Here is a 233,538-nt window from a genome sequence, read left to right on the forward strand (position 1 = left end):
GCACTCAAATTTCAGGTGGGAGAATGGTAAACCCTTTAGGTGTGCACTTTTTTTTTTTTTAATCTTATTGAATTATTTATTTTATTCTGTCAGAGTAGAGTTGATTTACAATGTTGTGTTAGTTTCAGGGGTACAGCAAAGGGCTTCAGTTACATATACATTCAGTTACAATACATATATATTCATTCTTTTTCAGATTCTTGACCCATATAGATTATTACCGAGTATTGAGGAGGGTTCCCTGTACTGTACAGTAGGCCCTTTCTGGTTATCTATTTTCATATAGTAGTGTGTATATGCTAATCCCAAGCTCCTAATTTATCCCTTCTCCTTTGCTAACTGTAAATTTGTTCTCCACGTCTGTGAATCTGTCTGTCTTTTGTAAATAAGTTCATTTTTTCATATTTTTAGATTACACATATAAGTGATATTATACGATTGTCTTTCTCTGACTTACTTCACTTAGTATGATAATCTCTCACTTCAGTTCAGTTGCTCAGTTGTGTCCAACTCTTTGCAACCCCATGGACTGCAGAAGGCCAGGCCTCCCTGTCCATCACCAACACATGGAGCTTGCTCAGACTCTTTAGGTCATACCTGAATGGTCTAGTGGTTTTCCCTACTTTCTTTAATTTAAGTCTGAATTTGGCAATAAGGAGTTCATGATCTGAGCCACAGTCTGCTCCCAGTCTTGTTTTTGCTGACTGTGTAGAGCTTCTCCATCTTTGGCTACAAAGAGTATAATCAGTCTGATTTCGGTATTGATCATTTGATGATGTCCATGTGTAGAGTCTTCTCTTGTGTTGTTGGAAGAGGGTGTTTGCTATGACTAGTGTGTTCTCTTGGCAAATCTCTGTTAGCCTTTGACCTGCTTCGTTTTATACTCCAAGGTCAAATATGCCTGTTACTCTAATCTCTAGGCCTATCCATGTTGCTGCAAATGGCATTGTTTCATTCTTTTCATGGCTGAGAACTATTCCACTGTATATATGTACCACATGTTCTTTATTCATGCATGTGTTAATGATATCTAGGTTGCTTCCTTGTTTTGGCATTTGTGAACAGCGCTGCTGTAAACATAGAGACCATGTTTTCTTCTGGATATATGCCCAGAGGTGCTTTGCAGTGGTAAAGAATACGCCTGCCAATGCAGAGATGCAGGTTGGGAAGATCCCCTGGAGAAGGAAATGGAAACCCACTCCATTATTCTTGCTTGAAAAATCCCAAGGACAGAGGAGGCTGGCGGGTTACAGCCCATGGGGTCGTAAAGAGTCTGACACCACTGAGCACTCAGGCATACAGGCATATCCAGGAGTGGGATTGCTATAGGTGTGCATTTGTAACAGCCATTTAATTGTACCCACTGAGCATTTATAGTTCTCTGGTCTGGATTTTGTTCCCATCTCAATTATCCCCCCATTATACCCTCACCTCTGATTTGGCAAACTGTTTACAAAAAATCGAGATGGAGCCACAGATGCAAGGATGGTTTTGTAGCTGACAGCTCCAATCCTGAGGAGCAAACCTTTGGGAAGAAAAGTCGTTTCCTCAGGAAATTCTTCTTTGGCCTCCTCCTCTAGAAAACCGAGGACATCTCAACTCCTGCTCTAGAAAGATTTCCCACTGTGCCCAGGAAACAGGCTCCTTACCCAGAAAGTGACAATTGCCAATAGGTTTAAAGGACAAAGTGCACCGTGTAGGGTTTATTTTGCGCCCCCCCCCCCCCCGCCCTGGAAGAAACCCCCTTCGGGGAGTGCAGGGGGAAGGGCAGTGCATCTGATTTCTCTGAGGCCAAGGCTGGGGGAAACTCTTTTCGTTCTGTTGTTTACTTACTTCTCCCAGAGTTTTTATTCGGCCCCGGGAAGCTGCGACGCGGCTCCTCAGATGTTATTTATCTTTTCCTGCGAGGGACTTGTGACAGTCCAGGGTGTTGTGTATCCTGTGAGATTGTTTATCGCCCAGCCCATACGGTGGCCGGAGCCGCCTCCTCGCCAGCACTTCACGTCCCCAAACCCCGGACTACGTGAGCGGGCGAAGGGCGGGGAGGTTACATTTGGGCGCTGGGATGAACCCGCGTCCTCTTGGAGCCTGTAGCAACGTGTCCTCAGGCAGAGGCCCTGACCCCGGGGCGCCCAGGTGAAACTAACCAGACAGCGCTCGCGTCTGCAAGTCACCGCCGCGCCCTCCAGCCGGGGGTCGGGGGAGGGGAACAGAGGCGCAGTGCCCGAGGCGCGCCCGGAGCACGCTGGCAGTGGGTCAGCGCTGCCCAGGGGCTCGGCTCTCCAGGGACATCCTATGTGAGAGTCTGTCCCTTAGCCTGGCCGCCCCCGCTTCGCTCTGCGTGGGATCACCCTGAGCTCAGCTCGCGGGAGGAATGCGCTTGGCCAGGGTAGAATTGAGTTGGGAGTTTCGGTTCTGCCTGTGACCTAGGCCTTGGAGGGTTTGAGATGAGCCCGTAGGGTGACATTGGGGTGTGTCTTGCCTTTTTCCTTCTCCTTTCCTTTCTATCGGGTTTGTTGTGGGTTTTTTTTTTTTGTCTCTTTTTTGTGCCCTGGGTGCTTTGGGGCTAGGTCTCTCTTGGCATCGTTGGAGACGAAGACAGGACGGAAAAGCGCAAGGCCCATCTCTCTACCAACCTGAGTATCTTTTTACCGCGCGCGCGCGCACACACTCACACACACACACACGCTCTCACACTCGCACTTACGGGGGAAGATCAAACGCGCACGGCGGCCCGAGGTCTGTTTTCTCAGGCGTCCTCCCCCCATCACTACATTGTTAGCGGGACAATGGGCCCCTGTGTCAGTCTTGTTGGCACCAGTTTTGTACGATGCAGGAAACAGCATTTCCTCTCGGCGCTGGAAAATTAACTTGGATCGTGCTTTTCCCTTTTTATTGAGAATCCGCACACACCCCGGGAAACCCGAGCTCCCGGAGAGGGGAAGGAGCAGCCGCAATAGACACCCCACACTCCCGCCCGGCCCGTCCCCTTCCCGCTCGGCTCCCGGCTCGGCTCCGGGCCGCTGCCCAAGGAGGAAACTCTGGCGCGGAACAATGAGATGGGGCTGGATGTCTCAGCAGTGACCCTCCCGCGGGGGCTATTAGGACCCCGAGTGCCAGGCTGCCGGCCCTCCTGCGCCCCTTCTGTTTGGAAGGGGAACCTGGAAGAATTCGGTTTGTTTTCTGAGTACCCCGACTCCCGAGGCCCCAGGGGTCTGCTCCTAAGGTTGGGCAGTGGAATGCGTTGCCAGGTGGTCTCCAAATGTACAAATCTGAACAGTTGTTAGGCCCACAAAAAGTCTAGTATGCCTAACCCACTCAGTACTTCTGTTTGGGGGTAGTCTTCTCCCTCTGTACTGAACTGTGCTTCCCAGGTGGCGCTAGTGGTAAAGAACCTGTGTGGGTTTGATCCCTGGGTCTGGAAGCTCCCCTGGAGTAGAAATGGCAACCCACTCCAGTATTCTTTCCTGGAGAATCCCATGGACAGAGGAGCCTGGTGGGCTACAGTAAAAGGGGGTGGCATAAGAATTGGACACCACTGAGCGACTAAACAAAAAGGACTGTAGGTAGACATTTGTGACTCTCCTGGCTACCCCTCTCCACCATGACCCATCCGTCTTGGGTGGCCCCACACGGCATGGCTTAGTTTCACTGAGTTAGACAAGGCTGTGGTCCTGTGATCAGGTTGGCTAGTTTTCTGTGATTATGGTTTCAGTGTGTCTGCCCTGTGATGCCCTTTCACACCTACCGTCTCACTTGGGTTTCTCTTACCTTGGACGTGGGGTATCTCTTCACGGCTGCTCCAGCAAAGCACAGCCGCTGCTCCTGACCTTGGACATGGGGTTGCTCCTCTCTGTCTCCGCCCCTGACCTCAGAATGTGGTCCACTGGAGAAGGGAATGGCAAACCACTTCAGTATTCTTGCCTTGAGAACCCCATGAACAGTATGAAAAGGCAAAATGATAGGATACTGAAAGAGGAACTCCCCAGGTCAGTTGGTGCCCAATATACTACTGGAGATCAGTGGAGAAATAACTCCAGAAAGAATGAAGGAATGGAGCCAAAGCAAAAACAATACCCAGTTGTGGATGTGACTCGTGACAGAAGCAAGTTCCAGTGCTGTAAAGAGCAATATTCATAGGAACCTGGAATGTTAGGTCCATGAATCAAGGCAAATTCAAAGTGGTCAAACAGGAGATGGCAAGAGTGAACGTAGACATTCTAGGAATCAGCAAACTAAAATGGACTGGAATGGGTGAATTTAACTCAGATGACCATTATATATACTAATGTGGACAGGAATCTCTTAGAAGAAATGGAGTAGCCATCATGGTCAACAAAAGAGTCCAAACTGCAGTACTTGGATGCAATCTCAAAAACGACAGAATGATCTCTGTTCGTTTCCAAGGCAAACCATTCAATACCATGGTGATCCAACCCTATGCCCCAACCAGTAATGCTGAAGAAGCTGAAGTTGAATGGTTCTATGAAGACCTACAAGACCTTTTAGAACTAACACCCAAAAAAGATGTCCTTTTCATTATAGAGGACTGGAATGCAAAAGTAGGAAGTCAAGTAACACCTGGAGTAACAGGCAAATCTGGCCTTGGAATATGGAATGAAGCAGGGCAAAAACTAATAGAGTTTTGCCAAGAGAACGCACTGGTCATAGCAAACACCCTCTTCCAACAACACAAGAGAAGACTCTACACATGGACATCACCAGATGGTCAACGCCAAAATCAGATTGATTCTTTTCTTTGCAGCCAGAGATGGAGAGCTCTATACAGTCAGCAAAAACAAGACCGGGAGCCGACTGTGGCTAAGATCATGAACTCCTTATTGCCAAATTCAGACTTAAATTGAAGAAAGTAGGGAAAACCACTAGACTATTCAGGTATGACCTAAATCAAATCCCTTATGATTATACAGTGGAAGTGAGAAAGTTTTAAGGGACTAAATCTGATAGAGTGCCTGATGAACTATGGATGGAGGTTCGTAAAATTGTACAAGAGACAGGGATCAAGACCATCCCATGGAAAAGAAAAGCAAAAAAGCAAAATGGCTCTGACAAGGTCTTACAAATAGCTGTGAAAAGAAGAGAAGCGAAAAGCAAGGAGAAAAGGAAAGATATTCTCATTTGAATGCAGAGTTCCAAAGAATAGCAAGGAGAGATAAGAAAGTCTTCCTCAGCAATCAATGCAAAGAAATAGAGGAAAACAACAGAATGGGAAAGACTAGAGATCTCTTCAAGAAAATTAGAGATACCAAGGGAACATTTCATGCAAAGATGGGCTTGATAAAGGACAGAAATGGTATGGACCTAACAGAAGCAGAAGATTTTAAGAAGAGGTGGCAAGAATACACAGAAGAACTATATAAAAAAGATCTTCATGACCCATATAATCATGATGGTGTGATCGCTTACCTAGAGCCAGACATCCTGGAATGTGAAGTCAAGTGGGCCTTAGAAAGCATCACTACGAGCAAAGCTAGTGGAGGTGATGGAATTCCAGTTGAGCTATTTCAAATCCTGAAAGATGATGCTGTCAAAGTGCTGCACTCAATATGCCAGCAAATGTGGAAAACTCAGCAGTGGCCACAGGACTGGAACAGGTCAGTTTTCATTCCAGTCCCAAAGAAAGGCAGTGCCAAAGAATGCTCAAACTTCCACACAGTTGCACTCATCTCACACGCTAGTAAAGTAATGCTCAAAATTTTCCAAGCCAGGCTTCAACAGTACGTGAACCGTGAACTTCCAGATGTTCAAGCTGGATTTAGAAAAGTCAGAGGAACCAGAGATCAAATTGTCAACATTCACTGGATCGTCGAAAAAGCAAGAGAGTTCCAGAAAAACATTTATTTCTGCTTTATTGACTATGCCAAAGCCTTTGACTGTATGGATCACAATAAACTGTGGAAAATTTTTTAAGAGATGGGAATACCAGACCACCTGACTTGCCTCTTGAGAAACCTATATGCAGGTAAGGAAGCAACAGTTAGAACTGGACATGGAACAACAGACTGGTTCCAAATAGGAAAAGGAGTACATCAAGGCTGTATATTGTCAGCCTGCTTATTTAACTTATATGCAGAGTACGTCATGAGAAACACTGGGCTGGAAGAAGCACAAGCTGGAATCAAGATTGCCGGGAGAAATATCAATCACCTCAGATATACAGATGATACCACCCTTATGACAGAAAGTGAAGAGAAACTAAAAAGCCTCTTGATGAAAGTGAAAACGAGAGTGAAAAAGTTGGCTTAAAGCTCAACATTCAGAAAACTAAGATCATGGCATCTGGTCCCATCACTTCAGGGGAAATAGATGGGGAAACAGTGGAAACAGTGTCAGACTTTACTTTTGGGGGCTCCAAAATCACTGCAGATGGTGATTGCAGCCATGAAATTAAAAGATGCTTACTCCTTGGAAGGAAAGTTATGACCAACCTAGATAGCATATTAAAAAGCAGAGATATGCCTCCAACTAATAAAAATAAATGGAAAAAAAAAAAAAACAAAGAGGCACACGAAAAAATAAATAAATAAATAAAAAGCAGAGATAGTACTTTGCCAGCAAAGGTCCATCTAGTCAAGGCTATGGTTTTTCCAGTGGTCATGTATAGATGTGAGAGTTGGACTGTGAAGAAAACTGAGCTCCAAAGAATTGATGCTTTTGAACTGTGGTGTTGGAGAAGACTCTTGAGAGTCCCTTGGACTGCAAGGAGATCCAACCAGTCCATCCTAAAGGAGATCAGTCCTGGGTGTTCATTGGAAGGACTGATGCTGAAATTGAAACTCCAATACTTTGGCCACCTCATGCGAAGAGTTGACTCATTGGAAAAGACCCTGATGCTGGGAGGGATTGGGGGCAGGAGGAGAAGGGGACGACAGAGGATGAGGTGGCTGGATGACATCACCGACTCAATGGACATGAGTTTGCGTAAACTCTGGGAGTTGGTGATGGACAGGGAGGCCTGGCATGCTGCGATTCATGGGCTCGCAAAGTGTCGGACACAACTGAGCAACTGAACTGAACTGGCTACCCTGCTACCGTCTCCCACTGTTAGTAGCCTGGGAATACTAACAGCTGACTACTGAATGTACAAAGACTTTGTACATGCAGGTAATTTACATGCTATTTTCTACACATTACACTGTGTACTGCAACATGCATTTAGTAACTGCAGTGCTCTTACCATCCAGCTCTTCACTACCCTGCCCTTGATGACCATCTGTAGAGAAGGAAATGGAAACTCCATTTCAAACCCATGAGAGGTATACCTCTGCCTCTCATTAACCTTCTGCAACAAACTCTTCCAACATTTGATGGGGGTTTTTGAAAATGTTATTCCTCGTCAAAATTTAAACTCTCACTTTTCTAAAATAGACTTTATTTTTAAAATCAGTTTTAGCTTCACAGCAAAACTGAGCAGACGTACAAGATTTCTGGGACTCTTCCGCCCCACCCCACCCCAACCCGGTAACAACAACCCCACCAGAGTGGTACCTTTGTTATGATCAGTGAGCTTACATGGTCGATCATCATCACTAAGGTCCAGCGTTTTCATTAAGGTTCATTCATGGTGCTGTACATTTTACAAGTCTGGATGAATGTACAATGGCATGTATCTACCATGATAGTATCATTCAGAGTAGCTTGACTGCCCTAAAAATCCTCTATGGTACATCTACTCATCCCTTGAACTGCTTAGTTTTTGAATTTGTCATCATGTCTAATTGACCTTAAGATTAAAATAGAGAATGTCTGTTTTGTGCTTTGAGGACTTTCTATCCTACATGAGCAGGATATGAATAAGAGTTGTTGGACTTATTGATCTACTGTTGGCGCTGCCTTCTAATCCTCCAGATTTGAATCTGCTCTTTTCCTGACCACCCAGGTCCATCTCTTCTTCCTCCTCCAGCTGCAAGAGTTAACTGTCTGTAAAACAATACTTAAATATTTAAATCCCCGAGGAAAGCACTAAAAGGAGCCCCTGGGGCTGTTTGTAAAGTGAAAATCATCCTCTAATTGCTTTGCTCCTAGTTATTTCAGTTCTTACTTGTCCTCTGAGGTGAGCCAGGGCTGAAAGCCAAGGCTGCTTTATGCTTCTTGAATGAATGAATGATGGATCATATATTCTATTCTATTTTTCATTTACATGTTATTTTATTTATATGCTTAGAAAAGATATTTGTAACTTGTGGTGTCTAGGAATAAATTTGGGGAGAAATAGATGAAGTGATTCCTGAAATGGGTGCTTCCAAATTGCTCAACAGTCTGTAATAATGAGGAAGTTGGCCTGCTCCCATGGTTAGCCAAGATGATGGAGTCCACTTCTTAGTAGGGCCCTCATGGGGTCCGAGTGGCTTTCCCAAAATGCTCACTGCCCTCCCTGAGAACTGTGTTGCTGGGGCTTTTTGACAGAGTGTGTGCCACTCTGATTTGACCCTATCATAGTGGGGCTTCCCAGTCGGTGCTTGTGGTAAAGAACCTGCCTGCCAATGCAAGAGACATCAGAGACTCTAGGTCAGGAAGATCCCTTGGAGGAGGGCATGGCAACCCACTCCAGCATTCTTGCCTGGAGAATCCTATGAACAGAGGAGCCTGGTGGGCTACAGTCCATGGGGTCGCAACGAGTCAGACATGACTGAGCAAGTAGGCACAGCAGCAGTTGTTACTTACCTTTACATATGTGTGTTCCCATTAGACTGAGAGCTTCTTAAAGGATCATCCTGAATCTACAGATCTATTTCTGTTTTCTGCACCTGGACACAGATGAATAAATGTCTGACCGTGACAATGAGAACAAGATAGTGACCCGTGTGAATCAAATGCAGAGGTCAAAAGTCATTGTGTAGCAAATTAAATGATGTCTAATGCCCTCCAGTGGCAGATGTCCAATGGCATTCCAAGGATGTGCTTCAAGGGACCAGGGAGAAGGGAAGTATCTAGGGACACTTCCTCTAGAGTGCTTTTATATTTGAGGGCCTGCTGCTCAGGACGGTCTTGCCAACATCCCTCTTAGAAGAATGACAGCAGCAGGTAAGAGCAGAATGCCATCCCAAACCTATGAATGGAGGAAATATTTAAGACTGAACTTTCCCCATCACCAACCAAAAGTCCAAAAAAAACCACGAAACTTTTTGCATTATGTGCCTCTATATTCTACAAACTACAAAGAAAATTTTTCAGAAAAGAAATGCTCCAAACTTGGAGAGAATGAGGAAGGTTTTAATCCTCTATTCTCTTTGATAGAAATAGTTGCTGGCTCCCAGCAGCTCTGACTTACTAGGCCGCACTTATCCCCATGCTGTTGGACTGGTGGTATTCCCACCTCACTTTTTTGCTGTCACCAGAGAGGCAGGTGGCTTCCCCATCCTCCCTGTGCATCTCATAAAAGAATTAACCTGAATTTAAACTAAACAAGTCAGGGGCTTCCTGAGTTGTGTGTCACCTTTGATAACCTCCAGTTGGGAGAATTTCAGGGCTCCATGGCAGCTGGCAGATGCAGGTGGTCACATCTCTTTCAATGGGCTGTTCGCGTTGGCTTAACTCACGGAAGTGACTAGAGCTGGATCTTTTCTTTTCTTCACGGATTGCTTAAACAGCCAAGCTGTTCCTTGGCTCCACTAAACGGAGTCTATCTGAAAGAAATTCATTCAGGTTGCTAACACGAGCCCTCTGGCACTAGTGGTAAAGAATCCACCTGCCAGTGCAGGATAAGAGATGTGAACTGGATCCCTGGGTTGGGAAAGATCCTCTGGAGAAAGGCATGGCAACCCACTCCAGTATTCTTGCCTGGAGAATCCCATGAACAGAGGAACATGGTGGGCCACAGTCCAAAGAGGGGTCGCAAAGAGCTGGGCACAACTGAAGCGACTAATCATATAGCACTCTCTGGCTCGTTGAGGCTTCCTGCCTCCGGCTCCCACTTCCCACTCTATTCCAGGGCTTCTGATCTGGTCTTTCCTACCCTGGGGTCCTGCCTGTGACCTTCTTTTTCTAGGATGGTTGCCAGGACCCTTTACCCCAACTTGGGTCCCAGTGCTGGGACCTGGTTGAGAGCCCCTTGCCCACTGCTTCCTATGAAATAGGCCCACCCTGACTTCCCCCTGTGGTCCTCTGCTCACATATTCAGGCATTCTTTCCCTTCGTCCTAGGCTTCCTCCCTCATTCCTGGCTAATTTCCTGGACTTGGACCAAAGATTACAATAACATGTGGACGTCCCTCTCACGTGAGCATCCACAACAGGTCAGTTCTCCTGCCCCCTGTTCCGCCCCTTAGAGTAGGGCCTTCCTCTTCTTCACGTACTTCAGTTTATTGCAAGCATCTGGCCATTTCTCCACTGGACCCAGTGACAGCTCAAAATCTTTCTGAAAGGAGGCAGGTGTAAATTAAAAAAAAATTTTTTTTTATTTAGAGAAAGATCTTTATTTGCTTTACACAGCAGTAAAAATTATGTATTGCATGTGTGCATAGATATTGTGTCTGATTCTGTGACCCCATGTAGCCCCACTAAGCTCTTCTGTCCATGTAATTTTCCAGGCAAGAATACTGGAGTAGGTTGCCATTTCCTACTCCATAAAATAACTTTAAAAATATTTTTACCTATTTATTTTATTTGGATGTACTGGCTGTTAGTTGCAGCATGTGGGATCTAGTTCCCTGACCAGGGATAGAACCTGGGCTGCCTGTATTTAGAGTACAGAGTCTTAGCCACTGGACCACCAGGGAAGTCCCCGTACATTTTTAAAAGATTAATAGAGGGTCAGTGTTATGACACCCAAAAAACAAGCAATATGAACCGCAACAAGACTTGAAAATACCCATGATGTTTGCAGTCACCTTGCAGGTTTCAGTCTGCAAGCCTGGGTTCCCAGTATGATTAATTTTCCCCTGGAAATTCTGCCTGCATCTTTAGCAAGCTGCCACCTGGTGAGCAGTGATGACTTCGATTTTCACGTGGTTAGATTAGCCCTCATTATAGTCAGTGAATCCACAGGCAATGTGGGCTTGACCAAGTTATGCATGTAAAAGAAGATACCTTTAATACAGAAATTCTTAGTGTAGTAAACATTCTTTGAAAATCATAAAGGATAATATATTGACCTCCTAGGCTTCCCAGCTCATACAGTGGTAGAGAACCAGCCTGCCAATGCCAGAGATGCAAGAGACTCAGGTTTAATCCCTGGGTCAGGAGAATCCCCGAGAGGAGGGAATGCCAACCCACTTTGATATTCTTGCCTGGAGAATCCCATGGACAGAGGAGCCTGGTGGGCTACAGTCCATGAGGTGGTAAAGGAGTCATACACAGCTGAGCGACTGATCACATAGCACACACACAGGAAATAAGCTTTCGTTTCCAAATGGCTCTACCCTGTCCTAAGTAGTTGGAGATCTAGAAGTTAATTTAAACTTACTGCATTACTTTCAGCATGATTTAATTAAATAAAACATCTAGATAAAAGATGGAAATAAATAAAATTCAGTAACTCTGTCATCGGTCTTCAGCTGTGTGAAGACCCTGGTCTTATATATCTCTTTGTCTCAAAGTCGCTTGGTTGGGTCCAACTCTTTGTGACCCGCTGGACTGTAGCCCACCAGGCTCCTCCAACTATGGAGTTCTCCTGCCAAGAATACTGGAGTGGGTTGCCATCTCCTTCTCCAGGTGATCCTCCCGACCCAGGGATTGAACTCATGTCTCCTACATTGGCAGGCAGATTCTTTACCACTGAGTCACTATACTTTATGTATATGTGAAAAGTGAAAGTGAAGTCGCTCAGTCGTGTCCGACTCTTTGTGACCCCATGGACTGTAGCCTACCAGGCTTCTCTGTCTATGGGATTTTCCAGGCAAGAGTAACTAGAGTGGGTTGCCTTTGCCTTCTCCAGGGGATCTTCCTGACCCAGGGATCAAACCCAGGTCTCCCACATTGTAGGCAGATGCTTTACCCTCTGAGCCACCAGGGAAGCCCCAGTTGAAAGCACATTTTGTCTCACCTGAAACCTTTCAGCTCTGTACCTACCTTCCCACCAGCCTCTTCCCTGTGTTCACTCTGGGGTCTAATAACAGCAATGCTGTCCTTCCCCAAGGAAGACTGAACGTTTTCTATAAATGCCTCTTCCATCTTTGTTTTTCTCTCAAGACCTCTGAATGAGCTAGCAGAAAGGCTGAAATGGTACATGCAGGCCAACAGTGTGGATACCATGGTCCTCGTCTTTCTAATCAGAAGAAAAATTTATACAGGGAACTATATTCAGTAGCTTGTGATAAACCATAATGGAAAAGAATATAAAAAATAATTTATGTCTGTGTAACTGAGTCACTGCCGTACAGCAGAAATCAACACAACATTGTAAATCAACTGTATTTCAATTAAAATTTTTTTTAAAAAGAAAAGTTTACATTTTGGCTACATTTCTTAACTAGGCTCTTTGCCACTGGAAGTCAGAGTTCACGCTCAGGCATCAAATATGCCAGTGCACACCTCTGCTCACATGCGTGCAGGGGTCCACACACACACACTCACACACAAGCATGCACACCTGTCACCTGGCCCAGGGCAAACCAATCTGCAGGCTTGACTGAGCTGGCAAGACACAATCTTGACAATCTAGATTGTGAAGAAGTGCAGGCGGAGAAGATCCACACATGAGTCATTTCAGCGGGGAAGCCCCGCTGAGCACAGTCCGGGAGGCTGAATCTGGCATAAAACATTTCGTTGCCTCTCCAGTACGAGGGCCTCAGGAGCAGGCAGTCTCATCCCTGTCTTACAGATGAGGAAACTGAGGTTCAGAGCAGTTCTCTCATTTGCCAGGATCATGCTGCTGGCCGCTTCAGAGATGACCAGCTTCCTCCATCCCTGGTTGGGCAAGAGAGCAAGAGCCAGGCTCCGCTTTCTGAAGCAGACCGTTTAGCTTTTCTTGGACCCTGGAGCTTTCAGTTCCTACCACCCTCACTTCCTCTGCCTCCCTTTTTTTGTTTTAACCTGATAAGTCATTTTGGTCTCAAAAGCATCTGAAGCCTACATCACATCTCAGGAACAAAAAAGTATTCTTTTACATTCTCCTAAATTTTATACATAAAAACATGAAGCAGATTTAGGAAAGGAGCTGAATGAAAGGAAGGAGGTTCAGAAAATTCCCAAGATGAATGCGAAGGTGAGTAACTGCTCCAAACACAATGGAATTGGTATGAAAAAGACCGTGAATCAGGATTACTTCCGTGTCGCAGTGCAAGTGCTCTGCATGCAGAGCAGCTGTGTCTGTGGGGTTGTCCTCCCCAAGTTGCCAAATTCATCGCCACTTTTGGGTTAATGTTTTTCTCTTTTCGTTTGTGTGACTTCCCACGTATGCCCTCTAATTTTTTTTCTTTTTTACACGTAATGGCATTTTGTGACTTTTAATTATACAACAGTAATAATTAGTCGAACCTCTTTGTCAGACACTGGGAAATCTTGAACAAAATTAGGCCTCAGATTTCTGTGAATGCCAAAGATAGTGAAAACTCAATTTTGCAGTACTCACCAATTAGTGAATCAAGAAGACGAAAATTCACTTTTCAAAAATAAGTTTAAGATTTTTAATAGGGTAAAAAATTTTAATAGGTTTACATTTTTTAAACAGGCTTTGTTTATTATTTATTTATTTTTAATTGGAGGATAATTGCTTTACAATACTGAGTTGGTTTTTGCCATAGATAAACATGTATCAGCCATAGGTATACATATGTCCCCTCCCTCCTTCTCTCTCCAACTCTATCCCACCCACCCCTCTAGGTTGTCCTAGAGCACAGGGATGGGTCCTCTGCGTCATTCGGCAAATTCCCGCTGGCTGTCTATCTTATATGGTGGTGTATATGTTTCAATGCTACTCTCTCAATTCGTACCACCCTCTCTTTCCCCTCACTGTGTCCACAAATCTGTTCTCTGTCTGCATCTCCACTGCTACTCTGAAAATAGGTTAATCAGTACCATCTTTCTACCATATATATATATGTATGTTAATATATGTTATCTGTTTTTCTCCAACTTACTTCACTCTGTACAATAGGCTCTAGTTTCATCTAGCTCATTAGAACTGACTCAAATGTGTTCCTTTTTATGACTGAGTAATATTCCATTGTATATATGTACCACAGATTTTTTATCCATTCATTTGTTGATGGACATCTAGGTTGCTTCCATGTCCTAGCTATTGTAAGTGGTGCTGCAATGAAAAAAGCTTTACTTTTTTTACAAGAAATTTTAGGTTCACAGCAGAATTGGGTAGAAATGGTAGTGCTCCCGCTACCCTGATCCCCCACTATGAGCATCCCCCACCAGCAGTACTTCTGTTACAATTGGTGAACCTGCACTGACGTATCACCATCACCCGAAGTCCACGGTTTACATCAGAGTTCATCCTTGATGTCGTACATTCCGTGGGTTTAGACAAACGCATAATGACGTGTAGCCACCATTGCAGTGTGGTACCTAGTTTCATTGCCCCAGACTCCTCTGTTCTCCACTCTTCATCCCTCCCTCCCCAACACCTGGCACCCACCGATCTGTTTACTGACTCTATAGCTTGCCTTTTCCAGCATAGCATATAGTTGGAGCCATACGTATGTAGCCTTTCCAGATTGACTTCTTTCACTTAGTCAAGGTTGATTGTTTTAAACCAGCAAAGGAGTCTCTTCAAGTCAAGCTTTTTCTCAAAAGTTAAGGACAGAATTTAAAAAAACAAGGTATTCGATATACTGTGTCTTTAAAATTACATTCAAAACAATTTAGGTAGTGTCAATGGACCCCCTTCCATAAGAGTATCTTACTTCCTACTGCTTTTCTTCCCCCCCTGATTTTTGCTTCAATTCACAACATTTACATTCTACTGAGGAGTGTAATTCTCAGAGTTATGCACATGTATATATACATATATATGTGTGTGCTCAGTTGTCTCTGGCTCTTTGCGACCCCACGGACTGTAGCCCACCAAGCTCCTCTGTCCATGGAATTTTCCAGGCAAGAATACTGGAGTGGGTTGCCATTTCCTTCTCCAGGGGATTGTCCTGACCCAGGGATCAAAACTGAGTCTCCTGTGTCTCCCACATTGGCCAGTGGATTCTTTACTGCTGTTCCACCTGAGAAACGTGTGTATGTGTACATATACCTTCAAGTGGCTTTAGTGTTTACTTTAAATCTTTTTACCATGGTTTCTTCATTCCCGAGTTCTTATATTTGGTTAATTTTTTGATTGGTTGGATTTATTGTCAAGTCATGTGGCTTTCCCATGCAGAGTCATGGCTTTGTGTTCTCCAGATTCTTTCATGCCTGAGAGATGCCTGTCTCTGCCTTCCTACCTCAACAACGTCCTGGCCTGGCCTAGGATCCTTTCCTTCGGGACTCACTTGTGTTCTCTCACTGAGGGAGAAGTGTGTGGCCAGTCTAATTTCTCTCCCTTACAAGTAATTTGCTTCTCTGCCTGAAAGTGAAAGTGAAGTCACTCAGTGGTGTCTGACTCTTTCTGCCTGAACACCTGACAAATTCTTTCTTTATCCTTGAAGTTCCATCGTTTAATTAGAAGATATCTCCTCGGTATCATATTGTATTAAGTTTTCCTGGAATACAATTTGTTCTCTTGATCTGCACAGTCAGGTCTTCCACAAATTTTTTTTCTTTCATATTTTAATAAATATTCTCTTCAATTTTTAGATTCTTTACTTCAGGGACATCAATTATCTTAAGTTGGAATAACAATCTTTTTTCCACTTCTATTAGTATCTTGTTAGTTGCTTTCATATCTTTGTCTTTTTCAGGTATGTTCTATCTCAAGACTTTCCTTTATGTCAGTAGTTAGATTCTCAGTGGTATCGGCTTGTTCTTTCTGCTCCTAATTAAAGTGTTTATTATATAATAATGTTGTTTGTAAGTTCCATTAGTTTCCTTATGTCTGCAAACTCTTCAAATTTCATTTTATTGTTTCAATATATTAGGATGGGCTAGGTTTTGCTACCAGGCTTCCCTGCTGGCTCAGACAGTAAAGCTTCTGCCTGCAATGCAGGAGAACTGGGTTCGATCCCTGGGTCAGGAAGAGCCCCTGGAGAAGGAAATGGCAACCCACTCCAGTATTCTTGACTAGAAAATTCCATGGACGGAGGAGCCTGGTAGGCTACAGTCTGTGGGGTCGCAAAGACTCGGACACGACTGAGCAGCTTCACTGGGGAGGTCTAGTACTGGGGAAGTTTTGCTACAGTAATTAGTTAATTACAAATTCCCAGTGGCTTATCACATATGGGTTTTTTTTTTTTCTCATGCAGTGTCAGTTGAGGGCTCACTGAGAATTTCCAGGGTAGTTTCTTTCCAAGAGATAATTCAGAGCCCAAGATATTTGCATCTTCTTTTTCCCTCCAGTTATATTGATATATAATTGGCATATAGTACTACACAAGTTTAAGATGTATGGTGTAATGATCTGGCTTACATATACCGTGAAATGATGGCCACAATAAGTTCAGTGAGTGACCATCCATCATTTACTAAAGATACATAACATTAAAGAAATAGAAAAAATGTATTTTTTTGCTTGTGATGAAAACTCAGGATTCATTCTCCAAGGTACTTGCATCTTAAAATTCTACCACAGGCTTCTAAGTTGCCATGGCAGGAGGAATGACTCTGTAACAAACGCATACCTGCTGTCCTGAAATTTTCTGGAACTGGCCAGCAATTGTCACACACCGCTAACATTTATTACTAGAATGTCCACTTTTTGCCTAGAAGTAGTCAGATGGTTAGTATTAATCACAAGGAAGGCAAAGAAATGCAAAACGGCTATATGTGCAGCAACACAAGATTTGTCTTTATTGTTTAATTCACTTTTAGTCAAGTATGCTATTGTACATGCATGTGCTCGGTCAGCAAGTCGTGTCTGACTCATTGAGACCCCATGAACTGTAGCCTACCAGACTCCTCTGTCCATGGGATTTTACAGACAAGAGTACTGGAGTGGGTTGCCATGCTCTCCTCCAGGGGATCTTCCCAACCCAGGGATTGAATCTGCATCTCCTGAGTCTCCTGCATTGTCAGGCAGATTTTTTACCACTGAGCCACCTGGGAAGCCCAAGTATGCTATTGCTTGCAACCCAAAGCGTGCCTAATTAGCATATTCATTATTTTTGCTTTTCAAACAAGCACGTAAATGCCTAAAAACATCTTTGCAGTTCTCTATAGCATCTAAGCAAGAAAGTACAAGAGAAAAATGCAGAACTGTACATTCTAGAGGCGAGTAGGGGAGAGAGGTCTGGTTGACTGGCATGCTTAGGGAGTCTTCAGAGCACTTGTGGCACTTGGACCAGGACGTGCACAGTGGGTGAGAGCTGAACAGGCAGAGGAAGGTGTCAGATGCCTCCCGGGCAGGTGGAAGGTCCCAGCAGGAGCAAACAATGTCAAGTCCTTCACATGCCTTACGGAACAGGATTGCAGCCTGCATTTAAACTCCTGCCACTGCTGGGCATACACACCCAGGAAACCAGAATTGAAAATGACACGTGTACCCCAATGTTCATTGCAGCACTGTTTACAATAGCTAGGACATGGAAGCAACCTAGATGTCCACTGGGGGATGAATGGATAAGGAAATTGTGGTACATATACATGGTGGAATATTACTCAGCTATAGAAAGGAACGTGTTTGGGTCAATTCTAATGAGGAGCCTATTATACTGAGTGAAGTAAGTCAGAAAGTGAGACACCAATACAGTATATTAACACATACATGTGGAATTTAGAAAGATGGTAACGACGACCCTATATGCAAGGCAGCAAAAGAGACACTGATGTAAAGAACAGATTTTTGGACTCTGCGGGAGAAAGAAAGGGTGGGATGATTTGAGAGAATAGCACTGAAACATGTATATTATCATATGTAAAATAGATGACCAGTGCAAGTTCAATGCATGAAGCACTCCAGGTCGGCGCTCTGAGACAACCCACAGGGATGGGGTGGGGAGGGAGGTGGGAGGGGCGTTCAGGATAGGGGTGGGGGGGGCATGTGTACCCATGACTGATTCATAACCATCACAATATTGTAAAGTAATTTTTCTCCAACTAAAATAAATTAATTAAAAAAAGAAAAACTCCTGCCAGAATGTGGCCTGTTTCCCTGATCCCATGGAAAGTCGTGCTCTCTATCTTCCAGGAAGCCCTGTGGATGGTGGGTGATAGATGGATGGTGGATGGTGGATGGATGGTGGATGGTGCATGGTAGTTGGTGGATGGTGGATGGTAGTTGGTGGGTGGTGGGTGGTGGGTGGTGGATGGTGGTTGGTGGATGGATGGTGGATGGTGGATGGTAGTTGGTGGATGGTGGGTGGTGGATGGTGGGTGGGTGGTGGATGGTGGGTGGTGGATGGTGGGTGGTGGGTGGTAGTTGGTGGGTGGTGGATGGTGGGTGGTGGATGGTGGGTGGTGGGTGGTGGATGGTGGATGGTAGTTGGTGGATGGTGGATGGTGGTTGGTGGATGGATGGTGGATGGTAGTTGGTGGATGGTGGATGGTAGTTGGTGGATGGTGGATGGTGGATGGTGGTTGGTGGATGGATGGTGGATGGTGGATGGATGGTGGATGGTAGTTGGTGGATGGTGGATGGTAGTTGGTGGATGGTGGTTGGTGGATGGTGGTTGGTGGATGGTGGGTGGATGGTGGATGGTGGGTGGATAGTGGGTGATAGATGGATGGTGAATGGTGGATGGATGGTGGTTGGTGGATGGTAGTTGATGGATGGTAGATGGTGGATGGTGGTTGGTGGATGGTGGGTGGTGGATGGTGGGTGGATGGTGGATGGTGGGTGGATAGTGGGTGATAGATGAATGGTGAATGGTGGATGGATGGTGGTTGGTGGATGGTGGATGGTGGAGCCAGCCCAGGCAGAGGTTTGAGGCTCTGCAGTGGAGAAGCACCTAAATAGTCCTCGTTCACACCAACTCTAGGCTTTGGGGTGTGGCTTTGCTCTTCACTGGGATCCCCATCTTCCTACTATATCTTCCTCCTGAGACTGAGATCTTTATCTCCTTTCTTAATTTTGTGTATTCTTTTTTTGTTGTTTTTAATTTAGTTCTTTTTGGTCCTGCCACATGGCTAGTGGGATCTTAGTTTCCAGAATCGAACTGGGACCAAACCCGCGCCCCCTGCAGTGGAAGGGCCGAGTCCTAACCACTGGACTGCCAGGGAATTCCATGTCATTAAAAAAAATTAATGTATTTTTAAAATTAATTAATTTATTTTTTATTTTATTTTTGGCTGCCCTGGGTCTTCGATGCTGCTCAATGGCTCCCTCTAGCTGCAGAGAGCCGGGGTCACTCTCTAGTTTCGGCATGCGGGCCTCTCACAGTCGCCGCCTCTCCAGCTACACAGCATCGCCAGGATGCCCTGGGCTCAGCACTTGTGAAGCAGGGGCCCAGGCGCCCTGTGGCATGTGGGATGCTCCCAAGCCAGGGACCGAATCAGTGTCCCCGAATTGTGAGGGGAACTCCCAGCCACTGGACCACCAGGGAAGTCTCTCCCTGGCCATTCTTAATTTTGGTATCAGGGGGCCAGGCTGAGGGTCAGGAAATTTTCTTCAAGGTCTTGGAGAGTCTCTTAAGCTAATGGCACTCCTGTTGTCCTGTTGTGAGCTTCTGAGTTTCTAGGTGTGGTCAGGCTCCTCAAATCACCTAACTCTATCAATGATGGCAGATACTACACACGACAAAACATAAAACCATGTTTTCAAGTGAGTCTTCATCTGCGAGGCCTGACACCATCGCTGTGGACGGAAACCCCGACTCTTGTCTCTTGTACGCATGTCCTAGGCTGAGTCCTGTGGCCTTAGCTGGATGCATCACTTAATACTTTGAGTTTCATTTTCTTCATCTGTAAGGAGTGAGTCACTGGGGCTTTCCTAAACTGAGCTCATATTTGAAGGGCTTGTTAATTATAACTGTTGTTCTTTCTAGATACTGAAGTCACTGGATTCCTCCTTTATCCTCCATTTTTATCCTTCCACCATTTTTAAAGGGGGATGTTTTAAGCCTAGAGAACAAATGTGAAAAAAAAATTATCACTCAATCGTGTCTGAGTCTTTGTAATCCCATGGACTGTAGCCCACCAGGCTCCTCTGTCCAGGCAAGAATACTGGAGTGGGCTGCTATTTCCTTTTCCAGGGGATCTTCCTGACCCAGGGATCGAACCCAGCTCTCCTGCATTACAAGCAGATTCTTTACTGTCTGAGACACAAGGGAAGCCCATAGGCAAAGGCAAAAGCAAGCCGCAGCTAGCCCAGTCCAGCAGGACGAATGGTGGTCACCAGAGGGCCAGGCAGGCCAGCAGCTTTTTTCTAAGTCCTTTCCCTGTGGATTCTTCCTAGTCCTTGAGCTCAGCTAGGTCACGTGGAATATCAGCGTGGACAGCAGAGCATCCCGTGGTAGGCTCGGGAGGGGGCCATGATCTTATCCGATCCCTTCGTGGGGTCCCAATAACGCTGACAGTCATTTTCAGCCCAGCTCATGGCAGGTAAGGGAAGCTTTTATCCATACATGTGGGACACTGCAGGGCAGCGCAGGGCCCCCAAAGACCAGCTCCATGGTGGTAGCAGGGATTAATGGGAAATTCAGGCAAGGAGATCTTGGGATGAAAGGAGGAAGGGGAGGCTTCACCAAGATGTCTCCCATATCTGCTGACCTTCATGGACCAAGATTTTTTCCTATTAAAGGAGTGGGTTTTATATGAAGTTTAGGGTTTTACACCAGAACTTCCGTAGCAGAGGCCCGCGGAGAGAGGGGATGGGCAGGCCGACCAGGGCAGGGTGGAAAGGAAAGAAAGCCGTGGAATGTGATGATATGAGCTGGGCCCAGAAATGGCTATGAAAGGTACTACTTATGCAGCAGGGGACTTTCCTGGCAGTTCAGTGGTTAAGACTCAGCACTTCTGATGCATGGGATGTGGGTTCACTCCCTGGTCGGGAAACTAGGATCCCACAAGCCAAACAGCATGATAAAAAAAAAAATGTTTTTTAATTATAAAAAAACAAAACAGCTACTCAGCAGACAGGCATCTGAGAATTGGGCCAGCAACTTGAGGCCATCAGCATCAGAGGACACTTGAAGTCAGACAGGAGACAAGGTCTCAAATGATGCCCTAGGGTCAGAGGAAGAAGGTTTGCCGTGTGGAGAGTGTGGTGGGCCATTCAAGGCCCAATCCCAGGGGAGACCTGGAACTTAGCAGGCGTGCAGTCCACCCCCTGGGATAGGTAGTAGAAGACTACTAATAGGGAGAGTGCAGGGGGCTTGCCGAACAAATACTACCCATGTCATAAGAGGTAGCACTTAGTGTTTATTTAGGTCCAGGCACTATTATAAGTGCTTTAAAGGATTTCTCTTTTAGTCTTCATGACAACTCCATTATATCATCAGCCCTGCTAATGTCCCAGGGTAAGGGACTGGGGCCCAAGGAGGTTAAGTAGTTTTGCTCAAGGTCATGAACCCAGCCAGAGGCAGAGCACCCCTGGCAGGCTGGCCCCAGGAGCTGCCCATTGCCCTAGACTAGCAGAAGTGCTGGGCTCTCTGTTTTAGATTGCTTTCTGAGTGCAGGTGACCATCTGCCCAAAGGTGGTGACCTTGACCTGACAGAGCTGAGCTGACCTGCAGGCAGGTCCTTCCTAGCATCAGCTGATTCATCAGATCATCTCATGCTCATCCAGGGGATGGAGCAGTGGGTCTTTAGAGACCAGCACTCACCTTCCATCTAATAGACTTGGTATTATGAGACCAGAAGGGCAGGGGACCGGGGAAGGGGGGGGAGGGGTGGAGTCTAATCCATAAACCCAAGGAGGTCCTGTAGATTCAGGTTCACTGTAGGCAAAGCTCATCACCTCTCTGCCTGTTTCCTTAAAGAAAGATCAAGTGTGTGGACATGATCTTCTCTGAGGTTCATTTGTACTTTAAAATTTTGTGATTCCATGTTTTATCTTCTTCAGTCTTCTGGAATCTTTCTTTTTCCAACCTTTGCAGCTTCTTCACACGTTCTAGAAAAAAATTGGCCAATTGTCTTACAGTATTGTCTTTCTGTTCCTAAATTGCCTAGGATGCTTGTGAAGAAAGCCTGTTTCATTTTGCATCTGATACCAGCTTTGCCAGATTTTGCATCTTAGGAAGTTCCAGGGCCACGCTCCTGCCTTCTGGCTGAATTCTGGTTCAGATGGGCCCACGGTCCAGGGTAGAGAGTGACTCCCTGACTTCTGCTGCTGCTGACACGCATGAGAAGTACGTCTGGGAGGAGTCTGGAAGAGATGGAGGAAGGAAAGGGATGGTCTTCCACGGAAGCAGCCAGCAGACCTGCCTGGAGGCTGTGTCTGGGGAAGGGGAACTTTGGAAGACGCAAGGGCTGAAGGAGGAGAGCTCTGCTGCTCACCCAGACATGGGAATCCAACTCATGGCTTTTAGTAAACTTCCTAGTTACAGCCTGGCCATTGCATAAAACTTAGACATTCTGAGTAAATAAGATTTCGGTCCAGCATTAGGATACAGCGATCGGATGATGAATTTCTACTTCCTTAAAATGTTTGGACCTGAGCCACTGGATCACTTTAAACCCTATCTTGGCTCAGGCAGGGAAATAAAGTAGGCTGCTTTCAATTGCCCACTCGCCTCAACCTGGCTGAAACTAACAAGTCTATCCCTGTATTTCCCACCCCCAACCCCATCCCCATCGCAACAGCCTCCCCTTCCCGGCAATGTTCAGAGATCTTGGAGTCCTCCTTGGAAACTTGGGGTTCTCTTGGCTCCTCTTGGGCTCCTCTGTCCTCTTCACCTCGACCTTGGTGTTAATTTCTCTCTCCATCCCGTCTCTGATCTACTAACCAGAGCCACCTGTCCTCTTGGTTTGTCCTTCCCATAATTGTTACAGTTCTATCGTTTCTTTTTAAAATTTATTTTAAATTGAAGGATAATTGCTTTACAATATTGTATTGGTTTCTGCCATATACCAATACGAATCAGTCATAAGTATACGTATGTCCCCTCTCTCCTGAATCTCCCTCCCACCTCCTACCCGCTCCCACCCTTCTAGGTTGTCACAGAGCCCCAGCTTGAAAGATGGCACCGATGAACCTATTTGCAGGGCAGCAATGGAGACACAAACATAGAGAACAGACCTGTGGACACAGAGGGGGAAGGAGGTGGGACAAATTGAGAGAGAAACATGGAAACATATACACTACCATATGTGAAATAGACAGCCAGTGGGAATTTGCCATGTGACTCAGGGAACTATTGCCTCTTGATAGCTTGTTTCTTCATAGGTTTATTTAATAGTTTATTCTGTTCATTTCAGTCATTTCCCTTTAATCCCCTATATGCTAGTCTAACCATCCTAAACCATCGCTTCCTAGGACTGGCGGGATGGAACACGTTTAAATTTACCTACACAGCCGAGCACACACAGCAGGTGGTCCAGGTCCCTCAGCCTTACCTGCTGGAGGTTGTCTTCCTGTTCCCTGGTCGTCTCCCTCCTCCACTGGCCACCCCTGCCCCACACAGTCCCCCCATCGGAGTTGGGGTTCTTCTCTTTGCTCCTTGTCAGGACGCCTTCCCATCTCTACCAACACGAATCTGATACTACCATCAAAACCGTTTCCCAGTCCAGTGATGAGTAATTCCTTTTGTGCTCACAACTGTATCTTGTTCTTGCCTTAGAATTGTTTTAATTGCAGTAAATTGTTTCCTAATGTTTCATGAAATCTGGCTTTCTTAAACTGTAAGGCCTTTGAGGGCAATTGTTAAATCTTCTGTGCTACTGTTTTCAACAAGACTGGCCCGGGATTGTGTATGGGTGCAAAAAAATATTTTTTTTTCTCATTACTGAATGAGAAAATACATTTTCTGGATTATGCACCACAACACAAAACTTTTCCTTCTGATCGCTTGCCAGGTCACTGTTGGACTAAGCTGGTGCAAGTCTCAAATGAGGCGAGAATATTAACTTGTGTGTGTGTGTGTGAGCGAGTGTGTGTTTGTATATGAAAGCGGCTCGTAGGGAGGAGAGGAATGGATACTGAGTGTCTGTATGTGCCTAACTGACTAAAAAACATTCCAGTGTCAAATTAAATTCATTTTGGAATTATTTATAATGGTGAAAGTGAAATGTCCAGCGGTAAGATAATATTTCATAGCTATTAAATATAATAATTATGAAGGTTCTATAGAAACACAGAAAAATGCACTGAGAAAAGATTAACATGAAATACACCAAAGACATCACAGTAGGTTTGCTGAGTTGTGGGTTATGATTCATCCTCCAGCCTGCTCCTCATCTCTGCGTTTGTCTAAAATGTTTTATAACTAAGAGTATATTAAAAGTGAAAATCACTTAGTCGTGTCCAACTCTTTGCGACCCCATGGACTATAAGTCCATGGAATTCTCCAGGCCAGAATACTGGAGTGGGTAGCCTTTCCCTTCTCCAGGGGACCTTCCTAACCCAGGGATCGAACCCATGTCTCCTGCATTCCAGGTGGATTCTTTACCAGCTGAGCCCCCAGGGAAGCCCAAGAAAAGTACAATGGGTAACCTATCCCTTCTCCAGTGGATCTTCCCAACCCAGGAATCGAACCAGGGTCTCCTGCATTGCATGTGGATTCTTTAGCAACTGAGCTATCAGGGAAGCCCTATATTAAAAGTAATGTCATTAAAAAAATAAAAATAAAAATCAGTAGCCGACAGTTATAGACTGAGATAAAACTAATCTTTGGCAAAAGTTGTTCAATCTACTGAATAGATAACCAGTATGCAGGCTTCCTTAGCCAGCTGCTTTTCCTTTAGGTATTTGTCCTTTTTCTGTTTTGCCTTTTCTCCTGCCCCAGTCTTCTCTGATTATCTCCTTCTGAGCTTTTTTTTTTAAACTTTCCTAAAATACCTTGAATAAAACTCACCTGTTTTATTACCTCTTGCAAGGACTATTCCTGAATAATAACATGGTAAATGGTTAAAAGCTAACATGCAGCCTCCTACGGTGAAGATGCAGCTGGAGATGCCTGTATGAGGGCTCAGTGGTGTCTGACTCTTTGAGACCCCATGGACTGCAGCCCACCAGGCTCCTCTGAATTTTCCACGCAAGAATACTGGAGTGGATTGCCATTTCCTTCTCCAGAAGATCTTCCCAATCCAGGATCTCCTGCACTGGCTGGTGGATTCTTTACCGTTGTGCCACCTAGGAAGCCCACAACTAGAGAAAATGACACAGAATACTTTGGTTTACTTAACTTCTGCATACACCTCCCTCCCTCCATTCTTTGAGCTCTGCCCTAGTCAGTGATTTTAATGATGAGGCAGAAGGCACATTTGTCCTATTTTTTGGATGATGTGAAGCAGGACATATAAAAAATGCACTGAATGGCAGAATTGGAGACCAGAAAGATTTCAACAGGCTAGAAAGATAGACTAAATGAAACAAGAACATTTAAAAAAGTGTGCCAAAGGGTCTGCAATATGGGTCATCAAACACTATGATTGGCCCAGTATAGCGAGTTCATAAGGCTCCCGATGAAAAAGCCTTGGGTCTTTTAACCAAGAGCGCGTCCCGCAAGCCTCTAGGGTACAAAGTGGCTGACAGAAAGGGCTCCTTTGATCTTAGGCTGCAGTAACAAAAGTACAGGGTCCGTGTCACAGCTCCTAGGGAAGACCAGGAGACACGGGCTCCAAAAGAAGCTGAATGCCTGAATCAGTCAAAATGAGATGAACAGCAGCAGCACCAACCCAGGTGAGGAGCAGGTGGTCAGGGATGGAGTGAAGCAGGTGGAGTCAAAAGAAGAGTGGTGGGTGGGTGGAGGTTCCCTAAGGAACTCCATCAGAACTTATCAGCATTGGAGAAGTGGAACCATGGGTGTACCTGCCTGGTGAATTCAGCAGTTTCCCCAAGGAAGATTGTGACTATGTAGTACTCAGATCTCAGAGGCTGAGCTGTGAAGCAGAGATGTGCTGGGAGATGGGTTTTTTTTTTTTTTTTTTCTTTTTTCATATAACAGAAGGGTTTTAAAAAGTCATTTGGTTCCTGTAACCAACCACACATAAGTATGCTACGCAGTGTGTAGCGTGGAGCAGTTTTTCTTTGCTCTGAAAGCCACCTAACCCACGAGGGGACGAAGAAGTCCTGACAGCCTTCGTGACTGCAAGCTGATTGGCTCCACGCTTGATCCACTGAAGGAAGACAGGGCCCTGGGTCCCCTCCTGTCTCTCACATGAAGCTCCCTCCCATATCGTTGTTCAGTGTTGAATATTAAAGCTGTTGGTTTTACCAACAGTCTGTCTCTGAATAGGAATCCTCAAGAGAATGTTTGTAGCTGATAACAAGAGAGAGTGTCTGGTTTTGCAGGAGATGAAATGTTCTTTTGTATCTGAGCAGGAAGCAAGCAGATAGTGTATTTCAATAGCTTTTTATGCCCACCAGGCACATTGAAATTGATCTTTTCCATCACTATTATCTATAAAACCCCTTTAGTTTGTGCTTTAGTTGGAAGAGTGCTGCAGCCTATTCTCATTCAAAAGTATTATCTCTTTTCAGTGGGGGGAGGGCTTCGAATCATACCTTTATTTTCCATCATTCTAGTTTAAATATTCATTTTTCTCAATGCTAAAATTTATGAGCTAGAGTGAAATGAGAACAAAACCTTGTGACAACTTGTAGCATCTTGAGTTCTCTGTGAGGAGGCTAATCCAAGTAACGAAATAAGAAATAGTACATAAATTGCTGACTATAATTAAAAGCCTGCAATTTTCAAAAGGATAGTTGGGAAATTTGTGCGAGATCATTCAGTGCAGAATGGTTTTGGTGTAAATTAAGTCAGATTCCACTGGGACTCTTAACCTTAAATCGCTGAGCAATAGGCTAGGCTTATATGGACTTTCAGGTGGCTTATGGGCTTCCAAGGTGGCTCAGTGGTAAGGAATCCGCCTGCCAATCAACGCAGGAGATGGAGGAGATGCTGATTCCATCCCTGGGTGGCGAAGATCCCCTGGAGGAGGGCACAGCAACGCACTCCAGTATTCTTGCCTGTAGAATCCCATGGACAGAGGAGCCTGGCGGGCTGCAGTCCATGGATTCGCAGAGTGGGAACACGACTGAGCAACAGAGCATGCACCATATGCTAGTATTGCTGATGGACGTCTGAGGTTATGAAATTGTTTCAGCTGTCCATCAAATAACCCTTCTGGCTTCACAAATAAACTCGATGTAGATTCATTTCTGGCAGCAGGCGTGTGGAGGGTTGTGTCTCAAATAGCATTTGAAGGGTTGTAATAAACTTTTATAGATTGTCCTACGGACTGCTCCTCCCCCCGCGCCCCCTCCCTCCACCAACACACACCCCCCACCCAGAGTCAGCTAAGTGTCTTTCCTAAGAAACATTACTGAGCTCTTGGACAGACCGCCTCATCTCCGCGCCCATCTTGGACTCAAGCTCCCTCCAGCACTGGCATCCTCGAACTGTCATGTCATATACTCTTTGACGCATCAACCTCCTCTCCAGAACTAAGCCCCCGGGAAGACATCTTCCCAACTCAGCGTTTTTGGCCCTAACACGATGCTCGGCTCCGCGAGGGGCTGTTAGAAGGGCGATGCGGAGCCGCTTCTGGAGAGAGAGCATGGAACGGATAAGCAGCTCTGAAGTGAGGCAAGGGGGACACCTCGGCTCTGCGGGTGTGTCCCAGAGTGTGACCGAGGGTGGGGGGATCAGTCGCAAGAAAGATCCGTTGTCAACCTCTAATCCTGCGATTCGTAATTAACGAAGTGTTCGCGGAATGATACTGCGGTTTTGAAGGAGTCAAGCTTGAGGAAGGAGACAGAAAGAGCTAGGGAGAGGGGAGAGGAGCCCTGGAAAAGCAGCGAAAGTGAAGTCGATAGGCGCGCCCAGGTTCCTCATGGTCTTCCTCTCCTCGGAGCCGCGTGGGGCTCCGACTCCCGCGCCCCAGCGCCCGCTGCGCAGACGCGCGGTTCCCGCGTGGAGCGCCCGCGGCGGGGACCGCTCCTGGCCCTGCCACCCAGGGGTGTGGCAACTCCAGGTCTGTCTAACCTTGCCGCGCGGGAGGCCGTCCAGTCCTTCAGGAAGAGTCGCTGGCCCCGGGTTTAGGAGCCTTCACACTCCTTTTATCGTGACTAATCTGGCAGTTTTCAATAGAAGTATTTTTCAAACCAGCGGTATTTACAGGGGCAAGACTGGGCTGCTCTGTGGAGCCTGGGACGATATCAGCCTTTGAGTTAATGTAGACATAATTGGGGAACAAGGTGGAATTGGCGTCATCGCAAATGATCTAGTGCCTCACGTTAATTTCACCGGGTTTTGTTCGAAGAGCAGTGGAGTAACTCGCCTCGCGGAGCAAGCTGCCGTCAGAAAAGATTCTTTTCGATTCAAGCGCTCGGCCCTTGAACGTTGCAGGAGCAGCTTCACGTTTCGGCCTTTTAAAAGGTATCGTAATGTTATTGCTTGTTTTGCTTCTAGAAGCGGCGGGTTTAGGAAGTGACTTGGGCGGGTTCATCTGTGAGGCCGAAAAGACACAGACGCGCTCCCCAGGGACCCCGGCGGCCTCGCGGTCATCTCGAAGGTGCCAGCGAAGCGTTGGGTCCCCGCGGGCGCTCCTGGCGCGGACCCCTGTGCCCAGGGTGTCCGGCGCCGTCCTAGACGTCTGGGGACAGTCGGGGGGAGTCGGGGGGGGGGGCGAGCGGGGGGACGGCGCGGGAAGAGCATGGAAACCGGGAGGGAGCCGGCCTGCGCCTCGCCCCTCCGTGTCAAGGACACCGTCTAGGAGGCGCGGCTCGCTTCCCAGGGTCGGACTTTCCGCCCTCGGGGCCGGGCAGTGGAGGGCCAGCCCCGTCCCCTTCCCAGTTTCGGGCGGCCCCCAGGGCTGAGTAAGCCGGGCGGAGGGAGACGGCAAGGATTTCCTGAGAGCGAAGGGAAGGAGGAGGGGAGAGGGGCAGGAGCCGGGAGCCAGGACCCTGAACCTGCAAGTCGGCGCCCCCGGGGCCGCGCCGCCCTAGCCTCCCCACGCGCGCCCCCGCCCCCGCCCGCCGCGGCCCCCGCCCGCTCCCGAGCCGTAGGGAGTCAGGTCCCGGAGGAAGAGGGTAGGTGGGGAGGCGGATGAGGGGTGGGGGACCCCTTGACGTCACTGGAAGGAGGTGCCGGGGTAGGAAGTGGGCCGGGGAAAGATTATAAATCGCCCCCGCCCTCGGCTCCTCTTCATCGAGGTCCGGTGGAGGCTCGGAGCGCGCCGGAGCGACACTCCTCTTGACTCCTCCCAGGCGGCGGCAGCGGCGGCGACTCGGAGCGGGCTCCGGGGCTGGAACGCAACGGCCAGAGGACGCCGCGCTCCGAGGATTACCGGGGGAAGTGGCTGTCTCTAGCTGGAGCTGCAGAGAGGAGCGCCGGGGGAGCAGGGCCGGCGGCGGCGGCGGAGCGAGAAGGAATCGGCTGCGGCGGGCGCCCGCGAGGAGCGCGGGCACCGGGCGAACAGGCCGCGTCGCGCTCACCATGGTCAGCTGCTGGGACACCGGGGTCCTGCTGTGCGCGCTGCTCGGCGGTCTGCTGCTCACAGGTGAGGCGCGGCCAGGGGGCCCCCACCGCCGGGGCTGGGGGGGTGGTGCGGGACAGGGCTCCGAGGGGATCGGGACTCTAGTTGCGGTTTACCCGCCTGGGGCCATGACGTCCTTTCTCCTCCGGCGGGCCGTCGGGGTGGGCGCCCCGGAGAGCAGCTAGCTGGGGTCCGCGAGCATCGCCGCGCTCGGCTCCGCGCTGCGGCGGCCCCTTGGCGCCTAGAGCCGCCGATCCTGTCGGCCTGGAGACCTCCCACAAGCCAACTGACCCCAACCCCGGTTCTGGGCTCAGGGAATGCCGCGCGCTCGGACCTGCCAGACATCCAGAGCCTGTTCCCAGAGGGTCTGGCCGGGAACGCGGGGGGCCCCCCGGAACAGCGGCTCCGAGGATGCCCGCGAGGCCGCCGGGGGTCTGGACTGAGACCAGGTCTGGGCGATGTTGGGCACTGACGGCGACGTAGCGCCTCCCGAGGGAAGGAGGTGAGCCTTTGGGGAGGAGATCGCGCGCCCGGCGGGAGCACACAGATCCCAGGAGATGGCGGCAGCTGGTACCCTTCGAGCCGCTCGGGGCCCCCGAGCCCGCGCGTCCAGGGGAACGTTCCCCGGCGTCGACTCCTCGCCGCAGCTTGTTGCTCGCGGCGCCTGAGCGCGCTTTGCGCAGCCACCGGAGTGGAGACTCGGCCAGGGGTCTACTCGCCCAGGTCGCCGACCTGAGTGACCTTGGCCGCCGAGGGCAGTCGAGGACCCAAATCCCGTTAAGTTTCAGAATTACAGGTCTAGTTTTTTTAAGTTCCGAAAGGAAACGATTTGGAACAAAAGATGAGATTTGAGGGATCGGTGAGGTCCGCGCCTTTGTCGGGTGTTGGGGAAACTGGCGGCGGGACCAGAAGGTTGCCCGCGGGTTAGTGTGGAGGTAGCCCCCACCGGGGCGCCAAAACTCGAGGGCATTTAGAGGCTCGAACTCGCCGTTTCGGCTCAGTGGCCAAGACCCCTGGTTCAGCCTCGGTGGGTGCAGGAAGCCAGGTTTTGGAGCGCCTGGCTTTTAAGCGTCCTGAGGCAAAGGTATAGTATGAACTAAAATGCAGTAACATAAAATAAATTATTGAAAAGATTATTGAGAAGGAAAGCCAGAGGGTTGGCATATATATTTTTTAATGGTTGTTAAACTCAAAAGATAGTAACAGTTAAATATTCTCAGTGGGAAGATCCTTCAGTTTCTAAATAACAAGTAATACTTCCAGTTAGATGGATGAAACTGTTAAACCGAGAAGGCAAAACGGATTCCTACTTAGTTCGAAGAGAAGGCGCTCTAAACTGGAAGTGTTGCTGAAACAACTATATTAAGTGGAATACTGCTTTTTTACTTCAAAAATACATTTGGGGGTTTGCAAAGTCATGGTATTTTGAAATATAATTGCTTGGAGCGTTTTAATTACATGAAGTCCATCTGTCTATTATGTAAAAATAAATCTAGGTAAATTACTGTGAATCCAAAACATGGAGGAAAATATATATGCTTTATTGGATTTTCTGCTTCACACAGATTTATTTTGTTTCAAAAACTAGCAAAGGATGGCTCTGTTCGTGGGTAAAAGCAGCTTAGATCCGTGGAAGCTTTTCGGAACCGCGAGTGAGATTCTCTCATGATTCCTCTTCGATTTCACTTAAATGAGGCAGAAATCTTGGAACTCTTTTGTGAATTTTTAAACATTTTTATACACATGTGTTATAGGGAGAAAGCAGGAGAGAAATATTGGCATGGTGAGAACGTCTTCACCTGCGAGTACAGGAAATGTTCTATCAGCTGCTGGGGTTTGTAATTGCTAATGGGGACCTTGTAAACCACACAGGCTTCCCCGAGGGTGCACAGCTGTCTCCCTGTAAGACAATCAGCTACCTGCTTTCTAAACTTCATCAGGGCTTTCAGACTGACCAAAGGGGCTCCTGTCTAGGGAACGGTGTCTAGATAGGGGCCAAGTTTCTGCCCTGTGGATTTCTGCAGGTGCCAGCTCTGCTCACTGTTGGGTGCTATGTAATTTTATGAGTTATTAATAGTGTGTGGGTGTGCACTGAGATATAAAATAATCAGAGGTTCTTTAATACAAGAGATAACGGCCTTCCCCTGCAAAAAATATATTTACCTTCTTCCAAATATCCTGGGAAATAAAAAGACATCAATAATTCAGATACTTCCAGGTCCTCTTTATTGTAAACTCCCTCTAAAAAGGATACTAGTCTTCATTTCTCCAGCTCAAAATCTCATTTTCATATTTTAAGGCACCACACCTTTGACGAAAGCCACAGACCCTTTTGGTCAACTCCCCATTTTTCTTGCGTTTTTGAGTAGCTAACATGTATAACTTGCTACAACTAATTGGAAATGCCTCACTCGCAAATTTCCTGAGGGGAGCTAATGATATAAAATCAAAATGTACATGACAAGAATTCCCATTTCCAAAATGAATGTAACCTTTCAAAAGCCAACTAATTTGCGTAGCAATTTTTCTTGTTTTCACCAAAGTTTATGAAGCCGCACTTTCTTGGTTGTTTTTTCCCAGAATTGCACATTTGGAATGTTAATTACATATCACCTTTGGTGTTCCAAATGATGGATCACATTGTAGATAAATTGTAGTTGGTCACCTACTCTAGTTCCTGAATAATCTGACCTTGTTTATTTACTATTTTAAGTTTTTTCTTTCCCTGTTAAATTCTGTGATAGGCTATCCAGTTGCTTTTCCAGTGTCAACTACAAATTGGCACTTGCCATGGATGCCCGCCAGCTATCTCCACAAGGATTAACTCATGTGCTACTGCAGCTGCTGACCTTCAACACCCCCTGAAGTAGTTCAGGGTGGAGAGCATGAGTGAGGCGCCCTGTGCTGGGGGAAAGACTGGCAGGACAGGTCTTCAGATAGTTAGATATTCTCAGGAGCCAATTTTAGGAGCCCAATTCGTGTATCTCCCCATATCTAGACAATCACTAAAATCCTGCATGCTGATGACTGTTCCTCATGACCAGCAACAGCTTCATGAGACTAGTAGAAACCTTCTGGAAGAATATGCGCCTGGTTTCATGTACTCCCCTGGCACCAAAATTTCATATACACTGACCTTCTGCCCTGCTTCTTGGGAGCAGTTTCTCAGAGCTGTCTGAGGTGTTGTCTCCCGGGCTGCAGTCTTCATTTTGTCCCCAGTAAAACTTAAACTGGCAACTCCCATGTTGTGCGTTTTTTAGGTCGACATTAGCAATAAGTCGGTTTTGTGTTTTCCTTTGTAAAATTCAGATGTTAGAATACATGGTTACTTCTAGGGAAACTTCGCCAAATCTTAAAAATCAATGAATGATTCCAGGAAATAGACCGAACAGTGTCTCTTTTTCTCCCTCCCTTAACTACATTTGCCTGTAGAATGGGTGATAAGCCCTGCGATGCCAGAGCTGGGGCTGAAAGGACAGTGGACTTTCCCCTGCTATCGTTAATCATGTTGGATTTGCTTAGTCACTAGTGAAACACATCTGATTCCAGCCGATTCAGTTCAGTTCAGTCCCTCAGTCGTGTCCGACTCTTTGTGACCCCATGAATCGCAGCACGCCAGGCCTCCCTGTCCATCACCAACTCCCGGAGTTTACTCAAACTCAAGCTCATCGAGTCGGTGATGCCATCCAGCCATCTCATCCTCTGTCGTCCCCTTCTCCTCCCGCCCCCAACCCCTCCCAGCATCAGGGTCTTTTCCAATGAGTCAACTCCTCGCATGAGGTGGCCAAAGTATTGGAGTTTCAGCTTCAGCATCAGTCCTTCCAATGAACACCCAGGACTGATCTTTAGGATGGACTGGTTGGATCTCCTTGCAGTCCAAGGGACTCTCAAGAGTCTTCTCCAACACCACAGTTGAAAGCATCAATTTTTCGGCGCTCAGCTTTCTTCACAGTCCAACTCTCACATCGATTAGCTTTCTCTTTATCAGGTTTCAAAGAACTGAGCTGTTAGAGGATGCCTAGGCCAGTACTGATCATGACCTTGGGTTTTTTTTTTTTTAACTAACAGAATCTTTAACTGTGATATAGAGTCTGCTTCATAACTCTAGTTCCATGATCTCTTCTAAGGAGACCAGTCATTTAAAAACCCATCTATGTTTCTTGGCTTTTAAATTAATCCTCACTATTTGCTCCCCAAATAACTTAAATCAAAAAGAGTTTTTTATTTCAACAAGGATGCTAAACCTCTTATTTAAGCATGAACCTATTTTATATGACTTTTTAGAACAGACCTAAGAATCACTTGGTTTTTAATCAAGGAGATAGTCTAAATCTCCTTTGAATGTATACAGTATAGAAGTTCAAAATGCTATATTGCCCCCAAAACAGTTTTATATCAACCAAAAAACAAATGGTGTCCTTGAGGAAGGTTACCCAGTTGATCACAAAGTTTTGACCGATATTTACTCTGGCTTGGGAATTCTGCACAGCAAGAAACAAATAACAGTGTAAGTAGATTCCATAGTGCTTTGCATTGAGATGTACATGTGAGTAAGTGTGAGAACAGAGTGAAGGAAACTCTCTTGGCACCTGGGTGTTAAATGCAGAGCTGGCTGGCATTAGTCTGGGTCTTGGTTCAATTGCACAGTCAGGAGTTGGATATCAGGTAAATACCATGATTTTTCATTGTGGCTAGGGAAGGAAGAACATTTGAAATAACACTGGGCTTAATTTTTGTTATGTAAAAATGTATCATCGGGAATGGGTAAAAACATCTATTGGGTTTGGTTTAAAGGACCTCATGGAACAGTCCGTTCTGTTCTGTTGGCCTCAGTCTTCTGGAGCGGCTTGCAAGGAATGACAAGATCTCCTGCCAGATGCTTTCCAGGTTCATTGTTGATTCCTCACACACTTGGGTGCCTTGGAAATTGCATGCTGCTGATGAAAGGACTGGATTTTTATACCAGATTGAGGGAGGGGAAGGAAATGGGAGGAATGGGGTGATGGAGGGAGGGCTTGAAAGGAAAGCCTCTGGCTTAGTATCTGGGACTGCAGGGGGGTTTCATTAAGGAAATAGTCCCATTGAGTCTGCTGAAGATAGTGGACTAGATTTCCTGCATTGCTGCTGGGCGGATGTGGGGGGATGTCAAGAATTCCTGGGGATTTCCCATCAGTCTTGGTAAAGCTGGCTGCCGGAGAGCCATGTCTAATTATTGCTCCTTTCCTTGACTTTGAGCTCCTTGAGGGGTCTGCTCTCACTTCACAAATGTGTGCACTGTGAGCGCTCGGTGGGACATCACGGGTCCATATACTCCTTTCAGAGAGAGCAGTTTAACGGTGTTTTTTTTTTTCAAGGTTAACAATTGGCTGGTGGCATACCCAGGAATAGAACCTGGTGTTCACCTGACAGATAACATTTCTTCAGTTTTGTATTTCCTCTACCCCAAACAAAGTAGAGATGTTCAAATATGTGTGTGCTAAGATTTCTTTTTAAATGCTGGCATCTTTTTAAAAAATCTTTTTTTTTCACTTTATCGAATATATTTAAGTCTTCTTTCATATCATCAATACATGAATACATATTTTTACTCACATAAAATTAGGATCATATGAACATATTGTAGTGGTAGATGTGTGTTTATATGCTCCTCAGTGGGGAAAAAAATCTATTTAAATTGCCTTTTAAACTTAAAACATCTTTTGTATTTTAGCACATCACCATTAATGCTTTACAATAGTAGTTTGAATGACCGTGTAGCATTTCATGGTATAGCTGTGCCATAATTTATTAAACCAAGCTGGCATCTTTTTTTAATATGAAAAAACTTTAAAGCCCCTAAGGAGTTTAATTAAGAATATCAACATGATGGCTGCTTATAGTAAACTGAAAGATTTGGTGAGAAGACTAATGTTTCTTGTGAACAGTTGGAATCCTCCTTTTGAACTGCTGCGGCTTGAATAATTGTGGCTATGGCACTGGCTTCATCTCTTACCACTTCCCTCCACACACCCCGTGCCCCAGACACACAAGCTACCCTCATCAAAGAACTAACTCGCCGTTCTTTAGATGGGCTTTCCACTTTGCGTGCTGTTTGCCTGCAAGACCCTTTTTTCTCTCTCTGCATCTTTTCTTCCCCTGCCTTCAAAATTCAGCTGAGAAATTCCTAGCCCAATGAGCTCCTCCTTGTAGCCCCAGACTGAAGAACTGGTTTTTTCTACTGTATGTAGTCTCTTCTTATAGCCCCTACGTAAGCCCCTGTTCCTGTTCTCATCTTGCATCGTTAGTATTCTGTTCATGTGTCTGCCCTCGCTCTTCGGAGTGGAGAGCCCATGTCCTAGGTCTCCTTAGATCCCTGGTGCCTAGTGTCATGCTTGGCATGGATGCGCTTAGTAAATGTTGGAATAAAGGAATGAATGATGTAGCCACACTATCATTTCAAAGAAGAAATCTCTCTGACCAGCTACGAATTTATTCCGGGTCATCAGTACCCCTGCCTGTTTGTGGAGCTCAGTTAACAGTGGATTCCTTGAAGAAGCTGTTTCTCAATAGACAATATTTGTCTTCTGTTGTGAGTAGCTGAGATCTGGGAAATGAGTTGGGATGTTCAACTCTGAGATGCCTGTGTCCTGTGAGCCCAGCGGTTCGGTCACGATGCTTCCCTGAGGGCTTTGAGCTGGCAAGGCTGGGTGGGGGTGGTCTGTGCAGCCCTTCTGTCTCAGCCTCTATGAGTGAGAGGCCAAGCGTTCCTTTGTCTTCACCCCACGGTGCTCTATACCGTTTTTACTGTACTATAAGCCACAACTGTTTATTGCTTTGACTTACTTGTTCTTGGATAGACTCAAACCTGAGTCACTGGGTGCTGCACCCTGTTGCAGATCTGAATGACAAAGACACACTCAGAATCAAGCCTCTGTTTTAAAGGAGCCTCATTGCTGGTCGCCTAGCTTCCTCCTTCCTTAGAATGGGTCCTCCTCAACTATTCATGCACATGGGTTCCTGGCAGGATCAGCCTACTAGGTGTGAAACGTGTTCTGAAAAATTCAGAATGCCCTGATCTAGCCTCAAGCTGGTGCCTCCCTTCCTCAGCTCCCGTTCCCACCTCCATCCTCTGCACATGCCCACAACGCATTTCTCAGAGTGTGGTCCATGGCCCAACATCCCCTAGGAACCTAGGGAGTCAGAGCCTGCATATTAATAACGTCCCCAGGTGTGGTTTTGCACATTAGAAATGGAGAAATACTGATTTTAGTAAAGGGTTCTTAGCTCTGATGTCAGGGTCTCACTCTTCTTCACCAACACCTTAGTGATTACCTTGACCTGTGTGACCAAGGGACGAGACCCAGGCCTGCCAGGAGCCTCTTCCGAGTCCCATGCTGTTCTTGGGCCCTGTCTTCTGTTGGGACACCTGTGACCACTTCAAGACTTTTTTTTCCCCCAAAACTCTTAGATTTAGCTTAGACCTGTCATCAGAGCAAACAGGAATACCGGGGTTCACCAAACCCTGGGTCTTAGAAAGTAAGGGCCTGGTGAAAAATACTATTAAATACAATAAATGGGCATTAAATAGATAGCTTTTGACCACAAATAAAAGTTTTACAAGGCCTTTGCTTCTGAACCAAAGTCACTTGGTGTAAAAAGCTGGGACGGTGGGCATCGCTCTCTGTAAGCTGTTGTCAAGGGCACGTCACCGGCACATCGTGCTGTCCTGCAGATGATAACACACCTGTGTGCTTCCTACTGGCTTGAAATGCCAGGCACTTGCCTTCTTCCTCGCCTCATTATTGCAGATCTTGGCAAACGCTTTTGCCTTCCCACAGGTTACCACGATTGCTTACAGGTCCTTTTCTCAGCCAGGCTGGCTGTCCTTCCATTTAACCAGTGTGAATGTGTTTCCTTTCAAACCACAGACCCACCCACGTGGTTGACACAGGCAAAGCTGTAACTGTGACCAGGTTCTTTTGTGAAAAAGAGGCCTGAAGTGAACCTTGTACAAATGAAAAGCCTTGGCTTCCATTATTTGCAGATGTGAAACCCCTTGAACTCAAGGCCTCTTTGGGTGGCCCTTGATCAGTAATTAGGCTTCCAGCGGAGTTTTGTGAAACCCTTTTCTCTAGGGTCCCCAGCCTTGACTCAACATTAGAATCTTATGGGGAGCTTTATTTTTAGAATCCTCTCATCGTGGCTGTGCTTCTGACCATCCAGTCGATCACGAGTTTTTGAGTGGGGCCCAGGCATGAGTCATGTCAAAGTTCCCAGGTGATTCCAGTGGGTGGCAAGGTTAAGGGCATCGTACTACCCATGATTCCAATCACCTGGAGAGCTCGAAGGGCAGCGCTGAGCCCTGATTCAGTAGGTGGGGGTGGGGCGCGGTATCTGCATTTCTAACTAGATCCCTGGTGGTTCTGAGGCCTGAGACAGACCACGTTTTGAAAGTCTGTCTTTTCTGATCAACTTGACTCTGTATAACAGGCTCTGGGTTCATCCGCCTCACTACAACTGAATATAGCCAATATTAACATGTGATTGTGGAATCTAGAAAAATGGTATTAATGAACCTATTTGCAGGGAAGGAATGGAGGCACAGATGTAGAGAACAGACTTGTGGATGCAGAGGGGGAAGAAGAGAGTGGGACGAATTGAGAGAGTAGCAATGACATATATCACTACCATGTGTGAAATACCAGCTCGTGGGAAGCTGCTATATGGCACAGGGAGCCCAGCCTGGTGCTCTGTGATGACCTAGAGGGGTGGGAGGGCAGGAGAGCTCAAGAGGGAGGAGATATATATATATATATATAATTATGACAGATTTGCATTGTTGTATGGCAGAAACCAACACAACATTGTAAAGCAATTTTCCTCCAATTAAAAAATAAAAAACTCCCTGCCCTAGGGCTCAGCTGAGAGGCCTGGCCACCTTGGAGGTACCTGCTCCAGGGCCAATCTGGAAAAGGCACTAAATTCAATCATTACTAGACATCCTGCAGGGCTTCCCAGGTGGCGTGGTGGTAAAGCATCCCCCTGTCTATGCAGGAGATACAAGAGATAGATGCAGGTTCCATCCCTGGGCCAGGAAGATCCCCTGGAGGAGGAAAGAGCAACCCACTCCAGTATTCTTGCCCGGAGAATCCCATGGACAGAGGAGCCTGACGGGTTACAGTCCCTACGGGACTCGAAAGAGTCGGACAGAACTATTACTAATGCAAGGTGAGGAAACTGTCTAGGAGGAAGAGTACATGTTGGCAGAGGAATTCTGGGATAAAGTGCTTGGGGTGAGCAGGTCTGTTTTGCAGACCATCATATGTGAGTTAGGAGCCAGGACTGAATTGCTGGTCTAGACAGTGAGGTTACCATAGTCCTCCTCCTCTGACTCACACCACGGGACACTCAGCCTGTCCTCCACAAAATGTGGCTGCATGTCTAGAGAGTCCTTGGAAAGATGCCATGCTATTGACCTGACCTCCACCCACACACTGTGGTCCAGCCCCACTTCAAGAAACCCTGCAAGAGGCTGGCAGAAGCCTGGCAGTGCTTTGTGTGTCTGACTGAGCCCCTGTGTCTGAATTCCTCTGCTGGGACCAGCGTCCCCCTTTGGGTGGCTGAATGGTACCCTGTTGGAGCAGTATGCTCTGCTGACTTTGGGACATGCCAGGGGTCTGTCCCCAGGGGTGAGCAAAGTCGCTGCCCTGTTGCAGACAGAGCTGGCCTCACGCCAGGCAGAACCATGGGTGCAGGGACCCTTCCTGTGAAACTCCAAGAGAGTAGCTGCTGCTCCTCCCTGAGGGTATCTCAGGGCATCTATAGGGCGTTTACGACCCAGTGTTATGTGAGCTCTGGACACTTTCAGATACGGAAAGAGCATATCACTTGCCCGTGGGTGAATCACTGCTTCTCAGGCCTGAGTCATGAGAGCATTTGTATCTGTCATGTCTTGCTACATAGCAAGCTGACCCCAAACATCACAGTGGGCTACAACAAGAATCCGTTATGTCTCATGAGTGCGTGGGTTAGACATCTGGGTGCGGCTCAGCTGGGTCATTCACGCAGTTGCGGTCCCCTGGCTTTGCAGCTGGCCCCGAGGCACTAGCTGTCATGGGGCCTCCCTCCTGCATGCAGCCTTCGCCACCCAGTTATCTAGCCCGGCCTCCTTCCTGGGGGCGGGAGCCGTCTGAACTGGTGACAAAGCCTTGGAACCCCTTCAGCACCATTCCTGCCACACTGGGATGGTCAGAGGGGTGGGGAATTGATTCTCTCTGGACAGAGGGGTGGGGAATTTGATTCTCTCTGGATGCGAGTTGGTGCTGAGGCTGTGGGCGAGGTCCTCAAGGAGACAAAGGACAAGAAGCTGCTGCTCTACTTCAGGTGACTGATGAATGAAAATGTGGATTAAGCGAGAACTTTTTTTTTTTTTTCTTTTTTTTTTTTTAGCGAGAACTTTTTAAACAGTGTAAATTTGGAAACCTTTCTGATTGGAAAAATCTCTAGCATATCCTATATCCCTGCTTACCATGAGGTCTCATGTCCACATCTTCCCAAGCCTGTGAAATATTTTTATATCTTTCATAAATCTAGTTCATTAACATAAGGTACGTAGAACCTGAAATGATGATAACTTGGATTGTTAGCTTTAGATGTGAAAGATTAGTTATGTGCCTGGAGTGGATAAAATTACGTCAGTGAAGGGGGGAAAGTGCTGTTTAGTGCTTGGCCCTTCTTTTCAGTCTGCTAAGTCGCTTCAGTTTTCTCCAACCCTTTGTGGCCCCGTGGACTGTAGCCCGCCAGGCTCCTCTGTCTGTGGGACTTTCTGGGCAAGGATACTGGAGTGGGTTGCCATGCCCTCCTCCAGGGGATCTTCCCAACCCAGGGATTGAACCGCTAGGTTCAGTCTGGATTTTAGGCTGTAGTTTGGCCAAGAAAATAATAGTGAGTAATGTCTCAGCCCTTCTTAACCCATTAGCTAAAGACAACTGGTCCAGTGGAAGAGCTTCCTATTTATAATTCTATTGATTAGGGGACACAGCCCATGGTTACCATGGCTCCAGCCTCTCATGAACACCATGGCACCGGCAGGGGGTGAGGGGAGAGCTGCCCTTCAGGTTGTGAGTGCAGGCAGCTCTGCAGCTTCTTGGGGCTTACACCAGAGGATCTCTGACCGTCATCTTCTGGAGGACGTGGTGTGGCTCTGTGTTAGGGAAGAGGGCAGGGAAGCAACTTACCCTTATGGATTGTCAGGCACTTTGACCCACACTTACTATATTGTTCAGTCCCAAGAGGTAGGCACAATATTCTTACATATGAGAAACTATTCTATTTAGTTGCTAAGTCATGTCCAGCTCTTTGTGACCCCGTGGACTGTAGCCTGCCAGGCTCTTCTGTCCATGATATTTCACAGGCAAGAATGCTGGAGGGGGTTGCCATTTCCAATGAGAAAACTGAGGCTTAGGTAAATTAAGTACTTTTCCTAAGATCACAGAATGCCTAAGAATTAATACTTAAATAAATTAAAGATGGGCCTCCCTTGTGACTAGGTGGTAAAGAATCCACCTGCCAGTGCGGGAGCTGCAGGAGACGTGGGTTCGCTCCCTGGGGTCGGGAAGATCCCCTAAAGAAGGAAATGGCAACCCACCCCAGTATTCTTGCCTGGAGAATCCCATGGAGAGAGGAGCCTGGCAGGCTACAGTCCATGGGGTCACAAAGAGTCAAGCATGACTTAGCGAAATTAAATACTTTCCCTGAACTGGAATCATTTAAATCTGGTTCTATCAAACCCCAAACCCTCCTCCTCTTAGCATGCCTAAAGAAAAGGGGAGAAGGGAAAGAGCATGGCTGAGACTGTGCTAGTCTTTCTCCTCCTTCCAAACCGTTCTCTCCTTGGAGCTTTGCCAGCTCCAAAGAATGTGAGACTCCTGCTGCTGTGGCCTCTGGTGGCCCTGGGAGGCTCCACTGCTGTTGCAGCAGACTCCACTTAAGGCTCCGTTAAGACAGAATTTTCATCATCTGGGTTTTCTTATCATGGGTTATTCAAGGCCCTTTCAAAAAATTCAAGTCGGAGAAGGTTCTCCAAAGCCATTAAGAACATGACTCTCCATAGGCTCTCAAACTCCTCTCCCACATGGGGCTCTAAATGACCTGAGCCTGCACAGGGGGATGGCTGAGGCTGGCGGGCGCTTTGATTCCTTCGCATCACGTTGGTCCCCGGACAGGCCGGGCTGCCCTCTGCCAGATTGTTTCTGGGAATGTCTACTTCCTTGCACTTTAGATCCCAGAAACCACAAAGACCTGGAGCTTTTCCTTAATGAAGCTGGAGTCAAGGGGAGGCCCCTGATGCTTCCTGAGCTGGGGCTGGGGAGGACTCTGTCTTTGGGGGCGGAATGTGCATATCACCATGAACCTCTTCAGAAATGTCCATCCATTTACACACTCTTAACTTTGTTTTATGAATGGAAACCACAGATGTTACATTCTGATGGAGTGTCCAGGCCAGGAAACCTAGGTCTTTCTGATTTTGAAATCAGTACTCTCACCACCAGCAATTATCTGAAAGATCTTGAATGATGAAATCTAGGAATTAAGGAAAAGCAAGGAGTTTGGTTTTCAGTGGTTAGAATAAAAAGTTATTATATTGGGCTTCCCTGTGGCTCCGTCAGTAAAGAATCCACCAGCAATGCAGGACACCTGGGTTCTATCCCTGGGTCGGGAATATCCCCTGGAGAAGGAAATGGCTACCCACTCTGGTATTCTTGGTGTTCTGTGTTAAGATTAAAAAGCTGTTATGGGGCTTCGTTTGTGGCTCGGCTGATAGAGTCCACCTGCAATGCGGGAGACCTGGCTTTATCCCTGGGTTGGGAGGATCCCCTGGAGGAGGAAATGGCTCCCCACTCCAGTATTTTTGGTGTTCAGCATTAAGAGTAAAAACTTGTCATGGCCCATGAGAAAAAGACAGCTGTCCAAGAGCATTGTGCTAGAGCGAGCACCCGTCAGTCTGGGATGGCCCTGACCGGCTCTGCAGTCCCTGTTTGATTGACAGTCCTTGTCCGGTTAGCAAAATGGTAGTGTTTGTTTAAGGCCTGAGTCTCTTCCTTAGATCATTTCTTTCAGACAGTCAGACCTGCAAGAAGGCAAGGAAAAGAAAAGCACATTTTACTTCTTCTTTGATCTTTACTTAGAGAGGGATACAGTGTTTTTTTTTTTTAAATTAAAGTATACTTGATTTGCAATGTTAATTTCTGCTATAGAGCAAAATGATTCAGTTTTACATATGTGTAATTGTTTTTCATATTCTTTTCCATTATGGCTTATCCCAGGATATTGACTATAGTTCCCTGTGCTATACAGTAGGACCTTGTTGTTTATCTATCCTATATATATAATAGTTTGCTTCTGCTGACCCCTAACTCCCATCCTTTTCTTCCCCAACCCACTCCCCTTTGGCAACCACAAATCTGTTCTCTATGTCTGTAAGTTGGTTTCTGTTTTTTAGATAAGTTCATTTGTGGCATATTTTAGATTCCACATATAAGTAATCTTTGTCTTTCTCTTCTTGACGTAACTTCACTTAGTGTGATAATCTCTAGTTCCATCCATGTTGCTGCAAATGGCTTTTTTTTTAATGCTGAGTAATATTCCATTGTGTATATGTACCACATCTTCTTTTTCCATTCATTTGTTGATGGCCATTTAGATTATTTTTGTGTCTTGACTATTGTAAATAGTGCTGCTGTGAACATAAGGGTGCATGTATAATAATAATAAAGTGAAAGTGTTAGTTGCTCAATCATGTCTGACTCTTTGCGACCCCATGGACTTTAGCCCGCCAGGCTCCTCTGTCCGTGGAATTCTCCAGGCAAGAATACTGGAGTGGCTAGCCATTCCCTTCTTCAGGGCATCTTCCTGACCCAGGGATCAAACCCGGGTCTCTTGCATGACAGGCAGATTCTTTACTGTCTGAGTCTCCATAATGCTGCAGTGAACATAGGGGCACATATCTTTTCAAATTATAGTTTTATCTGAATATGTGCCCAGGAGTGGGATTGTTGGATCATATGGCAACTCTATTTTTAGTTTTTGAGGAACCTCCACACTGTTTTCCTTAGTGGCTGCACCAACTCACTTTCCCAAGTAGTGTAGGAGAATTCCCTTTCTCCACACTGAGAGGGATATATTTTGATACCAGAATATGAGCATGTTTACTGGAATCTGAGAAAAAAAAAATCCCGTTCTGCCACCTAGAGAGGAGTTTTATCTCTTGTTCCAAGGAGACAGTAGAAAGTGTGATCAAAGGGCTGCATGGCTTGGATGAAAGTTGTAAGGAGGGTGACCTATATACTGTTGGATTTTTATGATGGTTTTCTTTTTCTAAGTTGGCATTAGAGAAACTGAAAATATATGTAAACAGACAGAGAGGCAGCCATATATTGGAGGGGATTGCAAACAAACAATTTTAAAAGGCAATGTGAACTTGTGTTATAGCATTTCCTCTGTGATTAATGGTATTGTTTTCTTTCTGGAAAACTCTCTCTTTTCCACTTACGGTCTCCTGCTGGATCAGATTTTTGTTTTCTGTTGTTATTTGGAAAGTTTTATAGCTTTGAAATCTTCTCCATAGGGAATTCTGCTAGAACTAGAGAAGGCGGTGGGGGGGGGGGGGGTAGTATGGGAATTGAGTAATTGTATCACCCTAGACTGGAATTTGTGTACCTACAACTTCTTGCAGTGAAGGAATATTTGACACATATTGTTGGTGTATAGATTAGAAGTGGTTCTACCACTCACTTCCCTACCCCATTTCCTGTTCTCAAAGCTGGTAAGTGAAAAATGACTTAAGTCCAGCATTTGCCACACAAAGCCACTTTGAAATACAGGAAACTCCTACGCAAGCTAATTTTCAAGAATTTGTACTTTAGTCCTTTCGGTCTGGATGTTAAATGTAGTGATTCTATATCCAAGTAGAGAGGAGTAGTAAAATTCTAAAGAGTAGAAACAGAGTTGTTGATTTTTAGTGTGCTTTATGGCAAGCAGATGGCATGGGATCACTTAGCTGGAGTAATTCACTCACCATTTTGGAAGAGTAAGTCCAAACTTGGGAGGGGAAATTTCTTTAAAGAAACATGTTTTCTGACAGTGTCTTGGAACACTATCTCTTCTGCTCTAGTTTCACAAGAGAAAGCACAGACCATATTGAATTTAATTCTCCTGATGTCCGTTTCACCGCCAGCCATCCTCTGAGGTTCATGTTCAACCTCCAGTGTGAATCTGGCATGCATGGAGGAGTCTTTTATTTTAGAGCATTTTTAACATACTCACTTAAAATCTGCTCAAGCGATTATCGTCGACTCACCCATTATATTTTATTTCAAGATGGGAACATGGTTGTATTTGTTGTGCTACGTGTTGACCCTTGAGTAAGTGATTTTGTGATGTGAACTGGATTTTACTGAAATGACTCACTTATGTTTGTGAAGAATTCGTGGCTCCCTGTACTCAAAAATGTGTCCTTTAAAAACAAAGGGCACCTAGCTTTGAGATGATCTCCATTTGTTGACTTAGATAATCTTGAACGCGTGGTGGTGTTCACCTAATCCATTCAGTGACTCATGTCCTAAGGGGCCTCTCAGCGCCGAAAGCCCTTCAAGAAGAAGGGCTGGTTTCTGCTTCATCTTCACAGCTGTGAATCTCAGCTGGTCAGGCTTCCCAAATAACACAGAAGACAGTTGATTGGGAACCTTAATTTGTAGGTACATCAGTGCAGTCTAAACATAAAGGTGATGCTATGATTGCCGCCATTGTTTTCGCCATCTGGGATAAGAACGTTTGTGTTGAAAACCATTTCCCCATGGCTCTGGATCATCCATGGTGTAGACGAGGAAAAGAGATGAGGAGGGACAAGTTAAGTCCTAGCCAAACTGATCCAGGAGGGGAAGCGGGTAGGAGAGGATGAGATGGTTGGATGGCATCACTGATTCAGTGGATGTGAGTTTGAGCAAACTCCTGGAGATAGTGAAGGACAGGGAAGCCTGGCATGCTGCAGGCTGTGGAGTCACAGAGTCAGACACGGCTGAGCAACTGAACAACAGCAAACTGATCATATCCAATCATTTTCTTTTATTCCCCTTGTTCAGCATCCATCCCGTGTCTTTTCCATGATTTCAAAAAGCACAGTGTGACCTAGGCATATCTTCCAGTGAATGTTCACTTGTGCCTTTTATTCCCCAGTAGCAAATGAAGTCAAATAGACCCCAGACTTTAAAAAAAAAAAAAAAAAAAAGCCTAAACCAGGGCATTGGAAAGAGACAATAGAGTTCTCTCTTCTCAGCAAAGAGGTCAAGGAAAGCAGAGCTTTAGAAGCAAGAGAATTAAGAGTAGTTGATAAAAGAAAACAGTTGTATGCAAAGTAAAGATGGGTTTCAGAGAGTTTGCAGATTTGAAGGAGAGACAGAAAGAGACCCTGGTGTTTCCTTCAGCAAATACACACTAATTCTTCTGCTCTTAGCTTCAACATTATTCTTCTGAGAGAGTCCTTCACTCCCAGGGCTCAGTGCCCTCCCCCGACTCTGGTACATTTCCCTCTAAACATCCGCTAACATAATGTACTTTTACATTTGTAAAATAACTAATTTACAAGTACAAAATTATATCCATCCATATATACTTAGTTATCTGTTATCCATCCTAAGTTATAAAGCCTTTAAAGAAGCGACCTTGTTTGTCTTGTTTTTATTGTATCCTTCTCTTAGGATATGTTGCTGTTGTTCAGTCACTCAGTCGTGTCCGACTCTTTGCAACCCCATGGGCTGCAGCACTCCAGGCTTCCCTGTCCTTCACCATCTCCCAGAGCTTGCTCAAACTTATGTCTGTTGAGTCGGTGATCCCATCCAACCATCTCGTCCTCTGTCATTCCCTTCTCCTCTTGCCTTCGATCTTTCCCAGCATCAGGGTCTTTTCTAATAAGTCGGCTCTTCGCATCAAGTGGCCAAAGTATTGGAGCTTCAGCTTCAGCATCAGTCCTTCCAATGAATATTCAGGGTTGATTTCCTTTAGGATTGATTCGTTTGATCTCCTTGTTGTCCGAGGGACTCTCAAGAGTCTCTCCAACACCAGTTTGAAAGCGTCAGTTCTTCAGTGCTCAGCCTTCTTTATGGTTCAAATCTCATATCCATACATGACTGCTGGAAAAACCGTAACTTTGACTGTACAGATCTTTGTTGACAAAGTAATGTCTCTGCTTTTTAATATGCTAGGTTTGCCATAGCTTTTCTTCCAAGGAGCAAGTGTCGTTTAATTTCGTGGCTGCAGTCACCGTCTGCAGTGATTTTGGAGCCCAGGAAAATTAAAGTCTGCCACTGTTTCCATTGTTTCTGCATCTATTTGCTGTGAAATGATGGGACCAGATGCCATGATCTTAGTTTTTTGAATGTTGAATTCTATGAAGATGTACAAGACCTTCTAGAACTAAAACCAAAAAAGATGCCTTTTCATCATAGGGGACTGGAACAAGTAGAATATGTTAGCAGTATTCATTGGAAGAATAAATGCTGAGGTTGTAGAGCAGAGAGAGCCTCAAGATGATGGGGTGAGAGGAAGTGGGTGTCTGGGGATAGAAGTAGGGGAAGAAAACAGAGTTGGCTGACTGTAAAAGGGATGAGAAGAGGACATGAATGAGGGTGATGCGTCGCCAGCTTCCTGGAATCGTGGATGCGAGTCTGACCCTTAACCTGCTGCATCAGTTTCATCTCCCGGCTGGTGGTTTCACTTTGTGGGGACAGCTCCAGTTTTGGGGACCTGACTCCCTCTCTTCAGAGTTCTTCCTTTGGTTTCATGTAACTTCTGCTTCTTCGTTTTGGTCTTGTCCTTCAGAATGAGCTGATTCATACGTTATTGTAAAACCTGTTGGCACAGTGGCAAAGAATCTGCCTGCCAGTGCAGGAGATGCAAGAGATGAGGGTTCAATCTCTGGGTTGGGAAGATCCCCTGGAGGAGGGCATGGCAACCCACTCCAGTATTCTTGCCTGGAAAATCCCATGGACAGAGGAGCCTGGTGGGGCTACAGTCCATGAGGCTGCGAGGAGTCGGACCCACTGAACACACGCATACACACTTAGAGCCTGTTAGGTCAGTGGCCAACTGATAATAGAAATCAGTGTTTGGTTTTATTTTTTTCTTCCATCAGGTGTGTGATATCTTAGATGATAGTAAAGATCCAGATTCTATACCAACTAGTGCAATTGTATGAGTAAAAATGCCCCAAAAATGAAAACCAATTTTCTTCAGATTTTGGATGCAAATAACTTTAAAGTCTTTCATGGATATTTGTAAGGAAGACTCTAATATCACATATTGGAGTGAAAAGGCTTCAGTTAATTTATTTCTTTTAAAATTGAGATACTTCCAGTGGCAGCATACTGCTTTTAATTGGTTCCTTTTCCTTCCAGAAGCTTGGCTGTCAGCAAAACTTGTATAACATTAATTCCACCTGAGATAAAGAATTTTTTTGAAGTTTGTAAAATCTTAGGAAGGCCAGCTATTACCTATATTTACTATGTAAATTGAGTCTTAAAAAAACATGAAAATTAAAGCAGAATTGAAAAGAACTGTTCAGTCAATGCACCCACCACATTGTCTATGCAGGATTAATCTCCAAAATATGTGTAATGAAAAGCAATTGTATTCCAAATTGTTTAATTTAGAAGGAAACTGATTTTGACAACAAACACAATGGTCAAGGACAGTGTTTAATGAGCCTTAGAAAAGTATGCTAACAGCTTTCAAAACCTCCATTCCCCTATGATGGATAACTTTATTGCACACTCTTGGCCATTTAAATCTCAAGGGTCAGAGGGTTTGTATATGTTATTGGTAACAAAGACGGAGATCTCTCAACTTTTCTCTTAGTGAATTTATAAAACACCTCCTTTATAGACAGTCCAAAGAACTCCAGAAAAAATGAGTTTTGTGTAGTTTAGACTTGAGAAACAATTGGAATAAGCTTGAAATTAAATCAGGACTTTATCACACTCAGCCTTCCAATCTCATTTTATTTCTCCCCTGTTTTTATATGAAAAGCAAGTGGTGTGTCATTATTTGTAAGAAGGTAGAAAGTCAATGTATAAAAAGCATGGACCAAACTTTGAGTTAGGAATAACAGCATTTTCTGCTTTTTCAGGTAGAGTTTAAGGTATATACTTGCCTGCCTGCCAGCCTTTCTTCATTTTATGATGTAATTTTTAAAAAGTTATTTGGCTGCACCAGGTCTTAGTTGAGGTTCACAGGGTCTTTGTTGTAGCACATGGGCTTTTTAGTTATTGCACTCACATTCTTAGTTGTGGTATGTGAGATCTAGTTCCCTGACCAGGGATCAAACCCAGGCCCCCTTCATTGGGGGCACAGAGTCTTAGCCACTGGACCACCAGGGAAGTCCGTATGATACAAAAATTTTAAGGCATCATTCTGGATTTGAAATTAAAACTTCAGCTGATATATGTTTTTTATAGTTAGTAGCATTCTTGGGCTTCCCTGGTAGCTCAGCTAGTAAAGAATCCACCTGCCATGTGGGAGACCACCGGTTCAATTCCTGGATTTGTAAGATCCCCTGGAGAAGGGATAGGCTACCCACTCCAGTATTCTTAGGCTTCCCCAGTGGCTCAGCTGGTAAAGAATCTGCCTGCAATGCAGGAGACCTGGGTTTGATCCCTGGGTTGGGAAGATCCCCTGGAGGAGGGCATGACAACCCACTCCAGTATTCTGGCCTAGAGAATCCCCATGGACAGAGGAGGCTGGCAGGCTGCAGTCCATGGGGTTGCAAAGAGTCAGACCCAGCTGAGCGACTAAGCAACAACAGCATTCCATGATATGTTCTATTTTTTCCAGAAAGACCTGTATATGAACCTGAGGACTATAGTGTTACATGATAGGTTGTACACAATGGCTCAACTAAAATTTAAAGTTCTAATTCCCATCCTTAAACTTTAGCCATTCTATGGCAAACTCCTATATTGAATCAATAAAGTAGTTCCCAGATCTTCTCTGTGATGCTTTCCTTTCTAAAGGAACCCAGAGGGAACCATGTAAATAATAAGCCCTTGAATGCAGGGACCCTGCTGCCATTGCCTCCATAGATGCCCAGAACTTTGGCACTGGACAGTAATGCACAGAGTATTTGGTAAGATGTTTGGTGGTAGACCAAAGCATAGTCCTAATGCCACATGGACTAGGGAAGACTCTCGATCTTACATTGTGGTTGTGTACATACTGTCCTGTGCTCCCAGACTAGTAATTGTTTGTTTAAAAAGAGTAATATGGAGGATACCTTTAGCTGAACTGAAACTTGTAATCCTAAGCCATTCAGAGGTTAGAAGGCTAATATTAGGGCCTTTTATTAATATGATAACCATGCCTAATGATGCAACTTGCTCCCTGTGCTCCAGGATCCACCAATTGATGAAAGATGAACAACAACAGGAAAATTTTGGTTGTTTCCAGTAAGCCAAGTATTTGTACATTACATGAATGTTTATCGAATTATGGTACATATATAGTGGAATATTACTCAGCCATAAAGAGGAACACATTTAAGTCCGTTTGAATGAGGTGGATGAACCTAGAGCATATTGTACAGAGTAGAGTAAGTCAGAAGGAGAAAAACAAATACCATGTATTAACACGTATGTATGGAATCTAGAAGGATGGTACTGATGAACCCAATTGCAGGGCAGCAGTGGAGATGCTGCTCCTGCAGAGAACAGAGAACAGAGAGAGAACAGACTTGAGCAGACAGAGGGGAAGGAGAGGGTGGGATGAATGGATAGAGCAGCATGGAAACTTATATTACCTATGTAAAATAGCCAATGGGAACTTGCTGTTTGACAGTTCGGACAGGTGCTCTGTGACAACCTAGACGGGTGGGATGGGAATGGGAGGGAGGTTCAAAAGGCAGAGGACATATATATACCTATGGCTGATTCATGCTGATGAACGGCAGAAACCAACTCAATATGGTAATGCAGTTATCCTCCAATTAAAAATTAGTACATTGGAAAAAGAAAAAGAAATAGCGTCTCTACTGAGCAGTCTGCTTTTCAGGGGTTTATAACCTGAAAATTAATATAGCCTGCCTGAAATACCTTGTAAATCGACATGAATGATAGCATAATATGAGTGGTGATTGTAAGTGTGAGAGGTGTCATCACCAGTTTTCCCACAATCTCTGAACAGCCACACTGGGTAAGAGCAGAGGCTGCCAGGCTGTCTGCTTTACGTGTAGTGCGTTTCCTGCTGCTGGTAGAGCAGCAGCCGTGCCGAGCCCTCCCCCAATCCTTCCTCTCTGCATGCTCAGAGCATTGGTTCTGTTCCTCTCCTTCTGTGCAGGCAAGGGAAAGCCTACCGTCTTCTCTGAGTGCTTTGCGAGCTGTGTCTTGTACCCCGTCCACCAGATCTTGACCCTTGCTCCCCGCCTCTCAGATAACTCCCATGACATTGAATGGTAAATGGAAGTGACATCTCCTTAGACAGCTCTGGGGAGGCAGTGTGTGGGCTCACTTGATGAAAGGACATCGGTGTGGGAACGGGTTTCAGGGGAAGAAAGGTAACTCCTCAGCCAGCAGGAGATTTCTCACTGACCAGCCTTCATTAACTCTGATGTCACATGAAAAGGAGCTTGGCCTGGGTACAGGTCATGGGGAGGGTAGGCTCCTGATGGTAGCCGGTGACAGGCCTGATGATAAATGAACGCACCCTGTTAAACCATGACCCTCCGAGAAGCCAGTGTCAAGTAAAAAGCTCAGAGAGGTACCCCTGAAGATGTGCCCCTCGTAAACATTGACGGTAGGAATGTCCATGTCAGTGGAGGACTTTGGGTAAACGTCTCAAACCATGCAGAATTTTTTTCTTTTCAATGACGTTTATAGAGTTTAAGGACAAATGAGTAAAGTCCATCAGCTGTGCATGGATGGAATGAAGACCTTGGCCACCTCAGGGTCCAATACTATGGGGTGCCTTGTGCTGGAAGGCTATTGGTGGGTTTTGCTGACTGACAATTAAAAACCTAAATTGTAAGGCAGCTTTAAAACAAATTATTCAAATAAACATCTGTATAAGTTTGTGTCAGTGGTGACTACTGAAATGAAATGATTTTTTTCACTTGTCTTTTTTTACACTTGAATTCAAGACATAAATGCTATAGAAATAACTTTTAGATTTTCTATTAAGGCATGGAGATCATATGGTTTATATTTCAAATCTGATGATCTAGGGATAACATTGGGTAGCAGAAACTCTAAAGCAAGAAGCCAGTGATTTCTTTTTTGTGGGTTCCTGTGATAAAATAGTTTCATGTAAAGATGAAAAAGAAAATAGCCTCTGGGATTACAAACTTTCTACAAATTAGGTGTATCATTGATGGTAGCAGCTCCCTAACCATTCCATTCTTTTGTGGACCCAGAAGATCAATAATGCAGTTACTGTAATCTAAAATATCCTGTATTTGTCCATCTAAAAGTCACAGTCTTATCTCCGCCAGGGATTAGTCAGCAGTGAGTCAGAGCTTTGGCTGTTGCTGAGCACAGGTCAGTGTCTGACTCCCGGCATGAAAGGAGTTCTGTGTGCCTAAGGCTGAAGGTGCAGTAGCTACATACACCATGACCCTCTGGTTTCTACACCAACCTCCCACCGCACCTAACACAAACTTCCCAGAGAAAAAGGCGTGTGCATGCATGCATCTGGCTGTGTGTGTGTGCACACATTTACATCAACACCCTTTCATTTCTTTAGATCCTTCCTTGATTTAAGGCCAGTTGGTTTGGGGAGAAAAATAACATTTAAAAAACCAATATTGCTTCTCACTGTGGGACTCACTTGAGTTATGCTGCCATTGTACAAATTCCCATGCCATTCCCATTTTGATATAGTCTCTAGGTAGATAGAACAGGAGCCCTCTGGTCTTTCCCCATCATGCTAGAGGTGACAGAACAATGTACTTTACGATGGCCTTCGGTAGTGTGTGTGCCTGTCTGCTACCCTGGTGGTGTAATCTTCAAGAGTCATTCTAACTAGTGTAATCAGTTATAAAGGACTCCTCACATTATCTAACAAATACTTTAATAGAGGCAAGACACAGAAATTAAGACCAAGAGTTAACTTTTTTATTAATTATTAGAGCCCTATAGGCATTAGCATCTCAAACAAAAGTTTTGGAAGTTTCTGGAAATTTTGTAACTGCATTCTTCACCTTTTCCCCACCCCTGCCACCAACCAAAAAGATTCTATGAGATTTAGTCTATGAGACTTAAGCTTTTAATAAGCTACATCTTGAGGAAAGAAAGTCTTCTTTTATTATGAATTATGTTTAATTAACCTCACATAACCTTGGTAAAGGCTCATGATCTTAACATCAAATTTTAGAAACATGATACTTGGGGAGTCATATTTAGATAAAGAGGTCATTTATCACATAGGATTATGTACTATTGAAAACGTGGTATGCAGAATCAAAGACAGATGCATCTCATTTAAAATGAACCTGATATATGAAGCTTTGCATTAAAAACAAATACATTAGAAATCAGTCATTTTACTATAAAAGGAAATACCAGTAGATTTCTTCCAAGAGCTCTAGTGACATAATTTTCTGTGTGACTCAATTTGTTAAAATTACAATTTAAATAGTTAAAATTCCAAATATGCAATTTGAAGCAATTTTAAATTAACATTAAAGAATTGCAATTTGGGGAAACAATGTGTTTTTTGCTATATATTTGTAAATCTTCTAATACATAAGTAATGATGTTACTGAACAAGAAGGAAAATTATTTTTCTAAAATTAGCCATCCGAAGCTGTAAGTTGGAGAAACAAAAGTTCAAAATTGAACACTGATGAGGTTATATGTAGCAAAAAAGTTCAAAATAGCTCAATGTTCAACATAACTCTGTGATTATTTCAGTCATAAGTTTTGTTTTGTTGTTGTTGTCATTTATTTGCTAAGTCGTGTCTGCCTCTTTGTGACCCCATGAACTGCAGCATGCCAGGCTTCCCTGTCCTTCACTATGTCCTGGAGTTTGCTCAGATTCGTGTCCACTGAGTCAGTGGTGCCAACCATCTCATCCTCTGCCCTTCTCTTCTTTTGCCTTCAGTGTTTCCCAGCATCAGGGTCTTTTCCAATGAGTTGGCTCTTCACATCAGGTGGCCAAAGTATTGGAGCTTCAGCTTCAGCATCAGTCCTTCCAATGAACATTCAGGGTTGATTTCTTTTAGGGTTGGCTCATTTGATCTCCTTGCAGTCCAAGAGACTCTCAAGAGTCTTCTCCAGCACCACAGTTATTCAAAAGCAGCTTTAGTGAGAAAAAATTCACATAGCATAAAACAAACCATTGTAAATTGTGTAAGTCAGTGATTTTTGGTATAGTCACAAAGTTGAACGACCATTACCACTATCTAATATTAGAATGTTTTCACCCCAAAAAGAAGCCCCCATATTAGTCACTCCTGTTCCCTTCTCCCCCGGCTGGACGCCTGTCTTCTCTCTTTATGGATTTGCCTGTTCTGGACATGGGATGTCCATGGAGTCAAACAATATGTGGCCATTCGTAACCGGCTTCTTTTACTTAGTATAGTGGTTTTGGCTTTTAAACAAGAGAACTGATTTTCTCATGGTTCTGGAAGCTGGACGTCTACACGCAAGGTGTCATCAGTTTTGGTTCTCCTGAGGCCTACCTCCATGCCTTGAAGCCGGCTGCCTTCTCCCTGCGTCCCCACCAGGCCTTTCCTCCATGTACCCCAGCAGTGTTTTCTAGGGTCATCTATGTTGTAGCATGTCTCTGTACTTTATTTCTTTTTATTGCCAAATAAGGTTTTGTTGTATGGATTGACTGCATTTTGTTTATCTATCCATCATTGGGGTTGTTTCCACTTTTTTGGATATTAGGAGTAATGCTGCTGTGGATGTCTGTTTACAAGTTATTTTGTGGACATATGTTTTTAGTTCTTGGGTAGATACCTACCAGTGGAGTTGCTGGGTCATAGGTTTAACTTATGTTTAACCTTTTAAGGAACTGCCATCTGTTTTCCAACACGATTACATCACTTTATTATCCTACCAGCAGTATACAAGGGCTCTTATTCCTCCATATCTTGATCAACACTTCTTACTATTTTTTTTTGCTAGTTGAAGTATCCAAGTGAGTGTGAAATTGGTATTTCACTGTGGTTTTGATTTGCATTTTCCTCATGGATTCCAGCATCTTTTCATCTGCTAACTGGCACATGACATGTCTATTCAGATCCTTTCTCTATTTTTAAAATGGGTTATTTGTTTTTCCAGTAGTTATGTTTTAAAAATGTGGTTTCTAACTTGTACATTGCTATTAATTACTGTGGATATCAAAATCACTGGCTTTTTAGGCCGGAAGAGGCTGTCAGAATCTAACTACAGCCACCTCTGTGAGCTGATGAAGAATCTGAGGCTTAAGGTGACTTGCTCTTGGCCACAACAGAGCTAGTTAGTAGTAGAGCTGGAAGGATTCACATTCTTAATCAAACATGGAAAAACACAGCTGTTTCATGATTCCTGTTTGAATAAGGCCCCTTTCTTACAGAGAACAACCCTTTGATTTCAGTATAGTAGGCGTAAGGGGGTGTCTGGAAGCAAGAGGGGATAAGGAGCTTGTCTAGAAGTTGCATTTAACCCATCAAAGCATTATTATTACTTAGAGAAATAAAAAGAGTGGTATTCTAAAGATACTTTTCGGCCACTTTTTATATAAGAGCCATCTCCCAGTCTTAACAGTGACAGGCAAGGTTGTCTGGTTCATGATGACCTGAGGTCGGCGTTCCCTCTTCCAGTGTCCAAAATGGTAGCTTTGAAGAGTTTTGAAGAAAGAGTCTCAGTCATTTGGGCTTTGATTTGGTTGCAAAATAAAGCCTTTTTATTTACTTGGAATTTTATTCCCTCTTTCCGCTGAGATCAAAGAAGGCATCCCACCTTGCCGGTAAAGTGCAGGTGGAAAGGGGAACATCTTTGGACCGTCTGCACGTGGGCTTCCTGCCAGAGGTCATTATGGGGAAACCAAGGGGTGTTCGTCTAAGGGCTATCAAGCTCTCTGCTCTTTCTATCTACCCGATAACACAGAACAGACAAACAGTGAGGGAAACTGTTCAAACAAGGACAATACAAAGTGTCAGTGGTCACATAAGATCATGTACACATATCAGCTTTTTAATGCTATTAGCCCACTCTGCTTGGCCTTACTAGTTTTTCCTGATAATGAAGCATGTGACAGAAGTCCATTTCCACAGTCTGCATTTAGTTTGTTTTTGTTTTGATTTCTTTTTTTTTGGATTCCACATGTGAGATCATACCATATTTGTGTTTCTCTGACTTATTTCACTTAGCATAATGGCCTCAAGGTCCCTCCGTATGGAATCAAATGACAAGATTGTGTTCTTTTTTTATGGCTGAGTAGTATTCCAGTGAGCACATAGACCCATCCGTCTTCTTTTTTCATCCTTCAGTGGACACTCAGGTTGCTTCCATGCCTTGACTATTATAAATAATGCTGCAGTTAACATGTGAATGCATGTCTTTCTGTGTTTTCATTTCCTTCAGATAAATATTTAGAAGTGGAATTGCTGGACCATATGATAGTTCTATTTTTAACTTTTTGTGAAAAATTCTTTCTGTTCTCTGTAGTGGCTGCACCAGTTTACATTCCCATCAACAGTGCACAGGGTTCCCTTTCCTCCACCCTCTCTGCAATTCTTACTATTTCGTGTTTTTTTGATAATAGTCATTTTGTGTGTGAGGTGATATCTCACTGTGGTTTTGATTTGCGTTTCCCTGATGATCCCTGATGTTGAGCATCTTTGTGTGATGATCATCTGTCTCTGGGGAAAATATTCAGATCCTCTGCAATGGCACCCCACTCCAGTACTCTTGCCTGGAAAATCCCATGGATGGAGGAGCCTGGTAGGCTGAAGTCCATGGGGTCGCTAAGAGTCAGACACAGCTGAGTGACTTTACTTTCACTTTTCACTTTGATGCATTGGAGAAGGAAATGGCAACCCACTCCAGTGTTCTTGCCTAGAGAATCGCATGGATGGGGGAGCCTGGTGGGCTACCGTCTATGGGGTCGCACAGAGTCAGACACGACTGAAGTGACTTAGCAGCAGCAGCAGCTACCCATTTTTAAAATTGGTTTGGTTTTCTCCTATTGAGTTGTGTGTGGATTTTTTAAATATACATTTTGGATATTAACCCCTTAGCAGATATGTGATTTGCACATACTTTCTCCCATTCAGTGGAGTGCCTTTTCACGTTGTTGATTGCATTTTTTGTTTGAGTTTTCTGTTTGGTTTTATTTAAATAGTTATTTTCCTGATATAAGGAGATCCCTTGGACCCCCATGATTCTATTGTTGTTAACTTTGATGAAAACAATGGTTCACAGACCACCTAGTTCTCTGAGGGGACAATAACTTTTAAACCAGGCTTCTAGGCTACCTTGGCAAACAGTGAAAAGTCCTGCTCCCCATCTGAGCCTCACAGTGGGGGACCATTGTAAAGTCATAGCACTCCACCCTTTGAAATGACATATCCTGTGGATTTATTTCTAAATGGACAATGTGACTCTGACCTACTCATGAACAGAGCAAACAGAGTTGTCCTCGGTGGGAAAGATGTGGGATCTTGGAATATATGCACATTCATGTCCTTATACACATCACGATCAAGTTGGGGAAAATGTCTGACATGCAAGAGATACTCAAAAAACATTAGTTAAATATTTAATTACACAAGCAGGTGTAAGGGCATTAAACTGCTTCAAAGAAATGTTTTAAAGCCTATTGAAATTTCAGAGCAGTTGAGGAATAAGTGTCTCACTTTTCCCTTGTCGGTTTTCCTTTTGAACTGTAGTTTTGGCATCTCTGTTCATCTTTATGAGATTCTAGTTTCCTATTAACTGAAGAATGTGATGCCCCAAAGTGTCCAGTTACTTCAAAATACCATTTCCTTATACCTCTCCTTTCCTTTCTTTCAATCACCTACTTTTTTCTAGCTTCCTCCTTCCAAGTACAAAATTCATTATGTCAGTGGAACCAAATTCTATAGCAAAATATTTCTAGCAACATTTCTCTCCCCCCAAACTTTCCCATAATGCTGTTTTTCTCTCGGTGTCTTAGCTAATCACTCAGGTTGGTTGTTTTGTTTTGTTTTGGTTTTTTGGTTGGAGGCGGAAGTGGGGGCAGCAGAGAGGGACGTGCGGAGGGCATATTTTTTAAGGAATCTTCTCTGCGTGACACCTCTCTGCTGGAATTTGGGTGGTTCTTTAAGGCTTAAGGTTCTCTCTGACAAGGGTCAGGAGTGCTGGTGTTCTAGGCGCTCACAGAGCAAAGAGTTACACAATTTGAAAACCAAAATAGCAACTGAAAAAAAAGAAAGACTCACCTCCTGCTAGGAGAAGGAAGGCATCTTCCCCTTGGCTGCTCCTGGATGGGAAATCTCACTATGTGCCCACAAACCACAGAGACACCTACCACTTATTGCCCAGAATTTTCCACAGGAAGCTTGGGTGGACCTGTTACAACCCACAAACAATTGCTCAATGAAACCCTCAACATTCCATGCCCTGGCCTGGGTGTTTTTCAGGGCAGGCATTATCAATTGCTGGCTGTGGCTTTAGAAAGACCTAGTGTTCTCCCGGGTCACAGATTTTGAGCTACTTGTTGCCTCAGGAAGCTCAAAGGTGAGGAAGGGACAAGATTTCTCTTTAGGTACCTGAATCTGTTGGCCTGTTCTGTGAGGTTATTTAATAGACCAATTGGATCTCAATGGTACAGTCGTTTGAATTTAAGTCTAGTCAGTACTGAACCATTTGTTCCAGTTGTAATTTGATACGAGGGCTTATTGTATATAAAAGTGACATTGGGGACTTCCCTAGAGGTCCAGTAGTTAAGACTTCACCTTCCAATGCAGGGGGTGCAGGATCGATCCCTGGTCAGGGAGCTAAGATTCCACATGCCTCGTGGCCAAAAAACACAAAATAGAAGCAATATTGTAACAAATAAAGACTGAAAAATGGTCCACCTCAAAAAATAATCTTTTTTATAAAGTGACTTTTAAAATATTTAATAAAACAGCAACACTAGGAAAGCAAATAATGTTAATATCTTTGTTGTAGTTACATACCCAGCAAAACATTCTCTGATGGGAGTGGGGCAGGGGCGTAGTTCTGCTAGGTATCAGTGACAAGGGGTGTCTATCTGTCACGTGCCAGGCAGCATGCCTGACACTCAGGCAACAGAGAACCAAGTCCCCACGCTGTGCCTGCAGCTTTCCGATTCACATATGAGGATACCAAGAAACAGCGTGTTTAGTAATGCTGAGGGCATGCCTTCAGGACGTGGAGACGTGACGCTTCCAGTGCGGGTGTGTCACCGAGTCTCGTTTTCTTTGCACTATTAGAACCTGAGCAACACTCGGGAGCGTTGCTAGACTTCCCCGTGGAACCTGACATGTGCAGGCCTGAGGTCCAAGATCCCATTTTCTGCTTTGGATTCCACTTTAGAAGCGTTTTTTTTTTTTTTTTTCCATCTTTGATTTTATTGTTTTAATTTTTTAGTTGGAGGAAAATTGCTTTACAATGGTGTGTTGGTTTCTGTCATACAACATTGCACGTCAGTCATAATTATACACATGTCACCTCCTGCTTGAGCCTCCCTCGCCTCCCCCCATCCCACCCTTAAAGGGGTCATCACAGAGCTCCAAGCTGAGCTCCCTGTGTTTTATAGCTGGAAACTGATTTTTTATGTGAAAATATTCCCTAAGATCAGCTCCACATACATAACTTCGCTCCCTCGGAGAATGTCTTTTCTCCTTCCCCCGACCATTTTTTAAAAATTAATTTTTATTGGAGTAAAGTGACTTCACAGTGTTGTGTTGGTTTCTGCTGCACCGCAAAGTAAATCAGTTCTATATACACATGTATCCCTTCTCTTGTGGGTTTCCTTCCCGTTCAAGTCACCGCAGAGCCCTGACTAGAGTTCCCCGTGCTATACAGTAGGCCCTTGCTAGTTCATCTATTTTATACAAAGCATCAAGAGTGTATATGTGTCGGTCTCAACCTCCCAATTCATCCATCACCCTCCTTTCCCTCTCTTGGTGTCCATATGTTTGTTCTCTACATCTGTATCTCTATTTCTGTTTTGCAAATAAGATCATCTACACCGTTTTTCTAGATTCCATCTACCTCCTCCTGACCTTTATCCCTGCTAATCCTGAGCCCCAAACTCCTGCTTTTACCAGGAAAAAGCTGGTAAAAGAAGGGCAAAGAGGAGGGAGAGAGTGGGGCAGGAGGAGAGAGCTCCTGACTGAGGTGTCTCCTGATAAGTCAACAAGAGCTTCAGCAGAATTTCAACTTCTATGGCACCAGTGGCTCAAAGAATCCTGGCTCCGGGGATGGCAGAAATGGGCAGAGACCCAGAGTCATCCAGTCCAGTCTCCTGCCTTACAGATAAGAGAACAGATCTGGAGAGAAGTGACTTGGCCAGGGTCTCATGGCAGATCCCATGGATGGATATTGTGTTGTATAGAGATGTTGTGTTGTAAAGGGACATCATGTTGTAAAGGGATATTATGTTGTATGGAGATGCCGTGTTGTATGGAGATGTTGACTTTAATGTACTTTTTCATAGCTGATCTCACAGTCTCACAATGATTCCCACGAAATATACTTGTCAAGTGTCACGTAGGAACGGACAGTTCCCTCTTCTCTGTTCCACTAAAGAGGAAACTTGGAGATTATGTAAGATAAGCAAAGTGGCTTCTAAAACTGATTTTGATTCTATAATTAGTTTTCCACATGAGGAAACCAGTTCAGAAAGAGAAATGACTTGCCCAAAATATCATGGCTCAATTAATGAGTGAACTATGTCTAGAATCCAGGAAAAGTATTCAGAAAAAAGATCAGACAGGCCTGTATAACCAAATGACTCATGTTGGTTCAATATTAGAAATATACTTTGGATGACATTGATATTTAATCCTGAATATTTTAATAAGTTACTGTATATTCTTAATATGGTTGTTTTTTGAACCATGATTGAATTTATTAATGTTCTAAGTTAATGGACTTTTGAATATTTTTAGGTCATTTGGCATAGTAGGATATATAATACTTGTAAGCAAGTCTTTGACTACAAAAATTTTGTGAAATAAAGTATATTTGTATTAGATGTACTTTTTTGCATATGCAATTTATAGCTTTCCATAAAAGGAACGTAAAGGATTTAACTTAAAAGGGAAAAAAGAAAAAGACGAGAGGGCAATTTTCACAAAACACATTTCAAGGGACTTCCCTGGTGGGCCAGTGGCTAAGACTACACTGTAAATTTAGGAGACCTGGGTTCAGTCCCTCGTCAGGGAACTAGATTCCACATGTTGAAACTCGAGAGTTCACATGCCGTAACTAAGACCTGGAGTAGTCAAGTTTTTTTGAAAAATAAATAATACATTTCAACTTTTATTTTCCAGGATCTAGTTCAGGTTCAAAATTAGAAGGTCCTAAACTGAATTTAAATGGCACCCAGCACGTGATACAAGCTGGCCAGACGCTGTATCTCAAATGCAGGTGAGTGACTGTGTTGGTTTGGGGACAATCTGCTTGTCCTTCGTAAGGAAAAACCCTTCCCCAGGGGAGTAGAAAGGTGGCCTCCCAGAGCAGACAGGTAGGCGACCATGGTCTCTTGCCATCTGCTGAGTGCAAACCACATGCATCCAGCCTCCCATGGAGGGTGATTCATTCATCTACGGGAGAGAATTACTCACTCACAAGGAATCAGAGGCAGGATGCCCTGAACATTTTGAGTTGTTTAAAAGTTTTTCTAAATGTGTTACTCTTCTGTAAAGCAGATGATTGAACTTAGACCTCTCTCTCTTTCTATATATATATATATGTGTGTATATATATATATTATTTATATAAAAATCAGTTGTCTCCGACTCTTTGCGATCCCATGGCCTGTAGCCCACCAGGCTCCTCTGTCCATGGGATTCTCCAGGCAAGAATACTGGAGTGGGTTTTCCTTCTCCAGGGGATTTTCCCGACCCAGGGATTGAACCCAGGTCTCCTGCATTGCAGGCAGATTCTTTACCGTCTGAGCCGCTAGGGAAGCCCAAGACATCAGGATGGTGCTTCATAATGAAATGAATGCTTTGGCACTGGCCCCAGCCCTGATGGTGTTTTGTTTTCTCCTCTGTGATTGCAGAGGAGGAGCTGCCCATGCCTGGTCTCTGCCTGCAACTGTGAGCAAGGAAAACCAACGCCAGAAGCTTAGCATCACTAAGTCTGCCTGTGGAAAGAACGGCAAGCGGTTCTGCAGCACGTTGACCTTGTACGCAGCTCAGGCAAACCACACTGGCTTCTACAGCTGCAAGTATCTCTCTACATCTGCTTCCAAGAAGAAAGGAGAATCTACCATCTACATATTTATTAATGGTAAGAGCTTCGTTTTCCACATTCTCTTTTCTGTAGATGTGCAGTGGGTCATCAATCCACCTGGTCCAGGGAAAGGGCACTTTTCTCATGAGTATGAATGAAATGGGCCAGGAAAGAGATTCTACCTAACTGTCGAAACTTGTGGAGTGCATTTTAATATGTTTCTTGAGTGTCAGTTTCAACCGGAATTTTCATGGACCAATTGGTCAACTGCTCCCTGATGGGAGCGACTCTTGTCTGTTTTGTTCACCACTGTGTCTGTGTCTCTTAGAATACTGTCTGGTACATCATGGTATGAATGGCAAGATTTTACTTCTATTCCTTAATTGAGAAGCCCAAAGTAGAATACAAGATTTTTTTGTCCTTTCACACAGCTGCATTCTCTGATATGCTGAACTTGTAAAACATTGTTCTTTACTAAATTCGTAAGGGTAGTGTTGCTAATGTTGCTTGAAGGTTACAAAATTAATTCCGTTCATGATACAGTATTATTTCACGTTCACAAAATGAGTATTGTAATGATATAAGAGCTGACACATGTTACTGCAAAGGGCAAAAGACTAAAATGAATCATTTTCTGGTTATGATTTTTTGTCATATAGGTTTTTTAAGCTTTCCCCTCCTTGGCGAATGAAGAAATGAAATAATGTTCAGAGGGAAGAAATGTAAAATCCTCAAAGGACTATAAAGTGACAGGAGAAATGGATCCCTGGAAAGAATCAGGAAGATGACTTGTCCCTTTGTTCTTCCTTGTTTCGTTCCAGCCAGTTTCCAAAACTTGCACAAGACTCTAGCCTTAGAGCGAGAGCTCTAAGAATGCGTAAATCAAAATTAGCAGGCACTTGAAGACACAAACTCGGGTTAAAAAAGGAAACAGCCAGTTGTCAGTGTCAATAGCATTGTGGATCTCCCTCCCAGTGAGTTAAAGAACTGCATCTTTGCAGTGAAGGCAGCACCTACATAGACTTAGGCTTTGGCGGGAGTCTTTTTTTTTTAAAATAAGGCAACTAGACAGTGTTTTACCGGAGCCTAGTATGTAATTTTCCAGATGCAGGGTTAGTCTTACAGACAGTAGAACAGTAAGTAGTATGATATCAGCAGTAGTATCTTAGCTCTTATCAGCCTGCTTTTTTTTTTTTTTTGAAGGATGATTGCTTTACAATGTTGCATTAGTTTCTGCTATACAACAGAAGTGAATCAGCTGTGTGTATACTTACTGCCCCCTTTGACTGAGCCGCTCTTCTGTTCCTGATCTGCCAAACCCATTTGCACATTTCGCACTTTTCTGGGTGGGTGGAGAACTGGAGGAGACACCAGCTTCCTAGCTAATCCCCACCATAGGAATGCAACCAGCCCACTTAAAAATAAGAGGAACCACCTTCCCCAAGATGGAAGAGAGGATGGTGGGCAGGACAGGAGGGCAGGGTTAGGAGAAGACACACCAAGTGCGCCAGTGGCAGTGGACCATGTCACCTGCTCAGCCATCTGATCGCTTTTCCTAGCTCCACATAGTAGGTTATGTTCTCTCTGCCCCTTGCAGAGGAAAGAAAACACTTCTGTTCCTGTCTCTCTAGCGGAAGTGGAGGCAAAATTCATTCTTTCTAAAAGTCTCATGAAACCTTCTCCTGTGGCTTTATTGGATCCACAGTAGAAATGTTTCCCTGGAAGGAATAAGGAAGATGACTTGTCACTTTCTTCCTCATAAAACATGACTTGTAAATCAAACACTTAAAATGAGTAAAAGAAGACCATCTCTGTTTTTTTCCCCCTAAGAAATAACACTCAGTTATTACCCAGCTCCTACATTACTTAGTAGATTTCATGATTTATGGAGCCAGTAGGTAGGGGTACAGAAACTCTCAGCTTCGATCCCCTTTGAAAATAGAAGAGACACTTAGTTATTTAGAACTATCTCTACTTCCACTGTACAACAGAGCAGATCTGGCAAATAACCATCACTCTGAGTGTCAAATTAGTTGTCAGTCTGGGCCCTGTGAGGGCAAAGTCCATGTCTGCCTTCATTACGTTTATCTGCAAACTGCCTGCCAGGTACAGTGCCTGGCTTGTAGCAAGAGCTCAGTAATATTTGTCAAATGAATACACACAGCAATTAACAGGGCTGTGTGGAATACTCTGTGGAAATTGACACTGAGGATGAATTCTAGGCCGAGTAGGAAAGAGCACCATCACTGATTATTGCTGTCTGGTGTGAGGCTGGAGGTGTGAGCACTGGCTGCCGTGTCCTGTGTGTATTATGTCTGCTTTCTGGTAGAAGTCCACAAATATTAGCATTAAGTTACCAGTCCCAGTATCTCAAAGCTCCCACACAGTTTGGTTGGACAGAAGGAAATTCTCTATCCCAAAGATCATATTCTTGGAGAGGGAAGGGCTGCAAAATGTACTGTTTGTGTTTCACAGGATATTACTCTGGAATATCATGAGTATTTTGTGTGTTCATTGGGAAAATCTTGGAGTCATTATTTTTAAGTAGCACTAGTAAGAAAAATTACATTTGAGTCAATAGTAGTAACCATAGGAGGGCCTCTGAATCTTCTTTGTTTGTTAATCGATTTGATGAGCAGATATTTAGGAAACACTTATTGGGTATCTGTAACTATACCGCTCTGAGTAATAACATGGATTTTGTTGTCTGTTTCCTGGTAGAACAATTTAGGTCTCATGATCACACTTTACTAAAATCCAAGTTAGTGAAGTGAGTGAAAATCACTCAGTTGTACCTAACTGTTTGCGATCCCATGGACTATACAGTCCATGAAATTCTCTAGGCCAGAATACTGGAGTGTGTAGCCTATCCCTTCTCCAGTGGATCTTCCTGACCCAGGGATCAAACCGGGGTCTCCCTCACTGCAGCCGGATTCTTTACCAACTGAGCTATCAGGGAAGCACAAACCCAAGTTAGCTGTGATGTAATTCATTAAGCAGTCGTAAACTTTTCCAAGTAGCCTAACATTTTATGCATTTCCTACTTACATTCTCTTACTAATTTTATTTCTGAGAAAATTTGGCCTTAGGCTTCCATTTTTATTGATATTTACAACATTACAGGTTTAATTTTGTTCAGGGGCACAAAACTTGTCTCTAGAGACTCAGGATTGTCCCTGGGACTAGTAACTCCAACTGGTTCCTAACACACAACTGTGATTACTTACTAGATATCAACTGGTTATAACTTATTTGTTGTTGAATATTTACTCTAGAACATGTGATTGGATGATTTCTGTCCCCCGTAAGAATGCGCAGATGCATTGGCATTTTGCTTTGGTTTTCTATAATTATGAGAAACACTATTAGACATATCTTTTGAAAAGGTATAGATTTGGGGTCTAATAGAGTTCTGAGAAGGAAATGGCAACCCACTCCAGTATTTTTGCCTGGAGAATCCCAGGGACAGAGGAGCCTGGTGGGCTGCCGTCTATGGGGTTGCACAGAGTCGGACACAACTAAAGCGACTTAGCAGCTGCAGCAGCAGCAGAGTTCTGAGAGGAAGAATCAGGACTGCATAGCTTTGTCTACATAATGTCAAGTGCCATATATGGATTACAAGCAAAACTATTATTTAGATGCTTCCCACCTGAGCACAGATTTGGCTATAACATCTGATATTGTATGTGTAATGTGAGGAAAATCAATATCACCACTTTAATATTACAGCTTGTATAAATCCATCGTACCTCTGACATAATGCATTAAAATCAATTTAATTACTTGAGTAATTTTAGTTAGCTAATTTACTTAATTACTGATAAATTTAAATTCCCCTTAATAGAATATCTTCTTACATTTGTGGTTTCACTTTATTTCAACAAATGGTTTTGTTTCCATTATACTGTCTAATTCTTACAATAATCCTATGAAGCTTTCTTCTCTTCATTTCAGTATACAAGCAAAGGGCCTAAAATCCACTTCACATGAGGCTACAAGGGGAGTGATGGAAAAGAGTTAGCAGCAGAGTAAGGAGGTCAGATTCTCAGTGGCAGGAGGAGATCAGAGGGCAAGATAAGACAGGAACAGGAGGCAGGGGCTGGGACCAAGGTCACTGTCATCATACTGTGGGAAAGGAGAGAAGGTGATGGACTGGGGGGATTCAATCCACCTTGGTGAGCTGGTGGGTTGTGGTGGAAAGGAGGAGAGATGGTGACCCTTGAAATCTGTAGAGGCACTGGGGCAAGTGGCCCTGGTCCCACAACGAAGGAGAGCTTTTTCTCACTACCTTACACTGATGCTAAGACAATTGACATCCTCTCCCATTACACCCTTGGCTTGATCCTGCCAGATGACTGTTGAATGAGAGTAGCTGAAAAATGCTATATATGTTTTCTCAAAAAATTGCTTTTGAGAAAATGAATGGAACTTCCCAGCAATTATAGCTACAAAAATCTGGGTCATAAAGAAAATTCTAAAACACTCCTCACTGTTTTGCTAATTAAAATAAAAATGGTCATGCCGTTGGGCTGAATGGTCATGCCAGGGTTGGGCTTCCCAAGTGGCTCAGTGGTTTTAAAAAAAAAAAAAAATCTCCCTGCCAATGCAGGAGACACAGGTTCGATCCCTAGGTCAGGAAGATCCCCTGGAGAAGGAAACGGCAACCCAGTCAAGTATTCTTGCCTGAGTAATTCTATGGACAGAGAAGCCTGGTGGGCTACAGTCCATGGGATCACAGAGTCAGATATGACTGAACATGCACGTGTGTGTGTACACACACACACACACACATGCTAGGACTACTTGCACATGCATGCACGTGCACACACACACACACCAGGGCTACTTAGGTAGCCCTTAGGTTGGTGGTCATCCCTCTGGCAGAGAAAAATGAATATATTTGCATTTTTTTTCTAACTCTGGTACACACAAGAAATTGGGTCCAGATGAGCCTTTTCTAAGTTAGAGGATTTCATTGCAATTAGTATTGTAATATACGAGTTGTGACTGTAAAATAAGGAAACTGACCAGAAGAAATTTTAATGGCATCTTCGAAGTATTTAATACTTGGTCAGTGTCTCCAATTTGGTTAGAAGACCTTGAACTTTTGAGTTCCCCATGCTTTGAAATCAACCTGAACCCCTCCCTTCTCCAGGGCCAAGATCGTCAGGGCTCTTAAAGTATATCATCTTCTCTCTAAGAGTTATAGTTGAAAAGGCAAAGAGGAACGGGGACCTGTGTGCTGTGGTTGAGTGGATATCTTCTCATTCTTCCCTGTAAAAGAAACCCACGTCTTTTCTTCTGCTTCTCTCTACTTGATTGTTTTTCTCTCTGTGTCTATTAAAGCAAATGGTTTGGAGCATTTTCACAACAGATTTTCCTGTCTTTGGTTCTTCTTTATGTATCAAATGAATGTGATTTACCTAGCAGTTTCATTTCCGGTGGAAAAATAATCAGACTCACTGGGTATATAACTGAAAAGTGGTAGAAACTCCAATATCCCAAGGATCCAGGGGGAGAATGATCACTGTGCCTTCACGTAAATGTATTTAGTGGGATAAAGCTCTGCATGGTTATGGACCCAAATACGAATATTCAACAATAAAGGTACAGACATTCTAAGACAGATTCAACATAATCGCTTATACAGCACTTCCGGTTTCCCTCAAGAGCTTTTGCATAACTCTGAGATAAATCACATTGGTGTTATTTCTTCCATTATATGTATGAGAAAACAGCTGCTGTGATCTGCTCAAGACAGAGTGAATGAAATGACTAGCCAGGAAGAGGATCTAGGTCAGACCCCCAAGGTAAAGGCTGTTTCCACTACGCTGGGAGATTCAGTTACTGACTTCAAGCTGTAGACCAGTGGTTGTTTTTGTCTTTGGGAATAGAGATTATGCAGTTACTACGTTCTATTAAATTTCAAACTCAGTGTTTTTCTCTTGAGGAATGATAGGTTATACTGGTTTCAGACTGTTTTTCTGAGTGATCGGTCTCAGAGAACCAGACCCCAGTCCTAGAGAGCTTTGGGGTGTTACCTGACGGAGTCAGAACCTGTCGTCACTGTCCATTTACACAGTCTGTCACCACTGCATTCCAGCTCACACCACAAGGTGAAGAGACATTTCTATTTACTAAGATGAGCAGGGCTCTTAAAAACCCCAAATGTTAATGGGCTGTGGAATCAAATTAGTGGGTTGTGGGATTTCCCTGGCAGTCCAGTGGTTAAGCCCCCACATTTCCACTGCAGGGAGCATGGGTTCACTCCGTGGTCAGGGAACTAAGATCCTGCATGCTGTGCAACATGGCAAAAAAAAAAAAAAAAATTATCCAACTAATAAAAATAATTGGGAAAAAAAATTAGTGAGTGGTTATTAGCATTTAAAAAAATAAAGCAGAGTAAATGGAAACTAACTTTATTGCAAAATGCAAGGGTAACTATTGTATAGTGAAACTTTTTTAAAAATAGAACTTGTTTCCCAAACACACGCACAGATATACACGATACCCACATAAATGTAAAATACATGTGAGTGTATGTGTGTGTGTTTTTGGGTCTGATGTGGAAAGTGCTTATTATTGTGGAACTCGGCACAATAAGTTTAAAAGTTTCAGTCTGATTAAGTAAGGTAAACTTATTAAAATGGTAACAGGTGTGGCAGGGTCCTCTCTACGCTTATATTTGAGAAAACAACCCCCGTTTTGAGCTCCCTGGTGGTTTTGGCTCATCACTCCTGAGCCAGAGAACGTGGTGGTGAAAATAACCCCTCTCCTCTAGTTGACATGGCTCCCACCCTGGGGGATGCCTGTGTGCATCACACACTCATCACGCTCCTGAGACAGCGGGTGTGACCCAGGAGGTGCGGTCAGCAGGCGGCATGTGTCTTTGGACGTGGATCACACACCTGCTGCCTGCAGGGCCCTGTTGTTCGTTCTCCGGGAGGCACGAGCCACGTTCTGGCATCTTAGGGTTTTGGAGACCCCTGGTCCCTCTCTAGGACTATGACTTCTATAGATTAGTGAGGCTTTTAAAATGCACGGGTTTAACTTTGGGAGATAATAGCTGTTGTCCAAAAACAAGGCTTTCCAGGGAGTGAAGAGGATGCCTGCAAGAGTCCTGACTGAGCCTCCCACCCCCGCCCCCGGAAGGACTTCCTGAGGTTCTGTGGATCGTTCTGCCCCGACACCATCTCCCCTGGACCCCTGCCTGGTCCGGTGCACCTCGAAGCACACACAGGGTGCTGGGGTGACCCTGCCTAGCCGGATGACGCCTGAGCAGTGGGAGTTTGTTGCCTCGCTGGCCATAGTGCATGGCAATTCCAGTCAGCATGACCATGAGATAAGCGGGAAAAAAACAAGCAGAGACATGGAGTAAAAGAGTAGCAATGTGCAGACTTACTCAGAGTCTGCTTCCACTTTCTTTTCCAGATTTACTCAGAGTCCACTTCCACTTTTCTCCAGATTTACTCCACTTCCACTTTTTCCTGGCTGGTGATGACATTTCTAAACCAGGGGTGCACCAAGGGTGTCAGCCCCCCAGCCCACACCGAAAGGTCCCTCTCATTGCTTAAAACACTTGACATTTTGTAGCAAGAAAAAAAAAAAAAACTTAAGAAATCAACTTACAAAAAAAAAAAAAAAAAAAGACCACTTAACCACAGGTCGGCTGAGTTCTTGTAGGTCTGGATTGCTTTACCAAATTTATGACATTATCTGTTATTGCTTGGTTACTGTCCAGGGTCTGGTCTGGTTTTCACAGTCAGTTTTCAGCAGGTACACATCACCCCTCCCGCTGCCTACCCAAAGAGCTGCTCGCCTCGCCCCCCTTACTCCATGTCCATCCTCACTCAATGCATGGCTTCTTCCACTTACTTTCCGAAACCTCTGTCTTTTTCTAGCGTGACTGCTCCCATAAGAAGGGGTTCCCAAAGTTTCCGTCTTGGGGGCTAAGACTGATGGTGCTTGAGCCTACAGGTATTGAGAAGAAAGTGTGCCAGACACCTGTGCCCCAGGAAGCAGCCGGTGCAAACAGGTCAGGTGATGGCTCATGTTTGCCATCCTTCTCACATCATTGCCTGATGGATTTGCCCAAGAGACGGACCAACATGTTGGGATGAACAGAGTTTGGACTCAGCCTCTGGATTACTCATCTGGAAACCCCAGTGGGTTTCCTGAAACGGCAGCAGCCTGAGGCTGACCTGCATTAGCAGAATTCTACTCTGAACCATCCTCTGTAAAGAATTCCTAGAGGGAACTTACCTGGCTCTCCAGGGGTTAGGACTTCTCCTTCCAATGCAGGTTCGACCCTGGCTGGGGACCTAAAATCCCATATGCCTCACAGCTTAAAAAAAAAACCAAAACCTAAAAAACAGAAGCAATACTGTAACAAATTCAATAAAAAGTCCACATCAAAACAAAAATCTTTTTAAAAATTCCCAGGTATTTCCTGGCTTGCCTTTGCATATAGCTTCACCAAAAATCTAGAACAAGGTCAGATTTTCCTGGATTTTTTTTTTTTTTTTTTTCATTTTGATGAAGTGGTGAAAAAGAAGAAACAGACTGGGCTAGGATTTTAAGTAGACTCTGATGACATTGCTGGTTGGAGGTTTCCCTGGGGACCAGACCCCTCCCTATACAGCCTGGCGCTGTGCTCCCTGTAAGGCTGAGGCTTGAAGGAGATTATCTGCTCGATCCATCACGGGGGACAGCTGATTAGGACCACATGGCGAGAGTTTGGAGTAACTTAACTCTTATCCACTCTCCTTCCAGCTACGTGAAAAGTTGATGGAAGACATTCTTGATCTCATTAAGCCCTGCCATTTCACATTTCCCTTCTAGAGACACTTTTGTTATTAGATGCCAAGGGGCTTTGACTCTGGGAAGCGTTGACAAATGGTTGGGACAGAAGCCACATGTGGATTTGTGGAAAGTCAGGGGTGCCGCATCTTCTTTCCGGAGCCCTTGCCCTGAGCCCTGGGTTCCCCCAGCACGTTCCTGGGAGTTTCGTCTTTAGCTCTTGGTGCGTGTGTGCCCCGTCGCTCAGTCAGGTCTGACTTTTTGCAACCCTGTGAACTGCGGCCCGCCAGGCTCCTCTTTGCACGGGATTCTCCAGGCAAGAATACAGGAGTGGGTGGCCATTCCCTTCTCCAGGGGATCTTCCTGACCTGGGTCCCCTGCATTGGCAGGCGGACTCTTTATGCTGAGCCACTAGGGAAGGCCTAGCTTTTGGTGGCACCTGTCAATGAAAAGTTCAGGTCCTCCCTTCAGAGAAAGAGCATTTCCTGACACTTGCTAGGCTCAGAAAAACGGGGCATGCCAGGTCTCAGGAACCGCGTAGCTAAGCTTTGCTCGCAATAACAGCGTTATGTGTCACCAGGCATTGAGTACAACTACATAAATGCTTAAAAGTAATCAGAATGAGCATTCTCTTGACTGAGCCACTTGGGCAAGACTTGGAAAAATTAGTGATTGAGGTACAATTATGAAATCTCAATGGCAGTGAAGTCCAAATAAAAATCCCATAAAATTGACCATATCCTCTCATGTTTCCCCTACAAACAAGAAGGGTGGAAAACAGTCCATCAAAACTTTATGGTTTTTAAGGATTTGAAAAATGTCCTTCATGTAATTTCTTTAAGAAAAGTGAGCAAGGGACTTTTTCCAAGAGAAATCCCCTCAAGCTGAAAAGGCGTTAAGTTTCTGAGATTTCATAACTTTCTTTAACAATGGCAATGAAATGCCACCCCGCCTGGAGACAAGGAGGTTCCCTGTTATGATCTTGGTGGTCCTTGCAGCTCAGACACTCCTCAGTTTTCCTTTACTGTTTGAAATATCCATTGTTTTGTCATCCAAGGCATTTTTGCTGGGTTGTGTTGGCGGTCGTAGTGGCTGACTGTGCTATTATTAATACAATCAATGCACCGCCCTTCCTTCCTTCATCAAATACCAATTAATATACTATATTCATTTTTTTATCTTATTTTATATTGGAGCATAGTTGATTTACAATGTTGTGCATTTCAGGTGTATAGACAAGGGATTCATTTATACATATTCATATATTTTTTCTTTAAAAATTTTTTCTGATGTACAGTTGTTGTGCCAACCTCTCCTGTCCAGCAGAGTGACCCAGTTATACACATACCTACATTATTTTTTTTTAATATTCTTTTCTGTTATGGTTTATTCCAGGAGACTGGATATAGTTCCTATGCTATGCAGGAGGACTTTGTTGTTCATCCATTCTAAATGTAATAGTTTGCATCTGCCAACCCCAAACTTCCAGTCCATCCCCTCCCTTCCCCTCTCACCCCTGGCAACCACCAGTCTGTTCTCTATGTCTGTGAGTCTCCTTCTATTTTATAGACAGGTTCATTTGTGTCATGTGTTACATTTTGCATATAAGTGCTATCATATGGTATTTGTCTTTCTCGTTCTGACTTACTTCACTTAGTATGATACTCTCTCGTTGCATCCATGTTGCTGCAAATGGCATTATTTTATTCTTTTTTATAGATGAGTAGTAAGTCCATTGTATATACGTGCCACATCTTCTTTATTCAGTCATCTGTTGATGGACATTTAGGTTGCTTCCATGTCTTGGCTATTGTGAGTAGTGCTACTATGAACATGGGGGTGCATGTACCTCTTTGAATGAGAGTTTTGTACAGGTACATGCCCAGGAGTAGGATTGAGGTGTGTGTGTGCTCAGTCACCTAGGTGTGTCCCACTCTTTGTGACCCCAAGGATTGCTGTGTCACTTGGTAATTCTGTTTTTAGTTTTCTGAGGAACTATCTATTTTTTTTTCAAATTCTTTTCCCATTTAGATTATGACAGAATATTTAGTAGAGTTCCTTGTGCTATACAGTTGATTCTTCTTGATTATCTATTTTATATAGAGTGAAAGTGAAAAAAAGTGAAAGTGAATGTCACTCAGTCATGTCTGCCTCTTTGCGACCCCATGGACTATACAGTCCATGGAATTCTCCAGGCCAGGATACTGGAGTGGGTAGTTGTTCCCTTCTCCAGGGGATCTTCCCAACCCAGGGATCAAACCCAGGTCTCCTGCATTGCAGGCAGATTCTTTACCAACTGAGCTATCAGGGAAGCCCTGATACAGAGTATCTTATATATATGAGGCTTCCCAGGTAGCACTAGAGGTAAAGAAAGTGAAAGTGTTAGCCACTCCGTTGTGTCCAACTCTTTGCGACACCATGAACTGTAGCCCACCAGGCTACTCTGTCCATGGGGTTTCTCCAGGCAAGAATACTGGAGTGGGCTGCCATGCCCTCCTCCAAGGGATCTTCCTGACCCCGGGGATTGAACCTGGGTCTCCTGCATTGCAGGAAGATTCTTTACCACCTGAGCCACCAGGTAAAGAACCCCTCTGCCAGAGCAGGAGATGCAAGAGACCCAGGTTCAATCCCTGGGAAGGGAAGATCCCCTGGAGTAAGTGTACATCTAAATTGTATTTGAAACAACATGATCCAGGGTTTAAACTGGATTCAGTCCCCACTCTGATATGTGCAAAGTTTTTGTGCAGATTCCTTAATAAGAATAATGGTTCATACTTAGGTCTCACCATGTTTTGGATGCCACTCTAGGCGCCTGTATTGGTTAAGGACTTCATTCTCATAACTTCCTAATCCTAGGAAGCAGCACTATCATTTTCACCTTCTTTTCACAGGAGGGTTAAGTAACTGCCCATATAACTAGTCTGCAGTGGAGAAGGCAGCACTTTAGTCCCTTCTCCCATCAGGAGTTCATACACATAAAATGCTTAGTTTTAGTGTCTGGTGTGTAGTACACACTGCTCATGTGTTTGCTGTTAACTGCTGCTACTGTTACCGTCTTCCCAGCCTTGGTTTCCTTTTCTGTAAAATGGGAAGAGTTAGCACTTTGTGTGGCTGTGGGGAGATTCAGCGGGAGGCCGTACACAAACTCTGTGCCTACACTTAGGAGGACTGTGCTGCGCTTAGTTGGCCTGTTGTGTCCAACTCCTTGCGACCCCATGGACTGCAGCCCACCAGGCTCCTCTGTCTGTGGGGATTCTCCAGGCAAGAATACTGGAATGGGTTGCCATGCCCTCCTCCAGGGGATCTTCCCAACCCAGGGCTTGGACCCAGGTCTCCCGCATTGCCAGTGGATTCTTTACCGTCTGAGCCATAATCAGTCGTAATTGCTGTGGTGAAAGGCACTGAGCTGGGCAGAACAGAAACTACAAAGATAATCCCCTCAGTTTGCAAGGGCAGCAATTAGTGATGCAAATAAAACAGGTTACAACCAACCCTATAGCAAAGCCCTATGGGAAGAGAGCAATGAGAGGGGCGTGGATGAGCGGTGCTCCACCAGAGGCAGCACCAGTGTTCTTGCACTCATCTTTCAGGTCTCCAGTTAAACATCACCCATCCTGGGACGCTCCCCAGGCTCCCCCAAACTAGGTTTGCCCTCCCCTCACATAGGACTCATCTCACCAGCTCCGTGAGGACCAGGAGTGACTGTCTTGCTCACTCTAATGGCTCCAGCCCTGGTGTGCCAGGGAGGAGGTGCTCAGAGATGTTTGCTAAATGAAAGAAACATGGAGTTTTAAAATTTATATTGGTCTCACTGGTCCTCCTGGGCATTGATGAGGAAATACAGGGCAACAGAACAAAAGAGCCACATTGAGGGCAAAAACACACACGTCACGTGACAGAATCACCATCCCAAAAATATCCAACTGACCAGAACTGTGACCTGGGATTAACCAAATGAGATCTGACAGGAATAAGTGTAAAGGACTGTATTTGGCTGGCAAAGCCGGCTGACTGCCCTAGGACTATGGGGAAGGAAGTAGCTGAGACAGCATATGTGAGAAGGACTTCAGGATTTAGTGAACTCCATGTTTAGCCAAGAACCCAACCTTGAACACCATTAACAGGTGGATGGGGTTCGGGATGAAGGTGGTGCCAGGTCTTGATGTTCAGTCACTCAGTCGTGTCCAGCTCTTTGCGACCTCATGGACAGCAGCACGCCAGGCTCCCCTGTCCTTCACCATCTCCGGAGTTTGCCCAAACTCATGCCTGTTGAGTTGGTGATGCCATCCAGTCATCTCATCCTCTGTTGCCTGCTTCTCCTTCTGCCTTCAGTCTTTCCCAGCATCATGGACTCTTCTGGCTCTTTGCATCAGGTGGCCAAAGTATTGGAGCTTCAGCATCAGTCCTTCCAATGAATATTCAGGTTGATCTCCTTTAGGATTCTCTGGTTTGGTCTCCTTGCTGTCCAAGGGACTGTCAAGAGTCTTTTCCAACACCACAGTTCAAAAGCATCAGTTCTTTGGCGCTCAGCCTTTTTTACGGTCCAACTCTCACATCCGTACCTGACTACTGGAAAAACCATGATGGTGGTGATTTATTCACTAAGTTGTGTCCGACTCCTGCAACCCCACGGACTGTAGCCTGCCAGACTCCTCTGTCCGTGGGATTCTCCAGGAAGAACACTGGAGTGGGTTGCCATTTCCTTCTCCAGGGTACTTCCCAACCCAGGGATTGAACCCAGGTCTCCTGCATTGCAGGCAGATTCTTTACTAACTGAGCCAGAAGGGAAGCCCATGGCAATATTTATGGCATAGTTATACTTAAAAATTTTTTTATACTTATTTAATGTTTATCTAAAATTCAAATTTGATGAGATATCATGTTTTTATGGGCTTCCAAGGTGGCGCTAGTGGTAAAGAACCTGTATGGAAGTACTGGAAAAACCATAACTTTGACTATACAGACCTTTATTGGCAAAGTGATCTCTCTGCTTTTTAATACCTTCTCTAGGTTTGTCAAACATTTGCCAGATCTTACCATTTAATTTACATTTCAAGAGGAACAGGAATTACAAGTAAATTCTATTATCCCGCTCCCATACTTCATTTTCCTCATCTGTCAAATGGGTACCTGCCCCACTGGGTTATAAGCATCAAGTAATCTGACAGTTCTGTTATTGTTCACTGGCAAGGAACAACAAAAGGAACAGAAATGTTTTGAAAAGTAAAGAACTGGGTGGAAAAATATCTCCTTTAAAGTTTTTCTCTAAAAAAAAATAAATAAATAAAAGTTTTTCTCTGAGGCAAAGAGATCAAACTTCATCTTTATAACTGCTGATGGTACAGATACTATTTAAGAATGAAAGAAGTCAAGACAGGCAGATTTCATCTTGATGTAAGCAAACACTCTGCAACATCTAAAGCTCTCTGGCAGTGGAACGACCTGTCTTGGGAGGTGGTGAGTTCCCTGTGTGTCCAGGGATTCAGACACAGCACAGGTGCTCACTTGGTGGGACTGGACAAGATGACGCCCCAGCGCCTTCCTACTGTTGACACTTGAGTGGGACCGAGTGTGCCTCTCTATCCTTTATCGATATCTGGCTGAGGTTCATTACCATAAATCATATTTCATCCTTGAAATCCAGTGGGATAAATTCCATTGTCAGTCTCCTTGGATAGGAAAGTTGGAGAAATTTAATACTGTGTTCAAGGTCACATACTGCATGTACGTCCCAAGTCAAACTTGGGACCCAGATCTGATAGACTCAAGGCCCTGTTCTTGCCAATATGTTCTTGCTGGGCTTCCCTTCAACCCCCTTGGAGGTTTGTGTGCAGGACAGAGAGGAGTGGGGTGGGGGCTTGGGGGGCAGTGCCGGCTTGCAGACCAGGAAGTGTTCCGGCCAAATGCCGCTGGTATGCGTTTTGACTGGCAGGCACAGTGCTTTTGACTGCCAATGTTTAATAATTGGAGAAGTTCACATAAAAATCTGATTTCCTACTTATCTTGAAAAACTGGAACTCTAGCTGTGCTGGCCTGTATTCCCACTTGGCAACGCTGGCTGCAGCGACCAAGGACTGGCCCCATGCTCTCAGCTGCTACCGCCCCTGTGGCCTTGCATCCGGCTCTCTCCTCCTCCCCGCCCAGCACCCCCCTAGGAGATGTCAGGGTGCTACTCCCTGCGTGAACATTTCACATGCATGCTCAACACGTCACAAGTTTTGGGACAGGAAAATGCCTGTCATGTTTTCTAGAGGGAACTAAGCCTCAGAGAGTCACAGGGTGGCTGTGCCTGACCTAAGCAGGACCCTAGCCTCCAATGCCAACAGTGCAAAACCCTGGAGGGGATGTTCTCCTGAGAGGGTAGCTGCCCTCAGGGAGAACCCGTGTCCCAGGGGCCAAACACCCCTTGCACTGGAGAATGACTGTCCCCTGGAAGGACATTCATCTCTTGGCTCCATAAGATAGAGCTTTATCTGGTTGGACAGCTCTTGGCCCTGAGGTGGTAATGACAGAGATCCCAAAACATCCCCAGCACGTTATAGCAGAGAGAGCTAAGCAGGGGGTCCAGTGACTCGAACTTGATGTTCACAGTAGGAATTTCTTAACAGTCTGGCCTTTCATATTTCTGATCTCCTGCCAGAAGACCCCACGTCCCTGGGCCATCTTTCTTTCCCTCCACCCTTCCTTCCTTCCGTCCCATCTGTGGGGTATTTGAAGACGTAATTGTCACTCCTAAGTCATTCTGAGAGTCAGGGCTAGATTTTGGTTGATGCAGAGAGGATGGTCTAGGACCAGGACACCTGGATTCAGGTCTGGCTCAGCCATTTGTGCTATCCTTGTGCCTGTAGGAAGGTCTTTTCTCGTCTCTGGGACTCAGCTTCTGCTTCTGTAATGTGAGAGGCTGTGTTAGGGTATCACACAAGTCCCCTAACAGTTTTATAATCTTTCAATTCAGAGGCAGAGCTGGGAATAATAGGGTTTGGGACATGGCCCCAAATCTTGGCAGTAGAAGAAAGAATTGTAGTTGCCCATCAGTGCTTGCTTCCTTCTTCCCTTTCTCCTTTATTCCTGTTTCATTTCTTTCCTTCCTTCCATCTTTCCTTTCATCATCCATCTGTCATCCCTCTATACGTCTGTCCTTCCTTCTTCCCCCCTCTCTTCCTTCTTACCTTCCTTCCTAACTTTCTCTTTTACTTTCTTTTCCTCTGAGATGTTTTAATTGATCAAGATGAAGATCTGACTTCGTGAAAATAGAAATCAACTAAGCATCTTATGCAAATACCCAGTGAGCAAGGTTCTAGGGAGCCCGAGAAACTGCGCCCTTGTCTGCCTTTCTGGACTTAAAGTCTAGTCAGTTATACCATCTCCCTGGCACTCCCCTCTTACTTAGATCTTCAACTAACGTACTTAGGTCTTAGCTATAAATTAAAGAGAATTTATTCTCCTTCAAGGCAGAATTTAGTATTTACTTTTTCCTCTAATCAAAAGGAAAGTTTCTGAGCCGGGGGGAGAGGTATGTGTGATGTCCACACAGCTAGAGCTGGATTCCATGGAGTTGCTGTGTGCACAGGACCACACGTCCTGATTTTGCCTTGTTTCTTGCTTCGTCTGGTATCTTCTCAATAAACATCAGTTGCCGGTGCACCATGTACCCAGCCTCTGCTGGACACTGGGTTTAAATGATTGATTACCCCAGTTGCCTGACTGCTAGATGCGCATATTTCAAGGAGCAAATTCACAGAAGATGCAGGAAGAAGGGGAGGGGGCTGAACCACTCTTCCTGTCCTCGTCTCTCCTAAGTCTTGATCTTTTGTCTTCTCCTAATGTCCAACTTCGGAGAAGGCAATGGCATCCCACTCCAGTACTCTTGCCTGGAAAATCCCATGGACGGAGGAGCCTGGTAGGCTGCAGTCCATGGGGTCGTGAAGAGTCAGACATGACTGAGCGACTTCACTTTCACTTTTCACTTTTATGCATTGGAGAAGGAAATGGCAACCCACTCCAGTGTTCTAGCCTGGAGAATCCCAGGGATGGGGTCGCACAGAGTCGGACACAACTGAAATGACTTAGCAGTAGCAGTAGCAATGTCCAGCTTGCCGTTATGAGTGGACAAATGGGACTTCCAAATGAGATAAGGGAAAACTGTGTGCTTCTCTTTTGAAGGAAGGTAGGCAGTCAGGAAATGGCAACCCAATCCAGTGTTCTTGCCTGGAGAATCCCAGGGACAGGGGGGCCTGGTGGGCTGCCATCTATGGGGTCGCACAGAGTTGGACACGACTGAAGCGACTTAGCAGCAGCAGCAGGCAGTCAGGAAAGAGTTTTTTTGATCTTGTATCACACAAATAATATATTCATGTTTAGTTTTAGGATAGCATCTTGAGTCTGAAATATGGTGCCCTGTCTCTGCTTATCTTGCTGTAATAGAAACATTTGTGTACGGTCTCTTGTAGATGGCAGAGCCTGGCACTGATATTCCTACGTCAGCCATAGAGGGGATTATCTCACTTCTGAATCTGGGTGGGTAGTGAATTACAGCTGAGGTTTTACTTGTTCACTTGGATAACCAGCATGACTCACTAGGAAATACTGTGTGGACTTGAATAGATACATCGGTCAAGGAACCTCCTGGCTGAAGGAAGACAGAGATGTCTCACTATGTTCCCCACAGACCTGGGACTGCTAAGTGGGAACTAAACTAGGTATTTACAATCAGGATGGTTTTGTCATGGGAGAAAATTTTTTGTGAGTGGCTTCCTCAAATGCAAAGAAGAGTGGGAGAGAAAGGTTGGAGGGACTCTATAAGATAAGGTAGTCAGCACTGAATGATCTCTGGTTACAGAAAACAGGGGGTCACCATTCCTGAGATAGACCCCAGGGTTCTGTTCTCTTTCAAATTAAGTGTTTTGAGATATTCACATACCATATAATTCACCCATTTAAATTGTATAATTTAATGGAAAAGATGCTGATGCTGAGAAAGATTGAGAGCAGGAGGAGAAAGGGGCAACACAGGATGAGACGGTTAGATGGCATCATTGACTCCATGGACATGAGTTTGAGCAAACTCTGGGAGATAATGAAGGACAGGGAAGCCTGGCGTGCTGCAGTCCATGGGGGTCGCAAAGAGCCGGACATGATGGAGCAACCGAACAACAAAAATGGTCTTTAGCACATAGACAGACATATGCAACCATCACTACAGTCAATTTCAGAACCCTTCATTATCTCAGAAAGAATCTCTGTACCTTTTAGCTGTCACCCTTTACCCTTCTATACCTCCCAACCCTAAGCAAACACTGACCTACTTTCAGTCCCTGTAGATTTGCCTATTCTGGGTATTTCATATAAACAGAATAATAAAATATGTGGCACTTTATTATTAAATATATAAATATGTGCTGGCTTCTTGCACTCAGCATATGTCAGGGTTCGTTCATGTTGTACCAAGTATAAGCACTTCATTTCTTTTTATTGCCAAATAATATTCCACTCTATTGTATGGGTCTCCCACATTTTAGCCGTCCATTTATCAGTAGATGGACGTAGGAATTGTTTCCATCTTTGGGCTGTTATGAATAATGCTGCAGTGAACAGTCATATGCTAGTTCTTTTGTGGAACAAATTTTCATCCTCTAGGGTACATACCTGAGGGAGGAAGTACCAGGTCATATGTAAGCATAATTGTATGTTTAACCATTTGAAGAACTGCCAGACTGTGTTCCAAAGCGGCTATCTTATGTTGCCACCAGCAGCATATGAGAGTTCCAGTTTCTCCAAGTTCTTGCCAGTACTTGTTACCCTGTGTTTTCATCACGGTCCTAGTGGATTTGAGGCAGTATCTCCTTGTGGATTTGGTGTGCATTTCTCTGATGGCTCATGATGTTGAGCATCTTTTCATGTGCTTATTGATTATTTGTACCTCTTCTTTGAAGAAATGTCTTTTCAGATCTCTTTTCCATTTTTTAATTGGATTATTTGTTACCAAGTTGTAAGAGATCTTCAATTTTTTATTAGATTATATATTAATATATTTTATGTAGTTACTTATTCTAAATATGTATTATAAAAATATTTTTATGTTCTAGATAAAATTTAGAGGTATCAATGTTAAGATGTGCTGTGCTTAATTGCTTAGTCCTGTCTGACTCTTTTGCTACTCATTGGACTATAGCCACCCAGGCTCCTATGTCCATGGGATTCTCCAGGCAAGAATACTAGAATGGGTGTCATTTCCTTCTGTAGGGGATCTTCCACACCCAGGGATCAAACTTAAGTCTCCTGTGTCTCCTGCATCACAGTCAGCTTCTGTATATCTAGATTCTAATATATTCTAGATATATAAATATTTCTGTATTCTAGATACAAATCTTTTATCAGATATTTTCTCTCATTCTGTTCGTTCTTTTTTCACTTGCCTGATGGTATTCTTTGAAGCACAAAAGTTTTAACTTTTGAGGAGGTCCAGTTGATCTACTTTTTTCTTTTGTTGCTTATATTATGTATAAGAATCCAGTGTCAAATCTGAGATCATGCAGATTTACTTTTATGGTTTCTTCTAAAAGTTGTATAGTTTTAGCTCTTAAATTTAGGCCTTTGATGCATTTTGAGTTCATATTTATGTATGATTTGATATAAAGGTCCTCTATTTGTTAGTGTGTAGAGTTGCTCCAGCATCATTTGTTGAAAAGACTGATCTTTCCCCATTGAATGGTCTTGGCAGCCTGGTTGAAAACCAGCAGACCATGGACTCAAGGGCTTATTTATGAACTCTTAGTTCTACTTCATTGATCTGTATGTCTGTCCTTATGCCAGTACCACACTGTCTTAATCATGATTGTTTACAGTTTTAGTAATAACTTTTGAAATTGAAAAGTGTGAGTCCTCCGACTTTGTTCTTTTTCAAGGTTGTTTTGGCTCTTCTGGGTCCCTTTCAATTGTAAATTTTAGCATCAACCTGTCGGTTTCTACTAAGTCTTCTGGCATTCTGATAGGGATTGCAGTGAATCCATAGATCAATTTGAGGAGCACTGCCATCTTAACAATATTAAGCCTTCCAATTCATGAACATAGGTGGTATTTCCATTTATTTACTTCATTTCTTTCCTCAGTGTTTTTGTGGTTTGCAAAATACAAGCTTCACACTTCTTTTGTTAAATATATTCCTGAGTATTTTATTCTGTTTTGATGCTGTTATAAATAAAACTTTTTTATTTCATTTTCACATTTTTCATTGAAAGTACATAGAAGTATATAATACTTTTGCATATTGATCTTGAATCCTGAAATCTTGCTGAACTTATTTACTAGTTCCAATTAATAGTTTTTTTTTTTTTTTTTTTTTTAGTGGACTCCTTAGGATTTTCTATATACAAGATCATGTCATTTGAAAACAGAGAAAATTTCTTCCTTTCAAATCTGGATGCCTTTTATTTCTTTTTCTTGCTGAATTGCTCTAGCTGGAATGTTTATTGCAGCATTATTCATAATAACCATTGAAGCCCTAGTACAGTGCTGAATAGAAGTGGTGAGTGGACAACCTTGTCTTGTTCCTAATCTTAAGGGGAAAGCATCCAGTATTTTATTATTAAGAGTGTTGTTAGCTGTTAAGTTTTTTTTGTATTATCAGATTGAGGAAATGCCCTTCTATTCCTAGTTTTTTGAGTGTGTGTGTGTGTGTGTGTGTGTGTGTGTTTTGTTGTGAAAGGGGTTTAGATTTTTTAAATTTATTTTTTAATTAAAAGATAATTGCTTTATAGAACTTTTTTGTTTTCTGTCAAACCTCAACGTGAATCCGCCGTAGGTGTACATATGTCCCCTCCCTCCTGAACCTCCCTCCCATCTCCCTCCCCATCCCACCCCTCTAGGTTGGTACAAAGACCCTGTTTGAATTTCCTGAGACATACAGCAAATTCCCGTGTGCCATCTATTTTACATGTGGTAATGTAAGCTTCCATGTTACGCTCTCCATACATTTCACCCTCTCCTCCCCTCTCCCCATGTCCATAAGTGTGTTCTATATGTCTGTTTCTCCATTGCTGCCCTGAAAATAAATTCTTTGGTACTATCTTTCTAGATTCCATATATATATGGGTCGTATACGATATTTATCTTTCTCTTTTTTACTTACTTCACTCTGTATAATAGGCTCTAGGTTCATCCACCTCTTTAGAACTGACTCAAATGTGTTCCCTTTTATGGTTGAGTAATAGTCCATTGTATATATGTACCACAACTTCTTTATCCATTCATCTATCACTGGACATCTAGGTTGCTTCCATGTTCTAGATATTGTAAATAGTGCTACAATGAACATTGGGGTACATGTGTCTTTTTCAGTTTTGGTTTCCTCAGGCTATATGCCTAGGAGTGGGATTGCTGGGTCATATGGTGGTTTTATTCCTAGCTTTTTAAGAAATCTCCTTACCGTCCTCCATAAGGGTTTGGATTTTGTCAGATGCTTTTCCTGTACCTAATGAAAGGATCATGTGATTTTTGTTTCTTATTCCATTGATATTGTATATTAATGACATTGACTGGTTGTTGGATGTTAAATTAGTCTTGCATTCCTGGAACACTCTGCCAGGTGCGTAATTCTTTTATAGGTGTTGGGTTTGCTGGAAATTAAGCTTTTTTTGCATCCACATTCATAAAAAATATTGACCTGTTTTTCATTTGTGATGTCTTTGGTTTTGGTGTCTGGGAAACACTGGCTTCATAGAATGAACTGGGAAGTTTTCCCTTTTGTTCTTTTAGAAAAATTTGTGAAGAATTGGTGTTCATTCTTTAGATATCTAATAGAATTCACTTGTCTTCTGGGCCTGAGTTTTCCTTTGTGGGCAGTGTTTTGATGACTGATTCAATCTCTTTTCTTATAGGTATATTCAGTTTGTCTGTTTCTTTTGAGTTAGTTTCAGTAGTTTATGTCTTTCTAGGAACCTGTTTATTTCATCTGTTATCTAATTTATTGACATACAATTATATTATTCCTTTATAATTCTTTTTATTTTAGTAATGTCGATAGTAATATCTACTGTTTCTTTTCTGATCTTATTAATTTGTCTTTCCTCCTCTTGGCTTGTCTGTCAAAAGGTTTGTCGATTGTGTTTATTTTTTCAAAGAACTAGCTTTTGGATTCGTGAATTTTTTTCTAATGGTTTTTTGGACATGACTTAGTGACTGAACAACAAGTTTCTTTCACTTACTGGTTTCTAATTTCATTCCACTGTAGTCAAAGAACATACTTTGTATTATTTCTATCTTTTTAAATTTATTGAAGTTTGTTTTATGGCCTAGTGTATAGTCTATCCTAGGGAATGTTCTGTGTGCATTTGAGAAGAGTGTGTATCCTGCTGTGGTGGGTTCTGTTTATGTCTGTTAGGTCTAGTTGGCTATCTGTGTTGTTCAAGTTCTTTATTTCCTTTTCAGCCATCTCTCTAGTTATTATGTCCATTATTAAAAGTAAGGTATTGAAATCTTCATCTATTATTGTTGAATTTTCTATTCTTCAATCCTGTCAGTTTTTCCTTCCTGTATTTTGGTGCTCTGTTGCTAGTTGCATATATATTTATAACTATTATATCTTCATATATATTTATAATTATTATATCTTCCTGCTGAACGCTATCATTATTACAAAATCCCTCTTTACCTCTGGTAATGGTTTTTGTTTTAGTCTATTTTATCTAATATTTAACAACTGAACAACAATAATTATTTATCTAATATTAGTATAGCTATTTCAGCTTTCTTGTGGTTGCTCCAAAGCTCTGTTTTGAATTCTCAAAAGCTTTGGTGGGCAACTAAAGTCAAAAGTGCAATGTAAAAACTCTCATTTCTAGATAGGATCCTTTTCATGGTGTTGGTTAATTACCTTCTTATCCTCTTCACTTCATCCTCAATAAATTAAAATCACATCCTCCTTGAAAATAATTAGGAGTCCTCATGACCAGGACTTAAGAGTTAAGGTAAATGAAATTAAAGGGAAAAGAAATCAGGAAAAAGTTTATGAAAATCATGGGAATGAACAAGTACTCAGAAATAAGATGTTTACTCTTGAACTCCTCTTCAGTCTGAAAAACCCCCTAAAATCCTTGGGCCATTCACTTGCTCCACACGCCATAGAAGAGCTCCTAGGTGATGCCCTTGGGAAATAGACTGGCACGAAGCTTGCCATGCTGGGACCTCTGTGTCTGTGTGCCCTGATATGCCAGAGTGATTACAGATATCAAAAGGAAAAAACACATTGAAAAAGTAGGTATAATACCATTCTGAGCATGGGTCCCTGTTTCATCTTCCCCTGTGCCCAAGCCTGCCCGTTGTCCTGAAGGATGACAGCCCAGCTACTCCTACTGGATGAGAAAACCTCATTCTGTGCCAGCTTCCTGTCACTGCTGTGAGTTCTAAGAGTTCAGAGAGGGGAGGGTGGTGTGACCTGCCTGCCTCTGGGTGTGGCCTGAGTCCCTGGTGACAGTGTGTCTGCACCGCGGGTACACCGGCGGTCTCCGGAGCAGCTCTTCCTCACTCTTTCAACAACCAGCCACTTTGGTCTCAGGAAACCACTCCACAGAGCTGGCTGGGTTTAGAAGTCGTTTTTAATTTTGTGACAAAGACAAATGCGTCCTATGGGAGTAGTAAGTGGTTTTACTGGTGATATTAATGGAACCGTGACCTCTTCTGTATCTGTGGTCATACAAAACAAAAAATGTTTGTATTATAATATGTCAGGCAAGTTCATTCTTAGCCCTTCCTTGAAGCAAATTGCAGAGGAAATATACTATTAATAAGCCTGGAGAATAGTGTGTGTGTGTCTGTAGGCATAAGTTCATTTGTAAACATAGTGGATTTATAATGCCACTATTAACTGTGCTACAAATGGTGTGTTTTGAATTATGCTGGGACGGACACCAATCATTGAAGTTCTGGTATTTTTTGAACAGTGGGCCCAGTGCTAAAATTGGCATTGATTTTTAAAGGCCAATAGCTATCATGAAATTCAAGTGTTCGAGGGATCCAGAGCGAACTAGGGCAAGATGAAATTCAAAGGCATGTTGCATTAGCTGCTTTTGTTTTCTTTTGGGATTGGCATTCATTAGACTAAAAATGACTACACCAAGGTTTGCTGTTTCCTCAGGAACATTTTATGCCAGTGTCCTTTGTTGAAAATGGTTGCTTAAGGAGACAGTAAATTCAATGTGAAGGATTTACAATTTAGTTACATGAATTAAACTATTTCCTGGTGTTTGTGTTTACCTTGGGACTCACAAAGGAGATAAAAATATAGACTCACAGGAGGAAGGAAAGGAATTGATCGAATCCCAGTAGTCCTGCCTGGATGTCCAGCTCAGCAGTTTTATTCAGGGGAGGAATTTTGTGCTGATAAGTGAATCTTTGTCTCCGTATAATTAACTCTTCCTCTCTACAGATGCTACTACACTCACTGAGCCTTCCTAATAGACATATAACTATTAATGTGATAGTTAATGTCTCCTAGTATACTGGACAAAACTGATGTAAATCACATGCAAAATTTATAGTTTTCCTCAAGTAAAAATGCTTTAAGACATTGAGATTTACGTGCAACGATTTAAAATGTTGTTGTAAAATCATACATGCTCATTCTAGAAAATCTGACAAAAACAGAAGGGCTTTTCTGGTGACTCAGTGGTAAAAAAATCTGCCTGCAATGCAGGAAACACAGGAGCCTCGGATTCGATCCCTGGGTCGGGAAGATCCCCTGGAGGAGTAAATGGCAACCCACTCCAGTATTCTTGCCTGGGAAATCCCATGGACAGAGGAGCCTGGCAGGCTACAGTTCATGGGGACACAAAGAAAATAATAACAACTCGTAATACTCAAAGGGAATCATGGCTCACATTTTAGTGTATTCGTTTTGCCTTTTTTTATGCCATTATATTAATATAAATTTGTATTTTTTGTAGTTTAGATCTTGAGTATAATTTATGATTTTCATATATCCTAACCCCCCTTTCTCAAGTTCAAATTTCTCATAATGAGAAAATTAATGGCTAACACACACACATCTGCCAGGTACCATTCCAGACACTTTATATGTATGAATTCATGTCACCCTTGAGACAGGTATTACAGATGAGGGATGGAATTGGTGAAATGCTTTGCCCACAGTCTCACTGCTAGTAAGGGGCAGAGCTGGGACTCGAACCCTGGCTGTGAAGTTTGTGCTTTTTTTTTTTTTTTTTTGTGGTCATGCAGCTCATCTTTCCTGGACTAGGATTTGAGCTTGCGCCCTCAGCAGCAGTGAAAGCATGAGTCCTAACCACTGAAGTGAAGTGAAAGTCACTCAGTCATGTCCGACTCTTTGCGACCCCATGGACTGTCCAGTCCGTGTAATTCTGCAGGCTGGAATACTGGGTTGGGTATCCGTTCCCTTCTCCAGTGGATCTTCCCAATCCAGGGATCGAACCCAGGTCTCCCACATTGCAGGCAGTTTCTTTACCAGCTGAGTCACAAGGGAAGCCCAAGAATACTGGAGTGGGTCACTGGACAGCCCTAAATTCTCCTAACATGTACGGTCTTAACCACAACCTATTGTCCCCCTCACTCCCCCAACTCTGAGCCTTGTCCCGAGGCTGTCCCAAAGGCACCCCCACCCCAGCCTCGCCCCGTGGCGAGCGTCCTCACCTGGGAATTCCTCCAACACTAGACCGTGTGACATCACACATACTTGCCGCAGGGAACTGTGACAACCTGTCTCTGAAGAACAATCGCCAGCAACAGTGCTTCCTCTGACGAGGGAGCGGGCTATGATGAGGGGAGGTGGGGCAGGGAAGGAACCTTGGACTGGAGCTCAGAAGAAACTGGCCTCTGGGGTTTCTGTTCACAGCGAGACAACTCTCTGCACCTGTTCATGCCTCTCTCTTCTCATCTGTAAAATGAGAGTTGGAGAGTAGTCCGTTCACTGGCTCATTCATTCATTTCATATGAAGCAGAGATGAATACCGTCTGTCTCCTCTCCTCAGAAGTCATCATCCCATGTGTACCCAGGGAAGTCGTGTTTTAGGTGCTGTAACAGGAGAGTTCTGGGGCTGCTGGCAAAGCCCCTGAGGTGGGCTGGGATGGGAAGTGGGAAGGGCTGACCCAGGAAGGCTTCCCAGGAGACCAGGAGGAATTGTTCAAGGGTTTCTGATCATCTAAGATGGGCTGTATCGATCGGGTCCCTCTAGGGTCCCCTCTGGTGTATGTCACACACCGCCATCTTCAGCGGGCTACAGCAAGGTCCCTTTTTTGGTGGTAGTGGAGTGTGTGTGTGTGTGTGGGTGTGTGTGGGTGTTAAAACTACAGAACTTTATCATTTCACATTCTACGCACTTGAGGTGGTGGCAGGGCCGTGCCCCCCTGAAGCCTGTAGGGAGCTCCTGTTTGCCTCTCCTTACCTTCTGAGGGGGGCTGGCGACCTTCAGTGGCCCTGACCTCCAACTGCATTGCTCCATCTCTGCTTTGTCTCCATATGCGTTCTCCCTGGATGTCTCTCCTCACATGGCCATCATCTTATATGGACACCAGGCCCATTGGACTAGGACCCCACCCTACATAACTGAAGTAACTCTATTGGCAGTGACTCTATTTGACCCTAGTGAGGTCGCATTCTGCAGTGCTGGGGTTAGAACGTATAGTTTGTGTGTGTGTCGGGGTGGAGGGAGGGAGACACAGTTCATAACAATGTCTGTAGCCCCCATTCAGTCCAGGCAGCCATGGCCCTCATCGTCTGTTCAGCATCCAGGATGATTCTGAACAGCGAGCAGGTGAGGGCCCGGGGAGAGTCTGCACAGGGCTTCTTTCCATCTGGGCAGGGAGGGCTGGGTCCAAGGGGAGAAGCTAAGAGCAGTGTTTCCTGAAGAGATGGCTGTCTGGGGATTCCAAGGGCAAGATAGACTGCGAGGGTGTTTCTGAAAGAATGTTCAGTCCTGTCCCTGCAGGAGCTGCAGGGATGCCCAGCACGCGGTTTGAGTCCTTCTGACCTCTGAGGTGGGCAAAATGCTGTCGACTGGGGAAAAAAAAAATCATAATGTGAGAGTCATGAGTTAAGTTTTATTGGGGTGAAATAAGGACTATAGTTTGGGAGACAGCATCTCAGATAGCTCTGAGAAACTGCTCCAAAGAGGCAGAAGGGGGGCAGGGAAGGTCAACATATGTGATTTTGGTGAAGGGTAAGTACATGCAGTCAAGCATATATTATTTTTTTGCAGAAGATTTCTGCTTGTCTTGAGGAGCAGATGTCACCAGGAAGGATTTTAGTGCTTTTTTTAGACATGAGGAGATGCAAGAATTGGGCTCATAAAGTCAGCTCCTGAGAATATCTATCTAAAGACTGACTCTGCCCATTTTCCCCAGAGCGCCTCATTCCTGCTGTCCACCCTGAACTCCCTTCAGAGGGTGTTGAAGGTCAGCCCTGCAGAGGCACCTGATTTAATCCTTGTAGAGGTAGAAGGCAAGGCCGATTTGTAGTTGACAATGCCATGCTTTTAAGGGTGATCTCTTGGTGATTAGGTAAAGCCCTTTCCAGGTCTCTTCGCGAGCACTCATCATGCTTTACTGTTCGTAGTTGTGCGGTGCGGGCTAAAGAACCAGACACACGTGCTTGTGAGATAAATGCAGTGTTCACCCTGCTTCTGCTGCCTTCACCCTACCCCCTCCCCTGAAGTAGTTCAGACCTTCTCGTTTTACTAGTTGGTCTTTCAGCTGCAGAAAGCGGTGGAGGCCTGTTTCTGTCATTCAAATGGAAATCCTCTCTCCAACCTGACACCTTGGTCCCCCACTCTCCACTGACATTTGTACTCCTAAGACTATAGACCCCTGCACCCACCCCCTCTGACTTCTGACAAAGGCTCAGGAGGGCGCTTCCTGAGGCCCTTTTGCAAAGCTGTGGGAAGACGTTTATGCAGAATATTCACCTTACTCTCACTCTGCACTTTTATGGCTTTTTCTCTGAGTGATCTAAACACCCCTCACCCCATCCCCCAGGTCACAATTTGCAAAGTAGGAACTGGGCCTCAGAGGTGGGGGGGGAGGGGGCGGGGGTCTGCTGATTGAAGGCCGAGACCTGAATAAGGAATTCGGTTTCCTTAGAGAAGGATTCTGTATCTGGGCAGAAACTCGGAGGGCCCGGTGAGAGAGAAGAATATGGGTGTATGGGGGTTACATGCATGGGAAGATGCATGGTGGTCCCCACGTTGCCTCACCAGCTTCAGTGTCTGGGTGTTCATCGTACAGTCATTTATGTGTGTGTGTTTTCATTTTCTTCTCATTCAGATACAGATAGACCTTTCTTAGAGATGCACAGTGAAATCCCTGAGATTATAAACATGACTGAAGGGAAGGAGGTGCTCATCCCCTGCCGGGTCTCGTCTCCCAGCATCAATGTTACTTTAAAAAAGGTAAAACTTCTCTCACATGCTCTTCACTGCAAGTGAGCAGAATGTATTGTGAATTATTTTCTGTCTCTGGAATAGTTTGCTTACATACTTTTCTATAACAGCTTTTTACTCAGAAGCCTGAGTGCTAGATGTTATACCCATGTGTGTATTTAAATGGAATAAGAGGATAATGTTCTGGGCATAAATCTATGTGAATCACAAAAGAACCAAAATCATGAAAATTTTTATGTATTGCCACAAATTCAAACGTCTGTAAATGTCAGAAAAACCAATTCTCTGGCGTATACAAATTAATTATCCAGATTTGGGCTGAAGGCAGAACTGCCAGGCAGGATACCTGACTCTCCAGGCATCTGAGAACTGTTGCTTTGGTCTGAGTTGGGAATTCCCTGATAACAAAAGGCTTATCTTTTGCCGGGCATCTAAACTTAACCTCTTAGGGGAAATAAAAAACTATAAATGAGGGTTTTCTTCATGTTATGTTGTAAATTGTGTGTGAAGAGAAGGAAAATGATTTCAAGTAAAATCTAATAAAGACAAAATCCCTAAAATGTGCCAAGCCAGGTATTTCAGCTGCAGTTACTTTAGGGGTAGTGCTAAGTCTGAGAATTAGATAAAAACTCCCCAAATGGAAAACCGCAGTGAATCCTGGGGGCTTAGAGCTTAGGAAAAGTGAACGCTGTCTAAGGCATCTCTTGGCACTGCCCGTCACATGGAGGCAGGGACTCAGGTGGTGATGGTAGTCAAATTGGAAGAATTTAGAGTGATTTTTTCAGTATCACCTATTGACCCTGAATCCTGAAATGTGATGAGGTATCTCCCTATCTTCTGGCCTTGCATTCACTCCCCTATGTTGTGGAGTTACATTTTCAATATAGTCCATCAGTGACAGCTCATGGCTTCCATTACACTGGGTACCATTGCCAGGAAATATAAAATCGTGGTAGACGAGGTGGAAACCCCAGAGGAGTCAAACTCAGTCAGTGGAAGAAAAAACTGAGGTTCCCAGAGAGTGAGGGGCTTTTGGGGCCACACGGAGCGTTATAGCCCATGTTCTGTCTTCTGCTCCTGTGCTCCTCCGTCCTTTGCTGATGGTTAGTTTTGTTTGCGTAGGAGCAGGACCAGAGTGGTTCAGAGCAGAGGCTGGGATCATACAGCCTGGATTCTTCCTCCCCTCCCTGTCCACTTCCCTGCCAGATATCAGACCTCTCTCCTCAGCATGTCCTCACCAGAGAGATGGGAGAGTTACAGGAGCACCTCTTCACCTGACTGTCAGGAAGGCTGCGTGAGGTGCTTGGAAGACACTTAGAACCTTGCCTGGCACAGGCAAGCCCATTCATGGGTTACTATCCGTGTTATATATCTAACAGTTTAATGCCCAGTAATCAATGTATTGTCAAGTGATGCTTTCAAGAGCCTGGCATTACTCCCCTTAGTCCAAGATGATAACTGCTCTGTGATGAATATGGAGCAAACCATGGGGATATGAAACTTCTTGTTTCATGTAAGCCCCTTGCCTTCAGGGCCTAATGCAGGTTGCTTGTCTGTGAGGAATTTTCCCGAATTCTCACCTGCAAGCATTTCGAAAAGGAAAGCTTATTTTCTCTGTTTTCCCACCCAGCTCTATGATACAAAAGAAAAGAGAGAAGCATAAAATTCTAACAAGGATTTTGGTATATCATATATATGTATAGAAAATATTCTAACCTATTACATATATGTGCTGACATGACATTACCATGAGGTCTTTCCCTTCCTCTTCTCTTCCCGTTCCTCTCTAATTTGCTGCCCCTTCCCTCTCCCTTTTCCCTGCCTGCTTCAGTGGAACCCTGGTCAGCTGGTGACACTTCCCTGTGCCCTACTGTCTTGCAAGGCTGCCCATCGTCCTGCCTCTTTAGGACACACGCAGCGATTGCCACAGCTGATGAGCTTTGTAGTCTTTTGCTGTTTTAGCTCTTGTCAGCCAGACATAAAGTGGCTTTGTCAGTGAACTACAACTAGTAGCAGTCATGGATAGACGAGAGTAAGAGACACACTTCAGAGGACAACTGAATGTATTTTTTGATGGTGCAGAGAAAGTCCATCAGCCAACCTTTCTTTTAGATTCAGCACATACTTATTTTCTCGTGTTTTTAAAGCATTTCTCATGTTTTCAAGCATTGATAGATTTCAATCCCCGTTGTCAATTTTTCTGAGATTTTCCTTTTAATAGTTTGCACCAAGTTAGAAAAGAAGGTTCTTTCTCCCCCTCCCCCTCCCAACCCCCCTGCCAGGGAATGCAGAGCATTCCCAAGTTTACAAGTAGCCTCCTAATGTACTAAAACATGAAATGCATCCTTTAATTGCTTTCGGTTCTTCATAAACAGGATGCAGTTCATCTCAAACCCACGTAAGGCTCTGGGGACGTGCACCAGTGTGGACATACACTCACTGGGAGAGGCAGCTAGTACTTTTGAAACAGAAATCTCTGCCATCAGGTCTGCCATCCCAGTCTGATTTGCTCCTTCCACAAGCAGTATACTTGTGGATCGATGGATAGAGCGGTGTAAGCTGGTGTGTTACTTTTAAAAAGAAGACAGAGAAGACTTGAGCTTCTTTATGGCAGTTAATGCTATGAATCTTTTATAATCTGTTGTGAGAAGGTGATCTGATTCCCACCCCCCTGCCCTTTTCCAACTGGGGATAAATAGTCGTCAGACCATTGCCTCTGAAATTGGCTGACAATCTGGCATCAGGGAATCTGGCTCTGCTGCTCTGTGGAGCAGTGACCCTTGACTCAAAGTAGAGGCTTTAGATTAACTCTCCGGTGTGCAGGAGAAGGCATTAGGGGAGAATCAGATGGTGGGTTCTTTTCTTCTGTTTCGACTCACTGTTTAGCAGTACTTCTAGGAATTCGCGAGCACATCATTCCTGACTGTCTCTGGCCTCACATCCTTTTTCAGCTCTCTTTGCTCTCAGGAGCTGCAGCATCTGGGAGTTGTCCTCCCCGGTGCAGAGTCAGTACCCTCAGTTTCCCCAGAGTGATAATAACCCCAGTGAGTGCCAAGTTGATGCTGTGAATCCTGGCGGACCACCAATGATGCACAGTCCTTTTAAGATAGCTAGCTCCTTAACAAATCATGCAAATGAGATGACAAGGTTTGGCTTGTTAAGAGCTCCCGGTGATGAGACCAAAAAGATAACCAGGCACCCCTAGTGGAAAAAAATTCCTAATTCATTATCCTATTGAGCATCAGGCCAGTTTGTTACAGAGACTCCCAGAGGCTTGAAGAGACACAGGGTCCTGCTAGAATTCTGACACAACAACTAGGTATGCCCTAGGTGGGTGCAGCTTGCTGCTAAGACTAATAACAAAATATGTTGTTGACAATAATTTATCATGGTTAACGTATCATTTGTTACATGCAAAGAAAACTAAAGAACCAATTATGACAACCTGGAGTTTCTACTTGCACTATTCTCATTTGAGATAAAACTTATATTTCAAAAATTGCAAACTATGAGTGAAGCTCTCACCATAGCACTAATATGATTTTGTGAACACACATTTCTTCCTTTTCCAGTTTCCATCTGATACTCTGATCTCCGATGGAGAAAGAATAACCTGGGACAGTAGGAAGGGTTTTATAATATCAAATGCAACCTACAGAGAAATAGGGATTTTGACCTGCGAGACAACAATCAATGGATATTTGTACAAGAAAAACTATCTCCTATTTCGGCAAAGTAAGTGATGTTCCGGAAGCATAAACATACGCCGGGATGCTCAAGGGTTTATCTGCTTAATGAAACGTTGATTTTTTTTTTTTTAACATGACTTTTTCTGCTTGCAGCCAACATAATCAGAGACGTCTGGATAAGCCCACCAAGCCCAGTCAGGCTACTGAGAGGCCATAAGCTCACCCTCAAGTGCACGGCTACCACCCCGTTGAACACAAGAGTTCGGATTACCTGGAGTTACCCTGGAGAAGTGAGTGACCTCCTTTTCTATTTCTTCTATAGGACAGTATTTAGTTTTCGCAAGTGAGATGCTAAACTGAGTTTTTGAAGTGAGAGAGAAAAAGCAGAATATTCTGACGCCTCTGGCAGAGTCAATAAAGGAACTTTGGGTTTGGTTTGGGTGCTTCTCTTCCCTGACGTGTTGTGAGCATGATCTGCAGAGATACCGTCTTTTGATGTCTGGAGGTTTTGTTTGGAAGTGTATAGGCTGGTATTTCTATTGCATGATTCTGGATGGAAAAGGGGATTGTTTCATCCTTGGAAACAAGTCTCTAGGATTTAGAGATGAGAAAGAAATTTATCACAACGTGCCAGGCAGGGGCTATCTTTTGTAACAACAACAGCAAAAAGTTGTTGTCGGCGCATTAATTGAAGAGACCGGCAGACAGGCAGGCACCTGATTGGAGCATGTTTGGGAAAGATAATACAACCCAGCCACCGAATATTCTGTTTGTTAAGGGACAAAGGAGTGATTCTGTCTTTCCGAAAAATGAAAAGAATGAAGCCTGAGTTGGGTTCCCTTGTTCAAATTAAACATCTTTGCAAACAATCTTTGTTTTAAATATATACATATGGGGAGTCTCTGGTAAACTGTTGAGGATCATCCGACAGTGAGCCCAGCACCATTTCTTACGTGTCTGTATGATTTATGGTTCAGATCCCAGGTAAACCATTGGCTACATCCTTCAGGTGGCCCAGTCACAAAGTTAGCTTATGATTAAATTATGTATACTTTACATAGTATATATTAGATGGTGTATGTAGAATTAAGATGAGTGCCTCTGTCCCCAGCCACTGTTTTATTTAATTGAGGTACAACTGAGTTATAATGCTAGTTTAGCTTCAGGTATGCAACATAGTGATACAGAATTTTTATAGATTATGCTCTCTTTACAGTTATGCTCTCTTTACAAAATACTGGGCTATATTCCCTGTGCTGTACAATATACATACTTCTTGCCAGGAAAACAGAATAAACTGGCAACAAAAGGTACCACAAAGACCCCACAGGGACGTATTAAAGACTCATCAGTCATAAGGTATTTTCTAGAAAATGGTTGAAATAAGATGGCTACAACTGGTGGCAATATGTTCTGGGTTTTGATAGAAGCCATATATTCTTAATACATGTAAGGAGGGAAGAAAGTTTTTATCCTTTTAGTGTTGCTGCTATAAGAGTATGGTGATACATCTGTTGAATGTCCATAGCTTTGAAAGTGATGGAAGTGGTCTAATACATTAACCACTAGCCACATATGCCTAATAGTCTGGGGAATGTGGTTTGTGGGACTGAGGGTCTAAGTTGTTAACTCTGTTTCATATTAACTTAAATAGCCTGTGGCTGCTGACAAGCCTGTTGTAAAACCAGAGGAAGTTTTAGGATACCAAGGCAGAAACAATGAAGATGTTACCAAATTTGGGAAGAAGAGCAGCAACAAGCACAAAATTTCTGATCCAGAATCTATCTTACCATTTGGATGTCCTATCTCTTTAGTCTTCTTTTAATCTGGACTAGTCCCTCAGTATTTTTATCTCTTTTGTTGTGTTGATTTTAATGAACCCCTTCCCTCTCTTCCTCTCTTCCTTGAAGTGAAGTTGCTCAGTCGTATCTGACTCTTTGTGACCCCATGGGCTATAGTCCACCAGGCTCCTCTGTCCTTGGGATTTTCCAGGCAAGAATACTGGAGTGGGTGCCATTTCCTTCTCCGGGGGATCTTCCCAACCTAGAGATCGAATCCGAGTTTCTTGCACTGCAGGCAGACTCTTTACCATCTGAGCCACCAGGAAAGCCCTCCCTTCCTTGAAATACAGCAGTTATTTTGTAGAATACCCATTATTTGGGGGTTTTTCTGGTCTTTTCTAATTATTAGGCTCAGGCCATGCACTTTGGGCAGGTGCGCCATAGAAGTGATGTTGTGTCCTTCTCAATGTCATATCTGGAGGTACATGATGCCATCTTGGTCCCATGGTTAAGGTGGTATTTGCCATATTTCTTCATGGTAAAGTAGGAAAATTTTTTGAGACTATAAAAACATCCCATTTTTAATCATATTTTTTACACCCATTGATGCTAAAGGGAGAAGGAAAAAGTAATATCAACATGAATAGAATTGCTAAAGTTCCCTCAGTCTGGCATGTAGGGACCAATTCTCTTATTTTTGATGGCAATGACTGACATCTTCTCTGTGGTTGCTGCCAAGAAGGGAGAAAATTGTTTAACGCATCTGTGCCAACAGGTAGGTAGAATTTATCCAACATGGCACAAAGGGAGAGCTAAGGTCAAGACCCAGAGACTAGTCTGGCCAACTTCCAGAGCCTTTTTCCATGCCTCCTCACAGGGACAAACCAAGAGGAGGAAATAACATATTATGTGTTATAAAATGAAATGCTTGAAAAAAAAGTAAGAAAAAGAAAGGAGGGAACAATGAAAGGAAAAGACACTGTGACCTCATCTTCGCAAAACCAGGAGTGGATCATTGTGGCCAGGGTATAGCGCTGAGCCTGAGGCCTGCAAACATGAGACTGACCCCACCCCTAGATTGTTGGCTAAAACTTGCCAAGGACTTTGCAGGTCCCCAGACCCATTTCGTGAGGTTTAGCAGAAACTGGCAAGCCTTGCTCAAAGAGTGAAATAATGAAACATGGATCGTTACACCCTAATAGGTGTAGCCAGGATTCATCATCTTTTGTTTCTAGAAGGAAGCAAAAAAAACCAAAAAAAACTCACATGGTGATTTATTAGGAGAAAGCCTGCCATGAATCCACATACTGAAGACAGTCATTGCCTGAGTTTGTGTCTGATGTCGCTGCCTAGAGAACAGGTTACTGCTTAGAGAGGCGCTAGAGGGAAGAATCAGATTGTACTCAGGAGACCCGAGTTCCCAGGCTACTCTGGTCAGTGTTTTGATGCTTTGATTTCTTCATCTGCAAAAAGGCAATAACCCCACCAATCTCACTGGCTTATTGTGAAGAACTATTGAGATAGTATGTGTGTGAAAGTCCATTTGAAGAACCTGAAGTGCTGAATCAGGGCTGCTGTGGCACATGTTGGAAACATGTCTAGACAGAGCTGTGGTTCTGAGCATCTTGCTCTGAGTGGGTTTGCCTCTTAGCAGAAAATTACAGATTGTAGGAATCATTTGAGAAATGCTATAACTCTATACTCAGACCATGACTACTTCTACATCTGTTATACATTTTCTTTCTAGGTAAATAACAGAGCCTCTATAAGGCGACGCATTGACCAAAGCAGTCCCCAAAATAATGTATTCTACAGCATCCTTGTTATTGACAAAGTGGAGAACAAAGACAAAGGGCTTTACACTTGTCATGTGAAAAGCGGGCCATCACTCAAGTCTGTTAACACCTCGGTATATATATATGGTAAGCAACCCTTCCCTGCTTTCCAGTCACTGCAGATTTGGGGGGTGGGGGGTGCAGTTCTATAAATCATGTAACTTTTCTTTTGGACAGGAGGTAGTCTGTCATGAAAAAATACAACTTCATCTCCCTTCACCCCCTGCCCAAGTGCAAATCACATTAAGTATTCTTCAACTGTAATTCTTTTGCACTGATTCAAGTATCTTCCCCTTACAAATTTATTGTGGATAATTAGTCAGTTAGATCATATTAGAATCTATACAAAGTTATTTGTTTAGTGTTGCATTGGGCTTCGCTGGTGGCTCGGGCAGTAAAGAATCTGCCTGCAATGCAGGAGACCCAGGTTCGATACCTGGGTCAGGAAGATCCCCTGGAGAAGGAAATAGCAACCCATTCCAGTATTCTTGCCTGGAGAATCCCATGGACAGAGGAGCCTGGCAGGCTGCAGTCCATGTATTGCAGTCCATGGGGTTGCAAAGAGGTGGACACAACTGAACAACTTCACTTCACTTTACATGAACAAAACAGAAAAATACAATCAGTTTTAACTTTTACAACCTTTAACTTCCGGAAGAAATTTCTGAGATCATACTGATTCAGAGAAAAATATGTTGTGATAAATTACTTAGAACTGATGTTCTTTTATCCCTGATTTTATTCTCATGAAATCCTAATATTATTGTTTAATCCCAATAGGCAAATTCTGTCAAGAAAATACTTTAACCTTTTCAGAAGTCTTAAAAACCTAATTTTATTTCTGCCATTGAAAAGATAACCTTGTAAGGAGCAGAAACTAGAGGACAGTTCTACCAATGCCTTTGATATTCTTTTGACTTGCTTCAGTTGATGTTTTATATCAAGTTAGTTGTTCTATAGTGCATGGAACAACTTTCTCCCACGGCACTCATATTGGCCAGGTTGATTTTTTTTTAGAAGTATCTTAATATGTGTTTTTTTATAGATGTTTAAGGTGTTTCTGTTGCCCTGCCACTGGGCTTTTATATCCTGGGGACCATTTGATTTTGCAAATATTTCACTTGTTGGGGTACTTCTAAATGGTTTTATTCACTGATCAGTACTTGAGCACGCGTGTTAGTCGCTCAGTTGTGTCTGACTCTTTGCGACCCCATAGACTGTAGCCCACCAGGCTCCTCTATCCATGGGATTTCCCAGGCAAGAATACTGGAGTGGGTTGCCATTTCTTTCTCCAGGGGATCTTCCCAACTCAGGGATCAAATCCAGGTCTCCCACATGGTAGGCAGATTCTTTACCATCTGAGCCACCAGTAATTCAGTTCCATTTACTCCCTGGCTGCACCCTCCTTGAATGGGGTTTTTGGTTCAGTTTTGTTTACATGTAGTCTTTTCTAATGGATTTCTCTCTTCTTTCAAAGACAATGCATTCATCACTATGAAGCCTCAACAGCAGCAGGTGTTTGAGGCTGTAGCTGGCAGGCGGTCTTACCAGCTCTCCATGAGAGTGAAGGCGTTCCCCTCTCCAGATGTTGTCTGGTAGGATCACAGTCATGTTCCTCACAGCTTAAGACATGCTTTGTCAGTAGGAAGATGCAGGAGCCTTGAGAGACTTGAATTCCTGAAAAGAAACAATATACATTTCCCAGACAACAGTGGAGGACTGGGGTCTGGGCTGATTTCTAGGCTGGGAGCCGAATGAGTGGGAAGGGCTGATGGGGAGGACAAATAATGTAACAGGACGGAGCAAGGGTTAGGGTGTTTTGAGGGCTCATGGCGGTTTAGTCGTTCATTCCCTGTGACTAAATTTCTGCCTCTCTAAACCTTCCTATGATGTCAACTTCCTCTGAATGGAGTATGTTGAGCAACGATTAGGAAGCATCTTGAGTATGTAACATGCTCTATTAACCCTGAAGAAGTGGGCCCTTGTGATGAGGATAATTCTCTTATAATCGGAAAATAATTCTTTTAGATACAGCTGGGCTGAAAGTTCCAGTCTTGTTTTAAAATTAAACAAACATTAATAGAGACAAGACTGATTTGGTGGCAGGGGTGCACCCATGGCCCTACTTGAACTAATTAAAAGGTTTTCTGGCTGGAAGTTTGCATATTCAGAAACGCTTTAAGCAACTTTGTATTTTAATGCGAGCCCAACACCTGATGTAAAACAATGTAATCTGTTGATAATCTGCAATCATTTTGTGAAATCATTTCTAAATGCCAGGATCTTTGGCCCAGGCCATTGCATTCCAAACAAAGAGTATAGTACACAGCTGATGAGGAAAACAACCCACACAATATAGAATCTCAACCAGAGCTTGTTTTGCTTTCAGTATGAAATGGGTGTAGCATTTTCGTTTTCCTCTACATCGTTAATAGGGCATTAAAGAGAAAATGAGACTTTGTGCTATGTCCCTTCTTGTCGTTGCAGTAGAAGAGAGGTTTTGTTTCATAATATCTAAAACGTTTAATAGTAAATTTCCTATGAATGTATGTTATTCCAATAGAAATAATATACACTCCACTCTAGGAAGTACATAGCCCTCTGTTCAACAGTGCTAATTTCTCCAGTAGCTAAGTAGCAAAGACCTAAAACAAACAAACAAAAAATCCAATTTTGAAAGTAACAACTTGTTCATAAGAAATAATTTAAAGTAATACTAAAATGGGATTTACAATCACAGCAAAATGCGTGGTTTAAAATCACGCATTTTGCTGCTTTGAAAATGAGACCCACTGGGAATTAGAACTTGTTGCATGCCTGTGAACCAATGCCATTGCTAACATTACAGCTTTATGCAGAACACAATAAATTCCTACTTGTTGTTGTTTAGTCGCTCAGTCATATCTGACTCTGTGACCCCATGGACTGTAGCCCACCAGCTTCCTCTGTCCATGGGATTCCCCAGGCAAGAATACTGGAGTGGGTTGCTATTTCCTTCTCCAGGGGATCTTCCCGACCCAGGGATCAAACCTGCATCTTCTGCACTGACAGGCAGATTCTTTACCACTGAGCCACCAGGGAAGCCTATGAAAAATGCCCGTTGAAAGAACTGTGCCATTTAATGAAATCACAGAGTTTTACAGTTAAGAGATCTTTGAGAAACTTGGAGAAACTGAGAATCAATGACTTAGTCAAGTTCACGGCATACAGTGGCAGAGCCGGGGTGAGCCTTCTAGCCTGACTCTCGGTTCTGTATGTAATTGAGTGATATCTAGGCATTGAGTCTGTCTGTAAAGTTCAAAAAAATTATTTTTAAGTTTATACCTTTTGTTTGTGAATTTTGTGCCTTAATCTTTCCCAGAGGAAAGAACCTTGATAATCTTGATTTCACTATAGCTTATGAAAGGGACAACTGGTGTGACCATTTATATAACTAATAAGAACTCCACATGAGGCCACAATGGGAAAGTCTATTTTTGTTTTTATCTGGAGAAGTGATCTAGTTGATCTGACTTACAATGACCCTTGTATTGCGATGGAGCCTCATGGAGAACTCTGAAAAACATCTCAGATGGAATCAGCCCGTGCTTCTGGGTTAATACTTAAGTCACAGTAGCAACCAGCATCCATGTGGGTACATTAAATCATCACTTGTCTTTCTTCCCTCAGCTTACTTCTACCTCTTTGCCAATCAACAAAGCAGTGTTTCCCAATCTAAAATTCCCCCACTGGGCTTTACTAAGTCAGTGTCTAAATGTTTTAAGTGGCTGTTGAGGAATCCAAGGCTCTAGATGTCTAAACTGGAGCTCACATCCTTACATGGCAATGTTAACGTGTTATCTAAGAGGTGGTGTGAAATAACTTACTGATCATGCGCTTAACCACAGGTTAAAAGATGGGTCACTGGCCACTGAGAAGTCTGCCCGCTATCTGGTTCGTGGCTATTCATTGATTATCAAAGATGTGTCTGCCGAAGATGCAGGGGACTACACAATCTTGCTGGGCATAAAGCAAGCAAATGTGTCCAGAAACCTCACTGCCACTCTGATTGTCAATGGTAAGTTCACCATTCAAACATTCTATTGGTTCTGGTGGAGGTGAAATTAGTGACTGTTTGTGTCAAAAGCCAGTAAATAAAATAGATAATGAATGAGAACCTGCTGTCTAACTCAGGGAACCCTATTTGGTGCTCTGTTCCGACCTAAAAGGGAAGGAAATCCAGAAAAGGGGGGATATATATATACTTACAGCTGATTCAATTTGCTATGCAGTAGAAACTAGCACAACATTGTAAAGCAGCTGTACTCTAATAAAAATTAATTTTTAAAATCAGTATAACAAAAAAAATAAAAATTTTTTCAATTGTTTTAAAAACCACTATGCCCCCATCCCAACTATTTCATGGTTGCTTCTTATCTCCCATAGCAATATGATTTTTTTTTTTTATCATTGTGATCAGAACGTACATACCATGGAATCAAGTTTTTACTTGCTCTCAAAACACACCTATTGCTTTTCAGTTGACATTATGATGACAGTTACACAGGTTTGGTTTTCATCCACGTGTTTGTCTCCTTGACATCAAAACCAGCGAGAACGTGGTCCTTGGTGTTGTGGTCTAGTCATTAGACCAGTTCTCAACCTCTGTCCTGTTCTCTCCTTTCAGTGAAACCCCAGATTTACGAAAAGTCTGTATCATCATTCCCGAATCCGATCCTGTACCCACTGGGCAGCAGACAGACCCTGACCTGCACCATTTATGGAGTCCCCACACCTGCCATCACGTGGTTCTGGCACCCCTGTAACCATAATCACTCCAGAGCAAGGTAGGCACAGTTCGTTTCTCAAATAACTTTCAAATGCTCTTCGACATCTGGACTCCAGGGTCTTTCATAGCCACAGATGGGAGTTGGCACTTGGAATGTGCAGTCCACAGCGGGCAAGGCTTCCCCTGCCCTGGCAAAAGGTATGCAGTCTACCTACGCTTCTTCCTTACCATGGCTAACTGCGTCCTAATTCTTATAGTTCTAGACTGGGAGCACAGGGACAAAATGAGGGTCCCCCTGTGAACCACTCTTCGGAACTCGGGTTGGAACTCCCGTCTCTTGTTTTCCAACCGGGCACCCCCAGACTTCGGCTCCATCACTACATCAGTTACTGGTCCCCCCATTTAGCACTCCAAAAGCACTGAGCATGACATCAGATCTTCCCACCACTGGTGATCATTGCCTTGCCTAGGCTCTGTGTGTGCTGTTACCCTTGTTGGAAATGACCTTCCATGTGCCTTCTGCCCCTTCTAAGAGGTCCATCTTTATCTTCCGAGGCTCATCAGTGGGGTCACGTCTCCTCGAGCCTTCCTGACTTTCTCAGTGAGACTCTTTCCTCCCTCCTCAGCGTGAGCAGCCCTTTGCTGACACCACCGTCACATGAGAAGGTGTGGGTACACTGTCTTCTCTGAGCTATGAGCTGGTTCAGCATCCTCTCTGCACACACAGATGCCCGGGCTGTATTTGCCCTCTCTTAACCATGCCGTTTCCTTGCTTCCTGTTGACGACCGAGCCCTGCTTGCCGTTTTCCATTACTGTTTAGTCTAGAGGATTGATACATGATAGTTCATGGGAGCGAATCTGAAGGTACACAAATAGAATTGATGGGTGCAGTAGTCAGATAGTAGTGAGACTGCTCAACAATTAGCATTAGGCCAAGATGTTTTTTTTTTATTGCTTTTCGTCCCACTTGTAGAGTGGTTGGGAGAGTTGCTATTATTTTTTTTTAATTAGCTTGATAAAAAAATAAACACGACATAAACAGAAGAGGCTATTTGGTTTTCTAGATACTTCCTGCAATTTCAGCCTGTCTTCATCTTGTGTTTTAGTCTTTTAAGGCATATTATCCTGATTGTGAAAGTTCCTGGATGAGTGTGTGATTCCTGAGAAGTGGCTGTTGTCACACATCTGATTTCTCATATGAATGAATCCTTTGCTAAGAATAGAAATATGAGAACTCACAGATCTGGAATACCTAATCTACCACTGTGATTACTCAACCCCAAAGAAAGTGAAATATACTGAGATTTTATTATTTTGCTGATTTGGAAATAGAATCCATATTTACAGACTCTTTAAGGCCTTGATGTTTGTGCTAACCCAACTTGCAATTGGGGCTTCCCAAGTAGCTTAGCGGTAAAGAATCCACCTGTCCATGCAGGTGTCTTGGGTTTGATCCCTGGGTCGGGAAGATCCCCTGGAGAAGGAAATAGCAACCCACTCAGGTATTTTTACCTGGTGGGCTATAGTCCATAGAGTTGCAAAGAGTTGGACACAACTTAGCAACTAAACAATAACTACTTGCAAATGCATTTAGAATAACTAACTTTAGTTTTAGGTTTGGATAAAGGTATAGAGTTGAATTTTTATAAAATAATATAGCCTTTTAAGAATATTCTTATTGTGATTTGACAGTAGCAAATCTAAAATTTCATTTCTATTCAGGATTAGAGCTAATGACTATGTTAGAAAATAAGAATTATGAGTGACAGAACATAATATTATGAAGTTGTTAAGTTTGAATAATGCTAATAAAATATGGTTTTGGAAATGAGGTCAGCTGAAGTGAAACTTTATAAACATTACCTCTTTTTTTCCCGATTTCTCTGTGGTAAGGGGGATCCTTCTTCCATTTTACCAAGTATGCTTGCCAAGGCCTAGAAAGATATCTTATTCCTCTTGGAACTCTCTCAAAGATTGAGAGCAATACCTTAAATCTTCTGTAAATGTTTGTTGGCCGTCTGACATATTCTCTTAATGCTAAAGGCTTTCTTTTCTTTCTTTCTTCCTATCATAAGACAGATCACAAATGAAAGTTATCACTCTTTCTGTGATGATTCATTTACAAATAAATTGTTGCTTGAAATTATCTGCAGAAAATGTGTGTGTGTATCCTTAAGAGTTTCCCATTTTTTAAGTCAGTAGACTGAGTAGCTTACTTGTTTCAAATCCAGCTTTGATGCTTGATGGTTGAATCAGTACATTTAATGTAGAGATATTTCAGAAAGATACATGGGACCTTTGTACACTAGAGAGCAAATAGAAAAACTTTATTTCACCCTGCAGAGAGATCAGAGCTCACACTGACAGACAAAGCCCTCTTTTACTACTAAAATTTTTCAAATATGTCTTTATATGAACTGTTTTTATATACTTAGATTCAATTGCAGGCAGGAATTTTAGATAGTGACATTTGAATAATGGATATTCTAGTGCATTGGATTGTAAAAATCTTACTGATTCTGGGTTACACAGTACATATTTGCAGAATGTTATCTGTGCATCTTTGTCAAAAGAGATTATGTGATTAATATATACATATTACTCTTGAATATGTAGACTAATTCTTGGTATTTAATTTTTAGGTTCTAGTTAAGGGATATATCTATGGACTACACCAAAGCATTTATCTTGAGGTTAGAATGTGTTTAAGTAGCTCAAAACTATTCACTGGTTTAAAGTGGCCAACTGGTTAATGAGTCTAAAGTAAAGAGATTCAGACTTACTGTATGGTTTCCTGGAGTCCAACAAATATATTTTTTAATATGATCAGAACTGTTCAAGTAGTTCATCTTTGTGAATACTAAGAGCCTTAAATAAATTTAACAAAAATTGCCTCCTTTAAAAACAATGTGGTAAGCTGCTAAGCTATGCTCAAACTGAATGACATTTGTGGTTTTTTTCGCCTAGAATTTGTTCTCATAAGACATTAGGATAAGGATGGGGCAAAGGTAGTTACTTTTAAACTCACATACATAATGAGCTGAGGGAAAATACAGTAGAATCTTCACCGCCTTTTAATTCTCTGCATATCTGGATAGTAAAGTAGTAGAAGCAGCAGACTGTTTTGAATTTTTAAAAACATCGTGTGTGTGTTTAGTTGCTCAGTTGTGGGTCAGACTCTTTGCAACCCCGTGGACTGTAACCCCCAGGCTCCCTGGTCAATGGAATTTTCCAGGCAAGAGTACTGGAGTGGTTAGCCATTTCCTTCTCCAGGGGATCTTCCCAACCCAGGGATCAAACCCATGGCTTGGGCCACATCTCCTTCATTGCAGGCAGATTTTTCTACTATAATGAGGTGGAATGTGGGATTTCTCTCACCTCCAGCAACTGGCAGAGACTTCTAAATAGATTGGCCTAACTTGCCCCATGTCAGCCTGAGCATAAACCAGGGAGCTCACAGAAGGGTGGTGAGCTTACAGTACTTTTCACACGTGTTCTTTACAGCTTCTGTTCATATGAAATAGGGGTGATGACATACACTTCATAGAGAGTATATAAGGCTCAAATAAGGCAGTGTGTCTGAGAAAGGTACAGAGTGCCCTGGGAATCTTGCAAGGTTGCAATTATTGCTTGCATTAGGGTAAATGTCTCCAAGTAAGGCTCCAAAACTTTCAAGGAACCTGGATAACATTTTCCTCCCTACTGAAAAGCTAGTTTCACAACCGTGAGAACTTTTACCTATTATTTCTGAGACATGAGCACAAAGACTATGGAAAGTAAAATGTGATTTTGCTGTGCTTTAGAAAGAGAGATCTAGTAGGTCTGGGTTGCAAAATCGAGGAAAACAGAATTTATGATTTTTCAGAAGCAGAGAAGAAGAAGGCAAGATAGATGAGCTAGGCAAAAGTAAGAATGAACACAAGTGTATAACAGAGGAGCTGGGGCCAGCTGCATTCATTGTTTCCCGTCATGGGAGGAAGTGGTTCTGACCTGCGGCTTGGCTGAAGCTGGGGTGGGGTACACTGGGATGTAAGAGAGCTGACTCCTGCCAGATTTTTAGAACTTCACCCCCCTCCCACGCCCTCCAACCCAGACTGTGAAGAACTGAGTAGAACTGTTAACCACCCACGAGGTGAGCTGGTCGCCATCTCATGGCCCTAGGTGAGCTCTGTCACAGTGCTGGTCCAGTCTCAGAAAAGTTTCTCAGATAAGGCCGCCTGCTCCACGGAGGATGCTCTGCAAAGGAACAATATGGGACTGTTTGGAAGGGTCCCCTCTTTGGAGAATGGGGAGGATGAATTTGAGGAAGCCAGGAGAAATTGGGGAAGGGCAATCTGGTTCTTTACTGTAAGGAGGTTCAAGGACAGCAGCCTTTAAGGACGGCAGTTTGAGTTTTAGAACAGACATTCTTTAGACCAGAGACTACCGTAATTCTCCCCTTCTCAGCATCAGAAATTATCATTTCCAGGTCATAAGCAACACTAATAGATTACAATAGAGTTACAACACATCTGTGTCATCATGCTTGGAAATGGAACCAACATCATGGAAACTGTTAGGTATATTGGGTTCTTATGAAAGTCTCATTTCCTTCACCAGCTATCTGTGACCCGTAAAAATCTGTAGAGAGAAATCTGATACACTGTGTTGACATTACCTATTATCTTACAATGCATTGTGCACACGGTCAGTATTCAGTCTAAATAGACTTACCATCTACTGCTACTGATTGAGCAAAACAAAGATACATACCTTTTGTGTTTAGAATTCAATGATGTAAAGTCAAACCCCACTGGGTTAGTATCCTCTCTATATACATACCTGCAGCGTCTCTTTTCCACAGTCTTGGGTATGGAGACCTGGGAATGAAGGAAGTGGGTTCTATTCTTGGCCCTGTCCCTGACTTCTCTGTGACCTTGGCCAGTTATTTAATCTGGGCTCCAATTTCCCCTTCTGTGAATGGTAACTGCCCTGCTTCCCCTTTCCTATAATACCCAGTGAGTTAACGAGTGAAATGAGACAACCACTTAAAATGACGTTTTCTTCTTTCTGAAGAGCTTGAAATAATTTCCTAGTGGTTGCACACTATTTCCCTTCCACTTCTTACAAATTATAAAGCCACTGGACCTCAGGATTAGCTCTGAAGGTCAGGGCCAAATGAACAACAACAGCAACAACAAAAAAAAACGAATGCAGAGTGGTTGTTAAGAAAAGTCTTACATGTGATGGTATATACCGTGGTGCAGAATTGACTCAATAATTACAATATCGATAATCACTCATTAAGGAAAAAATGTAGCAGCTCCTCCACTCCTACTATTTTCCTTTGTCAGTCCTGTCCAGCCCGTACAGACCAAGGAAGGCATTGTCGTTCTTTGCCCAGTTAGCCCTAAAACTTTGCTTGTTCCGTTTGGTCTTTTGCCAGTGCAGTTTTTCAGAATGCATGCAGTATAACTGGATTCTCAACTCATGGAAGGTGATGTGGGTAGAGTATTCTTTATTGCTTTCTTAGTTAAAATGGTGGGTTTGCTAAGAAAACCTAGTAGACATCCATGGAATGTCAAGGAACTACTTCCAAACCTTTAAAGCAAATCAGATTTGGAGTCTCAAATAATTCTGTGTTTAGGTGTTTCATAGAAAGTATTGGGTTGGCCAAAAAGTTTGCTTGGGTTTTCCATAAGATATTGTGGAAAAATCCAAACAAACTTTAAAAAAAAATTTTTATTTTAAAATTGGAGGATGATTACTTTACAATACTGTGCTGGTTTCCACCGTACATCAGTATGAATCAACCATATGTATACATGTGTCTCCACCATCCTGAATCCCGCTCCCACCTCCCTCCCCACCCTACCCGTCCAGGTCCAAACAAACTTTTTCCCAGCCCGAAAATATTCCCTGTAACACAGCATTGTTCAGACGGCAAAGAATCTGCCTGAAATGTGGGAGCCGCGGGTTCGATCCCTGGGTCAGGAAGATCCCCTGAAGAAGGGCATGGCAACCCACTCCAGTATTCTTGCCTAGAAAATCCCATGGACAGAGGAGCCTGGTGGGCTATAGTCCATGGGGGTCGCAAAGTGTTGGACACAACTGAACGACTAACACACACAACATTGTAAATCAGCTCTACTTCAATTTTTAAAAAAAGAAAGAAAATTATATTCCCTAACACACGGTTTGACATTCCATTTCTGAAACACTCTTGCAGGGGGCGGTAGGGAGGAATGTTTTATGGGGGAGGGGAGATGGGGTTGGCCTACAAAATACAGAGGCAGAGGCCTCTAGGAACTCTGAGAAGTTGCCTAATTGCATTTCTCTATTGTTTACATCACCAAATTGGCAGAGAAAGAAGGCCTGAATCATTAAGGATGTATTAGGTCTAGATCATTTGGGAGAAGCAGTTTTGTGCACCAGTGGGGTATGTAAAATTAACAGGGCAAAAACAAAACAATCATTAATGGTAGTTAATGAGAAATGTATTCAAGAACCCAAATTTAATTGACTACCAGCATGGCTGTCTATTCTTTTTATGCTGAAACAATTTTATGTCCCGTATCTGATTTTTCTAGCAACAAAATGCAAGTTTTACTGGTTTAAGCTCTCAAAAAGCCAACCTCTCCTGGGGCTAGATGTAGGTCAATGTCAGAGAGAAGCTGTAATTTAAGATGACCTCGTCTTTTGGAAATTTGATCACATACTTCACGCTTTAATATTTATCACACTCCTTCTAAGTATACAATTTGCACCCATGTCTCATGTGGGTATACCTAGGCAGACTCAAACCAGACAGGCTCCAGATAATTTTAACTTGGCACACGCAAAACCTCAAATCAAAACAGGGACTTAAAAGATGACCACTTCACCCAAGCCCACCTGAACAGGACTTTGAGCTTTAACAACAGCAGCATGAATCTGGCCACCCCAAGAAGCTTTCATCATAAGCCAAAAGTGGCTGCTCACCTGGGAAACGTCTTGCCTTCTGTTATATAATGATGGGATAAGGAAGTGCTCGCCCCCCTTGTGAGTCTTCCAACAACAACCCTTATTAATATTTCATGCAGAGATCTCAAAACAGAGTGAGCTCGTTTGCCAATGCCTTTTTGCCACTTTCCTACACTTTGTGAGATTTTCCTCATTCCCCACTCTTCCTAGGAATACAGGGAGTCCGATGAATAATTGCTGCTAATGAATTAACTGTCTCCTGTAATTCCTATCAAACGTTCCATTGTGTGTTTAAATTGAACCAAAAGGCTGAGTCACAGAAAGTCTTGCTGGGTGATTTTTAGAGGGATCTTTTGAGCAAAGTTCAATGTTAGCTTCCCCAGAGTAGGAAAACCAGAAGGTAGCAACCCACAATTTGGGGAGATTCCTCCAGAACATTGGCAGAACCTCCCCAATTGTCTTTGGCCCATGTTCACAGGTTTTTTTTTTTTAATTGAATGGGCATTTTCATGACCGAATCTAGAAACTCATATCCTGACACAAGATCCCGAGATAATATGTAAACAAATCCCTTGTAAAACATGCACCTTTCCTTGGAAAGGCACATCTTAGTTATGTATCCATGGGCTGGAGAGACTGTTTCTTGAAACATGGACCTTGGTCTGCAGTTTTCATGTGTTGGGTTGGCCAATATATCTTTCCATAAGATATTATGGAAAAAGTGAAATGAACCTTTTGGCCAACCTAATAAACTTCACTGACCTTTTAGGTGAAAAAGCAGAACCTGGTGGACTGGACTAGAAGGAAGCGTGTGATCTATTTATACTGGGGTCGAGGTGGTACTTTCTAATGGGCTTCAATATTCGCTTCTTCATACCTTCTCTAGAAGCCTCATGGGATGTGTTGTCAGCTTGAATGCAGCTGACTACTTCACGATGGTAGCTGTTAGAGATTGAACCAATGATCCTTTCTAGGGCCAAAGTTGTGCACATTCCATTCCAGCATTGCCCCTAATCTGTGCAACAATTCCACGCGATGGCCACAATTTCCCCATAAGGAAACTGAAGCCCAGAATTTTCTCTCTCAGGTGTTTTCAGATCTGGGATAGAAGAGGCTAAGTAGGTTGGCATTTCAGATGGTTACTGTTTGTTGGTGAGCCACGGGACCTCGCAAGGTAGATCGCTGTGGGTTCCTAGAGGAAGGAACAGAAGTCCTCGAGGGGACAGGTTTGGGAGAACAGTAGCCTCACTTTTTGGGTTTACTCTTGTCACCAGCGATCTCAGAGTTCACTGGTTGAGTTAAAGCTGACCTGGGGTTGGGGGAGGAAAGAAGAAAGAACTTAGCAGCCGTTGGGGGAATCTGACTCCAATCTCACAATCTCTTTGGGAACCAGGGATGATGTGAATGAAGCTGGTTCGGGCCCCAAACCTGCAGAGGGAGTAGACCCTTTGAGGGGGTAGAGACCCCACAGGGACAAGCGAGCCTATATAGGACCAACCTCAGGAGGGCAACCAGTGAATCAAACAGTGAACTGGCACGTTCCCTGAATAGTGCTGCCGTCTCTGTGACTTTCCCACCACGCAGGCGTGTTTGAGCTCCTACAGGGAAGTCCCATTCCCTTCCATTCATGGTTCAGGATTAATTTTCTGGGCCAGGATTCAGCAAACACGCAACTCTCAGCAGGCCTCACAAAGCTCATGGAAGATTGATAAAAGGAGATGAGGGAGAAAGCATAAGGGTTTACAGCTGATGAAAGGCGACATGGAGGCTGTGGACCTCAGCCTCAACGTGCCTGGATCTAGTCACTTTGAGTGATTCTTTCACTTAGACTTTAAGACAGTCTAAATATCATATGATATTGTGGACTCTTAAAAAAATGGTATAAGTGAACTTATTTACAAAACAGAAATAGAGTCACAGATGTAGAAAAGAAACTAACGGTTACCAGTGGGGAAAGGACAGAGAAGGGATAAATTGGGAGATTGAGACTGACGTGTAAACACTAATGTATCTAAAATAGAAAATAAGGACCTTCTGTATAGCACAGGGAACTCTGCTCAATACTCTGATGACCTATATGGAAAAGACTAAAAAACAATGGATATGTGGATATGTATAGCTGATTCACTTTGCTGTCCAGCAAAAACTAACACACTGTAAATCAACTATACTTCAAAAAAATTTTTAAGAACTTAAGATATTTTAGAGATTAAAGAGAGCTTGTCTTACAGATGAGAAACTGAAGCTCAAAGATAATTATTCTTCCCCTCATGGCTAGATGATGGTAAGCCCAGAACTAGACCCAAGTCTCAAATTTCTGTCTGCTTATTATTCCTGTTTATTCTTTTTTAGATTACGAAAGTATGGTAGCACATTAACAGGAGACTTGGAAAATACAGAACGAAGTTAAATACAGTTCCACTATACATTATGATTATTTTTAAGTAGATAAATTAACATTTTTAATTGTAGTTTCAATATCAAACTCTCAAAAATTATTATAATAGAAAAGTAGAAGGATACAGTAGACCTGAAAAGCACTACGAACCAATTCAACATAATTAAGATTTATACAGTTTTCACACAACAGCAGGATACACGTTCTATTCAAGTTTCCATAGGTAAAAAACAGGAGACACTGGCACATATTCAGAGACATAAAGCAAGGTGCAAAAATTTCATGGTCTAAAGGTATTGAAATCATACAGAGTCTGTTCTCTTATTAGTGGAATTGGTAGAAATCACTATCAAAAGATATTTGAAAGTAACCCACATATTTTCAAGTGCAATGTGACATTTACCAAGAGAGATTCTTTGACTTAGCCATTTGAAAGCCTTGATAAAATTAAAAGACTGAGAAACCACTGAGGGTGATTGCAGAAAAGAAAGCATTTAAATGAGAAATTGATATCAAAGATACTTTAAAAACCCCATGTATTTGGAAATGAACTGTCCACTTTTAAATGATGAGTGTATCTAAGAAGCCATAACAAGGAAAATTAGAAAATATTTGTAATTCCTGTTATTCTTATTTTCACTACAACATTGTATTGCATCCTGCCGAGTAGTGGGGCTTCCCAGGTGGCACTAGTGATAAAGAACCCACCTGCCAATGAAGGAGACGTAAGCGACACGGGTTTGATCCCTGGGTTGGGAAGATCCCCTGGACAACCCACTCCAGTATTCTTGCCTGGAGAATCCCATGGACAGAGGAGCCAGGCAGGCTATGGTCCATAGGGTCTCAAAGAGTTGGACATGACTGAAGTGATTTAGCATGCTTGCACAGTCCAATAGTACTTAGCCCAGATACTTAGCTCAAATCTGTTTGCTTACAGTTGTTTTTGGTTGCTCTGGGGCCGCCCACTGCAAAGCAACTTCCCTCTCTAGCATCAGATACACACAAGGGTCCAGCGAACGCTGACAGTCTGACACAACAGTCCCTAACATTGGGTTCATGTTCCCCCACAAAACATGCTTGCATCTTTGGACAGATCTTCTAACCATGGTGATTTACTGCAAAGAAATTTAATTTATAAGATGCTCGGTGCAATGCCTGTACACAGCAGACAGGTCGTTCATGTTAGCGGTGATTATCTGACCAGACTGAGGGCTCCTTAAGAGCAGGGACTAGGTCTTACTCCTCATCATAACCTCAGGGCTTAGCCCAGCTACCTGGGGACCAGCAGAAGAGCACAGTGTCTCTCACTGAGTGATGGCCCAACAAGAAGAGCCAATCGTAATAGCAGACTAGACATGGACTCAGCCTCACATGGGTGTCAACCCAGCCATCCATCACTCACCTCAGACATGTTGAGAAAGGGGCACTGCTGACCCTCCAGTGACCTCACACATCCCCCTCAACCCAGCACCGTGTTACCACCATCAGGGCTCTCCACTCCCAAGGAGGAGCATTAATGACCCAGGATGGGGCTCATCATATTGGGATCCACATCTGACAAGTAAATAGTATTAGAGAGTTTTTATGCAAACAATGATGCGGACATGTGCAGAAGCACCTTCTAGGCTAATAGAAAATAACTAACCAGCAGCTAATAACTACTAGCACCATTTGATTCAAATAAAAATTAATTTGTTTACACATAATTCATTAAGAAGTAGAATCATGCCCTCCAAAAGAAGTACAAGATTTAGTTCCTTCTGTTATTAAGAATATGGTTATTGAAAAGTCAAATGCATGGAAAAGTATCAGAAGACAAATGAACACAAGCGAGTAAATGTCCAGAGCCCACACGCCATGGTAGGCTGGACAGGACGTGGGGCAGTGAGGGTTTGAAGAACTGAGGCAGAATTCACCAGTGCAGCCAGGTCTAGGATACTGCAACTCCTCTAGTCAGTTTGGTTGCTCAGTCGTGTCCGACTCTTTGCGACCCCATGGACTGCAGCACGCCAAGCTTCCCTGTCCATCACCAACTCCTGTAGCTTGCTCAAACACATGTCCGTCCAACCATCTCATTCTCTCTTGCCCCCTTCTCTTCCTAACTTCAATCTTTCCCAGCATCAGGGTCTTTGCTAATGAGTCAGTTCTTCGCATCAGGTGGCCAAAGTATTGAAGTTTCAGCTTCAGCATCAGTCCTTTCAATGAATATTCAGGACTGATTTCCTTTAGGATGGACTGGGTTGATCTTGCAGTCCAAGGGACTCTCAAGAGTCGTCTCCATCACCACAGTTCAAAAGCATCAATTCTTCAGCACTCAGCTTTCTTTATAGTCCAGCTCTCACATCCATACATGACTACTGGAAAAACCATAGCTTTGACTAGACAGACCTTTGTCAGCAAAGTAATGTCTCTGCTTTTTAATATGTTCTCTAGTTTGGTCATAGCTTTTCTTCCAAGGAGCAAGCGAAAATCACTGCATCCAAAATCACTGCAGATGGTGACTGCAGCCATGAAATTAAAAGACACAAGACACTTACTCCTTGGAAGAAAAGCTATGACCAACCTAGACAACTCCTCTAACTTCCTGAATAATCTGAAGATTTTACCATTTTCCACCCCATCTTAACATCGCCAACAAAGGAAGCAACCCGATGTTACCATGTCTTACTAGTTTTCTTACGGGGATTAAAAAACAGAAAGGAAATAATTCAGAGAAGGTCCTTTTGCATCAGCAGACATGAGGGTGATACTGAGTTAAGAACACATCCGTGCCCAAAGAATTCGAGGTGGTTCATGAAAAGTACAATTCATTATTTAGCAAATCTGGATGAAGATGGGGTAGGACTGAGATATGGCCCACATGCTTTACTTGCTAGTTGTCAAAGAGAGACATGAAATAGACATTTGCAAGAAGAAGGGGCCCATGAGATAAAGGCAAAACAAGAGAAATACAATTTTTCAGGGAACTGAGATCCAAGAAAAGTGATTTCTCCTCTCCTCCTCTGTGGGCTGTAGGCAATGAATTCCTCAACCACATTTCCACTCCAGACAGTGAGTGTCACAGGGCTGGTTATTACCACATCTTCCATGGTGACTGGTGGCATGACACCAAGGCCGAATTTATTAAGAGTAATTCCTTGGGCTGACATGACCCAGCGATTTCAGAAGTATTCAAGGAGTTAGAAAGACCAGTCAAGGCCTCTGATCCATTTCCTATGACGTGATTCTCCCCACCTCGTCATCCTGCCTCCCATGACCAGAAAGTTGCAACACCATGATCCAGACTCAGGTCTGACTTGGTCTAGAATTTCTGCTTAATGTGATTCCCCGCCATCCAGCCCTGAAGGCCACCTGGACATCTCCATGTTGACTGCGGTATAGTAATCAGCTCTCCTTATGCAAACAATACATAGCCATAGCTTGACATATGCTTCCCTGAGCAACTGGAGTCAATACCTTAAGACTCCTTGAATCTTCTGGAAGTAAAGGAGGTTATTTGTAGTCATTCCTGCTGTTGCCGCTGCTGCTGCTAAGTCACTTCAGTCATGTCTGACTCTTTGCGGCCCCATGGACTATAACTTGCCAGGCTCCTCTGTCCATGGGATTCTCCAGGCACGAATACTGGAGTGGAGTGCCATTTCCTTCTCCAAGGGATCTTCCCAACCCAGGGATCGAACCTCCGTCTCTTATGTCTTCTGCATTAGCAGGCGAGTTCTTTACCACCCTGAACATTTCCCTAAAGACTTTTTAAATAAAATTTATCTAATCACCCTTCCTCCGCTGACCAGCCTTTCACTAGGAAGAAAAGTGAATGAAGAAAACGATGGCTTCTCTAAGGCTCCTATCGGGATGTAGCCAAGGAGGTGACCCCCTCCCAGCCCCACGGTCACCCTGGCCTAGGGCTATCGTTAGGATGCCCCGGCGTCTGTTCCCTAAAAGAGAGAGAGAGTCAGAGTCGGGGGTGGGGGGGGGCGGTCCCGGGGGCCCTCAGTGGAGGCAAGAGGGGGCGAGAGGAGGAAGGAAGGCAGGGGCTGGGAGGACAGCAGGCCTTGCTCCGAGTGTGAATGGACCGCGGGGCCTCGAGAGCAGGAAATGCCGCGGGCCAAGACGCTCGGGGAAAAGCTCTTATCTCAGCAGAGCTGGCCAGCCCCCTGGACGCCCCCCGCCATTGTCCTGGGCGCTGACCCCAGCCTCCACTCCCCGAAAAGCCTTCTCCACTCCCCTCCCCATGCCATTCAGACAAGAAGTAGTTTTCACTATGGGCTCCAAGGCGGCATGAGGTCCTCAGGCTGTGTCAGAAAGGCCCCCCCGATGCCCGCCCCTGTCCCAGAATCCCCCCAGCCTGACCCTGTGACCAGCGCGGAGGCCCAGGCCCTTTTCCTGGAGCAGAAGGAGCAGGAACCGTTCTGTCTAAACACTCCTGCCCGCTCTCCGCCGCCCGCCTTCTGCCGGCATCCTCTCCTCTGTATTGTTTTATTTGTTTTAAGAGAATGTGAGAGAAGGGGAAAAGATAGTGTTTGCAGATTCTGTTAATCTGATGGCTCAGACACACGCGCGCCACTGTTTGACACGACGCCGCCATAGCGCAGGGAAGTTTACACGAGGCGCTTCTGCAGGAGGGCGGCGGCGATGGGGAGCCGCCCCTGGTCCTGTCCTTTGGCGGGGATCCAGGTGGTCCTTTTTTTTTCCTTTCTTCCCCTTTCCACTTCTTAAAAAGACATTTTACAGCCTCGATTTGCTCTTTACTACTGCCTTCCTCCTTTGTTTCCTTACTTGAAATAGTTCGCTGTTCTTCACAAACAGATTCTAATCACAGTGAGCACAGGCGGTCAGACCCCAAACAAAGACGCAGACTTTGCACAAGAAGCCCTCAGCTTCCATCACCCGGAAGAGAATAAAGGGGAAGGAGATTAGCTTGCATCTCGGGACTTTGCAGAACTTTTAGAGCCCTTTTCACCGCAAAATTAAAGGTGCTTTCCCATCTTCCTAGGCATGGCTCAGGCTCAAATAGGCAGCCACTGGATATTGGGGTACTCGGCTCACCACCATGTATCCCCCATCCCACCCCAGAGGTCCCTTCTAAACCAGTTGCCTGCTATAAGTGTACTGGCATTCCTAATAAAAGACCAGCTTCATCCCAGAACGTGTTTAGGTCTCATGTAGACAACAGTTTTAAGTTACCAAGGGGAAAAAAAGGATTGCCATTAAAGTGGGTTCTTTCTTTTACTGCAAGATTTTTTCTAATGATGAACTTCATCAGCCAGCAGAAGGCCAAGCTTTCCTATAATTTTAGCATCTTAATGATGAAACCTAACCAACTAAAAACTGTAATTATAAACTATTCCTCTGCTCCTTCCCCATCCCCTCACCAAAGGACTCGGGGCTACGTCTCCCTTCTGAAAGCTAAGATTTCACTTCTCCGGGTGTCTGACGTTGTATCAGTTGGCCTCAGAGGACCCCCAGAGTTTCCTAACATGACTCTGAAGCATGGTGGTAAAATTTGGCTGGGGGTGGGGGGCGGATTCCCTTGGGAGCAGAATTCATCTCCTGGGATGGACTGAGTTCTGGTGTGGTGGAAAGAGTTAGGAATATCTGGGTTCTAACTCCAGATTTGTCTGCCACTTTATCTATGAATCTGAGCAAGACACTGGATTTTCCCGAGTCTCAGTTCTCTCATTTATTGGTAAAGGGAATCGTGAAGTGGAGATCGTAACACCCACTTCACTGGTGACCACTAGAGTTAGTTCAGCTTAAATGTGTTCAGGGGCTGCCTCAGGCCTGGTACAATAAGAGCAGCCCACTAGAAACTGGTTCCCTTCAGCCCAACCAAGAGCCCAACTTAGCAGAACAGAGATTTTTGAAAGAAGGGTCAGCTTAATGTCATTTGTCACAGAGTGAAAGGGGATCCTAAAAAGACAACAACAAAAACCAACTATCTTAAGAAAGATTCAGGCTATGGAGTAGACCCTCTAGTATTGGGGTGGTGATTAAGTTTGCTAGAAATCATTTACAAAATGAGACTGTTGAGGTAACTATAGGAGTCTTAGGTACCGTTACAGGCACATAATGGCACTAAAACGAGCAGTTTCTCAAAAGGCTGAATGAAGGGCTGAACCATCTCACCTGGTTCTTCAGAGAGTCTGCATTTTCTGCCACGAGAGCCACTCTAGAGAAAACACAGACACTAGCCCTCAGTGGGCTAAAGCTCATCTTTGCCTTCTGATTCCACCAGATGCAACAACTCATCCTTTAGAGAAAGAGCCAGCTCTGCATTTGGGGTGGGGGCGGGGGAGGGGAAAGAAAGGAGGGCTGCAGAAAGTCTGACAATCAGGACTGCTCAAAGCCAGCACCTTAGGGAAAGCACAGGTCCACATAAGCAGGTGCACGCGCTGCACTGTTTCCTGTGATGGATCTGTAAAGGTGAACAGACCGAGGTCAGAAATCATGGGATGCCTAATGGAGTGCAGACAGTCATTGCAGACCACGTGCACGGTGGGCACGCAGTACATTTGAGTTGTGTATCATGAGAGCTGTTTGTCAAATCTTGAGAAAAGCAATTGACTGGGTTATTAATGCCAAAAGGGCTTAAAAAAAAAAAGACATCCAGTCCCCAACACAGTAATGGTGTATGTGTAGTGATTATTTGAGAAGTCTTTCTTCCTGGGATACAAAGAAACACCAAAATATAACAGTTTCTTTTTAGATGATGGTAGAACATGGACATGCTACATGTGGCACACAGGTTAAATGCGCTGATTCTGGAGTAAGACAGAACCAATTACAAAGTCCACCTCTGCCACTTACTAGCTCTTTGTGCATGCATGCTAAGTTGCTTCAGTTGTGTCTGACTCTTTGCAACCCTATGGACTCTACCCACCAGGCTCCTCTGTCCATGGGATTCTCTAGGCAAGAATACTGGAGTGGGTTCCCATGCCCTTCTCCAGGGGATCTTCCCAGCCCAGGGATAGAACCTGAATCTTATGTCTCCTGCATTGGCAGGCTGGTTCTTTACCACTAGTGCCACCTGGGAAGTCCTACTAGCTCTTTAGTAGGTAATTTACTGGGTAATTTACTTAACCTCCTTAATGCTCAATTTCCTCATCCATTCAATGGGGGGATAAGAGTTCCTACTTTTCAGGATGTTGTGGAGATCAATGCAATAGTGTATATGAATCGCTTAGCACAGTAGAAATTACTTAGCGTGTAGAAAATATAATCCTTATTAGAGTACACTGTGATACTGCATATAGCATCTATGGTAATTTTAACAGCCTATAGTGTGCCTGTAGGGACCAGCAGTCAAAATTGCCAGTATTGCAGGTTGGATCCCAGCATTTGCTTTGCCTTTCTCTGTGAGAAAGGTGGCTTCTGTCTTTGGTCACAAAGGAGCCAAATGCTTCTGAGTGTGCAGGGAGAATCTGTCGGCACCACAGGAACAAGCCCAGAGCATGTAGGTCAGTAAGGTCATCTGCGTCTGTGTAGGTGGTGTTTCCCTACTCTGTGCTGAGCAAAGCCTCCTGGTCACATGGACCAGACCAGAGAGCCCTACGGATCTCTCCTCCTTGGGAGGCAAAGAGATGGACGTGCCCCATGGAAGGTCCCTGCCATGTGTTGGATCCATAATTGGCTGCTTTCTTTTAATTTATTTACATCAATCTCTAGTGCAAAACTAATTTGTTTCAGCTCCAGGGCAATCGACATGGAGTACACTCTTACCCCGGAAATTTTTTTTTTCCTGTGGATGGTTATAAATACCTCCACGCTATTGTACTTGGCATGCTGTATGCAAATAGAGGTCGGAGTCCTGAAGCTCATTAGGAAAGGGACAGGGGGCTTGGGGCTCAGGGAGGACAGCGTGGAGCTGGAGCTGATAACGGTGGCCTTGTCCAGAATGTGCCTGGGAGCTTTCTTATCTCCCTTTGGCAGGAGGTGCGGAGGGCTTCCTGTGCGAAATCAGGAGCGAACGCCGCTTTCCTCTTGTTGTTCGGCTTCCTCCCCCCTCAAGACGGTTCCCAGCACAGCGATTATCTTTGCATCTTCAAACATGGCACAATCTACTTCCTTAAGAGCTTGATGTATTCTTAAGGCTCAAGCAGACCTCCCCCTCCCCCGACCTGTCGTTTCAAGTGCTGTGTTACACAGTCAGCCTCAGAAAGACATTCTATTTTTAAGGTTCCAGTGACAAAGAGGAAAAAAAATCACAGCCCCCAGTATGGAAAAATAGCCCACAGAATATGCCCTTTTTTCATCTGGAGGACCTTGCAGCAAGTCTAGCCTGTCATTTCCATGCCAGGGCTGTCCTAGAGGGGTGGAGGGAGGGTGGGTGGGTAGGGAGGAACCTGGCAGCCCCAGTGAGCCCCTGCGGCCGACTGTGCTTCCCTCGGGGAAATGCCTCTTCTTGCTTTACTCTAATGCATTTTAATGGAGAGTATGAAATTAAGACCTCTAAGGCCTCCTTTATCTTTTTTACTTCTTTGAGGAGAAAAGAATGAAATTATAGTCTTCTCTCTCAGATGCAAGAGAACTTCAGCTCTTCGGTGTCACAATGTCAAGCACATACACACATGTCCAATACAGGCGTACGTATAACAACCCCCCACATCCATGTTACACACACACCCATATTATATAAACCCATATATGTACCCTGTGTGTGTGAAAGATCTGGGAGCAAACAGTAGTTCAAGGTAAACATGTTATAAAAAATAGGGCAAAATGATATATGGCTTTGAAACTTTATCATTAAACATATTTCAAGTAAAGGAGAAAGTACATAATTTTCTTTGGCCCAGTTTCCTCCATTAGTCAATAAGTTAAAATGTTCACTTATTTTACCTGATAATAAGGAACAGTTAGTCAAAAATCACAGAAATGATACCAATGAATGTATTTACGAAACAGATAGAGTCACAGACTTAGAGAACAAACTTAAGATTGCTGGGGGAAGGATGAGGGAAGGGACAATTAGGGAGTTTGGGATGGGCATGTACGCAGCTATATTTAAAATGGAAAGCAGCAGGGACCTACTGTATAGCACGTGGGACTCTGCTCAATGTAATGTGGGAGGCTGGATGGGAGAGGAGTTTAGGGGAGAATGGGTATGACTGAGTCCCTTCCCTGTCCACCTGAAGCTATTGTTAATCAGCTATACTCCAAAATAAAACATTATTTAACATCGCAGAACTTCCTTAAGGAATCGTCAGTCCTTATGAATTCTTTTTTATTTTAAACCTTATACTCTAACTATAAAAACAGTCATTTGAAAAACATTTGGAGAAATCTGATCTTTGGGCCTGGTACAAACAACACCATGGAATTATGGCTAATTCTATTAGATAGGATCATAGCGTTGTTGTTGTATTGGGAAAGGTGCATAATTTTTTAGACGGGCACTAAAATGTATGGGGCTCACATGACATGCTGTCTGGGATTCACTTTACAATCTCTCTCAAAAGGAAAAATAAAAAGAAATAAGGGGACAAATGAAACAACTGTGGCAAATTTGAATAATTATTAAGTGTGGGTGATGGGTGTATGGAGGGTTATATTGACACTATGGCTCTACTCATCTGTATGTTTGGGGATAATAAACACTTAAAACCAACAAAAACTCTTACTACAAGCCACACATCAGTGCCTCATGCCATATGTTTGCAGAGGCTTGTGGGGTGCTAGTTACATGCGTGGCCCTGGTGTAACTCTGGAGACAGGGCAATCACATGGGGGTGGTCCATGTCCCTTGTAGCTGCCCAAAGCACTGAAAGTGATGAATGCTTCTGGGGTGGAGGGGGTGGGGAGAGGACATTAAGGGGCAGCACGCCCCCCAGGAGGGGAGACCACCCCAGAAGACACACCAGTTTCACATACTAGTCCTTTCTCAGCTACAGCATCAGAGAGGAATAATTACAGAACTTTTTCATCACAATCCCGTCTCTCTCACCTTTTCTCTCACTAATTTCATCCTCTTTCTTCTCACATAAGTAGCCAAGGGCAGCAACGACTTAAAACCAACCACTCATTGTTTCTGGAAATAGGGCTTTACACTCCCACCTGGTTTGAGAATCTCCTGAATCTGCCCAATCCATGTACAGATGAGAGCCCAGCCAGCTGTCTGCTCACCACAGATTCGAAGGCAGAAGGAAGGAATATGACATGTTTCCCTGGAAAGTTCACAGTGCAAGTAATCATAACAATAACCACTTCCTTGCCTCCCTCATTAGGCTGGGAGATAGGAGGAAAGACTGCATTGAGGAGAGGGATGCAGAAATGAACAGTGTCAATTCATAAGGCCACCAGGAAGCCGCCACGGTGGGGCGGGGGCTGCAGGCACTCAGGCCAGCTCCTACCCACACTCGGCTCCTAAGCTCCCCAGGGTGGCAGAGAATCACACACCTCAGGAGCCTACAGATTTTTATTTATTTTGAGGCACAGAAAATAGCTCTTTGTATATTTGCATCATGTCCCCAGTACATCCATATTTAAGTCTCAAAAGGCTAAAGGAGATGGTGATCATTTTGTCATAAGTGGTAGAAAGCAGATCACTTGCAGTGTCCACTTAGCACCTGTGCTCGTCAGACGGGGCAGTGCGGTGCTGGGTCCTGGGCAGGACATGCAGATAGAAGTCACCACACACGGTAAGGGGGTCCAGTCTCAGGCTCACACGGGGTTCTGATCGTGAGCGCCCACGGGGATCAGACACAGCCGCTTGGAGGAGACCGGGTTGTGGGTGGTGAGGGGGCGTCAAGGCCTTGGTAAGTGGTGAGTGAAGATGGAGTCAGGTGTGTACACCCCGAGACAGGAAGATTAGTTCCCAGGTTTTCTAGGTGGCTTTCATTGACAGAACCTCCCCAAGTAAATTAAGTCATTTAACATTTTGTGTGATCCCATGAGATTAATGGGGCAGATATCATTGTATTCTTATTTTTCTAAGGAGAAAATGGTCATAGAGCTAGGGGAAGTCAGGGCAGGTGGAGGACTCAGGTGTTCTTTGAAGAAGCTGAACCAAACCACGGTTTGCCCGGGAGGAGGGCGTCTGCAGGGGTAAGGTTGGAAAGGCAGGTAGGGAGTGGACTTTGGGTGGCCTTGGTTGTCAGTTATGGAAACCTGGGCTTTCTGCAGTACAGCTGTTGAAGCTTTTGAAGCAATGACGATCCCACTAAAACCCAAAGTGCTCAGGGGTCTGGTCTGGCAGTGACTCCGTGGGTGTTGGCTTGGGGATAGGCAGGTTGAAACGCTACTGCACCGCCTGGGTCAGAGTGGACATAAGGGTCTTTTTTGGTTATTTGGATTTTTTTATTCATGGAGAACATACAATACATGAAACATACTAAATGATCCAAGTGACAACGAAACACAATGGTCCAAAACCAATGGGATGGAGCAAAAGCAGTTCTAAGAGGGGAGTTTATAGCAATACAGTCTTCCCTCAGGAAAACAAGAAAAATCACAAATAAACAACCTAACCTTACTCTTAAAGCAACTAGAGAAAGAAAAACAAACAAAACCTTAAATTAGTAGAAGCGACATCACAGAGATAATGAAATAGAGACGAAGAAACATAATAAATAATTAGTAGATATTTACACTGATGATTTGGGTAGTAAACTGATAGAAGCCTACTGATAATAAGGTGTTTGAAAGAACATGCTTACTTTCAGGTGAAGGTTGGAATCTCATCAAACTACCTGGTGCTCTATTAGCTGGGCTTCCCAGGTGGCACTAGTGGTAAAGAATCCGCCTGCCAATGCAGAAGACTTAAGATGTGTGTTCGATCCCTGGGTTGGGAAGATCCCCTGGAGAAGGAAATGGCAACTCATTCCAATATTCTTTCCTAGAGAATCCCATGGACAAGGAGCCTGGTGGGCTACAGTCCATGGGGTCGCAAACAATTGGACCCGACTGAGAGATTGAGCACACACTCCACCAGCTAATTTAAGTATTAAGAGAGATTTCATGCACTTTTAGAAGCGAAAAAGATCTTAAAAATCTTTAACATATGTATTTTATAATTAAACACTTGAGGCCTGAGAGGTTAAAGAACTTGCCATGATACTCTCGAACTTGAAAAGAAATAGACTGAAATTAATAACTGCTCCATGATATGTGTTTCCATATACACTTAATTAGCCCTGGAAAAAATTAGCTGTATAACGGAATATTCTCATTAAATGCCAGCCTTTTATAGATGTGAAATGCTGTTATTTCCTTAAGGTTTCCATTCATTAACATAACTTTTTTCTCCTGTGTTTGCATGTTTCCTCCACTAGGAACTAATTAAAATCTAGATATTAGATTGTTGAACTTATGCGTTTTTATTTAGTATTTAACATTTAGAACCAGAAGTATGTATGAAAACACATTGATGGTCTTTTTTTTTTTTCTTTTTTTTTTTGGAGATCAGGCAAAATCTGTCTGCTATTTTTAAGTTTTGAGGATGGATACTGGTGGGAATGGGCGGTGGAATCTAAGGAAAATAAGAAAATGTGTGATTTTATTATCTGAGGACTTAATGGTTTTCACATCACCAGCCATCATGCTGGTGGACCATGCTGCAAAGCAATACAGTGATGACTTCCTTTTTTTAAAAACAGGTATGACTTCTGCTCCACTAATGAAGAAGCCTTTATCCTGGATCCTGACAGCACTGTAGGAAACAGAATTGAGAGCATCACTCAGCGTGTGGCAATGATAGAAGGAAAGAATAAGGTACTGTTTATCAGAATAAGTGTGGGGATATTTATTCTAAACGCACACACTCATCTCCTAGTTATGGGTTTATTAGAGTCAGAAGGAATTCAAATGCTCACACAAAAATTCCGAGAGAAGAAAGGCAGTATGTCTTCATGGAGAGATGCACTGAGGTGACTCAAACTGCTGTTTACCCCCCAACTGACCACCAGTTCCAAAGGAACAAGTCCTTGTCCTGATGCCTCTTGAACACGAGACTGGCCCTCATCCATGGGGGCCTGGACCCTGACTGCATAATAGCCTATTATTACACTATATAGTATACATAGTAGTATATTATACTGTTCCACCAATTACTATTCCATGTGAATCTTCAGCATGGAGCCCAGGATGCACGAAAGTTCCCTAAGAGATGCTAGCTTAACTAAGATGGAGAGTCTCTGACATAATTGAAGTGGGATGTCAGTAAGCAAAAGCTAGTACCAAACTTTAGGCTAAGATGGAGTGTTTCCCTTTCACAAAATATCTTGTTTTTCCCCTCCGTTTCTGCACTGGCAAAGCCTCAGTTGGGATAGACAAACCCACAGTGAATCAGATTCCCTGACCTAAGAAATGCAAGTCAAAACCACTGTGAGATATCTATCACCTCACACCTGCAGAAAGGCCGTTGTCAAAAGACTAGAAATATATGACATTGTAAAGCAATTATACGCCAATAAAAAATAAATAAAATCACACATAGAATAAAAAGACAAGAAATAAAAAATGTTGGTGAGGCTGTTCAGAACCCCTTATGCACTGCTGGTAGGAATATAATTGGTACAGCCGCTATGGAAAGCAATATTGGGGTTCCTTAAAAAATTAAAAATATAACTACCCTATGATCTAGCAATTCCAGTTCTGGGTACTTGTCTAAAGAAGACAAAAACACTAACTCAAAAGATATGTGTAGCCACATGTTCACTACAGCATTATTTATAGTAAGACAGAGAACGTAAATGTCCATCGCCAGATGGGTGGATAAAGATGCAGTCCACATACACAGCGGACTATTACTTGGTCATAAAAAACAATGAAATCTTGCCATTTGTGACAACATGGACAGACTTTAAGGGCATATGCTAGATGAAGTAAGTAAGAGAAAGACAAATACCATATAACCTCACATGTGAACAAATAAACCAAAAAAAGCTCATAAATTGGAATTGTGTACCTTTTGATTCCTTTTATCCGTTTGCCCACACCCTACCTCCTGCCTCTGGCAACCACCAATTTGTAAAATAAATAAATAGCCACTGGGATATCATGTACAGACGGCACTGTGACAATAGTTAATACTACTGAACTGCAGACTTAAAAGTTGCTAAGAGAATACATCTCAAAATTTCTCAGCTCAAGAAAAACAACTTTTTACCTGTGCATTTGATAGATGTTAACTAGATTTAATGTAGTGATGATTTTGCAATATATACAAATATTGAATTATTATGTCATACACATGGAACTAGTATTTTGTCAACATACCTCAATTAAAAAAGAAGTTTCTCTAACCCAGTCAGGGCCTATAAAGCATCTTTTCTGCTCTTGCACATGCGTTCTTCACTCTTCTAAACTCCGTTAGCCTCAGAACTAGCTGACATCTCATGAACTAGGCAAATCTCAGTGCATCTCAAGCCTGGTGACTTTTTTTCTCCTGAATTAGTGAACAATACACTTAAAAATCCACTATTCTCAGGCACAGAGGTAGTGATGCTTTACAAAGAAAAGAAAACATATCAAATCACCTTTTGCTGAAGTATCTACTACATGCATATGTTGATTCAGAGTAGTCTGTTAACACAGTTGTCATCTGCTCACGTCTGTTCAGCTATATTCTTTGCATTTCAAAGCAACAAAGTAGATGGCATCATTGTCCCTGCAGGACTTCAAAATAACAAATAACATCTGAATTCTTCATTATGGAAAACTTTTTGACATATGCTTATGTCAACATCACTCTTTGGCAGGCCCAAGTGGTTATCTCCATTTTAAAGATAAGAAAAACTGAGGGGATAAGATGATTAACTCAAAGTCACAGCATAATAGTAGCTTATGAGAAACTCAAACCAGAGTCTTCCTTTGCCAAGACCCAGGGCTCTGACAATTAAACCAATACATAAATTTGTTAAGATGCCGATGGCTCGCACAATAACATCTGCAATCACTTGTCAAGGACTCAGGAAGAGTTTTTCTAGCCACTGCAGTAGCTGTAGGTGGTTTACATGTCTTTTTCTTGAATACAAATGAACTGTAGTTTAAAACATTCCATGATGTGTAGAGATTGATGACAGAGCCATTTAATGAAATACTTAGAAAAGAGGAAATTCTGTAAACTGGAAAGTTTAACTCAAGTGACACTACTTTTTTTAAACAGGAAATTGCCTCGGAATGGAAAGCAAGTTAGTTGTCACAAAGTACTAGAAAATTCCAAGATGCCGTTGACAGTGTTGAATCATTTTGCCTTTTCTTGACCCCATCAGGTGCTTGTACTGTGAACCACTGGATATTAAGCATGAATTATGATCTTAATTTCAAAGGAACTTCTAGTCTGGTTTTGGTGTTCTGTCCGCAAAATATATATGATAGAAAACAGAAAATGAAAAAGCTAGGTCAGGTTTCTGATTAGGCTGAAACCATGAAGTATCCACCTGCTTCCATACAGAACGCCTGTGAAAAAGGATGGAGGTGGAGGAGCAAAATCTGGGTGAGATAGTCTTCCCTGATTTCTTCCATGTGTGCTCTAAACAAATGCATTGTCTTATAATTCTGTAGTTATCGGTTCAGTTCAGTCGCACAGTCGTGTCCGACTCTTTGGGGCCCCATGGACTGCAGCACGCCAGGCTTCTCTGTCCATCACCAGCTCCCATAGCTTGCTCAAACTCATGCCCATCAAGTCGGTGATGCCATCCAACCATCTCATCTTCTGTCGTCCCCTTCTCCTCCTGCCTTCAATCTTTCATCAGGGTCTTTTCCAGTGAGTCAGCTCTTCACATCAGGTGGTCAAAGTATTGGAGTTTCCGCTTCAGCATCAGTCTTTCCAGTGAATATTCAGGACTGATTTCCTTTAGGATCGACTGGTTTGATCTCCTTGCAGTCCAAGGGAGTGTAATTATACCGAGGCTTTCCATAGAGACCACCCAGCACAGTTGGCTCTGGAGTCATCCAACCTGGGGGCAGGATTCATGGTTAAGCTCCACTCTTTCTATTATATAGAACCAACTGCAAATCAGTTCACCTCTCTGAACCTGAGTTCTCCCCTCCAGAAAAAAATGGAGCTCCTAACATCTGACCTACCTCATTTGCCCATTATCAAAGTGATTGTCATATGTGCCCTAATGCAATCCCCCAGATACTGAACATATGCAATCAAGACTATTGGGCTTCTCAGGTGGCTCAGCGGTAAGGAACCCGTCTGCCATTGCAGGAGACCCTGGTTCAATCCCTGAGTCAGGGAGATCCCCGGAGGAGGAAATGGCCGAACCTGACTCAGCAACTAAACAACAACAACAAATGAAGACTGCTGCTGCTGCCAAGTTGCTCAGTTGTGTCCAAGTCTGTGACCCATGGACTGTAGCCCACCAGGCTCCTCTGTTCATGGGATTCTCCAGGCAAGAATACTGGAGTGGGTTGCCATGTCCTCCTCTAGGGGATCTTCCCGACCCAGGGATCGAACCCGCATCTCCTACGTCTCCTACATTGTCAGGTGGGTTCTTTACCACTAGCACCACCTGGGAAGCCCAAAGGAAGACTATTTGTTAAAATAGTTTGCATTGAAAAAGACTTTTATACTCCTTCTTAACAAAGTACACACACACACACACACAACCCACACACATCCTATTAGTAACAATAACACATTAGATTTTAAGGGAGTCATTAATTTTACATCTTACCTTTAGAAGAATTTCCTAATTTGGCTCTTAGCGTCTATTGATGTATCCTTGTGTGTCTGTGAAAAACATCAACCTTTCAGATGACAGATGGACGTTTTGCTGTCGCAGAATTCTCTGCATAGTCTTTCCTTTACAATTAAAACTGCCTTTCTTTTCTGTACATGTTAAGAAAGCAAATGAAAGTCCCAGCTTAGAACACACCAATACTTTTCCCCACAGTCCTGTAGTCAGCAAGTCCAGTACCCTGCTTCAGCCATCGGTGAATGAGGTCCTATTCGAGCACCTGCCGGATTTCAAGGACTTGCTTTTTTCCCCTTTCTGTTGTGTTTTTTGTTTTGTTTAACCCAAGGAAGGGTGCACAAGACAATAAAATTCAGTTTCCTTATGGCCAGGTTTTGGCCCAGATTTATGAAAAGTGAGTCATCAATTGGAGTTGCTAATGGCACACGAGGAGCTTTGGTATTGTTTCCCCAGAGTTGCCAGACTGTTGGTTTGTAGAGTTGGAGCAGGAAGTAGAAGGAACCTGGTGTTGGGAAAAAACAGACAGGAAATGCGTTTTACAGCGTTGATTCTGTGAGGCTGGAGGATTGTGACAATTTAATGTCTTAGCAACATTTCCATTGAAATCATTTTGAGATTTCATTGAGAAATGTGTGTGCCGTAGGAGACACGTCCATGACGGAAGCCCGAACGCCTCATCTCGGAATCACAGTGTGGGCTCCGCCCCCTACACACTCTCCAGTTTTGTCTAATTCTCACGTTCTATTTTCCCATCAATTGGCTCAGATGTGCCACCCTAGGATAATTTTAGATTCTTCCCTGACCTTTACATATCTGCTTTTATTTCTCTCTGAAACACTTCAAAGGAAACTGTATTTGAAACATCCCAAGATTAAAATCACTGTTCCATATATAGTTTTTTTTTTTTTAAAGCAAGTGCTGGAAATTAGACTGAATTACACATCGTCCTATCCATTCTGTTCCGTGAGGTTCAAACGCATTGAAGTAGTGAATCACTAATGCTTAGTGGAAGGGAAGGAAGGAAGGAGTATGAATAAATTCCAAACTGACAGAGCCTGACGACAGTCTTCAGCAGTGTTCCTGGGTCACACAGAAGAATCCAGAGAATGGACTTTAAGAGCATGTTTCTAATATCTTAATCCTGTGGTCCTCCAAGAGCAAATAGAGGCAAAGTGTGGGTTCAGAACTCAAAAAGCTGTGACAAATGGAAACTAATTCTAGAACAAAGGCAAGCAGACAGCCTTGAGAACTTCTTTTGGTGTACCTTATGAAATACGATCTTTTCAAATAGATGCTATGACTCAAATTCTTGAGTTTGAAATACTTCCTCTTTTCAACTACAAAGTTGATATTTGCTAATGTATAAATTAAAAATATACCCTAGAAAAATAGGTCCTCTAGAAATAAGATAATTTTTAATAAAGTTACTCCCATGACATAAGTTGTGTCTTATTTTAAAATTTTCTTCTAAGGACTTCCCTGGTGGTCCAGTGGCTAAGACGCCAGGCTCCAATACAGGGGGCCCAGGTTTGATCCCTGGTCAGGGAAACTAGATCCTTTGTAACTAAGGTCCCATGTGCTGCAACTCAGACCCAGTAAGTAATATTTTTAAATAAACAAGTAAAATAAGTAAATATTTTTAAATAAACAAGTAAAATTTTCTTATAATTTGTCCATTATCAATCATATTTTCAAACCATATAACACTTTATCCATTGGAAAAATAGCTTGCAACTTGTATAAAATGCTAAAAGAAACTAGTATTTCTGTACCAAGTAGTATTGAGCTTGTAGGGACCCATAACTGCTCATTAAAGGAGGTATTTTCCAGGGGAAACCCAATTCAAAGAGTAGACAGAACTCTACCACCAGGTCTGTGCTGTGAAATTTAAAGAGTTTTAGGGCAAGAAGCAGTTTTGTGTAGATTAAGAGCTTAGGCACTGGAGTCCGACAAACCTGGGCATAATTTGAGCAAATCGATTAACCTCTGTAAGCTCAGTTGCCCCTTCTGTAGATCAGGTGATACACCCAAGTCCTTGGGCTATAGGGAGGGTTAAATAAGGTAAATGCCTCCCACACTATCTGGCACAAGGCTACATAAAGCTACCCAGAAACAAAGAAATAATGTAAACTCCATCGATGTCATTTTCTAGATCAATTTTCATAGGCACTTGGGAGAGGAGAGTTCTGGGGCAGGCTTGACTGTGGGTGAGGAGTCTGTTTTGGAAGAGGTCATTCAGGCAAAGTGAGAGACTCGACTTATCTCCAGGGTACCTGGTGTGACCTGAATTCATTCATTTCCCTTCTGTGGACCTCAGTTTTATGCTCTGGTTATTCAGAAGTTCTGAGCTACTGGGAGTCTTGTAAAATGGCCACAGCTATCCCCAGGTTCCCGCCCAGGCCTTAAACAGGGCGGGTGTGCACATGAACTGACGTGCCCTTGCCATGAACCCTAGGTTCTCAGCTGGCCTGAGTTCAGAGAAATCAGAGTAATTTTAATAGAAACCCAAATGCAACTTTCAGATTCAGGTAATCGCTGTTCATAATTTCAAAGGTTCCAGCCAAACAGCAATGAGGTGTTCACTTATTTATGGAGCAGCAATACATCTGAGACTCTAAACAAGGTTCTGTTGAGGCTCATTCGGATCAACACAGGAGCCCTAACTTCACCAGGAAGGCCGTGCTAGAGCCGAGAGACAGACAGCAGAGGGGGAGGGCTCTGAGCCTGTTCTTCATCTGCCTCTGCCCCAAGCACGTGAGCACGTCTCCTGAGAAGATTACGGCAGTCAGACTCTTACTCGGTGATCTCTCTGGTCCTTCCAACTCGCATCTACAAGCTCCTCTTCCAGCTGCTTTTTCCTCTGTGACTCTGAAGTGGTGGGTGCAATAACTATAAAGAAATCGCTATCCAGAATTTTTTTATGTCCCACCTCTTAGAATGATAATCAAATAGAGGAAGAGACAATTGAACTCTCATTCTCTCTCTACTGGTTATTTGCCTTCATGCGAGTGCTTCTCTGTGAAAGAATAGTATAATATATATACTTGATCTTCAAGTAGAGACATTCTTCCCTATTACCTTCAAGTAGTCCTTGAAATTAAGAATAAGGGTCGTGTTCTTATTCCCCTCTGTCTCCCTTACAACATCTGGGCAGTGCCTTAAATAATCAGTATCAGGAAGATCCCCTGGAGAAGGGCATGGCAACCCACTCCAGTATTCTCGCCTGCAAAATCCCACCGACAGAGGAGCCTGGCAGACTGAAGTCTATAGGGTTGCAAAGAGTTGGACACGGCTGAGTGACTTAACACATACACACACATCTGCTAAATTGAACAAACATACCACAAATTGCAAACATTTTCGTTTCCCAGAATCTCAACAATACACAGAGGACATATGAGTAGATGTAACTGAACAGATCCAACAAACAGATCATGAAATCATCATGAAATATTGACTGTGCCACAGTGACAATTACAAGGAATTTTGAGCAATAGAGTTGCTGGCTAAAAAAACTAGGAGTATAGTTTTTAGTCTTCCTGACCTGTAGATGAAAGACAGACATACTTTAATTTACTGGAAGGAATACGAGAACATGGGTAAAATGCCTACCATGTGACCAAGCAACTTGGAAAATTGTTAGGACCCTTTGTAGACTTTATGTTATCATCTTAGGAAGCCCAATGTCAGTTCACTTTGCCGTTCAGCAGAAACTAACACAACATTGTAAGGCAATGATACTCCAATAATATTTTAATTATTAGAAGAAAAAAGTCTACTGTCACAGTTCAGCCTTTATATCCCTTTAGCCTGTGAGTGACTGGATCATTTTACTCCAGCCAGGACACCCCATTAGTCTGAAAGCACCAGCTCTGTCTACAATGTCAGAGGCTGTGACCAACCTTTGTGCCCTAGAGATAGGCTGCAGTGATCAGTAAGTAACTGGATCAAACTTTTTTGTCATTTTAAATATGAAAAACTTACTAGCTGTTTCATTGTTTCATGTATAGTATGCGTTACTTTTTTGCAAGGTCAGGTTAAATTTTTAAATTCTCAACAATGCATTTCATACTACTAATTTTTATCCTGAAGACAGCAGTGCAAATCTTTAAGCCATATACGTTGGTGTTTCACTACTTTTTTTTTTTTTTTTTTTTTTGAGGCATGACTTTTTGCGACGTCACAGTTTGGAAAGTGCTTTCAAGTTCACCCATTTTTGACTCATCTTTCTTTAGGGGCACACTCACCGAACAGCAGTGCTAAAATCTAGTGAAATGATAATTGTGGTATGCATTCATCACATATCTTTATTTTCTAGAATAGGAACGAACAGACTGAGAAATTACGTATTGGGTTGGCCAAAAATTTCATTTGGGTTTTCCATCCCGTCAGGAAAAACCCAAACAAACCTTCTGGCCAACCCAATAATTTACAAACACATGCAAGGGTCTCAGGAAGCGCCCACTCTTCCTCCTGGGGCATCAGGGCTGCAACACCATGTTCCAGAAAAGCAATGGTTCAGCCAGACTTTCTTCTCTGTCCTTGCTCACTTAACACGCCCGTGTGAGGAAGGCTCCTGTTAGTAAACCGTGTTCGTGATCACAAGTCATGCAAACAAAAGAGAAGGGCCAGGCTCCCCTCCGGCCAGCGTGGCGCTGACCACCTCGTAGGGTAGGACGTGCCGTGCCGCATCTGGGCTTCGGGTCTGTAATTGTTGCGCCAGCAGCGCGAGGTAAATAAGCCTGAAGCCCTCATACAAGTCGGATGTCATAGCCCCCGGTCTCCTGAGGACCTGTCTTCCTGTTGTTTTTCCACCCTTTCTGAGCTGCAGAGATCCTGGTAACCAGCACGTGTGCAGTCCCATCTGTGTCGAGGCCACAGGGTGGCCCAATCACATCCCCTTCAGAAGCATCTTGGGGGTGTCCAAGGGTTCTCCGTCCTGTCACTGAAACTGCCTCTCCTTTTGCAGACGGCTAGCACCTTGGTTGTGGCTGACGCCAGAGTTTCTGGAATCTACACTTGCATGGCTGCCAATAAAGTCGGGACTGTGGAAAGAAGCATGACCTTTTACATCACAGGTAAAACACACGCCCTGCACTTATGAAGACAGCCCGATGACCTCCGTCTCTCTTCTAACCTTGTCTGTTTTCAATGCACTTGAGTGATTTTTATTTTAAAAAAAATTCCGTAGAGTTGTTCAACTCTTGAGTACCTTCATCCTTGCTCTCAGGAATCGTCTTCTACAACATCGTTGGGCCTCTTGAAGAGTTACTTCCCTGAATTCTCTTTTAGAGCTATTTGTGGACATCTTCCCAGGCTGGATTGTGAATCTGGGATCTTGTCTTCTTTTTTTTTTTTAAGGTGGACCTTTTTTTTTTTTTAAGTCTTTATTGAATTTGTTACAATATTGCTTCTGTTGTTTTACATTTTGGCTTTTTGGCTGTGAGGCATATGGGATCTTAGTTCCCTGACTGGGGATCAAACCCTCACCCCCTATATTGAAAGTGCAGAGTCTTAACCACTGGATTCCCAGGGAAGTCCGTTGTCACGTTCATTTTTGAACATCCCACAGTCCCCAGCACAGGGCCTGGCACACAGTGGTGGTGCAGGAAAGGTCAAGGAAACCACTTACGCTGCGTGCGATGACATTTCTGTTGCCCAGGAGGTGAATTGTTTCACAGCTTTCTTTAAACTGAAATATCATTGATGTACAATATTGTGTTAATTTCTGCTCTACAGCAAACATCTCACAACCGAATTTCAACTTTTTGAGAATTGAGGCTCTCCTAAAGACATCTGAAACTGAGCTTGGCTGAGGGTTATTTGTGTGCTAGTTTTCAGTAGCATTTCAGAATTTTTAACCTGAAATATGATGGCGTCTGCAAATCTTAAAACTTCCAAGGCACACAAGTGGCACTCCCTGTGTCCCAGCATGGCACAGGAAGGAAGTCAGCAGCTCAAAGCATAAAACAATTGCCTGGCTCCACGCTCCCCCAATTTTCTGAGGAAACCTGGGCAGTTGGCCAGTTCCCTGGAAACTTCGTACTGCCTGGGGCAGGCTGCCGCCATTACCTTGAGTTCTCCTGAAAGGAATAGGTAGGTAGATCTGATTTCATGGAAAGTAGGTGCTACCAGAGCACAGGGAGCTGTCGGGCAAGTTAGCCGACAAAGCGGTGCCATGGGACACATCCCCTGGTGGGTTCCCACAGGCTGTCAGAGCCAGAGAGACCCCTGGGGCTATTTGGTATGATAACCCCGCGTTTTCTAGATGAGCAAGTGGGATTTAGAGAGGTGGAGAGGCACCCAGCAGAGCCTCTGAAAACTAACCCAGTCCCTATCCGGTCAGTATTGGAGACGTGGAGACAAAATCATCTTTGCATTCATTCCAAGTAGGGAAACGCCTTTATTTAGAGGATTCAGATAGCCATTTTGCACATACTGACTCTGAAATCCGTCTCAGATGGCCTGAACTAATGACGGTCAAAGGTTTGTATTGTCCTTTTTATTTCGGGAGAAGCAGGCTAACCCTTCTGGAGGAGGAAACGGCAACCCACTCCAGGATTCCTGCCTGGAAAATTCCATAGACAAGAGGAGCCTGGTGGGCTACAGTCCATGGGGTCGCAAAGAGTCAGACACGACTGGTTAGGGTGAGCACAAGGTAACCCTAAGCATCTAAGTCCACGGCCACTAACTGCGTGATTTAGAGTCCGAAAGATTGATCCCATTCCTTTTCTGTGCTGAATATTCAATATGTTTTTTCAAGCTTAATGAGCAGCATGTCTCATTAGGAAGACAGGCTGAACACCACAGACACAAAGAAGAAATGTTGTCTATATTCTAGTATCAAAAGGAATGAGCAGGGCTTCCCTGGTGGTGCAGGGGTAAAGAATTCACCGACCAACGCAGGGGACACAGGTTCGATCTCTGATCTGGGAAGATTCCACGTGTCATGGGGCAGGTAAGCCCATGCACCACAACTACAGAACCTGCGCTCTAGAGCCCAGAGGCCGCAACTGCTGAAACCCATGTGCCCTCGATCCCATGTTCCACAAGAGAAGCCACCGCAATGAGCAAGCTCCACGAGGTTGCACCCCAACTAGAAAGCAGCTCCCGCTCTCCAAAACTAGAGAAACATCCGAGCAGCAGCGAAGACCCAGCACAGCCAAAAATAAAGAAATTAATTAATTTTTTTTTATAAAAGATGAATGAGCAGAATTAACGTGACCGATGAATTTACCAACGCTAAGTCAGTGCCACCAACAGAAATATAAAAGCCACGTGCATGATTTAACATTTCCTAGTAACCATTTTTTAAAGAAGAAAGTGCATTTTATTAAACCCAACAGATCCCAAATCTATAATTTTAACATGTCTTCAGTATTTTTTAAAATATTACACTGCTTTGGTTTTTAAAATTGGAATTAAAATAAAACTGAATGAAATTCAGTCCAGTCCCACTGGCCACATTTTCAAGGCTTGGAAGCCACAGGTGGTCCTGTATTATACAGTGTTACTCTAAGCCCCTGAGAAGGAAGCAGGACTTGGGGTGATCCTGGACCCGAGGGGGCGTCCTGAGGGGCCTAGAATTTGAATCGGTCTAAAGAAGAGAACATTCTGGCCTTGGCATCTTCAGAATCGAGGCAAGAGGACCAACAGAGAGGCCCACAAACTATACGTCTAACCACTTGCAAGTTCTAAATCATGCGAATAAGCTGGTAGATGTGTTTTAGCCTCTGGTGGACAAATATACTTTCATGATGACCTGAAAGTCAGGTGCAAATCGAGAATTCTGGGGAGGCTAGGAGGGGCGTGTGGTAGTGCAGGAGGAGCCCACCCCTGGCCAGCCAGCATCACTTGGCTCTTTCCCCACTGCAAGGGGCCGTGGACACTGGGGATGGTCTCCCCAGCCACACCTCCAAACTCTGTTCCTTCTCCCCCAGACCATCTCCCTGAGCCCCCCAAGTGTGCAGACTGCCCAGCAGTCTGACCTCAGGGTGGGGAGGAGGCCTGAGACCATCTAGAAGCAGCCTTGGGATCATCTTCCAGGGAATTCCAGGACCCTGCTTGGCCCCCCCATTGTGGGGAGGGGTATAGCCAAAACAGAGAGCCCTCTGCCTGGGTCCACAGGCAGTACTGGCAGAGGACGCCCTGACCGAGGGGAGCTCCTCTCATTCCCTCATTGATCAGCGTCCCCAGGGAAGGTTCATCTGTGCTCAGCATCCAACATCAACATCCAGCCCACACATCCCCCTGAGTTCTCCATGGCTCAGCCTACATCTGTGCCCGGCACTGCTGCTGAAAGGACCCCAGCTGACTGAACCCCCTGCTGAACCCAGACAGAACTCACCCTTCACCTTCTCCCTACCACGTGATCCACTATATAACCATGGGGCACTTGAAACCTTTTCTAGATCCCAAGGCTCGTCCATGGAAAGGAGCGATGGGGGTTCTATTCCAATATACCTGACTCGAAGCTCATGACATCTTTCCTCTAGAAGTTTAAGAGCTTTAATCTTAAAACTGAGCACAAATTCATTCCAGTCAAATCCCCATTGCCTGGCATATCATTCTCCTAAATTCTTTGCTCCCAGTTTTGAAAAATTATAGTTTTGACTGGTAATCGAACATTACTGATGTTCATTATTTCTAAAACAATTCTCTTTTTCTTACTCAAATCTCTGTCATGAGATTTAGTCTCACTAGGTGATTTAGTCGCTAAGTCATTTCTGACTCTTGCGATCCCATGGTCTGTAGCCTGCCAGGCTCCTCTGTCCATGGGATTTTCCAGGCAAGAATACTGGAGTGGGTTGCCATTTCCTTCTCCAGGGGATCTTCCCAACCCAGGGATCAAACCCGGGTCTCCTGCATTGCAGGCAGATTCTTTACCGACTGAGCTATGAGGAAAGCCTAGAGATGAGACTAAATACTCTTAGGAATGTTGCACCTTCTGTGACTATTTCCTGAAAAATGAGTGCATATTTGTTCAGTGTTTATATTTGATCTAGTGCAGCTCATGCTTTAAAAGAGCTGTCTAAAATTTAACTGCTTGAAATCAAAAGACCTAGATCTGGATCTTTACTGATCCTCATTTCAATCAAGGTTGGCCCCTCCTTAAAATACAACAACAGAGTTGCCTTCCGAACTGATGAAAACTGGTTCACTGTGGCCATTAACATCTTCCATGGCTTCTTCTCCACACTTTTGCCATTCACTAGAGGGATGAGATGGGAGAGGGGTTGGGAGGGAGGTCCAAGAGGGAGGGGATATATGTATACCTATAGCTAATTCACTTCGTTGTACGGCAGAAACACAATATTGCAAAGCAACCATGCCCCAATTAAAAATAAAAATAAAATCAGAACCTTTCAGCACTCTAAACAGAAAACACCATAGTACCTAATTAAAACAAGCAAAACTTTCTAGTCACCACTTATTATCTAGAGAATGCTATTTCTGTTCTCCAGTAGAAGTCAAGTCTTCTTTATCGCCACCTGCCAAAGGAGAAGACACCTTTCATCCCTTTAACTTCTATACTTGTCTCTTGTCGAACTTCATTCGTTCATTTGATCCAATCAAGTCAAAATGGCCAGCCCCAAGTGTGCACCTTTGTAAATACAGTCCTCTATCATCTAACCCTGGGTAGAATGTCTGTTCTGAGCAAGGGTGAGTCTTCTCCACGCCATCTCCTAAGACGCCGTGGATGTGATCACGTGTCAGATGCATGAGTATGAGTTGGTTCTGCTGCTGACTGGACTGATTCCACTACAGATCCTTAAGTGTGGGAAGATTGCTTGTTTTCACTTTGAGAGTCAGAAGGCAGACTTACTTTCTTAGGTCTGTTTTTGTACTCAGGCTGAAAAAAAATTGACATGAATTAAGGGGAGAAATCCCTCTGGATTCATTAACTAGTTTAGGACATCTTATTTACCATCTCCTATGCGTCAGAAAAGAACAGCAGAGGGGCTGTCCTGAGACACAGATCATTGCTAAGCGCTGTCTGACAACATAAACCAAACCAGCCTCTCAAGAGGGTCCCTCGCCCGAGAAACAGACCTGAAAACTGCCTTGGTGCTTTTCTCTTCCCCTGTGTGTGTTTTTGCTGTTTTGCTGGCACTCGGCAAGACTGTGGGTGTGTTAGCAATTACTGAGGCTCAGACAGGAACAGCCCGGCCTTATCTCCCTGGCTTCCCAATGTCACTAAATGCATTTTATTTTGAGATTCCTGGTGGTGCTTGGCAAAGATAAACAAAATCTTCCATCAGGAAACCTGTGAGCTATTTCCACAGGAAGTTTCAAATCACTAAAGTAAATAGAAACTCTCAACATGATCTCAATGGTGTTACTTCGGCCCTCTTGGGTCCTAACTGCGAGGATGAGACTGGGTAAAAGCACGCCCGCCGGCTTTTGAGAAATGAGTGGATCGCAACCAGGGCATGAGACTTCTGTCCTGGTATGTGTGTAAAAGTTGATGGCTGATGCTGTACTCCTCATGCTGGGAAAGTGTCCCAAATATAAAAAGATGCTGAATTCGAGGGGCTATTTCTGACTCCTTATTGTTATGTTAAAAAAAAAAAAGGGACTGTCAGCTGCTTCTGCCTCTTCCGGCAAATTCTTAGATTTTTTATTTTAAAAGCAGACAAGCCCATGGTGCCTCCTCTCTCTCCCTTCATTGACGGCTTCATAAACCACTGCTACCCCCACCCCAGGTCCCAGGTTCCAGATGAATACTTTGGCATTTCTTCAGTCGTGACACTTTATAATAAAGCCAAAGCCCAGAAAAATCAGAAAAACAAGCAAAGTGAGGTTTAGGAAAGAGTTGATATGATATCTAATTTTGGACTATTGTCCCCTTAAGGTTTAAAGGTTTCTTTATAGCTTTGTGTGCAAAGGATAATAATAATAATAGCATAACATAGCGCTTTTCATCTTCAAAGTTCTTTGTGAAATGTTGGCGACAATTCTTTGCTCGAGTGCAGATTTGCTACTAGTCACAAGCGATGGAAAGGTTTTGAGAGCAGGCCAGTTCAGGGCCAGGAACCAATGATTTTCTAAAGTTGTCTGGTGAGATGGTCCAAAAGGAGATGAAGGAACTGTCAGTATAGAAGCCAAATGATGGTCCAGGTTAAGAAAGCTGAGGAGGGAAGCTGTGAGGTGTGGCTAGAGGTGACAAGAGGATGGAAATGGTAGTTCGCTGGGGATGGACATCGGAGAAAATGCCTTTTAATGATGTAGTCCCTTTAGGAAACTGTGTAATGTTGTTTTCTTTTTTTAAGTGGATATATTGTATGTGTATTTGGTTCAAGAATTTTTCTTTTTTTTTTTTTTTTTGACCACACCTTGGCATACAGGATCTTAGCTCTCCTACCAGGGATCCAGCCCACGCCCCCTGCAGTGGAAGTGCAGAGTCTTAACCACTGGACCACCAGTGTGTGTGTTAATTGCTCATTCGTGTCCGACTCTTTGCAACCCCATGGGCTGAAGCTCGTGAGGTTCCTCTGTCCATGGGATTCTCCAGGCAAGAACACTGGATTGGGTTGCCATTCCCTTCTCCAGGGGATCTTCCCGTCCCAGGGATCGAACACGTGTCTCCTTGCGTTGCAGGCAGTCTGAGCCACTGGGGAAGCCAAAGAAGTCCCGTAATATGTTTTTGAGAGCAAATCTGATTTAGAAACCATCCGTCCTCCACTCTGTGCACTCTGGCAACTTTCCCAAATTAGTTGTCCGCATTTTCAGAAGAACTCTTGCTCTTTTATGTTAAGTAGAAGTGAAGTGATGACCAAAGTGAAGTGAAAGTTCCTCAGTCGTGTCCGACTCTTTGCCACCCCATGGACTATACAGTCCATGCAATTCTCCAGGCCAGAATACTGGAGTGGGTAGCCTTTCCCTTCGTCAGGGGATCTTCCCAGTGCAGAGCTCGAATCCAGGTCTCCCACATTGCAGGCAGATTCTTTACCAGCTGAGCCATCAGGGAAGCCCAAGAATACTGGAGTGGGTAGCCTCTCTCTTCTCCAGCGGATCTTCCCGACCCAGGAATCGAATCAGGGTCTCCTGCATTGCAGGCGGATTCTTTACCAACTGAGCTATCAGGGAAGCCCCTAAGTTAAGTAGAACAATCACCATAAATAGGTACCTGAGCAGGATAGCTGGCTCCCTTTGGCCCCTCGATGCCAGCAAAGAGCAGGGGAATGATGGGCCAGCAGCTAGGGAAGGATGCTGCCAGTCCAAAGTGTAGGATTAAAGTGTTGACAGGAGTCTCCTAGCTCCAGCCTGGGACTTCCTGTCTCCTTCACAACTTAGTTAAGTAAATTTGCCTATCAAAGCACCTGTGGTTTCTTTTCTAGCACAAACTCCTCTTAGATCTCTTCACTATCTTGCCCACTTACCAGGAGGAGTTTTGTACATGATAGAGCAATGGGTTGTCATCCCAAGTTATAAAAAAGCATTCCTCCAAGCAATGTTTGGTAAATAAACATAGCCTCCTAAGAACATCCTATTTTGCATTTCCTGCCTCACTTTGATGGAGCAAATTGAGTTGGTTCCTACCTGCCACATCTGATCAGTTCCCTTAAAAAAAAAAAAAGATAAATACCATCCTTGTAATGCTGATGCTGAGACCATTTGTGCAGGGACAGTTCTTAAGATCCTTGACTATCTTGTGATGAGATACGGTCTCAGGTTGAGACACTGATTTTCTGATGAACTCAAGTCCTTTGTTCTTATCTTCCAGATGTGCCCCATGGATTTCAGGTGAGCTTAGACAAAATGCCTGTGGAAGGAGAGGACCTGAAGCTGTCTTGCACAGTGAACAAGTTCTTGTACAGAGACGTTACCTGGATTTTGCTGCGGACAGTGAACAACCGGACCATGCAACACAGCATCAGCAAGCCAAAGACAGCTGTCAGGAAAGAGCACTCCGTGACGTTCCACCTCGTCATCAAGAACGCCTCCCTGGAAGACTCGGGCACCTATGCCTGCCGAGCTAGGAACATGTACACAGGGGAAGAAATCCTCCAGAAGAAAGAAGTGATCATTAGAGGTGAGCACTGCAACAAAAAGGCTGTTTTCTCTCGGATCTCCAAATTTAAAAGCACAAGGAATGATTGTACCACACAAAGTAATGTAAAACATTAAAGGACTCATTACCAAGTAACAGTTGTCTCATATCATCTTGATTTATTGTCACTGTTGCTCATTTTCCGGCTCAGAGGAGAAGCTCCTCCCAAAATGAGTTTGGCGATGATAGGAATAACAGTGAGCCCGCCTGGGGCCCCCACCTTGGGGCACCCCGTTTGGGCCAAAGGGGTCTGCCTTTGGGTTCCTCTCTGGGGCCGACCCAGTGCACGTTTGGATTTGGAGGTTCTGTTGTGTTTTGCTCTTTGCTGTCTTCTCCCGCCTAATAAACGACAACTGGGGACTGACCCTTTCCTTCCACTTTAATGCCCACCCCTTTTTATGTTGATGTTTCCAAGCTGCCAACCTGAATAATTTAAACAGATGCTGGTGTCTACCAAAGATGGACATGGATTGGTTCACTGGCCAGCCCAGAACGAGGGACACTTGAACTAGAGACTCTGTCGGACCTCTGCCGGATTTTATTTCCTGCTGTTGCTTCTGCTCTTTGACTTGTAAATAGCACCTGGATGATAGCAAGTTATAATGCTTATTTATTTGAAGATGCTTTTTTTTAATATGTTAAGCACATTAATTTTAAACTGGAGCATCTAAGATGGGCCCCAGAGGTGCAAGGTGTTGGGATCTTAAAGCTTTATCACAGTGTGAATTATAAAAGTCCACTCAGACCAAGCCCAGTTCTCTCCTGCGATCCCAGCAGCTAGTCAACTAGTCCAGTGGGCTCCCTCCTCACTGCCCCTGAGTGGACCACATAGCCATTGACAACACCTGAACAAAAAGTGGATCACAACTTCATTTTCAATATTCTTGTTCCTGATTAAAGAACTTTACCCTGTTCGATGGATGCCATTCAACGGTGTACCATAATCAATTTATCAAGGAAATAAAGGCTATTGTGACCAGAGGTTTAATGCATTTTCCTAAACGTCAATCTCAAATTTGTCCATCAAAAAAAAAAGTCAACTTCCCTCATATGCAAATGTTAATAGGGTTTTTTTTCCCCTGGGGATTAATGGCAAAATTACAGAAGCAGGACTCAAGAGTCACTTAAAAATGTATCCCATTTTCCAATCCAAAGAGATTTGTAATCTCTTTGTTTTCAGCTTGCATTTGAGGGGAAAGTGACTTTTTCACCAATTTCATATGCATTGTTCTGTTGTTTTCATTTATGATTGATCATTGCCTGTGACTTGCCTGAACTACGGGAAAGCAAATTCTAATGACCAAAATAGCCAAGGCTGAGAGCAGCAGTGGCTGGACTGGGTAGTAAGTAGGAGGTGACAGCGTGACAGCTCCTGAGGCTTGGGAACTCACCAGACCGTTTCCTCCTTTAGGTAGCAGGCTCTGTCCCACGGCTAAACTTGTCTTTCACGTGGGAATTGCTTTTGTCAGATGTGAAGGAGTAAACAATAGCTTTTCCCCAGATTGCCACTTTCATGGAGCCCCAAATGCTTTGAAAACAATTAGCAACCTGGAAGTTGTCAGCCCAAAGGAAAGAATAATCAATTGTATCTGGAAATTTTACCTATGGCTCTTTCGCCTGGCGAATTGTTCATTATAAGTCAGTGTTCCTCCAGGAAACAGTGCCTTAGTGCCATAGGACTTGGGGGAGGGGGGCACTCGTTTTTTTTTTTTTAATAAAGCTGAAAAAGCAAATGAAAAAACGTGGTGAATTGGACATGCAGAACCAATCATTTTCCGGGTAGGGGAAGGACATAGTATTTTACAAAGGATGATGTCAAGAATTCCTTAGAGTAATGAATCCTTCCAGAGAGTTTCAAAAAGAAAAAATATGATTGGGTGGGTTTTGACTTTTGTCCATTTGTCTTCTGGGTGTGGCATAAGGGTCGGGGAGGAGAACAAGAAAGAACAAGGAGCCTGCTGTGGAGAATGACTGAGATGGAGTAGAGGGTGTGAGGCTGGTTCCTCAGGCCCCTTTCCAGATGGAGAAGAGAAACCACTTATTTGTGGGACCCGGCAGACCTCTGGGGCACAGATGCTGAGAGGAAAAGGACCTGGTCGGGTGCTATCTTTGGCTACTGATGACCAGCAGAAATATTCTGTTCATCCTGGTTTTCTCCATTTGAAGGGATCTTCTCCCCTTCGTTAAATTTTGGAAAGCAGCTATCTATTTCCATCAAATAACTCAGGTTTAAAAATATGGGTGCAATGTACCTTTTCTCTATTTAAAAATGCTGAAATAGATGACTATAAAGTGGGGATTGATTTTTAAAAGAAAAAGATTCCTTGGTTGATTTAGGCCATTTAGAAACTTGCCAAAAATGAGATTTTGCACCTAGGAGAACTTTTTTTTTTTTCAAACATGGGTACAGAGAGAAAAATCCTCATACTGTATGTTTCAGAAATATTGATATGAACTCTATTTAACTGAGAGTCCTCTGTTCATTCTTCAGTCTTTGTGCCACTTCTCATCTGATGTTCGTGTAGTACAAAGAGGGCTTTGGGGAGCTGTGCGTGACGTTTATGTTCAAACGTTCTCTTTCATATAAGCATTGTTTTCAGACACACCTGTCAGGGAAGCCAAATCCTGTCTGTGCTCTTGATGGTTCCAGTTTGTAGCCATGAAAATAATCTGGGTGTGATGGGCAGTATATTCAGGCTTCCTTTTTATAATAAGACCTATGGGTAATGATGAAGTGTTTTTTCATATTTAGTGCCTGGGAAATAGTAAATGTGCTAGAAGAAGCCACTTCAAGTATAACCCAGTGAACTGGGTCTGTTCTGGGTTTTAAATGAGCTGTGTCACACTTGGCTGTAAAATATGTGAAATAGTAATATGATGCTGTTCTTTATTATCTTGTCATGTTTCGTTGATATGTCTGGGGTCTTGACTGTGTAAAAAAACGTCAAAATTGTAATGATTGAGCATGTAAGACTTATCAAAGTGGAAGAGTTTGATATGTGGCTGCATTTTCAGTTAGGAAAAGCTACTTGACAGAGCGGACAGAATGTAAACCCAGAAATGTTAAAATGGGTCTGCACAACAGACTAGGGGAACTACACTAAAACAGGTCAAAGGATGGTTGCTGTTATGCATTTCACACTCTATCTGAAGAGTCGATACATTAGCACTCCTTCAGTTCTTTTTGCCTTCAGATTTCATTTTGTATAAAATGAGAAAAGACTAATGATAAGCTATGGAAATCCAAACTGAATGAGAAATATTTCTTCTAACAGACAGTCACCCTGCCATGTCATGCTATATCAACATGTTATCAGAGTCATATAGTAACATACTTTTTAACCTGAGATTTCTCAACTGCTCTAATTGTTGTAACCACGCATTCCAGGAAACAAACTCACTCAGAAGGACAATGGAGATAGTGAAGTGCAGTTTATTACACTGGCGGGCCCAAGGCAGAGTCTCCTCTTAGCCAAGGACCCCAACCAGTTTTTGTGAAAACCTTATATACCCTAAGTGTACATGCCCAAACCCGCCTCCCCAAATGCCCTGAAACTCGTCTGAATAAAGGAAGAGAAAGATACAATCATAGTTAACCCGTTATTCATATGCCTTAAGCCTAGGTAGTTAACAGTAGACAATTATCAATAGGCCTGTGGTCATACCCCAATAAGCATAATAGAATTTATGATTCTATTTGGTTACACAGATAATTAGGGTGTTCTTTTAGGCGATAGAGAATCTAGGTATGAGCTCTGGGGCTCTTCCTTCCTGGGGGCCTGTTTTTCCAGTTGGTGTGTTATTTCCATAGATACTGGGCATATGGTCCAAAGTCCACAGCCCAGGATGGTGTCCTGCTTTCAAGATGGAGCCTGTTCTGTCTGTTTCCTCCTACATAATGAATGCTCATACAGAGAGTCTACCTGCAGGGAAAAAAAACAGAAAGGAGTGGGGACTCAGCAGAGTCCTGCAGGGACATGGAATCAAAGCCATTCATTGCAAGGTGTCATCTCTTAGAGCATTGTGGGTCAGGAAGATCCACTGGAGAAGGGATAGGCTAACCCACTCCAGTATTCTTGGGCTTCTCTGGTGGCTCAGACGGTAAGGAATCTGCCTATAATGAGGGAGACCTTCAATCCCTGGGTCAGGAAGATCCCCTGGAGGAGGGCATGGCAACCCACTCCAGTATTCTAGCCTGGAGAATTCCGGCGGGCTACAGTCCGTGGGGTCACAGAGAGTGGGACACGACTGAGCGACTAAGCGCACACACATACAAGCTGCTTTCACAGTGTTAGTTCAATGAGAGGAGGATATCAGAAATGGGAGAGTCAGCTCAGAAACCAGTCACACAGAAGTGTGAGTGATGCCAGAACTCTTTTGATTTATCTTCCCAGATGGGCCACGAGTGATGAGAAGGATGGTTTGAGACAATGGGAAAGATTATAGGAGCCAATTTTATCCTTCTGTCTTGGAAGCTTGACTTACCAATCCAGCACCTGTCCAACTAGAATGTATACACATCAGCAGGACTGACTCCATTAAAATAGAGATGCTATACTCACGGGGCCTTGGGGTACTGCTGTTTCTGTGTGGGATTTTAGTGTCATAATGTATTGCCTCCTAATGTATTAAGTTCATTTTGTTGTACTATATTGGTTGGCATTTTATTAAAATAAATTGTATTGTATCATATTTGTATGTTTTAAGAGAAAGTAATATAAAATACAATATTTGTGCTATTATATAGTACAAAAACTACACATCTGTGCCTCTGTCTCTTGAATTAATCCTTTGGTCGTTTGCATTGGGGAAGGGATTGGAGGAAGGAAACACTCCTAATAAAAAGTTTTCAAAGTTCAAGAAATTCTCCTGTTTGGTCTGCCATCTTACAGTTTAGGTTACTGACTGCTGAGAGACACAAGCATGACCTCCCGTGTTAGTAAGATGCAAAAATGCAAAGTTCGATTCGCTCATCACTATCATGTGAATAAAACACAAAAATGCAAAATTCAGTTAGCTCATCACTGTAACTCCCTCTGCATATATGTAAAAATTCACTACCAGCCATATCCAAAATCATGTCCGTTTCCTTTTTAGTTCCTAAAATATCATGCAAAAATCTGTAAATTTTAGGAAAAAAAGCTTCTCTCAAAGAAAGGAAGGAAACTAGCTGGCCAAGCAAAAACCTTGATACTGAAATCTAAAAATACAGAACTGAGTTCTTGATTTTCCTCTGTGTAGTAACTTAAGAAGAAGCGGTAGGCTAACCACAGAGGAAAAATGGAGGGAACAAAATATGAATGAACACTTACAGTTGAGTTTTGCTGTTTTTCTATTTCAAAGTGTCAATATGCATATATAACGAAAGAATGAGACCTACCAGTAATAACAATTCCCTTTCTTTATCCACTAGATCAGGAAGCACCCTACCTCCTGCGAAACCTCAGTGACCGCACAGTAGCCATCAGCAGTTCAACGACTCTAGATTGTCATGCTAATGGTGTCCCAGAGCCTCAGATAACCTGGTTTAAAAACAACCACAAAATACAGCAAGAACCTGGTAAGAGACTTTTTTCCTTGAGTTTCATCTTTCTCCTCAGCCTCCTACAATCTCTATGACTTTCTTCCAGGATGTCTAGAACTGTTGATAGAACTGCAAAAATCATATTTGAGCTCTGATTCATGGTTAAGCTACTTCCAGGGAAGGATACTGAAGTCAGTTCTTATATAGACCATATTACTAAGCCCGTAGAGCCTTCCGGAGGCTGCTTTAAATCAGGCATTCAGGGGATTTCCTGGTGGTCGAGTGGTTAGGACTCAGCTTTCACTGCCTGGGGGCCTGGGTTTGATTCCCTGGTCTGGGAGCTAAGATCCCACAAGCTGCCAAAAACAATAAAAATAAAAAACTGTGCATTCAGAAAATGGTAAGAGCCACTCAGAAAATGTTTCAGTTCATCTGGACAACAGGGAAAAGTGAGGAATTAGTTCCTCCAAGTCGAGGTAAAGCAGAGCTTTGAATGCCTGGCATAGCTGAAGTTCAGAGTAGATTTATAACTCCTTAGTTCACTGATACCGATTTCAATGATTTGTTTTAAAAAATATTTAAAATTATATTTTGGAATACTGATTAAAAAAAACACTTAAACTGATGGTCATGTGTTGATCTTCTTTCAACAACAAAAAAAAACTAGACTTAAATCCACAAGTATAAACATTATCTGTTGTATGTCTCTTATTTAAGATTTGTAAGGATTTTTTTGTGTGCACCATTTTTTTAAGTCTTTATTGAATTTGTTACAATATTCCTTCTGTTTCTTTTTTTTTATGTTTTGTTTTTTTGGCCACAAATCATGTGTGATCTTAGCTTTCCAGCCAGGGCTTGAACCAATCCCCCGGCTTTGGAAGTACAGTCTTAACCACTGGACTGCCAGGGAAGTCCCTTAAATAAAATTAAAATGAACTTATTTCTAATTTTGACTAGTAATTACATTTATAGTAAAGATAAACTTGCCATTTATTTGCAACATCCCAACAACCTAATTCAAATATCGGCAATGTGGAATCCTCCTTCCATGTGAATCGTCTACTCAAAATGAAATCTGTTTGTGTTTGATGCACAGAAAAAGGTTCTGGTAGAACGTCACCGATTTTAAGATATCTACAAATATCTTAGGCCGGACACCAAGCAGGTCCAAAACTGATCACATCACATGATTCTTCTCCTCTTGTATAGACACCATGTATCCATCATCCACACCAAAGGTGGTCTCCCTTCTTCCCCTTCTTCCTCTGGTCCATCAGGCTGGGCAGGTTGTACAAAATATGAACTGTTTCTGCTTCCCTCTTGTCAGTCTCTTGGTTCAGGTGCTCACTATCTACTCTTTGGACATCTGCAGGCGTCTCCTAACTGGTCTCCCTACCTCTCTTCTCTCTTTCCATCTTTTTGCCACCCAGTTGCCTAAAATGTCACATCTCTGTTCCAAGTCCTCCGCTGGCTGTCCATCGCAAGACCAAGTTCAAGCTTCTGACAAGGAAGGCCCTCCACAGTGGTCCCTGCCTGCTCCATACAGCTGTATGCTCCCCTGCCTTGAACTCTACATTCTAGCAATTGCCACGCTTTTGTAGATCACGGCATGTGTTACGCTGCTTCAAACTCTATGCTTTGTTGCTCCTGTGTCCCCTCTGCCTGGCATGTCTTCATGGAAGACTGACCCACCCCTTCAGATGCAGATTGGGTGTTTTCGCACCAGAAAGCCTTACTCAACCCCTGCAAAGAGAAGGCAGGTCCTCTAAGAGTCTTTATTATCCAGGAGTATTTCTGTTCTCTTACTGAGCCATTTTGTAGTCATCAGTTCATGTGAGTCTGTATTATCTACGCATATTGCTACTGTCCTCTTCCTGTGCTGTGTCATGCTCTCTTCCTCTATGTTTATCATCATATCATGCCCTCATCCTGAAAACATTGTATTTCACGTTATTTGTATCTTGTCTTTTTGTCCTCCAAACCTGTCGGAGTGGTTGACAATCCATAAATGTTCCGTGAATGAATGAATGAATGGAGTGGTTTTCAATAAATCTCATTCTATCCTTAGCAAGCTCACTTGGTAACACAAATACCTAGACTTTGGGTGGTGGGGAGAGAGGCTTTATCATAGCATTTTTAAAGCTAAAGGGACTTTTGGACTGTCTTGAGTTCCATTTGGAGAATAGAAAATATAGGTGCAAAGAGGCAAAGTGACATGCTACTGAGAAGGATAGTTTCACATATACATTACCAAGTGTAAAATTAGATTAACCAGTGGGAATTTGCTGTATGATGCAGGGAGCTCAAATCTGGTTCTCTGTGACAACCTGGAGGGGTGGGACGGGCTGGGAGGTGGGAGGGAAGTTTAAGAGGGAGGGGGCACACATGTAACTGTGACTGATACATGTTGATATAGGGCAGAAACCAACACAATACTGTAAAGCAATTATCCTCCAATTAAAAAAAATTTTTTTTTTTAAAGAAAAAGGATGGTTTCAGAAAAAATTCATCCCTTGCAGTGTTCTAACAAAATAAAAGGATGAATGGAATATGTGAATAAGCAAGCAACTTGGGAAGCAATGTCTGTATAGACTCTCCTTAGAGATTCGGAGTTCACATTAGTATTTTATTAAGGACCCAAAAAAGTCCTATACTGAAGAAATCAGGTAGGATTGTGGTTTCAAGTTCTATGTTCCCCAAAGTGACTTGATCACAAAATATATTTCATATTTTATGAAATGTTATTATGAGATGTTGGATGATTCTTTGAAAGTAGTGAATTTGACTTAAATTCAGTTTTCATATTTTGGATGTGGGTTAGAGTCGAACTAATTTGAAAGCCCACAACCATTCTGGAATTAGAGGAGAGACAAGAAGTTATTAGAAACAGAAAATATTAAGAGATTTTGAGAGGGTTTGAACCTCCTGGGTCAGAGAATTTGGGAAACTTGCTTATCCTTACTCTCTGAGCCTCTGTTTCCTTATTTATAAAATTGAGATAATACCTACCACATAGGAAGGTAGTATGGTTTAAATGAGTTAATATAACTAAGTTGACCTACAGTCATGGCTTACTACTTTCCCATACACCTCATTTATACAGAAATTGGCCCATGAGTTGTCAGAATTTGTTGAATGGTATCAAAGGGTTAATTAATGTCATCTCAAAAGTCAAATGACTAACAAAAATGTATTCCTCACAACTGTTTCTGATCTTCCAAGGGCCAAAAGAAGACTGTCTATCAGTATAAAGAGTCATATAAATTATATGAAATCTTTCCTAAATACCATTCTAATATGCTATTGGGGTGGTGGGTTAGTCGCTCAGTCATGTCTGATCCATTGTGACTCCGTGGACTATAGCCTACCAGGCTCCTCTGTCCACGGGATTCTCTAGGCAAGAATACTAGAGTGGGTTGCTATGCCCTCCTCCAGGGGATCTTCCCAACCCAGGGATCGAACCTGCGTTTCCTGCATTATAGATGGTCTCCTGCATTGCAGGCAAATGCTTTGCTGCCCAACATGCTATTATTGAGTTTGGCTACACTACATTGTCGACTTTCTGTCTCTCTTCCCTTTATTCATGCTTTAAAACTGCTATAACTTTTTGGAGAGGAATTTCTTAACTTTTCTGGGGATAATCTCTTGCTTACATGTATATAGTATTTGTAAAGTTTCATATGTAAGATTCTCATTTGAGGCAGCAAATTCAACAGCCAGTGCAACACACTCTATGACTGTGACCCTTTTGTCCATGTGGATAGATAAGTGAAGATCACCGATAACCAGAGTGAACATCCTTGACTCACTGTTTGTTCCAAAGCTGATATCAAAAAACATCAAGATCACTGGCTGAAAAAGACTTGAGAACTAGTCCATCATATCCTAAGCCTTTGAAAGCGCGACTCAGTTTTAGTAACCTGAGAATAAACTACTCCTGTTAAACACTTGAGATGCCTCTTTTTATACTAGGCCTGGCAACTCAAAAAGAACTCATATACCGAGAGCATTTTGGTGACATTGGATCACTGACAGGATCCAGCCCATTATCACTGTTTTTTGTTAAATGACAACTTACTTGATTCCAAAAACAACAGAGAGTTAAGGCTCTAGACAAGTGGGGATGAAATAGCTGGTAAGAGAAATTAGGGGAGGGAAACTTCTTCCCTAAGCATGCAGCCCAGCGAAGTGTACTTTCAGGGGACGGGAGGCCCTCTCCCTGAGGTACCCACGGGTCGGGCTTCCTACTGCCAGCTGCACAACCCAGCACAACGGCGGGCTTCGCTGGGCCTCGACGGCACGAGCCCAGCCTGCGAACTTCCATCTACCCCCACGGCCCCCTGATGGCCTACCCTGGCTCCCTAACCTAGAGGATGCCCCCAGCCTCTGGCCACCGAGGCCCCCTTTCACATTCTAGGGCACACATCATGCTGCGTTCTGATGTCGAGTTTATTTACAGCCCAGGCCACGTCGTTGAGCATGTCACTCAGCTGTTTTCTGGTTTCACGTGTGACTGTTAAAACCTTTGAAGATATGCTATCTTTATAGGCCTTCCTTATCAAAAATAATAATAAAAATGTACTGAGCGCTCACCAGATACCCAAGGAGCTGTTAAGAGTTTACGAAAGTCTCATTTACCCTCTATGGCTGTCAACCAGCATCTGAGGCAGGTGCCGTTATCAGCCGCATTTCCAGATCTGTTTTGACTTGACACCCTCTTGTTAGGCGCCCGGTCCTCGTTGAAGCCCCTTACTAACATTGCTTTGTTTACTCCTCCTACCAATTCTATGGGGTTTGCTAAATTATCATGCCTGTTTGACGAGCTAACGGATGAGGAAGCGGAAACATGGGAGAAATGACTGGGTGGTAGGGTTAGTGGGTAGCAGACCGAGTTTAAACCAGAAGAGCAACCCTGACACCCAGGCCCTGGATACAGATACACCATGTGGAGCTAAACGCTAGTTCCCATCACTCAGAAGAAAACAGACAGACACTAGGTTTTTTTTTTTTTCAGACACTAGTTTTAATTGACCTTGCGGGCATAAATCAGCATTGAAAACAAGGAAGATTTTCTCATGTCCAACTCTTAGAGTTTAAGCTTCCTAAAAACTTCACTGAATTTTTAAAATTTATTTTTTAATGTAAAGCACATTAAAACCATTAAAGCATTTTTTTTAAAGTGGACATGCCATATATAAAATTAAAAATTCTTTTGAACCAAAATCCAGTTATTTTTAAATCTCAAAATGTCCAAAATTCATTCTGTATTAGCCTTACAGTCTTTTTACTCACATAATAAACGTCATTAAGGTTCTGGTTTGTGTCTGGTGCTGTGCTAAGCTCTGTGAATACAGCGCTGAACAAGAAAATGAAAATCTGAATAAGCACATATCTAATATAATAGTGTGTTTGAGTGAATACAACTTCTTCAAGCAGCAACAACCATGTGTGTCCTAACTCACTAACATAGGTCAATAGGCACCAGAGTTAATGAGTCTAAAAGCTGGAATAAGGTAAACTATTAAATGAAACAAGTAGAAAATGTGGCTCCATCACAGGATTAAAAGATCTTTAATATGATAGATAACTGAAAAAAATACATCCTTCATGCTTTTAGTTAAAATATTTTCATTTTAATTCCTAATGCTGAGCATACAGCAGGTTCTCAATCATCCGTTTTTAGTGGAATACATAGAATGGAAGAGAGATAAAGAGGAAATAAGAGAAAATATGTGATAAAGGAAGGAGAACCCCCAAACTAGACCCAAGTCAAGAAGCAACTGGGAACGATTAGGAGGGATGGTAGGGTACAAAGTGTTGAAAGGAGGCAATTTGAGACGTATTTCCTTTGAAGGGACAGGTGACCAAAGAATGGAGCTGCTAAAGTGAGTATAATATAAAGGACCAGACATGAAAAATGTCCTGTGATAGGACCAGCACCAGAACATCACTACGAGAGCCCTAAGTTGGAGACACGTTCTCTTTGGCAATGGCTCTTTTGAGTACGCTTCGATTCTTAGCAGTCTACAGACAGGGAAGCTCCTTTAAGAAACATTCTTCTGCTAGGCCCACCATGTCTAGAGTTTGCACCCAGACTTGGAACAATGTTACAAAGTCACCTTGGAGAACTCCTGGTTCCCCAGAGTGTCCTGGTGACCCCTCTACCCGCCTGCTGACAGGACTGGCAGTTACCCCAAATGATCAGAAATTCCCCTTTCTAGCTCACACTCTTCCCAGATTCTCCAATGAGGTTCTAAGATGTTTCATGCTGTGAGAGCCAAGTAAGCCCAAGAAGAGGGGCTGCTGGCCGGGGGCTTCGGAGTGACACAGTAAGGAATCAAGGTCGGTTTGCAAAGCAGAGGTGGCAGGAGGCAGGTCCAGCTTAGGGCTACACCGGTGTAAGCAAGAGCCACCTCCCAAATGGGGGCGCAGAGAAAGTGGGGTTCCTGACAAGAGCCATGAAATGTTGAAAAAAGTACACTCTTCTCTAAAAATATTTCAGAGAACAGAAAGTGATAGTGACCTGTGATGCTGTTAGTAAAGCCCGAGAAACCATCATCAAAATCTCTAGGATGGCAAGGCATTTTCAGGATATTTTAAGATTAAAGCAGTAGGGTTCAAACCACAAAGACTTTCAGTTCAGTTCAGCCGCTCAGTCATGTCCAACTCTGCAACCCCATCGACTGCAGCATGCCAGACTTTCCTGTCCATCACCAACTCCCGGAGCTTACTCAAACTCATGTCCATTGAGTCAGTGATGCCATCCAACCATCTCAACCTCTGTCGTCCCCTTATCCTCCCACCTTCAATCATTCCCATCATCAGGGTCTTTTCAAATGAGTCAGTTCTTTGCATCAGGTGCCGAAGTATTGGAGCTTCAGTATCAGTCCTTCCAATGAATATTCAGGACTGATTTCCTTTAGGATGGACTAGTTGGATCTCCTTACAGTCCAAGGGACTCTCAAGAATCTTCTCCAACACCACAGTTCAAAAGCATTAATTCTTTGGCACTCAGCTTTCTTTATGGTCCAACTCTCACATCCATACATGTCTACTGGAAAAACCATAGCTTTGACTAGACAGACCTTTGTTACAAAGAGTTTAGGGAGAATAAATTCCATCTTGAATGGACAGAGGCTGGAAGAGGAATCACTGATCAATATTCCTTCCTAAGTGAGATCTTGGTCTCTAGAGTTATCATTTATCTAATGATCTATCATCACAGTGTCACTGATGCAAATCTCTGTACCCATAAGCGATTATTCAAATCAAGGTGACTGTCCTAGTACCCAGGGGACAGAATTACACCTGAAGCGTAAAGTGGTTTTCATAGATCTGGGAGAGATGCTGAGGAAAAGTAGAGGAGAAAGATGAATGAGGAAGCTGATGCCTGGGGATGATAAACTGACTGTCACTCTCAAGCTATTTTTGCTTGATTTCCTAGAACAATAAAATTCCGAAATGTCTATTAACCTTCCACAAAACTTATAGAGTAATTGCCTTTTCTTCCTTGTGGAAATGTACCCTTATGGTGCAAAATAGGTTAAGAAGCACTGCAAGAAAGAAATGAAGCCACGCTGCCCAGGCACACGGAAGGCAGTGAGTGGGAAGTGAGTAGGTTCTGTCACCTGGCCTGAGCTAGTCAGTCAGTTCATGCGATCGGTGAAGCAGCCATTTACGTCATCCCTTCCTCTTCCATCAGTGTCTCTAAGGTAAGGGGGTCCAGGTACCCAGACAAAGAAGGGCCAAGCCCTATTAGCAGACACCCCAGTAGCTCTTCTCCGAGAAGAGCTCTTCTGATAGAATCTGCTCAGGGTTTGGTTTAGTTGTATCTCTGACAACAATATAAGCTTAAAGGACATCCCTAACGTGGCAGAGAACTGAGGCTCAGCTCTTTCCTAAGGATAAATGGGCATTTAGAAGGTGAAAGGAGTAGAGTTGGGGGTAACAGCAGAGAAGATATTTGGTTGGCTGGCACTGCCAGAGTCCAGAGCTACAACCAAAAACCCTAGAGAAGAGAGGATGTCCAACTCCAACCACAGCTCTCAGCTGATGAAAAAGTGGAGGAGGTAATTCTCCAATTACTAGCTCACATTCAGCTGCTTCAGTGAGACGGACACATGTATGGCAGTGGACTGTAGGGTTTACATCAAGAAAAGTAACTTGACCTGTGAGTAGAGTCCCGTTTTGAACTGGAAATCAATAGGAGTTATTATGGAGACTCAGTCCTGACACCCTCAAATCTCTCTCTCTATCCTCGAGTTCCACCGTATTTAGCTCTTTCTTGTATCTACCTAGCATCATGTCATATCCTAATGCTTGGCCCAAGGAAGACGACTTGGATGCCTCTTTCAGCCCATATCCTCAACCCCATTCAGACCAGAAAAGCGTCCTGACAGCTCTCAGCCACAGCAAGACCCAGCCGAGCACTCACACACGAGCCGGCACAGACTCACTTGTGTGAACGAGAAGCCCCTGCTAGTTGTTTACCTTTGGTTGGGTGCCTCTTTTGAAGTCCTCTTGAATGTTCAAGTGAAAAATTTGCAATGTAAGAAATGGGGAAAAACTTGCAAATGTGAGCATCACTTTAGAACAACCTCTCCCCTAAAAAAAAAAAAAAAGTGGCGAAATACATGTAACAAAAATTTTACTTTTTCCTTTAAAAGTGCCAAGTTCAGTGGCAGTAAGTATATTCACAAGCTTGTACAACCATCACTATCTCATTTCAGAGCTTCTGCAGCACCTCAAATGGAAACCTCATACCATTAAAGCTCTTCCCTTCCCACTGTGAATTAACCTCTTCTTTTGATTCTTTCTGTGACCTCTTGGGATGCAAGGAACTGTACTTTGAGCATGGCCACAACCAGCAGCTTGTTTTGTCTGAAGAGCAAGTGATGTTTGAGAGACCAGTAGCAGAGAAAAAGGAAGGGGGAGTAAGAAAAGCAAAGAAGAGAGAAAGAAAGATGGATGGGGGTTGGGGAGGACACATTCTCCCAGAGACTGGGAGGGGGCTCTGCCTTGTCCAGGGGTCACCAACTCCAAGAGCCGTGGTCTGAGCTCCTGGAGTAGAAGGGGGTCTCCTTCCCCAATCCACATTTTCCCGCTTACATGGAAACCTAGGTGATTATATTGAAAGAAAACTCAGATACTACCTGGCTTAAGTTTACTCCTCCATCTCTTGGCAAACTAATGCGATGAGGCCTTTCTACTTCACAAGTCCAGTATTTGCACGGAAATGCCTCCTTCTCCCAAGGAGGAACTTGAAAAGCTTAACCAGGACCTAAAGTGACACCCGGCGATGCAGTGGGGGTCAGCACTCTACCCAGTACAATTAAGGAAAATATGCCAACAGATACATTCTCGGATCATCTAATCTGTGAGCTCAGCAGGACGAAATCACTGCTGAAAAAGCCAAGTCAAAGAAGTTCATTCCTCCTCCACCCACACACAATCAAAACTTGATTTTTGTGTAATCTGCGACTAAGACATCTTACACAATAAGACTGTATATTAGTATAAGTAGCCATCTCATTCAACTCAGTCATAATTCAACTATCATGAAAACTCACACACAGAAAACATACTATAAGTCGTGCCCCAACCCTAACACACAGACAGACACACACACACCCCCCATCTCCCCTTCCCTCTGTAGGGACCAGTCTCCTGATGGAATAAGTTTTGGTTTGTCCTTTTATTGCTTTAATCCAAATTTGTAAATTTTGGGGACTTCCCTTGTGGTCTAGCACTTCCACTTCAGGGGACGCCAGGTCAATCCCTGGCTGGAGAACTAAAATCCCATGTGCCACGCAGCCTGGCCAAAAGAATTTTTCTTTTAATCGTAAATTGTAGGGAAGCATAAATCTGCTTTACTTGCTTCAAAAATATTTCATCATCCTATCCATAGTCAGTATCATAAAGGTTTGCAAATGTACAAGTATTTGGATCCAAATAGCTTTTAAACTTCCTTTCAGTGGTTCTTTGCTGATGGTAGAGACTTACACCATTTCATTTTTGTAATAAAAAATTACTGTTATTTATTTTAACTAAATTAGTAGTACATGAATACCTTTTAATTGTAAATGATCACATAATAACCAAAATAGAATACACTATAAAATTGTCTCTTGGGGGAATTAACCCATGATAACTGTTTGATGTGTATTTTGTCAGATTTTTCCATTTGTTTATTTATATATGTGCATTTATGCAAATATGTATGCGAGGGTGTTAAGTTGCTTTAGTTGTGTCCGACTCTTTGTGACCGCATGGACTGTAGCCCACCAGGCTCCTCTATCCATAGGATTCTTCAGGCAAGAATACTAGAGTGGGTCGCCATGCCCTCCTCCAGGGGATCTTCCCAACCCAGGGATCAAACCTGCGTCTCTTATGTCTCCTGCATTGGCAGGCGGGTTCTTTACCACTGAGCCACCAGGGAAGCCCATGCAAATATGGGGCATAGATATTCACGGGGCAAATGATAGCTGGGATTCACTCATTCATTCACAGCTGTACCCTGAGCCAGCCCTGTACCGGAATACACGAGGTGCTGGAAACAAAACAGGGACCTTGAATTTATATCCAAATGAAAAACTACAGGTAATAAATCTAACAAAACTATAAGCATATAGCATACAATCAGATAGTAGTAACTGCTATGGTGAACAAAATAAGGTAATGGATTACAGTAGGGTGATCTGGGAAAAGCCAACATCTCTAAGATAAATCTGAGTTGAGCTCACACTCTGTGTTTTGTTTTATGACTTGCTTTTATCACAATTTATTTTGGAGATCTTTCTATGTACATATCATCTGCCTAATTTTTTAAGCAGCCATGCCCTATAATATGGTATGTGTTCCCATAATTTATTTAGCTATTCTTCTACTGATGGAAAAATACCTTCTTGCCTTTAACCCCTTGTGCAATGCAATACTATTTCTTGCCTGAAAATGGTCATAGAAACGTTACTATACTACCCACAGAAAGGCCACTTTAAGTGAATGTCTGTATCCTTCCGTATAAATGTCTCCAACCACATGGAAGGGGCTATTGCAAATCTGGACACACCATAACAATTTGTTGGGGCAGGGACAAGGGTTGTGTGTGTTACATGTGTGGGCACACACGTGTCTGTGTTTATAATTTATAGACATACATAGTGAATAGCTAAGGTTTTACAGTTCATAACCACAGAGTTAGCACCACTTGACACCTTTTTTTATGTGCCCAAAGCATCTTGAAATACTTCATTGGAACAATAGTAAAATTCAGTGAAAGAGCAGGGGAAGAAAGTGCTTTTCACTTTAACGTGTTTAGAAATACATGTGTTTTGGGCACAGTTTCAAGGTCCTCACTTCAACCATAACCCCTTCAATGCATCTGGTTTATAATTTCTTAAGAGCTTTTAAAAAGTATTCTGTTATCATAATCCACTTTGGAAAGTCAAACTAGTGAAGCAATAGCCATTATCCCAAATGAAAGAACCTTTGTGGATGGCTTTTCCCTTATTCAGTGGTTGCATGAAGAAGAATATTATACAGCTTTTTTTTTCCCCCATCACTGTCCTTAATCTAATTCTTTTCTTAAAGCTTCTCTTCTTTATCTTTTTCAAGGCTACAGAGCATAGAGTCTCACCATGGATCACATTGCCCATCAGATTGCCTTTAGACTATACGTTTTCAACATTTCACAACTCTCTTCCAACTTAGCACATTATTATAAGGTTGCATTTCACCATGTCTCAGATTATTCCATACTTCACTAACTTTTTTTTTCTTACATCTGTAAAGGCTTTGCCACAAGGCTTGATCTTAGAGTCAAATTGTCAATGAAGGAAGAAGTTGCATGGTGAACATTTGAAAACATTGGAATCATTCATCTTTTTAGTGCTACTTAATGAGCCATCATCCTTCATGTCTGAATTTTGTCAGCCTTTGAAGTTTACTAAACTTGAATTTCTCTTCCCCAGATATAATTTTTCAAACCCCCAAAGTTTGACTAGATATATAGTATCTCCTTTGTGGTATTTGTGGAAAATCAATCAGACATCTAGTTTTCTTGGGACACCTTTAACCATCCTGAATCTATATTTCTGCTCTTCTGATCCTTATTTCAGATACAGCTCTTAGTTAATGAATTCCTGTGAAAGTCACTCAGTTGTGTCCGACTCTTTGTGGGTCACTATATTCAGTCCATGGAATTCTCCAGGACAGAATACTGGAGTGGGTAGCCTTTCCCTTCTCCAGGGGATCTTCCCAACCCAGGGATTGAACCCAGGTCTCCCACATTGCAGGCGGACACATTGCCAGCTGAGCCACAAGGGAAGCCCAAAAATACTGGAGTGGGTAGCCTATCCCTTCTCTAGGGGATCTTCCTGACCCAGGAATCAAACCAGGGTCTTCTACATTGCAAGAGGATTCTTTACCAACTGAGCTATGAGGGAAGTCCATGAATTCCTTTAAGAATGGCCAAGCTAAAGGTGTGATTATTTACTAGGTGCCTAGAATTGGATACATCATCCTAGCTACCATTTATGGAAAATTTATCATATACCAACCTCAAAACTTTTATCATTTAGTTGGCAAGCCAAGACTATCATAACAAAAATTACTTTTTATTTTATTAAGCGTAACTTTCATTCCCTACCATCAGTCAGACATTTTGTTATATTCTAGAGAAAAGGAACGGAGAAGGCAATGGCACCCCACTCCAGTACTCTTGCCTGGAAAATCCCATGGATGGAGGAGCCTGGTAGGCTGCAGTCCATGGGGTGGCTAAGAGTCGGACATGACTGAGCGACTTCACTTTCACTTTTCACTTTCATGCCTTGGAGAAGGAAATGGCAACCCACTCCAGTGTTCTTGCCTGGAGAATCCCAGGGACGGGGGAGCCTGGTGGGCTGCCGTCTATGGGGTCGCACAGAGTCGGACACGACTGAAGCGACTTAGCAGCAGCAGAGAAAAGGAAAATGGGTAAAACTTATTCCTTACCTTTGAAAAATGCACACATAATAGTTACAAAGTCAATTCAAAAATATGCAACGCGAAGGGCATAAAATTCCATCAGATACAAATCAGCACCTCTGACAGGTGATCACAGGATGCTTCATGGAGGAAATGTCATTTGAGTTGAACTTTGATGGATGAAGAACAGAGTTTTGACAATGATAAATTGTAAGTTTTCATGGGAATTATCATGATTTTTGTGTTTGGAATTTATTTAAGCAGTCCATCTAGAAAGAAGCAGGCCCACAATTAAATTATCTCAGGAAAACAGTACAGCATCATGTTTCTGAGTTCTCCTTGTTCATGAACACCCAGAGGGGAAAGAGAGTATTCAGATAAAGTGATTCTTCAAGGAACCCAATGCCATTTTGCATAATAATGAGAATTATAACTTTATCTAGGAGAATATAACTGAAAGGCAATATATTTAAAGAGAAGATCCTAAAGCTATCAAATGATGTAAAAGGAGACCTAAGTACCACAGAGATATTTGGTATTCTTAGATGGGGACATTTATTAGTAAGTTGAACCACTTGTGAGCCATTTTTATAGGTCAAAATATTGACAGTTTCATTTGTTTCAACCTAAAAATAAATAGGACAGTTTCCCCCAATGTACTGAATTACATAAATTCAGAGAAATTCCCATCAACATTCCAACAGTGCTTTTTACAGAATTTGACAAGCTAAACCTGAAATCTGTGTTGTAGTGTAAAAGGGCCAAGACAATTTTGAAAAAGGCATCAACTCATACCAAATATTAGGAAGTGTTATCAAGCAATCCTAAGTTAATCATGGATTCACTTGTGTAGGATAGATAGGTCATTGTGGAGCCTAAAAACAGAAGAACAAATATGTGGAAACTTAGTATCTGACAGAGCTAACTTCACAATTCAGTGAGAAAAGAACAGATTATTCTATAAGCCTTGCTGGCATAATTGGCTATTTATACAGTAAAAATTAGGTCCTTATCTCACACAATATACATACTCCCTTCAAAAGGAAATCTAGATGTATTAAAGACCTAAATGAGGAAAAGCAATCTGTTTAGACAGATTTTGAGGGGAGAAAAGTATATAAGGGAAATGCTTTATGATATCAGAATAGGAAATAGTTCTTTAACAAGTAACAAAAAGCACAAAGGATAATGGAAAGGTTGATACATTTGACTTGCCTTAGGATTTTAAAAGTCTTTGTATTAAAAATCCACCATAAACAAAGTTTAGAAGACTGCTGATAGAATGGAGAAGACTTGTAACAGATTGAACCAACAAGGGCTCAGTATCCAAAACATATAAAAAAGCCTAAAATCGTTGAGAACAAGATACATAGGGTAAGAGGAAAATGTGCAAAGGACATGAACTGGTAATTCGCAGGAAAAGAAGCCCAAATGGCCAACCAAACTGAAAAAAGATATTCCACCCAACAAGTAATCAGGGAGATACAGATTAAACCCATATCAAGATGTTTACACCCAAAATATTGCCAATTAAAGACACCTGAAAACACCAAGTATTGGTAAGTAAATGGGAAAGGGGAGTGCTTGCTTGTTGCTGGTTAAAGTGTAAATTGGTATATTTTCAAAGACAGTTTTGTAATAATTGATAGTGTCAAAAATGGGTATACTCTACAACCCAGGACAAGGAGATATAGTATAACAATGTACACATAGCTATGTCATCTGTGCATTTTTGCCTTCTTGGTAAAGATCAAAAGAGTGAAAACTACCCCACAGTAGAGAAGTGAATTTTTTTTTAATCTGTGGCTTTTTGATACAATGGAATATTATACATCAGTTAAAAATTAACTGCATCTGCATGTATCAACAAAGATAAATATTAAAACATTGTAGAATAGAAAAATATCCAAGTTAAAAAAAGATATGTACTATATCATACAATTTATTTGGAATTTTTAAAACCACAATACAGTATTATAGTCTATAGAGATAAGACATTTATGTGGACAAAGCACAAAACCTGCATGAAACTGAGATGCACCAACTTTAGGATAGTGGTACCTTTGGAGAGAGGGAAAAAGCATCTACAAACTTCATTTATATAAAGCAAAGGTGGAAAAATGTTGACATCTGGTTATCTTAATGGTGAGCACAGGGGTTATGTTTTTCCTGCACTTTTAAAATCTTTGAAGTTAATCACAATGAAAAACTTAAAGGGGAGCCCTCGTTAAAAGGTGAGCTCCACAGCAGAACAGAGCCTGTATCACAGAGAATAGGTTGTATAAAGGTAGTAACAGGTTAAGGCGTTCAGGAAACTCGGGAAGACAGCTATAGTCAAGTGTGGGCAGAAGATTGGAGGAATGGGGGAAAGAATGAGGGGAGTAACCGGCCTATTTTTGTGAGAAGGGGAATAAGGGAGAGCAGAGGAGGAGAACAGCGCGATGAAGCTTCGGAGCCTGATGATCACACGTCCAGGTCCGTGCCTTTGCCATCCTGCAGCGTGCGGCCAAGCCAGAAAAAGGAACTGTGCTTGTTGACTTTGGACACTCTCTCACCCCTTCTCCTCTCCTCCACGTGGTGGAAGAGGGACCCGGGCCAGATGATGTCAGCTCGTCAGCATCTCTGGCTCCATCCTCTCACCTCTCCAGTTACACATCTGCCTCCTTGGGTGCAGTCCAAGTCCTCTGGCTTTATTTGATCACGCCGTGAGCCTTAATTTGGGATCAGAGTGATAGGAACTTGGTTGGGATGCAGGTCAGCTGCAGTGGAGACGATCATGGGTAACTGGATCACTGCTCTTCCTGACGTCCATTGCCCCGACCACCCACCGTCCAGCCACGCTTTCTCTTTCTGGGATCATCCCTTACACCATACCTTACTTTTCAAAGCTTTCACTTAAATTATTTGTACTGATTCTCATAGCAAATACCATGGAGTAGGTACAGCAGATGGTTTTTCTGTTTGTTTGTTTCACAGATGGGGAAACGGCCCCAAAGGGATTCAGTGATCTAGCCAAGGTTACAGGGGAAAGCTCTGCTTTTCTTTTCCAGAACCACTTTGGACTCATCCCTGGTCTATTCCTGGATCCAGTAAAGCACCAATCCCTGTGGCTTGTTTCTGCAAAGTGTCTGCTTCCATTTCTTCCCCTCCACTTCCTTTCCCACCATCCAGACTCGGAGCCTCATCGTTCCTTGCCTGAATGACCACTTGGTGAGCTGGACTTCCAGATACCACTTTTTCCTCATTCCAGTCCATCCTGCATTCTCCTTCTAGACTAAACTTCCTTAAACACGGCTCTCATGTCATTTCCCTCAAAAGCCTTTGTGACCCTCTCCTTCTCCAATGAATGAGAACTCCTCAGCCAGGATTTCAAAGCTCTCCTTCATCTGAACTCACCTTCCCAGTCGACGACTCAAAACAGGTGCTTTGAAAATAAAAACGGCTGAGGAAGACATGACAGAATGTTCCAAAACACACATACACACACACAGATTAAGACAACTCGCATTTTTTCTCTATCAAACCAACAAAGTTGTGTGTTTTGTATTTTTTAGATGCTTCTGCTCAGTCCTGGCAGGAAAGTGATAAAATTGTCTCTCACCTTCTGCTGGCCCAAGTGTTAACTGGAATAATGTTTTGGGAAGGCAGCTTGATTATATGAATCAAGAGCTTTTGACCTAATAGATCTGTTTCTGAAAATCTATCCTAAGGAAATAATCTGGGGAAAAAAAAAAAAAAAAACCTTTATGCTTAAAGGCGACCTTGCACTATTGTTTATAGTCATGAGTGATGAGACATAACCTAATACCAACCAATAAGTTACACGCATCGAGGGGTCAGTGTTTAGAACTGTATAAGCATTAGGAAAACCTTAACAGCATTTCACAACTGGATTTCTTTTCTTTCTCTGCCAGCACCCTATTTCACACCTTCTTCTCTTGCTTCAAACTTCCAAATTTCCTTCCTCCTCCTCAATTTCAACCGATAAGTACCTCTTGTTTACTGAGAAAACGTATCACCAAATTGTCAGATCTACCTGTCCCATCCTGAGCTCTCCGGATTCCTGCCCAAGGTCAGTTTGGCCACTGATTTCCATCCCCTCTCACTTCTCCTGGTATTGTTCCTTCTGGGTCCTCCTCTCTCCTCTTTCTCCCTCAGTATCTTTTTCTCCCTCCTTCCTTCCCTCCCAGATTATTCCTATCAGCACATGAACATGCTATAAAATTTCACATTTCAAACAAGAGTTCACTCCTTGACCTCGTGTAGGTCTCCAACACCCGCCCTGAAAAGTTACCCTCCACCCCCATCTCTCCTCCACCACCTCCTATTCTCTAAGTCATCACGCTTCTGCCTCAGACGTCACTGAAGCAGCTCATTGTCAAATCCAGCAGTTCATTATCTCCTATCTTTGTCTTCCTAGTTTCCTAGCTGCTCTGAATGCAGCAGATCCCTGTTCTCCTCTGTGAGCCCTCTCCTCAGATCTAGGACTCACGCTCTCCTGCTTTTCTTGCAACCTCCCGGGGTACTTCTAAGCCTCTGCTGCTTCCTCTTCCCCTAATTCCTGGAGTTCAGGCTTCAGACCGGCCGGACTCACTTCCCATGAGCTGGTTTCCATTCCCCTGGCTGTCCCTGCTTCCCAAATGTTGATTCCACTTAGCTGGCTCTAACCCTGACCTCCCTGATGCTGGCAAAGATTGAAGGCAGGAGGAGAAGGGGGCGACAGAGGATGAGATGGTTGGATGGCCTCACCGACTCAATGGACATGAATCTGAGCAAACCCCGGGAGACAGTGAAGGACAGGGAAGCCTGGCATGCTGCAGTCGGTAGCAGAGTTGGACGCAACTGAGCGACTGAACAACAATATCCCTGACCTCTTCCCTGGGCCCCAGTGAAACCTCCTTTGGGATGTGCCGCGGGCCCCTCACAAGACAGAACTCTCAATTTTTCCCCCTCAAACCTGCTCCCCCACAGGAAAGGTACCAGTACCCTCACAGTTGTTCAAACCATCACCCTTGAAGTCACACATTTATGACTTGGTATTTCATGTACCACACGCTAACCCATAAGCAAGCCTTCACAAAGATCCCCGATACCACCAATTCCTACCACTTCCAACAAACACAGTTGCTCCAGGCATTTCCCCTGGTGCTACAGTGGATATGAATCTGCCTGCCAATGCGGGGGACATGGGTTCGATACCTGGTCTGGGACGATCTCACAGGCCGTGGAGCAACTAAGCCTGTGTACCACAACTACTGAAGCCTGAGCATCCTTGAGCCCGCCCTCTGAAACAAGAGAACCACCGCAGTGAGACGTCCACGCACTCTAACTAGAGAGCAGCCCCTGCTCCCTGCAACTAGAGAAAGCCTGCGTAGGGCAACGAAGAGCCAGCGCAACCCAAATAATGACTTATAATTAAACATTACTTAAATTAAAAATTAAATTATTTAATTGGAAAAAAAAAAAAAAAAAAAAACCACAATCGCTCCAGAGCAAAGCCACTGTGTCTTTCCCTAAACAAACTCCTTCCTGCCCCCACGGGCTTTCAATTTGTTACTTCCTGTCCCTGAAATGCCCTTTTCCATGTCTTCACCTGGTTCACTCTAACCCACCTCTCTGGTCTCTGCTCAAACGTCACTTCCTCAAACAGCCCACCTAAGATAGCTTCCTCACCCTCCTTAACCTGTGACCCTCCTTAACCTGGCTCATTTTCTTCACAAACTTTCTGGCCACTTGAAATGACGTTCTTTATTTGTACTTCTCCCAAAGTATAACTGAAGCCCTGTGCAGGCAAGGACTGATTTGCCCTGCTTATCATTGTACTACCAGCATGTAGACTAGTGTCTGGTACCTTGCCGTTGTTTAGATGCTAAGTCGTGTCTGATTCTTTTGTGACTCCGTGGACTGGCCCTATAGCCTGCCAGGCTCCTCTGTCCACGGAATTTTCCAGGCAAGAATACTGGAATGGGTTGCCATTCCCTAACCCAGGGAATCTTCCCCACCCAGGGATTGAACCCATGTCTCTTGCATTTCCTGCATTGGCAAATGGGTCCTTGACCACTAGTGCCATCTGGGAAGCTCAAGATTAAAATATTATGTCAATGAACAAGCTGTGTAAAAAGGCCACTTTAAAAAGACTAAAGGGGGACTTCCTGGTGGTCCAGTGGTTAAGACTCTGTGCTCCCAATGCAGGGGGCACAGGTTCAATCCCTGGTTGGGGAATAAGGATCCCACATACTGCTTGGTATGGCAAAAAAAAAAAACCCTAAAGGACACTTGACTGGGAGTGAGACCATAGGTTTGTTTGTATTTTTACATTCTTTATGCTTTCCAATATATTTCTCAAGTTTTCTGTATTGAATGTTATTTTTTATAATCAGAAGAATACAAACTATTTCAGCTAACAAAATACAGCCTCTGGTCTGGTCAAGCCCAATTTATTTCAGAACCAGCACTCGGTACATGTTCATTCCAGGGTCCTGCCTCTTCTCAATGCCCCTCTTTCTCCCATCACCTCTGATAATGGTTTAGACTTTAACCCGAAGCCCACCGCCTCCATGCTGCCTTCCCTGACTTCCCTCTTAATGAGCTCCTCCCTGCCCAGACTTCACATTTGATTGGCTCTGCCATGCTACATGTATTTATTCTCACTCAAACATTTTCTGTTTGCTGGTGTGTGCGTGTGTGTGTCTGAGAGAGAGTGTGTGTGAATGTATGTTGTCTTTGGTATGAGTTAACTGTCCCTCAGCAGACACCACGCCTTAGCCTGCCCCTTCCCACCATCAAGTCTCAGCCTCAGACTAAGCAGTCAGTACTCAAACACATGGTGACAGTACTTGGTACTGAAGCAACTGGGTCTGGAAGCTGGATCCCCCTCCCTCACACCGGCTCCACAGTAACGCTTCAACCTGCATTTCCTGAGCACCTGCTGTGTGCTGGGCACTCGCTATCCATGTTTCCATTATCGAGTGGGAACGGCTTTCACCGTCACCTTAGGCGAAGGACACGGAAACAGGTGAAGTAACCGGCCTAAAGGGACACAGCTGCAGGCGGTAAGGCCTCGATCAAAGCCCAGCCCACACTCTTCACCACCGTGACCAGCGAAACAGGCCTGCCTTTGACCCCTGAGCCACAAATGTGCCTTCCGTCTGACTGCACGCTCTCGGTTGAGTTCCCTAACCTCCCCAAAGCTCAGGGTCCATGTTTGTAAGAAGGAGACAATAAGCCCTTACAGGATGATTGTCAACACAGGAATGCGGATTGGGAGGGAGGCCCAAAAGGGAGGGGATGTGTGTATACTTAGAGCTGATTCACGCTGATGCAGGGCAGAAAACAACAGAACACTGTAAACCAGTTATCCTCCAATTTAAAAAAAGACAGGAATGGGGTCTCACTCTTGCCTGGCACACAGCAGACATTGAGGAAATGGTGGTTGTTATCAGTCAAAAGGGGAAAAAGGTGGCAGAAGATGAGATAGTTAGCATCACCGACTCAATGGATATGAATCTGAGCAAACTCTAGGAGATAGTGAACGACACAGGAGCCTGGCTTGCTGCAGTTCATGGGGTCTCAGAGTCAGACATGACTGAGCAACTGAACAGTTGCTATTATTATTATTATTATTATTAGGTATACTCCCTCTTTGGGGCTTCCCAGGTGGCACTAGTAGTAAAGAATCTGCCTGCAATGAGGGAGCCCTGGGTTCAATCCCTGGGTCGGAAAGATCCCCTGGAGGAGGACATGGCAACCCACTCCAGTATTCTTGCCTGGGAAATCCCATGGACAGAGGAGCCTGATGGGCTACAGTCCATAGGGTTGCATAGAGTTGGACACGACTGAGCAAGTCACATACACATACACACTTCCTTGACATGTGCTCTTCCAAGGTACAGGCAGCTACCACACCTTTCTCTCTGGCCTGGGTCAGACCCGCATCTCCAAAGTGGGGGCTCAGAGCTCCAGAAGGTGCCACGAGACAGCCTGGACAAGACCAAACCAGCAGCGCTGGCCCAGGTGAAGCAGAGCTCGGATTTCCTCGTCCGAAGGCATAACGATAGGAAGAGGGTTGTGTCACACACGTGGCTGTTTTCTCTGTCATCCAGGCCCACTAATGTAAACATCTCTCACTCCCCAGGAATTATTTTAGGGCCGGGAAGCAGCACGCTGTTTATCGAGAGAGTCACGGAAGAAGATGAAGGCGTGTATCACTGCAAAGCCAGCAACCTGAAGGGCTCGGCGGAGAGCTCGGCCCACCTCACCGTGCAAGGTAAACAGCTGCCCACACACCTGCTTCCCCGTTTGATGAACTTGCCACCTCCTGGTCCCCCGCTGTCCTTCCAGTCGGCTCCTTTCCCCGACTTCCTTCTCCCCTCCCCATCCCACTGGGCTGGGCTGTCTGGTCCCTCCCCTCAAGGCCGAGGGGGAGGACACAGGCCAGCCACCCTGGAGAGAGGCCGCCGTCTGAACACAGGCTCCAGGGGAAAGTAGACCCTGGAAGATGGGAGAGCCTGTCGATGCCAGAGCCGTGACATTGACCCCCAGAGAATGGCCAGAGTGGCCACGCCTGTGAGAAAGAAATCCAAGAAGACAGAAGCCAGGCATAGACAGAAAAAAAAAAACAAAAACCGCATGCTGGAAATTATTTATTCTTTTCCCAATCCCCTCGAGTTACACATACACTGGCTCTTCCCCGCATTGTTATAAGCCTGTTTTTAATCCAAAATAGGCTGCAAACTGGGTTTCCCAGGCGGTGCAATGGTAAAGAACCCCACTGCAATGCAAGAGACCCAGGTTCGATCCCTGGGTCAGGACGATCCCCTGGAGGAGGGCATGGCAACCCATTCCAGTAGTCTTGCCTGGAAAATCCCATGGACAGAGGAGCCTGGTGGGCTACAGTCCATGGGGTCACAAAGAGTTGGACACGACTGAGCACAGCACAGGCTGCAATATACGATCAGAGAGAAGCCACCCATGGTAAGCAGACCACGATGAAGAAAACTATTCCACAGGCTTCCTCAAACAGTTCTGCTGAGCAGCAAAACCCAAAGAGGCCACATCCTAGCCTGGGCTTTGGCCACGTGGCTTCCATTCAGAAAAGAGATTAGACCTCGATTTTAATTCTCCCGTGCCAAAAATTGTCCAAAAGCATGACATTTACAGCACCATAAAGTCTTCAAATTGGCACCTCTTAGGTGTACACATCTATGACTCACTGAGGGTTCACATGTCGTTCAGTAGCCTATTTGCAAATGCTCCCCAGGAGACTTCAGAGTATGTAAGAATTTCCGAAGGAGGAAGTAAGGGAGAAGGCAAAATTCATCAACTTTTCTGCCCTGGAAACTACACTGCTTAAAGATGGTAACTGACAATTTATCATCCCCATTCTTTTCTCTTTTTTTTTGGCTGCACCTTGAGGCTTTCCAGATCTCAGTTCCCTGACCGGGGATTGAACCCAGGCCATGGCTGTTAAAGCATAGAGTCCTAACCCTAGACCACCAGGGAAATTCGCATCAATCCCAGCCTCTTACAAGAAAATGATCCTGGAGAGTCTCCTGAAAAATCTGAAACTACCACCAATTTAGTTTCAGAAAAAAGTCAAGGGTAGCATTTCCCACACCCTTTCAGTTATGGTCCTATTTGTCTCCCCAATCATCCTTGTTTTAAAGTATCAATTCATTTGCTTACACACGACGAAGATAACGCATCAAGGGTACCTCTCTCTTTAACACCTCCTTCTGTAAAGGACTGTTCATTGATCTTTTAACAAGGACTCCAGACTGCATCAGGGAGGGTGGGGTAGAGATCTGAGAAGGGGGTGCCCCCAGAGAGCGAGGGGTTCTCCCTGATCCTCAATCCTGAGCTCTCATGGGTTGGGAGAAGCCCTTGCCTGAAGCAGAGATATTTACGCAAGTTCGTAGATGACCACTTCCTGACCCTTCCCCTCTTCTGCCAGGCTGCTCTGAGTTTCCTAGAAGCCCCGTTGCTTCATGACATGGGTGAGTCTACCCCACCCATTGGCTGTGACCACCACTCTTCTAGCTGCCTAAGTCTGCTGTCACCCCTCTTGCTGCTGTGGCCAGAGCAGGGGCACTGTGGAGCCCCAGGCTGGATTGGGGGCTAATGAGCCAGGGTTCTGGCCATCAGTCAGCCTGACTCACAGCAGAAGGCTAAGCATGGCCTGGGTCCACCGAGTTAACACAGCCTGGGATGTCTTCTGTCCAGGCGCCTCCCTGTTTCAGGCGAATACTCCTTATTCTCTAGGGCCAGTTTAGATGATTTCTGCTCTGTTATATCCTCCAGGATGAAAGCTGAGTCAGATATATGTCCTTTTCTCTCCCCGCCCACACCATTTTTCTTTGATCTTGAATCAGACCTCACTCTATTCTTCCTTTTGGGATTAGTTAGGAATCGATATGCTTCTCTTTGGGGGCTTGCCTGGTGGCTCAGGGGTAAAGAACCCACCTGCCAATACAGGACATGCAGGTCCAACCCTGGGTCGGGAAGATCCCCTGAAGGAGGGCACGGCAACCCACTCCAGTATTCTTGCCTGGAGAATCCCATGGACAGAGGAGCCTGGTGGGCTCTGGTCCATGGGGTCACGAAGCGTCGGATAGTGACTGAGCACATGCGTCTCTTTGCTACTGAATTACAAGCTTTTTGAGGCAGGAGCTGTGTCAACCAGTTGTTTGCATTCCCTCCCCAGCACTTAATAGGAGACTGGTATTTACTTAGTACTTTTATTTAGTACCTTTATGTGCAGGCCCCAAGCTAGACACTTGACAAACTGAATCCCACTAACTTCATGAGAATCCAAAGGAGGAGTATTATGCTTGGTCTAAAGATAAGAAGATGGAGACTTGAAGAGGTTAAATTACTGGCCCAAAGTTGCACCATGAACACGCAGCATGGCCAGGACTTATTGAATCTAGGTCTTTGCAAACTGCAGAAGGAAGGTTTTCATTGTCCCGAAGCACCCCGGGAGCTTGTCTGCAAGGCCCTAGGGTGTAACTGAGCCCGTGGACTTCTCCAGCCCTGCCCTGCTCCTTGTTGTCCTGTCTCCCCGCTTCTAGATAGCTTCCTCTGATTCCCCTCCCACAAATGTCATGCTTTTCAGCAAAGTCAGGCAATGTGGTCATCTCTCCAAGTTTCTATCAACCTGGATCATTTGCTCTTGAGGAAATGGGAAGTGATTTTTATTGAAAGGGCCACATCAGCTGCCATGCAGCTGAGCTGACCCCTGTCATCTGTAGACGTCATCCCTTCCCTCTCAGACAGCATTCCTCCTCCTCTTGCCCTCCTCCAATCCACGCCCAAGTCTAGAGTCATCTTTTTACAGGACTCATCTTTTTAAAAAAATTTTTATTAGAGTATAGTTGATTTACAGTGTGTTAGTTTCAGATGTACAGCTGAGTGAATCAGTTCCACAACTACACATACTCACTCTGTCTTAGATTCTATTTCCAGACAGGCTATTACAGAGTATGGAGCAGAGTTCCCCATTCCATACAGCAGGTCCTTATTGGTTATCTACTTTATACAGAGCAGTGTTAAACGACTAATCTTTGACATGTTTCTCCCCTGCTTCAGATTCCTGCGGGGGTTTCTGGTCACATTCTCCTCATCCCAGTACACCAGGTCCTCCTCCAGCCTCAGCTCTCATCCCCCTCCCCATGCCCCAGCCCCTCAGCTGGGCTAAACCAGAACACACCCCGTCCCCCTGGTCCTCTGCCCTTACACATCATTCTCCTTTGGTCTGAACAGCCTCCCTTCCCACTTGTTCTCCTTCAGACAATCCTGTTCTCACCTTTTATTCTTTATTTTTATTGCTGTCCACTTAATTCACAACACTGTGTTAGTTTCAAGTATACAGCTAACTGATTCAGATATATATATACACACATATATATACATATATATATATACACACACATATATATATATATTCTTTTTCAGATTCTTTTCCATGACAGGTTATTATAAGATACTGAGTATAGATCCCTGTGCTACACAGGGATTGGTGTTTACCAATTTTATATATAGTAATCCTAGTGAAGTGAAAGTCGCTCCAGCGTGTCTGACTCTTTTGCGACCCCATGGACTATAGCCCGCCAGGCTCCTCTGTCCGTGGGATTCTTCAGGCAAGAATACTGGAGTGGGTTGCCATTCCCTTCTCCAGGAGATCTTCTTCACCCAGGGGTCGAACCCACATCTGTCGCATTGCAGGTCGATTCTTTACTGTCTGAGCCACCGGGGAAGCCCATACAGTAATCCTACTCATTTTTAAAAATTCACTTTTACTCTCATGTCACCTTCTCTACACCTGCCCTCCAGTCTCACCATCATCCCCACCCCGTGCTCCCACAGTGCTTGACATGGACATTTGAGGCAATGCTCATCACTGCCTACTATTCACATTTTTATTCCAGAGCCCCTAAGAAATGTTTGTTAGATTAACCTATGTAGAAAACCATCACTGAATGTCTGAAAAAAGAAATACATCACTATACTGTTGAGGGCAACAGAGAGGAGCCAAATTAAATTAGTTGTTAACTCAACAGCTTATCTATTTGCCCAGGACTGTGCAGGATATGGGGGGCTTCCCTGGTGGCTCAGATGGTAAAGAATCTGCCTGCAATGCAGAAGACCTGGTTCGATCCCTGGAGAAGGGAATGGCTACCCACTCTAGTATTCTTGCCTGGAGAATCCCGTGGACAGAGGAGCCTGGCGGGCTACAGTCCAGGGGGTCATAGAGCGTCGGACACGACGGAGTGACTAACATTTTCACTTTCATGCATGATATGGGCTTTTGAGAAATGCTCCCTAACCTCCATGTGCTTTGAAAACCTCATTGAAAGGTGATTAAGGGGGACATGAAACCACTAGAACCAGATCAATAGACGTTTTGAGCGCCTCCTACAGGTAAAATAGACTAATTGGTAGTAAACAGACCACACAAGGGCTAACGGACTTCATAGAGGCCGAAAACGATAGGGAGAGTGACTTGACCTTTGAACAAAGCCTTGCAGGATGTTGGATTGGCCAAGTGAGTGAGGCAGGAAAGAAGACAGAGAGTTATGTGTAATTCTGGACCTCCCACATCTATATCACCCTTGACAGTGACAAAATCTAAATAATTCTCAACATTTCCTATTGGCTAGTCCATTGACTTCTCTGAGGAACTGGTTACTTTTTAAAACATTTTATTCTGTTGAAGCACAGTTGATTTACAATGTTGTGTTAATTCCTACTATACGGCAAAGTGATTCAGTTTTACATAGACACACATTCTTTTTCAAATTCTTTCCATTATGCTTTATCACAGAATATTGAATATAGTCCCATGTGCTATACAATAGGCCCTTGTTGTTTATCCATTCTACATATAATAGTTTGCATCTGCTAATCCCATCTGCTTATAGCCACATAGTATTATTTTTGTTTATGCAGTCAGTTTTCATTTAGAGGTAGGTAACTCCACTTTTACCCTGAGGGGGATTGTTTTCTGGCATGCCGGCCTTACAAGTAGGATTTTCTACCAGAAATCCGTCCCCTGTGAGGACCCTGAGTGTTGTCTCCAGTCCCCCACACTCTGGGAAGCCATCAAAACTGAATTTGCTGTCTAAAAGGTTCTGTAAAAACCCTCAGAGTATAAATGCCTTCACAATCCTACTCAACCCTACTTCATTTCCACTTTCATGCATATTTGGGCCCATTGTGTCAGACTGTTTTAAACTTTTATGAAGATTTTTGAAAATACCCAGTTGTTTTAGGTAATTTCAGGGGGAGAGTTGATGCAAATCATTTAGCCTTGAGGTGGGGTCAGAACTGATTCCTCCCACACCCTGAGGAATTGGTCCTTTTGATTCATGACCTCTTTTTCCTTATGGGGCATCAATCTTCAATATCACTTAGAGAAACGGTATAATTTACAAGGTAGCCGCAGCTGCTCTGTATATGGCTTCTTACTTTCACCCATAATTGCCCCCGACAGTCATGCTTTTTTGAGTCCTTATGTCTGCTTTTTATAGTTCTCTTTCCTCCTCCTTTGCTCTCTTTTTGCAGCTTTTTTCCTGCTCTCTGAGTGACTGCTATATCTAGCCTCTCTGCTGAAAAATCATGGTTAGCTGAGAAATTACCTGATCAGCCATCATCAAACCACACCTGAAATATCCACACCCATTTCTAAGAGAAGCATAAACAGATGAAGCCATATCCTAATAGGGTAATGATAAGGCAGCGCAAGGAAAGGAGGATGTTTAGTCTAAAAATGAGTCAACTTGGGGAGAGGGGGTGACATGACTGTTTTCTTCAAATATTTAAGGCATTATCAGACAGAGGAGACACTGGCCTTCCTCTTTAACACTCCAGAAAAGAGAACCAGAACCAAGGGAGGGAGATGGTGGCAACATTTCAAGGAGACAGGTTTCAGTTCCCTAGAAGAAGATAATCTTGAATAGGAAGAATTTCTGAAAGTTGATATTACGTGGGCCTTACAAATTAGATGCAGTATCTTGAATAGAAGTACTCTGGGCTCATTGAATAAAAATTTGATCCTTGGATGCTGTTCAGAACAATTAAAGGTGGTACCTGCTTAGTAATTTCATCACTGAAATGAGATTCTTGCTTCTGGAGTCTAAATCACTTCTTCTCTCTCTGCTGGCTATGAATTAGGTGCATCAAGCTGCAGACTTGGCTTCCTAATATATGCAACCTAGACCCTCCCCCCTGACCTATATCTTGTCAGGTTGAGTTTAGGAAGTGAAGCAGGGCAAATAAGTTGTGTCTGTGGCTATGTTTAACAGATTGAAAGAGGTTCACGCATTAGCCAGGAAGGAAACTGTCTGCTCTTTTTATTTCCTTTGAAAAAGGATTCTTATACTCCTAGATAAAACAATGTGTTATTTTTGTATCTGAAAAGGATGAGCGGACTGGGGAATCAAAGTGGCTTCTTTAAATAATCACAGGTCTTGTTTGGTTTGGACTGCCCAGGAGCACATGTGGAGTGCTCAAAGGGGAAGTGCTAATATTAAAAACAATAAAACTGTTACTAACCAAAATAATTTCTGAAATTAACAGCCCTCCATAGTCCATGGAACTCAACGGGACTGTTACAATGCAAGGGTGGCACGTTTTCATCCGAGGATTTAAAATAAACTTTATTTTATTATTAAAAGTAATAACTACTATATATGTGTGTGTGTGTGTGTGTGTATTGGGTTGGCCAAAAAAATTTGTTCTGGTTTTTATACAGTGTCACGGAAAAACTTGAACTTTTGGGCCAACCCAATATACATATACACACATTCTTCTAACACATTTAGGCTTTGCTATTGAAATAATAGCAAAGCATAATAATAGCATTTATAATTATGCAAGAGAAAACAACTTGAAGAATAGCTACCATTTTTAACATTTGTTAAAAGCTTATTTGTTTTGTTGGCTTGTGTCAGGTCTTCTTTGCAGCACGGGGGGCTCAGTAGCTGCTCTGGCAGCATGTGGGATCTTAGTTCCCTGACGAGGAATCAAACCCACATCCCTGGCCTTGCAAGGTGGATTCTTAACCACTGGACCACCAGGGAAGCCCCTATAATGTTTTTTGAGGATGACTGATGGATGCTAACAGGTGTGGTTTGTGAATTTTGTGCCACAATAACCTCACAGTGACACATTTCAGGAAAGGATGCACACGGCAGGGAGGATACGCTACGTTCCTTGACCAAGTCCCAAGTGTAAAGAGAAGGAAAAGCTTGGAACAGACTCGTCTTAGGGACCAGCCTCTCCCCTCCTTCTGAGCCTCCTCTGAGCTCTGACACAACTCTCTGCCCTGGCTCTCCTCGCACTAGGAGATAAACTAATTCACATGTGATAAATGTGATAAACTAATTCACGTGGAGATGTTGGTGACAGCTGTCACTCCTCTCATGGGTTTCCCCAGGAGAGGGGAGAGAGAGTTGAGCTGGCAGCTCCCTGATTTCACCCGGGAGGGCTGGGGGCGGGCTGTGCGTGCCTTTGTACTGAAACCTAAACAATGACATAAAGCTGGCCTTGATCGAGAATGCAAAAAATGGTGCTGGAATTCAGTTAGAACATCTCACGCTTGTTGACCGTGCAGTGCACCATTTTAAGCACATAATATGCATCAGTCTTCTTCGCTTTTGCAACAATCCAAGGAGGGATTTTTTTCTTACAAGTGAGAATCTGAGGCCCCGAGAGGATGAGGGCTCTGTCTAGGGTTGTGAAGCTGGGAAGTGGTGGCGCTGAGAACGGATCCCTGTTTAACCACTCTGCTCGCCTGCCCCTCCACCTGGTGGGGAAGAGGCCCTGATCTGAAGTCAGGTGCATCCCTACCCATGAGCCATGCAACCCTAGACAGATGACTTCCCTCCTGGAGCCTCCGTTTACTCATCGGCAAAATGGGTGTGAATTATGGCATGCCAACTGTATAGGGTTGCTGGAAGGATTAACAAACTTAACAGTGCATATGGCATATGATAAAAACTTCTCAAATATATGAGGAGAATGGCAGGCTACAGTCCAGAGGGTCACACAGAGTTGGACACAACTGAAGCAACTTAGCATGCACGCTTTTTTGTTAATATGATAAAGTGAATTCCATTTCGACAAAACTTGCTGTATTATCCTTTTTCTAGACTTAGCCAGTAAGTCACACAAATGGTGTTCCAGGCCACAAAATTCCTATTTGACCTAAGGCTTTAACTTACTATGATAAAAATGTGTTACAGAACTGATAGAATAGCAACTTTAAGTATCTTTACCTAAAGTTCCTCTTGAAATGTACTTCAAATTTAATCCAAATACAGTATGTCCATACCTCACTTTCCAAGTTGGTGTCTGTATACCAAACTACGTAGTATACATATAAGGCTTCGTAATTCGTATGTATACCTAAAGTAAGCATGTGTATGTGTGTGTGTTCAGTCGCTTCAGCCATGTCTGACTCTGCGACCCCATGGACTGAAGCCCACCAGGCTCCTCTGTCTGTGGGATTCTCCAGGCAAGAATACAGGAGTGGGTTGCCATGCCCTCCTCCAGGGATCTTCCCAACCCAGGGATCGAACCCACATCTCCTGCTTCTCCTGCATTGGCAGGTGGATTCTTTTGTGTTGTACTACCAGGGAAGCCCTCATAATCAGTATGACAGTCAATCTAAATGTCCAATCAGCCTTAGAGAAATTATACAATAAGGATAACTTGATTACTGGTTACTGATTTGTAGGTCAAAGGAGCTAGCCTTGCTTAATTTACTCCCATGGGCAGCCAGGTTCAGGTGTATTGATTGATTTTCTTTTTATCCATATATAAACATTTATTGAGTCTTTCACTAGGCCAGTGCTTGAGATGCAGAGTGAACAAGAAACACCCTTCTCTTGATGTCCCAATAGCATAATGGGCAATAAACCCACATAAACGGTTCCCTCAAATTAGAACAACACCAGAACCAGAGAATAACTCCTAAGCCATACTGGGTGTCAGGTCAGTTTCTCAGGGAAAGTAACTCAGTGGTTTACAGAAAATGGTCAGTACTTGGATCAAAGTCTGATTAGTTTTAGAAGGAAAAGCAAATTGTGTTTTACACAATATGTTTGGATGAAAAAAAAAATTATGTTGCAGTTGAAGTCCAAAAAGTAATAAGAGGAGGACTTCCCTGGTGGTCCAGTGGTTAAGACTGTATGCTCCAATGCAGGGGGCATGGGTTCGATCCCTGGTCAGGGAACTAACATTCTGCAGTGTGTGTGCGTGTGTGTGTGTGAAGGCAAGAATTGTGTGTGTGTGTGTGTGTGTGTGTGTGTGTGTCAAGGCAAGAATACTGGAGTGGGTAGCCATTCTCTTCTCCAGGGAATCTTCTCCACCCTGGGATCAAACCTGTGTCTCCCGCATCAGGCAGATTCTTTACCGTCTGAGCTACCAGGGAAGTCCGCATGCCACATAGCAGGGCCAAAAATAAAAAATAAATAAAAACAAAAAGTAATAAGAGGATTTTTTTAAAAGGAAAGGAGAGTGAAGCCTCCAAAATAACACCTAGTTTTATCCATCTCCCCTGTGAGGTGGGGCGCTGTTGCCACGTCCACACTTTAGGGATGGGGCTGGTGCACAGAGTCCCCGATCATACTCACAGCTGTGTGCAGGGTCAGAGAAAGACTTCCTTCTCTGCAGTCAAGGCAGGCCTGGGGCTGGGGCCCTGGCCTCTTGCTGGGGAGTTGCCCTCACTTCTTGGGAGGCACCACCCAGCTACACCGCATGAGCTGAGCTGCCTGGTTCTGCTGCCCGTTCACTCAGGCAGTCTGGGGCCACAAAGAGCCACGTGTCCCGGCCGGGGTCATGCTGCCATGTCACACAGCCCAGGTCTCATGCAGACAGCGCCACCCACCACCGTCAGAAAGGCTCAGGGCAGGATGGCAGGACACAGCCAAGCTCTGCAGACTCTAGACAAGACATGGCACCTTCAGAACTCAGCCCTACCCCCTCCTGCCCTTCCTACCCCAGCAGGGACGGGACGAAGCCTGGGGGGGTAACTGACATGGCACGTTCTGGGCAGCCTGGTCTGCAATCTGAAATAAGAGGTAAAAATACCTGACCTCTTTGAATCGGTCACCTTCTTGTCATCATCCCATATAAAAACACCCTCGTACCACGTCCACGCGGCACTCTCACACCCATCAGACAGGACGGATGGCCCTGAGATCCAGCGCCAAGTCCCGTTATTGTCAAATCCACCCATGTTCCCCCGCCTCCTACGCCCGCCATGTACAGCTGGGCTCTTTCATGCACCAAGTTCATCAGCCGACACCAGCGAGGCGAAGCTGGGTCCAAGGCAGGCCAGTGTGTGGATGTCTGACCCCTGAAAACACAGCTGACAGCGGATGGGAAGAGATGCTGCTGAATTAGGTCAACCTACAGCGGACGACCCTCATGGTTACTTTCCAAGTGAAGATGGAAATCAAGTTACCGGACAAGACAGAGGCAGAGCCCGGATACCAGGTCTCACAAAATGAATTCAGTTTTCAAAAAACAGTAACAGAGTATTAAAATAGATCTTTCCCTTCTAACCAGTGTTCATCGAAGATGTTTTTAATGAGCTGATTCCTTAAATGCCTAAGTGCACCCGGACATCTTCAGTTCCACTGCAAGGAATCTGCCTGAGTAAGGACTGTGGAATTACTTCGGGGGTCAACTTCCTGCCCCTGGGAATGCCGTGGGAAAGTTCCCACCGTGGGCGGGGTCTCTCCAGGTCAGTCCTTGCAGAGACTGTATGCAGACCTTGCCCAGTCCCAAGATGTTCTCGGCTCCTCCAGCAGCCAAAAGCCACTGTGCCCCGAGCAGGTCCCAGTCTGGTTTTTGGTTTCACAAAACATATCTGCAGCATAAGCAAAGACACGAGTGTGTGTGTGTGTGTGTGAATACTGCAAGGAGACATTAAATCTCTCACCTCAGGGGCTCATACGTGCGCAGTTGCTCAGTCGTGTCCAACTCTTTGCGACCCCCTGAACTGCAACCCACCAGGCTCCTCTGTCCATGGGATTCTCTAGGCAAGAATACTGGAGTGGGTTGCCATTTCCTTCTCTAGGAGATTTTCCGGACCCAGGGATTGAACCTGTGTCTCTGCATCTCCAGCATTGCAGGGGGATTCTTTACCACTAATGCCACCTGGGAAACCCAAGGAAACCCAAACTCATTAACTTGGACTTACTGTCTTCCCACTGAGAGGACCCATACTGAGAGAAGAGGGGGTCATGCCTGGAAATTTCTCAGTCGATCTCATGAGGTTCAGGGACCAATAACCCCAAGCTGCCAGAGCAGCAAATGAAGCCAAGTTCACTCATTCATTCAACCAACACTTTCAGGATGCCTGCCTACCATGTGCCAGGCAGTGTTGTCCTCCGCACCGGAGGCATCACTGTGAACGAGAACCACCTTCTGCTGCTTCACTCAGAGCTCTGAACACACCTGTCAGTTCATACCTGAACACCAGAGCGTGACCTCCTTTCCATGCCCCTTCACTTACCACCACATGCCAGCCCCCAGAGCAGAGCCGGGGACTCAGGTGATGTTTTATATGCTTATTGGGTGAATATAAGGGAACGGGAATTTGTCCTAAACCCTTTGAAAGCTTCATGAAACTCTCTAGAGACAAATCAAAGTATGACTTATCCACCCAATGGTGTGTGGGGACAATGAGAATGAGTAAGGTGTGACCTCACCCCTGGGAAGTTGATATCCTGGTAGAGAAACAGTGAAGGCAACAGCACAGAGGTGGAAGGGCTGGTCTATGAAACTACTGGTTATGAAACTACAAGTATTTTGATATAGAGCATGTGGGGCGATGGTTGGGCTGCAGGAGATGAGACTGAAGAAACAGGTGAGGTTGGGCAGACAGGATGTAAGAGCTTGGGTTTCTCTCATGACAGTGCTGGGGGCAGGCAGCAGTGATGGAATTTAAGGAACCCCATCACCTTGTTGACAAAGGTCTATATAGTCAAAGCTATGGTTTTTCCAGCAGTCATGTACAGATGTGAGAGTTGGACCATAAAGAAGGCTGAGTACTCTAGAATTAATATTTTTGAATTGTGGTATGGAGAAGACTCTTGAGAGTCCCTTAGACAGCAAGGAGTTCAAACCAGTCAATCGTAAAGGAAATCACTCCTGAATACTCATCGGAAGGACTGATGCTGAAGCTCCAATACTTTGGCCACCTGATGGAAAGAACTGACTCACTGGAAAAGACCCTGATGCTGGGAAAGACTGAGGGCAGGAGGAGAAGGGGGTGGCTGAGGATGAGACGGTTGGGGGATATCACCAACTCAATGGACATGATTTTGAGCAAACTCTGGGAGATGATGAAGGACAGGGAAGCCTGGCATGCTGCAGTCCATAGCATCGCAAAGAGTCAGACATGACCGAGTAACTGAACAACAGGAGGGAATCTGTGATTTGGCAAGATTGCGTGGGCTCGAGCAGAGGAGAGACTGGGGGCTCGAGGCTAGGAAGCTGCTGCGGTCATTCAGGGGGATTGCAGGGGCCTTGACTTAGGTGGTGATCCTGCGGTAGGACAGGAGGAGAGGTTTTCATGAGCCATGGAAGCAGAATAAACAGGAACTGGGGGTGGGCTGAAAAGAGAGGAAATGCCAGAGTCCCCTCCGGATGAGAAGGCACACTGTGGCGGGGACCGTGGCCCATAGGGACTGTTCGTACACGGTGGCTGAATGGAGACGAGAAAAGAGGCTTCAGTTTTTAGCTTACGTATTTGCTCCTATTCCGGGCAGAGAAGCTGCACTGGCTCCAGCTGCCTGCGGCACTGAGTTGAGACCACAGGGATGCTCAGAATTCTTGCCCCGCCTCCATCAGAGCCCTACCGTTTCCCAATTCTGGGTCATCACTCACACCTTCCCTCTGCCTACAGTGCCTTCCCCTGCCTTCGCCCCTGGAGGTCAAGATCCATTTCAAGTGTTACCTCTCCCTCAGCCTCCAAACTCCCTGCACCTCATTTCTTTGCATTTGCCTTAAGCCTCCTGGTTGGGCTGTAAGTGAGCTCCTGGTAGCGACAGCTTTCCCTGAGTTGCCTACCCGTCTCCTTGCCTGGAGTCGGATTTAATACATCTTCACTGAATTAAAACAAAGAGCCCAGGGACTTCCCTGGTGGTCCAGTGGTCAGACTCTGTGCTCAAAAAGTGCAAGGGCCCCGGGTTCGATCCCTGGTCAGGGAACAAGATCCCACATACCACAAGGAAGATCAAAGGTCCCGGATGCTACAACTAAAACCCAGCACAGTCAAATAAATAAGTTAAACCAAGAGTCTCCGCCCCCCAGGTGAAGCCCTTATCCATGAAATGGGGATATTCTTGCCCCCCTGCTTCATAGGCAGGTGTGAGGACTTGATGTATAGTAAGTGCTCAATAGAAAATACCAGCATCCACATCACCATTTCTTGGGGGTGGCGGGAGCGCGGTGCAGGGCAGGAGGTGCCATGGAACACAGCATGCAGGATTTTAGTTCCCCAACCAGGGATCGAACCACTGGCCCACCAGGAAATTGCCTCACCATTTCCAAAGGGAATAAGTTTCACTTGATCTTGGCCTCACTTGATACTAAGTCTCTGTCTCCCTTTAATGGGCTTCCTTCATAGCTCAGTTGGTAAAGAATCCGCCTGCAATGCAGGAGACCCAGGTTTAATTCCTCGGTTGGGAAGATCCCCTGGAGAAGGAAATGGAAACCCACTCCAGTGTTCTTGCCTGGAAAATCCCATGGACTGAGGAGCCTGGTGGGCTACAGTCCATGGGGTCGCAAGAGTCAGACATGACTTAGTGACTACACCACCACCAATGAAAGTCAAGGACAAGGGCATCCCTTTAGAGCTCCCAGGACACTGTCCCCTGGCATCGAGAAGCAGGGAACCTCGGTCCTGGCTCACTGGGGCATTCCTTTAAATCCCAAGGAGGATCCTTTCTGGAAGCGTCTCTTGGATACATTGGGTCTTTTCTTTCTGGTCATGGGGAAACAGTACTCAGCTTTCATCTCCAATTCTGAGGAACAAGGTGATGGGGAAGAATCAGCTCCAGCAGATCCCTTGGCTCAGCTCCACCTGAGGAGGAGCCTCGGACGTGAGAGCCCCAGACGTGAGTGGTCCAACCCAGAGGGTTGGCCTGTCTCTTCCAAGAGGAGTGAGTGGGTGATTGTGACAGTCCTGGAGCTTTATTTTTATTTTTAAAGTCTACTTTGAAGAAGTTTGTGATTCCCCAAGGAGACTTTTTATGTCTTTTTTTTCTTTTTCTTTAGAATTTCCTCTCAAACCCATTAGGGAGATTTCACATCATCCAGATTTAGCACTTTAATGAGGTCTTGTTCCTGCCTTAATTTTTTTTCCCATTTTTAATTTCTCCTCTGATTTTTAACTCACTATTTCTGGAGTTGTTGGCAAACTCCACAGCAACATTTCTGGAAAGTCTTTTCATTTCCATGCGAGTTTATGACGATAATAGCATGAACCCTGCCTGACCCAGAAGGTGAGAGGCTCTGTGCTGGGAGCTGATTGTGTTCGCCGTGATGAAGCACTTGGGGGCCACTGACCTTTTTCTGTCAAATCACAGACCCAGGGGTTGTGAGCTGCTGTTTAGCGCCCTCTTGGTGTTTTTATCTCTCCAGGGACCTCGGACAAGTCTAACCTGGAGCTCATCACTCTGACGTGCACCTGTGTGGCTGCAACCCTCTTCTGGCTCCTGTTAACACTTTTTATCCGAAAACTGAAAAGGGTAAGAATATTTCAGATGAAATTCTATGCTCCTTTTGGCAAAAATCTGCCACAAGGCCCAGTGGCACTGCTGGTATAGTGACATCATGCTAGATTTCCCCCAAAAATGCCTGCTCCCCCAAATGCCTGATGTCCAGAGCAGGCACTGAACAGGTGAACATGGCAGATGAATCATTAAACTGTCTCTCAGGACTTCCCTGTTTGTCCAGCAGTTAAGACTCCACGCTTCCACTGCAGGGAGCAAGGGTTCAACCTCTGGTCAGGGAACAAAGATCTCGTATGCCTGATGACCAAAAAAAAAGAAAATCCAGAAAACAAACATCTCACCCTAACATGGGGTGTTCAAAAAAAAAAAAAAAAAGCTAGAACAATGAACAGATGACTATGTCCCACACACAGAAGGAACATCTTCCGTGTAAAATGAAGTCTTTAAATTCCACACGAGATCTGAGAAATATTCATTTTCTTAATCTCACTCTCTTCTAAGAGACAAAAAGGAAAAGGCAAAATAAAGACCCACCTCTGTCTTATCTCTGTCTGCTGTTCCATACTCTGAGCCCCATGATAAAATTAAGTTCTTCAGCGTGTGAGGCTCAGGGTGGAATTCAAGACATCAGATTCCTATCATTAGGCCTGTTGGCACAGCTTGTGCTTCTCCAAAGTTTACTGGGGGGGGCGGTGGCGGGGGGCCAACACTCATTCGTTCATTCATGCCTTAAATATTCCCCAGGTGCCCGCTCAGGGCAGAAGCAGGCCCTGCGTAGGGCTGTCTGGTGACAGCGCAGAGAGGCTGCTGTGTGTAGTCTGGGGAGAGACTGACTGTAGCACAGGCAGACGTCAAACGTGACTCAGCCGACTGCATGGCATGTAAGGGAGGGGAAGTCTGCAGGCAGAGGCGATGCGGTGAGGACAGACTGACCTGGGCAGAGGTGGGGCCGACGGACGAGGGGAGGCCGGAGAGGAGAGGCTGTCAGGCAGGCCCCGTAGGCCGCGGGAAGCAATTTCCTCTGTGTTTTAGAAGAGGAAGCCTTGGCCAGGTGGGCCAGGGGTGGGGTTAAGCAAAGATAGGTGATTGTAAGTGTGAGAGACCTGTGTCCGGAAAGACGATTTCAGACTGTATGAGGAGAAAGGACCAGAGTGGACAAGATTGAATAGAGAAGAACCCAGTGAATAGAAGAATGCAGTCCAAGTCAGAAATGACGGTCGCTTAGCCCAAAGGATTAGACTTGAAGAGATATTTAGGAGATAAAATCAATAGGACTTGTAAAGTACCAAGGAGAGACCTCCTCAATTTCTAGAGCTGTATTAGTCCTTATTAACAGGCAAGTCTTTTTTTTTTAAGAATGATTATATTATTTTTATTTAAATTTTTTAATTTATAGAGACTAGTTTTGGTTGCTGTTAAAATACATTGAAATATAATATATAGAAGAAAAATATATCAAAAAACAGTTATCTTTAAGTAGCTTTGAATTAGAAAATCATTACGTAACATAATAAGCTCCTCATCTCTTATGCTTTAATTATTTTTTTAAAAATCACTTTAAATTACTTTCACCATTTTATAAGCTGAGTGTTTGTGGCACATTTGGGGAGCTCTTTATGTCATATCTCAGTTAGTCCTTTGAAAAACACAAAGATATAAATACATTATTATTCCCATTTTAAGGAGAGGGAAACTGAGGCTCAGAGAGGTAAAATAACCTGCCTAGAGTCACTCAGCTAGTTAGAGTCGCAGCTGAGTTTTGAACCCAGGTTGTATGACCTTAGACTCGCTGTTCAAAACCAGGAAGGTATACTTCCCAGTGTTGGTATGTCAGCTGGCGGCCCTCCTGCACGGTGAATAAATAACCTGAGGCTTTTGCTGCAGGGAGCGGCTGGTTTTAAGACAGGACAAGGAAAGCCACTGCTTTCGAAGGAAGCAAAAGTTAAACAACGGGATTTGGAAAGGGGAGGTACAGCATATAGGAAAACACATCTAACAAAAGCGGAACCTGCCAAATCTGCAAGGGCGGTACAAAGACTGCAGAGTTCAAAGGAGGAGCGGGCAGAGAAACTTCAGAGAGAGCTCCGTTTAGAGACAGACTTTGAAGGTTGCGGCTGGAAGGAAAGCAGTAGAAAAACAGTCCACCCTCACTCTGGCCCACTCTCCAGGTTAGGGAAAATGTCTGGGTACTTTGCATATGGGAGCTTAGTGGAAATAACACTGGAAAGGCACCCTGGGACTCAATCGAAGAGGTCCCCTGTATGTCTAAAAAGTTAGAAAATTTGAATGTCAATGAGAAAGGATGAAGGCAAGAAATGACCATCTCAATGATAGAATACCTATAGGATTTGAGAAGTAATTGGTTTGGGAAGGCAAAGAGGAACAAGGCATCAAAAACATATCTCCAGCTGATTTCTCTAACCGCTGTGTAAATTCCTCACTGATAAGGACTGTATTTTCTCTTTTCATCCTCACCCTGCACAGGCCAACTAAAGCTAATATTTATTCATGCTTACTATACACCAGGCCTCTCGAACAGCTTTTCATAGACTATTTTGCATGATATTCATAGCAACTCTATGAGATAAGTACCACTACTGACACTGTCTTACTGATAAGGAAACTAGGCTTAATAAAGTTAAGCAACTTGCCCAAGGTAATGTGTAGGTTCTGATTCAAACCTAGGCCTCCACATCTGGGCTCTGAAGCACCTGACCAAGCAATTTCCATGCCTAGCACCCAGTGGGTGCTCCGTGTTTTTGTCAGTTGAAAGAATAAGCATCAGTCAACCGAGATTCTACCATCAGGCTCGTCTCAAAGCCCTTCCTGAAGGTCTGTTGGGTATCTCCTCTCATCTGCCTTGAGACAAACCATAGGATTCCTCAGGTGCCATGTGGGCAGACTGTCTTCCGTGGCCTGCTCCCCTGGCTCGGTCACTACCCCTGCCCACCTCTTTCAGCTCCCACAGGACCCAAGCTGTCCCTGGCTGGGTTGCAGCTCTTCCTGGGCTCTTGGAAGACTGGAGATCGTGTCTCATGGCCTTGGCTATCACGCACGCTGAGAGCTGGAGTCATGAAGTTCCTCCATCCATGCCACTCATGAGCACCCAGCACCCTGGTGTGGGAAAGAACACTCCTGTCCAGCCCTGCAGCCTCGTCCGAGTGTCTTTAAGTGCGCCCCACCCCCCCGCCCCCAGTCTACCATGCTGGCAAACGCAGCTCATGACAAACGTGCTCCCTATCTGTCTCCATTTTCCACTCTTTGTGGAGGCCAGGCAATCTTCCTGCCCTGAGCTATCTGTCACACATTTCAGTGATAATTTTTGTGAGAAAGAGGCAGATTGCGAGTGATGGATGAGGTGAGCTGTGACAGTCCAGGACGGGGTGAGTCAGGGCCAAAGAATGTGGGCGGGTGTGAAGTCGAATGTATGGGGAGGTTTGTCTTCTCTGCTCAACTCTGATCCTGTTTAGGGAAATGCACAGAAAGGAAGGGCCCTAAACTCATTTAAATGAAGTGGAAGTAACTTCTGGACAAGAGTTATCAAAACCCAGCCTCTATGGGCAAGCATACTTCTTTTCTGTCCTGCCTATAGAAATGCAGTCAATTCTACAATTAATTAATATGAACAGGGTATATCACCCATGAATGTGAACCTAACACACTAAATGTAAATCCGTTTACATGTGAGCTGAAATAAAGGGTATGTTCTGGGCTTCATTTGCATCACCAAGATAAAACAAGTACTAGAAGATAGGTGTCACCTTATTTATCTGACATCTTATTACACCAGCGGCCAAAAGAACTTGGAATATAGCTGTGTGTAAGTCTCACCCCTTTGCCTTTGAAATAATCAACTTCTATTTTTTTTTTAATTTTGTTTATAGCAAATATTTACTATTTCTTAACTTCGATTTCTCACTGAAGACAAATCTTTTTTCTTTTTGTACATTTTTCCTTTTTCATCTTTTCCCTGCCTGTGAGTCACAGCTATGTATGCTAAATATATAAACTTGCAATGTGCTGAATAACCTTGCATTTTACATGAATTTTAATGTAAATACTCAAACAGTTCAGATGAATCCAGTCCATCTGAATAGGAACTCACAAAATTTTGGTCACCAGGAAACTTGTGGCGCCTACTTGCTGGTGTATTCCTTTATTCTTTCAGAAGGGCTGACTGTTTGGTGTTTAAGTTCTGAGCTCAGAACCCTTTTTCTGTAATTCCTCCAGGTAAATCTTATTCTAATCTCACTCTAGCCTTTTCAGGTTGCTGCAGCAACCAAGGGGCCTTCTGGGTGTCTTTAACCACTTCATATGAAATGCACTTCTCCACTGTCCCAGGGATCCTGGGTTTGCTTGGCCACTTTAGCCTTTCTTACAGATGCAGAAAAGCCACAACCCACTGCTGACCCATCTGCCACGCATATTCCTGGAGAATGACCATGGAAAGTTATTTATAGTCATTGTTTGGAATGATTTTATTAAAATACTTTGCATTTTTTCAGAGAAGATTATTATGTGATCACTGCTTGGTGGTGGTTAGTTGCTAAGTCCTGTCCGATTCTTTGTGACCCCATAGACTGTAGGGTCCCACCAGGCTCCTCTCTTCATGGAATTTCCCAGGCGAGAATACTGGAGTGGGCTGCCCTTCCCTTCTCCAGGGGATCTTCCCCACCCAGGGACCAACCCACATCTCCTGAACTGGCAGGTGGATTTTCTACCACTGAGCCACCAGGGAGTTTCTGATCACTGTTTAAGAAAAAGCGTTAAGGTCACTGCAGAATCTGAGTGCATTTGGTCCAAGACAGGACAGTGGAGGGGGTACCAGAGAAACACGTTGTGAAAAGAGTAAGGAGTGGCTTGATGGAAATTTCATGCTCGCCTGTGATGCATCTATGTGCATGCAGAGGGCACATCTTGCTACTGACCATGTGGTTTCAACCCAACGAACCAAAATAGGAGCTGATGATGCCAAGTATTATTTTACATTACATATCTGGGTTTAAGTTGTTCCCTGGTTGGTGACTCTGAGATCTCTTTATTCCTTAGTCGTCTTCTGAGATTAAAGCTGACTACCTGTCAATTATCATGGATCCGGATGAAGTTCCCCTGGATGAGCAGTGCGATCGGCTCCCTTACGATGCCAGCAAGTGGGAGTTTGCCCGGGAGAGACTTAAACTGGGTAATGTATTTGTTCCCTGGATTCCTAAACCTGCACCAAGCACCCACTGCCCACAAAACACAGCGCTCTGAGGGAAGCAGAAGTAACTAGGTGCAGGGTTCTACCCTCTAGTTGCTCAAAGACCAGCAAGGGAGATGGACGTGGAAATAAAGAATTCTCTGGAATGGCGAGACAGCAGGTCAAGGGGACAAGGCAGCCCCTGTCCCTTCTTTCAGCAGTCATCGGGCATCATCACCGAGCCGCTGACACGCGTCTCAGCGGTAGGGGTGCAAAGATGCTCGAGTCCATCCCCTCGAAGGGAGAAGGGCACGGACGTGAGAGCAGATAAAGTGAAGGGGAAGGGAGCAATTCGTTTCAGCTGCGTCTTGTAGGCACTGTTAAATAACAAAACTTCTGTGGATGAGAAAGTGGTGAACGTGTGCCCCAGTGTTCATCGCAGCACTATTTACAAAAGCCAAGACGTGGAAGCAACGTAGAAGTCCATCGACGGATGAACGGATAAAGAAGTTGTGGTACATACATACGATGGAATATTACTGAGCCATTAAAAGGAATGAATGAGTCAGTTCTAGTGAGGTGGATGAACCAAGAGCCTGTTACACAGAGTGAAGTAGGTCAAAGAGAGAAAAACAAGTATCGTATATGCTAAGTCACTTCAGTTGTGTCCAACTCTTTGCAACCCTGTGGACTGTAGCCCTCCAGGCTCCTCTGTCCATGAGATTCTCCAAGCAAGAATTTTGGAGTGGGTTGCCATGTCCTCCTCCAGGGAATCTTCCTCACCCAGGATTGAAAGCACGTCTCTTACATCTCCTGTATTGGCAGGTGGGTTCTTTACCCCTAGCACTGCCTGGGAAGCCCCGATCCCATGGACTTTAGCCTGCCAGGCTCCTCTGTCCATGGGCTTTCCCAGGCAAGAATACTGGAGTGGGTAGCCATTCCCTTCTCCAGGGGATCTTCCCAACCCAGGGGTGGAACCCGTGTCTCCTGCATTGAGGGCAGATTCTTTACCATCTGAGTCAGGGAAACCCAAATATCATGAATGAACACATATATATGGAATCTAGAAGGATGGTACGTATGAACCTGTTCATAGGGCAGCAGTGGAGTTGCAGACAGAGAACAGCTTTGTGGACACTTCAGGGAGAGGAAGGGGTGGGGCAAACTGAGAGCAGCTGGAAATCCATATATTACCATGTATGGAACAGACAACCAGTGGGAACTTCCCGCAGGACGCAGGGAGCTCAACCTCGTGCCCTGTGACAACCGAGAGGAGCGGGATGCGGTAGGGGCTCGGAGGGAGGTTCAAGAAGGAGGGGACACGGGTACATCTATGGCTGCTTCATGTTGATGTATGGCAGAAGCCAACACAACATTGTAAAGTGATTATTCTCCAAATAAAAATAAATAAAATTTTTTTTAAAAATTAGGAAGTGGTGACCTGGAACACAATTCAGAATGGGGAGGTGCAGGGAAACCGAGTATTTGGTGAAAGAGCTGGTGCTTGGCACAACTGCGGATCAAAAGGCCCCACCACACGAATCTATAAGTTACATACTTTGAATTTCCCTGGGTGTCTGAAGTGGCCAACACAGAGAAGAAAGCCCTTCTCTTTCATGTTTATGCTCCACTGACAGAAAGGGAAGATTGTTGTTTCCTAGGTAACAGGGATGCTGTCAACACCATGTAACATGCTTTCCCTCCAGCTCAGACCCCAAGTCCCTCCAGCTCAGAGGTCACAATGCACGTTACTCTTCAGCCTAGGAGCTACAGAACAACAGGAGCCTCCAAGACTCGGGTCCAGATACTCAGACAGTGGCTTCTGAAAGTTTTCCACTCCCCACTGTGTGTGCCAGAATCATTAGTATTTGGAACTAGGGAGAGAGATCGTGGAGCCAGTGGCGCTTGTTACTTGGTGCAGAGCACTTGTTATAAATGCAGCCGCAAAGCCTCCCCTCCCCCACATGCAGACTGTAAGGGGGGCGGGGGAGGGGACAGAGGGATTTTCTTCTCGTTCTCTTGGGCTTGATTCCACCTTTATTTCTCCCTATATGAGAAAGAAGACTTGGCCCCAAGAACACGTGCTGTTTGGCTTGGGGGAGAAAATTGGAAATCAGTTAAAAAAAAAATCAGCAAAAAAAAAAAGCTGGAAAGACAGGCGAAAGCCAGCAATGGCTGCTGATGGGGACAGTGGGGGGATCAACTAAATTGAGAGTAGTTCAGGGCAGGTGGTACATCAGATGAGTTCTTTCTGTAAGTCTAAATTACATGGCAGCCAGCCCAGACCCCCCGCCCCCGGTGACCTTGGCAGGAACATGCGATAATTTTCCCAGAACTGTAAGCCATTCTCAGGCCACACTGCTTTCCAGAGGTATTAGTCACAAGCAGGCATGCTTCTTCTGTACAGGATGCGAGAGCTTTCTGTCCCATTCCTTCATTCCTTGGCCTAGGACCACTATGATCCTTGGTGGCCCATCAAAGGAGACCGTGAACCAGAATTTCCCCCAGGGCTCTGTGGGTTTAGATAAGCCCATTTCAGAAGATGCTCCTTGCTAGAGATCTTATAGTTCTCTTCCCTCCCAGAGTCACCAGATGCAAAGATCCAGCTGATATGCAAGCGAGTATCTCTGATGGGTGAGAGTAAGTGTGTCAAACAGACCAGCTCGGCTTTTCAGTGCCGAGTATGGCTCCAAGGGCCAGAGAAAGCCTCATCCCACTTCTATGGGAGCAGAGAGGCCCAAGATGTGTCTGTTTCTTAAGCCAAGTAGATGACAGAGAGCAATCTGAAGTCGCCTCTGACAAGTGAAAGTAACCAAAATGATGTCTGGATGGATGAAGAGGAAAAGTTGGTTTGACGCGAGAGTTATAATGAGTTACAAATATAGAGACACACACAGACCAAATGGCTTCTGATTTCAGCTGTGTCTTCCCTCTGGCTTATGACCCGCAGCCCTGGTGAGAGAAGCTGGAATTGATAGCATCTGAGAGACAGACAGGGCTGGGGCTTGGGTCCAGAGTGTTGCTACCATTGAAATTCCTGGAATCCAGAACTAAAGAAACTTGTTTTATTAGTGATTCCTCACCAAACCTGGGAGAAAATTCAGCTCCTATGTATTTATCACAGAAGTTGAGATGATGTCAAACAGGGGATCTTCCCATTGGAAGATAAAGTCAGAATTACCTACCATGGGAAAGTACACAGGATGTTTGAAATCTGGTGAATGGCTCGAGCCTGGGCTGCTTCTGCCTCCTGGAAGACCAGTCTGGATGCCAAGAAGGGCTCAGCTCCAGGCTGCCCTGCTCTCCCCCAACCATCTCCCATGTCCAGGGACCCTAACCAGTCCCTCTCAGAGGAGATGCCAATAGTATTCCATTCTGTAACAATGACCCAGCACTTTTCCAAGCTAGCTAGTGGCATTCAGGTAGCACCAAGGAGGATTTTTTTTTTTTTTTTTTTTTTTTTTACCAAGGAGGATTTTAAGGGAAAAGAAGGACCAAGCGAGATCAAGTCTAGCGTGGCAGGGCTCCCCTGACACTGGAATTGTGGGTCCGCCAGAGGACTGCGATGTATCAGACGATAAAAGAGCCTGGAAGATCTTCAGGCTGTTTTACGAGGCGACAGTCAGCTTCCAAGAGAATAAATGAAAAATCTGAAGGAAGTCAAGTGAGAACGAGCCTGTTCTCATAGGTCAAGGCAAAGTCCTCAACTCACAGAAGTTAAGATCATGTCCGACAGGGCGCCTTCCCATTGGAAGATGGGAAGTGTTTTGTGCTGACAAAGAAGGGAATGCGTGGGGGCTGGAGGTGTGGGGATAAAAGGATGCTGCCTGCCCCAGACAAGCAGGAGTCTGCAGACGGGTACCCAAGACAAAGATGCTCGTCACCTGTCTCAGGCTCAGGACCCTTTTCACAGGAGACAATAGAAGGTGATGTAGAAGAAAAGGGGTTCTTTTTTTTTACCCCACGAAAGCAAGGAATAAACTGCTAATCAGGACACACCAATTTTTACAAATCTGGGGAAGGCATCTGCTATCGTGCTTTCCGTATCCAATTTCAGGGTCCACCTGATGCTCTTGTATGTAAAAGAGAAACCCTGTTTTCTTGGACACTTTGATCTGAAGAAGGAAGTAGAGACTGTATCCCCGCCCATGAGCATGCCTTGGGAGGAGGATCTCTGTCAGCACGACAGTTGCCCCTCTGACCTGGGGAGGCGTGTCATCTCACCAGTGTCCCCGTGAGACCCAGGCAGGGAGATGCCTCTGATGACACTAGTGACCGAGCTCTTCCCACATCCTTACTGGATGCTTGGGGGGGGTGGGCAGTGGAAGATGCTAAGTTGAGGCAGGTGAGGACACTTTGTTACTGAGGAGTTGTGCATGCAAGTATAAAGGTTCCGGTAGGATGAGGACAAGGAGAGCTTCATTACAAACTTTCCAGGAATCTTAACAAACAAACTGTGTCCTTTGGGGAGGGAGGGAGGGAGGGAGGAAAGTTAGCTCACTGAAAACACATTATCAAAACAGCCCGAGAAAGAGGTGGGGCCAAAGGTGCTGTGTTAAATTAACACTGACTACCAGAAGAAGGAAATGGCAACCCACTCCAGTACTCTTGCCTGGAAAATTCCATGGACTGAGGAGCCTGGTAGGCTACAGTCCATGGGGTCACAAAGAGTTGGACACGACTGAGCGACTTCACTTCATTTCACTTCACTTCACCAGAAACATTACTTTGCCAACAAAGGTCCATCTAGTCAAGGCTATGGTTTTTCCAGTGGTCATGTATAGATGTGAGAGTTGGACTACAAAGAAGGCTAAGCACAGAAGAATTAATGCTTTTGAACTGTGGTGTTGGAGAAGACTCTTGAGAGTCCCTTGGACTGCAAGGAGATCTAACCAGTCCACCCTAAAGGAAATCAGTCCTGAATATTCATTGGAAGGACTGATGTTGAAGCTGAAACTCCAATACTTTGGCCACCTGGTGTGAAGAGCTGACTCATTTGAAAAGACACTGATGCTGGGAAAGATTGAGGGCGGGAGGAGAAGGTGATGACAGAGGATGAGATGGTTGGATGGCATCACTGACTCAATGGACATGAGTTTGAGTAAACTCCGCAAGTTGGTGATGGACAGGAAGGCCTGGCATGCTGCAGTCCATGGGGTAGCAAAGAGTCAGACACGACTGAGCGACTGAAGTGAACTGAATTGAACCAGGATTTAATTTTCATCAGAAGCATTTTGTTGGCTTCCTATACTCCACAGCTCTGCCCCCAAAGAACCAACAAAAGGTGACTTCTTTGGCTCACTCTTCCTTCTGCCATATCATGATTGAGGTGTACTGGTTTCCTACTGGACAGGTTGGAGTCAGCTACCTGTGTCCTGGAGATGCAGAAGGAAGCACTGATAGAAAAAGGGGGGAGGTGCCCTCCTCACGGAGTACTGTTCAGCTGTGCATCCCACGGGACCCTCTGATTAACTTAGGACTGTAAGAGACTTGGTTTGAGCATCTCACAAACTCCCAAATGCACCTCTTCCTTCTGTACTAGCACACAGGGGCCCTGATGCCCCATGCACCAGGTTCTAGGAAGATTCAGGCATGGTCCTTGCCCCTTTGAGTCAAGTGGTCTCATTCAAGGGTGAGGGAAACAAACAAATGTGCTAGCAGTCATCGGAACATAGCATACTGCCGGGGAACCATGAATGAAACCTCACACTTTGTTACTGCACTTGGCAATCACCTCTCTGTGGTTGAAACAAATTGCTACCCGGGGTTGAGGGGCCCATGTTTTGAACCACAAAGATTTGTAATCATCATGTAAAGACACGTTAGAAATACGGAGGATATTCTGCCTGGCAAGGAAGTCTGAGAAATGACTTCAGTGATTTTTGGCAGCTCTGAAGCATCACTATAGCCAATAGTGGTAACCACCCTTGTCAGTTTGTTCCCTTTGCTGAAACACAGGTCAGAAGAAATAAGCTTAAGTGGCAAGAAAAGGGGTTTAGTTTAAACATAGGGGAATTTTTGTGGTGATGATGTTATCAGACAAAGGAAAAAAAAAAAAACAACTGCAGATTCGGTAGCCTCTCCCCCTGGAGAAGGACTTTGTAAAAGAAAACGGGCCATACAGCTGCCCCCAATGTCCTCGAAGGTCCTAGCCTCACTGTACAGGGCAAGGGCCACATGGAAGCACAGTAAATAGTTGGAAGGAAGATACCCCATAAATGTGTCCCTAACTCATTTGGGGTCCATTCATTGGAGATCCCCTTCAAAGCTGCATGCCACACATACACACATAGGGAAAAGGCCCTTTCTTCCTGCAAAAGACTTAAACTGATTCTGCTGACTTGGCAAACAAACCAACGTCTTCTTTCCATTGTAGGCAAGTCACTGGGAAGAGGGGCTTTCGGAAAAGTGGTGCAAGCATCGGCATTCGGCATCAAGAAATCACCCACCTGCCGGACTGTGGCTGTAAAGATGCTGAAAGGTATGGATGCTCTAAATGGGCTTTCAACTTCCCCATTACGTTCCCTATGTGTTGGTACTAGTGGAATGTGGCCTAGCAAAAGACAGAGGCTGTGTCTGCTCTGGCCACATAACTTTCTTCTGCTGGAAGACCCTTGACCTCTGGAGCTTTCCATGAGGCCACCAAGAGCTCAAAATAAACCTTGTAAGTGAAACAGTCCAGAAGTATCCATGGGAAAATTATTTCTGTCAAAGATGTTTCTCCTACCATGTCTCAGACTCTCCTAGACTACCAGGGACCTAAGCTCACAGTAACCACAGGTATGAATTTTTGGAGTGGTCCCTATGACATTACAATGGAAACTTGGCTGTATGTATAAATCTCAAAGGCTCAGCTGGTGCTTGAGCTCACTATAAAGACAATGAAGCTAGAACAATTGAGTTGATCAGAATGTCAAGCTATTTTATAGCATCAAGTCCTGCCCATAAAACATTTCCTCTTTAGAGATTTAAAAACAAATAAACAAATTATCTTTCTATGTTGACAATACTATCACTCTGTGAAGCACTGGGAGGTGGGTCAAATGACAAAGCGATTTACGACCACCACCCTAAGATAGAGTGAAAATGAAAACCACTGAAAATCTCATAAACCAAACATCTCCAAGACACACAGCTCCCCACTGCAGGGGACCCCAACCTCCAGAATCTACTGTCTGATGATCTGAGGTGGAGCTGATGTAGTCATAATACAAATAAAGTGCATAATAAATGTGATGCACATGAATCATCCTGAAACCATCTCCTCCCCCTGCTCCCAGTCCATGGAAAAATTATCTTCCACAAAACCGGCCCCTGGTGCCAAAAAGGTTGAGGACTTCTGCTTTAAAGTGCAGAAAACACTTCTTCATTGTGATGAAATTGTCATGTTACTTCGATGCATTTTAAGGTTCCCAAACTGAAAGAAACAGGACTGAAAGCCCGCAGAGCAGTTTTCAGCTTTCCAACATCGCTGACACATTGCCAGGGGGTTTTCAGGCACAGGAAACTCTGCGCTCAGCCAAGCAGGTAGCTGGCAGAGTCCAGCTGAAAGACCCACTCGCTGGGGGGGACGCAAAGCCTTCACCTTCATGCGGCGCTGACACCGTCACTGCAAAAAGCCCCGTGTGGTGATAGTTTCCACTTCAAAAGGCTGTTGAGTGACTGCTCTGATAAAGCTCTGCAAAGAGCCTGAAGGTAGCCAGGAAAAAGGAGTTATGCATCCATGAAACAGGAGGACTTGTTCAAGGGGAACTACCCAGATGATCACAGGCATTTCTGAGAGAATTTCTGCATTCCAGCACCCCACCCTGGACACCCCCAATCCCAGGGTCTAAAGAGAAAAGGCATCAACATGTCTTCTATGCGAGAAAGCACCAGACTAAGTATTGGGTTATGGAAAAACCCAAACGAACTTTCTGGCCAACCCTATATACTTTAATATAGTAGCTTGAATTGCATGAAATTGTCACTTTTCTTGTTTTTCTCTCTAGAGCTTCTGTAAGGTAGCTTTTATTATCTCAGTTTGCAGATAAAGAACCAGCACCCAGAAAGGTTAAGTAGCCTCTGCAAGGCCACACAACTCAGCCATGCAAAAGTAAGAGTTCGGGTGCAAGGCTCATCCCCCTGACACACACACACCTCAGTGCTACAGAAGGGCTGCCTTCTAGAAATGATCCATCGCTCCAAAATCCTGAAAATGATTCTGGTCTGTGTTCTGGAGGTAAGCTGGTATCCAGCCTTGAGATAAGCTGACACTATATCTGAAAGCATCTTATTCCTTAGCTAGTTTTGTCTCCCTGCTTACAACCACACATAGGGAGACAAAACTAGCTGAGGAATAAGATGCTAGAAGGGGCAGATCGGCTGCCCATGCTTGTCTATTATGGGCCCAAGATAAAAGCCATGGCCCTGCCTATAAGTGGAAAAATCTGAGCCAAAGAACCTGGTTTTCCCTCTGTGCCAAAGGGGCATCAGGGTGTGGAAGGATGAATTTGAGGGGGAAATTCTGACTTGAGATTTTCTTTAAAGGCCCAGAGAATCTATGTAATACAAAAATAATGTGTATAATATCTTAATAAAGGCTTATCATCTTTTTAAGCCAGCAGCCTTGACTGCAAGAGATTGCCAAATCACCCACTATATAACATTACTAAAACACTATTTTCATTCAAGCTTTCTTGTTTAAGTTGGTTGGCCATCTGTTTCTAAGAGACACTGGAAAGGCAGAAGGTCAAACAAAGGCCATGACTCAGAAGCTCTTTCAAAGTGCCCTTGAGCAAAACCTTTAACCTTTCTGGGCCTTAAGCCCATGTCTGAGATGAGAAGAGTAATCATGTTGTTTATTTGTCTAACGAATATTTGTTGAGCATTTACTCTGAGCCAATCCCAACTCCATTGGGAGGCTTCTAGTGTTTATCTGGTTATTATTAAAAAATGACTTGTGCTTATGAAATTCCATTCCAATATCCACAATGTGAAATGCATAGCCTTCCACTCACTTCTAGGACTGTCCTACAGAAATACACATGGGCACAAAAATCACAGGCTGTTTATTAAAGAATATTTGTAATGGCAAAAACAAAACACAACTATAGACCATCTAAATGTCAGGAATGCCATTAATCAATTTAAAAGAATGAGAAAAGTCCACCACATTTAAAAGGGGGGAAAGCAAATTATATACATCAAATTTGCTTTTATATTTTTATATATGATCCCATTTATGTAAACAAACAAAAAAGACTTTTGATTGGGTACCTATATTTATAAATGCATAGAAAACAGTCTGAAACTCCAAGTGATTAACAGTGGTTACCTCTAAAAAAGTAACTGGATTTCTTTTTTTTAAAAAAATGTAACTGGATTGGGATGACTTTCACTTTTTACTTCATAAACATCATATTGTTGAAATAATTTACAGCAAGCTAATATGACTTATTTTAAACTTCTAAACATAATTTGAAATTTTTTAATGCTTTATAAGTTAACCAATAAGGACAGACAGACAGGACAAAGTTAATTTGGGCTTTAGACTCTGCTAATTTTTAGACTGACGTTGTTTATCTCTGAGAATGAAGCTGAAGTCAGATGCTTATGGACCCTCCTGACTTGAGATAACCTTGAGGACTCCAGGGAGGAAGAGGTTACAGGGAAAACATAACACACAGCAAAGATGTTTACAGAAGGGGCCTCTCTGCCCTTACAGGCCCCTCTGTGCTTCTCCTTTGTAATTCTCAAAGTGGGGAAAGTGAGAAAAAGATGAGATGCGGGCGCATCCCTGCCTGGAAGTTTCTAACTGGGCCTGGTTCTGACGGAAGGAAGCCTTGGGAGGGCGCTCCCACCTGGTGCCCAACTCCGAGTCAGCCCATGACCCTCTGGGACCTGGTCCACCCAGAGGGATGTCCAGCAGCTGACCCCACACCACTCCAGCCTCACTGTTGCCCAGAGGATGCTGGCTCAAGAGGGTGGAGGAGTGAACACAGGCTGGAGACTGGCCTTTCTGCAGAGCATGGGGAAGTCAGTGCAATGAGAGCTGAACGCTGCTCACCTCCGAGGGGAGGAGGGTCGCCCCTCAAGGAGAGAGCCCCACTGTCCCATCGACCTGACTTTCCCTTGCTCCTTACACAGAGGGGGCCACGGCCAGCGAGTACAAGGCTCTGATGACCGAGCTCAAGATCCTGACCCACATAGGCCACCATCTGAATGTCGTCAACCTGCTGGGAGCCTGCACCAAGCAAGGAGGTAGGTGGGGCGGGGGGGCTGCTCTTCTCCGGGTTCACACACCAGGGCAGCTTTTCCGTCCCCTGACCCCTCTCTCCAACCCCTGGCAGACAGCCTGCTGTAGTCCGGAGGAGTCTGTCCCAGGATGGAAGGGGCTCCCATCCTGGAAATGCCTTCCCTGCATGCTTAGCTTAAAGGTTCCCAACAGAAGAACTCCCTTTGAGACCCATCCGGTTCTGCTGAACTAGACCCGGAAGGACACCCATGATGGGAACCGAGGCAAACTCGGAGAAGGTGGGCATTCCGGAAGCTTCCTCCAAGGGAAGGAATGACTCCAGGCAGGATCCCAGGAGAAGCGGGGTGTGGGGGGTGGCCATGGCCTTCAGACAGGCCTCACCCACCCGGGCCAAGTACAGGGACTGGGCTGTGTCATGACCAAGGCTCCCCCAGGGCAGGGCCCGCAGCCGGGAGCCCCTCTGGGGCCACGTCTGCTTTGATCCAGAACCTGAAGCTATTCTTCCCCCCAGGCCTTGAGCCTGGTTGGGCAAGTGGTAAGGAGGACAGCAGGGCCTGGGGGAAGACTTCAGGGTGCCCAGGGACCCGCAGCGCAACTCTGGGGTTCCCCCCTTCCCAACCCTCTTGCTTCTTTTGACCAGAAGTTGGCAAACCAGTCGGCCAGCCTGTGGGCTTCATTTGACCAGTTGAAATAGCTGGGGGACAGGGTGGGGAGCAAAAGAAGTATATTTTGTGACGTGGGATCATGTTATGAAATTCAGATCTCTGCGTTCATAAGGTTGAAGCGCAGTCACTCAAGGGTGTCATCCAAGGCGCTTTCAGGCTACAGAGGCAGACTTGAGTAGAAATGTGGCCTGCTGTTGCTGCTTGGTCGCTCAGTCATGTCCGACTCTTTGCGACCCCAGGGACTGTAGCCCGCCAGGCTCCTCTGTCCATGGGATTCCAGTATCCCAAGGATACTGGAGTGGGTTGCCATTCCCTTCTCCAGGATTGTGTGGCCTGCTGAGCCTCAAATATTTATCTTCTCTTCCTTTATAAATTGGCTGATCCCCACGTTAGATCTTGAAAGCCCCAAGGCAGTCTCCATGCAGACACCCCCAGGGGGCTGTGGTGCAGGGGAGTCAGGCCAGACAGGTCCTGGGAGGAGGGGCTGATGTGACAGTGTCCCGATGCTGGCAGGGGAGGGTGCCTGCCAGTCATAGGCAGAGCCCTGACCTTGCCCAGCCCCCCTCCTCAAAGTTCTCTCTCTTCTACTTTGCTTTTTTCTGCTTCTTCACCATACTCCTCCCCCATATCTACTCCTTTTGTATTTGTAAACTCTTTCTCAGGTTCAATTGAAAAAGAAATCTCACTCCTAAGTTGCATCTCCCAGAAAAGTTAAGTCACCAAGTCATGTCTGACTCCTTTGCGACCCTATGAACTGTATCCCATCAGGCTCCTCTGTCCATGGGATTCTCCAGGCAAGAGTACTGGAATGGGTAGCCATTCCCTTCTCCAGGGGGTCTTCCCAACCCAGGGATTCCCACAGAACTCGCTAATATAAAAACAAGTTGGTTTGAGACCTCCAGGCCTACCGAGGCTGGCAGATGACTGACTGAGCTTGTGTTGCTCTGGTTGCAGGGCCCCTGATGGTGATTGTTGAATACTGCAAATATGGAAATCTCTCCAACTATCTCAAGAGCAAACGGGCCTTATTCTTTCTCAACAAGGTAAGGAGCTTCTGGGTTGGGGATTTTTCAACAAAGAATTGAGTTTCCATTCAGGCTATAGCAGCATAGTCATGTCTAGTAGTCATGTATGGATGTGAGAGTTGGATCATAAAGAAGGCTGAGCACCAAAGAACTGATGCTTTCAAATTCTGGTGTTGGAGAAGACTCTTGAGAGTCCCTTAGACTGCAAGGAGATCAAACTAGTCAATCCTAAAGGGAATCAACCCTGAATATTCATTGGAAGGACTGATGCTGAAGCTAAAGCTCCAATACTTTGGCTACCTGATGGGAAGAACTGACTCATCGGAAAAGACCCTGATGCTGGGAAAGATTGAAAGCAGGAGGAGAAGCGGGTGACAGAGGATGAGATGGTTGGATGGCATCTCTGACTCGATGGACATGAGTTTAAGCAAACGACAGGAGATGGTGAAGAACAGGGAAGCCCGATGTGCTGCAGTCCACGCGGTTGCAAAGAGCTAGACACAACCAGAGCAACTGAACAACAAAAATAATAGCATAAAACAAGAAAATAAAATTTTCCGTTGCCAACTAAAGAAATGTTGCTAGCTATCCATCTGGCTCTACAGGGACTGCATTATTAGCCACTGCAGCTGCTGACCTTTGTGCTCAGTCCCTCAGTCGTGTCCGACTCTGCATCTCCATGGATGGTAGCCCACCAGGTTCCTCTGTCCGTGGAGTTTTCCAGGCAAGAAAACTGGGGTGGGTTGCCATTTCTTCCTCCAGAGGATCTTTTGCTGACCTTTAAAACACTCTGAAAGGAGTTCAGGTGGAGGTTAGAAATAAGGCAATATGTGCCCTGGGAAAACTAGCAGAACAGGCCTTCAGATGGTCACATATTTTCACAGGAGAGATTTTTTAGGAACCCGTATCTTGCTCTCTCTCCTAGTCAGAAAAGCCCTGAAACCATTAACTAACGTATCTGTTCCCTGGGACTAGCAGCAGCCTTCTACCTGCATATGTGCTGGATTGCACGCACTGTCTTCACCAGAATCACACATAAACTGACCTCCCCTACCTCCTCAGAGCTCTCCGCAAGGCTGCTCCCAGACCACAGTCCTCAGAAAGACACTGAATAAACCTGTTTTTACGCTGTGCTTTTCTTCAGTCAACACCATTAATGACTAAGCTTAAAACACAATCTCTGCTTTTTCTTTTAAAAGAAGTTTTTTTTCCAGAAATTAATGCCAACATTGTAAAGCAATGACACTCCAGTAAAGGAGCAAGACAACAAGGAAGCAAAAAAAAAAATCTTTCTTTCTGTGCTAATATATTACACTCTTTTTGTGCCAAGCACAGAGACTATTTGATCCCACTGTATGCAGTGATAGAGATTAAATTTACTAGCCATCTATATAACTATCAAGTCATCTTTGATAAATTTCTCTCTCTCTCTCCCTCCCCCTCTCTCCATACAGATTCAGACACGCACAAATCACTTAGTCACTCGTATCTTAAAAGATGATGGCAAGGCAGATTCTTTACTCTCTGAGCCACCAAGGAAGCCCAAACCTAGATGGCATATTAAAAGGCAAAGGCATCACTTTGCTGACAAAGGTCCGTCTAGTCAAAGCTATGGTTTTTCCAGTAGTCATGTACAGATGTGAGAGTTGGACCATAATGAGGGCTGAGCACTGAAGAATTGATACTTTCGGACTGTGGTGCTGGAGAAGACTCTTGAGAATCAATCCGTTGGACTGCAAGAAGATCCAACCAGTTAATCCTATAGGAAATCAACCCTGCCTATTCATTGGAAGGACTGATGCTGAAACTGAAGCCCCAATACTTCGCTCATGGGAAGAACTGACTCATTGGAAAAGACCCTGATGCTGGGAAAGATTGAGGGCAGGAGGAGAAGGGGGTGACAGAGGATGAGACGGTTGGATGGCATCACCGACTCAATGGACATGCATTTGAGCAAACTCTGGGAGACTGAAGGACAGGGAAGCCTGGCATGCTGCAGTCCATAGACTTGCAAAGAGCTGGACACAACTTAGCGAATGAAAAATAACATGATGAGAATCTTAAAGCTGAAAGGGATCTTTGTGATCAGCTAGGCCACACTCACATCACAGACGTGCTTAGAAAGTCCAGCGATTGCCTTAAGGACATGAACTTGGCAAAAGATAAAGTCAAGGAGAAAGAACCCAGCTCTTCTAATGTCCCTTCAATACTTTTTCCATGCACTGTCCTGGGTAAGAAGAGGGAAGAAAAAAAAAAAAACATAAGAAAAAGTGGAGAATGGTGCCCTGGACTAAGAGTAGTACAACTTCTTTTCAGTCCTGAAATCCTGGGCTGGCTTCAGGAAGAACTAAGCCAGCGAGAATACCCCAGGGACCTGGGCAGGATGGAACGTTTGATTTCGTACGTCCTTTGTTTGAAGAGCCTGCTTCCTTCTCGGGCTATATTTAATGATTCACCTCCCTGTTGGTGGAGCTCAGTGTTTTCGTGGAAAATACACAGCTGTATTTCATATTTGGAACCTAAAGACATATAAAGAGAAGGTGAAGGAAAAACCGAAAGGCTGAATCGAAATGGGATATTTCATTTTCCAAATAAATTCACTAGGATCTTTAAATATTATTTGTAATAAATCCAAAGGATTCTGTCAGAGTCCCAAAAGTTCAGTAAATCAACCTTTATTTACCAGAAACAGTTACCAATAAGCAGAGCTAAATATACCATTAACCTGGGAGAGGGGGAAGCGGGGATGGGGTGGGGGAGTCTGAGTTATGGTCCCTGGAGCTTCGCCAAAGAGTCCAGAACTTTTCACCCCAGCACCTTCCCCTGCCTACTTCTGTCCTGGAAAGGGTCTCGTGGGAAATAAAATTTCAGTCCCCAACTGAGCAGAATCAAATCTGACTGCCTCAGGGACATACAGTAACCAGAGCTAACATTCTTTACCTGCTGTCAGGTAGGTCCCCTGGATGGCAGCGGGGGTTCACTCTGAGGACTAACTCCGCTTCTGCGGCAGGCACAAGAGGGTTTCTTTCCAGGGGGCAGGAGCCTAGAGACCCTCCACGCTTCCACAGTTTCGGGGGCTGAAGCTGTCTTGTCTGTCCTCTGCTTGCTCCCACTACGCCCTCTAGTGGAGGGACCACTCCCACATACTGATGCTTCCAGGAAAAACCAGGGAAGGATGGGGAGCCCCGCCCCAAAGTGCAGGTGGTTCGGGGGACACCTCTGAACCCCAGTCCCCCTACAGCCACCCCTGAGCCAGGTACATGGTAGACTCACGAAGCCACTGAGAGTGCTTTTTCTAGAGTCACAGCAATTAGATGAATTACTAAAGATGATACCCATCTTTTCTGGTTCCACCTCAAAACCAACAACTCCTGTGAGTCCAAACATAAGATGATAGAGCTTTTCAGATACAGAAATGGAAATCCATAAAAGCAAGGTGGTTCGCTGCTCAAGATCACACACTTAATGAAAGAATTGGATACACACCAGGGCTCAGATGCCCAGTTCAGAATGAAAGGCATTTTCTGCCTTTGTTAGGATCAGGCTACATCTTTGAATGGAGAGGAGAAAAAGAAATGTTCATGTTCCCTCCTTCTCCAAGGAAACCACATTGGTAACTGCAGCCTCCTCTTATTATTCCCCCTGGGGATTACAAAGCGTGGTCCCAGGTTGACTGGGGACCCTTTTCCATCATTCCATATTGTCTTTCCCAAGATGGCGCACGGGATGGAAAAGTGCTGACGGGCACGGAATAGAGTTGGCCAGACCTGTGTTCACGCTTTGCCATCTCTCAGCCGCATGTGACTTTGATTATTTGACTTCTCTGAATGTATTCCTTCATGTATTGTAAGAGGTACTTTGTAAAGCTGTTGGAAAGGTTAAACGAGAAAGCGTACCTAAGATCCTCAGTGTGCTGGCTCAGAGAGTAAGTGCTCAGGAAACAGCAGCTGCTGTGAATATTCCTTCATCCCAGCTGAGATGCCACCCAGAAGCCCAGTCAAGAGTGGAAGACTTCCCACCCGCAGCAGGGCAGCCAGGCTCTAGTTCACTAGCCCTTCTGTCAGAGGACATCCTCCCAACACAGGCAATTGCTGGCCCGAGGGCCCGGTCCCCCTGCTGCTGTTCTGTCCCTTTCATCAGTGTCTTCTTTGGTCTCTTAAAAGGATGCAGCCTTACACGTGGAGCCTAAGAAAGAGAAAATGGAGCCAGACCTGGAGCAGGGCGAGAAACAGAGGCTAGACAGCGTTACCAGCAGCGAGAGCTTCGCGAGCTCCGGGTTTCAGGAAGATAAAAGTCTCAGTGATGTTGAGGAAGAGGAGGGTAGGTATTAATTCCTTCCTGTCCTCCAGTCTGAGATATTTTTACAACACACTGTGCATCTCTGAAATTTTTTTCTTATTTATCACCCTAATAAACATCCGTGAGAGACTCGAAGGCTAATGTCCTGGGGAGATAAGATTTGAATTTAGATTATTTCCAGAGTTACTAATTTTGACAGGGAACTGTACCATTGTCTTCCCCCCAGGCCTTTCTGTCTTAATGGATCGTCCCCCCTGCCCCCGTCCCCACCCCAGATACTTGGGCAAACCAGGCTAGAGGCCTGGAAAAATGTTGGATGTTCATTTGGAGACTGAAATGGCTCTCAAAGATGAACTCTGTTTGTTGGTTTGTTTTATGTTTTGCTAACACTGTTCCAATAAACTGGGATTTGGTGGCCTGACAAGAGCCTTTACAAACAGCTTCGGTTTTAATACTTTCCAGATTTTGACGACTTCTACAAGCAGCCCATCACTATGGAAGATCTGATTTCTTACAGTTTTCAAGTGGCCAGAGGCATGGAGTTTTTGTCTTCCAGAAAGGTGAGCTCTCACTCTTCACTGTTTTGCTTCTTTCCTGGGCCTTGGTGTGTGGATACACACAGAGGCAAACACAAACCTTCGCTATAAGTTCATTTTTCCTCATATTTGCTAGTATGTAGGCCCTTAAATGGGCTTCCCTGGTGGTTCATTGGTAAAGAATTCGCCTGCCACTCAAGAAGATGTGGGTTCAATTCCTGGGTCGGAAGATCCCCTTGAGGAAGAAATGGCAAGCCACTCAAGCATCCTTGCCTGGAAAATCCCAGACAGAGGAGTCTGGCAGGCTACAGTCCATAGCATCACAAAAGAGTGAGATACAAGTTAGTAACTAAACAACAACGGGTCCTTAAATGTAGAGTGAACTTCACAACACACACCTTAATCTGTTCTGATGTGAGTGAGGAGGTTTGAGAAATGACACTTGGGTACCAATGAAAGTGATAGTTGCTAAGTCATGTCCGACTCTTTGTGACCTCTGTGGACTGTAACCCACCAGACTCCTCTGTCCATGGGATTCTCCAGGCAAGAATACTGGAGTGGCTTGCCATTCCCTTCTCCAGGGGATCTTCCTGACCCAGGGATCAAACCCAGGATTCCTGCATGGCAGGCAGATTCTTTACTGTCTGAAGGGAAGCCTTGTGGGTAGGGTACCAGTGGGTAGAACTTAATTCCAGGGGAAGAGCTCACTGGGTTTCAGAATAGATGACCCCAGCACCCACACTCCATGTTTTCCCCTAGCATGCCTCCAGAACTGGTCAGAATCTCAGAGTACATGGCTCCACATCTGTTAACTCACCCAGGGGAGTCCTCCTAGGGAGCTCCAGCTGGGTGGTGATCTGGTCTCAGCAGCTCAGGATAAAAGGCTGTGGGGAAGTCGTGCTCCTGGGAGAACAGATGGCCAGCACTGTTTACCTGATGCCATCCTGCAGCGCCGGGGCAGAGAGGATTCCGGGGGCTTCTTGACTTGGGGGCCTCCAGGGGGTCTGAATTTGAGAGAGAAGTGCTTCGTGTTTGGGGCGACCCCGTGTGCACGGAGAGCTGGACCCTTCATGTAAAGGAAGCATGTGACATGAGTCCCCGAGTTAAGAACAGCGAGAAGGAGCAGGAAATTCCTGGATGAGATTAAGACACGCATCGATGATGCCACTGTTTTTACTCTAGTGCATTCATCGGGACCTGGCCGCACGAAACATACTTTTGTCCGAGAACAACGTGGTGAAGATTTGCGACTTTGGGCTTGCCCGGGATATTTATAAGAACCCCGACTATGTGAGAAAAGGAGATGTAAGTCCAAAGTTTGATGTTTGTTTGACCCATTGGGGCCCTATCATTTCTAAACCATAGACCAAAGCCCTTGGTAAATATTTACACTTCCTCGGCAGGGCTCCCCAAACCACAGCCTGTGCAGACAGGCTGGCCCCACGGCCTCTGGACCCGAGGGTCCTCACACGGGGCCCAGCGAGGCCCTGCTCTCCTCCTCCGGTCCTTACCCTGGTCCCAGCCCGGCTCCTGTCCTTTGGACGCTTGACCGCTGGTCAGTAGCCCTGCTGAGTCCACATCAGCCCCTCCTCTGCCCACCCTGGGGGGAGTTCCCCAGGCAGCTGGGAGAACAGCTTGGACTCTTCCCCTCAGATAAAGCCGGGTGATGGATTCGGCAGGTGTACACGTCTCAGGAAAGGGTGGGGGCGGCCGTCCGTCCGCATGACCTCGCTGGGGAGGAAATCACGTCCCGCTCGGGTCCGCCCTCCTGCCCAGCTTCTCTGCTGGCTCACACTGGCCTCTCCTCCCTCCTGTCTCTGGCGATAAGTGTTATTTCCACTTTCAGAGCTGACCTCCTGTGTCCTCTCCCCTCTGGCCTTTACCCTGAAGGCTTCATTACGTCTGGGTCGGGCCCAGACGACTACTCTCTGCTCCTGGCTCTCAGAGTGAGCACACAAGTCATCCAGAGAGCTTGTTAAACTGATTCCAAAGTCTTGAGTGGGGTCTGAGAACGTGCCTCTCTCTAACAACTCTTCAGGTGCGGGGGACTCAGCCAGTCCCAGGATTCTACTTTGAGAACCACTGCTCCCCTGTCTGTTTTCTTTCTCTTTCTTTGACCTCACTTCGAGGCATGCAGGATCTTAGTTCCCAAACCAGGGGAATGCCCATCCCCTGCGTCAGAAACCTGGAGTCTTAACCACTGGACCCCACTCGGGGAGTGCCCCCACCCCAGTTTCTTTATAAGGAAAACAACAACAAGCTTTCCTCGAGAGCCCTGACTTGCAAAGATGGCAACTACCTGGGTGTCTGTCTATGCTCTTTGCTGTGCATCATTCAGCTTCTCCCCAGCCCTCCCCACTCTATTTTTCTCTGTCCCCCACTCAGCCCAGGCTCCTTGTCAATCTCCGTCCCTATGAAGCCACAGGGCCGAACCCACCGGGACTCCCACTTCAAAACCGGTCACACGGCGCCCTAAACACTGTATATCACCTTCCTTCTTTTCCGTGCCTTTGCCCACACCTCCCAGTCAATGACTCTTAAAATCCTGTATTTTATATTGGAATGCATTTCAAAAATTCTCCTTGTTAAGAAAAATTCCTGGAAATGATCGATTTTCCAGATGCCTTCTCTCGGGTTGGTCAAAAGTCTGTTTGGATTTTTTCATTAGATGTGACAGAAAAACCCCAAGGAACATTCTGGCCAACCCCATAATTCGCAGGGCTCTTTCCCAGGTCCACGTGGCATGCAGGCTGTTTTGGGAAGGAGGCTTTCTTACAGAGTCAGAGTCGGGTGCTCTGGGCACAGAGGAAGGGCTTGCTAAACAGTTACTGCCAATCACAGGGATGACTACAGCACTCTTTCAGGGCCACACTGCAGGCTGACGTGCACTCTCTGTCCTAGGAAACCGTGGCTGCTCCGGGAAATGATTTAAGGCCAAGCATTATCTGGGAGGTGACCCCCGGGCGCTTGGGTTGAATGTGCTTTGTTTGCATGCCCTCCTGCTCAAGGCCTCCCTTCACCCTTTTCCAGACGCGACTTCCTCTGAAGTGGATGGCTCCCGAGTCCATCTTTGACAAGATCTACAGCACCAAGAGTGACGTGTGGTCTTACGGAGTGCTGCTGTGGGAGATCTTCTCCTTAGGTGGGTCTGGGAGCAGGAGGAGAGGGGACAGCTGCCCAGAGCTGAGCGTCTGCTTCCTCTGGGGAGCCATCTGGGCTGTGGCAGCTGCTAAAACCCACGTGAGGGCTCAGAGCGGTGTGCCCATATGCACAAAAAAAAACATGCAGGGGGCTACAAGAGAGATCCAACCAGAATACAATCTCCAGTCCCACATACCTCCAACCAGTCTGGCTATCCCTTCCCTTGTCCTAATTCCTCAAACACCCAGACTGTTTAATACCCACGCCTCTGCGCTCCTTGTGTCCTTCCACCCGACACCCTGCAGAATTTCCCAGGAAAGCCCCAACAAGCTCAGCTCACCCCCGGCCTCTGTTCAGCGTGGCTGGTCCCAGACGCCAGTTCACACAGGATGCACGGCAGAAATGCCGGTTGTGCGTGGGTGCGCTCAGCTTCCAGCAGCACGCACTGCGGTGGCTGCAAACCTGGTCCCAGGCCCGGGGCTCCCAGATGCGTCCGGCGCCCACATCTGGCTGCAGACAGGCACCTGATGTTCCGAGGCCTCCCTTGAGTAGCCGGGTCTAGCCAAGAGTCTTTTAGACTTTGCCAGAAACTTGCCTCTCAGAGCAAATAAAAGTCACCCAGTAACATCCCTGGCTTCCTGTAATGTGGGAAAACCATTCTCCTGCTTTCGATGACAGGCACCTGTTGCCTGCAGTCTTTGAAAGCAGCTTGGCGGCCACAGTGGTCCCGCGGGGACACAGTGCCAGCCCCGTACGCACCCAGCTGCTTCCTCCCAGCTGCGGTCACGCCAAGGTGCAGACAGACAAACGCTGAGAGAGACTAGCTTCCAGGTCTGTGATGGGGCCGATACAGAGGCCCGCTCACCCCCAGCCACAAACCCCTCCAAGAGGGCCTGTTCCCTGCAATCCTGCCCAGAAAATTTGGCCAAAGGCAAAGTCCCAGCTCCTCTGGCCCTCCAGGCCCGTGGGCGGCCCCACCAGCCCACCCAGTCCCGGCTCCCAACCCCGTTCCCCCATACCCATCACAGCAACTGCCCCCCCACCCCAATGCTCTATGAGGTTTACAAGAAAGCAGGGAATTAAAATCATTCTCGATGAGGTGTGAATGAGCCACTAGGAACCTCCTTAAAAAGGCCACTGGATTTTGGAAAAGCAGCTCATTCACCCAGCGAATGAGTCTCTAAAGGATGGGATTTGTCTAGAGTTCCTTCTCCAGGTAGGGGGGACCCCTCAGACGCCAGCCTTTCTCCTGACCAGACAGGAGCAGCCCTGGGAACCAGGCAGGGGGCATCAGACGCCCAGCACCGCGGGGCTGACCCAGCTGGTCTGTGCTCATGCTGTGTGCCAAGGTCCCTTCCCGTCCCTGGGAATTTACCGCCAGCCATCACTTCGGAGGAGGAGACAGACACCGAACTGGCCCACACGTGCCCAAAGTCGTAACACGCCCTGTGCTCTCTCGTCCCTGATGCAGGCGGGTCCCCCTACCCGGGGGTGCAGATGGACGAGGACTTCTGCAGCCGCCTGAAGGATGGCATGAGGATGCGGGCGCCTGAGTACGCCACGCCTGAAATGTGAGCCCCCACCCTGCCGCCTCCACTCCCACCCTTACCCTCCCTCCCCCACGGTTCCCCCCACACCAGGGCTCCTCAGGATGGGGACGCACTATTGAGTTTCAGAATCCCCTGTCCGGGGAGATTCAGGTGAACCCTTATCTCCAGGGACGCCCCTGAGTACCCCCGTGGGGACCCAGCATCTTCCAGAAGTGGGGCTTCGGGTCCTGGACCCGTGCCTACCCAGGGTCCTCCCTCCACCCCGACACAGCGTCCAGGTGTGAGCCTGGGGAACTCCGAACAGACCACCCAGGAGCTGGGGGCCAGACCTTGGGGGTGGCTCAGACTGGGAACCAGTGGGCTTGGCAGGCAGCCGGGGTGGAGTCCGGCAGGGAAGCAGCGCTGACCCCCATCCACAGCAGGGATCTGTGGAATGCAGATCCCTGGAATCTGGGGAGATGGAATGCAGGGGAGATGGGGGGGAAAGGGGCCTCCTGTTAGGACCTGGCTGGGACCTGTGAACCCAGGGCCTTCCTGACAGCTTTCTCGGGTGGACAAGTGCTCACTCGCCCCGCAGACACTTTTTCCTGAAGTTCTGGGCCTGTTTTGCACTCTGAGGCCTGGACAGGAATGTGATGACCCCAGCAGTTTTGTGTCCAGCTGCCATCAAGGACTCAGGGGAGCCCCCACCCCACGTCCCCCCGCCCCCCAGCAGCACCGCCTTTCCTGCAGGGCCCTCCTGTCCCACCCACACGGCGGGGGCCTGCTGGGAGCCCTGTGATGGCCTTCGGGAGGAGCTGGAGGGAACGAAGGAAGTGGGGCTTGGCCAGAGTGCAAGGCCAAGTCTCTTTCCTTCACGGTCCAGAGACGAGCTAGGTCAGACCCGGGACGAGGCGGCCCGGGGACTCGGGCCACGAGGGCAGGGCTGGGAGCAGCCCGCGCGCAGAGGGAGAAGGGACCCGGTCAGGTGCATGTGGTGTTTTGGCCAGGAAAGCACAAGGCCCTTCCGAGAGCTGGGAAGACGGCTGGGCTGCAGAGAGAGAAAGGCAGGAGGCTCTGAAGTGCTAGCTTCTTTTCACCAGGAGTTCTGGTTTAAAATGAGATGACTCTGCACTTCGTGGTTTAAGTGTTTCCCCTGCTATAATCTCACTGGAAGACCCCATACTGTGTCGGGGGCAGGCGGGGGGAATCACCATCTGAACGGAATGAGCGATGGAGCTAGCCTCTGAGAAGTGTTGTGACTAGTTAGCTAGGTACAGAGGAGACAGACGGAAAGGTGATCCTCCGGACTCCCTAGACCACAGGACCATCAAGTTAGGAATATACCCCATGTTCCTTAGAAGAAATGTCTCTGACATGTTCACTCATGCTTTGAATTAAATATTTCTGTCCACTTTCCATATAATCTGAAAGTCACAAGAGCAAGTTTCTAGTGACTAACAGTAATAATTGTTGGTGTTCAGTTGCTAAGTCATATCTGATTCTTTGCGACCCCATGGACTACAGCATGCCAGCCTTCCCTGTCCTTCACCATCTCCCAGAGCTTGCTCAAACTCATGTCCATTAAGTTGGTGATGCCATCCAACCATCTCATCCTGCCGCCCCCCCTTCTCCTTTCATCTTCAACAGTAATAATAATTGCAGTCATTAAGTGTTTATTATTTATTAGTTGTTTAGTGCTTATCAAGAGTCAGGCACTATCTTAAACACTTTAAAATATACCCATTTACCTCATTCTCATAACAACCTATGCAGTGGGTGCTATTAGTATCCCCATTGTACAGATGAGAAAACCAAGGCCTAGAACACCAAAGTGATTTGCCACTTTGCTGATTAGTTAAGCAGACCAAGTCTGAGTCCAGAGCCCCCAGTACCACACTACACACCTGCAGGGTGTGTTGCCAGTGTTTCCAGTCCTTATACTGGTTCTGGTCCAAAACAACTCACATCAACTTTGGGCCCCAAGTGGCCTTGGACTTTATGAAACCTTCAAATCTTTATATATGAAGAGCACTTGTAACCCAGCCTAGAGCTAGAGAGAAGGGTGGTTCCTCAATTTTAGGGAGTTTCCTATAGAAATGATAAAAAGCAGCAGCTTTGGGAAATGTTTGTCAAGGACAGAATTCCAGAAGGGACACAAGGATATGTGTGGCTGAGCTCCTTCGCTGTTCACCTGAACCACCACAACGTTAACTGGCTATGCATGCTAAGCTGTTTCAGTTGTGTGGGACTCTTTGCAACCCCATCCTCTGTAGCCTGCCAGGCTCTTATGTCCATGGAATACTCCAGGCAAGAATACTGGAGTGGGTTGCCATTGGCTATACCCCAATATAAAATGTTTTCGGTGTTTAAAATTTCTTTTCTTTTAATTAAAAAAAGAAGTCCAAAATTCAAACCTTTAGCATTTGAAAGCTGATGGAGCCATTTCCATGTTGCTTGTACCCATAGCGGGAAGACCTGGGTAACGATAACGTGCACTCTCAGAACTTGGGTCCTGTGACCTGAACTTGACTTAAATTGACGTGCACTTGGGAGCCTGGGTGATAGCTTGGACAGGAAGCTCCCTCCACAGGCCCCCTCACCCCTAGCTTGCTTCAAGAAGGCCTGTGGGTTTGGGTGTAACTGGTGTCTCTTTTTCTTATTAAACCTATTTACTTAGTGATGTAAAACGGTTTAATGTTGAGTCATTGGTTCCTCGCCCACAGCCTGTTTGATCAGATGTCTTTCAATGAGGAGGAGAAATAATGAATGTTTTGATTTTTTTTTTTCTTTTCCTTTGGTGTTTGCAGAGATGATTCGCATTGAATTTTAGGCAAGAGGAGTGGAAATCAGAAACCAGGGATCAAAATAAAAAACAGCAATAGTTGTAGGTGGTCCCTTTGGCTGGTTTCAGCAGAGAGGAACCTGGGAGCACCCTCCTCACATTTCTTGCATTTCCTCCACCTCCGCCTTTCAGCAGTGAAGCAATGCTAGCTGAGATAAGCCTGCAGCCTCTTCTTGACTGAATGCTGCCAACTCTTGGGCCCACCCCTCTTTTTTTGCCTGGTTCAAACCTTTCTTGCTTTGGCTACTTTTCACAGAACATCTATGTATCTTTTCCAGGCGTCCTTAGTGGCTCAGTGGTAAAGAACCCACCTGCCAATGCAGGAGACGCGGGTTCAATCCCTGAGGCAGGAAGATCTCCTGGAGAAGGAAATGGCAACCCACTCCAGTATTCTTGCCTGGAGAATCCCATGGACAGAGGAGCCTGATGGCCTACAGTCCACAGAGTTGCAAAGAGTTGGACATGACTGATCAACTAAACAACAAATGTATATACAACTATGTGTGTGTGTGTATATATATATATATATATATATATATACACACACACATATATACAGCCTTTGAGAGTCTGTTTCTTGCTAGAGACCAGGGAGCCTTAGACAAAATAAGGTAGAACCAGGCTAGCCTCCACCACAGCCCCTGTACCTGAACTGAGGATCCCAGACTCGAGTCCATGACCACCTGCCTCTGCAGAATTTCTGCACCTGTCTCAATAGATTAGTTAGATGGCATCACTGACTCAATGGACATGAGTTTGAGCAAACCCCAGGAGATGGTGAAGGACAGGGGAGCCTGACATGGTATGATCCATGGGGTCTAAGAGTCAGACACGACTTAGCTACTGAACCACCACCTTAATGTGAGATCCACATGGGACTGTCTTATGCTCCTCCAGGCCATTGGCCGCTGGCAGGCTGGCTCAGGTTCCCTGGATGGGGCACGTGCCTGGAGCCCCCACTCTAAGGCGTGGAGAGGTCAGGGAGGTCTCTCAGGTCAGGGAGAGTGAAGGGACCTTGGGCATGGCAGCCCCCGTCCTATGTGCCCAGGGAACAGAGGCAACAGCCCAGAGTTACAGTCCCCTTCCTCACTCCCAGCCTCCTCCGTGTCTGTAAGTTCCACTCCCAGCAGGACCTGGCCCAAGCAGCCTTTTATGTATCACACTGTGTACCCACAATTTAAAGGGAGCGAACACTACATACTGCAAAAAGCATCATCTTTATATGCATGACAATGCCTACTCCTCTGCTGACATGCATGGTAACCCATGTACCCACTACCGCCTCCAGCTGTCTCTATTGTCCTCTCACCCAACAGCTACCAGATCATGTTGGACTGCTGGCACAAAGACCCAAAAGAAAGGCCAAGATTTGTGGAGCTTGTGGAAAAACTAGGTGACCTGCTTCAAGCCAATGTACAACAGGTAAGTTTATCTAGACTATCAGAAGGCCAGACGCCCTTGATGTTAGTCAAGGGGGTGTCTTACTTGTCTCTCGTTATTTAGTGGCTATTAACAGCTGAGATCAGGCTTCCCTGGTGGTTCAGTGGTCAAGAATCTACCTGCCAATGCAGGAGACATGGATTCTACCCCTGAGTCTGGACAATCCCCTGGAGGAGGGAATAGCAACCCACTCCAGTATTCTTTCCTAGAGAATCCCATGGACAGAGGAGACTGGTAGGCTACACCATGGGGTTGCCAAAGAGTCAGACACAACTTAGTGACTAAACAGCAGCAACAATAGCTGAGATCACCAGTAAAAAAACAAACAAACAAAAAAGTGCATATATGCAGAATTATCATCCCAAAACACAACCAAGATTAAGGAAATGCCATAGTTGAGCTGAGACAGAGCAGTACAGAAATAGGCTTAAGTAGAATGTGTGTAACCAGAGCCCCACCTTTGCTGTTTCAGGATGGTAAAGACTACATTCCACTAAACGCCATCCTGACAGGAAACAGTGCGTTTACATACTCGACGCCTGCCTTCTCCGAGGACTTCTTCCAGGAAGATATTTCTGCTCCAAAGTTTAATTCGGGGAGTTCTGATAATGTCAGGTAAGATCTTTCCTTCTCCAACTTCATTTGGTAAGATTTTCAAACTTTAAAAAAAAAAAAGTCCACCTCCTAAACTCAACCATAACATGTTGCCTTACTTTGTCTGTGGGCTTCGCCGATGGCTCCGTGGGTAAAGAATCCACCTGCCAATGCAGGAGACAAGGAGTCACAGGTTCAGTCCCTTCATTGAAAGGAAATGGCAACTTACACCAGTATTCTTGCCTGAAAAATCCCATGGACAGAAGAGCCTATATTATATGTGTGTGTGTGTGTGTGTGTGCGTGTGTGTTCCTTTTTGCTGAACCATTTGAAGGAGGACATACACCACTGTAATGCTTTGCCTCTAAACACTTTGGTATACATCTTGTATGGAGAAGGAAATGGTAACCCACTCCAGTATTCTGGCCTGGAGAATCCCATGGACAGAGGAGCCTGGTGGGCTATGGTCCACGGGGCCAACAAGAGTCGGACATGACTGAAGCGACTTAGCACGCACATACATCTTGTAAGGGGTATTCTCCTGTACCAGCACACCAAAATTATCAGAAAGAAACTGATAATCTCTTCATCTTATTAAGTTTTCAAGTTCCCATTATTGTCCCCAAATGTCTTGTGAACCTTTTCTAAAAACATCATCCAATCAAGAACATGTTGCATTTTCTTCTGTAGTCTATCTTACTCCAGAAGAACTCCATCTTTTCCTCCTCAATGACCTTGACTTTTTTCATGATCCCTTCAATACAATGAAAACAAACTGGATTTGTTTTCTTACCTGACACCCCTTACAAGATGTATGTGCATGCTAAGTCGCTTCAGTCATGTCTGACTCTTTTTACCCCATGGACTGTAGCCCACTAGGCTCCTCTGTCCATGGGATTCTCCAGGCGAGAATACTGGAGTGGGTTACTATTTCCTTCTCCATACAAGATGCATACCAAAGTTGGTGCAAAGGAAACTGGAGAAGGAGTGAGGGAAGACACATACACCGAGTAGCCACGCTGGACAAGGTCAGCACCTTGGTCCCAGCAGTGACACGTATGTTCCACTCACTACAGTAAGTCCCCTACATACAGACGAGTTCCATTCCAAGAGCGTCCAAGTTATTAGTAAGTGCAACAAAGTTAGCCTAGGTACCCAACTAACACAATTGGCCGCATAGTACTGTACTTAATAGTCATACTGTATTACTAGAAGCCTATTACAGTAATGCTCGGCTGTAACAGGTTTATAATACTTTTCCCACAAATGATACAAACACAGAAAGGAAAACATTTTTGAATCTTATAGTACAGTACCTAGTGTGGTACAGCAGCTGGCACACAGGGGCTGGCATCAAGTGAACAGGCAAGAAGCGTTACTGGCTGGAGGAGGGAGAAGAGGTGGGAGATGGTAGAACTGAAGGGTCATCAGCAGTAGGAGATGGGGGGCCAGCTGCAATTTCACGCCGATGGCAGGTTCTGATTCCTTTCTGAATTCAATTCTTTCTGCCCTCTTGCTTCCGGACATCCTGGGCTTGATATAAAGATACTGTCCTACTGTGCTCTGCTGAACAGTAATGTTTAGTAATGTTTGAAGCCACTTGTAGAGGGGGTACGCACACAACAATGTACGCTAGACAGGTAAACTAACTTATGAGATTGGACATGCGAACACACATTCATATATTTGAAAATTCACAACTTCACATGCAGGGGACTTACTGTATAGCGAGACACATGCTTTGTGGTCTGGTACGGCACTGGGTTCTTTGCATACATTACCGCCTCAAGACAGTCCTAAGGAGGAGGTACTATTCCTGTGACACAGATGGAGACATTAAGGCTCTCCAGAGGACAGCTTGCCACAACCATGCAGTTGGAAAGTGGCAGAACAGAGTTTCTAGCCCAGGTGATCTGACACTCTGTCCCTCTGCAGTCAATCAGAACCGGTATTAGGACTTTCAGGCTATTCTGTGGGCCTCCTAGCAATTTTATCTGTAGTGGGTTTCCCAGGTGGCGCTAGTGGTAAAGAACTCGCCTGCCTGCGCAGGAGACTCAAGAACCCTGGGTTCGATCCCTGGTTCAGGAAGATCCCCTGGAGGAGGAAATGGCAACTCACTCCAGTATTCTTGCCTGGAGAACCCCATGGACAGAGGAGCCTAGTGAGCTACAGTTCATAGGGTCGCAGAGTCAGACACGACTGAAGCGACTTTGGATGGATGGACAGAGGTATCCTCCTAGACCACCAACCTCAGTTCAGCCACGCTTGGCAGGTGACCAGGGAAGAACTGGGAGGACTGATGATCTGGGACAGGCCTGGAGGAAATCCAGTGGCCAGCGCAGATTTGTGGGGTTGGGTCACAGGTCAGCGACCGATTCATACTTCACAGACTAGCCCAGATGAGTCATCTATTGTTTTAAAGAGGAGACGAGTAAGTGTGGATTAAATAAATTAGCGGAGGCAGATCAGGTCAGACATGGGGGAGGGAAGTATCAAAGTGACATGGACCCTTCCAGCCTGTTGCTTAGCCTTCGCCAGACAGGGCGCTTGCCTCAGAGATGGGCCCTGTCGGTGGTGACAGGGTCTCAGGTGAGTGTGTGTACAGGGGACCACCGAGGTCAGCAGGCAGTCACAGGGACGTCATCCAGTTACTGCCCCTTCCTCCCAATCTGTAATCGCAGGGCTGGATACCCCAGACTAGCCCCGGTGCTCGGATATACACCACTGAATCGGCCGTGCTGCCCTGACAGGTCACGGCCTTTCAGAAGCAGCAGCTACACACGTGATGAAGCCACATCACCTCTCTGGGCATCGTCTCCTCCCTCCGTCACATTCAGACCGGACCACAACTCAGGGCTCTTCTCAGCCTGACATCATCTGGGTCCCTGAGGGACCAGAGGCCTGGCCACTGCTGAGTCCCTCAAGGGTCCGTGCAAGGTTTTGCTCACAACTCTGCAGTGTGGGCCATGTGAGTGATTAGCAACCACTGCCGGGATTCCTGGGGGACACAGCCAGGGACCTGCAGCTTCAAAAGGTGTGAGGTCACTCCTCCGGCATTCATCTTAGCTGGGATGGGTGCCTGTGATCTCCTGACTAATAAAAACTGAAGGCGTTATCCTGACCTGATTATTCTATTTTTTTAATCAGCATTTTTAAATTTATATTTATTTTTTAAATTTATTTTAATTGGAGGCTAATGACTTTACAATATTGTAGTGGTTTTGCTATACATCGACATGAATCAGCTATGGGTATGCATGTGTTCCCCATCCTGAACCCCCCTCCCACCTCCTTCCCCATCCCATCCCTCTGGGCCATCCCAATACACCAGCCCTGAGCACCCTGTTTCATGCATCGAAACTGGACTGGTGATCTGTTTCACATATGATAAGATACATGTTTCAATGCTATCCTCTCAAATCATCCCACCCTCACCTTCTCCCACAGAGTTCAAAAGACTGTTCTATACATCTGTGTCTCTTTTGCTGTCTTGCATATAGGGTTATCGTTACCATCTTTCTAAATTCCATATATATGTGTTAGTATACTGTATTGGTGTTTTTCTTTCTGGCTTACTTTACTCTGTATAATAGGCTCCAATTTCATCCATCTCATTAGAACTGATTCAAATGAATTCTTTTTAATGGCTGAGTAATATTCCACTGTGTATATGTACCACAGCTTTCTTATCTCTTCGTCTGCTGATGGACATCTAGGTTGCTTCCATGTCCTAGCTATTGTAAACAGTGCTGCAATGAACATTGGGGTACATGTGTCTCTTTCAGTTCTGGTTTCCTTGGTGTGTATGCCCAGCAGTGGGATTGCTGGGTCACATGGCAGTTCTATCTCCAGTTTTTTAAGTAATCTCCACACTGTTCTCCATAGTGGCTGTACTAGTTTGCCTTCCCACCAACAGTGTAAGAGGGTTCCGTTTTCTCCACAACCTCTCCAGCATTTATTGCTTGTAGACTTTTGGATAGCAGCCATTCTGACCGGTGTGAGATGGTAACTCATTGAGGTTTTGATTTGCATTTCTCTGATAATGAGTGATGTTGAGCATCTTTTCATGTGTTTGTTAGCCATCTGTATGTCTTCTTTGAAGAAATGTCTGTTTAGTTCTTTGGCCCATTTTTTGATTGGGTCGTTTATTTTTTTGGAATTGAGCTGCAGGAGTTGCTTGTATATTTTTGAGATTAATTCTTTGTCAGTTGCTTCATTTGCTATTATTTTCTCCCATTCTGAAGGCTATCTTTTCACCTTTCTTATAGTTTCCCTCATTGTGCAAAAGCTTTAAAGTTTAATTACTAACCTGATTATTCTTTCTGCTTCTTTAGATATGTCAATGCTTTCAATTTCATCAGCCTGGAAAAACTCAAAACCTTTGAAGAATTCTCACCTAATGGCACCTCCCTGCTTGATGTAAGTAACAGAATTAACTTACTTGGCACACCCCGGGCAGCCCCCCATGCAAAGACAAACCCCAACTGTCCGGTTGCTCTAGGTCACCAGGGGCCGGTCATCAGTGGTAGCTGAAATTCCAGGGGAATGACAACAAGACATACAGAGCTAATCTGAAAGTAGTTCTGTAGTCTGAAGATGACCCAGAACTCACCCCAGGGCCCAAGTCTTTGGCTGGGCATAACTCAGTCCCTTAGGAAACATCCTTGGGTGTTTCTAAGCATCTTGGCTATCAGGGATGGAAGCCTGCTCTCAGAGCATCAGAGGAACTCAAAGCTGTGCAAGGGGCAGGGCCTCCACTGAGATCCTGAAAGAATCTCCAAGACCTCCTGCTCCTTCCCACGAAGTTTCCAGAGCTGAGCAGCCACACACCCACCCTGCCGCACAGAGAGAAGGGATCCACACAGCCCTGGCTAACAAGAGGCCTCAACTCACCTGTCCCTTTAAAGATCTGGACAAGGGGCTGAGAGATTAAGGAGAGGAGACCGAGAGCTGGACCAGAGCGTGGTCTCCAGGGACACAGCCACTGGATCCCAGGACCACCCACGCCCAGAGAGCCATGACCCAAAAAAGGCCTGGAAAGCCTACTGTGGTGAGAAGGTGGTGACCTCAAATGCTGTGGTCACCACTGGAAAATGCCCAAACCCTTCAAACACACCAGACAGAGAGGAAAAAGATGATGTGAACATTAAAAAAAAAAAAACATTACAAATAAGATGTGACTACATGGGGTCGCAAAGAGTCGGATACAACTGAGCGACTGATCTGAACTGAACAAAGGCAAAGTGCTGGAAATGTTGCTTTGCTGCTTAGAATGCTGGTTTTAAGTCCAAGGAAATGGCACTGAACAAAACATGCAAGATTGCTTTGACCCTTAGCTCTCCCGACCCTGATGCACTGCGCCCTAGGGCAGCATCCTTGCTTAGGTTCCTTACTGATAGTCAAGGACACACACACAGAGCCACGTAGGAGACCCAAAGGGTGGCAGGAACTACATGTGGGGTCCACTCACTGGAAATGCCACTTTGACAGTATAAGGAGGACCCTGTGTAAAACTCAGTGCTAAACATGACCCAATGAGGAAACGGAATTGCTGGAAACTGTAACTCAGTTCAGTTCAGTCGCTCAGTCATGTCCGACTCTTTGCGACCCCAAGGACTACAGCACGCCAGGCCTCCCTGTCCATCACCAACTCCCGGAGCTTACTCAAACTCGTGTCCATTGAGTCAGTGATGCCATCCAACCATCTCATCCTCTGTCGTCCCCTTCTCCTCCTGCCTTCAATCTTTCCCAGCATCAGGGTCTTTTCAAATGAGTCAGTTCTTTGCATCAGGTGGCCAAAGTATTGGAGTTTCAGCTTCAACATCAGTCCTTCTGATGAACATTCAGGACTAATTTCCTTTAGGATGGAATGGTTGGATCTCCTTGCAGTCCAAGGGACTCTCAAGAGTCTTCTCCAACACCACAGTTCAAAAGTATCAATTCTTCGGCACTCAACTTTCTTTATAGTCCAACGCTCACATCCATACGTGACCACTGGAAAAACCATAGCCTTGACTAGACAGACCTTTGTTGGCAAAGTAATGTCTCTGCTTTTTAATATCCTGTCTAGGTTGGTCATAACTTTTCTTCCAAGAAGTAAGCGTCTTTTTATTTCTGACAAAATGTGGTCCACTGGAGAAGGAAATGGCAAACCACTTCAGTATTCCTGCCTTGAGAACCCCATGAACAGTATGAAAAGGCAAAAGGATAGGACTGAAAGATGAACTCCCCAGGTCAGTAGGTGCCTAGTATGCTACTGGAGATCAATGGAGAAATAACTCCAGAAAGAATAAAGAGATGGAGCCAAAGCAAAAACACCACCCAGTTGTCGATGTGACTGGTATTGGAAGCAAGGTCTGATGCTGTAAAGAGCAATATTGTATAGGAACCTGGAATGGTAGGTCCATGAATCAAGTCAAATTGGAAGTGATCAAACAGGAGATGGCAAGAGTGAACAACATTTTAGGAATCAGCAAACTAAAGTGGACAGGAATAGGTGAATTTAACTCAGATGACCATTATATCTACTACTGTGGGCAAGAATCCCTTAGAAGAAATGGAGTAGCCATCATAGTCAACAAGAGTCCAAAATGCAGTACTTGGATGCAATCTCAAAAATGACAGAATGATCTCTGTTCATCTCCAAGGCAAACCATTCAATAGCACGGTAACTCAGGAGGGTCTCAAAACTCCATAGACTCTTCAGGAAAGAAAATTAAACTGTGTTTTTATTATTTCTCGCTCAGTTGTGTCTGTCTTTGTGACCCCAGTGAACTGTAGCCCGCCAGGCTCCTCTGTCCATGGGGATGCTCCAGTCAAGAATCCTGGAGTGGGTTGCATTCAGTTTTCCAGGGGATCTTCCGGACCCAGGGATCAAACCTGGGTCTCCTGCATTGCAGGCAGATTCTTTATCACCTGAGCCACCAGGGAATCTTTACATAATATCACTGCCAAGTCATCTGCCCAATTAGCTTTAACATATTTATGCAACAGTTTGCATAAAATAGCATAAAACTTGACTACGAAAAATGCTCACCTGTTACCTGCAATTTTCCATTTTGATTATATTTGCTTTCTTCACCTGCAGGAAGAAGGGTCTCTGAGTCACTCGACATAGGGGCCTCTTGTAATTGACAAGGTTTAGACGGGCCAGTCAGAGAAGGCAATGGCACCCCACTCCAGTACTCTTGCCTGGAAAATCCCATGGACGGAGGAGCCTGGTAGGCTGCAGTCCATGGGGTTTCCAAGAGTCAGACATAACTGAGTGACTTCACTTTCACTTTTCACTTTCATGCATTGGAGAAGGAAATGGCAACCTACTCCGGTGTTCTTGCCTGGAGAATCCCAGGGATGGAGGAGACTGGTGGGCTGCCGTCTATGGGGTTGCACAGAGTCAGACACAACCGAAGCGACTTAGCAGCAGCAGCAAACTGGCCAGTATGGAGAGAGTGCTGTGTCCTCCCAGGCAGAGAGGCCAGATGCTGGAGTGACCTCAGACGTGCATCCCAACGTCAGGAGCCCCTCTGGCTCAAGCAGGAACTCTAACTCTCCTTTCTTCCCTGCAGGACTACCAGCTGGATAGTGGCACCCTGCTGGCCTCCCCCTTGCTGAAGCGCTTCACCTGGGCAGAGAGCAAACCCAAGGCCTCCCTGAAGTGAGTAAGGAAGCTGGGGGTGAGGGGTTTGCTCACTTTCTGGAGGGGCAAGAGGGACGATGCCCGGGAGGAGGGTTTCACGGCCATACTTGAGGGCTACCTGCCCTCCTAAACTACAGTGTCCAGGCCGTGCAGAAAGCTCTTTTCCCTGGAAGGACAGGAAAGAGGGCATAAAAGCAGACATATGGACACGGCTGGGGCGGGGGAGGAAGGAGAGAGTGGGAGGTATGGAGAGAGTAACGAGGAAACATACACTGCTGCTGCTAAGTCACTTAAAGTCGTGTCGGACTCTGTGCGACCCCATAGACGGCAGCCCTGCAGGCTCCTCAGTCCCTGGGATTCTCCTAGCAAGAACACTGGAGTGGGTTGCCATTTCCTTCTTGGAAACATACATTACCATATATAAAATAGATAGCCAATGGGAATTTGCTATATGACTCAGGGAACTCACACCGGGGCTCTGTGACAAGCCAGAGAGGTGGGATGGGGAGGGAGGTGGGAGGGATGTTCAAGTGGGAGGGGACATGAGTCAACCTATGGCTGATTCCTGTTGATGTTTGGTAGAAACCAACACAATCCTGTAAAGCAATTATCCTTCCATTAAAAATAAATAAATTTTTTAAAAAATCATTAAAAAAAAAAAAAAGAAAACAGAAACAAGCGGACACCTGAGCACCATGCTCTGGAAAGGAAGAGTGGGATTTGAGAGAAGACAGAACATTCCAGCAAAGAAGGCAGTCCAAGCACTTGAAGCACAGTCTTTCAGCTGAAAGGAGCCGGATGTCCTCAACTGTGAACAGTGTACAGTCCGGACCAGAGACCTGTCCGAGGGGGCGGGGAGAGAACGTACACCCAATACCCCCCGGGGAACCACAATGAGGGCACAAGAAGGGCCCCAGGACAGTCATCTAGTCCTAAGACGTGTCATCCTGAGACCCCAGCTCTTCCAAATGAAGGCTCGTTTCCTATTAGATCCCCCTTTCCTGCTTCTACCCAGCAGCCAGTGACAACACTGTCAGAACTACGAGGGCTCTCGCTGGACTCTGCACGGGCCCACTCCTCTCTGCCCAAGGATATCGTTGGACAGGGCAAGGCCCACCAGATCTGCCTTCCCTTCCCCGTTCAAACATCTGCTCTTGTCTCTCCCTGCGCCCCCCACCCCCACAGAACCGTTCTGCCCCTCTTTTATCTCAATCAGGGATCTGCAGACTTCCCCCACTCACCCCCCCCAACCCCTGTCTTTTCATTTGCATTTATTTAAACAGAGTTCCCAAAACACTTGGGAGAAGTTGGGCCTCCTTCAGTAAGCAAAGGACCTGAAAATAAGATTTAAAAAGTGAACAAAGGCTTCAGTTCCTCCACAACACAGGTGGAGTGCTCCCTTCTGTTTTCCTCAAACTCTCAGGCACCCCGTGTTTTCCATACAGTTGAAGAGCTAGGAGAACAAGAGTACTTTGGGAGTGGACCTGTTTAAAAAGGGAACCATGCCTAGTGAAGTCACGTGACTTTTTACATCTTTCATGATCAATACTTTTGGTGGAGTTGAAATGCTGTTTTCATTCTGCATTTGTGTAGTTTGGTGCTGTGTTCAGAGTTAAGCGTTTTCAGAAAAGTATGTTCTGCATGTGTTTTTTTACAGTCTAAATTCTGACTGCTGAGAAGTTTCTATTGTACGAAACTTCACTTAGATGGTTTTTTTTCCTGAATGCAGACCCATTCGTAAGGGGCCAGTGACAACCACTCACCTCTGCCACTTATAAAAGCAGCTGACAGATGAGCAATAAAATGCAGCTGTGTCCAGTCAACCATACTCACAAGAGCTGGTGGCCTCGGCCAGGGAACACACGAAAATAAGCTTCACCTTATTAGTCATCAGGGCAATGCAAATCACATGAGACACCTCTTCACCGCCCACCCCCCCCGCCCCCCACCAGGATGGTTTGAACCAGGGACATCATTCTAGAACTCTGGTCCTCACTAACCAGAGTCAGTGTTAGGGAAGACATGGAGAAATTAGAACGCTGGATGCTTGATGGTGGAAACATGAAATACTGCAGCCACTTTAGAAAACAGTCTAAGTAGTTCCTCAGAAGGTTAGAGTTCCTCTGTGAGCCAGCAATGCAACTCTGTAGGTATATATATACCCCACAGAAACGTATATGCAAATATTCATAGCAGCACTGTTCATAGGAACCAAAAGTAGAAACTCTAGTGTCTATCAGTTGGTGAATGGATAAATAAAATGCATATATCCGTACAAGAGAATATTTGTCAATCAAAAGTACAAGGTACTGATAGGCAGCTACAACATAGATGAACCTTGAATTAAGTGAGAGGAGCGAGTTGTATATGATTCCTTTTATATGAAATGCTCAGAATAGCCATCTGTGAATATAATAAAAACCATTGACTTCTACACTTTAAATAGGTGAATTGTACAATATGTAAACATGTCAATAAAACTATTGTTTAAAAAAAAAAACAAACCAAACAGGTGGCCACCTCACAGGCTAGTTTGCAGACCCGGATGTAAACCAAAGGGTGTCCGCAGACACCTCTGGGCAGTGGGACCCCAGCTCATCAACCACAGGGGACTGGAGGGCTGGGAATGCTCCCTGGCGAACACCCGCGCACCTGTGTCCTCTCCGTGGGCACCCAGGGACCCCGAGCCCAGTCCTGGGCAGGTCACGGGACACGGAGTGACGGCGCAGGGGCGGGGGGGAGCGGGGCCCACGTGTTCTTGTTTCCTGCCTTGAAACACTTCCAGACCTTTGTGGGGAAAAAATGAAAGCCATCCATTGCCTCCTCCACTCCGAGACCAGCATACAGAGCATGGCTCAAAGGCCGGGTGCGCCAATCCCGAGCCAAACAGCCAGCGGCGGTGGGGTTCTCACTCCCCCCTGCACTGCTGAACCTCAAACACGGAGGACCAGACTGGCTCCCGCCCCACACGGATCCAACCCAGAAGCCAGTCTTTTCGCCCTGACCCGCGAGCGACACACTGCCCGGAACTGAATGGAACTGAACTCTTCTCTCCTCTGGAGCACAAACTTGAGAGGGAGAAACTTACTAAGTTTCTGTAGCACGTCCTAGTGTCGCTCCAGATGGCTGCAACAACCTTGCACGAAGTCGTGGCTCAGAACGGGAGAAATGGATCCTCTTGCAGTTCCGGAGGCCGGACGTCCCAGAACGAGGTGTCGGCAGGGCTGCGCCCCGACACGAGGACCCCTCCCCCCTAGCACATCCAGGCCAGCGCCTCCTCCAGCCCTGACGCCCCGGCCCTCCTCTGCGGGCGCTGTGATGCCCCCGCCCGGACACGTGGGATTGCATTCAGGACCCACCTGGGTGATGCAGGCGGCGCCTCCTCTCAGGATCCTCTATTTTAATCACAGCTCTCTCCTTAGAAGATGCTGTTCACAGGTTTAGCATCTTTTGGCCAATCCCAGGTGCTAACTGACCCGCGGAGGGGAGCGCTGGACCCAAGCCTGGGAGCTGTTTTCCACCAGGAATTCTGGATTTGTTTTAACTAACCCCACCCTCTGCCCCCGGCCAGCGGACTGACCCCCAGCTGGTGGAGGAGAGGTCGTGGGCAGCTCCAGACACCCCAGCCTAGTTTGAGGTGGGACTCAACAAACATTCAGTCTCGGATGGTTTTGAACAAGTGTTAGTCCGCCAGTTGACGCCAACTCTTTGCGATCTCATGGACCGTAGCCCACCAGGCTCCTGTGTCCATGGGATTTTCCAGGCAAGAATACTGGAGTGGGTTGATATTTCCTTCTCCAAGGGGTCTTCATGAGTCTCAGGGATCGAACTCGGGCCTCCCACGTTGTAGGCAGATTCTTTACCGACCACGGAAGCCACTGGGCTTGAACCAACGGCCCACTGAAGAGTGGACTTAAGTGTTTCCAAGAAATCCATTTTGTACAATTGATTTTTTTTTCTTTCTTTTCTGTCTTTAGCTTGAGAGTAATCAGTAAGAGTAAGGAGTCGGGCCTTTCTGACCTCAGCAGACCCACGTTCTGCCACGCCAGCTGTGGGCACCTGAGCGCAGGCCACCGCAGGTTCACCTATGACCACTCGGAGCTGGAGAGGAAGATTTCCTGCTGCTCGCCTCCCCCCGACTACAACTCTGTGGTCCTGTACTCCACCCCACCAGTCTAAAGCCCGATTCTGCACAGCCGTCTTTCTAGAACCACATGTGTATTTATACCCCCCAGAAAACTAGCTTTTGCCAGTATTATGCATATAGAAATTGACACCTTTTCCTTTCCACAGGAGCCAGCTGCTTTTTTTGTGATTTTTTTTTTAATAGTGCTTTTGTCTTTTTTGACTAACAAGAATGTAACCCCAGATAGAGGAATAGTGACAAAGAGCGCCACTGCTGACCCTCGCAGGACTCAGCGGGGAGGAGAAATCCTGACCCCGCCCTGGACTTGCCTCTCCCCCTGACCCTGGAGATCCCAAGGCCTCCGGGCTCCAGGTGGCTCAGGACACACGCTGTCACCTGTCACTGCAGCTCGGACTCTGCGGGCCAGCAAGGCCTGTGCTGTCAAAGGCATGGTTCTGGGGTCTCCAGCAGGCTCTGTGTGTGGGGGGGAGGGGGGATGGGGAGAGGACACAGGGCAGAGGCGGGGAGGGGGACTGGAGCTGCACCTCGTGGGGAGGGAGTGGGTAGAGGACAATGCCACCTGGTCCACCTTGGAGAATCCATCCAGGGAGCAGACAGGACGGAGGGGTGATGGGAGGTTAAAAAAAAAAAAAAGCCAAACATAATTTTTGGAACCATCAAGCAGATTGTAAAACCTTAGGTGGGCTCACCCCAGTGAGTCTGGTCTGTTATGTCACCTCTTAGGCTTAAAGCCACGTTTTCACAGATAACATCAGCTTCTATTTTGAGTATTCATATATAGTCCAGACACTTAACTCACTTCTTTGTTCTAACCTGTTTCAGTTAGTAATCAAAGGAAGCTGAGGAGAAGGGCAACAGTCTTGTGGAGGTTTTCTCTAGACCCAAACTAGAATAGATGGACAAAAAGGGAAGGCGGAGTGAAAACCCCCTCTGCACCAGACCAACTGCCTGAAACCGAGGGGACTGGAGGACAGGAAGTCAGCCACGTGTCCTTCTTATTCAGTGGGGACCCCAACTCTCACGCTCGTCTCCTGGACAGAAGCGCATTAACCAATGTCTATGAAGCACTTTATGCTCCTTGAGGAAAAAGGTGGTGTGTGATTTATGCAAGATGTTTCTAGAACTGGGACTCAGGATATTAGTTAATGAGCCGTCAGTAAGAGAAAAGCCTCTTTTCATCTACTTTGGGCCCTGCCTCGGGTCTGAGTTGTGACCGAAATAGGGACAGGGTACAAGAGGGCGCCCACTTCTCAGGGCCGAGAGGCCCTGGGTCTGCCACCATCTCTGCGTGCTGCTGTGTGTTTAGGGCACCTTCTGGGGCCCAGGGCCACAGGGAATCACTGCTCCTGGTGGAGAGGAGGATGCTTCCCTTGATGCAGGTGATGTAACCCTAGAACCTGAGACAAAAGCGATAGATAGGCCTGGACATCCTGCCCTGGCTGGGGGGCGGGTGGGGGTGGGGGTGTGGCAGGAGGTCACAGTCTCATTTCAAGGCTCTTGGTGTGAAGAGAGGGGAGAGTTGGCTTGTCCCCAGCCAGATAGCTGCTCTTGGGGTGGTGATGAGAGGGGTCCTCTGCTGGAGGAGCCTCTGGCAAGTGTCCACCAAGAGCCGAGTCCAGACAGCATGGGACCAAGGACCCAAAGACGGGGAGAGCCTTGCTCTTCCTCTTCTTTACAAGTGCAAGAGCACCTGTGACCACTGGCAAGAGTAGCAATCAGGTAACCGGGAGGAGGTTAAACAGGCAAAATATTAGAAGCCTGAAATTGAGTCTCTGGTTTTGTCAAGTCAGTTAAAGATCCAGCAATTAGGGAAAACAAAAACCTTAGCTACACGTATATGTCTTGATTTCAGTAATCCGTTCATCTTTAAGAGGCCTTAGTAATACCATCTTTCCAAAAGACAAAGAACCCTTTAGACTGTGTTAATCTGGCTTCCTCAGAGACTCTGTCCAGCAGTCCAGCTCCAGCTGGGGTCTCAACATAGAACAAAAACTGGAAATGGGGAGGAAAGACGGTCTCCAGTGGGAAAGGGCTTGTCACAGGTAGGTGCCCTGAAGCAGCACAGAAAATTAAATCACTAATGAATCAATGGTATTATTAGACCCATTTGTCAATTTTGACAAAAATGGTTGGCATGAGCAATTAGGGGGCAAGGACCCCCTTTCCAGGTCTTGTGAGATCACGTAACCGAGTATGGTGGGTGGGAGGGGACTGGAACCACGCACAAGCTTGTCTCTAGTTATTCTCAGAATGACGCCCAGACCTGAGGAGCAAGTGTGTTCAAAATCCTGATAAGGTTACCTTCGAATGTCAAACGGGAAAAAAACACTTGTCGGCCTCTTTTAACTGATTGAAGAAGGAGCGCGCCTTTGACTGACAGTGGTGGTAACTATATGTATATTTGTGTGTGTGTGTTGTGCAGAACTATTTAAGGAAACTGGAATTTTAAAGTTACTTTTATACAAACCAAGAATATATGCTGCAGATTATAAGTGAGACAGAATTTCGTCCTACATCTCTAGTCACTATGAATGTATTTTGTATGTTATCTTCATATAATAAAATTAACTTACAAAAACACCCATATATTTTCGATTTTGTGTAAAAATGAAAAAAGGGGTCTTGGTTTTCTTGGGGCTGTTGAAGGGGGGACAAGCATTTTTGGAGGCCCCGTGAAATACCAATTGCTAAACGAGCACAAGAAAGAGACAGCAAATGCAGCTCAAGACAGGAACAGATCATCCATCAGCCCAGAGAGTGGCTGTATGAACAATCAAGGCATGCGAACAGTACAACAAAATCTAGAAAAATGTACAGGTGAAGTTGTTTGCAAAACAGATACAGAGGCACAAACATAGGGAAGAAATGTATGGACACCAAGGGGGGAAGGAGGGGTGGGGATGAGCTGTCTGACTGGGCCTGACATATACACAACATTGATACTACGTGTAAGAGGACTGATGAGAACCTACTGTAGAGCACGGGGAACTCTGCTCAGCACTCTGTGACGACCTCAACGGGAAGGACATCCATAAAAGAGACGTGTGTGCTGTGTGCAGAGTCGCTCAGTCGTGTCTGACTCTCTGTGACCCCATGGACTGTATCCCACCAGGCTCCTCTGTCCATGGGCTTCTCCGGGCAAGAATACTGGAGTGGGTTGCCCTGCCCTCTCCAGAGGAAAAAGAGATATATGTATATATATATAGCTGATTCACTTTGTTGTACAGCCGAAACTAACAGGACACAATAAAGCAACTATACGCCAATAAAATTTTTTTTAAAAAACTAAGGTGAACATGATCACAAGTAAAATGTACAGACTATGGGTGAGTGCTGGCTACAGATCAAAGTCCCCTCAATTAAAAATGAGGCAGGCTTTCCCAAACACTAATATTACCATAATGAAGAATGTATGTATTTGTAAAAGATACTTGCTCCTTGGAAGAAAAGTTATGACCAACCTAGACAGCATGTTAAAAAGCAGAGACATGACTTTGCTAACAAAGGTGCATCTAGTCAAAGCTATGGTTTTTCCAGTGGTCATGTATGGATGTGAGAGTTGGACTATAAAGAAAGCTGAGTGCCAAAGAACCGATTCTTTTGAACTGTGGTGTTGGAGAAGACTCTTGAGAGTCCCTTGGACTGCAAGGAGATCCAACCAGTCCATCCTAAAGGAAATCAGTCCTGAATATTCATTGGAAGGACTGATGCTGAAGCTGAAACTTCAATACTTTGGCACCTGACGCAAAGAACTGACTCATTTGAAAAGACCTGATCTGGGAAAGACTGAAGGCGGGAGGAGAAGGGGACAACAGAGGATGAGATGGTTGGATGGCATCACTGACTCAATGGACATGAGTTTGAGTAAACTCCAGGAGTTGGTGATGGTCAGGGAGGCCTGGATGTGCTGCAGTTCATGGGGTCGCAGAGTTGGACACGACTGAGCAACTGAACTGAACTGTGTGTGTGTATTAGAGATTGTGTGCAGGAAAGCATACAAAATAATTAGGCAAAAACCAGAGACACAAGAATTTCCGTAAGAAAAGGACACTAGCTAAGTACTCAACTTTGTTTTGTGGGTTACATCCTAGAAAGAGAAAAAAATTAAGAGAATCACTAGTAGACATAGAATAAGCAACCAACCACATTGTCTTAGAAAGAGCTTACACCATCACCTTCCTAATAACACCATAAGCAAACCAGATTGGAGAAACATTTTCCGAGAAAACAAGCCTACTTTCTTTGGGATAAAAGCAAGAAAAGGGGATAAATGACTAATCTCAATTAGTTGAAGAGGGCAAGAAGCATTTTGAGAATCTGAAATCCTTTTAAAATATTACTGGTTTTCTTGACACAGAAGTCACTCATTTGGGCAAAAGATTTAAAGAATGCTCAAGGAATTGGTGTCATGTCATAGTTTAGAAGTTTTCTCATGACTTTAGAAATTTACAGTACATTTGGGAATAGTTTTTTTTTTTTTTCCTTTCCTCCAGCAGAAGGATGGCCCAGTAAGGTTTATTGAACCCCTCAGTGTTAAACATGTTATCAGACTTTTGGTTTCCAAAGGCAAGGAAATATTTCAAAAATATCCTGGGTTCCAACACAGGAATGACTAGCCTTCTGTGTTTTGAACTCAAGATATCTAAGAGAAAACAAACCAAACCAAACCAACCTCCAAATCAATTAGATGCCACAAAGAAGGCTCCATTTCTTGATCTGGGTGGGGTAGTAGGTGCAATCATTTTGTGACCACTCACTGAGCTGTCTGCTTACTTGCAAACCTGTGTTTGTAAGCTATTCTTCAATAAAAGATATTCAAAAGGAAAAAAAAGATTGACTACCACTTTTCACAGAAGAAAAACCCATTTTAAAGAGTAAGAGCTTAGGCTCAGACTCTACACAGCAAGTGAATTTTCTGTGCCAGCAACTATTCCAAGTGCTGAAAAAAAATGAGGAAAAGACAGTTAATTTTCAGAACAACCCAACATGATAGGTACCATCAGTTTTGCCCTTCACGTTAACGGGAAAACTGAAGGAATCATGAGAACTTCAAAATCCCCTGGTCACATTTGCCCACCTACCAGCATCTGCACCCACACAGACTCAAAACACCCACTGGTGCACTCGGCAGCCCCCAAACGCAACTCAAGGGCACTGGTGCCAGCACCTCACACAACACCCCCCCCGCCCACTCCCCCCTTTCCCACTGGATATGAACATGCTAGTACCTCTCTCATCTTGCAGAACCAACACCCTAACCCTAACCATCCCTACCTTCCCCTCCAGTTACCACCTCATTTCTCTACTCCTCTTCACGACAAAATTCCTTGAAAGAGAGCTTATACTTCCTGGTCCCTTTCCGCCCACTTGAGCCAAGCTTTCTCTCTCTCACTGAATGGAGCTGCTCTTGACAAGATTACCCACAATGCCATGTTGCTAAATTCAATGGCCCTTTTCTGTCTCAATCTTTCTCATCAAGACCTTGATTTCTGAACTTGCCGGATCTCCCCCCCACCCCCCCCCCACCGCCACCACCACCACCTCACAGGTCATTTCTGTCTTGTATTGGTTTCATCTGATCTGTAGATAGTGTTCCAGGGAACCCAGGGCACTGCCCCAGACCTTTGTTCTTCTAAGCCCATACTAATTCTCTTCATGATCTCAACCAACCTCAAGGATTGCAATGATGTCTATGGGATAATGACGTGCGAATTACACGTATCGACCAGATCTCTCCCCAAACTCTCAGGCACATGCTAAATTGATGACATGTGCTCTTGACACTGTGGCCAATCCAAGATAGCCTCAACACTCTCCCATCCCATGTGAACCTCAGCAGTGTTCTTGCCACTTCCCCACCCAGTTCCTCTCCCCTGCAATCAGGGCTGGCTCTGCCAGTTCTCCTGTAAGCAACAGAATGTGGCAGAAGTGACACTGCATGACTCTGAGGCTAACTTGGTGCTGTTTTAATTTGCTCAACCTGGCACCCAATCCACATCCTTTATGTTACTTAATCACATAATCACTATTACCTCTTAACTACTATATGGCAGCTTCCCTGGTGGCTGCAATGCAGGAGACCAGGGTTCGAACCCTGGGTCAGGAAGATCCCCTGGAGAAGGAAATGGCAAGCCACTCCAGTATTCCTGCCTGGAGAATCCTGTGGACAGAGGAGCCTGGCGGGCCAGTCCCTGGGGTCACCAAGAATCGGACACAACTGAGCAACAAGAACACAAATAGTTGCTGTGGTCAGGATTCTGTTGGTTCCTAGCACAATGCCTGGCATTAACTCTTTACTGACTGGGGGCTTTTTGCAGAAACAGCTGTGGCAGACAATTTTTATTCTGACTGGGCCCAAAATTCATTGTTATTTCATTAACATTTTGCAGGTTATTGCATTCAATATATGAATACCTGACACACCTGTAAAGTCTTCTAATTTTCATGAAACATTGTCTTCAACCTACTCTTCAGCAGAAGCAAAGGAGAATGCATCCCCCAGCACCGGCCAGTCTCATGTCCACTTTCCGTATCAGAATCAAACACTAAGGTTTTTTGTCTTTTTGTTGCTCTAATGTTCATATCATCTGCATCAGAACTACATTCTGAAGACACTAGTATATGTATCACTTGGCCTATCAGAGAAAGTATCTGTGTAAAGTTCACCAAAAAGCTTTTCACTCAAAATTTCTTGATGCACCATTTCTAAGAAGTTTCTGTTTATGATATACACAAGACTGGAACAAAAACCTAATGGAGCAACATGTGAATGATAACAATCCTAAGTTGTATAACGAATCCTGGATTGATTTCAAGCTCTGACAACTTCGCACAGTGTTAATTGCATCACTCTCTTCAAAAAAAAAAAAAAAAGTATTGATACGTTTCTGGTCAATAACGTCTGAGTAACAAAAGACATAGTAATGCATCTTTAGTCAATAATGTGGTAACAGGCATTCAATAAAATACAGACAGGCCTCACAGTTACTGTGCTTTCTACAAACTGGAAGTTTGTGTAGCAACTTTGCGTCAAATTAAGTCTAAAGGCACTGTTTTTCAACAGCAGTTGCTCACTTCATGGCTCGTGTTGGTAATTCTCAGTGCTTCAAACTTTTTCATTCTTACTGTATTTGTTATAGTGATCAGGAATCTCTGCTGTTACTACTGCAAAAAGACTACAACTTGCTGAAGGCTCAGATGACGACCAGCAAGATTTTTAAATCAAGGTA

General features: G+C 44.8%; 1 protein-coding gene across 1 annotated transcript; it reads left to right on the plus strand.

The window, feature by feature from the left end:
* Positions 1 to 29,176: 29,176 nt before the first annotated feature.
* Positions 29,177 to 226,969, plus strand: FLT1 (fms related receptor tyrosine kinase 1). Its single transcript, XM_043891526.1, has 30 exons — positions 29,177 to 29,594; positions 61,084 to 61,180; positions 61,818 to 62,047; positions 90,077 to 90,201; positions 93,765 to 93,927; positions 94,035 to 94,171; positions 97,410 to 97,584; positions 98,975 to 99,092; positions 101,385 to 101,554; positions 102,164 to 102,323; positions 124,197 to 124,311; positions 133,216 to 133,324; positions 140,974 to 141,282; positions 146,714 to 146,860; positions 167,922 to 168,053; positions 182,945 to 183,051; positions 188,086 to 188,218; positions 194,592 to 194,696; positions 198,344 to 198,457; positions 200,072 to 200,160; positions 204,306 to 204,462; positions 204,904 to 205,001; positions 206,160 to 206,282; positions 208,008 to 208,119; positions 209,590 to 209,689; positions 213,809 to 213,914; positions 214,405 to 214,547; positions 218,861 to 218,945; positions 222,092 to 222,180; positions 226,140 to 226,969. The coding sequence occupies exons 1-30, from the start codon at positions 29,531 to 29,533 to the stop codon at positions 226,339 to 226,341; spliced, it is 4,014 nt and encodes a 1,337-aa protein (XP_043747461.1). The 5' UTR covers positions 29,177 to 29,530; the 3' UTR covers positions 226,342 to 226,969.
* The last annotated feature ends 6,569 nt before the right edge of the window (positions 226,970 to 233,538 follow it).

Source organism: Cervus elaphus, chromosome 30, assembly GCF_910594005.1.
Source record: "Cervus elaphus chromosome 30, mCerEla1.1, whole genome shotgun sequence".
Taxonomy (NCBI): domain Eukaryota; kingdom Metazoa; phylum Chordata; class Mammalia; order Artiodactyla; family Cervidae; genus Cervus; species Cervus elaphus.

Coding starts and splice junctions, on each gene's coding strand:
- FLT1 (XM_043891526.1), top strand. CDS start 29,531: ATGGTCAGCTGCTGGGACACCGGGGTCCTGCTGTGCGCGCTGCTCGGC. Junction 94,172..97,409: donor CCTGGAGTTACCCTGGAGAA/GTGAGTGACCTC, acceptor TTTTCTTTCTAG/GTAAATAACAGAGCCTCTAT. Junction 218,946..222,091: donor ATGGCACCTCCCTGCTTGAT/GTAAGTAACAGA, acceptor TCTTCCCTGCAG/GACTACCAGCTGGATAGTGG.